Genomic DNA, 243,793 nt, shown 5'->3' on the forward strand with positions numbered 1-243,793 from the left:
TTGAAAGAATTTTAGAGTAAAATAATTTTACAGTGCAATCTATTCACAATACCTAGATTTTATTAACTTTTTATTCTATTGCTCTACCACATATCTGCCCATCTAGTCATCCCTTTTTCATCAGTCTTACTTTTTGATGCATTTTTAAAAAAATTTATTTTATTTTATTTTTTATAAACATATATATATATATTATCCCCAGGGGTACAGGTCTGTGAATCGCCAGGTTTACACACTTCACAGCACTCACCATAGTACATACCCTCCCCAATGTCCATAACCCCACCCCCCTTCTCCCAACCCCCCTCCCCCCAGCAACCCTCAGTTTGTTTTGTGAGATTACGAGTCACTTATGGTTTGTCTCCCTCCCAATCCCATCTTGTTTCATTTATTCTTCTCCTAACCCCTTAACCCTCCATGTTGCATCTCCACTCCCTCATATCAGGGAGATCATATGATAGTTGTCTTTCTCCGATTGACTTATTTCGCTAAGCATGATACCCTCTAGTTCCATCCACGTCGTCGCAAATGGCAAGATTTCATTTCTTTTGATGGCTGCATAGTATTCCATTGTGTATATATACCACATCTTCTTTATCCATTCGTCTGTTGATGGACATCTAGGTTCTTTCCATAGTTTGGCTACTGTAGACATTGCTGCTATCAACATTCGGGTGCACGTGCCCCTTCGGATCACTATGTTTGTATCTTTAGGGTAAATACCCAGCAGTGCAATTGCTGGGTCATAGGATAGTTCTATTTTCAACATTTTGAGGAACCTCCATGCTGTTTTCCGGAGTGGTTGCACCAGCTTTCATTCCCACCAACAGTGTAGGAGGGTTCCCCTTTCTCCGCATCCTCGCCAGCATCTGTCATTTCCTGACTTGTTAATTTTAGCCATTCTGACTGGTGTGAGGTGATATCTCATTGTGGTTTTATTTGTATTTCCCTGATGCCGAGTGATGTGGAGCACTTTTTCATGTGTCTGTTGGCCATCTGGATGTCTTCTTTGCAGAAATGTCTGTTCATGTCTTCTGCCCATTTCTTGATTGGATTATTTGTTCTTTGGGTGTTGAGTTTGCTGAGTTCTTTATAGATTTTGGACACTAGCTCTTTATCTGATATGTCATTTGCAAATATCTTCTTCCATTCTGTCAGTTGTCTTTTGGTTTTGTTAACTGTTTCCTTTGCTGTGCAAAAGCTTTTGATCTTGATGAAATCCCAGTAGTTCATTTTTGCCCTTGCTTCCCTTGCCTTTGGCGATGTTCCTAGGAAGAAGTTGCTGCGGCTGAGGTCGAAGAGGTTGCTGCCTGTGTTCTCCTCAAGGATTTTGATGGATTCCTTTCTCACATTGAGGTCCTTCATCCATTTTGAGTCTATTTTCATGTGTGGTGTAAGGAAATGGTCCAGTTTCATTTTTCTGCATGTGGCTGTCCAATTTTCCCAACACCATTTATTGAAGAGGCTATCTTTTTTCCACTGGACATTCTTTCCTGCTTTGTCGAAGATGAGTTGACCATAGAGTTGAGGGTCTATTTCTGGGCTCTCTATTCTGTTCCATTGATCTATGTGTCTGTTTTTGTGCCAGTACCATACTGTCTTGATGATGACAGCTTTGTAATAGAGCTTGAAGTCCGGAATTGTGATGCCACCAACTTTGGCTTTCTTTTTCAATATTCCTTTGGCTATTCGAGGTCTTTTCTGGTTCCATATAAATTTTAGGATTCTTTGTTCCATTTCTTTGAAAAAAATGGATGGTACTTTGATAGGAATTGCATTAAATGTGTAGATTGCTTTAGGTAGCATAGACATTTTCACAATATTTATTCTTCCTATCCAGGAGCATGGAACATTTTTCCATTTCTTTGTGTCTTCCTCAATTTCTTTCATGAGTACTTTATAGTTTTCTGTGTATAGATTCTTAGTCTCTTTGGTTAGGTTTATTCCTAGGTATCTTATACTTTTGGGTGCAGTTGTAAATGGGATTGACTCCTTAATTTCTCTTTCTTCTGTCTTGTTGTTGGTGTAGAGAAATGCAACTGATTTCTGTGCATTGATTTTATATCCTCACACTTTACTGAATTCCTGTACAAGTTCTAGCAGTTTTGGAGTGGAGTCTTTTGGGTTTTCCACATATAGTATATCATCTGCGAAGAGTGATAATTTGACTTCTTCTTTGCCAATTTGGATGCCTTTAATTTCCTTTTGTTGTCTGATTGCTGAGGCTAGGAATTCTAGTACTATGTTGAATAGCAGTGGTGATAACGGACATCCCTGCCGTGTTCCTGACCTTAGTGGAAAAGCTTTCAGTTTTTCTCCATTGAGAATGATTTGCGGTGGGTTTTTCATAGATGGCTTTGATAATATTGAGGTGTGTGCCCTCTATCCCTACACTTTGAAGAGTTTTGATCAGGAAGGGATGCTGTACTTTGTCAAATGCTTTTTCAGCATCTATTGAGAGTATCATATGGTTCTTGTTCTTTCTTTTATTAATATGTTGTATCACATTGATTGATTTGCGGATGTTGAACCAGCCTTGCAGCCCTGGAATAAATCCCACTTGGTCGTGGTGAATGTACTATTGAATCCCATTGGCTAGTATTTTGGTGAGAATTTTCACATCTGTGTTCATCAAGGATATTGGTCTGTAGTTCTCTTTTTTGATGGGATCCTTGTCTGGTTTTGGGATCAAGATGATGCTGGCCTCATAAAATGATTTTGGAAGTTTTCCTTCCATTTCTATTTTTTGGAACAGTTTCAGGAGAATAGGAATTAGTTCTTCTTTAAATGTTTGGTAGAATTCCCCCGGGAAGCCGTCTGGCCCTGGGCTTTTGTTTGTTTGGAGATTTTTGATGACTGTTTCAATCTCCTGACTGGTTATGGGTCTGTTCAGGTTTTCTATTTCTTCCTGGTTCAGTTGTAGTAGTTGATATACTTTTTGATGCATTTTAAAGTAAATTGTAGACATCATTATACTTCTCCCAAAATACTTCAGCATATGTATCAATAATTAGAATTTTTTTTTTAAAGATTTTATTTATTTATTTGACAGAGAGAGATCACAAGTAGACGGAGAGGCAGGCAGAGAGAGAGAGAGAGGGAAGCAGGCTTCTTGCTGAGCAGAGAGCCTGATGTGGGACTCGATCCCAGGACCCTGAGACCATGACCTGAGCCGAAGGCAGTGGCTTAACCCACTGAGCCACCCAGGCGCCCAATAATTAGAATTTAATACAGTTGTTAAAATGTAAAATTTACATATAATAATGTGTAAATCTTATGTGTATATTTGCTGAGTTTGAAACATACACATGGGTAAGGCAAACCAATATGATAATGTAGGACATTATTATTACTCCAGAAAGTTCTATCATGCCCCTTTCCAAATAATCCCTGCCCCCACCTCCTCCAGAGGCAATAACTGTTATAATTTTTTCTCTACCATAGATTAGTTTTGTCTGTTCTAGAATTTCATATAAATGAAATCATACAGTATGTACTCTCGTGTGTTAGGTTTCTTTCACTAGCATAATGTTTTTAAGATTTATCTATATTGTTTCACATTTGTTCCTTTTCTTGCCTTTATTTATAAATACACAATAATTTGAAAATCTTTTCTGCCATTGATGTACATCCGGGCTATTTCCAGTTTGAGGCCTTTATAAATGAAGCTGTTATGAGCACTTGCATTGAGTTTTTGTGGGGTATGTTTTTGTTTCTCTTGGGATTTGTTTCTCTTGGGATAATTCTCTTAGAAGTTCATAGAAACGAAATCATACAGTATGTACTCTCGTGTGTTAGGTTTCTTTCACTAGCATAATGTTTTTGAGATTTATCTATATTGTTACACATTTGTTCCTTTTCTTGCCTATTTATAAATACACAATAATTTGAAAATCTTTTCTCCATTGATATACATCCGGGCTATTTCCAGTTTGAGGCCTTTATAAATGAAGCTGTTATGAGCACTTGCATTGAGTTTTTGTGGGGTATGTCTTTGTTTCTCTTGGGTAAATGCCCAGGAGTAGAATTGCTGGTCATAGGGTAGGTGTATATTTAAGTCTTCTAATGTCAGACTATTTTTCCAAGTGGTTATATCATTTTATTTTATTTTATTTTATTTTTTTTAAAGAAGTTATTCTTTTTTTTTTTTTTTAAAGATTTTATTTATTTATTTGACAGAGATCACAGGCAGGCAGAGAGGCAGGCAGAGAGAGAGAGAGAGAGAGAGAGGAGGAAGCAGGCTCCCCCCTGAGCAGAGAGCCCGATGTGGGGCTCGATCCCAGGACCCTGGGATCATGACCTGAGCTGAAGGCAGAGGCTTTAACCCACTGAGCCACCCAGGCACCCCGGTTATATCATTTTAAATCTCCATCAATAATATAAGAAAGTGCCTTGTCAGTGTTTGGTTCTGTCATTCCTTTAAATTTTAGACATTCCAGTGTGTATGTAGTGAGTGATACATCACTGTAATTTTAATGTGCATTTCCCTATTGGTTAATTATGTTGCATACTTTTTTCATGTCCTTATTGGCTTACTGTATTTATTGGCTTACTGTATTTATTGTCCTTTTATATAACATCTTTTCAAACCTTTGTTTATTTTCTATCAGATTGTCTCTTTATTGTGAGTAGTATTTCTTTATATTCTAGTAACAAACTATAGAAATGATCCCTGAAAGTATAATGAGTGCTGTCCATTGGAATTTTCTGCATAATCCAATATGTTTATTGTGAAAAGTGCCTAGTACAAATGAGGAAGTATATATTTTTTTAAAGATTTTATTTATTTATTTGAAAGAGGGAAGGAGAACATGAGAAGGAGGGTCAGAGGGAGAAGCAGACTCCACATCAAGCAGGGAGCCTGATGTGGAATTCAATCCAGGGACTCCAGGATCATGACCTAAGCTAAAGGCACTTGCTTAACCATCTTAGCCACCCAGACACCCAAGGAAGTGTATTTTTAATTGTATTTAACTTTAATTAATTTAAATTGAAACAGCTACATTAGCTAATGGCTACCATATTGAACAGTGCAGTTCTAGATACCAGTCCTTATCAGATATATCTTTTGTAACTATTTTCTCTCAGTCTGTGGCTTGATTATCCATTTTTTAAAAAGATTTATTTATTAGAGAGAGAGAGAGAGAGGGCACAGGAGCAGGAGAGGTAGAGGAAGAGGGAGAGAGCATCTCAAGCAGACTCCAAACTGAGGGCAGAGCCTGACAGGGGGTTCAATCTCATGACCTTGAGATCATGACCTGACCCCAAACTGAGTTAGTTGGTTAACTTACTGTGTCATCCAGGTGCCCCCTGACTCTTCATTTTTTTAAATATCCTTTTTTTTTTTTTAAAGATTTTATTTATTTGACAGAGAGAGACACAGCAAGAGAGGGAATACAAGCATGGGGGGTGGGAGAGGGATAAGCAGGCTTCCCACTAAGCAGGGAGCCTGATGTGGGGCTTGATCCCAGAACCCTGAGATCATGAACTGAGCCAAAGGCAGACACTTAATAACTGAGCTACCCAGGCACCCTCTTCATTTTTTTTTTTTAAATGTTATCTTTTGATGAGCAAAATTTCAAATTCAATCAAGACTAATTTTTCAGTTTTTTTTTTAATGGCTATTGCATTCTATGTCCCAGTTAAGAAATTTGTGATTACTCTTAAGTCAGTGGGTTTATGGTCAACCTTGATGATGTGGGATGAGAGTCACTGTTGTTTGAGTAACACTGTTGAAAAGATATTTGTTCCCTGATTGGATACCTTGGCACCTTTTTGAAGAACAAAAAAATTGTGTAAGTGCGGATCTATTTCTGTCCTGTTCTCTTGTATTAATCTATTTGTTGAGCTTCATGTCATTACTATACTGTTTCGTTTACTGTAGTTTTATTTTAAGTCTTAAAGTTAGAAGTGTGAGCCCTCTGATTTTGTTCTTTTTCAAGATTGTTTTGAGTATTTTATGTCCTTTGAATTTCCATAGAAATCTTAGAGTCAAGTTGTTAATTTGGATTATGACTGGGATTTTGATGATTTAGATGTAATGAAAGAAACATTTGATATATATATATATATATATATATATAAAATTTTATTTATTTATTTATTTGACAGAGAGAGAGAGAGAGAGCATAAGTAGGCAGTGTGACAGGCAGAGGAAGAGGGAAAAGCAGGGTCTCCACTGAGCAGGGAGCCCAATGTGGGGCTCTATCCCAGGACCCTGGATCATGACCTGAGCTGAAGGCAGTCGCTTAACTGACTGACCCACCCAGGTGTCCCTATTTTTTTAAAATGGATATTTATATAGGTTGACATATTTTAATACTTTCTCAAGAAGGAAAACAGGGTCTGATCAGTCTCCTATGACCCAGGCCAGAAGAGAACCTATAATAATATGTTTCTTCCATTTTGTATTGTTTACTTAGAAAGGACTTTGGACAATAATTTCTTTGGCAGAAACTGTGGTTAGAGTTGCAAACTCTTTGGAGCATGAGAAGTCAAAAATCTAGGTCCCAAGAAATGGTATAGAAACGACTTCCAAGATGAACTAGTGATTCTAAATGTGAAAAACCCCTATATAACTCTTTGATTTATGTCTTATTTAAGGAAGGCAATAAACTTTGTGCTTTTTCTGGTCTGCAGCATCTCTAAACTATTTTGCCTTTATTTTTCTCAAAATTATTTTGGGAAAAGGGAAGTTACACAACCTTGTACTCTTCAATATGAGCTTGGAAAGTAAATCTACAGATTGTTTAATCTTTTCATGTTGCATATGAAGAAATATGAGAGGCTCAACCCACTGAACCACCCAGGCTCCCCAGAGAGAAACTATTTTGATCATTGAGAGAAGAGCAAAAAGAGTAGAACTGTAACACTAATTTTTCTTTCACTAGAAAGTGAGTTCAATTGTTATCAAAAGTAGATTCAAGGGGAACCTGGGTCACTCAGTTGGTAGAGCATGGGACTCTGGATCTCAGGGTCATGCATTCAAGCCCCATGTTGGGCATGGAACCTACTTTAAAATAAAAGGTGTGCTCAATTGTTACTAAGAAAAACATAACTTGATTTGTGAAGCAAAGATAGTCTTCAATTCACTGCCTTCATGTGTCTATTCTTTAGTACCGCATATTAAAATAACATTTTATGAGGTTTGATAACATAACAACTATTAATACTAAAATAATAACACTTAAAATTCTCAACATAGGTGCAAAATACATGAAGGATTTAATTTCTTAGCAAAATATGCATATTTTTATATGGCAAAAAAGAATTGCCATTATATGTCGATTATATCTCAATAATTAAAAAAAAAACAAAACTGCTACAAGAAACCATACCTTGACTATATTATTACCAAAATCTGGGTTACTGAATATTAGTTATCCATTGCTGCATAACTAATTACCATAAACTTGGCAGCTTAAACAACATACTTTTTTTTTTAAACGAGATTTATTTATTTGAGTGAGAGTAAGCAAGAGAATACAGGGAGCGGGAAGGGGCAGAGGGAGAGAGAGAATCTCAAGCAGACTCAAAGCTGAGCTCGGAGCCCTATGTGGGGCTCTATCCCACTACCCTGAGATCATGACCTGAGCTGAAACCAAGAGTTGGACCAACTTTTAACCAACAGCTTAACCAGCTGTGCCACCCAGGTGCTCCAAAGAACACACATTTATTATCTTACGGTTTCTATGGATCAGGAATCTGGGTACAACTTAACTGAGTCCTTTGTTTCATGATCTTTCATAAGGCTACAAACACAGGGTCATCCAGGGCTGGAGTCTCATTTGAAAGCTCACCTGGGAAGCATCTACTTTCAATCTACTTCCAATCTGGTTGTTGGCAAAATTTGATTCCTTGCAGACTGTTGGACAGAGGGCCTCAGTTCTTTGCTGGCTGTCACCTGCTTCTTGCCACATGGCCTTTTCCATAGGCAGTTTATAACATGGCAGTTTGCTTTGTCAAAGCCAGCCAGGAGGTGCCCTAGAAAGCCAGAAGTTACAGTCCTACATATTGTAATCACAGAAGTGACATTCTATCACTGTTGTTGTATTCTGTTGGTGAAAACCAATTTATAGGTCCTGGTCACACTTAAAGGGAGCGGATTACAAAAGGTATCAATACCAAGAGACAAGAATCATTTTGGGCCATCTTAGAGTCTGTTGGCAAGAAACTGATTCTTGTATAACATAAGCTACAGAGAGGTGCCCACGAAGAGATCATTCTCAATTAATTCTAAAATCCATAAGGAATTAGTGAGATTGGCTTAAATAGATTTCCTGTTAACTATATAGCATCATAAACTAATAAGTGCCAACTAATAAGCACATTATTTTCTTCTTCTACTATTCTGTTCTTTGTCCAGTACTGTCAATTATGATATGAGATAGCCCTATATCAGACCCTGGAAAAGTGGCAAATAGTACTTCAGAAAAGTATTAGAGAAAATATAATTATATGTGTATATATTTCATCAGCAAATTGTACTGCATTAGCAAATGGTGTTTATTTTGTTATACTGGTAACATATCTATTAAAAATGTCATTCTCAACAGCACATTGCCAGCATGTTCCTTCACATTAATGGCCTTGGTTAAGTAAAACCCTAATTCTTGCACATGATTAGAAACTTGCAAAAGAGATTCAATGTGGCATTGATATAATAAAGTCTTTGACTTTGAGAAATTGACAGAACTTCTTTTGGTAATTAAAAGAACTTTTTGTATTCTTAAATCAAGACACCAGTTTTTAAACTACTTAAAATAATTATGCCCCAAATGAGTATTTTCTTTTTTTTTTTTAAGATTTTTATTTATTTATTTGACAGGGAGATCACAAGCAGGCAGAGAGGCAGGCAGAGAGAGGAGGAAGCAGGCTCCCTGCTGAGCAGAGAGCCCGATGCGGGGCTCGATCCCAGGACTCTGAGATCATGACCTGAGCCGAAGGCAGCGGCTTAACCCACTGAGCCACCCAGGCGCCTCCAAATGAGTATTTTCTATGCAAAAATATTTTTCTCTGTTTTAAAGACTAGCAAAGACTGGAAAAGCCTGAGATGGAAGAGATTAGTAATTATCACTTCAATAGTGTTTAGACTGTTGTGTTATAGTCAGTAGATGGCCGCTAATAAGAATGAAAGTAAATTTATTAGCCTGAATCATAGGTGGTCAGGAAAATCCTACTTTTTTTTTTGGAAGATTTTATTTATTTATTATTTTAAGAGAGAGAGGGAAAGAGAGACAGAGAGCATGCTCAAGTTGAGGGGAGGGACAGAGGGAGAGAGAGAATCTCAAGCAGACTCCACACTGAGCACAGAGTCCAGTGCAGGGCTCCATCTCACAACCCTGAGATCATGACCTGAGCTGAAATCAAGAGTCAGATGCTTAACTGACTGGGCCACCCAGGCACCCCTGGAAAATTCTATTTTAAGATGCAGTGAAAAATGGACCCAAATATTGCCTACAAGTTTGTTTGGTATGAATTGGAGCATTTTGAACAGCTTAAGAGCTGTGTGGAAGGTTGAAGACAAAGATAAACTTCAGACTTTGAAGTCTGTCTGTCTATCCTAGATCATATTGATATTATAACCCTTAATGATGGTATTTCCACTTTATTGCTCTAAATCAGCATGCAGATGTATTTTGAGAGATTATAGTGGTTTGGTAGGAGCTCTTTACTTTTATAAATGGATGGAACAAATTTTTTGCTTGCATATTTATAACATGTCATGTGTAATCCCTATATATATGGTTAATAAATCCTAAATAGAGGGACGCCTGGGTGGCTCAGTTGGTTAAGCAGCTGCCTTCGGCTCAGGTCATGATCCCAGCGTCCTGGGATTGAGTCCCACATCGGGCTCCTTGCTTGGCAGGGAGCCTGCTTCTCCCTCTGCCTCTGCCTGCCACTCTGTCTGCCTGTGCTCACTCTCGCTTCTCTCTCTATGACAAATAAATAAATAAAATCTTAAAAAAAAAATCCTAAATAGAAAAGGTTATTAAATGAATTGAAAAGATTTGGTATCAGAACACCAAGTAGACTAAGACATTATGTAAGCTTATATTATTATATTATTATTATTATAGAGGACATCCTCACATTTGGGGGGCTGTGTACCACAGACAAAAATCTACATTATCTCCTTTTCCCTGAAGAAAATAGAACTTCACATTAGCTGATAGGGAGGTTTGGTATCTTGATGGGGCTCTGCTTTGTCATTGTCCTTGGTGTGTTCTGTTCTCTAAAGTACACAGGAAAATTCTCTTCTGAATACAGAATGAAGTAAGGTTTTAGCAAAATCTTGTAGAGACTTACGTCTTCTAATCTCTAGGATAGAACTGGAGGGTAGGAAGGACTTGGCTGAATGAATACAGGCTTGGTACCTGGAGAAAATGAACTAAAAAAGCAAAAGCACGAGAATACTAAGGCTCTGTGTGTAGCAAGTATTTGTCTTGGGTGACAATACTTTTTCTAAATTCTGATTGTGTGGCTTCTATTTCAGGATAGGATCTTCTCTGAAGCCTTAAACAGTAAATAGAGAATATATTCAGCTATAACTCGAGCCCTGTGACCTTTGTCCAAGGATTCAGCTCAGTCTTATAAATCAGAAGTTCAAATGTCAAATCACCCATGATTTATCCAGCTTTGAATACTGGCATTTAGAAACCCATCCTGTCTCATTCTAGAGGTAGATTTTTAGTCAGTGGGAGGTCTATTCTCAGAAGACTATCTAGTCTAAGACTATACATACATTTGCTTTATGTAATTTTAAAAAATAAGACTGGGGAATTTCTGTGACAGCACCTTGGTTAACTTGAGCTAAGGTACTAAAAAGTGTTTGATATGGGAAAACTTTTTAGACCAGGTTTCCTACAGAGAGATTGACTCACTGAGAAGCTATTTACCTAAGCAGAAATAATTTATATTTCAATATGAAAATTTATATTAGATATAGGTAAGAAACAGTGTCATGTTTAGTCATGAGCAGAGATATTTAGAAACAAATCACACCATAGGACAAAGTAGGGGCAATAAATGGGGCTGTCATTTAGACAGGTCCATTGATGGGGTAAGGTTGTCATTTCAGCAAGCCCTCTGGACAGGATAAAATGTTCAGTTGGGGACAACAACTTTAAACTGAAGGAACTGGCACAAGTTTCTAAGCTTTAGTTAGTATATTTAACAGACAGGAAACTAATATTCTCTTCTTCCTTAGTGAATTGAACAGAGGAATGAAGCATGTTCTCAGCTGAAAAGTGAGGCTTATGGACAGTGGATGAGGCAGGCACTGCTCCTGTGTGGAAATCTGAACTTTCAGGATCTCTGTGGTCACCTGAGTATCTTTTTGTGGGGGGGGTGGAGGGAGGGAATCTAGCAGATACAAATACATGCTTTCTAGGAAATAATACAAAGTATTACTCTATTCATAGTTAGGAGACATTTAAAAGAGTCCTCTTTGTTTTGAACAATACTTATTTGTTCATTTCTCTTGGGTGGTAGAAACCAGGACTGTGCCTATGTAGTGTCCAGATGACCACATGGTGATGTGACCTTTAATCTTCAAGATCTTTATCTATTTATACCAGCATTGATTGAGATGCCAGACCATGCAGATTCTTGCCAAGTCTTCTCTTATTCTTGACCTTAAGTTCTCTTAAAGATCAGCTTTCTCTCGGCCACTCTTACAGGAGTTCTCTCAGACTGTCTGCCTACGCACAACACTCAGCTGTTTTTATTCTGTGGTTCTGCCACTACATTGGTAATGGGGGCATTGATTCTATTGTTCTTATATCTCTTACCCTGATTTGGGGCTCGGATGTTCCCCCTCTTTACTGAGATTCAATAGGAGAGAGGTAATCACAGTGTATCACGTTCTTTCTTTGACTCTGTAATAAGCACTAATTATTTTAACTTCAAATAACAAAAGTCCTAATCAGCAGTGGTTAAAATAATTAATTATCTCACACAACAAGAGCTCTGGAGATTCAGTTCAGTACTGGCATAACAGCTTAACTATATGACTAAGAATTTATCTACCTGACATATTTTCACTTCATTACCCTTAGCTGTTGGCTTTTGTCATTTATCTGTTATCACTGTGCTTCTCATGTTCACCAGATGACTGTCACACCTCCAGGTGTAACTTCCATGGTTAAGATGGGAAAAAGGAGTAGCATCAGTTATGTTCTACCTTATAGCAAGCTTCTTAGAAGCTCCTCCAGAAAATTTCCCTGACACCATGTTGTCCAGAACTATACCATACATGCCAAGAATTATGTCTAGAATTAGCAAGTGAGACTAGGAAAGTATTTGGTTTTCCATCCTCTATAGTTGTATGATGCAAGGAAATTGAGGGTTGAAAATGTTATCTGGCTTAAGAACTTGTGAATATCTAAGTTCTCACTTTTCTTCTGTCTTGATTCCCCATAATCCCACAAAATTTTATATAGTTTTTCTAGGACAGATATTGAGTTGGTTTATTCAATATCCATTTCCAATAATTTTTTCCATTGCTTTCCTCTAGGTTAAAGATATGTATATGTTTGATTTCTCAGCTTCTTTTGCTTTTAGGGGTGGTCATGTGAACTGGTTCTAGCCAGTTTGGTGTGTATATGGCTTCTCCCCCCCCACCCCCAAAGGGCAAATACTCACTAGAGAAAACTTTTTATCTTTGTCATTCTCCTCTTTTCCTGTGTGGAACATAGCCTTGATGGCTGGACATGCAGCCACCGTCTTGGGGACAAAATAAGGGCAACAAGATGATGGAACCTAAAGAATGAATTTGGCACATAATAACACAGTGGAGTCACTGCATCAGACCTGAACAGTCTACCAGTGACCTTTTCTTTATGAGACTAATACATCTCTGCTTATTTAAGACAATGACAGAGTTTTCTGCTACTTGCAGCCAATGTAATCCTAATTTATATAGGTAAGAAACCATGTTTTTATATCATGTGTTTCTCCCAAAGGTATTGTCTTTGCCAGAGCTGTCTCCATTCTCCTTAAAGGTCCCAATTTTGAAAACTGAAAACAAAGAAACAAATTTCTTTTCTCTAATATTTTTATGTATCATAAAATGATGCCACATAGTTTATCAAAATAGGGAAGAGCTATATAAGTAACAAGGAATTATAGGGGAAAAAGTCTTTATAAATACTACACAACATATCTTACCATAGTTATAAGTACACAGAAACACGCCCAAATTAGGCCAAAGCAGAAGAAAGAGAATTTATTAGATGGCTGTAGGTATATCTTATGGATCTACAAATAGGAAGTATAGCTTGAACCTCACTATGGACTAGAACCAGGAATTGGAAAGCTATTATGAATCAGTGCAGTTGTTCTCCTCTCCCTCTTTGAACACATGATCTCTTATGGTCTGCTTTATTCTTCTCTCTTGGCATTAGCTTTTTCTGCTTCTCTGTGCACAAAGAAGAAATTAGTCACTTCAGCCTTACCATTTCCAATGCAAACTAAGATTGAGTAACATCTCTTGTTTTAAAGTTTTCTGGAGAAAGATTCTCTTGGTCCAATTTTATTTTTGTGTCTATCTTTAACTCAGTTAGTGACCATGGGATGGGGTCAGATGGCTTAGAAATTCTTGGGAGAAAAGGGAGAATAGTCTTTTGAGAAGGGGCCATGGATGTGTGTGTGTGTGTGTGTGTGCACGCGCGTGCATATATGTGTGTGTTTGTGGCAGTGGTTGCTGGAGAAGAAATAATGGACGTCTCTACAACTCTTCTGATACTCTACTCTGCTGAAAGGTAAATCAAATTAATGATTTATTCATTCTACAAACACTGATATTACTTGTTCCTCCCTTTATGTTCTATCTCAGAGAATGTCAGGACCATTTATCTAATTGTCCATGTCATAAACGTCTACATAACCAATAAGCAGCACAATAGCTAACATTTATTGAATATGTGTACTTTGTGATAGGTATTCTGCATGCATTATTTTATGTATGTATGTATGTTTATATTTTCTACATGCATTATTTTAAATTTAACCTTACAACAACCCTACAAGTAGGTATTATCTATTTTATAAGCAAACATTTCTCTTGGATTACTATAATAACCTTCTACCTCCCTAACCCTGGTCACACCTCTCCCAACCATTTTTTAAAATCTGATAATCCGTAGTAATTCTAAAATAGATATCTAATTATGTTGTTTTCTCAGTTTAAGCCCTTCTGTGGTTCCCCTAGGATAAAGTCCCAATTCCTTTAAATGATATATAAAGTCTTTTATGATCTATGCACTCTTCATCTTTGCCAACTTCCATCTCTCTGCACCATCTTGTACCTCATACTCTATTTGCAAGCCTTGAAAATTATTTAAAGTTCTTACCAGTTCATTTCTTACTCTGCACAACCACCCTCTAGCTGTTCTCTCAGCTGATGCCTACACATTACCTACATTAAGGATTCATCTTAGAGGTTACCCTATCCAAAAGACTTCCCTGAATGATTTAGGTGCGCCTTCTTTGTAATTCTGTATCTCTCAGTGCTTTTTTCCTATACTTATTACACTATGCTGAACTGTCAGTTAACTTATTCTGTCTCTGACACTGATTGGTAAAGTCCTCGAGTGGAAGGATTTTATCTGGTTTTGTTGAAAATTCTATGTTTAGGGTAGTACTTGGTCATAGTAAGTTGCTCAGTAAATATTTGTTCAATGAATGTATCTTCATAAGTCTAGAAGAAGTTGAAAAGCCACTTGGACAGAAACAGATATTCAGCATTTCTTGCTTACTGAGTGGATTATTCTGACAGCCATTCTCTTTATTCTTATTGTTTGGGCTTATAATTTATAAAAATTGAGCAGATAAAAATTGATAAAATTAACTGAGAAAACATATTGCAAAATAAGAAAGTGATAAGCCAAAGGAAGCAGTAAAGTGAGATTGGGGGAGAAAAGGCAAGGAACTGAATTTTTTTCAGAGCTTATTTAATCAAATGTACTTGTTAGTAAATCTAATCCTTGCAATAATTCTTTGAGACTGAAATGTTGTGCCTGTAGTAAAGACAAGAAAATTGAAGACCAAAGTAGAGCAAAACAAACTGAATGATTATACAACAAATTCTCTACAAATAAGAAGCAAACAACAGAAATTAAAATCAACCTTAAAAAATATGGAGAATATGCCAGAGTAAGCCAACCTACTCCCTAACTGATCCTTTTGCTGGGTCTGGGTTTCTGTATCAGCTTTCTAGCTTTTCTTGTACCTCTGTTTCCTTCACTCTCATCTGCTTTGGATGTAGGAATACTTCATTCCTCTATACAAAATGAATTCCACTTTTGCTCTCAAGTTTTGTCTCACTTAACTTTTTCATGAGTGAAACTGACTTTATTAGACCTGCTTTCTGATTTAACTAAACTTTTCTGAGCCCAGCAAAGCACCTGACTTCTCTTTCAGGGAATTGTAAGCAACACGGCAGTAAATATAAATATAAATATAAATATAAATATAAATATAAATATAAATATAAATATAAATATATATATATATATATAAATACACACACATATATATACTATTATTGTAGATCACGCGGGTTCCGTGGGGGTGGGGGGAGGTAAAATCCTTAGGGGTGGGAATGTTTAAGTTACCATATTCTGCGCAGTGAGAATCTGGACTCATTTTCAAGTTACACAGTTTCCTACTTCTTTTCAGTTGGGTCAAGTCGCTAGACTTTGTTAAATCTCATTTATTACTACTGAAAAGAGAATACTAGTAAGAGGCTTCTATCTACCTACCCGAGGATTTCTGTTAAGGCCCAACAGATGAGGTATGTAAAAAACGCTTCACAAACATTTGGTTAAACTCCGTAAAACATTTGTACCTGGCTACGAACGAGACTGCATTAACTTGGGTTTCCCCGCTGAAGAAATTAAAAGACGGCTTGTCTCTAGGGAGAGGAAGCCGAGCGTTACTACGTGACGTCATCACCCCACGCCGGCCGCGACGGTTTCCGGGTTGGGCTTAAAGCCGTGTTCCACGCTATGGGGTTTTGGCGGCGTTTGTTGAGTTTTGGCTGGGTATCGCTTCGGGGGGGTGGCGGGACAGGTGTCCCGCGTGGGGGAAGCCGAGTGTTGGTTTGTCGGCGCCAGGTTCGTGGTGCTGCTGGACAGGGGGAGGCGGGAGGGACGGAGATGCTCGGGCGGCAGGGCCGTAGGTGCCCTGGCATAACCTCTTGCGGAGGCCTCACCTCAGACCTTAACGGGTCCCCGCCAACTAGGCACCAAAGTGAGACCCCGGTTGGCTGATGTCCCCAGTTTCCAAGCAGGCCCCCAGTAGGACCTGGCCGAGGAGTGGTGGAATATGAAACAATTCTTGAACATGGATGTGTGACTTGTGCATTGTTTTATCTGTTTATTTAGAAAATAGATTAAAGAGAAGTAAACACGTGGAGGATTTAACTCCGTAAAGATACAGTTTACTTACTTTCCATTTTTAATGTCTAAGTATGCTGGCAGGTAAATTTCAGCTTAAACAGTGTATTTCCACGACTGTGATCAATAGTGGTAGGTAGATAGTATAAAAGATAACAAATAGAGATCAAAATTAGCCTAGAAAGGAAGGCCCGCTAACAAACTACGAATTTTTACTTTAAAGGCATGATAATAGAGATGGCTTATTTTAAAACCTTTTTTTTTTTTTTTTTTTGAGTTATCTGGTGCTGACAATGAGACCTTAAAACAAAGAAGAATGCAAATCATGTCCCGAGGACTTCCAAAGCAGAAACCAATAGAAGGTGTAAAGCAAGTTATAGTTGTGGCTTCTGGAAAAGGTGGAGTTGGAAAGTCTACTACAGCAGGTATTATAGGATATAAGATATTCTGATCTCAAGTAGGAATTTATACCAACTGGCAAGTGCACAGCATTAAAATTAATAGTTTTGATTTTTAAAGAGTTATTTGTGAAATTGCTAATAGCTGATTTTGTAGTAACAGGAGTTGGTAGTGATTAGGAAGTTAGATTAGCAGTTTCTAAAAGCTAGGTACATAGCCAGATGCTTGACTCCTTAACTGAGGAAAAGGTGGTCAGATTATCCATCAGATCTTCAGTTTACCTAACTGTAAAATAACAATGATAACCTTTTTCATAGGGTGGTTATGTAAATTAAACAAGCTAGCCACTTAGCTCAGAATGTCTTAGTAAGTGCTCAATATTTGCTTGCTGTTATTTTTTAAACATTTAATAACTTTAATACTAAATTATTTCTGTTCTTTGATGTTCTCTTCCAGTCTATGAATGTACATATAGCTACAAAATTGCAGTGAGACTTTTTAGATTATTAAGACCTTTTTCATTTAACCATAATGTAATTTTCAACATTTATAAAATAAGCATTGATCTAATATTTGAAAAAAAAATTTTTTTAAACATTTTATTTATTTATTTGACAGAGAGAGAGATCACAAGTAGGCGGAGAGGCAGGCAGAGAGAGAGAGGAGGAAGCAGGCTCCCCATTGAGCAGAGAGCCTGATGCAGGGCTTGATCCTACGACCCTGGGATCATGACCTGAGCCGAAGGCAGAGGCTTTAACCCACTGAGCCACCCAGGCACCCCTGAAAATGTTTGTAAAGGTTTAACATTGTTTTAATTGTTTAAAATACCATCTAATCTTTATATCTTTTCTATTAACAATACTGGAGCAGAAAATTTGTTTTTGGTGGCTCTTTTTAATTGATTGTAGATTTCATGGTGACTGAAATGCTGCTTTCAGATTCATAGGAGAAATGTCACCAGAAAAAGAAGAGTTACCATCCAAGACTAATAACTGGATATTCCCAAAATTTTTCAAAAGAAATTTTAATTTTTTTTTAACGATTTATTTATTTGAGAGAGGGCGAGAACAAGCAGATGGAGGGGCAGAGGAAGGAGAGAATATCCTTAAGCAGAGTATCTGCTGAGCATGGAGCCTAATGCCAGGCTCTATCCCAGGGCCCTGAGATCATGCCCCAAGCCAAAATCAAGAGCTAACCAACTGAGCTACCCAGATGCCCCAGAATTTCTTATTTCTAAAATGATTATTCTGGTGTAATAATGTAAAAGGGTAATGATTTCCCTTCTTCCGGTCCTACAACACAACTTGTATTATTAATTTGGAGTCATAAATCCCCCACCCCTTTTTTTAAAGATATGCTTATTTTAGAGACAGGTTGAGAGAGAGAGAGAGACAGAGCATGAACAGGACGGGCAGAGGGAAAGAAGAGAATCTCAAGCAGACTCTTGCACTGAGTGCAAAGCCTGACTCAGGGCTCAACCTCACAACCCCGAGATCAAAATGTGAGTTAAAATCAAGAGTGGGCTGCTTAACTGCCTGCACTACCAGGCGCTCCTGGAGTTATAAAATACTATTATCTTATTGTTGCCTTGTATTTTCAGTCATTAATATAGGAATGGCTGCTAATTCAAGTCTTATCCAGTCGATCTTTTTTTGCAGGTAATTTTTAAAAAATGACTATTTGTTGATTTTGGTGTAGTTCCAGATTGTCAAGATCTTTTAAATTACAGTTGTTTTTTTTTGTCAGACTATTAACCTAAAGTTGGGGAATATATGTACCTTAAAATTCTTCAGTTCCATTGAAATCAATGACATTTTGAAATAAGAAGGGCTAGTACGGAGTTTTGTGACTAAAGATCTTATGTATTTAAAATGCCATTTTTAGTGATTTCCCAGTATAGCAGTTTCATGGTTGTACAACCAGCTACAAATCCAACTATATAGTTTATTAGCCTAATTTTTTTTTCTCATTTTTACCTGAAGTAATTGTGGAAGAGTTTTTCAGATGTTTTGAAGAAAATAAGACTTACCAAGTATTATAGTTATAATAGACCTCTAATATTATTATTGTTTGATAGATACTGTATTATTACTTAAGAAAGATTAGTGATTGTTCCAATGCTATATGCTACACATTTTTACTTTCTTTCCTAAGGGTCTACAATCCATCCATTTAATATTTTGTTTTTAAAATTTAGAAGCTTTGGGGCACCTGGGTGGCTCAGTGGATTAAGCCGCTGCCTTCGGCTCAGGTCATGATCTCAGGGTCTTGGGATCGAGTCCCGAGTCAGGCTCTCTGCTCAGCAAGGAGCCTGCTTTCCCCCCACCCCCCGCCCCCACCTGACTCTCTGCGTACTTGTGATCTCTCTCTCTCTGTCAAATAAATAAATAAAATCTTAAAAAAAAAAAAAAATTTAGAAGCTTTTAGTCTTTGGTTCTAGAATCCACCTCTTCTTGTTTTTTGAAAATTCAGAGTACATTTATTTGTTTTCAGTAAAGTGAATTCCTTTGGATGCTGTGTGATTACTTGGACTGGTTAAAGTTGGAAAATATTTTCATGATATCCCTAAGTTCTTTGAGTTTTATGCAATATAATTTGTTGGGTCTGTAGGCTAGTACTTGTTTAAAATATTGTTTTTGTTTTTGGTTAGCGGATCATCTATTGCCAAGGAATGTGACAGCATTTAAATAGGAAAATATATGAAAATATATGCAGCTGTGACAAACAGTAGTATTTCAGTAATGCCCCTTCCTTGCTTTTTTTCTTTGTTAGCATTAAACCATCTGTCCCAAAGAACTGGCCTTTACTTTTTTTCTAACAGCTCTGTCTGCATATAAATACACATATATATATATGTTTGAAACTAAATATATGTTCCAAACGATCTCAAAATTTTTCCCATTTGCATATGTATGCTAGAGATTTTTTTTCAGTTCTAATGGTGATACATGGTTAATACATTCTCTGATTCCATTGTGTAAATGTGAGAGGATCCTAACAATGAAATGATGTATTCTCTAAAAGTTTCTGCTTAATACTTAGATTATATAACCTGTAATATACCTGAAATTCAGAATTATTTGATAATTTATAAAAATTGATTTGTCAAGTGTCATGTCCTAGTCTAAGTACTTTATATCAGTATTTCATTTAATTCTCACAACAGTTATGAAAGAGGAATTATCCTCATTTTATAGAGGAGGAAAATAAATTTAGGGGTAAAATATCCTACTCAAGGTTATGTAATAGAAGGTGGTAGAAGTAGGATTTGAACCAGGTCTGCCTTGAAAATTTATGCTCTTAACTACTTTAAAGGAAGTAATCTCAGCATCATTAATGACATTGTTCTGTTAAAGGTGGTTGATTCACAGTATGAAAGTCTACTTATTGTTCTTGGAATTTTGTTACCTTGGGATCTCTTCATCTCAGGTGTAACATACCTCTGTTGCTGGGCTCAAGGTGGTTTGGGGACTACTTTCCTTCTTTATGTCTTTGGGATTCACTAGCAATAGGCAGTTTTGGGAACATGTTTTACTACCTTACCTTTGACCCTCTTCTCTTTCCTTTGCACGTGGTCCAGCCTTTCATACAGGGGTATTTGTGAGTTAGGTACTTGGAATTCCTGCATTATCAGCATTTATGTTTAAAAGGCAAAGGATCATATACATTTTTATTTGTTAAAAGGTATATACTTTTTTGGCAAAATGTTTTTGAAAATAATTGAACTATATATATCAGTAACACTGTTTTTTAAAAGCTAAGTAGATTATTTAAACAACATTATAACAGATTATAAAAATGAGTCATTTAAAATGTTAACTGTAGGGCAGACATCTATTGCTTATGTTGGGATATTACTGTCTTTTTGTCTTTTTTACTTTCTGTGTTCTCTCTCTGTCTTTATTTTTTATAAGTAAAGGAAATATATTAAAAATTTCTGTGCTTTTGTTATTACATTGAAATTATTAGAAGGCAAACTGAATTTTAGTAGAAGTAAAGTTACTAAGTTTAATTACTTTCTTGTTTCTTACAGTGAACCTTGCACTTGCACTAGCAGCGAATGATTCGGTAGGTGTTTATTAATAAAAATGTTAATTCATTAAAATGTTTTTTAAGAAAATGATAAAGAGTGTATTTTTCATTTATTCTGTCAGGGGCTATATCATGTAGCTGTATTCCCTTGCTTTTCTTTAAGGAACTAAGAAGTCTGCCATAAGTACTGAGTACATCTAATGGTAATGATGAAAATGGAAGGGGTCAAAGAATTCAGGCAGCGTTTGGAAGGTAGAGAAGGCAAGAAAATGGATTCTTCCTTAGAGCTTCCAAAAGATAATGTGATTCTGCCAACACCTTAATTTTAGCTCATTGAAACCCATTTTGGACTTCTGTGATAATTTCTCACAGTAGAAGTAGGAAATAAATACAGGAAATCATTTTTCTTAGTTCTTAGATTTCCAAAGATGTCTTTATTTTGCCTTTGTATTTGATTTGACTTTGATTTGCCTAGATGTAGAATTCCAGGTTCAAAATAATTGCATCTCTGAACCTTGTAAACAACATTCCTTTTTCTTTTGTCATGCTAATGAAATATCTGATGCTAGTCTGATTCATATTGCTCTGTAATAACCTATGTTTTTCCCCTCAAAGCTTTTAGAGTTTTATTTATGTCTTTTAAGTTCAGAAATGTCACAAATATGCATCCACTTGTTGACTTCAAAATTTTTTACCTGGCTGGATATTAGCCAGGCATTTATCAAGTTTTGAAATTTCTTCCTTGATTACTTTAAGTGGTGTGTTTGTTCTGTCTCCAGAAATCTATTAGATAGATATTAATCCTTTATGCATGTTAATTTTTTTTTAGAAGATTTTATTTATTTATTTAACAGACAGAGATCACAAGTAGGCAGAGAGGCAGGCAGAGAGAGAGGGGGAAACAGGCTCCCCACTGATTGGAGAGCCTGACGTGGGGCTCGATCCCAGGACCCTAAAATCATGACCTGAGCCGAAGGCAGAGGCTTAACCGACTGAGCCACCCAGGTGCCCCTGCATGTTAATTTTTCTCTCATATTCTCCATATCTGTCTTTTGTTTTATGTTTTAGAAGATATCTTAGACTATTTTCCACATACTTTGTTGGGTTTTAGTTATTATTTAGCCCTTCTGATTTTTATTTTTAAATTCCAGAATTGTATTTTTTCCAGGTTTCCAGAACTCTTTCTTATATTACAAATACTGAGAAATAATGCGTCTATCATTCATTTGAATCTCTCTGAGGATGCTAATTAAAACTAATTCAAAAATTCTTCCTTTTAGTGATCTCTACTTACTTAGCATGGTGGTTTTTTAAATGTGGTCCTCAGACCAGCAGAATCATTATCACCTGGGAACTTGTTGGACATGCAAAATCTTGAGCACATCCTAAACCTAATGAATCAGAATCTATGAAGGTAGAATTCTGCAGTCTCTTTGTGTGTTTTCTCTACAACCTATTTTTAATTTGATTTAATTTAATCTAATTTTTTTATAGAAGTGGATTCAACTTACAGTGTTATATTAGCTGGAATCTATGATTTAATCAGCCCCCTAGATGATTTTGATGCATGCTAATGTTTGAGAATTATGGATTTAGAGTTTGTGAAAACTCTTGTCTGCTGATGACATCCTTTTTTGTTTTCTAGTGTGGTTATATTTTTTATTTGGTTTTAAACCATTTTTTCTTTTGTTGTTTCAATGGGAATTTGGAAAGAAGAGAGATAATCATGTGTTTTTAGGCAGCCTTATTGAAGTAAGAGCCAGTAATATATTTTTAAAAATAATTTCTCTTAGGGGACTGAGTTACCCCGAGAAGAGACACCATCTTTCTTAAAGAAGGAAGGAGACAGGGAAGAGTCAGTAGATGGAAAGGTAGATAATTTGTAGATGTACGGATTTTTTTTTTTTTTTTAAGATTTTATTTATTTGACAGAGACACAGCAAGAGAGGGAGCACTAGCAGGGGGAGTGGGAGAGGGAGAAGCAGGCCTCCTGATGAGCAGGCAGCCCACTGGGGGCTAGGCTCTATCCCAGGACCCTGGGATCATGACCTGAGCCAAAGGTAGATGCCTAATGATTGAGCCATCCAGGCATCCCAGTGTGGGGATCTTTTAAGTTGGTTATCATTTTAGTCAAAGCCTTGAGTCTTGAGTCAGTGTGAAGCAGCTATGTAATAGGGATCAAAGGATAAAAAGAATAGTTAAAAAGGGGTTGATTCCTTCATGTTAAATATTGCTAATCTTTTTTTTAAAGATGTTTTAAATTTATCTGATAGAGCACACAAGCAGGTGGAGCAGCAGGCAGAGGGGAGAGGAAGAAGCTGGCTTTTTGCTGAGCAGAGCCCAACCTGGGGCTTGATCCCAGGACTCTGGGATCATGACCTGACCTGAAGGCAGATGCTTAACTGACTCAGCCACCCAGGTACCCCAGATATTGCTAGTTTTGATGAAATGGTAGTTCAGAAAATTTTTTTTTTGTTTCTGTGTTTTTGTTTTTTTCCTTTTCTTTCAGAGAGCAGGGTTGAAGGCAGATTCATCTTTAGTGCTTTATATGTATGACGGAAATTGGCAACAAGAAAGGTAAAGCAGTAACACTTTACCTGGCTCATTTAGTAACCTTTAGTATCCTTAGTGTTTTTAATGTTTGTAAAATCTTCCTTAGGAAGGTCTTTAGTATTCTGTGATCCTAATGAAGGTGTTTTTTGTTGTTCATTTCTTGTTTTTTTTTTTTTTTAAAGATTTTATTTATTTATTTGACAGAGAGAGATCACAAGCAGGCAGAGAGGCAGGCAGAGAGAGAGGAGGAAGCAGGCTCCCCGCTGAGCAGAGAGCCCGATGCGGGGCTCGATCCCAGAGCACTGAGATCATGACCTGAGCCGAAGGCAGCGGCTTAACCCACTGAGCCACCCAGGCGCCCCTCTTAATTTTTTTTTTAAGCAAAGTTAGTGTTTTTGATTCGGGACTAGCGTGTTTAAACTGTGCTCTGCCAGAGGACAGCTTGCATATAGAAAAGAAGAGCTATATCTGTTCTATATGATTTATATGTATCTGGCATAGTTTTATACTCTTCTATTTCCCAATCTAATATTTTATTAATATTACACTTATTTGGAGGACATGTTTGGTCCTTGGGGGAAGCTCATGGTTCCTCGCAGCTCTTCTGTTTGCCTGAGTTGATATCGATGGCCAGAATATGTCTCTTTCCGGGGTTAAAAACTCCAGTTAGGATGGTGTCTTTGGAGCCTCTCCAGTAATTCATTCCCAGGGAGGCTTAATTCTGTGGAGTTTGAATTATAAAAGGGGTCTCTGATTTTCTTTTCTATAGGCCATTTTTGTTTAAGCCCTTGCTAACTTTTACCTCCTTTCTTTTCCATGGGTTGTACTTGCCCTTTTTCAGCATTGGAATAGAAGATCCAGGTTCAGGAAAGGGGTATAGGACCAGGAAGCTATTCATTTTACTTTTGATATTGACCTTAGTAGTCTCTAAACAAGATTGTGTAAACCCCAGGGGTGTGTGTAAGATAGTCCATTGGGATGTAGGAAGGAAATTTTTCTTTTCTATTTGTATTAATTTTTATCTTTTAAAATTTATGTTTTTTGTCTATGCTTTATAATTTATACTATGTTAGTATATATAGTACATATGGTAGTTGCAGTGTAATTTATAAACAAATATATTAACATATATTAAGGATATATGCTTAAACATTTTTTACTGATTGGAGTGCATGATCAGAAAATTTCAGATGTCACTAGCCTAGGCAAAAGGAATTTCTGGGCTGGATCAGATGCCCAGGTTATAAGAAGACTACTTTATAGATTGAGGTAAAGGCCTTAATGGGAATAGGGTGCGGCTTTTCCTTTTCCCTTGTCTTTTGTGCTTTCATTTGGGGGATGTAGAAGGTAGTATTGCAGAGCAGAGTTTGAGATCATATGTGCTATGCATCTAAATAATGCATCCGCGGGGCGCCTGGGTGGCTCAGTGGGTTAAGCCGCTGCCTTCGGCTCAGGTCATGATCTCAGAGTCCTGGGATCGAGCCCCGCATCGGGCTCTCTGCTCAGCAGGGAGCCTGCTTCCTCCTCTCTCTCTGACTGCCTCTCTGCCTGCTTGTGATCTCTCTGTCAAATAAATAAACAAAATCTTTAAAAAAAAAAATAAGTAAATAATGCATCCAGTGATTTGTTGGAGCTGACTCATGCTTGTTTGTGAGGGCCAGTTGTTAAATTTTCAGGAATTTGGGAACTAGTTGATACCATGTTGTTACCATGAAATAGGCCATTGTGGGAATATTTAAACCATGGAAGTTGACAAATATTGAAAATCAGAACCCCACCCCATCTTGAGCCATTTGTTAAACATTTCCTGGCACACCACAGATCATATATATTGGCAATCATTTTTTTGATTTTTCTTTTTTCAACCTTTTTTATCTTATTTTATTTGTGTGTGTGTGTTTGTGTTCCAAAATTCATTGTTTATGCACCTCACCCAGTGCTCCATGCAATACGTGCCCTCCTTAATACACCACCAGGCTCACCCAACCCCACACCCTCCTCCACTCCAAAACCCTCAGTTTGTTTCTCAGAGTCCACAGTCTTTCATGGTTCATCTCCCCCTCTGATTTTCCAGTCATTTTTTTTTTTTTTTTTAAGAGAGGGAGAGAGGGGCAGGGCTTGAGGGGAGGGGCAGAGAGAGAATCTTAAGCAGGCTCCACACCCAATGCAGAGCCTGATGCAGGGCATGATCTCACAATGCTGAGATCATGACCTGAGCCAAAATCAAGAGTCTGGTGCTTAACTGACTGACCCATCCAGGTGTTGCCTTTTTTCTGTCTTCTTAACCATGTTATGGGTCTCATTCTTTTACAGTATAAATTTAATAAACAGTGAGAAGGGCACTGAGACTGGGAGAGGGAAACATAAAGACTACCAGATACCATTGATTAGCTCTGTGAGATTCCTGTCAGTTCAGTTCATTTTAGTCCAACAAATATTTGAGTATAACACTTGTTGCCAGATACCCTGGGAATATAAAGAAAAGTAAATGTGCTGTGGGAGTTCACAGCCTAAGACTACATTCACAAAACAGTGTTGTGTGTGTGTGTATGTGTTTGTTTAGGTGTGTATATATTTCTGTGTATCTGTGTATAGATAAATTCGGTTCAGTAATCATTTGTGAGAAGGTGCTAATTAAGACAACAGTAAGGTTTTATTGTGCTTCATAAGAGTAGACACGTTGTGTACTCTTAAAGGTTTTATAATCCTGTGAACACAAAAGGAAGATAAAAGTCTTAAAATGACGAGATATATTCAAGGTCAAATATAGTAGTGTATCCTTCTAGGATGAGTAGCTTTTCTTCCAGAGAAAAGTGATCTTTTTTTTTTTCATAGAGCATTTTCATGCACATAATTGTATTTGGTTCTCACAGAAACCTGTAATGCAATGTCATAGTATTTATCAGTTTTACAGTCTTTATTGATTCTGCCTTATCCTTGCCACATTTCATCAGTCAGCAAATACCCTTGTTTCTATCCCTGCGATGTTTTTCCAATATGTATTTTTCTATTGTCATTATTCCCACTCTAACTAAGACTCACATTACTGTTTGGCTCTTTTATTCATTTTATACTTCAGTTTTTGAGTGCCTCTTCTATCCTAAGCACTTTGTTTGGAGGATACAGAAAGGAACGAGACACATGGTCCCTGTCTTTGAGGAACTCAGACTAGAAGACCACTGCAGTGGTCCAATCTATTACCTGCTTATGCTCAAATCCATTCAGTACATAATGCCTAATTACTCTTACTAAAGCATTATTGGAATTGCATCACTCCTGCTTAGTGTCACTACTGAATGCCTTTGCTCAAGATCTTCAACGATCTGGCTTCCGTCTGCCTTCATAGGTTTGTGTTCAGCCTGTCATCTAAATGGTCTTTGTGCTCTGGCCAATCTGGGTTACTTGAAGTTTTTTGCCAATTTGGGCTTGGATGTACTATGTTCTTGCTGAAATGGAGTGTTTTCTTCACCTTTCTTCAGCTTACATGCCCTGTCTTCCAGACTGCCATTTATGGCTGTGCTGGATATATCATGCATAAGGGTACTTGTCAAGGAGGTTGAGTATGATAGAAATCCAGACTACCCTCTTCTTGTACAACTGTAGGCTGCATTTTGTTTTGTTTTGTTTTATTTATTTATTTATTTTTTAAGTAAGCTCTAGACCTAGCTTGGGACTTGAACTCACAACCCATTAAGAGTCACATGTTATACCTACTGAACCAGCCAGGCACCCCTGCAGGCTGCATTCTGATTCACACAGAGGCACTGTATGAGCAAGCTTTGCCCTGAGGGGCAGCTTAGTGAAGTGTTCCCTAAATTCCTTTCTTTCTCTGTCTTGGGAAATCCAGTAGCACTATTTATTTGTATGATTATTGTTCCCATTCAACCATTCTGGTAATTTTTGTAGTGACAAATGATATAACTAACATTTATTGAGTCAAGCATTTTCCCTCATGACAGATTCTTTTTTTTTTTTTTTAAGATTTTATTTATTTATTTGACAGAGAGAGATCACAAGTAGACAGAAAGGCAGGCAGAGAGAGAGAGAGAGGGAAGCAGGCTCCCTGCCGAGCAGAGAGCCCGATGCGGGACTCGATCCCAGGACCCTGAGATCATGACCTGAGCCGAAGGCAGCGGCTTAACCCACTGAGCCACCCAGGTGCCCCCTCATGACAGATTCTTAACTCATTTATGTTTCATAGCAACCATATGGGAATAGATACTATTATGATCCCTTTTGTAGCTAGAAAGCAGAAGTATTTGGAGGTTGAGTATTTTGCCCAGGGTCACTGAAGAAGTAAATGGCAGAGCCAAGATTTGAATGCTAATCTAGATCCTGTGCTCTTTTTTTTTTTTTTTAAATTTATTTATTTGACAGAGATCACAAGTAGACAGAGAGGCAGACAGAGAGAGAGAGAGAGGGAAGCAGGCTCCCTGCTGAGCAGAGAGCCCGATGCGGGACTCGATCCCAGGACCCTGCTATCATGACCTGAGCCGAAGACAGCGGCTTAACCCACTGAGCCACCCAAGCGCCCCTAGATCCTGTGCTCTTAACCTACTTGCTCAACTGCTCCTACCTTAGGTAGATTTTTATAGTTAAAGATTGTGTTGTCTTCATCCTTGGCTATCCTTAGCAACTAGCACAGTGCTTTATGATTTTGGAAATGCACAATAAATGTTTGCTGCACGGATGAATTAAGTATATAGAATGGTTTCATAGTATGTCAAGTGCCAAGTTTTGTTTTGTTTTGTTTTTTGAGAGGTGGTGTGGGACGAGAGGACTTTTTATGGCTTAGTGGGCTATTCACTGTTTTTTTCTTGCTTCTTAAAACATGGTGCATTCTATGATTCCACTTAGCCCTCTTCTCATTTTATACTCTGTATCTGTTAATCTCATTTTTTCAAATCCCTGCTCCAGTTACTACTGATGTGTCCTTGGTTCCAAATTTGTTACCAGCCAGGATCTCTCTCCTGGGTACCAGACCTGTCTGTCTAGTTGTCTCTGTAGACATTACTGGAATGGCATCCAAGCTCAGTGTATGTAAAACCAAACCCTTTTTCCCTATAACTTTCTTTGTCCTATGGGATAATTTGGTTCCTGCCCACCTTCAAATTGGTCACCCATTCCTGCTGCTTCTACCACTTAAAATTCTGTATATTGTGTCCTCTCCTTTCATTCTTTAATGCTGCTGCGTTATTCAGACTCTTAACTGTGTATCTTCCGTGAGGTGATCCCTGCTGTCTATTTCTTTGCTATGATGTTTTGAGGAAAGGACTAACACTTAACCATATTATTTTAGAAGAGTTTACTTGTTTATCTCCTATGCTAATCTGTTAATATGCTAACCTTTTAGGATCAATAGTTTTGGTTTTATTCCTCTTTTTTTAAAATCCTCAGTGCTTAGTCCAGTGATGATATATAGTAGATTTTTGGTAAATGTTGGTAATGACTGTGGGACATATTAAATGAAGAGTGGTTGTGAATATATATACACATATACATATATATTTCATTTCTATGGCAAATTCTAACTGTTGAATAAGTTGTTCACTGCTAAATTATGCTCTTTTTTTCCTGAGGAAATGAAATAATTAAAATTTAAATGGGATAATGTATGTGAAGAGCTTAGCACACCGGCTGATACATAGTAAGTTCTAAATCACTTTTTGATATGGGTGGCTAAATAAAAGCTTTTTGTAAGTAGTATTTCAAAGTAAAAGCTGATACACGTTTTACTTACTTGACTGTTTTTGCAAAACTTATTTTAGGTTTTTACTTATTTTCCATTGCTAGAATGAATCATTAATTAGAATTTTAATTGAACTTAAAGATGGAAAATGAAGCAGTATTATCTTCAAAGAGTTTGGGTCTTTTTGTTTTTTTTTTTCCCATTGATGTTTATCTTAAAATATTTTTTTCCCATGATCTCATAATGTCTTTACACTTAATCTTTCCAGACATACTTCTCTTCTTCACAAATTATCACTAATGGTTCTTTAAATGTAATTAAGATTATCTTAAGCCTGTGAAGTTTTGTGATCATGTTATGAAAAATTAGGAAGTTTTAGTTCAAGATTTACTTCAAGATTTAGTTTTGGTTTTTGAAAAGTTCAGCGATCTTGGAATATGTCATGTACCACCACTTAAAACACTGTAATTTTCTTCATTAATAGTTACATGTATAGTAGTTAATAAGTTATGTGTATAGCTTTTTGGTATACAGAACTGGGCTTGATGCTGGTTCTGCCTCTTGGAAGCTGTATGACTTTGGCCTGTACCTATCTCCTAAGGTTTTAAGTATTAAAGGAGGTAATGTATATAAAGCATGAAGCACCATGTCTGGCACATAATAAATGCTAATAAGAGCTATACTTATTAGCTATTGTAGTACTCCACATGCCAACCTGGACATTTTTTTTTTTTTTAAGATTTTATTTATTTATTTGAGAGAGAGAATGAGAGAGAGAGCATGAGAAGGGGGAGGGTCAGAGGGAGAAGCAGACTCCCTGCCATGGGGGACTCGATCCTGGGACTCCAGGATCATGACCTTAGGCAAAGGCAGTCGCTTAACCAACTGACCCACCCAGGTGCCCTTGAACATGTTATTATAATCGGAATTATTAGTTATGATGTGAATTTGGATTAAATATGTATGAAACTGTGTTTCTCACAATTACCTATGTGAAATCCTGATGTATAGTACTTAGTTCAAGTTTGTAAGGTTGGGGCTCATCTTTTCTTTAATGCCAGTGTTGTGAGGGGATTGCACTATTTTCAAATTGACCTGTTCTTAATGTTTTTTTTTTTTAAATTATTGTTTTGTGGTATATGTAACATACATTTCTTATAAAAATATTTTGTTTCAATATTATGGTTAGCTATTTTGGAGAAAGGGTACACTATTACTGTTTGAAGTATAATAACCTTAAAGTTAAAGGGGAACTGGGGCAAAAGATCCAGAAAGAACATTTGCAAAACTGTAATTTTTTTCTTTTTGTTCTTCAGTTCACAGGTAATTCTTGGTAAGAACTGTGTTTTATAAGTGCATTTGAATTCATCAATTTTGACTTTTACCAAGGAGAAAAAGTCTCCAAAAATATATTTGCAATTAGAGCAAAAGTCTTTACTAAAACTAAGATTTCTTTTGGTATAAATGGAACTATTTGTAATAATTGATGACTTTTCTTGCAAATATTTGATAATTGTGATATGTACACATATTCATACATGGGGGATTATCACTTTATAATCAGTGAAAAAAATAGATTTTTAATGAATTACTTTTTCTTATTCCTTCATATATAGATTTGTTCTTTCATTCATTCATTCATTCATTCATCAACCATCCATTTGAAGGCCTATTATCTAGGTGCTCTGCTTAGCGTGGGAATACAGAATTGAAAAAACCCTGTGTCTGTCCTCATCTTAGTTAATTTACAGCCTGAGTGACTGGGGGATTGTCATTTCCATTCAGAGCAGGGATCTCTGTATGACTTGGTGATTCTTGTTTCCTGTCTTTTTTCTTTCCCATTTACCACAGATGGCTTTTTCTGCTCTTTAGCCTTCTGTACTGTTCCAGTTTCTTCGCTCCCATTCCACGTGACTTTTCATTGGTAATGTATTTACTGTTTTCTTCCTCTATCTAGTATATTTTTATTCATCATGATCCTCATTTCTTTCTGCCTCAGAGAAAGAGATATCACACCTGGTATCTTTATATGGACTCTTCATCCTTCACTTCCTACCTTTTCTAAGACTTTGATTCATTAATTCCTTCTGGTTATCTTCAGTTTCTCTTTACTAATTCTTTCCTTTTGATCTATTGATCTACTCATTTTACTCATACGCCCCGAAAAATGTAAATGTGCATTTTTTGCGTTAGTGAATAAAACAGCAGATTGTCTTTACCTCGTTTCCCTCAAGCTTCTGCCCTCTGTTACTTTCCCATTATAGGCATACTCATACTGGAGAGAGTAATCTATACTGGCTATGTCAGTTTACCTGATTCCCATTTATTTCGCTACTTCCATAATTTGACTTATCACCATACAACTGAATTTCCTCTCCTAGTTACCAATTATCTGCCAAGTGTATTTGTTCCCTTTCTCTTGATTCTGCTTGATTTCCTGCTGCATGTGATACTGCTGACACCTTAAGAGAATTTGTTTGGCTTTCACAACAACCTTCTGTCTTAATTCTTCCCCCTTTCTCTGACTCTTTCAATTTCCTCTCTAACTTTTCATATTATTGCATTCCATAACTTCTGATTTTTGTCCCTCATACGTGCACGTCCTCCTTTGTTTTCATATACTGCTTCTTCAGTGTCTATGTCTTTTTTAAAATCCTTATTTTCAGTAGTTTACTCAAGATCTCCATATGGTGTTTTACAGATTATGTCAGATATATTTATTTATTTGTTTATTCTCCAAGATTCAAATTAACAAATAGTATAGTATTAGTTTTAGGAGTAGAATTTAGATTCATCACTTACATATAACACCCAGTGCTCATCACAACAAGTGCCCTCCACATCACCCAGTTACCCCATTCCACCGTTCACTTGCCCTCTAGCAACACTCAGTTTGTTCTCTAGTTAAGAGTCTCTTGTGGTTTGCCTCCCTCACTGTTTTTATCTTATTTTTCCTCTCCTTCCCCTATGTTCATCTGTTCTTTGTTTTTTAAACTCCACATGAGTGGAATCATACGGTATTTTTCTTTTTCTGACTGGCTTATTTCACTTAGCATAATACACACTGGTTCTGTCCATGGTGTTGCAAATGGCAAGATTTCATTCTTTTTCGATGGCTGAGTCATATTCCTGTGTGTGTGTGTGTGTGTGTGTTTATACACATCTTCTTTATGCATTCATCAGCCAATGGATATTTGGGCTCTCTCCATACTTTGGCTATTGTTGATAGTGCTGCTGTAAACATTGGGGTGCATGTGCCCCTTTGAGTCGGTATTTTTGTATCCTTTGGATAAATACCTAGTAGTACAATTGCTGAATTGTAGGGTAGTTGTCTTTTTTTTTTTTTTAAGATTTTAAAGATTGTATTTATTTATTTATTTATTTGAGAGAGACAGAGAGAGAGAGCATGAGAGGGGGAAGGTCAGAGGGAGGAGCAGAACTCACTGCGAAGCACGGAGCCTGATGCAGGACTTGATCCTGGGACTCCAGGATCATGACCCGAGGCGAAGGCAGTCCCTTAACCAACTGAGCCACCCAGGCACCCTGTCTTTTTAACTTTTTAAGGAACCTCCATACTATTTTCCAGAGTGGCTGTACCAGCACTGTATCAGCTCTACCAGCTGTACCACCAACAGTGTAAGAGGGTTCTCCTTTCTCTGCATCCTTGCCAATATCTCATTTCCTGTGTTGTTAATTTTAGCCATTCTGCAGATATGTTAGATTTAAATGATTGAAATGGAACCTCTTTCTCTGCAAACCTCTGTTCCTGTATTCCTTAATAATTCACTTATATGTTACTATCACCCATTTCAGTTACCTATTGTTATGAAACAAGCTACCCTAAAGTGTGTGACATCAAGCAACAGCTGTTATGTTCACAGATTCTGTGAGACAGGAATTTGGACAGGACATAGCAGGGATGGCTTGTCTTTGTTCTACAATGTTTGAGGCTTCACCAGGGAAGACTCAAAAGGCTTGATCTGGAAGCTCTTCACTCACATCCTTAACTCTTGGATTTGAAGACTGAGTTTAGCTGGGATAGTTGATTGGAGTTCATTTCCATGTTACATGAGCTTCCTTGTACATGGAGGCCTTAGTGTAGTAGTTTGACTTCTTAAATAGTGGCTCAGGGCTCCAAGTTTGTGTCCCAGGGAATAGGGAAGCTGTATGGTCTTCTTTGACCTAGGCTTGATAGTCAGCCTAAATTCTGGATTGAAGTAGTCCTCCCCAGATTCAGGAAGAGGAAACATAAACCAAACTTCCTGGGAGGGGTATCAAAAAAAATACGTGTCCATGTTTTAAAATTACCATACCAAATCTGCTCGTATCTTACTTAGAAACCTTGATATTATCCTTGTGTTTCATTTCTCTAATCCCACTCTTCTTTTGTATATCAGCCACTAAGTACTGGCCTTTTTAATTTGAGAAATACCTGCTTTTCTCCATTATCATGAACCTTGGTAAGAATTTGATCACATTTCATTTAAGAGTTTTTTGTAACCTCTTATTTGATCTACATAATATCTCTCACCTTGAATTAAATAATTCCTCATATTGATTGTAGGATAGTTCTTACTACGTACAGGTCTCTGTCTGAATTGCATAGCTTAGCTCTTAAAGGTTGGCTCTACCTAAATTTCCAGTGTGTGCTTGACTTTGTGTTAACTGGTCCTTTGAATTGAATGTCTTCCTTCCTTGCCCACTTCCTTTCATCCTTCGGGTCTCGTGTTGGCTGTTCCTTCCTATGTGAAGTCTTCTTAGAGGCTTCAAATAATGTCACTTCTTCCATTATTTGTTCATATATTTATCTTCTGCCATTAGGGTGACTGTAGCTTCCATGAGGCCAGGGACTGTATCTTAAATCATCCGCCACTATTGCCAGGCCCATCATTACATACTTGGTAAATGCTTGCTAGGTTGATTGGAAACAGATTATACTTTGGTGGAATTCTCCAAAGGTTTGAGTTACTGGGCTTTATTAAATGTCTGTTAAAGTTTTTAAATAAGGGAGTTTATATTCTATACTTCAACAATTTTATTTCATTTAAAACATATACAACAAAACCCAAAAAGACCTATTTGAAATATTATTCTTGTGTGCCAGAAAATTTAGGGAAGTGGGCAAGTATTAGATTTAAAACAATCTTTGATAAGATTCAAAGCTAGAAGGATAAAGTTGAGATCAGAATAGTATTGTTTTCAGTAGTGGCATTTTTAAGCTCTAATTTTGGCCTTGAAATATTCCACATTACAGATTTCGTTCCAGCCTATTTCTCTTTTGTCAGAAACATGTGATAGTTCACTTTTGGCAGTTGCACTCTGTGAAAGGGCTAGGGTCAGCACTGCTATGCAGAAATGGGTCACTGAGTGTTCAGATGAAAGGGGGAAAAACTTTTAAAGAGTCTTTATGTATTGTTGGTGTAATAAGACTAAATAATCATAAGCTTGAACCTCTCGCCATATTCTTGCTTCCTCCTTTGCCTCTCAAGTGCTTTGCCAAATTAACCACATCAACCAATTTTATAGAAAATGGATTGCTGTTTTCAATAGTTCTTTAGCTATTATTCTTAAGAAGCTTCTTCAGAAAGTCTCTCTCTTTTTGTCTTCCAAAAGGACATAAGTCTCCTTTGTACTTCCATAAAAATCTTAAATGGTCACTTAAAGAGAGCAGACAGTATGTTCTACTTCCGTGATTGATAAAGTGTAACTGCCTATTTTTCAGCTGAGTTGGAGGGAAGAACTCTATCCTACTGTAGCTTTAAAAGTTGATTTTATGACTGTCAAGACAGATAATAAGCTAGGATTTTCTAAGAGCAATAAATGACAAAGTTGGTTTATGCCTGTGGCTTTTAAACAATATAACATTCTAAATTAAAGTGGGACTGGAGTAGTCTTTAAAAGCAGTCCCCCTGCATGGGTTGTTCTCTGTTTAGATTTTTCCTGAATAGAATAAGACACACAAGTTTTCTTCAAACTCTGGAGCAGAGTTTGCTCTGAAATCTGCTGGAATGTTATCTGGAGTGTGATGGGGCTCTTTGCTAGTCACCATGGAAACTGATCAGGCTCTATCTAGTTCTATCCTTTGAGCTATTTGGGGTGGCTTAAATAAAAGATGACCAACATATCTAATCCTGTTCTTCACTTATATGTTTTCTTCAAAAATAATTAAAAATACAGCTTACTTAAGAGAGGAGAGCTGTATCATTTCTATTAGGTTATTTAAAATATTCTATGCATTTGAAGATATTCTGGCCAAGAAACATGAATGAAAATTTTCATATTGGTGTCTTGTTTGTTGGCCTTTGTGCTTATATATGCAACAGAATAACAAATGCTAAATTTCCATTTACCTGCTTAGTGATGGAGTGGAACTTGTTATAGAAATTAAGGTATGGGTATTATTTTATCATACCATTGCCAAGTGAAATGGGGTTTAAGTGCTGATGGTGGAGACATAAAAGTTAAAAGCATCTGTGAGCAATTAAGATAATTAAATATTCAGATATTATAGACATTTAGTAGTACATCTTCCAAAATGACCAGTCTATCTAAAGTTAGGGAGAGGTTTATATTTATGGTAATGTTTAGAAATTTGAACCTAGTCTCTCTTATTTCCTTAGTGGGGAATTGGTGAACAGAAGGGGAAGAGCTGGGCTGAAGCTGTCTGAGGAGTTGATTGGTGCTGATAGAATAGTCTTTCTTTTTTTTTAATTAGTTAATTTTAAAAATTGAGGTGAAATTCACATTGACCAAGGGTTTTGTGTTATGGGACACACTGATTGCATTTTTCCATTTTCAAGGGTTTGTTCCATTTTCAAGGGCTGACTCTGATTAGAAAGGTATAATGGGATATTGGGTGATAGAGGGTTCCTCTTGGTTATTTCAAATAACATGATTTCCTTTAATGTATAATAGTGTCTATTTATATGAAATGAAAATGAAGGGTCTAATACTTGGTGCTTTGACAAATAAGGAGACTTATATTTGTTAAAGTATTTACTGAATATTTACCATTGGCTGGGCACTTTTTTGGGTCCTGGAGATATAGTGGTAAAAAAGTCTAAGTTTCTGTTCTTAAGGAGTTTATATTCTAGTACAGGAGATATAATAGATAAACATATACTTTTAGGTAGTCATAAGAGTTATGAAAGATTGTAAAGCAGTGTAGGGAGATAGTAATGGAAGGTGGTCTTTTAGAGGGGGTTGTCAGAAAGGGGCTCTCTGAACACATTTGAACAGAAATCTCACTGAATTGAGAAACTGGGCCACAGAAAAGGCAAAAGCCCTGAGGTTGGTTCAACTTAGCTTATTTTAAAGAACAGCACGAAAATCTGTGTGGTTAGTTAGAGTGGACTCAGGGAGATATAGGCAGGGACTTGTTAGGCAAACCCTTAGGAGCTTTGGTGGAAATCTGGATTTTTTTCTGAGTATGATCTGGTAGATTTTTGACCAGGGCAGTGATATGATTTAACTTACTCCTTAAAAGGATGTGGTTTTATTTTAGAATATAGATATAAGGGAATAAGAATAGAAGCAGGGAGATTTGACTAATACCTAATGCAGTAGTTTAAGCTGAAGATGATAGCATGGACTGTGATCTACGGTGGTGGTAAAGATGTAGTGGTAAGTGTTCAGGTTCTAAAATTTTGTTGAAGATAGAGACAGGAGGACTTGGTGATAAATTGGATGTGGATGATTAAGGAAATAGATGGTTTCTTGTTACTTTCTTTTTTTGATACAGCAAAATGATTTACATAATTTAATATTTTAACCATATTTATATATATAGTCTAGTGACATTATGTGCATTCACACTATTATACAACCATTAGCACTATCCATCCCCAGAACTATTTCATCATCCCAAACTGAAATTCTGTATCTGCTAAATAATGAGTCCCTATTTCCTCCACTCCCAGCCTCTGGCAGCTGGCATTCTACTTTTGTTCTCTATGAATTTGGCTACTCTAGGTACTCATGTAGCAGAATCATAACGGTATTTGTCCTTTTGTGTCTGCTTCTTTCACTTAGCATAATGTTTTCAAGATTTATCTATGTCGTGGCATGTATCTGCATTTCATTTCTTTTTAGCTTTCTTGATTTTGGTTTAAGCAACTGTGAGAGAGTTTAAAAAATTGATATTTTTCAAAAATATTCTAATTGGTATAGCACATTGGTTTTAAGTGGTTGTCTGCTTGTTAGTTTATTAGCCAATTCCCTTCCTTTCTTTGTCTTAAAATAGTGGTAAGCTTTGGTATTTTAGGAATTCTCTGAGAAATTAAAAAATTGTGGCAAGATGACTTGGGTATTGACAAGAATGGTTATTTCCAAAAACTACATAGCATAGTAATTTTATCATGGTAGAGACACTTGAAAATTAATAGATGCTAATGATAATAGGATAGAGGGGGCTTGTTTATGAATGGAACATTTTAGTGAGCAAACACCAGCTGTGCACCACTAAAGGTGGCATTCATCCAGGGGAAAGACATTTTGAGGAAAATTTGTGTACTTTTTTTTTCTTTTTTTTTTTTTTTGAAACAGCAGAGAGGCTTTTTAGTTAGATTGCTGGTCTCTTTTCTTTTCCAAAGGATTAAGTTTCAAAAGAAGGATCAGACTACTCTGGTGGGGTGAAATGGGGTGGAGGACATATTTGGAATAAGAAGGATATTTGCAACATAGTGGGTAGAACTTTCCCTAGGCACTGTGGTTCTTAGGCATTTGACCAAGTACTTAAGAGCCAAATCTTAATATTACTTGTTTTTCTTCATTTAATGAGAATTGCTCAGCTTAATTAGCTCTCAGTTTTGTTCCTCTCAGTGGTCACACTGCAGAGCTTGTGAATATCAATTCTTTTAAAAGAATTTTCCCCATTATAAATAATCCATGTTTTGAGCATCAAATCTTTACAAAAGTAGTCTGGTAGTAGAAATTGTTTTTATAATGGAGAAAGAAGGGGTTGATTTCATGTTACCAAAGGGTGTTATAAGTAATCAAAAGAAAAAGGAAAATTTGAGAATCTAGAGAGTCTATCAAATGTCATTTTTAAAAGAGGAAATTGAAGTCAGGAAAGAACAGATTTGCTTGGAAACAAGCTCTATAAATGGAACTTGAGTAGCTAACATCTGCCTTCGACAAAAATCCCCTGCAAAGCTGTGACTTCTTGTAGTCCTTGAGTTAGGACTTTGATATTTTCATATTTGCCATGGAAATGATTGTGATAATATAAATGATGTTTTATTTTTATACATGATTAAATAGGGAAGATGGAAGCCAGCTGTTGTTGAAGTGCATGTCTTACGAAACATTGGAGGGTACATGACATAGGCAGTACTAAATCAAAGGTGGCAGAGAGGGGATTGCTGAGGCTCATGGAGCAGGGGTGGGACAGATAACTTATCTTGGTGACTCTTGGTTTTGGCTCTGGCAGAGTTGGATAGGTTAGCTAATTACATTACATGGCCTGTGGTTTTATGACTCAGTTTGTGAAACTGGAGAGCCCAATGCATTCTTTACAGTGTGTTTATTAAATATCTGCTGTATGTCTGACACCAAGGTAGGAATTTTGGATAGAGTGGTGGATAAGACAGTCCAGCTTGTTTATTTACATCTGTAATAAGTGCTGCAAAGAGAAATCCCATCGTTGTGGGGCATTTAACAGAATACTGATCCTAATCTGAGGGTTGAGGGAGGACTTCCCAGAGGGATTAATGATACCTGCTTTCCTGCAACCTCCACTACTCTCTGTCACATTACTCTGTTTCACTTTTTTCAAGGTCTTATTTATCTTTTCTGTCCATGTCTCCACTTCCTCCCTTTCCCTGCAGTTGGAATGAAACCTCCTGGGACAAGGGCCTTTATGCCAGGAAACCGTGGTTGAAAGAAGCACGGGTGGGGTGGTGGTATGAAGGAACTGAAAGAAGGCCAGTGAGGTAGTCAGTGTGAGTCATTGTGAGAGGGAAAGTAGTAACCTTAGCGATGGTGTCAAGAATTTTAGAATATATCATACTGGTAATGGGAAGCAATTTTAGACAGTGGGTAGACATGATCAGATTTACTTAAAAATTACATTACTGCCACATGGTGAATGGAAGGAATATTTGAGTGGGTGCAGAAGACCAATTTAAGCTATTACACCAACCTAAGCAGGAGAGCATAGTGAGGTCTTAGACTAGGGTGTTGGTAGAGGAAATGGAAGAGGAGTTTTGGTAGGTCTTGTTGATGGACTGGATATAGGAGAGGAGAGGAAGGACTCAGCAATGACCTCCATTCCAGGTCTCTTGATTGTACAACTGAATTGATATCAGATACATTTTCCCAATGCAATCGAAAAATACTTATTTTCAGATTTGGTATACAGTAGAATTGCCCTGATTGCAAAAACTCAGTAATGTGTTGACCTTTCCAGTCAACTTTTGGTCAGGATAGAAGAGTACAGTACTTTTTAGTCTATTTTGTTTTACCTGCTAATAAGTAATCTGTATCCTTGCTTGAGGTTTGTTAATTTTTATAATTGGAGTCCTACCACTTTTAAGAATTTTTTTGATTTGCTTTTTATTTTGATGTAGTCCCAATGGTTTGTTTTTGCTTTTGTTTCCTGTGCTTCTGGGACCTATCTAGAAAAAAGTTGCATGACTGATACCAGAAAATTACTGCCTGTACTTTCTTCTAGGATTTTTGTGGTTTCAGGTCTCATCTTTAGATCCTTAATCCATTTTGAGTTTATTTTTGTGTATGGTAAAAGAGGGTGGTCCAGTTTCATTCTTTTGGATGTAGCTGTCTTGTTTTTCCAGCACCATTTGTTGAAGAGACTGTCTTTTTCTCATTTCATATTCTTGGCTCTTTTACCGAAGATTGATTGGCTATATATCATGAGTTTGTTTCTGGGCTTTATATCCTGTTCCATTGATATATGTATCTGTTTTTGTGCCAGTATCATACTGTTTTGATTACTACAGCTTTGAAGTATAACTTGAAATCTGGAATTGTGATACCTCCAGCTTTCTTTTTCAAGATTGTTTTGGCTATTTGGGGTCTTTTGTGATTCCATACAAATTTTGGGATTACTTGTTCTAGTTCTGTGAAAAATGCTGTTGGTATTTTGACAGGGATTGCATTAAATCTGTGGATTGCTTTGAGTAATATGGACATTGTAACAGTATTATTCTCATTCTATATTCTGTAATCTATTCTATTTTATTCTAATCCATGTGCATGAAATATCTTTCCATTTATTTGTGTTGTTTTCAGTTTCTTTCACCGGTGTTTTATAGTTTACAGAGTACAAATCTTTTACCTTTTCAGTTAAGTTTATTCCTAGGTATTTTATTATTTTGATGTAGTTGTAAATGGAGTTGCTTTCTTGATTTCTTTTTTTGTTGCTTCATTATTAGTATTTATAAATACAGCAGATTTCTATACAATGATTTTGTGTCCTGTGACCTTACTGAATTCATTTATCAGTTCTAGTAGTTTTTTGGTATAGTTTTTAGGGTTTACTTTTTTTTCCCCAAGCTTTTTTTTTTTATTATTTTTTTAAATTTATTTTATTTGAACTCAGGTTAGTTAACATATAGTGTAATATTAGTTTCTGGAGTATAATTTAGTGATTCATCATTTACATACAACATCCAGTGCTCATCACAACAAGTGTTCTCCTTAATAACCATGATCCATTTAGCCCAACCTCTCCACCCAGCTCCCCTCCAGAAACCCTCAGTTTGTTCTCTCAAGTTAAGAGTCTCTTACGGTTTGCTTCCCTCTCTGTTTTTATCTTACTTTATTTCTCCTCTCCTTCCCCTATTGTTCATCTGTTATGTTTCTTAAATTCTACATATGAGTGAAATCATATGGTATTTGTCTTTCTCTGACTTATTTCACTTAGCATAATACATTCTAGTTCCATCCACATTATTGCAAATGGCAAGATTTTATTTCTTTTTGATGGCTGAGTAATGTAAATAACAAATCTCTTTATCCATTCTTTCAGCCAATAGTCATTTGTGCTCTTTCCAAACTTAGTCTGTTGTTGATAATAGTGCTATAAACATCTAAATGTGTGTGCTCCTTTGAATTAGTATTTTTGTATCCCTTGGATAAATACTTAGTAGTGCAATTGCTGGTCGTAGGGTAAATCTATTTTTAACTTTTTGAGGAACCTCCATGCTGTTTTCCGGAATGGCTGCATCAATTTGCATTCCTACCCATAGTGTAAGAGGGTTCTCCTTTCTCTGCATCCTTGCCAGGATCTGTTGTTTTCTGAGTTGTTAATTTTAGCCATTCTTACAGGTATGAGGTGGTATTTCATCATGGTTTTTGATTTGTATTTCCCTGATGATGAGTAATGTTGAGCATTTTTTCATGTGCCTCTTAGCCATTTGTATGTCTTCTTTGGAGAAATGTCTGTTCATATCTTCTGCCCATTTCTTAGCTGGATTATTTAATTTTGGAGTTTTGATTTTGATGAGTTCTTTATAGATTCTGGATATTAGCCCTTTATTTGGTGTCATTTGCAAATACCTTCTTTCATTCTATTGGTTGCCTTTTAGTTTTGAGAATTGTTGCCTTCACTGTGCAGAAACCTTTTATCTTGATGAGGTCCCAGTAGTTCATTTTTGCTTTTGTTTCATTTCCCTCTGGAGACGTGTCTGGTAAGACGTTTCTGAGACTGAGGTCAAAGAGGTTGCTGCCTTTTTTCTCTAGGATTTTGATGTTTTCTACATTTAGGTGTTTTATCCATTTTGAATTTATTTTTGTGTATGGTATGAGAAAGTGGTCCAGTTTCATTCTTCTCCATGCTGCTGTCCAGTTTTCCTAGCACCATTTGTTGAAGAGACTTTTTTCCATTGGATATTCTTTCCTGCTTTGCTGAAGACTAGTTGACCATATAGTTGTGGGTCCATTTCTAGGTTCTCTAGATAGTTCCATTGATGTATATCTGATTTTGTGCCAGTATCATACCATCTTGATGATTATAACTTTGTAATACAGCTTGAAGTCTGCTATTGTCATACCTCCCACTTTGCTTTTATTTTTCAAAATTACTTTGGCTATTTGGGGTCTTTTCTGATTCCATACCAATTTTGGATTGTTTGTTCTAGCTCTGTTAAAAATGCTTTTGATATTTTGATAGGGATTGCACTGAATGTGTAGATTGCTTTGTGTAGTATAGAAGTTTTAATAATATTTGTTCTTTTTTTTTTTTTAAAGATTTTATTTATTTATTTGACAGAGAGAGAGATCACAGTAGGCAGAGAGGCAGGCAGAGAGAGAGGGGGGAAGCAGGCTCTCCGCTGAGCAGAGAGCCCTGTGGGGCTCGATCCCAGGACCCTGAGATCATGACCTGAGCAGAGGCAGAGGCTTAACCCACTGAACCACCCCGGCACTCCCATAATATTTGTTCTTCCAGTCCATGAGCATGGAATGTTTTTCCATTTCTTTGTGTCTTCTTCAGTTTCTTTCATAAATGTTCTATAGTTTTCAGTGTAACCTCTTTGGTTAGGTATATTCCTGCATATCTTATAGTTTTAGTTGCAATGTAAATGGGATTGAATCCTTGATTTCTCTTTCTGCTGCTTTATTGTTGGTGTATAGAAGTGCAACAGATTTCTGTATGTTGATTTTATATACTGCAACTTTGCTGAATTCCTCTATCAGTTCTAGCCATTTTTTTGTGGACTCTTTTAGGTTTTCTATATAGAGTATCATGTCATCTACGAAGAGTGAAAGTTTGACTTCTTCCTTGCTGAGATGGATGCCTTTTATTTCTTTTTTTTGTCTGATTGCTGAGGCTAAGACTTCTAGTACTATGATGAACAACAGTGGTGAGCATGGACATCTGTGTTGTGTTCCTGACCTTAGAGGAAAGGCTCTAAGTTTTTTTCCATTGAGGATGATATTAGCTCTGGGTTGGCTATGGATATGTTCTTTCTATCCCTATTCTTTTGAGGGTTTTTATCAAGAAAGGATGCTGTATTTTGTCAAATACTTATTCTGCATCTATTGAGAGGATCATATACTTCTTGTCCTTTCTTTTATTAATGTGATGTATCATGTTGATTGTTTTGCAGATATTGAACCACCCCTGAAGCCCAGGAGTAAATCCCACTTGAACATGGTGAATAATACTTTTAATGTACTGTTGGATTTGATTAGCTAATATCTTGTTGAGGATTTTTGCATCCATGTTCATCAGGGGTATTGGTCTATAATTCTCATTTTTGGTGGAGTCTCTCTGGTTTTAAAATCAAGGTAATGCTGGCCTTGTAGAATGAGTTTGGAAACTTCCCTTCTATTTCTGTTTTTTGGAACAGCTTCAAAAGAGCAGGTATTAATTCTTCTTTAAGTGTTTGGTAGAATTCCCCTGGGAAGCCAACTGGTCCTGGGGTCTTGTTTGTTGGGAGATTTTTTTTAAAATACTGCTTCAGCTTCTTTGTTGGTTATGGCTCTGTTCAGATTTTCTGTTTCTTCCTGTTTCAGTTTTGGCATTTTGTATGTTTCCAGGAATGTATCCATTTCTTTCAGATTGCCCAGTGTTTTGGCATATGATTGCTTATAATATTCTCTTATAATTGTTTGTATTCTTGTGGTGTTGGTTGTGAACTCTCCTTTTTCATTTGTGATTTTATTTGGGTTCTCTCTTCTTTTTGATAAGTCTGGCTAGGGGTTTACCAATTTTGTTAATTCTTTCAAAGAACCAGCTCCTAGTTTTGTTGATCTGTTCTACTGTTTTATTTTTATATCTTTATCATTTATTCATGCTCCTGCTAGTTTTAGGCTTTATTTGCTATTCTTTTTCTAGCTCTTTTAGGTGTGAGGTTAGGTTGTGCATTTGAGACTTTTCTTGCTTCTTGAGGAGAGACTCTATTGCTAGATCCTGCTAGATACTTCCCTCTTATGACGGCCTTTGCTGTGTCCCAAAGGTTTTGGACTGTTGTGTTTTTATTTTTATTTGCTTCCATGTATTATTTAAATTCTTCTTTAATTTCCTGATTAACCCATTCATTCTTTAGTGTGCTGTTCTTTAGCCTTTATGTTTTGTGGTCTTTCCAAATTTTTTCTTATGGTTGACTTCAAGTTTCATAGCATTGTGATCTGAAAATATACATGGTTCATCTCAGTCTTTTTGTACTGGTTGAGGCATGATTTGTGACCCAATATATGATCTGTTTTGGAGAATGTTCTATGTGCACTTCAAAAGAATGTGTATTCTGCTTTAGGCTGAAGTGCTCCAAATATATCTGTTAAGTCTATATGCCATTATGTCATTCAAAGCCTTTGTTTCCTTGTTGATCTTCTGCTTAGATGATCTGACATACCTACTGTATGAGTAGGGCATTAAAGTCCCATATTATTATTGTATTATTATTAATGAATTTCTTTAAGTTTAATTTATATGTTTATATATTCATTTGTTATTAATTGATTTACATATATTTGCTCCCAAGTCAAGGTTATAAATATTTATAGTTGTTAGATCTTGTTAGATTTATAGTTGTTAGACCCCTTTATTATGACAGAGTGCCCTTCTTCATCTTTTATTACAGTCTTTGGTTTAAAATCTAATTTGTCTGATGTAAGTATGGCTACTCCAGCTTTCTTTTGATGTCCATTAGTATGATAAATGGTTCTTCACCCCCTTACTTTAAATCTGGAGGTGTCTTTGGGTCTAAAATGAGTCTCTTGTAAGCAGCATATCAATAGGTCTTTTTTTTTTTAAATCTATTCTGATACCCTGTGTCTTTTGATTTAGGATTTAGTCCATTTGCATTCAAAGTGGCTATTGGTAGTTATGAATTTAGTGCCATTATGTTACCGTAAAGTATCTGTTTCTGTAGATTGTCTCTGTTCCTTTGTAGTCTTTGTTGCTTTTGGTCTCTCTTCCTGCTCAAGCTCTTGCAGAGCTGTTATAGTATTCTAGTGTTCATGAACTCTGTTCATAAACTCTTAGTTCTTGCTTATCTTGAAAACTCTTTATCTCTCCTGTTCTGAAAGACAGCCTTGCTGGATATAGTATTTTTGGCTGGATGTTTTTCCCATTCAGCATGTTGACTATATCATGCCACTCTCTCTGGCCTGCTATGTTTTTGTGGTCAGGTCTGCTGCTAACCTTATGTGTCTACTCTTGTAGGTTAAAGATGTTTTGTCTCTAGCTGTTTTCAGAATTCTCTGTTTTTGTATTTTGCAAGTTTCCCTTGGTATTGACCTGTTTTTGTTGCTCTTGAAAGGAGTTCCCCTTGCCTCTTGGGCTTTAATGCATTTGAGCTATAATTGTTCAAACAGATCTTCTGCCCCTTTTTTCTGTTCTTCTTCTTCTGGGACTCCTATGCTATAGATATTATTGCACTTGGTGGAATCTCTCAGTTCCCTAAGTCTGTATTTGTGATCTAGTAGTTTTCTTTCCCTCTTTTCAGCTTCATTATTTTCTATAATTTTATCTTCTTTATCACCTATTCAGTCTTTTGTTTCTTCCATCCTCATTGTGATTACATCCAGTCAATTTTACATTGCAGTTATAGCATTTTTAAATTTTGGCCTGGCTAGTTTTTAGGTCTTTTATCTCTGCATCCAGGGTTTCTCTGGTGTCTTTTATGCTTCTTTCAAACCCAGCTAGTGTTTTTTTTTTTTTTTTTTAAGATTATTTATTTATTTATTTGATAGATCACAAGTAGGCAGAGAGAGAGAAGGAAACAGGCTCCCCGCTGAGCAGAGAGCCTGATGTGGGGCTCAGTCCCAGGACCCTGGGATCATGAGCTGAGCTGAAGGCAGAGGCTTTAACCCACTGAGCCACCCAGGTGGCCCCCCTCAGCTAGTGTTCTTATAACTGTTGTTCTAAATTCTTATTTAGATATATTGCTTGTATCTGTTTTGAGCAAATCCCTTGCTGAGATTTCTTGATCTTCCTTTGGGGAGAATTCCTCTGTCTTGTCATTATGTCTAGGTTTCTTTCCTTTGCATGTTATGAAAGCTTGTTCTGATTCATGCTCCTGAGAGATCCTGTATTAAGAAGGGGTCCTGGGGAGCCTGGGTGGCTCAGTTGGTTAAGCTTCTGCTCAAGTTATGATTTCAGGGTCCTGGGATCGAGCCCCATGTCAGGCTTCCTGCTCAGTGGGGAGTCTGCTTCTCCCTCTGGCCATCCTGGCTCCCCTGCTCCCCCACTCATGCATGTTTGCTCTGTCTCTCTCAAATAAATAAATAAGATCTTAAAAAAAAAAAATGGGTCCTACACTGTCCAGGGCCTGGCACTCTGGGAAGTGTTCTGGTGTGTACTGTGTGCACTCTGCTATTGTGTTTGGCTGCTCTTTACCACCGGTGGGGGTCATCTACAGAGTTCTTCCTTCTTGCAGTGAGGAGTGTTTGGACCTTTAAGTAGGTTTGCTTTATTTGTTTGTTTGAAGAAGCTGATCCCAGAAAAGAGAAAAGGAAAAGGAAAAAGAAAACAAACAAAGGAAGTACAAGCCTGATTCCAAAGAAAAAGGAGGAGGAAAAAAGCCTGATCCAAAAAACTGAGAAAAGGAAACAAGCCAGGAGGAAGAAAAAAAAAAAGGCCTGATCTTACTTCCACCAGAATTGAAGCTGACTCTTTGGGAGCACTTTATGATCAGTAGCTTTGATGCATGTGGAGGGCCTATGTTGGTTTTTTGAGGGAGAGGCCCACTGCAGTGGCTCACAGTCAGACCTGCCCTTGTAAAGATTCTCCTGCTGTGTAGGGGACAGGGTTTGGTATAAGTGACTCCAGCCTCTGCTGGAGGTGCTGTGTTTATCTCTGAAGTCCAGCCATGCTGGTGTGTGTGTGCATGTGTGTGTAAGATCCTGTCCTCTTATCCTTTCATCCCCGAAGAGGGGAAGCTGGGGCTGCCTCTGTTTAGGAGGCCCTCAGAGAAAAGTGAACAGTCTCCTTTCCTGTGTCCCAGGCTTTCATAAGATCCCTGTCCTCGATTAATCTATGCCTGGCTGTATGCACGCATGGTGCCACAGTTCTCCTGAGTTTTATCTCTGGCCAGTGGCTGGGATTCAAAACAAAGTTTGAAGTACCCAGCAGCACATGGACTCTCTCCCGTCCTCTGGAGGAGAGCCTTGCAGTGCTACTCTTGGCGTTCTTCTGTCCCAGAAAAGCAGTCGCATGCTTGCATGAGTGCCTGGGGTTTTACGTTGAAGCACAGTGAAGAGCTGCAGCTAGGTTTATCTGACAGTGTGCCTCTGTCCCCTGCTGTTGAATGGCCCCTGTCCCCTGCTGTTGAATGGCCCCTCAGTACCACTCGATGGGCTGTTTGTCCTTGGAGAGGCAAAATATCGTCTTCCAAATGTGCTCCAGGAAGGGGAACATCCTCTCCTTGTGTGACCCAGGGGATCCCTATACCTTTATGTCTTGCACAAACCCTACTCACTGATCTCTCGCCCCCTATTCCTGACTTTGCTCTTCGAAAAGGGTTCCCACCCCTCCATGGCACCATAGCTTTTCTCTCTCCTAATTCACGTCTCTCAACCTCCCATCTGCCTCATTCTTCCCTCCAATTGTGTATATTGTGTATATTGTTTCCTCCCTCCCCCCTCCCTTCTTCCCTTTCCCTCTCTCTCTCTCTATTTTATTTATTTATTTGAGAGAGAGAGAAGGCGAGCACAGCAGGGAGGAAGGGCAGAGGGAAAGGGCTTAGCAGGGAGCCTGACATGGGACTTGATCATGACCTGAGCTACAGGTAGATGCTTAACTGATTGAGCCACCCAGGTGCCCTGTGTAGATTGTTTTTTAAATCCTCATTAATTTTCTAGTTGTTCAAAATGATTTGATGTTGATCTAGCTGTGTTTGAAGAATGAGGCTTGAAGAACAAGGCAACCCCAGGGTCCCACTACTACTCCTCCATCTTCACTCCTTCCTCTTTAAGGTTTTCTGTATATAGTATGCTGTCTGCAGGTAGTGACAGTTTTACTTCTTCCTTACCGATTTGGATGCCTTTTATTCGTTGTCTGATTGCTGGGCTAGGACCTACAGTACTATGGTGAATAAAAGTGGTGAGAGTGGATGTTCTCGTCTTATTCCTAATCTTAGGGGAAAAGTTCTCAGTTTTTCACCTTTGAAATACAATGTTTGCTGTGGGTTTTTCATATGTGGACTTTATTATGTTGAGGTATGTTCCCTCTGCTACTTTTTTTTTTTTTAAAGATTTTATCTATCTATTTGACAGACAGAGATCACAAGTAGGCAGAGAGGCAGGCAGAGAGAGAGGAAGGGAAGCAGACTCCCCGCTGAGCAGAGCGCCCAACGCGGGACTCGATCCCAGGACCCTGAGATCATGACCTGAGCCGAAGGCAGCAGCTTAACCCACTGAGCCACCCAGGCGCCCCCCTCTGCTACTTTTTTGAGAGTGTTTATCATAAATGGATGTTGTACTTCATCAAGTGCTTTTTCTGCATCTATTGAAACTATCATATGGTTTTTATTCTTTTATTTTAATTTATTTATTTATTAATATTTTATTTATCTATTTGATAGACAGAGGTCACAAGCAGGCAGAGAGGAAGAAGTGGGGGGAAGCAGGCTCCCTGGTGAGCAGAGAGCCCGATGCAGGGCTCAATCCCAGGACCCTGGGATCATGACCTGGGCCGAAGGCAGAGGCTTTAACCCACTGAGCCTCCCAGGCACCCCTATTCTTTCTTTTATTGATACAATGTATTACATCTATAGATTTGCAAATATTGAACCACCCTCCCTTGCATTGCAGGAGTAAATCCCACTTGATCATGGTGAATGATTTTCTTTAACATGTTGTTGGATTTGGTTTGCTAATATTTTACTGACAATTTTTGCATATTTGTTCATCATAGATATGTGCCTGGAGTTCCCTTTTTTTGGTACTGTCTTTATCTGATTTCGGGTAATGTAGTCCTAATAGAATAAATTTGGAAGTTTTCCATCCTCTACTATTCTTTGGAATGGTTTGAGAATAGTCAGTATTAACTTTTCTTTAAATGTTTGGTAGAATCCACCTGTGAAGCAGTCTGGTCCTGGACTTTTATTTGTTGGGAGTTTTTTGATTACTGATTGAATTTCATGTTCAGATTTTCTATTTCTTCTTGATTCAGTTTTAGAAGGTTATATGTTTCTAGGAATTATCCATTTCTTCTATGCTATCCAATTTGTTGGCATATAATTTTTCATAATATTCTCTTACGATTGTTTGTATGTCTGTGGTGTCATTGTTATTTCTTGTCTTGCATTTCTCATTTTGTTTATTTGAGACCTCTCTCTCTCTCTCTCTCTCTCTCTTTTTTTTTTTTTTTTTGGATGAGTCTGGTTAAAGTTTTATCAATTTTGTTGATCATTTGATGAACCAGCTCTTGGTTTTGTTAATCTGTTTTGCTTTTTGTTTCTATTTCATTTATTTCTGCTCTAATCTTTATTATTTCCTTCTTTCTGCTGCTTTTGGATTTTGTTTGTTCTTCTTTTTCTAGCTCCTTTAGGTGTAAGGTTAGGTATTTGAGATTTTTTTTTTTTTTTTGCTTTTTTATTAGGCCTACATTATTATAAACGTCTCTCTTAGACAGCTCCAAGATTTTGGAATGTTGTATTTCATTCCTATCATTTTTTTAATGGTTTGAGATAAAATTCACATACCATATAGTTCATCTGCTTGAAGTATAATTTAATGGCTCTTAATACAGTCTCAGAATTGTACATCTTTCATCATCAATTTTAGAATATTTTCATTGCTCAAAAAAGAAACCTTATATCCTTAGCCTCTATTTCTCCATGTGCCCTTAGTTCTAGGTAACCACTAATTTATTTTCTGTCTTTATAGATTTACCTGTTTGGACATTTCATATAAATGGAATCATACAATATATGGTCTTTTGTGACTGGCTTCTTTCACTTAGCTTTATGTTTTCAAGATTAATCCAAGTTGTGGTATATTTCAGTTCTTCATTTCTTTGTATTGCTGAGTCCATTGTATGGACATACCACTTTTTATTTATCTGTTTAATCAGTTGATGCACATTTGGTTGTTTTTACTTTTTGGCTATTATGAATAATGCTGCTATGAATATTTGTTTATAACTTTTTTATTTTTAAAGATTTTATTTTTTTTTTAAGAGAGAAATCACAAGTAGGCAGAGAGGCAAGCAGAGAGAGAGAGAGGAGGAAGCAGGCTCCCTGCCGAGCAGAGAGCCCGATGCGGGACTTGATCCCAGGACCCTGAGATCATGACCTGAGCTGAAGGCAGAGGCTTAACCCACTGAGCCACCCAGGCGCCCCTGTTTATAACTTTTTATATGGACATACACTTTCTGTTCTCCTGGGGATATACCTAGTAGAGGAATGCCGGATCATGTCACAACTCTATGTTTAACCATTTAGGGAATTGCCAGAATGTTTCCAAACTTCATACTTAAACACCACTTTACATTTCTTCTAGCAGTGATGGAAGATTCCAAATTTTCAACATCCTTTTCTAATACTTACTTCCTCTTTTTGATTATAGTTATATTTCTGGGTATGAAGTGGTTTCCCAGTGTAGTTTCAATAAAAACTAAACGATAAAACTAAACTAAAACAATAATAAGATTGAAGCTGGGCAGTTTACTGGCTAGTAGAATTTAAGACGTCATTTTAATCATAAAAGAGTAGAGATGATTTGCATATATGACTAAGTATTTTAAGCATTTTGCAAGGCTTTACCTTCTCTTTTTGGTTCTTATTTAGCAATTAACATTTAATTTTTATACCTAGGTTTTGAGGTTCCACAAAAATGATCTTTACAACTACCTCAAATATTTTTGTTATAGTTTTTCTTTCCCTTTAAAATACAATGTCCATCCCTTTTGGCTCCAAAACAACATAGTTGAGAATGCTGAGGTGATTATGGGCAAACTCAGTTGACCAATCCAAGGACCATCTTCAGACACTAAAGGTGCTACCTTTATGAAGTTTCCAGCCTTGTGGGATACACGTATTTATTTATTTAAAAAATTTTTTAAAAAAAGATTTATTTATTTATTTTTAAAGATTTTATTTATTTATTTGACAGAGAGAGATCACAAGTAGCCAGAGAGGAAGGCAGAGAGAGAGGGGGAAGCAGGCTTCCTGCTGAGTAGAGAGCCCGATGTGGGCCTTGATCCCAGGACCCTGAGACCATGACCTAAGCCGAAGGCAGAGGCCCAACCTCTGGCGCCCTACATGTATTTATTTATGTATGAGGAAGAATGCAGCAAGCATAGCAGTTGGTAGGTATAAACAGAATATGTTAATACCATAATGGAGAGGAATTAATTCCAGTTTTAAGCAAAGGCATTATTTTGAAAATTAAGTAGAATGTTGGCAGGTAGAAAAATAGCAGAAAAGAAGAAAATTCTAGGTTGAAGTTACTATGTGAGCAAAGTCATGGTAGGAGGTATTGGAATCAGAAGTAATCTCTATGGCTAGTGTATGGTATATTGGGACCAGAGGGCTTGTGGGGAGTTGAACGGAAGATAGACTGGATGCTTATGTTATGTAGAAGAGTTTGGATTTTGTTCTATAATCAGTGGGATATGCTAAAAAGTTTTCTACTAATGCACAATAGTAAGATTTCAGAGGTAAGATTTATAGTGATATTGAACAACAAATTAGGACAGATGGGTGGCAAGGGATACTGTCACAATAGCCAAAGTGAGAGTTGACTTTTCAACTAAAATTGACTTAAGAAATAGTTGTTGTTGTTTTTTTAAATCACTTAACAAGAAATGTGGAAGTTACAGAGTTGGTTAAAAGGAAGCCCAGCTCTATCAGGTAGCATTTCTGCTTTTCTTTTGGCTTAATCCTTATGGTCACAAGGTGGCTGTCTCATTCAGTCATGAAGAGGAAGGTAAAGAGTGTGCTTTCTTACTGTTTTTTGTTAGGGAAGGAAACTTTCATTAGGCACTCTGAAGTTTCATTAACCAGGACTGGATCTTATGACTGGTTTAGCTGCAAGGGAAGGTGGGGAATCTGACATTTTCTACCTTAATATTAGGAGGTGTGTTCTGCCTTTGAAAAGAAGGGGTGGGGATAAGGGTTCTCAGGGGGTTAGCAACCAGCAGTCCTCAGATGCTAATATCCTGTGGTTAGTAGTAAAAAGGCAAAGGAAGAGACAGATTTAATAGACAGGTTAGAAGGGATTAAGGACTACTGTAGGCTTTGGTGGTGAATGAGAAGATGGTGATGCCATTTACCATAATGTATTTCCCAATTTGAAATTGGATTGGGTCCTTACTCTATTAATAACATTTATTGACCATAAAACTTGATTCCTAGGACCCTTTAATCTTACTTTCTAATTACTAATGTAATGGAACATGGAGGAGGAAGTGGAGGTAGAATGGTAGGTTTTTTTTTTTTAAGAGAAGGCTGAGAAGGGCTTTTTTTTTCTTTTTTTAAAGATTTTATTTATTTATGTGACAGACAGAGATTACAAGTAGGCAGAGAGGCAAGCAGAGAGAGAGGAAGGGAAGCAGGCTCCCCGCTGAGCAGAGAGCCCGACTCGGGCGGGGCTCGACCCCAGGACCCTGAGATCATGACCTGAGCCTAAGGCAGAGGCTTTAACCCACTGAGCCACCCAGGTGCCCCCGTAGCATGGTAGTTTTTAAGTGCTACTCCTAGGACCAGTGCCAGCTTGCTACATCAGAATCACCTGGGGAGCTTGTTAAATCAGAATTTCTGGGAATTGATATTTTTAGGTCTGGGATTTGACCATCAATTTTGTTAACAAGATCCCCAGGTAATTCTGATACACAGCTCGGTTTGGATATATTTGGTAGGAAAAGTGTGGACTTCAATTTTAGGCAAACCTGTATTTGAATCCCTGCTCTTCACTTATTAACTCTGTGAACTTGACTTCTCAGAGCTGAGGCCCCTCTCTGTGATATATGTAATAATAGTAATATTATTATTAATGTTACCGAATGATATACCACAATTGCTAACCCAGGAAATGAATGGGTGCGCCTTGGCGCTGCTGTGGTCAATTGCTCTGTCCTGGCTAATCTGAGGGGGCTAGACAAGTTGAAAGCATGACCCTTGGGCTGGATTTGCCAACACTGTTGCCGAAGAAACTCAAACTTGTCGCAAGAGAAGCCAGTCACTCAAGAAATGAGGATTTGGAAAAGAGAAATGGAGAAATTTATTTGAGATGTTGGCAGCCAGGACAGGTGGCAGGGTCAAGTCTTACCAACTGACCTCTCCACCGGCAAGATGGACATCCTAAAGTTTTACAGGAGAGGTTCAGGGGGTATGCCAAGAGAGCAGGCAGAGAGTGCATGGTCATGGGTGGGGGGACCCTGTATGTGTTCAGCTCACAATTATGGGCAGGGAAGAGGATGTGTGGTCTAGGCATTCCTTTGCTGTCAGGACTTTTCTGGTCTGGTGGTTGGAATGTTCCGGTCCTTGCAGAATGTCTTGTTAGTGCCTCAAGAAAGTGCAATTAGAAATACGCACAATGATTTTTAGTTAGAGCATGAGTTAAACAGTCTTGTTTGTTTCTGGTTTTCGTTGTTGGGGTTTATAGTTGAGCCAGAGGTTTTGCTAACATTAGTAGCTACTATATAGAGCTATTGTAAAATATAGGGATATGTATGCAATGTGTCTAGCATAGTAACTGGTACATTGTAAACATTCATTAAATCACTTTTTTTTGCATGGAGCAATGGGTGTGGTGCATAAATAATGAATTATGGAGCACTGAAAAAAATTAAATTAAAAAAAAAACACTGTTTTTTTGAGTATTAGCCTGTAGTAAGTACTGCATATTTGAATTAGCAAAGAAACACAGATTTCTATACAACTACAACAAAAGGCAAATAAGAAACAGACTATAGTAAATTGCTTCTCTTGGTGCTTGCTTCTCTTAGTATCCATTGTTATCAGTAGCTGATCTCCTTTTGGTCCAGCCAAATATCTTCCAGTCTTGAGCATTTGAATCTTTGTTTTCTTTTTTTGCATTAAAAAAATTTTTTTTTAAAGATTTTATTTATTTGGTAGAGAGAGAGAGAGAAAGAGCACAAGCAGAGGGAGAAGTAGGCTCCTGCTGAGCAGGGAGCCCAATGTGGGGCTTGATCCCAGGACCCTGGAACCATGACCTGAGCCAAAGGCAGACACTTAACTGATTGAGCCACCCAGCTGTCCCCTTTTTTTGCATTTTTAAAAAGATTTGTTTATTATTATGTTCGATTAGCCAACATACAGTACATCATTAGTTTTTGATGTAGTGTTCAATGATTCATTAGTTGTGTATAACACCCAGTGCTCATCACAACACGTGCCCTCCTTAATGCCCGTCGCCCTGTTATCCCACCCCGTTAACCCCCTCCCTTTGGTAACCCTCAGTTTGTTTCCCAGAGTCTTTGTTTTCTTAACTGCATTTTGGCTGCGTCTGTTCTGTGCAATCTATAAAATCAGGTATACCAAAAACTCTAAATCCAATTTCTGTGAAATATGTTACTTAATAATAGTAGAGGCTGTTTTTCACAGTGTTTTCATATAAAACCTTAAACTAGACATAGTTCTTGATCTTAAAAAACAAAAAACAGTATCAATTCAGATGAAAGTAATAAGTGCACATTAAGGATCATTTTGTTACTCTCAAAGCTTATGTAGTTACCTGGGTTAATAATGAGAATTTTTTTTAGGTGGTTGTCTTGTGTGGGGAATAACTCCTTGCTGAGAGTGAATGCTTATTTTTCCAGTTTCAGTGTATAAAGGGGTCTTGGTGGAAGGGAGGGAAGGCACTAACATTGAGAACTTATGCTGCATGAGGAATCTGACTTAATTTGTTTCATTGGACAGAGGCAGCATGTTGTAGTATTACCTGTAGACTCCGAAGACATGCTGCCTGAGTTTGTGTCCCAGTTCTGCACTTAAAGCTGCCTGACTTTGGGTAAATTACTAACCTTTCTGTGCCTCGGTTTCTTTATTGAGGATTATTATACACCTACTTCAAAAGGTTGTTGTGAGGATTAAATAAGCTAACATACATAAAGTCTCTAGAAAGTGCCTGGCCTGTAGTACTATATAGTTGTTAGCTTTCCTTTACATTTCACGAATTTATGTTGCTCTGTAATTTCACAAAACTCCTGTAAGGTCGGTGTCTTCTTAATCTTTATTTTATAGGTAATAAACTGAAGTTCCATGAGGTTAGCAACTTATCTGTAATCAATCACCCATTTATTTAGTGATGCAAATCCTAGATTGCTTCTTCATGCATTCTACTATGACGTTAGTATCTTAGTTATTAAAAAAATCCTAAAAATAGCAATCACTTATGAGATTTATATGGTATTAAGTAATATCAATTTTCATTTATCAGAAAAACACTTTTGCTACTTGGCAATAGAATTAATAAATTAACCATTTTTGAATTTTGAGTAGAGTGTTAATATTTTGAAAAAAATCTGTTGTTGACCTTTACTTTAAAATATTGCATCAAGGGGCACCTGGGTGGCTCAGTTGGTTAAGCATTTGCCTTCTGCTCAGGTCATGCACTCAGGGTAATATGATCCAGTCCTGTTTTGGGCTCTTTGCTCACTAGGTAGTCTGCTGCTCCCTCTCACTGTTTCCTCTGTGCTCTGCCTTTCTCTCTCTCTCTCTCTCTCTCTCAGATAAATAAATAGAATCTTAAAAAAAAAAAACCACATCAAGAGGTAATGGAGATATTTTAAAAATGTATATTGCAATAGCTATTTAATTCAAATTAGTTTGAAAGTTTTATATTATGTTATATAATATACTATATAAATATAATTAAATATATAATATGTATAAGTATATAGCATATCTATATAATTTGTAACATCATTTTGTAGATGACAATCATAATGGTACCTTGAGGGTTTTTCATAATTGTTTTTTTCACTTATGATCTGGATGCTATCTGTGATTAAGTAGATTATCCAGATCCCCAAGGTTCACACATTTTATAGAAAATAGAGATAGTAATGTTAACTAATTATAACCACTAATGTATATTAATAGTATTAACTATTAATACTATTGCATCTTTTATGGCATCTTTTATAATAGTTCAGAGTACTGAGTAAGAACTTAAAATCAAATATTAAAATCAAATATTAAAATAAAAGATGAGGCAATTTTAATAAAATTATGTAACAGAGGGGTGGAAGTGTGTTAAACTAAATCCTAAAGCCAAACTTCTTTTAGGAATCCTTCCTTGGTTTCTCTTCCGCTTCCTCCACAAGCACACAGACACAATACACCACACTCACCCAACAGGATGAAATAGAAATATTGTTTTATAATCTTCAGATAGGTAAAAAGCCTAAAACTGCCCTTCTTCTCTATTTTCTACATGGTTTCAGGAAGCTTTATGCACAACATACTTTGAGATTTCCAATTAGAAGCGGTAGCAATTTTGTTTTGAATAGTTCTAAAGAATCTATTGGCTGGGTGTTTCCTCTTCAGTACCCTTTGGCCTACCTTTTAAATTTCTTTTGGGAAAATGCAGCTTGCTGCCAGTAATTCATTCACTCACTTTGTTCATGGAAGTTGCTGAATTTGATTATGAGTTAGAACACTTACCCTAGTTTTACATTTGGTATATTCTTTCTTACTTGTATTTCATGTATAACATATTGGTGGCAAAACTGCTGCATATCATTTGAATTTCTGGATCTGATTCTGTCCAATAAGAAGTTACCCAGATCTTTTTCACAGAACAATCTATCTTTTTTTCTTAATTATTCTCCTGCCTCCTCCCTAATTTGGTTCTTACCAACTCATATTACTTCTCTCCATTTTTTTTTTTCTCAGTAAATTATTTTCCCCCATCCCATCTCCTTGAGGAATAAGGAGGGCTCTTCATCCTCAGCAGGGCAGTTTCCTCTCAGGCCACTGAGAGGAAATGAGCAGAAGGGGTTTCAAAACCAGCTGCTTGGCTCCTATGATTTTGAGTCTGGAGGGTGGATCAAGTGCTCTGTTCACATCCAATTCCTGTGATTGCTCTATTGCTCTTCTCTGGAAGAGCTGCTTTCAGAATTGTAAATGCTTTCCCCTGCATTGCAGTTTAGCTAAGAATATTCTAAAGGAATTGATGTTGGTTTTCAGTGCTTTTGCTGCAGTACTTTATCTGGTTTAGGAAAGGTTCTTGTTTGGTTAGGTTTCTAAGTTTGTAGGCTTGGATTCTGGCAAAAAACTGGCTGGTTGATGTAACAAATATGATGACTTATTTTTAGGGTTTACTGTCTAGAAGTATCTTTTTCTGCATTTTATGAATTACCATGGTGATAATAGGCTAATTTTTCTCTGTATTTGAAGACTTTACCGAGGACAATAATACCTTCCCCCCCTCCCTTGAATTATACAGGCCAAGGATTTAAGGTTTTTCTCTTCTTAATATTAAGTTGTTTTACCTGTGATTTACTGTCTCTGTTACTAGTACTCTGTACTCTGTTACTCTGTTACACTAAAATGTGGAATTTAAGGGAATTGCTTTTTGTTAAATAATATGTTACTTATCTTGTTCTGGAAAGGAAAAAAAAAACACAATGGAAGTCTGGTGCAGCCATTTTATATTTGAAACTCTACTAAACCTAATCTTGCTAGTGAGCAGGTTTAAACGTTGCTCTCTTTTTAATGGGCCCTTTCATACCATGTTTGTGGCTTTTGTTTTCAAAGATTTATCTAGTATACTTTGATTATTTATTTATTTACTGTAGCCCACCGTAGCCATTCTTTGCACTAGATCTTCTTTCTGGAAGTCCTGTTTTTCTGGAGTTGAGATCAATAGAAAAATGAAGATGACATGGATTTTCATTGGGAAAAGTGGTGGTTAGGCATTGGTTGCAAGGATATGACTCTTTCTCTAACACCAGAATACTTTTAGCCTTATATACATTATGTGATTTTAAATCCTGTAAGTTAAAATGTTTGTATAGAAGAAGTAGAAGAGGGACTTTCATGAAATCATAGAATGTTAAAGCTGAAGAGGGATCTTAGGGATCATATAGTAACCATCCTGATATTGTGTAGAGGAACAAATGGAGGCTTGTTCATTCCTTTTTTAGTCCATCCATCCATCCATCCATTCACTGAACAAATATTTATTTAATGTTTACTGTTTAAGGTGCTGGGGATGTCCCTACCCTTAAGGAGTTTGTAGTAAATAGATAATAAACATTGCAAGTAAGCTAAAGAGGTAGAAAGTGGTAAAAGTGATCTGGGGTTGGGGTGGTGCTTGAGGGTGAAGGTGGATTTAGGGTAGGCTGCATTGAAAAGATGATATTTGGGCAGAAATTTAAAGGAGATGAGAAAATGGACTTATGACTCTCAGAGGGAAGAGTCTGTCGAGCAAAAGGAACAGCCAGTTTAAGGGCAGATGGATAGGAGCATGTCTAGCTTTCCGTTCAAGAGCAGTAAAAAGGCAATTGGCTCCTTGGCTTAGAAGTGGAGAGTGTAATAGGTGATGAAATTAACAGGATTGGGAGGTAGGAGGTAGGGAACTGGCTAGATTATGTGGAGTGTGGTGAATTGTGAGAACTTTGGTTTTTACATGAGTGAAATGGGGGGAGGTGGAGGCGTAATGAGGGTTTTGAGCACGCATGATCTGACTTATATTTCAACTGAATCATTCTGACTGCACTGTTGATGAGAGATGCCAGGGTAGGGTTGCCAGATTTAGAAAATAAAAATATAGGACACCCACTCAGTTAAATTTGAATTTCAGATAAACAACGAATAATTTTTGTATATATATGTCCCATGCAATATGTGACTGACTATTCACCCATATGGCAGAATGTTAACTACTCTTTTATATCTATGTGTATATATATATATATATATACACACACACACACTTTAAATTCTTCAGTGTTACTGTTGCTTACTATAAATTACCATTACCACGATCCTGCTGGTTCCAAGGCTTGTACCCTTACAGCAAATTTTGTCTTATTCTTTCCTGTATTATCTATATTACTGTTTTTCACATTGTAGTCATCTTATACCTTAGAACATTAAAATGCAGTTTGTTGGACCCCAGCCTACACCTACTGAATCAGAATTTCTTGGGGTAGAACACGGGGTCTCTATGACTGCCTACTGTTCAAGGTTCTAGGCACAGTAGAACAAGACATACAGAAACCCTTACTGTAATGGAATTAACATTTTACTGGGGAGACACAATTAATAAAACAAGTAAGTAAATATACAGTATGTTAAATACCAGGAGAGATGCTAAGAAGAAAGAAAAAGTAGGAAGGGAGTGGGAAATGTCCAGTATAATGGTGAGGAAACTGCATTTTAGATGGTGGCCAGTGAAAGCTTCACTACACAGTGATGTTTGAGTCAAGACTTGAAGGAAGTAATGGAGAGAACCAGGTGGGTATCTGGGGGAACAGGATTGTAGGCTGAAGGAACAACTGCAGAAGGCAGGTGCATGCTTCGTGTGTTTAAGACGCTGCAAGGGGGCGGTGTCTGTGGAATGGAATGAAAAGGAGGAGAAGGGTAGAGGATGAGATGAGAGAGATAAAGGGGAATGGCTGGTGACTGTTAGCATTTGGGCTTTATTGTGTGTTGGAGAGAGATTTGGATACTAGACCCAGTTGTGGCATTATCTCTGGATCTGTTGCTTCACTACTAAAAAGTGAACAGAAGACTAAGATGATCTCTTAAGTTTCTTTCTGCCCTAAAATAGTCTCTAATTTGAAATCTATTATTTCTCTTCTGTTTCTACTTTTTTCCCCAGTTCTTCGCAAGTAATTAGTTAATCATTTGGGATTGTTTTATATTTTTCATTAATCTATCTCTGTTTGTGCTCCTTATAGCCAAAGTTTGAGCTCCTTATAGCTCCTTCTTACCTTTATGTTGCCCTTGTTCCTCTTTTGTTACCAAACTTTTGAAGATTTAGACAGTTCTTTAGTAAATAGTAGGAAATAGTTTTCTTGTCACCTTGTTTAACCATTAGTTAGCCATTAGTTCTTGTTCCCATCAGATTCTTGTTTAATTTTAGCTAATATAATTAAGAAACATATTTTTCTCTACCAAGAGATTGAAATTCTAGTGAATGGCAGCTTGACTTAAAACGAGGCAGAAAGAGAAGAAAGAGCCTTGACTGAACTCTAAATCCCAAATGCTAGTCCAAGATTAAATGAAATGTAATGTGCAGGGAATCATGAGATTCTTAACTAGATTCTTCTTCTTCTTTTTTTTTTTTAAGATTTTATTTATTTATTTGATAGACAGAGATCACATGTAGGCAGACAGGCAGGCAGAGAGAGAGAGAGAGAAGAGAGAGTAGAAAGCAGGCTTCCTGCAGCGCAGAGAGCCCGATGCGGGACTTGATCCCAGGACCCTGGAATCATGACCTGAGCCGAAGGCAGAGGCTTAACCCACTGAGCCACTGAGGCGCCCTTAACTAGATACTTTTATGGAAAGGAAAACCTTTTGGTAAGTCTTAGTCTTAAATGGATGTTTGCCTAGAAATAATTGAGTGAGATCCTTCTAAAATCATTTTTGTTTGTTTGTTTTTTGGTGGGATCTATTAACAGATGACATGGATAAAAGGAACATGTCATGAAGTTTCATGATCTTTAATATAAATTCTGTTGAAAGAACAAAGCAGTATTAAAACTGTTGTTGGTGCCTTTGAAACCCAACACAAGAAAATAGAACTTGTATGTAGGCTTTCAAATTACTGCTTTTATGCGGTAGTAGTGAAACAGTATAATCACTCTGAGTAAATCTGCCACCTTTTAGCTTTTACAGGGTGATATGATGTAAAGAAAGAAATCCCAAAATCTAAATAGTATTTTGGAGTTTGATCTGTTTTGTTTTATGTCATCTGCTAGTCTTTGAGAACTTCAGGAGAGTCAGAAAAAGAGTGTAATGTTAGGTACCAACATATTGGGTTACATTTATGACAACTTTAAAGATTGGGCAATCACACTTTAAGATAGTAAGTTTATAGTTATTTTTGCTAATAATAATTTTATCTGTTGTGTATTTGGTGGGACTTTTATGTGACTATTCTTTTAAGCCTGGCTGAAATTAAATAAAGAGAAGTCCTAATTGGAGCTTTCTTGACTAAATATTTCAGGAGGAATGAGGTAGAAGGGACTCATAAAACTTAGCTAGTTAGACATTCAGCTGCATATATTTATTTATAGCCTTCTGTCTTGCTCATTTGTGTTCTTACAGTATAAAACTCTGAAAATTTAAATTAACAGACTATTTATACACCTATAATAGGAGTCTATTTAAAAATAATGGAGTAAATTATGAAAAACAAATGAGGTTTTTTTGGCACTTTTTGAACATTATTGAGTTCTTGAGTTGAAAATATGTTTAAGGTAATTTTTGTAGCTATGGTAATTTTACTGGTCCAGGAGCTATGCCAATTCTAAGTACAATATGATTTAATTAGTATAGGCTTAGTGTTTTTGTTTAATAGACACCAATTTTATTCATGATATTCAAGACATGCTTAATTCCAGTGAAACAGCATGAAAAGTATGCTCTTTATTGCTTTTAAAAACTACCCAATTAAAGATATGGAAGTAAATCTTTAATGAGATAGCTCCTCTGACACTAAAAGAGATGACTGTATCCTACCTGCTCTTGGCAAAACCAAAATTAGATTGTTGGGTGATTGAATAACTTGGTCATGAAAACGTTTATTTTCTAAATTGAAGTTGGCAAACTGTGATCTGTGGACCATACCCTGACTGTTTTTGTAAATAAAGTTTTATTGGAACACAGCTGTGTTCATTCATGGGCATATTGTCTGTGCTTTTGTGCTATAGTGGTAGTGTTGAGTAGTTGTGGATCATATGATTCACAATGCCTAAAATAGTACTGTTTGGCCCTTTAGGGAAAAGCGTGCTGACCCCTGCCATATGTCTAACCTTTTTGTAGTCAGACCATGTTAAAGTTCTGATGGAGATTTTTGAAGTTAGTATTTTTGGGTTAAATTTCTCATTCTGCTTCATTCTAAAACACACACACACGCACATACAATTTTGAGTGTTAGTTTCCAGCTTTCTCGTCCATAGGTAAGCATAATACCACCTTGCAGCATTGCTATGAGTAGTCAAGGAGAAATGTAAATAAAATGTTTAGGGTACTTGGCATCAAGAAGGAATTCAAGCAATGAGGGGGTATAATTAGGGGGAAGTTTAGGTGTTTATTTGGGTAATTTAGGATGGCATGCTTTCTAAAAATTTACTTTCTTTTTTTTCCTTCCTAAAATTAACAAAAAAAAAAAAATCTCTGAATTCTAATTTGTCCACAGAACTGGCTATAGAGGTCTGTTTTATCCATGTTCTTAATGTTGCTGATTAACTTCCCATCTTTTCCTCCCTCCCTCCTTACCTGTCCTTCTTGTCTTCTCTTCTTCCTGAACTTCATACCTTCCTTTCTGTTTGCTTTTTGATATATGTAAACCTTGGTACTAAATTTTGGTCAGTGAGTAGTAACTACTCCTAGGGAGAGTATGCAGAGAACCTAACACACTGAAGATTCTCTTATCCTTAGCTCTGTTTTCTAGGAAACAAAGGAACTCTAAAATCTTGTAATGGTCTCTCCCCCTCCACCCCTTATTCTTTTTTTTTAAGAGAGTGAGTGAGCATGCTTGTGGCTGCCCCCTTTATTCTTATGTGATTATGTATATTAATAGCCATCTAGGTGTGTGTAAAATCTGTTTCTACCACAGCAGATTTTTGGGCAGATCTTGAGCTTTGTCTTGAACCTGATGCCAAGAATGTTTAGATAGGCATGGTTTTCATATTTTCAGGACAAATAGATGATAGATTCTCCTTAACATTTTGAAGGAAACTTAAAGACTGAGTGATGAAAAAATTGACCCAAGCAGGATCACTTAGTTATTTCCTTAAAAGTTTTATGAAAATAAACTTAGAAGCTAAGTTATTTTACTTGACTTTATTTTTAGGAAATCAGTTTGAAACCTGGGACCTAACCTTTTCAAGTTATTACATAACCAACATTAATATAAATAACAAAGCAAAAAAAAATGTTAGAATAGTTTTTGTTTTTATTGACATTTATTATTTTGTGATCTTGGTGTAGGCAGCCTGGGTCCAAGGATCCAGAGTGGGGGTTCCCCACAGGACCAGCCAAGAGAGTCCTTGACTTTGTGTAGGGTAGAAATCAGACATGAGCTGGAGAAAGTGAAAGAGTTTATTGAATAGCATAAACGACAGAACAAGATGGTCTGTCTGGGCAATCTGGAAAGGAAAACAGAATGAGTCTCATTGTTGCTTGGGGCTAGGGTTTTTATATTGGAAAGGGGTCTAGGGCATGTGTTCCTTTGGGAATCCAGGGTAGGGTCTGATCAAAGGTGAGTGTCAAGTGAACAATAGGCATTGTTTCATAAATTACTGAAGGTAGCACTATTGGTGCCAGTGTCAGCTGAGGTTTGTTTAAGCTAATGTCATGGAACATATTTGGGATCTAGCTCTTCTTAGGTGTTATCAGGTATTTGGGGCTTAGGACAAAGCTCAGAGAATGATTAACTTTTTTGCTTCCCTCTTAAAGTGGGAACTGAGCTTCTTTGGCTTATTCAGAGGCAAATATGGATCATGAGTAAATGAGTCCTACCAGAAAAACGGAGTCTTTCTAGAATGGAGTCTCTTCAGCTTCTTTACCTTAATAGTTCTAGCATTAGCGGACCCTTGGATAATAGTAGCAATAGTTACCCACATTTCGTAAGGCTTTAGTCTCCCTCATTTGAAAATCTCTTTTTAAAAAATATTTATTTATTTATTGGAGAGAGAGAGGGAGAGAGAGAGAGAGAGAGAGAGAGAAGGAGTGGGATAAGGGGGAGGGAGAAAGCAGACTCCCCACTGAGCAGGGAGCCTGATGTGGGGCTGGATCCCTGGACCTGAGCCCAAGACAGACACTTAACCAACTGAGCCACCCAGGCACCCCTGAAAATCTTTTTATCCATAATAAATTTAATTCTGTTTTAGTTTAGTTTAACTAAATTAGTTTATGGTTTAAAAAAGAGTTCAGAACTGGTCAGAATTTCTCATTGGGAATTCCAGCCCTTTTTAAAGCTAATACTTAAATGTATTAAACCTAAATTTTATATGCTACCTTTCTATTAAAGTTAAAGTGTTCTTCCTATTTTCTCACTTATTTTACAGTAAGCTGAGAATTTGGTAGAGGCAGATTTTAATCCCTAGTCCTTTAGGCTCTGTGAGTCACACAGGGACATTAAATGGTTTTCTGAGAATTGCAGTTTTAGTGCAAAGTTAGGGACATAAATGTTGAATGTACCTTATTTTATGTATTAATAGGAACCAGAGAGCAAGTTTTAAGAAGTAATTTTGTGTCTGGAAATAGGTAGATAATATGGAAGATGGGGGATTTTTAATTAAAAAAAAGGTTTTTTTGAGGGGTTAAGAATTTTATCTTGCCAGGATACAGAGAGAGAGGGAGGAGATTCCAAGTCCTGGTGAAACATAACTCAAAGACATATAGTTAGTGTTAGCATTCTGTTTGCTCATGTATGGAAAAACCAGTAACAGATTGATTTACTCCATCAAAGGAGAAATGAGTGGAGGGGGGAGAAGAAAAAAATATATATTTGGGAATAGTGAATTTTATTTCCCTTTACTTGGCTATGTTGCTGATGAACTGGCAACTTGTAAAGAGGACAATCAGTTTATTCTGCCCTTGGTAGGTAGATGGGTCGTCAATGAAAAACAGTTTTAGTTGTCTATGAATTCTCCAGAGGACATTGGGTGTTTAACTGTGACTTCCATGTAAGAGTTTGTCTCTGTATTATGTCTGCCACTGTCCTCATTAGCATTTCCATGTGGGGTCTGTGTCAGAATTTCTCACTTGCTTTATTAAGTCTTAGTCCCATGATTTTTTTTTTTCATTTTGTATTCTTAGGTGTGTTAGATGGGCTTTCCAAAAGTTGATGCTCCATCTTCCTGTGGTTTTGTTTGCCATTGAATGTCATTATTTTAACATTGTCTTTTTGTAAATTGTTAGTCTTCAGATCAAGAAGGTCTTAGTCTATTTGAGACTCTATGGGAGATCTGAAGCACAATGTGTAAAGGAGTTGAAACTCGACAGGGAGTTTCTCTCCTCAGTTATCTAGAAGAAATTAGTAAACCAACAAGAAGTATTTATCTAAGTAGTTTATGATCTTTGACCTTACTTTTGCTTTGAGAAAGTTTAGGTTAGGATTTTGGAATATTTTGCGAATTTTCTTTTTAATAGTTAGATTTACTATTGCTGTGTCTGTTATCTTTGAAAAAGAGTGGAAATAATCTTACAATAATTTCTGTTTCCTTATAGTCAAAGGCTGTTGGTTTGCTAGATGTGGATGTGTATGGCCCTTCAATTCCAAAGATGATGAATTTGAAAGGAAGTCCAGAATTATCACAGAGTAAGTAAAGACAAGCTAGACAATATAGTTAGACATAATAGTTATGCCTTTTTTAAAATTAACTCCTGAGTGTCAGGCATTTTGCCATGTACCCTATGTACCTTCAGCACAGTGTAGTATGGTAATTCTGAAATCAGAAATGGAGCCACACTGTCTGGGTTTGAATCCTAGCTCTGTTATTGACTGTGTGGCTTTGGCTGAATTGTTTAACCTTTTTGTACCTCGCCTCTGCCCCTTATGTAAAATAAGCTTAACAATTGCTGTGAGAAATCATTCAGTTAGAAATTGTGGGACACCTGGGTGGCTCAGTCAATTAAGCCGCTGCCTTTGGCTCAGGTCATTACCCCAGGGTATTGGGATTGAGTCCTGCATCGGGCTCCTTGCTCGACAGGGAGCCTCCTTCTCTCTCTGCCTCAGCCTGCCACTCTGCCTGCTTGTGTGCTCTCTCTCTCTCTCTCTCTCTCTGACAAATAAATAAATAAATAAATAAATAAATAAATAAAATCTTAAAAAAAAAAAAGAAATTGCTATTAAGTGTAATGCATTTCACCTTGTGCCTGGCACATAGTGATCAGTATCTCTTTACACTAAGTGTTTGGATGTTTGGAAGTATTTGAATAGAAAGTATATATTTGTGTTAGCAGACATAAAGGTTGTTTTTTCTAATCAAATTTTTGTCATGTTTGTCTTAAGGTATTTTGAAAAAAAAAACAAAACACCCAAAACATTAGTTTCTTTTCTTGGCCTTTACTGCTATCAATAGGACAGTAATTTTTAAAAAAATTTTATTTACTTATTTGACAGACAGAGATCACAAGTAGGCAGAGAGGCAGGCAGAGAGACGGGGAAGCAGGCTCCCCACTGAGAGAGAGTACGATGTGGGGCTTGATCCCAGGACACTGGGATCATGACCTGAGCCCAAGACAGAGGCTTTAACCCACTGAGCCACCCAGGTGCTCCAGGACAGTAATTTTTTGAGTAAATCTTTTAATATTTACTCTGCTTGTTATTACACTCTCTGGGAAAGCTAAAAAATATAAAGCATTAAGAACAAGGAGAGGGGCGCCTGGGTGACTCAGTGGGTTAAAGCCTCTGCCTTCAGCTTGGGTCATGGTCTTAGGGTCCTGGGATCGAGCCCTGCATTGGGCTTTCGGCTCAGTGGGGAGCCTCCTTCCTCCTCTCTCTCTGCCTGCCTTTTTGACTACTTATAATCTCTGTCTATCAAATAAATAAATAAAAAAATTAAAAAAAAAAAAGAACAAGGAGATGCTATGATCATAGAACAAAGTATTGGATAGGGGTGCCTGGCTGCATTGGGCTGTGGAGACTACTTAAAAAGTATTGGGAAAACTTGTAATTTCTTGAAAAATGGTTTTAAGTGAATGAAATTAACCTATTCAAATTTATTTCAAATTATAGGGGTGCCTGGGTGGCTTAGTTGGTTAAGCAGCTGACTTTTGATTTAGACTGAGGTCATGATCTCAGAGTCCTGGGATGGAGCCCTGTGCACTGGCTCTGTGCTCAGTGGGGAGTCAACCTGAAGATTCTCTCTCTCTCTTCCCCTCTTCCCCATCCCCTGTCTGTGCTCATGTGTGCTCTCTCTCTCTCAAAAAAATAAATCTTTAAAGAAAATTGTATTTCAAATTATAACTAGAGTATATAATTGAAGAATTTCTTCTCATTTCTTATTGGGCTTTTTCTAGAACAAAATGACTATTTACTATAGGGTTTTTGTTGGATTATCTGTGTAAATAATAGAAGTATTTTGTTGTTGTCATTAAATGTTAATTAGGCACTGTCTGCTATTTAATGTGCTTTTGTTTGTGTTTTTGTTGTTGGAGTCAATTACAATGTTAAGTTCTGAATAGTTGTAGGAAATTTGAAGATGTAGTAATGATAAAATTGACCCTAGCACTCCTATATCATAAGCACCCACTTAGTTTTCTTGTTTGATGAAAATATAAACTTAAAAAGCTAAGTTATTCTAGCTTCTTTTTTCTTTGTCCTTTCAGTGGAATACATACTTAGTTTGCAAATATGTGACATATGCCAAGATGTCAAACTTTCACAAAGGAGTAATGAATTTGCGTACTTTAAATGATAGACTTATTATGTCTGTCTCTTGATTAAAGTAATGTGAAAACTGGTGCAGCAGCACATGAGTGATGGCAAAATGGAGCCCTGGTGTCAGTTTTTTCTTAAGTAGTCTGTTCAGTCTATGCCAACATAAATACTTGAAATGAACTTTAATTTCTTTCTTCTTGTTTTACTGAAGCTGTAATCTTAAATTTGATGTTTGCAAATTGGCTGCCATTAAATAGGCTTTCTGGTAAAGATGAGATACTGGAAATCTTGGAAAGCCTTAAAAGAATACTTCTTTTGTGTTGACAAGCTGATCTTAAGTCATCCAAGAAATAAACTGAATGGTTAAGGCATTCACTTAAAAGAATGTGGATTCTTAAAGGCCCAACTTATAAATTATTTTTTGAATCTTAGATAAACCTGCCACCATTATACTAATTGGCATCATTTTGACATTTCTGTATTTTAACATTTTAATTTATCCTGTTATAGTCTGTATTGCAGAAGAAATTATCTAATTAACAATAAAGAAACACTGTGAAAGATTTGTTATCAGCAGGCCCTAAATCTTTGTAGACTCTGAGAAACAAACTGAGGGTTTTGGAGGGGAGAGGGCCGGAGGGTTAGGTGAGCCTGACGGTGGGTACTAAGGAGGGCACGTATTGCATGGAGCACTGGGTGTGGTGCATAAACAATAAATTTTGCAACACTGAAAAAATTAAAGAAAATCTTTGTGTTTATGATTACACCTCCCTCAAGATAAATGGGTGTTCTACTATGTCTTTTTCACTTTTTGAGTTATATCAGGGAGCTATCCTTAAGATGTGTAGACTAGTGGTATGGTACATTTGTAATACGCCATATCTTTTAGGTCTGTTTGTACTTCACATTTCTCTTTTCCAGTCTAATTCCAGGTTAAAAAAATTTTTTTTTCTTATTTCCTAATCTCTGATCATTCCCAGTGTTTTTCAGAATTTTTCGCACATTTTCAATATTTTCTCTCAGATGAGAAAAATTAAAAGAACTTGCTATTGTTAGGTAGTGGGAGGATTAACTTGCAATTCTATTTTTAATGCTCTATTTTTATTTATGTGCCTTGCAAATTTTTGCTTTTTAAAATAGACTTCATTATTGCTGATTCATAGTTACTTTAATAATTTACTGGGTACTTTAGAAACCTTTTAGGGGTACTTAAAATGTATTTCGTTTTTTTTTCCCTTTTCCTTTTTTTACATGAGAACAGAGCTTTATTTTTATTTTTGATTAAGATGTAATTCACTTACCATAAATGTCACCATTTCTCTTTTCTTTTCTTTTTTTTCTTTTTCTTTTTCTTTCTTCCTTTCTTCCTTCCTCCCTCCCTTCCTTTCTCTCCTTTTCTTTCTTTCTTCCTTTCTTTCTTTTCTTCTTTCTTTCTTCCTTCCTTTCTTTCTTTCTTTCTTTCTTGTTAACAGAAAGTAAAGCATTTAGGAAAGTAATTAGGTAAAAGCAGGGTGTAAAATGAGTTTGGAAGGTGAAAGACCTGGGCACATGTGTGGCTCAGTCGGTTAAGCATCTGCCTTCAACTCAGGCCGTGATCCCAGGGCCCTGGAATTGAGCTTCCTTTGAGCTCCCTGCTCAGAGGGAAGTCTGTTTCTCCTTCTCCCTTGGGTTCTCTCTCACTATCTCTCTTTCTCTCAAATAAATAAATAAAATCTTAAAAAAAGCCAAAATAAAATAAGATAAAATATTGAAGGTGGAAGATGTCGGGAATATTCACATGTGAGTTGAAGACTATATAGGAAAAGGCAAAAAGCCATAAAAAAGAACACTATACTAGGAGGCAAGAAAAGTTTTAATAGTCTAGATTTGGTTAGGCTAACTTAGAAGAGATTAGACATGTTACAAAAAAAAAAAAAAAAGAAGTAATCTTTTTCACTTTCCTTCTGGATCTCTACTCTAGATTTTGTGTATGTGGTGTGCATACAGGGTAATGAATTGGAATGAGATTTTTGTTGTCAAAATTGGATAGTTTTTGTATCCCCATCTTCATAGTAGCATTATTCACTGTTATGATTATGAATTCACTATTCATTATTCCATTATGTGGAAGCTATCTAGTATCTATGGGAGATGATTAGATAAGCAAAATGTGGTATATGCACAGAATACAATGTTATTCGGTCTTAAAAAGGAAGGCAGGAGCTTGATTGGTAAACATGTGATTTGGGGAGAGTGGTACATTTGCAGAGGTATTTCTGTTTACTTAGCAAATATTAATGGGCGTATTGTATAGTTAGTAAGCATGAGGAATATTTGATTTGTTGACTGTCAGATCAGATAAGGTTTGATACCCATTCTCTTGGAGCTTATAGTAGATACACTAGCCAGTGATCATAAGCATAATAAGCATAAGCAAATGCTATAAAATAAGTGTGGGCATGCTTCTCTGTGAACTGAGATGAGGACTCTAAAACAGGGAATTTAGAGAGGAGTCATTCCTGGAGGAATGATTTTTGAGCTAAATTTTTTAAAATGGATAAGCCAGGAGTTTATTGTAAGAAGGGGTTGGGGATTGAAAGGGAGGAGGAGATTCCAGGCAGAAGGAATATCATGTATCAAAAGCCCACAGAATGCAAACTGCTTGGTATGGCAGAAGTGAAGAATCTCTGTGGATATTCTTCTGTGGAATCGCTGTGGAGATTCTCTGTGGAGTTGTAGGAGTAAGATTGGGCCCAGAAAGATAGGTGATGGTCTTATCATAAATGCCTTCTTGTGCTTGTTCGAGGAACTGAAGAGTAACTCACAGACAATGAGAAACTGTCATGGATTTTAGGGAGGGGAGTGACACTATCAGTTCTGTATCTTAGGAAGATCATTTTGGCAGCATTGTGGAGGAAAGATAATAGGACCACCAGATGGGGGTGGGTAGGGCCAGTTAGGATACTATTAAAGTGATCCAGGTGAGATGTGATAAGGCTTGATTTAAGTCTGTGAACTGGAAGGGAAGGGACCTAATTGAAAGGTATTCAAGAGGTTGAAAGAATAGGGTTTGGTAATTCATTGAATATTACTGGGAAAAAGGTCTCTAGGATGGCTCCTGGATTTCTGGGTTGATTGTTTAGATAGTTGTATCATTCATCAGGATAGAGCAGAGAGGAAAAAGGCATAAATTTAAGGAAAACAGTAATGAGTTAAGGTTTATTGAATTTGATGTCCAAAGAGAGTCAATAGGTGTTGGAATATATTGTGTTCAGGAAAGAGGTTTGGGTTAACAATACAGATTTGGGAGTTAGCAGTGTGTGGGTATGTGTATGATATTTGAAGTTGTTAGTTTAGATGACTGATTTTCAGCCTGGAGTGATTTTTCCCTCAGGAGACATTTGGCAATGAATAGAGAATTTTGATTGTCACAAATAGGGATCTAGTGGGTAGAGGCCAGGGATGCTGCTAAAACACCCTGCAGTGTACAAAACATCCCCTTACAACAAATTGTTACCTGGTCCAAAATGTGAGTTATGCTGTGGTTGAGAAATTCTGACTTAGATATGATATCCCGAAAGAGTTATAAATGGAGTCAGGTATAGGACTGAGGGTAGAATTTGGGGAGGTTAACCTAAAGGGATGAGAAAAAGACTGAGAAGCACTGACCAGAGAAGTAGAAAGAAGACAAGGGAAATGCTGCCCCTTAGAAGCCAAGAGGAAGTTTTAGGAGGAAGTGGTAAGTAAACATTTTCAGAGTGGCTAAATAAAGTAATAATTTAAAATTATATTTAAATTTAACAATGTCTTCCAACTGCTTTTGAAGACAGTACAACTTGTGTTTTGCTTCTTGAGGAAATTTATTTTATAAAGTATATATAATCATTGGGAAATCAATCATTTGGGAAGCAATTATTGAACATGTCTATAATGATACTGTGCTATGTTCTAGGGAGTAAAGATGAGTAAGGTGTAAACTCTGTTCTTGAGGAGCTTACAGTCTGCGGGGGGACATGGAAAATGTTAGCACCCTACGTACTATGGGAAGGAAGGTAGGAACAGAGGATCATGGAAAAAGAGAGGAACTTCTTCTTCTTCTTTTTTTTTTTTTTTTTAAGATTTTATTTATTTATTTCACAGAGACGGAGACAGTGAGAGCAGGAACACAAGCAGGGGGGATAGGAGAGGGAGAAGCAGGCTTCCCACCGAGCAGGGAGTCTGATGCGGGGCTTGATCCCAGGACTCTGGGATCATGACCTGAGCAGAAGGCAGATGCTTAATGACTGAGGCACCCAGGCACCCATTTAAAAAAAAAAAAAATATATATATATATATATATATATACATATATATATGTATATATATATATATTATTAACATAAAGTGTATTATTGGGGTACAGGTCTGTGACTCATCAGCCTTATAAATTCACAGCACTCACATAGCACATACCCTCCCCAATGTCCATAACCCAGCCACCCTATCTCTCCCCCACCTCCCTCCAGCAACCCTCAGGTTGTTTCCTGAGATTAAGAGGCTCTTATGGTTTGTCTCCCTCCCGGGTCCCATCTTGTTTCATTTCTTCCCTCCCTACCCCTCATAACTCCCGCCCTGCCTCTCAAATTCCTCATATCAAAGAAATCATATGATCATTGTCTTTCTCTAATTGACTTATTTCGCTTAACATCTCTCTGTGATGTAGGCCAGCCAGATCTGGACCCCGATAAGACTTTCAACATAAGGCACAAAAAAGAGCAAGAGACTTGGTCATATTAGAGAGAGAGAGAAAGAGATTATATTTATCTTTTAAATTTTGTTTTAAATTTTGATATTGAACAAAAAACAAACATTTAAACTATGGGTGATATTCCATCTGTCATAAACAAAATATGTATGTGGGATGTATTTATAAATCATAATTTAATCTCCCATCCTTCTGCTACTTCCATCCCAAAATAGTCCTTTGTCTTCAGTGGCTGAGGCTTGCCTTGTCTGCTCTATAACCTTCCTCCTTCCTCTCTGCTGACTTTTGTTTCTTTGTAATCTCAGATGGAGACTGGAAATGGTAGTAGTAACTGGGGGCTGTATCCGAATCTGAACAGTATCATGTGTCTGTCAGTTTGTCTTTCAAGTAAAAATGGTATTCTGTAAAAAAATACATCTCGTTTAGCTTGCAACTTAAAGTTACACAAGTGTTTTCCCCCCTGAGACAGCCATTGTAATGCCGTGCATGGCAGAGGTGCTTTATGTGTACTTCTCATTTGTCACACAGACTGTTAAAAAGACATGCATTCAAGGGTCAGGATTTCATAAATTAAATACTTACCACTACTTCATTGAGGACATTCTAGAGTGAAATTGGCTTTTATTTTACTGTTGTGCATGGTGGTGAATATGATGACTGTTAAATACAGTTTGGTTCTGCCACTGCCTTGGTTTCTACTGAGGTGCTGGCAGTCTTACCTACTATTGTTTTTGAACCATCAGTGCAAAAGTCTACTCAGTTAAAAGCCAATGATATCTTAATTTTTTATGAAAATAGTTTTACCCTCTTGGATCATCTGAAAGGTTCTTGAGGATCTCCAGAGGACCAGTGACCATACTTGGAGAACTGTTGGCTTAATGGAAGGTTCTTCAACCAGAACTCGGAAGTCTTACTTTCTAGTGTAGTAATTCTTATTACGGATTTCACAAAATTATTTGCCTCATTTTTTTCCTTTTTTAAAAAAATGATGTAGAAGTGAGTGCTTTAAAGTTTATGTTTGAAGTCTGGAAATAATATTTTAAATGTGGCACTTTGTAAACAATCCTGTAGAGACTTGAACTAGTTCTTTCTTCTCCATTTATTTTGTTTACTGTACTGGCATTAAGGTGCCTGGGGCGATAACTTGTTTTTAAAAAACTTCTAAATAATTTTAAAAAAAGGTAATACTTGAATATGATTTTCATCAACAAAAACACTGCATTCATGTTGGAATCTAGACTGTAAGATACAAAGTTGTCCTCAAGCTGCTTGTAACCTGATTAATAAAACACTCAGAAATAGCAATATAATGTATTCTATGCTATCACATAATTGATTTAAAGGATATATAGAAAACTCATGAGTGTAAGATTGAGGGCTGGGGAAGTGGAGAATAGCTCCGTGAAGATACTAGACTTAAATTTTAAGTACCTTAGTGGAAATGGGGAAATAATATGTGTCAAGGTACAGAGAGAACACATCATATTTCTCAATTACCGTTTTTCCTTCTCGAATTCTGTTCATCCCTTTTCTTGTTTATATTCCCCGCTCCCTTTCTGTGGTTTGGGATGTACTTTTTTCTTTTACTCCTTTTCTTTGAACTTGGATCTGAGGACTGTCATTTGTGCTTCTTTTAAGCCAACGTGCTGTGTTGCAAAGATCTTGGGCTTTCGTTCAGGCTGACCCATCCCCCAATTCTCATGGCAGTACTCAGTGCTGTGTATTCCTGGGCAAGTTCCACAATTTTGAAGGCAGTATGAAGAAATAAGTGAGTTAATAAATTTAAGGGTTCTTAATACATGTTAACTGCTTTTCCCTATCTTTACAAATGGTCAGTGGTGGGGCGCCTGGAAGGCTAAGTGGGTTGAGCCTCTGACTTCAGCTCAGGTCATGATCTCAGGGTCCTGGGATCGAGTCCCGCATCGGGCTCTCTGCTTGGCAGGGAGCCTGCTTTCTCCTCTCTCTCTCTCTGCCTGCCTATCTACCTACTTGTGATCTCTCTCTGTCAAATAAATAAATAAAATCTTAAAAAAAAACAAACAAACAAATGGTCAGTGGTAACAGAAAGTGCATTAATTGGTTAATAGCATGACTTGATGAAATTTATCTGTTACAGAGCAAAAGACTTATTACAAGGTGGGCGATAAGCTACAGTAGGGCTTTAGAGTCTAAGAGGCTTGCAGTCAGATCCTGGCTATAACTTATGTTATTACTTTTGTGTACTCTGGGCAAGTTGTTTTAAACTCTCTCGCCTTAGTTTGTTTATATAATGAATGGGAATGGTTTTGGGAAGATAGTTGGCAAGGTCTCCCCAGGTATTTCCTTCTTTAATTGAATATGATTTTGTTAAGCCTCAATTGTCATAAATATCTTGACACACTCTGCCCACTTCAAGAGGTTTGTCCATGTACAAAAGCCTATCTTGTCCTTTACTGAAAAGTTTGCTAGTTTCTGTTGTATGCAGTTAAGTTACTTGTAATCTATTTGATTCTTTTAAACTTTGCCTGGGTGGGTCCAGAGCAGTCTTTAGTCTATGGCTAATATACTCCAGTACTATAGCAGTACCTTTCTGAGCACTTTATCATGTATTGTGAGATCTCTCCTCTTTGGCTGGTGGAAACGTAAGTATTCCAGCTGTGTGCCATTTTGGGGAACTGTACAGTGTACAGCTCTCCACTGATTCTTTCGTCAGTTCTGTGGAATTTTCTTTCACTCCTGTGCAGATGAATACTCAACCAGAGACTCCATAGGTACCGTACCTCTGTGGTTCTCTTGAGTTCTTTGCGTTGCTCCTTCCTCTCTGGTATTCTGCCTTATAAATTCTAGCTGCCTTTGCCTCGCCTAACTTTGATTCTGTTGTCTCAGCTCAGCAAGCTTACTGGGGTTTGTTTGAATTTCCCCTCCTTAGGCTACAGCCTGGAAACTGCTTCTAGGGCCAGTATACTGTAGCAGTCATTGGACTCATTTTCTTGTTTCTCCTCTTTCAGGGATCATGATCCTCCTGCCTATTGTGGCATGTCTAAAAACATACTTTTGCATGTTTTGTTCAGTTTTTTAAAGTATGTGTGTATTGGGGGGTAGTGGTGGTGATGATTAGAGGGCCAGTTCTGTTCCTGCTACTCTCTTATCACCAGAAGCAAAGTTATATTCATAGTTTTTACTTTTTTTTTTCCTTTTTCTATATACTCTCTAGGGCACTAAGAATTCAGATGAGTTTGCCATCTTTGCAGTTACTTTTGTTTTCATAGCAGTTTAGTGCCATAGCCACCTGTATTAATCTGGGTTCTTCAGAAAACCAGAATCAAGAGATATAGATAGATACATTGGCTTACATGGTTAAGGAGACTGAGAAGTCCCAAGACCTACATTTAGCAAGCAGGAGACTTAAGAGAGCTGTTTTGTGTAGTTGTAGTATGTGTCCAAAGGCCTGAGAACCGGGAGAACCAATGGTGTAAATTGCAGTCTGACTCTGAAGGCAGCTGACTGGCAGAGAGAACAAATTCTGCCTTATTCTGCCTTTTTGTTCTGTTCCGGTCTTCAATGGATTGGATGAAGCCCACCCAGGGAGGATAATCTATTTTACTCTATTTGTTGATTCAGGTGTTAATCTTATTCAGAAAGACTCTCACAGGTACACCCCAAATAATGTTAAGTCATTTATCTGGATACCCCATGCTCAATTTGCCAAAATTAGCCACTGCTCTACTGGGTGTCCCAGCTTTGCTCTTCATCTAATTTGTATAATCATGAATCTTGATAATGTGAAATACATTTCTAGTGGTCCCATTTCTTTCCACTATAGAGATTATCCCTTCATTTTAGAATAACTTCGGTCTCATTTTGAGGATCTTTTTCTTGGGGCCACTTTCCAACAAAAAGACATGATTATTTGAGATGGACTATTTATATTAGATAGAATAACTGTTGATTAACAGTGAAGCAATTACTGCTTCCAGCCTGAAGAGGTTAAGAGAGGAAGCATATCCAAATCTGGAAGGAGACAGTCCTATAGAGATGTCTGCCTTGGGAGAATCAGTGATTGACACTCAGTGGAGGGACCCAGCCAGTCCAAGACCACCCCACTGAGAGAAAAACAAGGAAATGAAATACCCTGACCTCTCTCCTTCCTCTTTCTGCTCTGCTTTTGATGCAGTCTATACAGGAGTCTCCCCAGGTCTGAGGATAGGGTGAACTGGAAGGGTGAGTGACAGATAATCAACAAAGACAGGATTATAGTAGTTGCCTGGCCCTTTCCTTCAGAAACAGGTGTTTCAGGGCGCCTGGGTGGCTCAGTGGGTTAAAGCCTCTGCTTTCGGCTCAGGTCATGATCCCAGGACCCTGGGATCTAGCCCTGCATGGGGCTCTCTGCTCAGCAGGAAGCCTGCTTCCTCCTCTCTCACTCTCTGCCTGCCTTTGCCTACTTGTGATTTGTCTGTCAAATAAATAAATAAAATCTTAAAAAAAAAAAAAAAGAAACAGGTGTTTCAAGACTCAATCCTAGGATTTGAAATGAGAGAAAAATCCATCTTATAAATTGTCATCTGCTTGCCTTTCTGTATGCATATAGTTACTCCTAAGTAGTATTCTGTGTATGCACTGAAGAATTGATGAAAGGAGGGAGGAAGGAATAATGTTATATTTTTTAGATTCCATTAAATTCATGTGCAAATTTGTGTTACAGATAAGGAGGGTGATACAAAAAACAACGTTTGCCCAGAGTAGTAGGCTAGAATCTAGATACTCTGTAGCCCACAATGTATTTGTCTATAAGAAAATTATCAGATGAAAAGAATTACCAGAGGGAAAGAGAATAAAATATTGATGTATATCGAAGTGGTTTATTCAACTCTGAAACATAATAGTGGCAATGATTTATATGTAAGCTGTATTTCTATGTCAGCTGTATGTTACATGCCTCTTCTACTTTTAACTTATTAATAGACATGGATAGGTAATTAATTCAGTCTTTCTGAAAGTCATTAAGAAGAACCTTGGTGGAAATGAGGCATTCCTTATTATAAACAGAGACTGAGAACATTTAATTATCAACAAATTAGGAACATGAGTTAAAATGGCTGCTGCTCTGTACCTTTAACTGTATGTGAAACTCTCAGTTTGTGGTATTATAAAATTATGGAATCCACAAAAGTATGATAGATGGCGATCTAGCTCCTGTCTAAACACCTCCAGTGAGGGAGATTTTGCTATTTCATGACAGGTCTATTTAATGTTATTGTTTTGAACAAAAATCTGCCACCTTATAACTTTGACGTGCTTTCACTAGTTCTGTCCTTATGAGAACCACCTAATCTATTTTCTTTTGATAACTTGTGAGATATTTGTACACCATGATTGCAGCCTCAAGTTTTTTCTCAGGTATGCAGTTTCCAGCTTTCAGCTTTTTCTCCTATTAATACATTTTTGAGTAGGGTTACCATTCTAGTTATTTTTCTGGTCATGGGTCACTTTGTCAATATGCCACTTAAATAAAAGTTGCCCAAGTTTGAATATTATTTCTTGGCATATTCTGGAGTGATGTAGTGAATGCATTTTTAATTACCCAGTACAAAATGGTGAGCAAGGCAATAAAGGAGAAAAGGGATAGAATCAGTTCTTCACACTTCCTTACTTCTTTATATTATACTTACTCAACCCCCATAGTTATGGAAGTAAGAAAGGAAACAACTGGGTTCATCAGATTCCTTTAATCTCTTATTTCCCTATTGATTGTCTGTGATTTTTTTGTCCCCACCATCGATATTTTCCCCCAACATCTTAAGTTCCTTTAGCTCTGAGGAATCAACAAAGTGCAGTTACTGTGAGATACTTGAATTTACACGTTGAAACTTCATTTAGGCTTACTCACTTTCAAAAACTCTCACAGTTTTGGCAGTTTGGCTATTGTAATGTTTATGTTCACCATTTGCTATCTAGTTTATTGCTAGCCATTGAAAATATGGACTGTTTCTTGGCCTTACTATGATAGCTGATCACTCTTTGAAAAGATTACCTTCAACCTTTTAAGATTTTTTTTTTTTTCTTTTTTTATTTGACAGAGAGATCACAAGCAGGCAGAGAGGCAGGCAGAGAGAGAGGAGGAAGCAGGCTCCCCGAGAGAGCAGAGAGCCCGATGCGGGGCTCGATCCCAGGACTCCGAGATCATGACCCGAGCCGAAGGCAGTGGCTTAACCCACTGAGCCACCCAGGCGCCCCTACCTTCAACCTTTTAGAGTAGTTAGTAAGACTGTATAAGTAGCCAGCCATGAAAGTCAAGTAATAAATAATGGTGGGTATGTAAGGTTATGTTTTATAGTCATGATTTATATCATACCTAATTGTTGTTTATCATTTTGTAAGAGCAACAGCAGTAAACTACAAACTAATTTCTTTGTTGCCTCTTTCCTGTCAATAAGAAGAATGTAGTATTGTGGCGTGAGTCAGATGAGAAGGATAAGAGAAAAAAGCAGAATCTAATCAGTCAGTAAAGAGGTTAGTTGAGGAGCACCTGGGTGGCTCAGTTGGTTAAGCCTCTGCCTTTGGCTCAGGTCATGATCTCAGGGTCCTGGGATTGAGCCCCACATCAGGCTCTCTGCTCAGCAGGTGGCCTGCTTCCCCCCCCCCCCCCCCCGCCCCGCCTGCCTCTCTGCCTACTTGTGATTCTCTCTCTGTCAAATAAATAAATAAAATCTTAAAAAAAATAAAGAGGTTAGTTGAATCTGAGTATAGTATACAGAATATCACCGGCTTAAAGCAGGTGATTAAATGTTGTGTTAGGAGGTTGCTTAAAGCAATGAAAGGAATGCATGATATATTGCGTTGCAAGAAAAGTAATGGGCTTGAAAAGTCCTAGTAACATAAGAAGAAATTTAGCATTCTAGCCAGGTAGAACTTTGCTAGAACTCTGCTAGGAGCCCCTGTGATCCTTTCTTGACTCTCTCTGACTGATAATCACTATCCCTAAATCATATCTTGGTGGACATGATACCTTTAGTTATGAAACAGATTTATTATTAATAATTTTATATTAAGTTTAGGAAAAAGTTTTATAATCTTGCGACACTATGTGTGTATTTGTTTTTAAAGGTGCTTGAAATGTTTTGTTTTGTGTTGGTTAAGAGATCAAACATACTAGAGAATCTGACCTGTTAACTTTGTGATTTTAAATGATTTTAAATTTTGAAGTGTTTGATAATATATACTAAGTGAATGAGTGAATGAATGGATAGAATTCTCTTAAATGATTAGTGTTTCAATAAACACTAAATAAATGAATAAAATAAAATTCATTTTTAAAGAATTGTAATTTATATTTAGTGTTTGTTAGGGTTACAGCAATTATATAAGCTCTTAATCCTAAATGATGTAGAATGGAATTTTTAAAAGCACTTACTATTGTAGAGATACTTTAATGGTAGCCCTATAACCAAAATCACACAACTATCTGATATTGCAGTGTTTCATTACCTTTCTGTACAGTGTCTAGTTTACTGTGGGGTCACAGACATCAGTGACAATACTTGCTATTCCTTCTTCCCTCTAATTTCTTGTATATATACTCTGATATATGGGTTAGTCATATGAGCCATCAAACCTCTAGTATAACTAAATGGGTAATGTACTAAGGCTTTTATTGTATACACAAAATATTTATGGAAGGGAGTTGGCCCCTGAGTTTTGTAAATGTATTATCTTTTATTTTATAGTTTTTATGTTTTTATTGTAATTTATTTATATTCTACAGCTGTGTCTTTTTACTACATCATTTTTGTTATGTTAGATCAGTTTTTTTAGTAGTCTTCTTGAAATAGTTTTTCATTTCTATGCTTTGTCTTTTCCTCTTAAAACAAATTGAGTCTATGAAATTTTTTTAACCACTTTGATATAAAGTCCACAGTGAAGCCAGTAGTTTTGTCTTTGCTTGTACATCTAGTTATTTTCTCTGTTATATTCTGTTTATGTTCTTAATTGGGACTTTTATAATGGCAGTCATAATTTTGTCTTCATTTTTTAAAAAACGATTTATTTGTTTATTTGAGGGAGAGCACACTCACAGGCAGGACTGCGGGGAGAAGGAGAGGAAGAGAATCTTGAGTCAGACTCCTTCTGAGCACAGAGCCTAGCTGGGGTTCTATCCCATGACCCATGAGATCATGACCTGAGCTGAAAAACAAGAGTGATCCACTGAACTGACTGAGCCACGCACGTGCCCCTTGTCTTTGTTTTTCTGTATTTATACTTTTTTTTTTTTTTTTTTTTTTTTTTGCTTCACAGCATACACATTAACAGGTATTTTAGTACAATAAGTTTTGTGTTAAGCCCTTGTCATAAGGCTTTCTAGTACTAGTATGTCACTCCTGTTTTGCTGACTTTCTGCTAAATGCTCATTTTTTGTCCCTGGCTTGTGGGCATGTATTATTAGTATGTTTCAAATCCCAGCTTCAGAACCCTTTGTAGTTGCATTTAACTATTGCTGCTTAAAATGAAATTGAGATTTAAAGAAGCCAGGAGGGCTAATAGAAGAACACCAGTCTTATTTGAGATATAAATTAGGTAAGAAGGCCGAAAAGTCACCATATAAACAGAAGGATTGGGGAATTACAAAAATTTGGTTAAAGGTTATGTCAGAATAACCAAAACAGTCTACTGTAATGCTAGTAATCATAAGAACTTGTAATTGACTTAAAAATTGACTTAAAAGAGAATTCACATTACTTATGGAATAACTTGGTATATCAGAACGCTGTTAAATAATTTCACAGAACTTGTCTGGGTGTCATAAAGCAATAGAAGGAAAATCTCTATTAGCTACCCTTCCAACTATATCTTCTTCTTTTTATTTATTTATTTATTTATTTATTTATTTATTTATTTATTTATTTTTTAAAAAGATTTTATTTATTTGACAGAGAGAGACCAAGCAGGCAGAGAGGCAGGCAGAGAGAGAGAGAGGAAGAAGCAGGCTCCCTGCCAAGCAGAGAGCCCGATGCGGGACTCGATCCCAGGACCCTGAGATCATGACCTGAGCCGAAAGCAGAGGCTTAACCCACTGAGCCACCCAGGCACACCCCAACTGTATCTTCTGATCATATATGTATTTGCATGATCTTCAGCACCCTGATTCTTTGGATATGTGCATGGAAATAATATGGAACTTAAAATGAAACTGGTCTAGTCTCACATTCTTACTGCTTTTGTTGCTGCTAGCTGTTTAACTTTGAGCAGCTTACTTTAGCTTTCTGATCTTAAACTACTTCATATAAAGTATGACATTTGAAGAGTTTTTATATCATATAAAAACAGCTTGTTCAAGGCCACAGCTAATAAGTGGCTAATTCCTTCCATCCTTTCCTTTCCTTTCCTTTTCCTCCCTCCCTTCCTTTCTTCCCCCCCTCTCTTTTCTTTTCTTTTCTTTTCTTTCTCTTTCTTTCTTTCTCCCTCCCTCGCTCCCTTCCTCCCTTCCTTCCTTCCTTCCTTTCTTTCAATTTTCAAAGATTTTATTTATTTATTTGACAAAGAGAGATAGAGCAGTAACACAAGCAGGGGGAGTGGGAGAGGGAGAAGCAAGCTTCCCGCCAAGGAGGGAGCCTGATGTGGGGCTCGATTCCAGGACCCTGGGACCACTACCTGAGCTGAAGGCAGAAGCTTAACGACTCAGCCACCCAGGGACCCCTAATTTCTTATAATAAATAATATTTTACTGTACTACAAATGCCTGGATGACCAAATATAGGGTTTGCAGGTTTCCTCCAGTATCTATTTACTTTTGACTATTTAGCTATTCAGAAAATTGTTTTGATCATTATATAAACATAAGTTTTGAGTACCAGTTACACTAAGTAAGGGGAATATGGTATTTTTGGGGGGAGATAGTTTGGAGCCACAAAAAGTAAACAATCATACAGGATAACATTTGGTAAGTGTTAGATCCTAGAGAAAATAAGAAGAGGAAATGATTTTGGAGAGCTGGTCTGGAGGCTGCCAGGGAAGAAAGGGATTTAGATAAGCAGAAAGGAGGCTGGGGATAGACTTCCACTTTTCTTAACTGTAAAATGGAGATAAGCACTTGCCTCATAAGATTGTTGTAAGGTTTCATCGAAAGACAGTATCTGTAAACTACCTTCTGCATGCAGTGCTGCATGACATAAAATGTAACTTTTGGGGTGCCTGGGTGGCTCAGTGGGTTAAAGCCTCTGCCTTCGGCTCAGATCAGGGTCCCAGGGTCCTGGGATCGAGCCCCAAATCAGGCTCTCTGCTCAGCGGGGAGCCTGCTTCCTCCTCTCTCTGCCTGCCTCTCTGCCTACTTGTGATCTTTGTCTGTCAAATAAATAAATAAAATCTTTAAAAAAAAATGTAACTCTTATTGTGTTACTCCTCTAGAGTGAATGTAAGTGGTTCATTCTGTCATCTTTTAAATTTTTTCTTCCCAGATGCCTGACTACTCCCTTTAAGATCTCACATTATTTCCATCTTAAATATTAACTGGTTACCTGGAACATAATGTAGAAAAATTCTGAGTTTCTATCTGGTTTCAGCAGGAAAGAATGTGATCAGTTAGCAATTAGTGATCATTTAATGATGCCAAGGCAGGTATAAAGTGGCCGGAGGCCAGGAATGGTAGTATATGGATTGTGGAAGTTAGAGCATACATGCATACATGTATTTATAGTCTTTACCGAAAGTAAAGTTCCATTTTCACCTGTTTTTTTTCTAGCTTTTCTTTCATTTGTTCTTGTTAAATCTACAATATAAATTAGCAAGTTTTCAGAGGTAGGATATCAAGTTTATTCTTTATGCTTCTAGTTAGTATTTGCTGGGTGATTAAGTAAATGAATAAAATTTTAGCCCTATAGTAGACAAGAGTCTAAGATACCACCATTGCTCTAAAATATCCCTTATATAGATAGTCTGCCATTTATATATATATATATATATATATATATATATATATATATATTTTTTTTTTTTTTTTTTTTTTTGAGACAGAAAGCATGCATGTGCATGCGAGCAGGGACAGGGGACAGAGGGAGAGGGAACCTTAAGCAGGCTCCACACCCCACATGGGGCTTGATTTCATAACCCTGGGATCATAACCTAAGCCAGAATCAAGAGTCAGAGGCTTAACTGACTGAGCCAACCAGGTGTCCCTCCCCATTTATATTCTATTGAGTAGATTTCATTTAAAAATACTTGTATCTTCTACAAAGCTTAAGCTCTCAAAGTGATTTACTTGTTTCAGGTTCTTTTCCTAATGGAAACGCATGAGAAAATGAGTTTTGATTAAGAAAGGGATGTGTTGGAAAAGAAAGGGGCAGTTTCTTTCCTTGGGATAGAGATTGGATTTTAAAAAGGATACCTGGATGGCTTTCAGTTTTGAGATGGGTGGATGCCCGGGATTGAGATAGTAAGACTCCAAGGTGGTACAAAAAGGGAAAGTATGTTGAAGATAAATGCAATTTATTTTACTTTAGGGGATTTACTAACTTTTTAATTTAAATTCAGGGGATTTACTAACCCCTGGGTGGCTCAGTGGGTTAAAGCCTTTGCTTTTGGCTCAGGTCATGATCCCAGGGTCCTGGGATTGAGCCCCGCATCGGGCTCTCTGAGTGGCAGGGAGTCTGCTTCCCTTCCTCTCTCTCCCTGCCTTTCTGCCTACTTGTGATATCTGTCTGTCAAATGAATAAATAAAATCTTGAAAAAAATTAAAAATCAATTCAATTAATATATAATATATTATTGGTTTCAGAGATACAGGTCTGTGATTCATCAGTCTTATATAATACTCAATGCTCATTACATCATGTGCCCTCCTTAATGTCCACCACCTAGTTACCCCATTCCCCGACCTTTCTCCCCTCCAGCAACCCTCAGTTTGTTTCCTATGATTAAGAGTTTCTTATGGTTTGTCTTCCTCTCTGATTTTGTCTTATTTTATTTTTTCCTCTCTTCACCTATGATCCTCTTTTTTGTTTCTTAAATTCCACATATCAGTGAGATCATATGATAATTGTCTTTCTCTGATTGACTTATTTCACTTAGTATAATACCCTCTAGTTCCATCTACAGTGTTGCAAATGGGAAGATTTCATTTTTTGATGGCTGAGTAGTATTCCACTGCGTGTGTACACACCACATTTTCTTTATCCATAATGAAAAATTTTAAGATTTTATTTATTTATTTATTTATTTGTCAGAGAGAGAGAGAGAGAGAGAGCGTGCGCGCGCACAAGCAGGCAGGCAGGCAGAGGCAGAGAAAGAAGCAGGCTCCCTGCTGAGCAAGGAGCCTGATTTGGGACTTGATCCCAGGACCCTGGGATCATGACCTGAGCTGAAGGCAGCACCTTAACTGACTGAGCCACCCAGGTGTCCCCATAATGAAAAAACTTAAAAATATTTATTTATTTTAGAAAGAGCAAGTGGGGGTGGGGCAGAGGAAGAGGGAGAGAATCCTCAAGCAGAGTCCCCACTGAGCATGGAGCCCAATGCAGGGCTCAGTCCCAGAGTCCTGATATCATGACCTGAGCCAAAACCTAGAGTCAGTTGTTTAATCGACTGAGCCACCTAGGTGCCCTGGTAAATGAAATTTTAATATTAAAAGTGATAGGTGTAAAATTGGAAAAACATCAAAGATTTTTCTTTATAGTCTTTCTGCTCCCTTCTCTAAGTTTCTAGATCTCTTTCCTTTCTACTTCTAGATACAGTATTATTATACTGCTTTTAGGTAGTCCAGGTTGGCATTTGCTTTTTGATCCACTCCATTTTCTTACCTTTACTCATCTTTTTTCTAAATCATTTTCTTCCAGTAAGCAAGTAGGGTATTCTAAACCTTTTCTGGATACTAACTTGGTGGAACTACTTTGTCAAATCCAGCCACTTGAAGTTCTCCTGAAAGAATAGGATGCAACTTCTTTCTTGTATCTGATTTCTCATGAGAAAGGATCTTGGTTTTAGAAAGAAAAGAAGAAATAGGAAAGTAGATGGTGAGAACATGAAATTGTAAACTTCATACTGGGTGTCCTTTCCTACTTTCTGAAGGTTGTTGTACCCTTTGAATGTCTTGTCGTGAATATGTGGATAAAAGCTTGTTTTTATAAACTATTGCATCTATGTTATGTTTAAGTATTCTTTAAAATTCATGAAATGAGGGTGCATATTCTCTGTCCTCATTTAAAAAAATGGATTTAATATCTCTGTTATGTGATTTCAACTTACAATTTTTTTCAGAAATATATTCCTGAACCTTGGTGTTCAGCTGTATTTAAAACTCTTCTTTTATTTTTGGAATCAGGGAACAGAGTAGAAGGTACGGAGATTTTTCAGCTTATTGCTAATACCAACTTAAGTGGGAATGTCTACTATTTAGGTGATTCATGAACAGTGGGATCCCTACAAAAAGAAAATCTGATTCTAGATGAGAGTTATCCTTGGAACATTTAACAATTTCAACTTTAATAGAAAGATTTAAAGCAGCCTTTCTTATGCCTGTTTCCTTTTTGCCTAGCTCTTCAGTTTGACATGGTCACAATGTCTTTTCTAGCTTGACAATTAATTTATGATATAAAAGTGATCCCTAAACCTGTTTGAAATCCACTAGTGACACACAGTCCGTTAATTAAATTCACACCTGTTAGCAATGATGGAACTTTGTTGTAATAGAGCGAGGAGGATATGGTATAGTGTCATTCATTCTGTGAATGGCATTATGGCAGTCGAAATGGTTTGACTTGCAGTATGAGCTATCACAAAGATAGGAGGAAATAGGAAATAATGATCTGTATCATGAGAACTTCAGCTAATGGTAAAGCTGTTACAGAACAGTGGATTCCAAAGTTTCAATATAAACTTTCAACCACTGGTACTTTGTTAGTTTTTCTATTAGGTTTTGTGTAGGAATTGCTGTACACATTTTTTAAAAATAAAATTTTAGGGCAAATAAACTAATTTGTACCTGAAATCATGAGTTGTTGTTCATAACCTTTCTCTACTAATTTAAAAGTATGGTTTCAGTTTGTGTGGTCATTCAGTTCTGGTAATTTTACTAATTAAGATAAAATGCTTTTAGGCATTATTGATTTTGCTTACTAGTATGCTGGAAAAGATAAAGAAGAATGTGCCTCTAACTTTCTTTTTACTGTATATGCTGCACATGTTTAGGACTCTCAATGTACATTTTTCCCTGTTAAATTCTTAAGAAATGCATTTTAACATGATGAATCTACTCACATTGCTAGTTTCAGTTTACAATGTATTATTCACTAAACTACAAGAAATATTTAAAGTACACATTTTCCCTGAATTGGGATTAGGCATACTGAATAAGTAGATTAAAGAGTATTCACATATCGTGTTAGAGATTTTGGTTTCTAATTTTGTGAAAAGGCTTTGGACTGTCCCAGTGTCTTAATTTGTTCAGGCTGCTATAACAAAAATACTCTAGGCTGGGTGGCTTAAACAACAGACATTTATTTCTCACCGTTTTGGAGGCTAGAAAGTTCAAGATCAAGGTTCAAGATCAAAATAATGAAAATGAAAACTGCTTACTGCTTCATAAACAGCTGTCTTCTCACTCTGTCCTCATGGCAGACAGGGCAAGAGAACTCTCCATGGAGTATCTAAGCCCATTCACAAGAGTTCTGCCCTCATGACCTAATTACTAATACCATCACATTGGGGGTTAGGATTTCAACATATAAATTTAGACAGGAACACAACATTCACTCCAAAACACATAGTTTAAATTTCCAATTTTAGTTTGAACTTAAAGCCATGTTTTGAGCAGATCTAAGTCCTTAGATCATCTATTTTAAATGGAGGATTAGGTGAATAGATGATATCCATATTCTCCTGTTTTATTTTTGTGTAATCTTTTCCATGTTACACTAAAACAAGTGTAGTGCCATTGCTGTTGCAGGTTTTTTTTTTTTTTAATAAAGATTTTTATTTATTTATTTATTTGACAGACAGAGATTACAAACAGGCAGAGAGACAGGCAGAGAGAGGGCAGGGAAGCAGGCTCCCTGCTGAGCAGAGAGCCCAATGTGGGACTCAATCCCAGGACCCTGGGATCATGACCTGAGCCAAAGGCAGAGGCTTTAACGCACTGAGCCACCCAGGCACCCCTGCTATTGAAGGTTTTAGCCAATCCACTAAAACAAGAAAAAGTAGTAGGGGTTATTGATAGTGGAAAAGGAAAGGCAAAATACGGTTGTCCACCTAGAAAAATTTAAGGAAGTGATCAGAAAACTATTTGAAAAGTAAGAGTTCTGGAAGATACCAGAGGGGGTATAAGATCACTAAAAATCAGTAGCTTTCCACTTCTAGTACTGGCAATATGGCAAACTCTTCAGGAGTAGCATACCTTAAAATATTACATGGAATATTAACAAAAATGACTTTTCAGTATATGTCTGAGATAGTAGGAAAGGAAGGGAATTTCTCAGAACTCAGAAATAACAGTGTGACCCGACTGGTGTAAGTGGGCACTGGAATTGGCATTTACCGAGGTGTTATCTGATAATCCTTGGGGGTTTAGGGACTATATTTTACAGGACCGTGTGTGAAGGAATGGAGACAAAGTTTGGCACCTAAGGCAGGAGGAAAGTTCAATGGAGAATCACCATGTAAGAGCTGGGCACCCTTAGGATGTCATCCTTAAGTGACCAATGAAATAAATCTTCCCTACATTAGTGGATATTGGGGATATGTGTTAGATTTGTCCTTGTCTCTGGGAAGAAATGGGCAGATAAGATTAGGCACAACTGAACAGAAAATTAACTGGGATATAGATGAAAAGAAAGTACTCAGAACATAGTACATAGAGAAGAACTGGAAAACAAATGAAAAGTTTGAGAGACATGGAGGATACCAGAAAGTCCAACATAGGTCTAATCATTGTTCTAGAAGGAGATAATGGAGAAACTAACCGAGGTGACATTTAAGGAGATAATGGCTGAGAATTTTTGGAGATAGAACTAAAATTCAGGAAAACAATGGCACATGTGTTGGTTTGGGAGGGACAGTGATTGGATTTGAAACAATCAAAGAGGAATAAGATAGAAGTATTGCTGAACTTTACGCTTTAAATATGTTTTTAAAAAATACTAGATAATCATTGTATGAGTAGAAATGGAGTATATGATTTCTATTCTAAAAGAGGGAAAAATGTAATGGGGGGAAGAATCTAAAAAAATAAGACTACTAAAAAAAGTGAGGTAAAGAAAGTACAAAGTAGAATGGTAGATGCTAAGTACAAATATATCAACAATATAAATATAAATATTACACAACTTACCAGTGAAAGCATAATATTTTAAGTCAAGAGAAAAACGAAAAATAAAACCAAAACCCAGATAGATTAAAGCTATTTACAAGAGATATTACCTAAAACATAAAAATATACATAGGTTGGGAGTTAAAGGATTGAAAAACATAAATTAGGTGATATGAAAGTAAGTATACTTATGTTAATATCAGACAAAATAGACTTTAAAGCAAAAATATTACTGAAAGTAAAGAATAACTACCTATAAACAAGCCTGATCTAATGGCCGTAAATAGAATATTCTTTTCAAGCACACCTACAACATTTACAAAAATTGATTATGGACTAGGCCATGAAGCAAGTTTCAGTGAATTTCAAAGATTGGTATCATTCAGATTGCACTCCTTAACTACCACGCAGTTACTTTAGAAGTTTATAACAAAATGATGACTAAAAACATCTATGCATTTGGAAATTAAAAACAATTTCTAAATAACCTGTGGTTGAAAGGAGAAATAATGAATATGAAAACTTGTGGGATAAAGCTAAAATAATATTTAGAGATAGCCTTCAGTATTTATATTTACAAAAGAAGAAAGACTGAAAATAAATGAGCTGTTTAACTTAAGAAGTTAGAACAATGCAATAAATCCAAAGAAAGTAGAAGGAAGGAAGTGATTAAGAGCAGAAGTTAATGAACTTGAAAACAAAGATACAGTAAAGAATCAAGAGAACAAAAATTGGTTTTTTGAAGACTAATAAGTTAGACAATGCGTGGCAAGGTAAAATTAAAAAGTAAAGGGAGAGGGGCGCCTGGGTGGCTCAGCGGGTTAAGCCGCTGCCTTCGGCTCAGGTCATGATCTCAGGGTTCTGGGATCGAGTCCCGCATGGGGCTCTCTGCTCAGCAGGGAGCCTGCTTCCCTCTCTCTCTCTCTCTCTCTGCCTGCCTCTGTCTACTGTGATCTCTCTCTGTCAAATAAATAAATAAAATCTTAAAAAGAAAAAAAAGAATGCATTAAAAAAAAAAAGTAAAGGGAGAGAAGACCTATAAATATATTGGAAATAAAAAAAAGAACTTGATAGGTATAACCATGGGTTTCAAGTAGAGAAGATGTTTGGACAACTTTATGCTAATACATTTGAAAATTTTGTTGAGATGGGAAATCTCTAGAAAAATACACATAACTAAATCAGATTGAGGAAGAAATAGAATATCTATATTATTCCATTAACAAATGGAATCACTAGTTAAAAATCTTACCATGAACATAGCAAGCCAATATTCAATAAATAATTCCAATCTTATATACAAATTCATGGAATAGAAAAATATATAATACTTCCCAATTTAGTTTATGAGGCTAGTAAAACCTTAGTAGGATAGAAGAATTTCTGAAAAGGGAAACTTATAGGCCAGTCGCTCTAATTAATGTATGTAAAAAATTTTAAGCAAATTATTAGCAAGCCATTTAGCATTTATAAAATAACTATATTGTAGTTAAATTAGGTTTAATCCAGGGAAGCAAGTTTGGTTCAACATTAAAAAAAAAAAATTTGTTAATGTAACTTACCATTTTAGTAGGTTAAAGGAGAAGTATATGATAATTCAGAAAGATGCAGGGAAGGCATTTTATAGATCTGAATAAACATTTATATTGATATCTTCTTCAACTAGGACTAAAAGGGAATTTTACTTGACCTGATTTATAAAAAATACATAGCAAGCATCATACTGTGAACTGCTAAAGCATTTCATTTAAAATTAGGAATGAGACAAGGAGTCCTGGTATCACAGCTTTTATTTAACATTGTACAGGCACTCCTAATCTGCAAATAAATCCAAACACAGTAACACTCATGAATGGGGAATTGAATAAAAAAGAAAACTGTAACTATTTGTAGTAAATATCATTATTAAAATAGAAAATTTAAAAAAACTTTAAATTATGAAAATGAATAAGAATTTAGCAGGGTGGCTAGATATAAGGATAATATATGAGAAAATTAAATTTCTGTATACTAGCAATAATAAATTAGAAAATACATTTTCAGAAAATGTATAAATAGCTTATGAAATACAGGGCACCTAGGGACAAATATAACAAAAAGTGTACAAATTTTATGTGGAAAAAATTCTAAAACTGTATTGAAAGATTTCAAAGATGTATATAAGCGGAAAAACAAGATATTCATGGATAGGAATACAGAATTTTATAAAGACATCAGTTTTTTCTAATAATCTCACAAATTTAGTCAAACTTCCACTTGTGGGAAGTGACCGAGTATACAATTTAAAAAGATGAGCAAAAGGCTGTGAATAGGTAAGACACTCCTGAAGAGAGAGAACCAGGTAGGTGATTTACTCTGCCACAGAGTAGAACTTACTGTAAAGGTATGGCACACACCCTGCTTGGTTTTGGCTTGAGAATAGACAGATTAGTGGAACTGCATGAATAGAGAGCCCAGAAACAGACTTACACATATATGGAAACCTGACTATGACAAAGCTGGCATTGCAGATTGATGATAGAACAATTTACTATCCACATGGAAAGAATAGAAAATGGATTCTTACATGCTACACAGAATTAATTACAGATGGTTTAAGGACTTACATATGAAATGTAAAACTATAAAGGGTTTAGAAGACAATATAAGAGAATATCTCAATGACAATATATTAGGGAAGGCTTTCTTCAGTAAGAAAAAGGATAAACCATAAAGGAAAAAATTAATTTATTTGATTACATAAAAGTAAAAACTTGTGTGGGTGCCTGGCTGGCTCAGTCAGTAGAGCATATGACTCTTCTTGATCTGTGGGGTTGTAAATCTCTCTACCCTACATTGGGTATAGAGATCACTTTAAAAAAAAAAAAACACACGCACACACACGCACATTGAAAAATATAAAAATATATAAAACATATATTTAAAAAGTAAGCTTCTGTTTTTCTAAAGACACTATAATGAGTTCAGCAGAGGGGCACCTGGGTGGCTCATTTGGTTAAGCAGTTGCCCTTGGCTCAGGTCATGATGCCGGGGGTCCTGGGATCGAACTGCGTATTGGGCTTCCTGCTCAGTAGAGAGCCTGCTTCTCCCTCTCCCTCTGCCTGCCACCCTGCCTACTTGTGCTTTCACTCTATCTCTGTCAAATACATAACTCAAATCTTAAAAAAAAAAGTACAGCAGAGGGTTTTTCAAGATAAGGAACATTAATGCCTAGTGCATTTGATGAATATATTTGATACTTACACAACTGGAAGGTAGTTTAGGAACAAATTACTAGGAAATACATAGAAAATGAAGAACACACATAAATGCACCACAAAGATCTCCCTACCACCAATTTAGGGAGACAAAGGAAAAATAATCATATTGTATGCTGTATTACTCAGCTGTTAATAACCTTTATGTGATTATCTAATAAAAATGGTGATATAATTATATTGAGAGGATGAGTGCATGAAAAGTGTGCCTGTGTTCATGAATAAGAACTATATCCTATAATATTTTATGAGATAACTGAAAACTTTGAAACTTTAAATAAGGTTCACAGATTTAATGAATCATTATCAGTTTACTGGTTGTGGTAATTATACTATGGTTATGTAAGATGTTAACATTATGGAGAGCTAGATAAAGGGTATATGAGGATTCTGTACTGTTTCTGCAACTTTCTATAAGCCTAAGATTAATTCAAAATAAGGAGTTAAAAAAAATCAATTGAGAGTTGTTGGCTCTGGGAATTAAGAAATGGGAGAGGGTTGTAGGATATTGCTTTTCAGTAACCATTTTATAGTACAACTTGTCTATTTTTTAAAATATTTTATTTGAATTAATTTAGGTAACATATACTGTATTACTAGTTTCACGGGTAGAATTTTAGTGATTCATCAGTTGCATATAACACCCAGTGTTCATCATATCAAGTGCCCTCCTTAATGCCCATCAGCTTATTACCCCATTCTTCCACTCACCTCCCCTCCAGCAACCCTGTTTGTTTCCTACAGTTCAGAGTCTCTTATGGTTTGCCTCCCTCTCTGTTTTCATCTTAGTTTATTTTTCCTTCCCTTCCCTATGTTCATCTGTTTTGTTTCTTAAATTCCACATATGAGTGAAATCATATGGCATTTGTCTTTCTCTGACCGACTTATTTTGCTTAGTGTAGTACACTGTAGCTCCATCCACATTGTTGCAAATGGCAAGATTTCCTTCTTTTTGATGGCTGAGTAATGTTCCATTATATATGGGAATGTGGCTGCACAGATAGTTTGATAAAAGAAACTATATTTTACAGTAATCTAAACTACTTTATAGTTTATATACTTGTTGATTATATAAAGTGTATTTTTTTTAAATTTGGGCATAATCAGTAGATTGTTTTTCCCTTGAGATTAATGTAACTTGTCTCAGATTACAAAGTAGAGTTTAAAATATTTTTTTTTATGATGGTAAAATACACATAACATAAAATTTACCATCTTAACCATTTTTAAGTATATAGTTCAGTGGTATTAAATACATTCATAACATTGTGCAACTATCACCACCATCCATCTCCATTGCTCTTTTTGTCTTGTAAAACTGAAACTTTATATCCTTCAAACAGTAACACACCTCTCTGTGCCCCTGGCAACAGCCATTCTCCTTTTTGTCTGTATGATTTTTCACTACTTTAAGTACTTCATCCGATGAGAATCATACAGTTTTTCTCTTTTTGTGTCACCTAGCATAATGTCCTCATAGTTCATCCATGTTGTAGCATATGTCAGAATTTCCTTCTTTTTTAAGATTGAATAATATTCCACTGTGTGTGTGTGTGTGAGAGAAAGAGAGAGAAAGAGAGAGAGAGAGACTTGGCTTTATCCATTCCCCTGTCAGTGGACACTTGGGTTGCTTCCATATTGTGGAATGTGAATAATTATTGTGAATAATGCTGCTATGAACATGAGTGGACAAATACCTCTTTGAGACCCTGAGACCCTCCTTTCATCTCTTTTGGGTATGTACCAAGAAGTGGAATTCCTGGATCATGTGGTAATTTATCTTTAATTTTTTGAGGAACCACCCTATTTTCCATAGCAGCTATACCATTTTATATTCCTACCGATAGTGTATAAGTCTTCTTCAGATTTCTCCATATTCTTACCAATACTTGTTATTTTCTGTTTTTGTTTGTGGGTTGGTTTTTTTTGTTTGTTTGTTTTTGTTTTTGTTTTTTTGGATTGTAGCCATCCTAATAGGTATGAGGTGGTATCTTATTTTAATTTTGATACACATTTCCCCAATGATCAGTGATGTTGAACATTTTTCCATGTGCTTTTTGGCCATTTGTATATCTTTCATGAAGAAATGTCTTTTCACTTCCTTTGCTGGTTTTCAAATTAGGCTTTGTTTTTTATTGTCATTGTTGAGTTTTGAGATTTAATATGTTCTGGATATGAATTCCTTATAAGATATATGATTTATAGATGTTTTCTCTCATTTTGTGCCTTGCTTTTTTACTTGTTGATATTGTCTTTGATGCACAACATTTAAAAATTTTCATTAAGTCCAGGGATGCTTTGGTGGCTCAGTTGGTTAAATGTCTGCCTTTGGCTTGGGTCACGATCCCAGAGTGCTGGGATCAAGTGCTGCATCAGGTTCCTCCCTCTGTTTCCTCTCCTCCTGCTTGTGCTTTCTCTCTCTCTCTCATTCTGACAAATATATAAATAAAATCTTTAAATAAAAAGTTTTCTTCATTAAGTCCAATTTGTCTATTACTTTTCTTGCCTGTGCTTTTGATGTCATACCCAAGAAAACATTGCTAAATCCAAAGATATGAGGCTTTTACTCTGTTTTTTTCTAAAAGTGTTACAGTTTTAGCTCTCAGTTTGACTTAATTTTTATATATATAAGGGTCTAACTTCATTCTTTTGCATGTGGATATTGAGTTTTCTCAGCACCAGTTGTTGAAAAGACTGCCCTTTCCGTCTTGAATGATCTTGGCTTCCCATAAAAAACCATTTGACTGTATATATGATGGTTTTATTTCTAGGCTCTCTGTTCTTTTCTGTTCTCTGATCTGTTTTTGGTCTTTATGCCAATATCTCACTGATTTACTTACTGTAGCTTTGTAATAAATTTTGAAATCAGAAAGTATGAATGCTCCAGCTTTGTTCTTTTTTTTCTTGATTGATTTGCTTATTTGGGATCCCTTCAGATTCCATATGAATTTTTGGATGGAATTTTTTATTTCTGCAAAAAATGTCATTGGAATTTTTTTTTTTAAAGATTTTGTTTATTTATTTGACAGAGATCACAAGTAGGCAGAGAGGCAGGCAGAGAGAGAGAAGGGGGGAAGCAGGCTCCCTGCTGAGCAGAGAGCCCGATATGGGACTCGATCCCAGGACCCTGAGATCATGACCTGAGCCGAAGGCAGAGGCTTAATGCACTGAGCCACCCAGGCGCCCATGTCGTTGGAATTTTGATAAGGTTGCATTGCACCAGCAGATTGCTTTGGACAATATGACAATAGTATGTCTTCCAGTCAATGAACATGATATGTGTTTCCTTTTATTTATGTCTTCTTTGATTTTTTCAGCAATGTTTTGAGATTTTCATGTACAAGTCTTTCACTCTTTGGTGATGCTAATTCCGAAGTATTTAATTCTTTTTGATGCTGTTATAAATGGGAATGTTTTCATAATTTTGTTTTCAGTTTATTGTTCATGTCTAGAAATGCAATGGATTTTTATGTGTTAATTTTGTATCCTGCTATTTTGCTGAGTTCATTTATTAGCTCTAGTAGTTTTTTGTGGAATCCTAAGGGTTTTCTATATATAAGATCATATCGTCTGTGAAAAGGGAAAACTTGACTTCTTCCTTTCCAATTTGGATGCTCTTTATTTCTTTTTCTTGTCTAATTGCTCTGGCCCTTCCAGTATTATGTTGCATAAAAGTGGCAGAAGTGGGCATCCTTGTCTTGTTCCTGATCTTAGAGGAAAAACTTTAAGTCTTTTACTGTTAAGTATGGTGTTTGCTGTGGGTTTTTCATATACAGCTTTTATTATGTTGAGATACAAAGTAGAGTTTTTCCTACTCTTGGATTTTTTATACTTTACAAATTCTTCAAGTAAGGAAAAAAGAAATACGGAGAACTTATTAGATGCATGTGTGCATATTTGTGTACTTGTCTTGTAAATGCATACTACATAAACATAATGTAATTTATAGATCTATATATGAATAAAATTGGTAGATAAAATTACTTATTGAGGCTATTTTTTAGAGACACTTAAAAATTATACATGGATTGTTTATTTTATTTTTTAAAAAGATTTTATTTATTTGAGAGTGAGGGAGATAGAGAGAACATGATTGGTGAGGGGGAAGGGGCAGGGGAGAAACAGGCTTCCTGCTTAACAGGGAGCTTGACACGGGGCTTGATCCAGGACCCTGAGATCATGCCCCTAGCCAAAGGCAGATGGTTAACTGACTGAACTGCCCAAACACCCCTAGGTGGGTTGTTTCTTAATAAAACTGTATTCGTCTGTTTATAGATGTGCATCTATTGGAAGTATTGGTTGTATGCTTGGTATAATGTTTAAACTATTGCAGATTTAGGTGGAATCAATTGAAAGTTAAAGAGCAGCAGTATGAGTAGCTATTTGTATTTTTAATTTGATACTTTTTTGGTTAATTTGACACTTTTTGATAAGAAAATAAGTCATTACGTTTATATATTCTAAAAGAGAGGGTTTTTTTGTTTTTTAAATTTCAGGAAATCTAATGAGGCCTCTTTTGAATTATGGTATTGCTTGGTAAGTATATGTTACTTTTTTTATGCTACTTTTCAGAATAATATTGATTAATGTGTGTAAATTAGTTGCATTTTTGGTTTACCGTTGCAGTATGTCTATGGGCTTCCTGGTTGAAGAGACTGCACCAGTTGTTTGGAGAGGCCTTATGGTAATGTCAGCTATTGAGAAACTATTGAGGCAGGTAAGAAAATTGCATTGAGTATCATTTTATTATTGGCACACTGTGGTTAATGCATTTGCTGATTGGAGAGTTGTTAAAATTTGTGGTCAGGTTTGAGATGTTTTGCAGAAGAATCCAGCAGATAGAAAAAAAAAAAAGAATCCAGCTGATAAACTGAATATATAATGACTTCTGTTGTGCAAAGACCAATTTCACTGGTCTGTGATTTAATCTTCCCTATTGCTTAGAAGTAGGGAAAATCCTAACATCTTATTTTACATTGTTCTTTTGCTTGTTGAGTCTGTTTTGAGACAAATCTATTTGATAAGTAATCTCTCTTCTTTAAATTTATGGTTAATCTCATCATGGCCAATATTGAATTATAAGGGCAGTATAGAAGTTCTTGGATATAGAAAAATTTACGTAAATCATGCTCATTTTAAAATTGCTTAAGACCAAAATGAAATTTTGTTTTGAGTATATCTGGCTCTATATTTATGTATATAATATCTGTCTAATCAACTTAAATTTTTATCCTTAAGGAAGAGAACAGTTGATTGGATAATCTAAAAATATCAGATGGGCTATATGTTATTTATAGAAATAATTTTATTTTTTTTCTGGTACCTGTGAATTTACAGTTAATTATGTTCTAGGTAAGTACCATAAGTAATTTGGAATTTTTCCACCATTTACAGCAATTACCCTGATATATTCAGATTTCACTTTGGGTCAGGCATCATGCCATAGGTTGATAATTTCAATCATAGATATTTCTATATTCATTTCTATTTGTAAGAGTTGATAGATGATATATGTCTTGGACTCTGAAACTCTTCTTTTTTCATTGTCACATCTTGTCTTCCTTCTGTGCTTCAGTTTTCATAAATGTGCTCTTTGATTTCTGGTCCCAGAATCCTCCTACTTACTAGTGCATTCAAGTCTCTCAGCTGCATTTCCTCCCCTTTTATACTCAGATTCTGTAAATGTCTATTTCAGTTATATTCCCAACAATACCCCTTCTTTATCAATTCCTTTGTGACCTTGATCTTTATCCTTTATTTGTGTGAATTAACCAGTCTCTGTCTTTTTTTTTAAAGGAAATTCTAAAACAGTCTTTATTCAGTTTATATTTAAAGTTAGAATCAATAGAAATTTAGAGACACTGAAAGGAAAATTCTGATTTTGTCATCAGAATATTTTCAGTACTCATTTTTCACCTCCTCTGTTAGCGTTGTAATTCTCAACAGGAAATGATTCAGATTTTCTCCTAAGCCTTATGGATGGCCACAAGAAGATGGAAATACTTCTGCTTTCCACAGTGATCAGAGACTTAGAGACCCAAGTCAGTGATAAGAGTCACCCAGCTAAGTGTTTGTGCTCCCCTCTGAGGGATGCAGGATCCTGCCTTTAAGTGTCCTTTTTGAGTATTAAGTTCCATTTAAACCTCAGATTGCAACAGGTGGTGAAAACATCTCTACAAAGGAACCCCTGAACGTGGAAGAGAGAGACCCATGTGCACATACCCTTAGGAGAGGGACAGAGGGAGTGTCCCATGGGAGAAGTGAGAGTAAACCTGACAGTATAAGTTAATTAGGCTGCAAAAAAATTTGCACCTAAAATTCAAACTTAGCAGTTTAGTAACTGCTTTTATAAATGAAGAAAACTTTTATTAGACTAGAAGTGAATGATCAAAAGTCTGAAAGAACCAGAATATATTGTTTTTTTCATTCTGTGAGGAATTGGGAAAGAGAGGAGGGGCAGGATTCCATTTTATATTCTCAGTCAATATCCCTCTATAACCCAGCCTCTTTTATCTACTGCTGATTACTGTCAGAGAGTGTAGAATAATTGTGTTAGTTGCTGGCAATATATACATTTTTGATTTCTGAATTCAGCTACACTCTCATCACTTCAGTCATCTGACATTATTCATGTTCTTCTCAACATTCATCAGATGCCAAGCTTAAAAATTATTTATGGAATTTGATAGTCTGGCTGAGGAGCTAGTGGAGATTTGGAGAATTGGCTCTCTGACACATAAATCATATAAAAGTCAGTTTACTCTGATAAGTGCTGAAAGTATATTTTTAGCAAACTTGCTACAAAATATCAGGATGGAAGATGGGGTGACAAAATGGCTCCTTTACTTATTTTATTGGAATGCTCTAGGTATTCCCTAAGACCTCTAAGATATTAGGTAAAATATTAGGATATTAGGACATTAGACTACATATTTGTCTTGCAGTCTTTTGAAAAGTTACCATTATCATTTGCTCATTTTAATTGGAGCTGAAAACCTAATATTTTTGGACTACCCTGTGACCTGTACTGATCATGTCAACTGCTAATTAAGGAGTGTTTTGTTTTTGTTTTTTTGTTTTGCTTTAAAAAGTAGACCAGTTTTTGGAAGTTTAACAGCCCTTGTGAAAATTTACTAGCTGGGTAGATGCTCTGTATAGCAATTGATTGTGGAGGCTGCCTAATTCATTGTCTGATGAAAAAAATTTAATGTAATATATACATAGAAGAATGTACAAATCATAAGTGTACAGATAGATGGATTATCCCTAAGTGAAAATACCTTTATATTTTTTCAGGACATAATAAATAGAATACTAGTGTTCCAGAAGTCATGTCTCTTCCTAGTTGGTGTTTTTTGGGGAACAAGATAAATACTTGTGGTCAGTCTGCCATTTGAACTGAAAGTTCAGTATTTCCCCACCCCCGTCGCTTATATTTTATTGCGTTAAAGTTATATGTACTATGGGATGCAGAGATCTTACATGTATGGTTCAATTATTTTTGATAAATGTATATACCTGTATAACCACACTTCAATCAAGATAGAGAACATTTCCATCCCCCTACAACATTCCTTGGGCTTCCTTCTGTTCAATCCCCCATTCATAAGCCATCACAGTTCTGATTTGTAGTATCATAAATGAGTTCTGTTTTGTTCTTATACTTCATATAAATGGAACCCTACAGACTGTATAGCCTTTTTTATCTGGTTTCTTTCTCTTAGCCTAATGCTTTTGAACATCGTCCTCTTATTGCCTATATCAGTAGTTGAGTACTTTTTATTACTGAGTAATATTGAGTTATAGTACTCAATATTACTCCACACTCAATACTCAATTGAGTAATACTCAATATTATTGAGTAATTTTGAGTAATTACTGAGTAGTATTCCATCACATGAATATAATCAAATACTGTTTGTTCTTCTGTTGATGGACATTTGGGTAGACTCCAGTTTTTGGTTAAATATGAGTAATGCTGCTATAAATACTTACACAAGGTTCATTAGAGTTTTAGTTGCTTCACATCTTGTCACTATTGCTGTTGTCAGTTTCTTCACTAGTGGGTATAAAATAGTATCTTCTTACTGTTGCATATTAGATATCACACTGTATCTTCCTTTATGAAGTATCTATTCAAGTCTTTTACTAATTTTTTTTATTGGCTCATTTTTCTTCTTGTACTTGAGTTGCAAGAGTTTTAATATATTCTTGCTGTGAGTCCATTGTCAGATATATGTATTGGGAATATTTTTCCCAGTCTGTGGATTGCCTTTTGATTAACTGATGTTTTAAATTTTCATGAAATCTGATTTATCAAAAAATTTTTTTTCATGCTGAATGCTTTTTGTGTCCTCTCTTAGAAATCCTTGCCTATCTACCCCAAGGTTATGAAGATATTCTTATATATTTTTTTCTCAAAGCTTTATAGCTTTGGCTTGCCCATCTAGATTTAAATTTTCTGTGGGAAGTGAGATAAGGGTTTAATATTTTTTCATAGTTTTGGTATAATAGCAAATACATTTGTTTTTTGTTCCTGGGTCCTGGTACAAAGCTCCTAAGACCCTTGGAATTTCCTGATGATAGGAGTAGCTTTTGTAACTCATGTGGAGCCCCTTTTTGAGCACACCTGAGTTCATGCTAGTAAGATGAATTAGGGTGGGGTTCCTGGATAATCTCAGGATGGGGCTGATCACCAGAAAGATCAACTGTTTAGAGGGTTAGGACTTTTAGCCCCACCCACTGACCTCTGGGAAGGGGAAGGGGGATGGGGTGCAGATTAAGCTCTGTGAAAACTCTTGATGAACTTCTGGGTTGGTGAGTGTATCTATATCCTGATGGGTTGTGCAAAACTAGCTCCCTGAGGACAGAAGCCTCTACGCTGAGGGCCTTTTTGGACCTTTCCCTTTGTATCTCTTCATCTGGCTATTTTTCTATATCCTTTTAATACCCTTTATGATAAACTAATAAACCTAAGTAAATGTTTCTCTGAGTTCTGTGAGCCACTCTAGCAAATTAATCAAACCTGAAGGCGGAGGTCATGGAAACCTCTGATTTATAGCTAGTCAGTCCAGAAGCATGCATAGGTAACAACCTGAACTTGTGATTGGTATCTGAAGTGGGAGTAGTCTAGTCAGACTGAACCCTTAATTAACCTGTGGGATCTGATGCTGTATCCAGGGTAGATAATACCAGAATCAAACTAATTGTTTGGAGTAGGAAAACACATAGTAGTTTATCTAGTTGTTCCATCACCATTTGTTTTATGATTTCATTTTCCCCATTGAATTGACTTGATACCTTAGATGAAAATCAGTGGAGTATATGTGTATGGGTTTATCTCTGTATAATACTGTATTGTATTCCATCTGTCTTATTTAAGCCTTACAACAAAACCATACTATCTGATATTTGTAGCTGTGTAGAAAGCTCAAAGTCAGAAGGTGTGGGTCTTCCAACTTTTTTTTTTTTTTTAAGATTTTATTTATTTATTTGACAGAGAGAGATCACAAGTAGACAGAGAGGCAGGCAGAGAGAGAGAGAGAGGGAAGCAGGCTCCCTGCTGAGCAGAGAGCCCGATGCGGGACTCGATCCCAGGACCCTGAGATCATGACCTGAGCCGAAGGCAGCGGCTTAACCCACTGAGCCACCCAGGCGCCCCCAACTTTTTTTTTTTAAAGATTAAAAGAACCTACACTGGTTCTTTTCCATTTCTGTATAAATTTTAGATTCAGCTTGTCAGTTTGTACAGAAAAGCATGTTGGCATTTTCACTATGATGCTATTGAATGTATAGTGAATAGTATTGAATGTATAGATCAATGTTTTGTGAATCAAGATCCTGACAACATTGAGGCTTCTAATCCATGAGCATGGTATGTTTCTATATTTATTTAGATTTTCTTTGATTTCTTGGAGTAATATATAGTTTTTAGTATATTGGTCTTAGAGTTTTGTTAGATTTATTCTAAGTATTTTATGTTCTGAGATGGTTTTAGAATTGTATTTTGTATTTAATTTCAAATTTTTTGCTGTTAGGACAGAGTATAACTTAAGTAGTATAGTAACTTTCTTAGGTATTTTATAAGCATGTGATTTAGTAACTTTCTTAGGTATTTTATATGCACATGATATGTTGTCTGTAAGTAAAACAGCTTCACCACTTCCTTTCCTATCTATTTCTTTAATTTCATTTCATTTCATTTCATTTTCTTATTGTACTGCCTAGTAGAAAAGATGAGAGGTGATATCCTTGTCTTCATCTGGATTTGTAGGGTACAGTAACAGTAAGTATTTCATCTTAAAGAATGATAGTGGTAGGTTTTCACTGGTGACCTCTGTCCTCCCTATTTCTTTGTTTGCTAAGAGTTCTTATTATGAATGGGCATTGAATTTTTTTCAAATGCTTTTCCTCCCCATTTATTGAAATGATGATGTGGTTTTTCTCTTTCATTTTATGGATGTGGTAATTTACATTGATTTTCTGTGTTAGGCCAACCTTGCATTCCTGGGATAGATTTTTCTTGGTCATAATATTTTAATTATAATAAGTAATATTGTAATTACTTCTAAAATATTGCTAGATTAAATTTGCTAATATTTTATTAAGTTTTATGTCATATTTGTGAGGATATTAATAGTTTAATGTTAATTAATATTGATAGTTTCTAATTTGTTTTTCCTGTAGTGTCTTTTTCTGGTATTGTAGGGGGCTATCTTGGTCTTATAAAATGAGCTTGGAAGTACTTTCTTCCTTTTCTCTTTTGTAAAATTGTTGTTGTAAAATTATTAGCATAAATGTAATGTTTATATTTGGTGGAATTTATCACGGAAATTTGGGCCTGGAGTGTTTGTTTTTTTCTCCTTGGTTAAGAGAAGGTTTTTGAGGATTAATTCTAGTCAAGAGTTTAATTTCATCTTGTTTCAGTTTTATTGTATTTTATAGGAGTTTATTATGTCACCTGAGTTGTAGTTTATCACACCTGAGTTCATAATATTGGCTATAATCTTTTTATTATTTATTTATTTATTTAGCCCACTACCTTTAAAAATAGAATCTGAGGGCGCCTGGGTGGCTCAGTGGGTTAAGCCGCTGCCTTTGGCTCAGGTCATGATCTCAGGGTCCTGGGATCGAGTCCCGCATCGGGCTCTCTGCTCAGCGAGAAGCCTGTTTCCCTCTCTCTCTCTCTCTGCCTGCCTCTCCGTCTACTTATGATCTCTCTCTGTCAAATAAATAAATAAAAAATCTTAAAAAAAAATAGAATCTGAGATGCAGTATATATGAGATGCAGTGTTTCCTCTTTACCATATAATTGTGGGTTTATTTCTGGGCTTTCTATTCTGTTCTGTTGATCTATGTGTCTTTTTTTGTGCCATTACCATACCATTCTGATTATTACAGCTTGGTAGTATAACTTGAAATTTGAAATTTTGATACTTCCAGGTTTGTTTTTCTTTTTTAAGAGTGCTTTGGATATTTCGGGTCTTTTGTGATTCCAAATAAATTTTAGGATTATTTGTTCTAGTTCTGTAAAAAATGCTGTTGGTATTTTGATAGGGATTGCATTAATCTGTAGATTGCTTTAAGTAGTATGGACATTTTAACAATATTAATTCTTCCAATCCATGAGCATGGAATATCTTCCCATTTTTGTTTGTTGTCTTCAGTTTCTTTCATCATTGTTTTCAGAGTGTATATCTTTTACCTCCTTTGTTTATTCCTAGGTATTTTATTATTTTTGATGCAATTATCAATGGGATTGCTTTGTAATTTTCTCTTTCTATTGCTTCATTATTAGTGTATAGAAATGCAACAGATTTCCGTACATCAATTTTGTATCCTCTGACCTTACTGAATTTATTTATCAGTGAATTATTATGTAGTTTTTTGGTGGAGTCTTTGGGGTTTTCTTTTTTTGTTGTTGTTTATAAAGTTGTTTTTTTTTTTTTACCTGACAGAGAGAGATCACAAGTAGGCAGAGACACAGGCAGAGAGAGAGAAGGAAGCAGGCTCCCCGCTGAGCAGAGGGCCCAACGTGGGGCTCAATCCCAAGACCCTGGGATCATGACCCGAGCCGAAGGCAGAGGCCTTAACCCACTGAGCCACTGAGGCGCCCCTGGGGTTTTCTATATAGAGTATCCTGTCATCTGCAAATAATGAAAGTATTATTTTTTCCTTACAATCTGGATGCCTTTTATTTTTTTCTCTTATCTGATTACTGTGGCCAGGACTTCCAGCACTGTGTTGAGTGAATGTGGTGAGAATTGACATTCTTATCTTGTCTCTGATCTTACAGGAAAAGCTCTCAGTTTTTCCCCATTGAGTATGATGGTAGTTGTGGGTTTTTTCATATATGGCTTTTATAATGTTAGCTATGTTCCTTCCATACCTGCTTTGTTTTGAGGGTTTTTATCGTGAACGGATGTTGTACTTTGTCAATGATTTTTACTACACCTTTTGAAATGATCATATGATTTTGATATTTTCTGTTGATGTGATAAATCATGTTGATTGATTTGCAGATACTGAATCATGCATCATGGGAATAAATCCTACTTGATTGTGGTGTACTTCTTATAAACTTAATTGTCTTATAACAGTATAGTTTGCTTCACCACCTCCCATCCTTTGTGTATTGTTGTGATATATTTTATTTTATCTATTTTTTATTTTGAGAGAGAGAGAGTGGGGAAGGAGGGACAAAGGGAGAGGGAGAGAGAGAATCTCAAGCAGGCTTCACACTCAATGCAGAGCCTGACGTGGGGCTTTTTATCTCATGATCCGAGTCAGACGCTTAACCACCTGAGCCATTCAGGTGTCCCTGTTGCGATGTATTTTAAATATATGTACATTATAGGGACACCTGGGTGGCTCAATCCTTTAGTGGTGCCTTCAGCTCAGGTCATGATCCCAAGGTCCTGGGATTGAGCCCTGCCTTTGGCTCCCCATTCATCAGGGAGTCTGCTTCTTCTTCTGTCCCTCCCTGCTCGTTCTCTCTCTCTCTCTCTCTCTCTCTCAAATAAATAAATAAATAAATAAAAACATTTTAAAAAATAAATATATATACATAACAAATCTCACAATACGGTGTTAACTGGTTTATTTAAATAGTGATTCTTTAAAGAACCTAAGAAAACAGTCTACTGTAATTACCCATAATTTGCTATATGTGTGCTTTTCATTTCTTTAGATTTGAGTTTTATCTGTCACTTTTCTTTATCCTGGAGAATTTTGTTTAGTGTCTTGTTGTGTGGGTCTGCTGGTGAAGAATTTTCTCAACATTCATTTTATTTTATCTTTTTTACTTTCATTGCATATAGAATTGTGTGTTGGTATTTTTTTCTTCAATTCTTTAAAGGTGCCATTCCATTGTCTTCTGTCTTTCATCATTTTCAATGAGAAATCTGCCATCATTTTTATAATTTTTCCTTGTGATTAATACCTTTTTTCCTCTGTATACCACTTAAATGTTGACGTTCTCCAGAAATAGGCCCATAGCTCAGGAACTAAGGGCATGGACTCTGGAGCCACATTTGCTTGATTCCAATCTCAGTTGCACATCTAATTAGTTCTTTGTTCCTTGGGCAAAACCTCTCTGAGCTATAGTTTCCTTACATATAAAATGGGGCTTATGGAAGTTAAGTAGTTGTGAAGATTCAATGATTTAATATGTAATATGATAAAAAGCATATTAAGTAACTCCTAAGTGTGCCCTGTTTCTATTGTATTTTATTATTTGTAATACAAATTAGACTGTTTTTGTATGATTTAACATTAATCAGGGTGCATCTTCTAAAAGATGGCTTCTTAAAATTGCATTTATTCCCGGCTTTGTCAGATTCTTTCCCAGAGGTTTCGTGTTTCTCCAGTAACCTGGGGCACTTTCAACCTGAGGCAACTTTAAATTGACTTCTCTGTTGGAGGTTTTGAGACCAGTCTGGTGGTATGAATTCAGATGTGAAAGCTGCATGCTTAACAATTTGCAATTTATCTTCTTATGGAGGTATTTTTCTGCTTTATACCAGTGCCCAAATTGAGAGATGAACATTTCCTTGAAATTTATTTCTAAATTGTGGTTTTATATTTTATCTGTCTTTAGTTTAAGAGAGAGTAGTCCTTTGGGGCCCCAGCTGTATATAGGATTCTTATATTAGATTCCTCCTCATCTTAGGTGTTCTTTTCCTTTTTCAGTGCTTCATAAAATAATGATACATCATATATAGTCAGTGTGGTATTAGATTTGTTGATGTTAGGTATCATCTTTATTGACACCATCACCATCATCCTCCCTGAGACACCTCTTCTATTTTCATAGCTTCAACTGTATTAATTACAGCAAGAGAAAAGTAATGGGTTGAGGACTTCTGTTTGATTGACATTCCTAGTTTAGAGTGGGTGATTTTGTGGGAGGAAAGGAAAATAATAAAGAGGAAAAGAAGTACTTCAAGAAGTAGGAAAACAAGGATACTAATGTCATGAAAATTAAGTGTTTAGAGCAGTGGTTCTTCAACATACCTAAATAATAGAATCATCTGGGAATTTTTAAAAAAGATTTTATTTATTTATTTGAGAGAGAGTGTACATAGAGGGAGAGGGAAAAGTGGACTCCCCACTGAGCAGAGAGCCCAATGTAGGGCTTGATCCCAGGACACTGAGATCATGACCCAAGCTGAAGGTAGACACTTAACCGACTGAGCTACCCAGGCACCCCTACCTCTACCCGAATCATGTAGGAACTTCAAACATTTCAGTTTTCAGGTCACACTCTAGACTGGTTAAATCATGAATTCTTGGTATGTAACCCAGGCATCAGCATTTTTGGAGTTCTCCAACTGATACCATTGTGTAGACAAGTTTGGGAGCCAGTGGTTTGCCAAGTTTTAAGAATAAAAGGTTATTGAGAATGAGGCTTGAAAACGGGGAAGGAGATAATAGATGTTAGGTGGGGTTACTTGTAATGAAATGAATGAAAAAAGTCATAGGGGTTTAAGAATGGATACATACAGCAAGACCATGGATGTAGAGGTATAGTCTGCTTGTTAGATAAAATTGGACATGCTGGGGGCTTCGAGGTGTGGAAAAGGAAAGGAAAATAGAATGAGGGCCTAAGGAGGCCCTTTTCATTTGGTTTCCATTTGAAAGCCCATTTCATTTGCTTTCCAAAAGAGGCAGCCATACCTTTTCCAAGGCGTAGGATACAATGAAGAGGGACTGAAGACTGTAGAATGTGAGAGGATTACTGGGAAGGTCTTTACTAGGAAAGAGTCAAAGGGAATAGGATTAAAAATTTATGTAAACGAATTAGTTTTGGAAAATAAGTCTAGTTCTATGTTTGGTGAGTAGAATGGAAAGAAGAGTAGATTAGGGAACCCATTGTACCTGGTACTAAAAAGACAAGAATTACATTTTCTTTACATCTTCTCAGTGGAAGGAAAAAGATAGTTTACTCAAAAGAGCAAATTTGATCCATAAATTTCAGTATTCATAAAAATCATATGGGGAGCTAGTTGAAAATTCAGTTGAATTTTCAGTTGAAATCCAGGGGAGTAACAAAGAGTTTGCATTTTTAATAGATGATCCCAGGTGTCTTAACTAATGCTGGTGGTTCTAAAAGGTCAGGCTTAGGCATTCAACTGTCCAGAGGTGTAATGCTTTTTAACTGCTTTTAAAATTATAAAAGAGAGAGAGAGAGATGAAGAGATTAATGATAGGATCCCTATGTCGCCATAAAGGCCCACTGGATGCTAAATATGGTGATTTTTTAGTTTTGCTAAGTTTTTGTAATGTCTTTAGCAACTCTCTGAAATCTGAAAACTGACATGGGCAAACTTGTTGCTGGATTCAGGATCAGCATGGCGGAAAGTCTAAAACGGGAAGTAATTTAGAGCATTAATGAGGGAAATACTGAATTCCAGGCCTGATTTCCAGTCAAATAGTAGTGAGGAGGAATTAGGAATTAGGATTCTGGGTAAAATTGGAGAGATTAAATAATAGAAAATCACCTGTGATAGGAAGAAGTGCTTCAGTAGCTGGGGAAGGGACTGGTGTAAAAAGTGACAGATAAATTGATTTTATTCTGAGAAGGGACATTAGAAAAGTTAGGCTTTTCTTTTTCTTTTCTTTCTTTTTTATAAAATTCAGATGGAAATGGGAAATGAGATATTATTGAGGAAACTCAGGTTTCTATTCAAGTGAGAAAAATGTCAAGTATCAAGGTATCTCATGGTGGGGCAGTAATAGGGTTGCTAGCAGTTAATTTGAATATCAGATACACAATGAATAATTTTTGGTACAGGTATGTCACAAATATTGGTTGGGACATACACTAAAAAGTTTGATACTCAAATTTAACTGAATGGGATTCCTCTACTTTATTTGCTAAATCTGGCAACGCTAAGTGGAGGTGATGTTTTATAAGACACACAGGAAGGTGTGTAAGAGGTTGGGAGAGGGTGGGCATGGTGGGGTGTTTGAGTGTCAAAATATGAAGTAATGTCAAGGGAACGTTAGTGGAGAGTGGCAGGTGTGAGTAAATGAAAGAGGTATGCATTAAAATGGGAGATGGGGCAAGAATTATATTAGGATGGGGGAACCTTACTGGGATCATTCTTTGTAATTTGGTGAAGTAAGATATTTGGTCAACTTCTTTTACTGACATCTGGAGCTTCTTCTGGAGGATAACATATTTTTCTGCGTACAGAATTGATAGTATAGGGAGTCTCATGGTTTCAACTTGCCAATGTCTAGTAGTTTATAGGCATAATTTCACTCCATCTCCTTTCTGCTTCACTTGGTAAAAGGAAGGAAAGAGATCGAGGAATGAATATATGTTCATAATGTTTTTGGTGTTACATTGTGAAAAAGCATGTCAGTTTATAAAAATAGCAGTTAAATTTTATGATCAATTAAGATAATTAGGCAGATAAATGTTAGAATGTCATTTTGAGCACTGGATTTATCAGTGTGTCTTCCTTTTTATTCTCCTGAGTTTTGAAACAATTTCCTTTTGTTTTCTATTTTGACTTTAAATAATTAAAGACAGAGACATCTAGTACATTTCATTCAATGAATAGCTAATGTTTTAAATTCTTTTGTTGCTTGTTAAGATTACTGAGTAGTATTTTTTCTCCTAAATTGTGCTCAACATACGTATCATTAGTTTTAACTCAAATGAGGAAGTCTAGTTTTAGAATCTTTGAGTTTAAAAATGTGGGATATTGGGAAAAAATAATTTTAGATATTAGAAAGAGCACTACGGAAAGAAAAACTTCAAAGGCTAGTCTGGTGTCAGCTCCTGCTGTGGTCAGTGTAAACCCTGGAGACCAGGGATTTGGCAGCAGTTTCAGTGCTTCTAGTTCAATCTCCAGTATCCCCAAATGCGATGCAGATGCCAGTTTTCTTCTCTAGGGTTCTGATAATGGCATATAATGAGTTGGTTGTTTCCTAGCAACTGAAGAAGCAGTTTTACTTTAGCTGATCCTGCGGTAGGAATGAGACATTTTCCCTTGATAGTTGGTATTAGTGATTTCCCTGACAATGGAATTTCACTTCTGAATAAGGAATGTTCTCAGCCTTTGGTTTCCTAAAGAATTTTGCTTTTGAGTGTGGGCTAAGCTCTGCTTAATCCTGTGTAAAGTGAAAAAAAAAAAAATTGAGCTCCCTAAGCACCTCTCATGGGAAGAGCCAAAGGAGTTTGATACATCATTTTTCAAATGGTAAGTGATTGTACAAAAAGCTATAATAGGTCTATTTTTCCCAGTGTTAAAGGTAATCAACAAGCATTTTTTTTTCTGAATTTGATGTTTGAGGTAACAGAGATTTATTAAGTATTGGCTGGTATGTTGTAGAAAAAATATATATGAAATTATATTACCAGTACCATTTCAAATATAAGGCAATATAACATAATCCTGTTTTCTAATCTGTAACCCACTTGATTTCAAACAGTATTCAATACAAAAATGTTATTGTACTTATTATCATTATAGTTCACTTTAAAGTAAGCCGTTGAACAGTTCAGTGCTTAGATATTAGTAGTTGTAAAGCATTAGTAGTTGTAAGGTACCTCCAACTGAATACTATTAGCATTACTACTACATCCAGAGGTATTCTGATTCTTAAGTTAAATGGAGGCATGAGAAAATTATTACCAACGATCTTCTTTTAGTCATTCATAGTTTAAATAGTTTCTAAAGAAATTATCCGTTTTTCTCCTTTGACATAATCTAACTAATAAATTACCTTTCTCATCCAGATTTATATGTATATTAGGTTTCAGAGGTTCCCAAATGCTTAGGCAAAGAGATAAAATATTAAATGATGTTCTTAAGATAATTAAGTTAACCATATCTAAATATACCAAAGAAATTTATTGCCTTGCATGAAAAGGTTTATAGACTATGCACTAACTGTATAGATAAAGTTATTGAATGTCTTCATTGTCAGTTTTGGGCATCTGACCTTCTTACTCATTCCTCTCTATGATTCTTGCATCACTGGATACTTAGCAGGTCTCATATTTAAAAATATTTAATAAATAAAAATACTTTACTAGGCCTCCATGAAGCATTAAGAAATAAAGAACACTAATTAGTTAATTTTTTTCTTAAAACCCTTTTAAACAAACATGAAACATACAAGTTAGTGCTCTTAGATTTCTTTGGAACTTTCATCTGAGGCTAAAGAGTCAAGTATGTTAAGCCTCTCTCCTTTCCCTTTAAAACTATAGATTAGTGAAGAAGGAAATAGAGATATAACTAAAGCCCAATTCTTTGAAATATTTTTCTGAGGCAGTATTATCTAGTAAATAGCTCAGTTTGATTAGTCTAGTTTGACTGTGCATTCATTCGTTCGTTCATTCAACAATTTATTGAGCTGGCATCATATAATTATTGCTGTACTTTTAAAATGTCATTGGGCTTTTTGTCATCTGCAACAGGAGACATTTAGCAGTTACTGTAGAGGCATTGATTAAATGCTGAGGACATATGGATGTATAAGACATAATTCAAAATTGTAAAATAAAGCTTTTAGTTATAGACCTAGTGTTAATTTATAGTCATAAGCAGGATATTTAGGTATATTAGAAATTTTGATGATTCTCAGATACTTTTTAACAATGTTTTATTTCAGGCAGTTTAAGTTGGAACTTCGAGATCAAGGGTAAGTATTATATAGTGTTGACCATTCTTGTTGGTGGTATTGTTACAGGATACCAGATTTCATGGATTCATTTAGGTTCTATGCCATAGAAGAAAACATGTGGTCTTAGCATTGAAAGAGAACACGTTCTGAGGAATTAGGCACAGCTTATGAATATTAATTGCTGGTTATTTCCTCTTACTAAAATGCTCTTCTTTTTCCAGTAATCAGAGGTGACATTCATGAGTACCTCCAACTCACTGTGATGCCTGAGTACTTAACACATGCAGTTTTCAATATTGTAATGTTCTTTTTTCACATGTTGTATTGTACATATCTATTGTACATACGTAAGAGGGGAAGCTAGTATAGTTTTTCAGATTGGTACCTTTTGTCCCCAGCCCTCTACCCAAGTCATTTTATGTTGGGATTTTCAAGAGTTAGTATAGGTCTGGTCAGGGTCATTACTAATTTACTCTTCTATTCTGTTTCCTATTAGAACAGGTATAAAGACACTTTTCACCTGATCAAACTACTTAGTGACCTGAAGGTTTAAGTGGGTAATTTTATTAAAAAAAAAAAACAAAAACACAAAAAATAGAACGATAGAAATAAAGCAAGGAAAGCGTTAAAAAAAAGGAGAGTTACTGTTCTTCAGTGTCAACAGCTGATATTCTCCTTTCTTACTCTGTGTAGTTTTGGTTTGGAGTAGTTTGTAAGGCTGGGAGGGCCATGACTCTTGGAGCTTCTTTTCTAACCTGACACCCAGGGAAAGCCTCCTGGTGCAGCCCTCTGATTGTATATAGCTGAACCAAACTATCTTCTGGCTCTGTGTGAGTGATTGGCCTCCTTGGATCAGCCCTAGTCCTCGTACCTTTGGAAGATGAAGGTACTTTTCCTTTTCTTGGCCATGAATTCCTTAAATTTCTTGCTTAGGTTTTAGGCCTTTCTGTTACATCTTGCTCTTCCCTGGGTGCAGGAACTAGCAAGTCACTTCCTCTTCTCCCATTTGGTGTATCATTAGCTCTTTTTTCACACCAGTCCTCTTCTTTGGCAAGGTTAGGCTTCCTTACCTATCTAGTTACATGTCCTTCTTACCCAGAACTTTTAAATATGATATTGGGTTTCTCATCTATGACCTTTCCCTTTCCCTTTCTTCCCAGTTCAAAGCTTTTGTTTACTTTGGATGGATCTTTTCATCTGAGTGAAAAACAAGTTCTCAGCTCATTTGTAGGCTAACCCATGCTCTAAGAATGATTGAAGCCGTGGGCTTAGATTACCGGTTTTACTTCCCTGTCACTGGCTCAAGTGTTTCCTAAGGAGGGGTGGGTGGGACCTTGCCCTGATTTTGTCCCTTCATATCAATTTTCATTTTCAGCAGTGAACATAAAGAATCAGAAATCTTACTTTCAGGGCATAGAATGGGAAGAGGGACACAACTTAATTATCGGATCAAAATGAGTTTTAACAGATTTCATTTATGATTGTTCTGGCATCTCAATAAATGAGTTAGGACAATTAGGAAACCAGAGCATCTGGTGCCTGACTCTGAAAGGAGAGTAGGAAAGGAAGTAACAAGAAAGAGAAAGGATAGGCAGGTACCAGGAAATCAAAGTCAGCATTGTGATTTAAACTTGGCCAATGTTTCATTGATAAAGCAAAGGTGCTTAAGTATTGATTTGTGTGACAACACAGAGAAACTTCCCATTTCCTTCTTTCTGGCCCAGGAGATGTATTTACCAGCAGGAAGTCTAGAGGTCCTGGGATAGTTCATATAAGTGTGAACTCTAACTATAGCTCTGACACAAGTACGAAGAATGCTGACTTGTTTATAACAGAACTGATAAAATGGACTGTCTCATTTAATTCAATGCAGCAGTCAAAATTAGTGCAAAAGGAAGCACTAATAGAAAAATGTGCCAAGTCAGTGAAATACATCGATCAAAGGGGAATAGAAGGATGGCAGACACAATTCATTAGCAAAAACTGGTAAGGCTAAAATAATTTGCCTTAGAAAATGAGTAAATTAAAAGGCCAGTTCGCAAACCCTTATAATATCCCATTTCTACCTTGAACACTTTAGAATCCTAACTTTTTCACTCTTTTGTCTTATTGATACTGATCTTAAAGATTTAATCTACATTGATTAGAGGGAGGGCCTTGATTTCTGTAGTCATGATCAGGGAGCATTAATAAAAGATCACAAAATGGAATGCCTGGGTGGCTCAGTGGGTTAAAGCCTCTGCCTTTGGCTCAGGTAATGATCCCAGGGTCCTGGGATCGAGCTCCACATCAGACTCTCTGTTTCTCTGCATGCCTCTCTGCCTACTTGTGATTTCTGTCTGTCAAGTAAATAAATAAAATCTTTAAAAAAAAAAAGGTCACGTAAGTTTACTTATTGGGCCCTTAAGGAGAGACTCTTAGAGCTGTGGTCCCTGTCAGTTGGTCAGGGGTTGCCTTATCTCAGGTGCATATGGGAGTCATGGGTTAGAGTTAAATATTAGAAGCCTGCCAAAGCTGTTCAAATTCCAACAAGGTTTGGATCCCAAGCAGGTTATGAGGGAGTTGTGGATACTTTTGAGGATTTCATAGGATTATGACCCTTTATTATTACTTAGGCAGATACTATATTTAATTGATTTTAAGATACATGTATTTCAAATTTTAATATCTCTGAATTGGATTATGTTCTATAATCAGCAACATCTTGGCATCATATCAGTTTAATTATTAACTTTTTCTCTTTGTTGGTATATAAAATAATGGATGGTGTATTTTATAATCTGTGGTATTTTCTATTTGATGAGATGCATTCATTATTTTGTTGCGATTACTTTAATGCATTTGAATTGTATTCTCGCCTTTTCCACAGTCACTGCAGAGTGATTCCATGTCATTCATTTTGGTCAGGTGGCTCTCTTTTGGGAGGGAGGGTGTTGTTTTTTGTTTTTTATCAGGGACTCAATGCCAAAACCCTGGGATCATGACCTGAGCTGGAGGCAGATGCTTAACCGACTTAGCCACCCATGCGTCCTAGTTGTTGAAAGACTATTAAGCTGCTAGTGGCAGTTTTGGCAACCTGTTCATTCTCTTTCATTCCTCTATCACTAGCTTAATTTTCCTTCTCATTACTTACTCAGAGACTGCCAGAGTATTCTTCCCAATATGTAACTCTCATGATGTCAGTCATTTCAAAGATTATCAGTATCTCCCTATTTACTTATTAAAGCGATCTACCCTCTAACTTTATTCATTCTTTCAATGGTTAGATTTTAGACAGATTGTGATTAAAGAAGACACAGAACCTGTCACTGTAGATTCTTTTCTTTCCTATGAAACTTCACATACTGAATTTTTAAAAAAATTGTCAATGCTATGTATCTTTCATAGTTTGAAAATAATGCAGTACTAATTTATATTCATAGATGGTTGTATGTAATACTTGTTTTACAAAATATTGGTTAATTTTATGCTGATAAAAGGAAATGACTTGTGATGAATTAAAACATTTTCAAAATTTTCTTTTTGGTGTTTATGCTAAACCTATGCATATATTTATAGGTACAAGTATGTTAGACCTAATTAGTTTATCTTGATAGAGTCTTAAATTTGGCATATTAGTTATTTGAATGTAGACAACATGAGATTAAATAGGTTGAATTAATGTATTAACCTTAGATAATTCCATACTACTAAAAACAGCTACCTGTTGTTGGGTATTTATTATGTGTAAGTACTGTTGATCTGTATTATCTCATTTAATCCACACAATTCTGTATAATAAATACTATTGTTATTTTGCAAATGAAGAAACTGAGGAATTAAGAGATTAAATAACTTGGGCAGAGCCCCATAAGTAATTTCTGATTCTGTAAGCTGAAGTTTTTAACTATTCAACTGAAGTTTCAAAAGGTTCAAGTTTTCACTTTCATATTATCTTAATATTATTGAAATGCTAATTGATGTTATTAAGAACTTTCCTTTGTCAATTGACTGTAGATTTTTTATTTTATACTTTGTACATTATAAGACATATTTGAGACAATGTCTTTGCAATCTTTTAGCTCTGATATTCATTATTTAAATGCCACTTTTCAGTCTACCTCACTGTATTTTATTAATTTAGATGATTTGTTACTTTGGTGCAGTTTTATATGGGGATGAGTTACAAAGTCTTTTTAGTAGTGTTTGGCAGTGAAAAGTTTGACAAACATGTTTATGTTATGATGTCAGTAACTGTAGTAATATAAGTTATTTATAAACTGTAGTAGTTATAAAATTTTTTATTAATTAAAAAATTGAATTGTTTTATAAGTATCCATTATTTGGACTGAATCATACTTCACTGAGGTACGATGGCATTTCCCAGGCAGTTATCTAGAAAAAGCTATACTTCAGTAAAAGGAAATGACTTTCTCTCTCAGTGACATAGCCAGTGTTTATTATATCCAAATTAAACCACAATAGTACTTTTCTTAGTATTTAATTGTTGAGACTTCTTTACTGCTTAGTGAAATTTAGGGAAGCACTTGGCCATTAATAGTTCAGTAGACTAGTTACTGTTCTAGTAATTTCAGTTAGACATTTTCAGCTATTGAAAACTCAGGTAGTGAGTTCTTTTCAAGTAATTATTTTCCCCTTGCAAACAGATTTATTTAGACAGAACAGATATTGCAGAGAGTTTAGACCAAATATGAAGTTACAGGGCATAGTTCCCACAAGACTGATCTCACTTCTGACTCCAGTTACAAATTTAGGGATTGCCAAGACCACCCTTAAATTTAATAATTTGCTAGAAGGATTCACAGAAGTCACTGAAAGGTCTATACTCATGTGTATGGTTATTACAGGGAAAGGAAACAGATTAGAACCAATTAAGAGAAGAAGCACACTGGGCAGCATCTGGGTAATTACCAAATGCAGAGCATCCATTGTCTTCTTCCTGTGAAGTGAGGGCACATTACTTTCCTGGTCTTGATGTATGATGTTATGTGTTGAGTATTTCCAGGCAAGGAAGCTCACCTGAGTCTTGGTTTTTAGAATTTTTTTTCTTTTTCTTATTCTTTTAATTAAAATATTTTAAAAATTATAAATTTAAAAAAAAAATTTAAAAATTAAAAATTTTTAAAAATTTTTAATTCAATTAATCAACATATAAAGTATTATTGGTTTCAGAGATACAAGTCTGTGGTTTATCAGTCTTATATAATACCTGGTGCTCATTATATCACTTGGTCTCCTTAATGTCCATCACCCAGTTACTCCATCCCCCCACCCTTTGCCCCTCCAGCAACCCTCAGTTTGTTTCTATGATTAAAAGATGGTTTGTCTCTTTCACTGGTGTCGTGTTGTTTTATTTTTTTCCTCTCTTCCCCTATGATCCATTTTTTTTGTTTCTTAAATTCCATGTATCAGTGAGATCATATGTTAATTGTCTTTTTCTGGTTGACTTATTTCACTTAGCATGATACCCCTAGTTCCATCCATATCATTGCAAATGGCAAGATTTCATCATCTTGATGGCTGTGTAATATTCCATTAAACATATGTCACGTGTTCTTTATCCATTCATCTGTTGATGGACATCTGGGCTCTTTCCATAGTTTGCTGTTGTGGACATTGTTGCTATAAACATTGGGGTGTAGATACCCCTTCAGATCACTACATTTGTATCCTTGGGGTAAATACCCAGTGATTCAGTTGCTGGGTCATAGAGTAACTGTATTTGTAACTTTTTGAGGAACCTCCATACTATTTTCCAGAGTGGCTGCACCAGCTTACATTCTCACCAACAGTGTAGGAGGGTTCCCCTTCTTCTGCATCCTCACCAACATCTTCCATTTCCTGACTTGCTAATTTTAGCCGTCGAAACGGGTGTGAAGTGGTATCTCATTGTGGTTTTGATTTGTATTTCCCTGATGCTGAGTGATGTTCAGCACTTTTTCATGTGTCTGTTGGCCATTTGGATGTCTTCTTTGGAGAAATGTCTTTGTTGGAACTCTTGTCATATGGTCATGATTGATTGTACATATGGCTGATCTCAGTCTCTAATCTCTAGCTGCTCCAAGCATGACCCAAAGCCACCCTAAATTACATTGTTATTGTCCAGCTAGCCCAAGGCACTGGGTGAACAAAGACCTTAGAGATTACTTCCTAGAAGCTGGTAAAAGGCCACTTTTGGGGGGATAGGAGGTTTGCTTTTTTGGGCAAGGTTAAATTCTATACAGATACAGTGTGAATAATACTTGTTTATAGAATGAATTTGTGTCTGAGGCTAAATCTAGTGTGTTAGAAACACTGTTTCTGGGAATGTCTAAGTATTTTAACTAAGAATGGGAATTCCTGGAAATTATAGTTGGTCTGAGCGTGGCGTTTTCCAGCCAGAGAGATTTCTGGGAATGCTTTGGATATCTTGAGGCCTGCTGATTCTGCTACACCCCATATTCCTGTCACTCTTGGTAACTGCCCAAATATAAGCCTCTCTGGTTATTAAAAAAAAAAAAAAATCTCTTTTAAATAATGTTTAGGACTCCCTTTCTCCTAAACCTATAACTTCCTTCCTCTTCTTCCCAAATTGTTGTTTTGAGTTCTAGTTTCTATTAAATGCATTCTCCTTAATAACCTTAACTGAGAACTCCTCTGTCTCTTTGCCCTAACTGAAAACTGCTATTCTTTGTAGACACTGCTTTTCACAAAGTCTTCTTAAATGGATGCAGCTCATTCTCTACTCATTGTCTACACATGGATTTAGGGTGAGATTTTGCATATTCCTAGGGCAACTTCTGTTCTAGCACTCCTCCATAATTATATTCTTTTTGATAATCATGGTTATTAAAAGTATAATCACTTTTTCCCTCTCTTCTTTGATCACCTTTTTTCTTTTCATTTCTTAAAGACAGTGACACTTCCTTTTCATTCCAGTTCCAGCCACCATCTTGGATGACTTTAGAGTCTATGTACATTAACTCCGGTTAATATCCTTAGCCTTTCAATTTCTTCACTTTCTTAGTGTGAGTGCCCTCAATCTTTGTTCTACTTCAGCTGTCTGTTTTCATGGTACACCTTCAATCTTGTCCCCTGGTAGAATTCATTGTCCTTATCTTACCATATTGTCTCATCCTTTCTTACCTCTTATTATGGCCACTGTACCGTAGGTTCCTTGGCTGTCCCACTCTGCCTGTCTTTTCATACCTTTGATTTCTTTCCTAACAATGATTTCATGACACACTATTTCACTGCCTTACTGATAACTTCATCTCCTTTGTACCCTTGTCTTTCCATTGTACCACCTACCTCAAATCCAGTCTAGTTTGGATTCAGCATTCTTTCTCTCTTCTTCCTCTCAGGCTGCTGGGTGCTGCTGGAGAAGTCCATATAAATGGCAGTCTGAATTAATGATTTCTAACATTGAATCCTCTGTTGTCCAGTAATCCCTGAGAAGTTTTTTTCTTCTATTCTTTTTTTTCTCTCTTGCCTAGAAACCCGTTATTTTCATGGGGACTACTGAAAAATCTGCTTTGTTATTCTGGAGACCTCTGTCGTTCCCTGTACCTTCCCCCTTGACTTTTAGATTGATCTGATTTTCTGCTTGACAAAGAAAATTAAATTTATGTGGAACAAACTCTTTCAAGTCCTGTGCAGCCCTCTTACAAACTTATCCGTAGCTAAACTCATTCTGACCTCTTCCCTTTTGTGTCTCTGGTTTCTTTCTCTGATAACTCTTTCACATAAGTATTTAAACATGCATGTGGCAGACAGTATTGACTGACTATGTAAAAGTCATTTCCATCTTCATCTCCCTTACTTCCTCAAAATAGAGTCTGGAAAGTCGGATAGTTACTCAGATTTTCTTTTAGCTAGGAAGAGCCAACCATGTGACCTAGTTCTAACCATTGGGACATGAGGGAAAGTCAGATGGAGGGAATGGGGCTCTGGGTAAGGTGTTTTGCTTCCTAATAGAGGGTCTAGGTTTATAATTCCCCTTTCTTTGTTTCTTTTTTTTTTTTTAATTTTTTAATTATTTATTTGACAGAGAGAGAAATATCACAAGTAGGCAGAGAGGCCGGCAGAGAGAGAGGAGGAAGCAGGCTCCCCTCAAGCAGAGAGCCCAATGTGGGCCTCGATCGCAGGACCCTGAGACCATGACCTGAGCTGAAGGCAGAGGCCTTCAGTGGGTTAACACTGAGCCACCCAGGCACCCTGTAATTCTGCTTTCTTTTTGTTGGAAATATATTGTGTGGACGTGATGCCTGGCTGTGGTATCCATTTTGTGGCAGAGGTTGGTCTGATGACATCACTAAGATTCTGACAAAACCCTAGGGGTGTCTACTGTCAGACTTTTTGTTAAATAAGCAATAAATGTCCCAGGGGTTTAAGCATTGTTTGCTATGTTTTCTGTTACTTGCAGCCGAAAGCATTTTATTTATTTATTTTTAAAGATTTTATTTATTTATTTGACAGAGAGAGATCACAAGCAGGCAGAAAGTCAGGCAGAGAGAGAGGAGGAAGCAGGCTCCCTGCCGAGCAGAGAGCCCGATGCGGAGCTCGATCCCAGGACCCTGAGATCATGACCTGAGCCAAAGGCAGCGGCCTAACCCACTGAGCCACCCAGGCGCCCCAGCCGAAAGCAATTTAACTTACAAAAGTTTCTTCCCCAAAAAACCAAGAATAAGCAACTCTATTTTTGACTCCATTAGATACTAGTCTAATTTTCCTTCTCCGTTTCAGCCAAGCTTCTTGAACAAATTTTCTAAATATGTCTCTTATTGTTTTATCTTTCATCTACTTTTATCTATATTTATCTTTACCATGCATTAGCAAGGGTCATCAGAGGGTTTGCTTTTTTTTTTAACGCTTTGTTTACCTTTCAGTTTTTATTTTAATTGATCTTTCTCTCTACAGTATTTGATCAGTTAACCTTAATCTTCAAATACTTTTCTCCATTAGTGTCCATCCCATTGCATTCTCCTATGCTCTATACTTTTTATTGTCTCTTTCTCATTCTCATAGTTTCTCTTCCTCTACTCATTTTTAAAATATTAGTCCTCAGCACAGGTGTAACTATCCCAATTTTACAGGCCTAGAGACTAAGTGATCTTAGGTCATATAATTAGTAAATGGTGCAGCCATCATTTGAAGAGAATATAAAGGTTTTATAATTCATCTCTTGGAATCTCTGTGATCTTGAGCTTGGGCAGTATCATTCATTCCTGAAACCCAGATATTAGGTTCATCCCCAAAATGTCTCCTGAGTTGTACATACACCTATCACAAGTGCAACTGCCTGCTGGGTATCTCTGCTTGACAGTCATATTGATACCTCAAAGTCTGGAAATCCAGATTAGAACTCTTCATTGTCCTGCACATGTGTGACCCTCCTCCTTCCTTACTTGTGACAGAGACTGATGGACATTATCATCCACGTAGCTGTAAAGACCAAAATCCTGGGTGTCATCTTTGACTCATCCTTCTTTTTCTCCCACTGCTCATATTCATTGTGTCCTGTTCTCCCATCTCTTTTGCTGTACCTACCCCCAGTGTAGTTTACCCTTATCTCTCTCCCCAGGAAAGCTGTAACCCTCCACATCTATATCCCTGTGTAATCTGAAATAGTCTGACTAATCTCTCTCTTTCTTTCTTTCTTTCTTTCTTTCTTTCTTTCTTTTTTTTTTTAAGATTCCATCCATTTATTTGCCAGACAGAGATCACAAGTAGGCAGAGAGGCAGGCTGAGAGCTCTGAGCCGCGGAGCAGAGAGCCCAATGTGGGGCTCTATCCCAGGACCCTGGGATCATGACCTGAGCTGAAGGCAGAGGCTTTAACCCACTGAGCCACCCAGGCGCCCCCTGACTAATATTTTTTAAATGCAGATCTCATCATGTTACTTTCCTGATTTAGACTCTTTAGCGACAACTTGTCACAGTGACACTGTGTTGTCTCAGGGCCTTTGTACATGCTGCTTCCTCTCCCTCTATCTTCCCTGCCTGCTTCCTGTTGCTGTTCATTCCAGATAGTGCTCTGTGGTAGTTCTATGTTTTTCCCCAGCATAGCTAAAAAAATCCTTTTGTTTATTTTGTGAAATTTGAAATAATTCTGTTGCATTCCTAGGAATTTCAAATATTGAATAGTTTGCTTTTAATTTGTGTCTCCTTCCCCCTTAATCCAAGCCCTCAAAAACAAAATAGAAACCCAAATCTGTTTAGCTTTATTCTTCTCCAAGCAAGCTGACATTGCCTAACTTGAGAAGCGATTATGTGCCAAAAGTCAGCTGATGCTGTTTGGGGAAAAAAAATGGCATTTGCAGCCTTCAGCTCTAGCCACTGAACCTGACAAGTTCTGATATCTCTTCTCTTGGCTGCCTCTTACTTCTTTTTCTGTTTCCATGGAAATGGACATCAGATCACAGAAACATAGTAAGATACTGGTGGCTAATTGCTGTTGCAGATTTCTGAATTCTCTTTGTTTGTGGAGTGATTATTTCAGTGACTCTTTCCCTCTATGCAGTATGTGGTAGTTAGCCAAAACATCTAAGGCAGTTTCTGGATTTGAGAGCCAGATGATGTTTCCCAAGTGTCACTAATGAGTATCCTAAAATGTATCCTCTATTTCAGCTCTCAGAGAAAATATATTTTAATTTAAGAACTGTAATCTTGTCAGAGTAGAGCACTAGATTTCAAACCAGGAGATCTGGCCCTAGTCCCAGATCTTCTCTTGTCTCTCTGTTTGACCTTGGTCAATTTTGTTATATTTATTCAGTGAACCCATTGCTACTACTTAGTCCTGAGGCTTATTTACAAGTTTGTCCTAGAGAAAAAACTGCCTCTCTACCAGTATGTTTTAATAGAAAAACATAGAAATAAGATATGCAACTAATTTTAGTTAAGGAAATCAAACAAGGTTTCTAGACCTCTAAAATGGAAAAATGCTTTTAATTCCAGCTCTATTTTCAACTTCTGTAACATGGTTAGATAAGGCTTGTCATATGGCTAGAAAAATTAACTTGAGAATCTCTCTTTAATGTACATGTGGTTTCCCAAGACACATACATCCTATCCTATGGCAAAGTAAAGTGATTAAATTTATAGTTGAAATATTCTGTCCATTTCCTATTTAATGAAGAAAGTTATTACATTGCTTAATTTGTATTTTATTCACATCCAGGATGTAGGAAGATTTGCTACAGCCATATGCCTCTATAGTCGGCTTATCTCTGCCAGGTCAGGATTTCCTTGTAAATCTAAATTTAGAACTTGGAAAGCCAGGTTTTGTTAAGTGCAAGAAGGGACTGCCATGTACACATAAAAGAGATTAGTATTGCTGAGCCACTTCTTCAGCATATAGTGTCTGCTTTTTATCAAATGAACTTGAGTAATTGAAATTGAGTATGATCAGAATAAATCTGTTTTTGCATGACTACACAGAATAAAATACAGGTTTATACCGAAGTCCCACTTGGTAGTTGCCTGTGTACAGATACAAACCATACATGAGAAGACATTATTAATGATGTAAATAGGAAGTAATCCATTTTATACTGTGTAATTGTGGTAAATCTTTCCAAAAGTGAAAAAAAGCACTGCTTTATTCAATTTGCTGTGAATTTAGTTTCCTGTAATGAACCTGCATTAGAATTGGAGTCTGGTCGTGTCAGACTCCCTCTGTTTGTGACATAGCTGTAGGCTTCAGTAGATTACCACAGGTCCCAGTACTTAAGGTACAGTGCTTTAGAACAAAAGTTTAAGTAAAAAAAACAAAAAAACAAAACAAAACAAAAAAAAGTTTAAGTAAAAAATATTCCACAGTTGTTGTAGGTAATCAGAAAAAGAATGTTCAAGAAAGAAATTATAATGGCCTACTACCCTGCTATCAAACCAAGCCTCTTTTGAATTTTTGGCATATTCTTTCACTTAGAAAAATTCTACCAACATATAAAACAGAACTGGAAAAAAAATTGGGATAATGCTATATGTGCTGCTTTGTAAAAGCCTACTGACTTCATTTCCCATATCATGAACATTTTACCTTGGTATCATGTAGTCTTTGAAAATGATTTTGGGGCACCAGATGGCTCAAGCATTTGAGTGTCCAACTTTTGATTTCAGGTCAGATCATCTCTCAGGGTCATGAGATGGAGCAGAGCCTTGTGTGGGTCTCCACAGTCAGCAGGGAGTCTGCTTGAGATTCCTCCCTCTCCCCCTCCCCAACTCTCACATGCACTCTCTCAAATAAGTGAGTAAATCATAAAAAAAGTAAATATTTAAAAAATGATTTAAGAAATATATAATATGCTATCACAAATGATTCCATAATTTAACTTTTAAGCTAATAATTGATATTTAGATTGTTTTCTTATCAACTTCTTTGAACAGAAGCCTATAAACTTTCTGTATCCTTTCAGTCAATATAGAAAGTACCTAAATTATCTGGTTTTCCTGGCTGGTACCTCAGAAATTTTTACTTTGTTTTATTTTAGTTTGCCATATCTCAGACTTCTTTGAATCTTACCAATTTTATCTCTAAAATACCTCTCGAATTTGTTCCTTCATCTCCATTCTCACTGTGATTGCAGTTGTTGAGTCTTCATCATCTAAGTTGGATTATTGCAGTAGTCTCATATCTAACTGATCTTTCTTTTTTTTTTTTTTTTTTAAGATTTTGTTTATTTATTTGACAGAGAGAGATCACAAGTAGACGGAGAGGAAGGCAGAGAGAGAGAGAGGGAAGCAGGCTTCTTGCTGAGCAGAGAGCCCGATGTGGGACTCGATCCCAGGACCCTGAGATCATGACCTGAGCCGAAGGCAGCGGCTTAACCCACTGAGCCACCCAGGCGCCCCTCTAACTGATCTTTTCTACTGCTGGTCTCTTGTTTCAGTATATTACTTATGGTCAAAATTGTCTTTCCAGAGCATAGATATGGTCATATGTTACCTGGCTTTAACGTCTTTGATATTTTCCCCAGTGTCTGCTGCATAAAGTTTAACTTCTTAGTCTGATATTCATGGGCTTTCATATTTTGACCCTGTCTAACCCTTTAACCTAATTTTTCTCTCTTCTCCTTTTCACATTTTTCGTATCACAGGGAACCTTCACTGAACATATTAAGGTTCTCCCAGCCCTTCATGTACTTTACGCTCTTTCTGTTTTCTGGGGACTATCCCTCAACCCTGGTATTTACTTGCTTCCCTTCTTTCAAGACTTCAGCTCAAATATTACCTATTCCGTAAAGCTCTGCTGTCCAGTACAGTAACCACTAGCCAAATGTGGCTATTAAAATTAATTAAAAATAGAATTCAGTTCCTCAGTCATTTTAGCCACATTTTAAGTATGCAATAGCTAGTAGTTAGTGGCTATTATTTTGGGCAACACATGTTAAAGAATATTTTCCTCATTGAAGAAACTTCTGTTGGATAGCACTGCTACAAAGCCTTTTCTAACATAATTGATTTTCTCCTCAGAGCTTCTGTAACCTTTAAGATTAACTATTTTAAAAAGCCCTTGAATTCCTTTATGGGTAGGAAGGAACTTAGCCTTATTCTTTTCATCTCTAGCATCTAGAATAGTACCTGGCATGTAATTGAATTTCAAGATATGTTGACTAAATGAACAAATGAGTAAAAAAAAAAAAAAAATGACATGAGTTTTCAGAAGTCATGTGAATTATGACAATTTTAGGGGTCTTTCAACTCTAGAGAAATGCTGATTCTCTTTTGTAAAATGCATGGTTGTTGGTTTCAATTCATTAGTGCCTCACAAAACCTTAGACAGATTGCTCACTTTCTCTGATTCTTTTATCATCAAAACATTAGGGAATTAGGTCTATTTCCCCCATACAGTTTAATATAAAGCCAACGTTTACTCTATGCCAGATATTGTAGACCTTACACAAAAGTGTAAAGCATTTTCTGTAGATTCTGCACTATTGCTTGAGTTTATACTCCATGAGCTGAGAGAGCAGACATTTAGCTTGTGCCTGGAATTCTTACTTCCTTAATTTTATTTCATTTTCATAATATTTTGATGAAATCCTCTTTTTTCCTGTTTTGCAGATAAGGAAGCAAGCATAGAGAGAAGCTAAGGAGTGTGCGTAAAGTCATATATAGCTGTGAAGGGACTTTTTATTACACCTCAGCTGCCTCTCATTTGAACTGTTAATACATTCAGTGCCTCTGGGTAGCTTTGATAATTTATATATTTTGTAATTGTTCATGGCCAGAGTATGTCTCTTGGTTTCTGGTTTTAAAAAACCAACAGCCTGAAAAAAAATATCAAAGAAAGAAGCTATAGTGCCCTACTGTTAACATTTTGTGATTGACCGCTATGGCCTGATATCATGCCTGGCCTAATAGGATCTAACCACATCAGGTTAAAGGAATAACCATAAATTCTGTAAGGAGTAGAATTCCAGAAGCTTTTGGGAGGCATTTAATTACTTTATGAATTGCAATTATCATCTGTTGCCACTGGCTGTCTAGCTGATTTTAAAAAATACTTCTCAACATCAACATTTAGAAAATTACACAGTACAGTGCCTGGGACAAAGTTAGTGTTCAGTGATGGTTTGTTTAATGAATGTGTGATAAATAAGAGAGATACTGTTAATTGGTAGTAATAATAGCTAACATTGTGTGAATGTTTTCTCTTTGCCCAGCATTGTGCTAAGCTCTCTACTTGAATTATTTCACTTCATTCATTGACTGTTGAACACCTCCAGTGTGCTAGGCACCATGCTTGGTGCTAGAGATACAGTGGTAAACAAAGACCTTGTTCTCACGGATCATTCTTTTTGGTGGGAGACAGGAATAAACACATAAGTAAAAACCTAATGTAATATTGGTTAGTGATCAGTGCTCTGGAAAAAAAAATACATAAATGATCAGGGAAGGCTTATCTGAGAAGGTGATGTTTAAAGCAGTCTGGAGTGGAAGGGCAGAGAGTAAGCCTTACAAGGTGTTTGGGTTAGAACATTCAGAGTGGAGGGAACAAGTATAAAAGTGAGCAAGGAGGCCAGGGACTAGATCTTCTAGAATCTTTACAGGCTGTGGTGAGAGTTTGGAATTTTATTCCAAATATGATGAAAGCCCTTAGAGCTCTGTTTTTGGGTAGTGGAGTCCTATTATCTGATTTTTGTTTTCAAGGGATCACTTTGGCAGCTTGTAGAGAGAATAGAATAGGGGGAGTGGGAAGAAAGGGGCAAGAAGAATGGAAGTAGTTTTAGTATTCCAGCAACCTGTGAGATAGGTTCTATCATTTTCTCCAGTTTTAGGTTAGAACATAGAGGTCCAGAAAGTTTAGGAGGCTGTTCAGTGCTATAGATCTAGTCTGTTTTATATGGTCTCTGCTATTATATTATACTGCCTGACTTCGATGAATGAGTTTTAAGGATTTTTAGTATTGTATATTAACCCAGTAGAGCTAATATGTATGTAAATTTTCACTAAATGTTGTCTTTTTAAAAATTTTTATTTATTTATTTATTTATTTATTTATTTTTAGTAGGCTGTTTACCCAGCATGGGGCTTGAACTCATGCCCCCTGGTCAAGAGTTGCATGCTCTACCGATTGAGCCAGCCAGGTGCCCCAAATGTCTTTCTTAGTGAGACTGGTTTCTTAATACATAACAAGTTATGAAAGCATGTATTACATAGAATTTGTTAATTCTGTTACATTCATTAACTGTTACTCATACCAGAATGAATAAACCACCATTTATTTGTTAGTTCTGAGAGTTCTCTTTTACCTGTGTCCATTTGGAGAGTTGTGAAGATAGGACAAGAATACATGTATTTTTCTTTAAAGTTTTTTTTTTTTTAAGATTTTATTTATTCATTTGACAGAGATCACAAGTAGGCAGAGAGGCAGGCAGAGAGAGAGGAAGGGAAGCAGACTCCCCACTGAGCAGAGAGCCTGACATGGGGCTCGATCCCAGGACCCTGAGATCATGACCCGAGCCAAAGGCAGAGGCTTAACCCACTGAGTCACCCAGGCGCCCCTTCTTTAAAGTTTTTATTTTAATTTCAGTGTAGTTAACATACACTGTTATATTAGTTACAGTAAATACAGTGATTTAACAATTCTATACATTGCTCAGTGCCCATTATGATAAGTGTACAAGAATATGTATATTCTTATTAAAATGCACTTATTAGAATGCTTTTTTATTAAAACAAGTTTCTTCTTTGTGTAAGCATAAACTACTCTAAGACTTAATTTCACTAATCAGTAACTGATTCATGGAAATAATGAAAACTTAATGATTGAATTAAAACAGGAAAACCAACACAATTTTCAGGTACCAGTACAAGTTTTAGGTATAATAAAAAGATCATGGGTTTTGGGTAAGAATATAACCTTGGAAAAATTTCTTTCATCTTCTGAGCCTATTTCTTCATCTAAAGTGAATATAGTATTACCAACTTCATTGGGCTGTTGTGATAATTAAATGTGATAATGCTTCTACAGTGTCAGCTATATTGTTTTGTACATAGGGTTAGTAAATGTTACACTCTTATTAAAGTCAGTATTGTGGGTTCAGGAAATTTTATTCAAAAAAAGTTTAGCAATTCCTCATTAATAGCCTAAATTCTTATGAAACCTTAGTATTTTTGCTCATTTGTTTCCTATTTTATGGCTCATGTCTTATGAAGGACTGCTAGAGGTACTGGTGGAATTATTTTAGCCTTTAGGACACAAAATTCAGAGATGCATGATAGCTGTCTTTAAATCTATAAAGGGTTGTCATATGAACAGTGATTTGTTTTTCATGATTTAGGAGAGCAAAACTATGATCAGAGGGTGAAAACTGTAGTAAAGATTATTTTGGCCCATTAAAATACTCTTCCAAAAATAGAGTTAATACTTTTTTGGATTGGCCATAGCTGCATCAATTTTCCAGAATGTGTAAGGGACTAAAGTTTTTATTTTGTTTAGTTTTGTTTTTACTTAGTTTGAAGATTTCTTCAACCTTGAGAATCCCTAAAATATAGGCTACATGAAAGAAGAGATCATGTCTGTCTTGGCCACTGTAGTATCTTCAGTGCCTAAGACTGTGCCTGATCTGATGTGTTTGTTGAATGAGTGAATGAGTTCGTTATTAGTGGAACTCATCTGCATACTTCATTCCTCTTTGCCTTAAGTTAAGTTCTAATTTTGGTTGATGGCTTGGCTATTTATTTGGGTTAAAAATGAGGGAACCTGCGGAGAATTGCTATTTGGTAAGCAAAGTTAGTGGAAGATTTCTCAACAGTGACAGTGACTGTTGATATTTTGGGTCAGATAATTGTTTTGTCTTTTACATTATAAGATTTTTAACAGCATCTCTGGCTGTTAAATACTCATCAGTTGCCAGTAGTACTCCTCCTCTCATGACAGTGGAAAATGACTCCAGATATTGCCTAGTGTCCTGTGGGGAACAGATTGTTCTTTGTTGAGAACTACTGACTTAGTGAATAACCCACTAGAGCATACCCATGCAAAGACAAATCCAGGGAGATCCCTTCTATGTGCTAGATGGGATGATGCCTGTTTGTTTGATAAAGCCAATTAGGTCTTTCAATTAAAAAAAAAGAACAAATCCAATATTTTTATTATAAGAAGTTAGAGAAAATGGTGTTTATCATTTAAGAAAGCTCATTGCAAATTTTTGTTTTAAGATGAACTATATTCACTTGTATATTGAGACCTGTATATAGCTTTATAATGAAAAAGTTGTCTGTGTAATGCTTCTGCATTTCTACCTCACTTTGAAACATGAAGTTGATTCTTTACTTTTAGCTTCTCAGTAAAGAAAGGCTCACTATATTTCTTTGGTGGTAGTAGAATTATTTATACTGTGTTTTTAGCCCCACATTGCTTTGACAACCATTATATGTTGCAGTACAGGTATGGAGAAGTAAAAATTAGGGGTTGATGGAAATGGTGGCTTGTAATAATGAAAGACAAAGACAGTATAAAGTATTATTAGAAAAGATAGCAGGAGCAGAAAGTTGGGCAGCTGATAGAAGTAGGAGTACAAATTTTTTTAAGTGGTATATATATTTAAGATTTTATGTTTTGGTCTTAGTCTAAGAGTATGATCATCTCATGATAGATGTGGTTTCATAAGTAATTATGGTATACACTATTCACATTGGAAGTCAGTTATTTTTAGGCCTTACTGAGTTACTTTTTTACTTCTTTCCCCAGTATTTATGTTAATATTTCCTCTTGTTTAAATATTCTAAAAGGCAAGTTCTGATAAATCCTTACTTACATTATATTTTAACTCAGTGTATTTTCTTGTCACATCACACTTTCTTTACAACATACTTTACCAAACTATTCATGGTCTTGATTTGATTATAAGCTAGATGCTGTTGCATTTTAATATTCAACACTTGCATACATATTGTGATGTAGTCATTTCTAAAATATAGTACACTCACTAGGCATTATTATAAAGAAAGCAGCTGTCAGCATTTCCATTATAAACCCTAATTTATTTTTAAGGAGTTTCTGACCTGTCGATTTCTAAATTGCTTTTGGCTGAAACCTACTATAGAAGTTGTCAGCCGAAATCTAAGTTTTGTTATATTTTATATAAAGGGAAAAATTGAAGCCAGTATTTTTGACTACTTTGCATCACAGCATTTAAAACACTCATATTTTTAGTGGATTCAGGTGCTTTTTAGTTGATATTTGTCTATTTCTCATTAACTTAAGTGAGAAAATGGAAACTGACAGCCAGTTAAATAGGCTTGTTTCTTTTCCTGTGTTGTGCTGTAAACATTTTGGAAGAGTTATTTGAAAAGTATTTACTGAGTAGATGCATTTAATATTTTGTTAGAACCACCTTAGAAGATGAAAGTATCTTTATGAAACCCATAGGAAATCAAATCCAGGTTTATTAGGAACAGAGAAACTTCTAAAAGCATGAGCTATAATGAGATTCTGGAGATAGCTGTATGATTGCAAAAGTGAGTAACTTTTTAATGATCAAGAGTTAGGATTCTTATTCTCATGGTCCTCCTTGAGTAGTAGTATTTTGCAGTCATAACCTGGTTGATATCTGCTCCTCCCTCTTTTTTGTGAGATGTCATTGTTACTATAAGTAGATGTTTCTATATCATCCTTTCAGATGCGCTTAAATATTTGAAAGCCACACTTATGACTTATTACCTTATTTTGAACTTGAGATTTTAGTATTCTCTTAAACTGATTACCTATATAAATGGTGAACTTTAGTTAATGTAAATTTTATACAAAATTAAAAGTATAAAAATGTTTATTAAAAATTGAATGAGTTTATTCACTTAAAATTATTCAATAAATATGTATATCTTACCTCCTATGTACTAGTCACTGTATGCAGAATATATAACAATGAGCAAAACAGGCACAGTCTATGCCCTCTTATATAATCTAGTAAGGGAGTTAGATAATAAGCAAGTAAATAAAAGTAAAAAAGCACCAGTTTATTTCAGTCGGGTTTTATATCCCTAAATCTTACCTTTTTATAAATGATCCATAACACAGAAACCTATATTTAAATGTACAAGTTTTTAAATTTTATCAGAACATTAAGATTAGGGCGCCTGGGTGGCTCAGTGGGTTAAGCTGCTGCCTTCGGCTCAGGTCATGATCTCAGGGTCCTGGGATCGAGTCCCGCATCGGGCTCTCTGCTCAGCAGGAAGCCTGCTTCCCTCTCTCTCTCTCTCTCTGCCTGCCTCTCCGTCTACTTGTGATCTCTCTCTGTCAAATAAATAAATAAAATCTTAAAAAAAAAAAGAACATTAAGATTAAAGCATCATATTACTTGAGCTATACCTAAACTCTTATTATTTCTACATCAATGGAATCTTTTTGCTTATATGTATATGTTAATTAGTAATTGCTGTTGTCTACGGAATTGATTTTGTGTCTATTTCCAATATTTGGCCATCTAAACAGTATTACTTATTCTAATAGAATTTCTAGGTAGGGGCACCTAGTAATTCTACTAATTCTAAAAATTCTAAAAATTACTAGAAGTAATTTTTACTTCTCCATATCTGTACTGCAACATATAATGGTTGTCAAAGCAATGTGGGGCTAAAAACACAGTATAAATAATTCTACTACCACCAAAGAAATATAGTGAGCCTTTCTTTACTGAGTTGTTTGAGCATCTGACTCTTGATTTTGGCTCAGGGTCCTGAAATTGAGCTCTCTATTGGGCTCCATGCTCAGCAAGGAGTCTGCTTTAGACTTTTTCCTCCCTTTTCCTCTGTCCCTCCCCCTCTCACTCTGCTTTTCTCCCCTCTTGCATTCTTTCAGTAAAATAAATAAGTAAATAAATCTTTTTAAAGATTTTATTTATTTATTTGACAGAGAGAGGGATCGCAAGTAGGCAGAGCAGCAGACCGAGAGAGAGGGGTAGGCAGACTCCCTCCCGAGCAGAGAGCCCAATGCAGGGCTCGAACCCAGGACCCTGGTATCATGACCTGAGCCAAAGGCAGAAGCTTAACCCACTGAGCCACCCAAGCTCCCCTAAATAAATCTTTTTAAAAAAAGATTTTATTCATTTATTGGCCAGAGAGACAGAGCATGCGCACAAGCAGGGGGAGTGGGAAAGGAAGAGGGAGAAGCAGGCACTTCCCTGAGCAGGGAGTCCAAAGTGGGGTTAGATCCCAGGATCCTGAGATGATGACCCGAGCCAAAGGCAAGATACTTGGCTGACTTAGCCACCCAGGTGCCCATAAATAAATAAATCTTAAGGAAAAAAAAAAAGAATTTCTAGGTAGGTGGTCCTTTTGTAATGTTTATATTTCTTAGTTGTTTTCTTTTTCTTATTGCATTGTCTAGCATCACTAGTTGAATTTTAAATAATAATAATAGTAGTCATCCTTGTCTCATATTTGATATCAATAGCAGTATTTCTCCTCTTTCACTATTATGTATGATGTTTGCTATATGTTTCTAGTAGATCTTTTTAGCAAGTTAAGGAGATTTTCTTTTATTCTTAGTTTACGTAGATTTAATGATTTAGAACAAGACTCTGTTTATATGATGTCAGTCTCGATAATTTGGACTAACTCTCCTGCCAAAGACAACTAAAGAAGCTGGGTAAAATATGAAACAAATTCTTAGAAGAATCTGGGAGAGGATGAGAACTGGTAGAAATAACCTCATTTTCTCAAAACTACTTTTGTTCTAAGAATATTTATTGATCATAACCTACCAGCTTTGAAACTGATTCCTGCTTTCAGATGTTTCACTAAATTAGGGGATACAAATAAAAACCTAGAGTCTGCCATGTGTAGTCTTCCCTTATTGTGAGCTGGAATAGCAATACTGGGTCCTCAGAGTAGGAGTGAACTAATGATAATCTAACCCTCTTAAAACTTGCAACACAACTTTTCAACATGTGCTAGATCAGGGAATTTTAAGTCCGGAATTTGGGCTATGATTTTCTCGGATTGGTAGAGAAATAAGAGAAGTAAATGAAAATTCTCTGTTGAGGAGCATGCCATTATCCAGTGTATCAGGATACTTTTTTGAAATAATGTTTTTTAATTACATTATCCACAGTACAGGCAAAAATAATCAGGCATAAAAGGAGAAAAGGTACTATGAGTAAGAATACTAGCAGATATAACAGAAAATAGAAAAAGAGTCAGTGAAAATGAGATACTGGGATTATTAGATACGACTATAAACAACCAAGCTTGCTATCTTCAAAGAAATAAAGCCCAGGATGAAAATTTAGCAAGGAACTGGAAGCTAGAAAAATTTAATCTAGCAGGTTTGAAAAAGAACTAGATAATTCCAGAAGTGGAAAAATACTATTTAAAACTTAGTCTTTAACTTTAACATCAGATTAGATAAAACTGAAAAGAGAATTAGTGAACCAGAATATGGGTTGAAGAAATAATCCACAGTGAAATGGAGAATGTGAAAAAGTGGAAAATACAAAGGAGAGAGTAAGATACATAGACATTCAATGCAAAAAACAGGAAATGAAAGCCAGCTTGATTTCAAAATTCCATACTTAGTGTATATATTAAGTTTGATTTAGACACATTACTTTTTTTTTTTTTTTTTTTTTTTTTTTTTGTCAGAGAGAGAGGGAGAGAGAGCATGCACAGGCGGACAGAATGGCAGGCAGAGGCAGAGGGAGAAGCAGGCTCCCCGCCAAGCAAGGAGCCCGATGTGGGACTCGATCCCAGGACGCTGGGATCATGACCTGAGCCGAAGGCAGCCGCTTAACCAACTGAGCCACCCAGGCGTCCCACATTACATTTTTTTTGTGCCTCTGGATTTTTATCATCACTTCTAAAATGGATACTATTATGTTAATGGCAGTTTTCACTTACTTAGCTTAGTCAATAGAGGGCTCAATTTTTTTTGCTATAATTTCTCCCATCTTCCACTCAATCATTTAATGAAAACATTTACTAGGTAATATCTGCCAAACCATAAGGTAGGTGTCAGGAATGGAATCAAAGAATATTTTGCTCATGAGATGCTCGAAGACTGCTGTCAGTTCTCAGTGTGTAACTGGACAGTTGAGAGACTGATTCCTGGAAGTGCCCTATGCTCTAAAAACCCAGGACCAAACATTCAACACTGTGGCAACTATCCATTGTTGTGAATGACATTCAGGAATAACACTGCCTCCTTTTTGATCCTTTCTTCGGAAAGAGCATCACTGGTAGATAATCTCAATCTTATCTACAACTCAAGTCAGATTTATAATATAAACTAAGGAATTCAAGGTAATTCCAGATTTCTAGTTCTTTATATTGAAGCTAAACCCAGATTGTAATTCTTTTACTACTTATGCTGACTTTACTTCATTCTTTATTCAACTTGCTCAGTTTTTTTATTTATTATTATTATTTTTAAAGATTTTATTTATTTGACAGAGAGAGATCACAAGTAGACGGAGAGGAAGGCAGAGAGAGAGAGAGAGAGAGAGAGGGAAGCAGGCTTCCTGCTGAGCAGAGAGCCCGATGTGGGACTCGATCCCAGGACCCTGAGATCATGACCTGAGCCGAAGGCAGCGGCTCTTCCCACTGAGCCACCCAGGCGCCCCGCAACTTGCTCAATTTTAAAAGTAGTTAGTTGGATTAGGCTCTGGGCAACTCATTTAATTATTTTATGTTTTAGATTCTTATAAAAAACAGCACCTTCTGCACATACTCATAGCTTTACTGTGTTTAAAAACTTGAATTAAAGTACAGTTGATCCTTGAACAACATGGTTTAAACTGCATAGGTCTGCTTATACATGGATTTTTTTTTTTTTTTTAGTAACTGTACTGTAAGTATATTTTCTTTTCCTTATGACTTTTCTAAAACTCTAATAAAATTTTTTGGTTTTCTTTGATTGCCTCTGGTCTAGCTTTGGAAGGTTGGAAGGGCTCTCTGGATTCTTCTTGCCTTGTTTCCAGGTTGCTGCTGCCGCAGCTTTTAAGCCCCCACTCCCACCCCACCCCCAACTTTTGTACCTCCTGGAAAATGTGAATGTGCAGAGCCTTCTTGGTCACCAGCAGTGGTGGGCTTTTCAGTAGTACAGAGGGGAAAGGTACATTCAATCCCCAATTCCTTGCACGTCTTCTCAAAGACATCACAGTTGTTCTCTCTCTCTCTTTCTTTTTTTTTTAAGATTTTATTTTATTTATTTGAGACAGAGAGGGAGAGAACATGAGTTGGGGGAGAGGGGCAGAGAGAGAGGAAGAGTGAGAAGCAGATTCCTCACAAAGCAGGCAGGGAGCCTGAGGGGGGGCTTGATCCCAGGACCCTGGGATCAGGACCTGAGCTGAAGGAAGATGCTTAACTAACTGAACCATGCAGGCGTGCTAACACTGTAGTTTGTCTTATGGAGGTTTCTGAGCCTCTTTTTCTTCTGATCGATGCTTATCAGCAGATTGTGCTTGTGGGCTTTGTTCTTTGGATACGTATGTGTGTGTTCTTTTTTTTTTTTTTAAGATTTTATTTATTTGACAGAGAGAGATCACAAGTGGGCAGAGAGGCAAGCAGAGAGAGAGAGAGGAGGAAGCAGGATCCCTGCAGAGCAGAGAGCCCGATGTGGGGCTCAATCCCAAGATCCTGAGATCATGACCTGAGCTGAAGGCAGAGGCTTAACCCACTGAGCCACCCAGGTACCCTGTGTGTGTTCTTTGTAAGTGCAGATCTTGACAGTCAAGGCAACAGTTTGAGCCTCCACGAAACTGGTGTCCTCATGATTTGCCACGATCTTGTTCATCAACTGCCCTTACTTAATTTTTAGTTTCATCTTCTGATTGGCCATTTCCAAAGACAAAATTCTTTTTATGATATCATCTAGCTTTTCAATTCCAGTATGGAAGGGGGTGGGTATTCATCTTAACAGACTGGTTTCTGCATGGCATGTCCATAAATGGTCAGGAGGATGCTACCTCAAGGAGGTTGAGGGAAGGGCCCACTGGTCAGGGGGAGGTGTGGGTACTCCCGGTACCAACTGGGTTACACAGGCACCACCATACCAGCTCAGACTCCACCAATCGAGAGTTCCGTATGATTTTCTTAACGTTTTACTTTCTCTTGCTTACTTTGTGGTAAAAATACAGTATATAATATATATAATACACAAAGTATGTTAACTGTTCATATTATCAGTAAAACTTATAGTCAGCAGTAGGCTATTTGTAGTTAAGTTTTTAAGGAGTCAAAAATGATATATGGATTTTTAAAACAGATTTTATTTTTTTTTTCTTGAGAAAGAGAGCACAGCAGGGGTTGAGAGGGGCAGAGGGAGAAGCAGGCTCCCTGCTGAGCAGGGAGCCAGATGCAGGACTCGATCCCAGGACCCTGAGATCATGACCTGAGCCAAAGGCAGATGCTTAACTGACTGAGCCACCTAGGTGACCTATACATGGATTTATGACTGTATGAGAGTATTGGTGTCCTTAGTTCCCACATTGTTCAAGGATTAGCTATATATTCCAAATTCTTAAAAAAAGGAGTGAGTTATCAGTCCTTCCTTTGGCACTAATGGTAATGATTTTTAAACATTTATTTTTATTTTTGTTTTTTCATTTGAGAGAGAGAGAATGAAAAATCAAGAGAGAAAAACATGAGCAGGGGGATAGGAGCAGAGGGAGAAGCAGACTCCCGCTGAGCAGGAATCCCGACTCGGGGCTCAATCCTGGGACTTCAGGATCATGACCTGAGCTAAAGGCAGATGCTTAACTGAGCCACCTGGGCACCCCTTAAACTTTTTTTTTTTTTTTTTTTTTAATTTAACAGAGATCACAAGTAGGCAGAGAGGCAGGCTGAGAGAGAGAGGTGGGGAAGCAGGCTCGCTGCTGAGCAGAGAGCCTGATGCGGGGCTAGATCCCAGGACCCTGGGATCATGACCTGAGCCGAAGGCAGAGGCTTTAACGCACTGAGCCATCCAGGCGCCCCCCCTTAAACATTTTTTAATTGCTTAATTGAATGAATTGCATTTAAAGATTTTGGATGTTCTACAAATTATACACTTTTTAAAAAAATTTATTTGTCAAAGAAGAAAGAGAGAGCACAAACAAGCAGGGGGAGCCACAAGCAGGGGGAGCCTCCAGCAGGCAGAGAGGAGCAGGATCCCTGCTGAGAAAGGAGCCAGACGTGGGACTCAATCCCAGGATCCTGGGATCATGACCCAAGCCGAAGACAGATGCTTAACCAACTGAGCTACTTAGGCGTCCCCAAATTTTTCATTTTTAGGATCATATTCCCTAATCCACTGCTGGATTAAGTGCACTAGTTTTTAAATGTAGGATTACACTTTTTTTTCCTTTTTTTTTGGTGTATTAATTTCCTTATTGGAAGAACTCTTCCTCAAAACTCTCTGGATCAAATGCCTTTTGGGGAGTTAATTTTAAATAGAGCTAAGAGTAATTTTATTTCAGTAAAAAATGAGTTTATTCAAGAATAGCAGAGGTATTGCAGTTCAGGATAAGCTATAGCAAACCTATAGCCAAGTCCAAAGAGACAATGGAAAGGTCGGCTTTTTTTACATTTCAGGAGGAAATTGGAAAGGGTTGTTTAAACAAAGGTTTATTTGTGAAAAACAGAGTTTTAGGTAGTTTTGAGGTAGTGATGGCTTCTCATGGCTGCCATCAATGGTTTGTGTGCTGTTGCTGGGGCAGGGACGGGTCTTCCTTTCTTAAAAGCAGGAGGAAAAAAAAAAAAAAGGCAGGAGATAAAGGCGCCGGGGTGACTCAGTGGGTTAAGCCGTTGCCTTCGGCTCAGGTCACGATCTCAGCATCCTGGGATCGAGTCCCGCATCAGGCTCTCTCCTCTGCAGGAAGCCTGCTTCCTGCTCTCTCTCTCTGCCTACTTATGATTTCTCTCTGTCAAATAAATAAATAAAACCTTAAAAAAAAAGAGCAGGAGATAAAATTTACAGTGTGAAAACTGTACTTTTTTGTTCAAATAATTCTTAACTTCTTTCTTGCTGATGATGTAGGCAACAATGAGTGGTACATGCACAAGAGCTCTTCATTCAGGGCCTCACAGCTCCATTTTAATGTTTCCTTTATTTTCACAGGATTATGAGTTGGTCTTTGACTGTTTTCTATTTTTTGTGTGTATTATTTATTTATTCATTCAGGTTTTCTACCTGTTCTTGTGTCAGTTTTATTAATTTGTAGTTTCTTAGAAAATGGTCCATTTCATGTAGTTTGAAAATTTTATTGGTATGAAGTATTTAGTATTTTCTTACAATATCAAAACTTTGTTTCATAGCTGTTCTTAAATCGCTTATTTCTAATATTTTCTTTTTTTTATTAATTTTATTTTTTATAAACATATAATATATTTTTATCCCCAGGGGTACAGGTCTGTGAATCACCAGGTTTACACACTTCACAGCACTCACCATAGCACATACCCTCCCCAGTGTCCATAATCCCACCCTCCTCCCAACCCCCCTCCCCCCATCAACCCTCAGTTTGTTTTGTGAGATTAAGAGTCACTTATGGTTTGTCTCCCTCCCAATTCCATCTTGTTTCATTAACTCTTTTCCTACCTCCTTAACCCCCCATGTTGCATCTCCTCTCCCTCATATCAGGGAGATCATATGATAGTTGTCTTTCTCCGATTGACTTATTTTGCTAAGCATGATACCCTCTAGTTCCATCCACGTTGTCGCAAATGGCAAGATTTCATTTCTTTTGATGGCTGCATAGTATTCCATTGTGTATATATACCACATCTTCTTTATCCATTCGTCTGTTGATGGATATCTAGGTTCTTTCCATAGTTTGGCTATTGTAGACATTGCTGCTATAAACATTCAGGTACACGTGCCCCTTCGGATCACTACATTTGTATCTTTAGGGTAAATACCCAGCAGTGCAATTGCTGGGTCATAGGGTAGTTCTATTTTCAACATTTTGAGGAACCTCCATGCTGTATTCCAGAGTGGTTGCACCAGCTTGCATTCCCACCAACAGTGTAGGAGGGTTCCCCTTTCTCCGCATCCTCGCCAGCATCTGTCATTTCCTGACTTGTTAATTTTAGCCATTCTGACTGGTGTGAGGTGATATCTCATTGTGGTTTTGATTTGTATTTCCCTGATGCCGAGTGATGTGGAGCCCTTTTTCATGTGTCTGTTGGCCATCTGGATGTCTTCTTTGCAGAAATGTCTGTTCATGTCCTCTGCCCATTTCTTGATTGGATTATTTGTTCTTTGGGTGTTGAGTTTGCTAAGTTCTTTATAGATTTTGGACACTAGCCCTTTATCTGATATGTCATTTGCAAATATCTTCTCCCATTCTGTCAGTTGTCTTTTGGTTTTGTTAACTGTTTCCTTTGCTGTGCAAAAGCTTTTGATCTTGATAAAATCCCAATAGTTCATTTTTGCCCTTGATTCCCTTGCCTTTGGCGATGTTCCTAGGAAGAAGTTGCTGCGGCTGAGGTCGAAGAGGTTGCTGCCTGTGTTCTCCTCGAGGATTTTGATGGATTCCTTTCTCACATTGAGGTCCTTCATCCATTTGGAGTCTATTTTCGTGTGTGGTGTAAGGAAATGATCCAATTTCATTTTTCTGCATGTGGCTGTCCAGTTTTCCCCACACCATTTATTGAAGAGGCTGTCTTTGTTCCATTGGACATTCTTTCCTGCTTTGTCGAAGATTAGTTGACCATAGAGTTGAGGGTCTGTTTCTGGGCTCTCTATTCTGTTCCATTGATCTATGTGTCTGTTTTTGTGCCAGTACCATGCTGTCTTGATGATGACAGCTTTGTAATAGAGCTTGAAGTCCGGAATTGTGATGCCACCAACTTTGGCTTTCTTTTTCAATATTCCTTTGGCTATTCGAGGTCTTTTCTGGTTCCATATAAATTTTAGGATTATTTGTTCCATTTCTTTGAAGAAAATGGATGGTACTTTGATAGGAATTGCATTAAATGTGTAGATTGCTTTAGGTAGCATAGACATTTTCACAATATTTATTCTTCCAATCCAGGAGCATGGAACATTTTTCCATTTCTTTGTGTCTTCCTCAATTTCTTTCATGAGTACTTTATAGTTTTCTGGGTATAGATTCTTAGTCTCTTTGGTTAGGTTTATTCCTAGGTATCTTATAGTTTTGGGTGCAGTTGTAAATGGGATTGACTCCTTAATTTCTCTTTCTTCTGCCTGGTTGTTGGTGTAGAGAAATGCAACTGATTTCTGTGCATTGATTTTATATGCTGACACTTTACTGAATTCCTGTACAAGTTCTAGCAGTTTTGGAGTGGAGTCTTTTGGGTTTTCCACATATAGTATCATATCATCTGCGAAGAGTGATAGTTTGACTTCTTCTTTGCCGATTTGGATGCCTTTCATTTCCTTTTGTTGTCTGATTGCTGAGGCTAGGACTTCTAGTACTATGTTGAATAGCAGTGGTGATAACGGACATCCCTGCCGTGTTCCTGACCTTAGCGGAAAAGCTTTCAGTTTTTCTCCATTGAGAATGATATTTGCGGTGGGTTTTTCATAGATGGCTTTGATAATATTGAGGTATGTGCCGTCTATCCCTACACTTAGAAGAGTTTTGATCAGGAAGGGATGCTGTACTTTGTCAAATGCTTTTTCAGCATCTATGGAGAGTATCATATGGTTCTTGTTCTTTCTTTTATTAATGTGTTGTATCACATTGATTGATTTGCGGATGTTGAACCAGCCTTGCAGCCCTGGAATAAATCCCACTTGGTCGTGGTGAATAATCCTTTTAATGTACTGTTGAATCCTATTGGCTAGTATTTTGGCGAGAATTTTTGCATCTGTGTTCATCAAGGATATTGGTCTGTAGTTCTCTTTTTTGATGGGATCCTTGTCTGATTTTGGGATCAAGGTGATGCTGGCCTCATAAAATGAGTTTGGAAGTTTTCCTTCCATTTCTATTTTTTGGAACAGTTTCAGGAGAATAGGAATTAGTTCTTCTTTAAATGTTTGGTAGAATTGCCCCAGGAAGCCATCTGGCCCTGGGCTTTTGATTGTTTGGAGATTTTTGATGACTGTTTCAATCTCCTTACTGCTTATGGGTCTGTTGAGGCTTTCTATTTCTTCCTGGTTCAGTTGTGGTAGTTTATATGTCTCTAGGAATGCATCCATTTCTTCCAGATTGTCAAATTTGTTGGCGGAGAGTTGCTCATAGTATGTTCTTATAATTGTCTGTATTTCTTTGGTGTTCGTTGTGATCTCTCCTCTTTCATTTATGATTTTATTTATTTGGGTCCTCTCTCTTTTCTTTTTGATAAGTCTGGCCAGGGATTTATCAATCTTATTAATTCTTTCAAAGAACCAGCTCCTAGTTTCGTTGATTTGTTCTATTGTTTTTTTGGTTTCTATTTCATTGATTTCTGCTCTGATCTTTATGATTTCTCTTCTCCTGCTGGGTTTAGGGTTTCTTTGTTGTTCTTTCTCCAGCTCCTTTAGGTGTAGGGTTAGGTTGTGTACCTGAGACCTTTCTTGTTTCTTGTGAAAGGCTTGTACTGCTATATATTTTCCTCTCAGGACTGCCTTTGTTGTGTCCCACAGATTTTGAACCGTTGTGTTTTCATTATCATTTGTTTCCATGAATTTTTTCAATTCTTCTTTAATTTTCTGGTTGACCCATTCATTCTTTAGAAGGATGCTGTTTAGTCTCCATGTATTTGGGTTCTTTCCAAATTTCCTCTTGTGATTGAGTTCTAGCTTCAGAGCATTGTGGTCTGAAAATATGCAGGGAATGATTCCAATCTTTTGATAACAGTTGAGACCTGATTTAGGACCAAGAATGTGATCTATTCTGGAGAATGTTCCATGTGCACTAGAGAAGAATGTGTATTCTGTTGCTTTGGGATGGAATGTTCTGAATATATCTGTGATGTCCATCTGGTCCAGTTTGTCATTTAAGGCCTTTATTTCCTTGTTGATCTTTTGCTTGGATGATCTGTCCATTTCAGTGAGGGGAGTGTTAAAGTCCCCTACTATTATTGTATTATTGTCGATATGTTTCTTTGATTTTGTTATTAATTGGTTTATATAGTTGGCTGCTCCCACGTTAGGGGCATAGATATTTAAAATTGTTAGATCTTCTTGTTGGATAGTTCCTTTGAGTATGATATGGTGTCCTTCCTCCTCTCTTATTGTAGTTTTTGGCTTAAAATCTAATTGATCTGATATAAGGATTGCCACTCCTGCTTTCTTCTGATGTCCATTAGCATGGTAAATTCTTTTCCACCCCTCACTTTAAATCTGGAAGTGTCTTCAGGTTTAAGATGAGTTTCTTGTAGGCAACATATAGATGGGTTTTGTTTTTTTATCCATTCTGATACCCTGTGTCTTTTGATTGGGGCACTTAGCCCATTAACATTCAGGGTAAGTATTGAGAGATATGAATTTAGTGCCATTGTATTGCCTGTAAGGTGACTGTTATTGTATATTGTCTCTGTTTCTTTCTGATCTACTACTTTTAGGGTCTCTCTTTGATTATAGGACCCCTTTCAATATTTTCGTAGAGCTGGTTTGGTATTTGCAAATTCTTTCAGTTTTTGTTTGTCCTGGAAGCTTTTAATCTCTCCTTCTATTTTCAATGATAGCCTAGCTGGATATAGTATTCTTGGCTGCATGTTTTTCTCGTTTAGTACTCTGAATATATCATGCCAGCTCTTTCTGGCCTGCCAGGTCTCTGTGGATAAGTCTGCTGCCAATCTAATATTTTTACCATTGTACGTTACAGACTTCTTTTCCCGGGCTGCTTTCAGGATCTTCTCTTTGTCACTAAGACTTGTCAGTTTTACTATTAGGTGACGGGGTGTGGACCTATTCTTATTGATCCTGAGGGGGGTTCTCTGAACCTCCTGGATTTTGATGCTTGTTCCCTTTGCCATATTGGGGAAATTCTCTGCAGTAATTCTCTCCAATATACCTTCTGCTCCCCTCTCTGTTTCCTCTTCTTCTGGAATCCCAATTATTCTAATGTTGTTTCGTCTTATGGTGTCACTTATCTCTCGAATTCTCCCATCGTGGTCCAGTAGCTGTTTGTCCCTCTTTTGCTCAGCTTCTTTATTCTCTGTCATTTGGTCTTCTATATCGCTAATTCTTTCTTCTGCCTCATTTATCCTAGCAGTGAGAGCCTCCATTTTTGATTGCACCTCATTAATAGCGTTTTTGATTTCAACTTGGTTAGATTTTAGTTCTTTTATTTCTCCAGAAAGGGCTTTTATATCTCCTGAGAGGGTTTCTCTAACATCTTCCATGCCTTTTTCGAGCCCGGCTAGAACCTTGAGAATCGTCATTCTGAACTCTGGATCTGACATATTACCAATGTCTGTATTGATTAGGTCCCTAGCCTTTGGTACTGCCTCTTGTTCTTTTTTTTGTGGTGAATTTTTCCACCTTGTCATTTTGTCCAGATAAGAGTATATGAAGGAGCAAGTAAAATACTAAAAGGGTGGCAACAACCCCAGGGAAATATGCTTTAGCCAAATCAGAAGAGATCCCAAATTGTGGCGGGGGAGAAAGGGGATAAAAAGAGGTTCAGAAAGAAAGAAAAAAAAATTAAAAAAGGAAAACCAATAAAGAAAAAGTATAAAAAGGAAAAAAATATATATATATATTAGATAAACTAGTTAAAAAATGTTAAAAAAGAAAAGGGTAAAAGTTAAAAAAATTTAGCAGAAGAAGAAAAAAAAATTGAAAAAGAAAAGAAAAAAAAATTAATTTAACTGCAAGGCTAAAGAATCATGGGGAGAAAGCCATGAGTTCCGTGCTTTGCTTTCTCCTCCTCTGGAATTCCGCTGCTCTCCTTGGTACTGAAACTGCACTCCTTGGTAGGTGAACTTGGTCCTGGCTGGGTTTCTTGTTGCTCTTCTGGGGGAGGGGCCTGTTGTAGTGATTCTCAAGTGTCTGCCCCCGGCGGAGTTGCACAGCCCTTACCAGGAGCCGGGTTGAGTAATCCGCTCGGGTTTGCTTTCGGGAGCTTTTGTTCCCTGAGCGCTTTCCGTAGAGTTCCGGAGGGTGGGAATGAAGATGGCAGCCTCCTGTTTTCCGGCCCAGAGGAGCCGAGAGCCCGGGGCCCCACTCCTCAGTGCGCCCCCAGAGAACAGCACCCAATGACTCCCGCCACCCTGGCCTCCGGCCGCGCTCTGAGCTGACCGAGCCTGCGACTGGTTCAAGGTAACCCCGAGCTGAGAGTCACTCCTCGGCTCTGTCTCTGTAGCCAGCTTCCCCGTTCTAATACCTGTGAGCTCTGCGACACTCAGACACCCCCGATCCTTCTGTGACCCTGCGGGACCTGAGGCCGCGCTGACCCCGCCCGGGCTTCACCCTGGTTAAGCCTCTGGAGCGATGTCCCTTAGCGGAAAAGACTTTTAAAAGTCCCGATTTTGTGCTCCATTGCTCCGCCGCTTGCCTGGAGCCAGCCCCTCGCCCCGCGGTCTATCTTCCCGTTGCTTTGGATTCACTTCTCCGCCAGTCCTACCTTTCAGAAAGTGGTTGATTTTCTGTTTCTAGAGTTGCTGTTCTTCTTCTCTTCGATCTCCCGTTGGATTTGTAGGTGTTTGTAATCTTTAGATAAGCTATCTAGCTGATCTCCCGCTACCTGAAGTAGTCTCAGCCTGTACTTCTCTGCCATCTTGACTCCTCCCCCCTATTTCTAATATTTTCTTAATGAGACTTGTCAAAATGTTACTTTGTTTTACTAGTCTGAGGAAAAAAGCTGGTTTTATTGATAGGTTGGTTGTATTTATTTTAGGGAAGTATAGTTTACATAAGATAAGGTGCAAGGATAAATAATTGAACATTTTGGTGAGTTTTGGATATCAGTTATATCCATGTAGTCAACATCCAAAATGAGATAAAGAGTATTTCCATTACAACAGAAACTTCCCTAGTGCTCCTTTTCAGTAATTTTCTTTCCCCATCCCTGGGATAATTACTTTCTGAATTTTTTAATTTTATTTGCTTTCTATTTTTAAAGATTTTATTTATTTATTTGACAGAGAGAGAGAGAGAGATCACAAGTAGGCAGAGAGAGAGCGGGAAGTAGGTTCTCTGCTGAGCCAAGAGCCTGATGTGGGGCCCCATCCCAGGACCCTGAGGAGAAGGCAGAGGCTTTAACCCACTGAGCCACCCACTTTCTGAATTTTTAAAATTCAGAAAGGTGCCCCCACTTTCTGCATTTTTAAAATCACAGATTAGTTTTTCCTTTGTTCAATAGAAAGTTTTTGAGATTTATCAATGCCATGTGTATTAGTAATCTGTTCTTTCTATTGTTGAATAATATTTGATTATATTAATGTGGTTGTTTATTTACAGTCTTGTTGATGCACAGCAGGATTGTCTCTCTTTTTGTGTGTGTGTGTGTGGTTAGAATAGATCTGCTAGCAATGTCCATAATAGTCGAACTATGGAAAGAACCTAGATGTTCATCAACAAATGAACAGATAAAGAAGATATATATGTGTATGTATGTGTGTGTGTGTGTACAATGGAATACTATGCAGCCATCAAAAGAAATTAAATATTGCTATTTGCAACAATGTGGATAGAGTTAGAGGGTATTATGCTGAGCAAAATAAGTCAGAGAAAGACAATTATCATATGATCTCTCTGATATGAGGAATTTGAGAGGCACGGCGGGGGCTTTGTGTGGTAGGGAAGGAAAAAATGAAACAAGATGGGATTGGGAGGGAGACAAACCATAAGAGACACTTAATCTCACAAAACAAACTGAGGATTGCTGTGGGATGGGGGTTAGGGAGAGGATGGTTGGGTTATGGACATTGGCGAGGGTATGTGCTGTGGTAAGTGCTGTGAAATGTGTAAGCCTGGTGATTCACAGACCTCTACCCTTGGACAAATAATACATTATATGTCAATAAAAGTAATTTAAAAATAAGAATAAAGCTGCTATTACAAACATTTTGTACAAGTCGTTTCCTGTACTGTATGAGATTTTCATTTGCTTTGCAATCTTTTCAATAGTTGGTATTGTCATTCTTTTTTATTTTAGCCATTCTATAAAGAGTGTAATAGTATCTTAAGTTTTACATTTGCATCTTTTAAAAATATGCAAAATACTATTATTACATTGAAAAAATTTTCAAAAATTCCTTAATATTGTCAAATATCCAGTCTGTGTTTAAATTTCCTCAGTGATTTTATGAATTTTTTTACATTTTGTTCAAGCCTGTACCCAAACAAATATGGTGTAACTGGTTTGTGTGTCTCCTAAATATTTTAAAATCTGTGTCACATTTCACCTAGAGAAGCAAACCAGTAGGATATATATTTTTAAAAAATTTTAATATACTTAAAATTGACTCTGGAACCACATGGATTTGAACACATGGGTCCACTTATGTATGGACTTTTTGGTAAATACGGTACAGTACTAAATTTATTTTCTCTTCCTCACAATTTTCTTAATTTAATTTTCTTTTCTCTAGCTTACTTTATTGTAAGAATGCAATATATAATGCATGTAACATACAAAATATGTGTTAATTTACTGTTTATGTTATCTCATTAAGGCTTCCGAGCAATAGTAGGGTATTAGTAGTTGTATTTTGGGGGACTCACAAATTATATGTGGATTTTTGACTGTGCAGGTGAAGGAGTCAGGCTCTTAACCCACACATTGTCCATATATATGTGTGGATAGATAGATAGATGATAGATAGATAACCGTGTGAGTATGTGGTGGGATCTGTTTTTGGATTCTGTATTCTGTTCTCTCCCTCACACCAATACTGTGTGTTCTTGATTGCTGTGGTATAAAACTTCAGATTTGTTTTCTTTTTAAAGATTGTTTTGGGAATTTTAGATCATGTGCATTTCCATAGAAATTTTAGAATTAGCTTGTCAACTTCTTCAAAATAAGTATTTGTTGGAATTTTGCTGGTGATTGTGTGGAATCTGTACCTCAGTTTGGGCTGAATTGGCTATCATAACAATGTTGAGTCTTCTGTAAATATTATATATCTGGCCATTTACTTAGGTTTGTAAAAATATTTCTCTCAGTAGTATTTTGTAGTTTAGTAAACTTGCATATCTTTTGTTAGGCTTACTTTAAATATTGTTTTGTTTTTAATTTCATTTTAATTTTGTTTTGCCAGTATATAGAAACACAATCCAATTTTATACATTGATCTTGTATCTTACTACATTACTAAATAATTTAACCTGGTATATTTGTGTATTTAATAGGGTCTTCTGCATTTGTAATCATGTTATCTAGGAATAAAGAATCTTGGTCAGAAAAGCACATTACTTGTTTATATTTCACTTATGTGATAATTACCTAAAGCATGCTTCACAAACTGCTACAGTGGCACATAAAACATTCTCTCAATAAATGGTAACTCATTGTAGTAACTGTACATTTCAAAGTGAGTATATATAAATCAATCTTTCAACTTCTGCCCATTTTTAGAAATTTAATATTTATACCTTTTATTTCTTTTTCTTGTCATATTGTACTGACTCAGTTTTTTTCAGTACATCATAGAATAAAAGTGTTGAGAATGGATTTCTTCACCTTGTTCCTGATTTTGGAGAAAAGCATTTAATATCTCATCATTAAGTAGTGTTAGCTTTACTTTTTCACAGATACCATCCATCTGCTTCAGATAGTTCTATTCATACTTTGCTGAAAAGTCATTATTAATAATGGATATTTGTCTAATGCTTTTTCTTCATCTGTTGTTAGGATTAAATAGTTTTTATTCTTTATTCTGCCAATTGGTAAACTATGTTGGTTTTTGTAAGTTAAACTAACCTTGTATTCCTAAGATTAAATCCTACTTTCTAATACTTTAAGAGTTTTCTTTTAGTGCTTATGGGGGATGTTGGTCTATAATTTTCTTCAGTTAAGACATATTTTTGTAATTGTTTACTGTCGAGGTTAAATCTCCAGCTTTTTGTTTTTATAGAGCATGAATTTCTTCACTATTAAATTACTTTCCCCTCCTATTTTCTCAAGGTTTATTATTATTTTCTAAATTTTTAGTTGAATCTTATTTTGAATCATAAATATACTATAAGCACTCCTCTGACTATTGCTTTGGCTACCATGTTTTAAGTAGATATTGGATATTATTTATAATAGAGGATATGAAATGTTATAGCAGGAATACCATGTACCTTGGTCACAGATAAGGTTCCAAAAATGGTTTTGTACCTACTCAGGGTTTTTGCTAGCTGCCTGTCTTCTTTAAATGTTGTAGATCTAACTGTTGACCTCCCGATTATAGCCAAGAAGACAAATCAGGGATGATCCGATGACATAAAATTTTATAGTCAGGCAACTCCTGGTTCAGGTTTTTCAATTTTGCTATTGACATTTTAGACAGGATAGTCTTTTACTGGGAAGAGAATAGGGCTGCCTTGGGCACTGGAAGAGTATCTGACTTCTATCCATTAAATGTCCGTAGCAGCCCTCTTTGTGACAATTAAAATTTTCTCTAGACATTGCCAATGTCCTGTGGTGTGGATGAGGTCAAAATTGCATCTGGTTAAGAACTAAAGCTCAGGTCAATTTCTTTGTGTCATTTTGTTATTGCTGTAGAACTAGTAGCTTTCCATGCAAAATGAACATATATTAGGTAAAGGTAGCTATTTCAAGCAGTAGGAAAATTATGGATTATATGCTGTCACTTCTACCTTGTTTACTTCCACAAGTGGTATCTGAACCAAGAACTAAAATTGTTTGAATGTAGGTTCAAATAACGGAAGAGTCTGGGGGAACAGATTCTCTCTGTTCTGTGCCTGTTGTTTAGATGTCTCCCACTAATTCTTTTAACTGAGAAGCAGAACTGCTACCATGGTTTTAAAAATCAGGGTATGTCTACATTCATAATCTTGAACAGTCAGACATGTATATCACTTGTTTTTATTTCACTTGTGTGATGAATATCTGAATCATGCTTTATAAACTGCTACAGTGACATGTAAAACCTCTTCTCAATAAATGGTAAACACAATTATGATGGTTGTATGTTTCGGAGTGAGTATGTGTAACTCAGTCTTCCCAACTTTTCCCCATTATTAGAAATTTAGTGTTTTGTTTGCACTGCTCATTATAAATATTTGTATGAAAAATATTTTCTGTGTATGTCAGAGACTTTTTCTTTTACATACATACATATCTATATCATATAGACATACATAAAAAGCCATGTTGCTTCCCAAAAGGACTGGGCGGCCGTTTGTGATAATACTTTTCCCCTCAGATTTTTTTGACACTTGTTTTTGCCTTTTTTCCAACACCCTAACTTTAAAATTATCATTTTAAAACTATTTAACAGTGGTGTAAGGTATACTAGCTTTTAATATATTATACATACCTGCATAACTCCTACCCAGATCAAATTCTAGAATATTTTTAATTACCCAGGGTGTACCCTCTTGTGCCTTTCCATTCAGTGCTAACTTCAGAGGTAACTAGTATATGATTGACTAATTGATTGATATTTATTTATATATACATCCATGCATGTTTATTTTTCAGCATGGTATAATTAATAAGTAGAATTGTATGTATTTAAAGCATACAATGTGATGAGATGACATACATATACTTTGAAATGTTTATCACAGTCAGGTTAATTAATGCATGCATTGTCCTACATAGTTAACAATTCTTCATTTTGTGTGTGGTGAGAATGTTTGAGGTATACTTTAGTGTATTACTTAAGTATTTATGAGTTTTGCTTGTCCTTAAACTTCATGTAATAGAATCTTTTATGCCTTACTTTTTTCTTTCAACATAATGCTATGAGATTCATCCATGTTTTTACATGAATCCTTGGTGTTTTCTTCATTTTCAGCTTTAGTGAGGCATTTCAATAAATAAAATTAATATATATTTACAGTCTAAAACATGATGATTTGATATGTGTATACATTGTGAAAGAATTCCCACCAAGTTAATTCACATATCCATTATCTCACATACTTTTGTGTGTGTGTGTGTGTCTGCACACATAAGCTCTTTCTTAGCAAATTTCAATTATACAATATTATCAACAGTAGTCACTATGTTATATATTACATCCAGTCCTTATTTACCATGTTACTGAAAGTTTGGATCCTTTTACTACCCTTTCCCTATTTTCCCTATTCTACTGCCCCTGGTAACCACCATTCTACTCTGTTTTATAAATTCAGCTTTTTTTTTCCCCCAAAGATTTCCACATATAAGTGATACCGTGCAGTGTCTGTCTTTGTTTGGCTTGTTTTAATCTATATAATGCTTTCCATGTTCATACATGTTGCAAATGGCAGGATTTCCTTCTTTTTAAAGACTTTATTTTATTTATTTGACAGAGAGAGATAGAACAGGAACACAAGCACAGTGAGTGAAAGAGGGAGAAGCAGTCTTCCTATGGAGCAGGGAGCCCGTGGTGGGGCTTGATCCCAGGACCCATGATCCCAGGATCCTGACCTGAGCTGAAGACAGATACTTAAGGACTGAGCCACCGAGGCCCCCAGGATTTCCTTCTTTTAAAAGGCTAAACAGTATTCCATTGTATGTACGCACCACATTTTTATTCATCCATCAAAGGACACTTAGATTGTTTCCATATCGTGGTGATTGCAAATAGTGCTGGAGTAAACATAGGAGTACAGATATCTTTTCAATATAGTGGTTTTGTTTCTAGATCTATACCCAGAAGTGGGATTTCTAGCTGGTAGAGGGGATGTCACATGGTAGTTCTGTTCTTGATTTCTTGAGGGACCTTCATACTGTTTTCTGTCTGTACCAATTAAGATTTTTACCAGTATTGTATAATATTTCCCTTTATTCCACATCCTTGCCAGCATTTACCTCTTATCTTTGATAAGATGGAAGTGATATCCCATCAGTGATAAGCTATCTTATCAGTGATAAGGTGAGGTGGAAGTGATATCTCTCAGTTTTGATTTGCATTTCCCTGGTGATAGTGAGGTTGAGTGCCTTTTCATGTAACCTATTGGCCATTAGTATAGCTTCTTTGGAGAAGTGTCTATTTAAGTCCTTTGCTCATTGTATTTATTTGTGTTTTTTTAAAAAGATTTATTTATTTGAGAGAGAGAAAGCAAGTTGAGGGAGGGGCAGAGGGAAAGAATCTTCAAGCAGACTCCTCACAGAGCACAAAGCCAGACATGGGGCTCCATCTCATGACCTATGAGATCATGACCTGAGCCAAAACCAAGAGTTGGAGGCTACTGACTAAGCCACCCAGGTGCCTCCCCCTTAAAAGATTTATCCTCTGCCCATTTTAAAATGTGGTTTCTTTGCTATTGAGTTGTATGAGTGTATATTTTAGGTATTAACCTTTTGTTACATATGTGGCTTATAAATATATTTTCCCTTTCCATAGGATGCATTTTTGTTTTGTTGATGGTTTCCTTTGCTGAGCAGAAGTATTTTAGTTTGATGTAGTGCCGCTTGTTTATTTTTGTTATTGCTTCCTCTGCTTTTGGTGTCAAATCCAAAAAATCATCGCCAAGACTGATTCGAGGAGCATGCCCCTGTTTTCTTCTCATAGTTTTACAGTCAAGTCTACTTTCAATTCTTTAATACACTTTGCATTAATTTTTGTATACTAGAGCCCAGTTTCATTCTTTTGCATGTGGTTTTCCAGTTTTTTTCAGCACAGTGTGTTGAAGACACTGTCTTTTCCCCATTGTATATTCTTGTGTCCTCTGTTGAAAATTTATGGACATACATGCTTGACTTTTTCCTGGCCTCTATTTTGTTCCACTAATGTATGCATCTTTTTTTTAATCAGTGTCATACTGTTTCGATTACTATAGCTTGGTAGTGTAGTTTGAAATCAGGAAATGTGATACCTTTAGCTTTCTTCATTTTCCTGAGATTGCTTTGGTTATTCAGAGTCTTTTATGGTTCCATACAAATTTTAGGATTGTTTGTTCTGTTTCTATGAAAAATACCATTGGACATCTGAAACATACTATACTATATGTTAACTAACTAGAATTTAAATAAAATCTTGAAAGAAAAAAATACCTTTGGAATATGTTTTTAAATTTTATTATTGAAGTGTAGTTGACACAATGCATTAATTTCAAGTGTACAACATGGTGATTCAGTAATTCTATACATTATGCAGTACTTACACTATAAGTGTAATTACCATCTGTCACCATACAATGTTATTACAATATTACTGACTGTGTTCCCTATACTATACTTTTCTTCCCTGTGAGTTACTTTACATAAGTGTGTACTTCTTAATCTCTTTCACCAGCTTGGCCCATTTCCTCACTTCTCTCCCCTGGCAACCACCAGTTCGTTCTCTGTATTTATTTATAAGTCTGTTTCTGTTTGTTCATTTGTGGGTTTTTTTTTTAATTTTTACTTATCTTTTAAATTTCTTTTCAGTGTTCCAGAGTTCATTGTTTATGCACCACACCCAGTGCTCCAAGCAATACGTGCCCTCCATAATACCCACCACCAGGCTCACACAACCTTCTACCCTCCGCCCCTCCCCAAACCCTCAGATTGTTTTTCAGAGTCCACAGTATCTCATGTTTTTTAGATTCCACATATAAGTGAAACCATATCACACAACTACTTTCTGGATTCACTTAGAGGGAATTGCTTTGTGTGTTATTGTACACTTGGTGTGTCTATGGGAGGAGGGAAGTTCAGGAGCCTGCAGTGTTTCCATTTTTGTCTCCTGATTTCTTTGTTCTTTTTTGTTGCTATATAGTATTCCACAGTATACCATTTCTCTTTGCTACTTGGGTTGTTTGTAGTTTGGGGCTATTATGACTAATGCTGCTATAAACATTCTTTTTTTTTTTTTTTTTTTTTTTTTTTAAAGATTTTATTTATTTATTTGACAGAGATCACAAGTAGGCAGAGAGGCAGGTAGAGAGAGAGGAGGAAGCAGGCTCCCCGCTGAGCAGAGAGCCCGATGTGGGGCTTGTCCCTGGACCCTGGGATCATGACCTGAGCCGAAGGCAGAGGCTTTAACCCACTGAGTGACCTAGGTGCCCCTGCTATAAACATTCTTAGGCATGCTTTATGGTATACAGATGCATTAATTTCATTTTTGGTATATATGTAAATGTAAGATTCCTGGGTTTTGGAGTGAATGTACATTAAATTTTAGTTTTTTTCTACCAAGGGAGTTTTACAGAGTGTTTATTCCAATTTTATCTCCAACTGTTAATATAGGGGAGTTCTAGTTGTTCTATATCCTTGTCAACACTTGGTATGATCTCTTTCTTGGCAATTCTGTTGGGTATGTTGTGATATCTCATTGTGGCTTTAATATTCATTTTATCATTGAGTAATGCTTATTGGCTCTTTGGATCTCCTTTTTTAATGACTTTTTCTGTCCATTTTTAAATTGTGTTGTTTGTCTTTCCTTAGTTAAAGGAATTCATTATATATTTTGCATATGAGCCCTTTTCAGATGTATTGCAGTTATCTTCTCTTAATTTGTGGATTGTGTCTTTACTTCTTTAATGGTTACTTTTGATATAGAGTGTTCTTTGTTTTGGTTAAGTAGTTTATCAGATTTTTTTTCTTATAAATTTATGTATTATTTAAGAAAGCTACCTACTCACAGAAATATTCCCCTATATTTTCTTTCTTTTGCATTAAAAAAATTTTTTTAAATTTAAATTCAGTTAATTAACATATAATGTATTATTGGTTTCAGAGGTAGAGGTCCATAATTTATCAGTCTTATATAATACCCAGTGCTTGTTACATCATGGGCCCTCCTTAATGTCCAGCACCCAGTTATTGCATTCCTCCCTCCCATATTTTCTTCTAGAAGCTTGGTTATTTCAGCTTTTACATTTAGGTCTATGATTCCTCTCAATTTAATACTTAAAATGGTGTGAAAAAAGGGTAAAGGCTAATTTTATTTTTCTCGTGGATATCCAGTTGTTCCAATACTTAATTATAGTGGTACCTTGGTTGTAAATCAAGTGAACCATATGTATACCAGTACCCTAAAATTTGACACTATCTCCATAACTTATACATCTTTTCATTAGTATATATTCAGAACTACAATAATGATTAAAATTTTCGGGTCGTGCTAGTTGAACTTAATAGTTGAATTACTTCTTTCTTTCTCTATGGAAAAGAGTTTAGGCAGTTTGAACCCATAACTCTTCTATCGCTGACCTTTCTGTTCCATTTATTTTTTTTCTTTGAAATTACTCTAAAGTTTCATTTGGAAGCTCAGTTTTTACTTAAGAAATAAAAGTAATGGTTCACCGCAGGCCTTCTACAAATTTTGCATGATTACCTTTATATTTAAATACAGCACTTAAGAATTTGAGTGCTTTTAAGTGGTTAATACTAACTTTAAAAATAACTGTCACCCCTTAGGTCATAACTCACATATTCTGAACAAGGTATTTGATGTCCTCAGTTTCACTTAAATTATTGTGGTTTGTTTTACCTCCTGGCTATATATATCACAAATGTGGGATGTCTGAGTCAGTTGGTTAACTGTCTGTCTTCAGCTCAGGTCATGATCCCAGGGTCCTGGGATCCAGTCTTGCCTTGCTTCTTGCTTGGCAGGGAGCCTGCTCCTCCCACTGCCTGCTGCTCCCCCTGCTTGTGCTCACTCTCTCTCTCTCTAACAAATAAATAAACAAAATCTTTTTAAAAAAAATTAAAAGGGGGCTTAATTACTCAGGAAAAAAAATAATTTGAAAGTCAAACTATTTGGAGAACTGAGATAAGAGATGGCCAGTTACATGGTTTGTTTAATCATTAGGTATTTTTTTCATCAGATGCTACAACCTTACAGAGTTTGTGATAAGTGATTTTTGTCATGTGAGGTTTGCTTTTTTATAGACTAAATTTGGTGAGCTTGAGTTTCAGATTCAGCTGATTGGGATGGGCCTTCCTTGTTCCTTGTCTTCTCAACTCCTGTTTTTATTTTATACTGTTATTTGGTATGCTTCCAGGTACTTTGAAGAATAGATTTAAATATCTCTTCATGTATTTTCTTTCTGCCAGGAAGGTAATGATAATCTGAACAGTCCAAGGCAGGAATGTGTCACCTAATGTTTGAGGAGAGAAATACCTTCAAATTTTATCATTTCTCATAGCACTTAAAGCATATGTTAGTTCATTAATTGGTTAGGAATAAAAGATTTTTTATTTCCTACATGAAGAATGTCTTAAACTAAACTTTCCAATTTCTCTTTTTCTTTGGAGTTTTTGGTAGTGATTTATGAATAGATGTTCTTCAAAATTGTGTTTTGTTGTGTAGGTATATCCATCCCTGGTCTCATAAAGTTTAGTTTTAGGGAGAAAGTGGGGGAAAATTCTGTTATATAATATTTGGTCATTTATGTTCATTTTAAAAACTTTGGAGGTTAGGCAAAGAATATTTCCATGGAGATATTTTAATAAGATTGGATAGACATACACAGAATTTTTGAAAGTAAGTTGGTCAGTAAATTAGGTTAGAGAAAGGTATACACAAGAGTGTGGATATATGTATATATGTATGAATACTTTTTTGAATTGATTTTTTAAATATCCCATTTAAAAAAAACATTTATTTATTTGACAGAGAGAGAGATCACAAGTAGGCAGAGACAGGCAGAGAGAGAGGGGGGAAGCAGGCTCCCCACTGAGCAGAGAGCCCAATATGGGGCTCGATCCCAGGACCCTGAGATCATGACCTGAGCTGAAGGCAGTGGCTTAACCCACTGAGCCACCCAGGTGCCCCAAATATCCCATATTTCTACAGAAGAAATTGAAGGCAATCTAAAATAAAAACATGAAAAAATATAACAAAAACCAAACCCCAAGACAGAAGATAAACCTGGAGAAATATAAAGGAAGGGGGTAGGAAAACCATACCAAAATAATAAAAGAATATCTGTGATCCTTTTTTACTCTGAATTCTCAAGCTCCAGAGATGTTATTAGGATTTGCCTAATTCTCTACTGGCGTTATATAATTAATGTTCTTTAACTATTGAATTATAAAAACTCACTTCTCTCTCAAAGATCATGTTATGGTATCATCCACTTACTACCTATGTCTTTCCTATTATCTATCAGCTACATAGCTATTAAAATCTATTAAGATATCAAACTTGACTGTCCACAAATCACCTGGAGTTTTTATTAAAATGCTTATTCTGATTCAGTAAGCCTGAACAGTTTTCCTTGGGATCAGATAATCCTTGAAATTCTTGAAATTCTGGGTCTGCATATCTCTAACTTATTTAAAGTAATTAGGGTGACATTCTAACCCAACTCCTTGGAAACTATATTACACTCATTTTTACAGTTGAATGTAGGAGAAAGTATTTTTGAGAGGAGGTCAAAGAAATAGCAATGAGAAAGGTAAAGGGAATGAAAATATGTGCTTTGCTATTGTCAAGCTAAGCTATAACTCTATTTCTCACCTTATTTACAGGGTGAGGATAATCTATTAGAAGATTGGCAGAGTAACAAACTGTATTTGGGGATTGCTTAGCATCTAGAAAGGGAGAATGAGAAAGGAGAAACAGAGAAAATTTTACCAAGGGGAGGCAGTGGGAATGAAGTGGAATGAGAAAAAAAATGTGCTGTTTTAGATGGAGAATGTAGATTAGCAAAAACATTTAAGGCTAAGAGTCAGTCTGCCTTATGACATATACATGAATATAAAGGATCTATTTTGTATTACAGAGAATGTTGATATATTGTTTGATATTTGTACATTCTGTGTTTAAACAAACGATTTGGAAATCTTCTGACTATGCATTTTTGAATAATTGATATTCAGAATACATAATGTCATTTATGAAGATGTTTGGTGGAGCTGATTTGCATTAAAACATTCATGATTCTCAGCAAGGAAAATATACAGAAGCACAAAACAGTTAATTATCTTTCTTTTAAAATAAATGTCAAGAGAAGCATTTAAAAGTAAGATAAAATGTAGTATTTAAAGAAAATCCTGTCTCAGAATTCAAAATATTTTATAACTGTACACAAGAAATAGAATTTTATATATTTTAATGTTTATATTGAAGATCTTATGGAATCTTTTTTAAAAAATTCTTTAGACTTAATAGCTTTTGCAGATGAACTTAGACTCCTTTCTTTTCAACAGTTTCCTATAGGTCCAGGATATCTCTCTCTTCAATTATTGAAATATTTTATCTGTATTTGTAATATTTAGAATTTATTTGTGCATATCTTATTTTCTCACCTTGTAGTTTTTTTTTTTAGCTGACAGAACTATTATATATTTAATTTGTCTGCTTTTCTTCATCTTCTCTACCATCCTCGTATAACTCATCATCATTAGGAGTCATTTAGACTCCTGCAAGAGCCTCCTAAGTGGTGTCGGTGCTTTCACTCTTGGTTTCCTACATACCACTGTATTCTCCTGACAGTATTTAGAAAGATCTTTAAAAACTTCACTACTAAAACTAATCAGTACACTAAGCAGCCATTTTATTATTTGAAAAACTTAAAAATAAAGAGAATCAAGCATTTTTCTTACACTGTTAAGCAAATGGTTGATGAAGGAAGTTTTTCCTTTACTGATGTATTTCAGTTGATAAATAAAGAAGGAATGATAGAATTGTAATATCAATATTTTACAACTCCTAATTAAGTATTATAATAGATTTAAGAGTAATTATTACTAACTGCTAATATATGCATGTAGAGAGAACACATTATATGCTTCCCAATCAGAGTCCATAACATCAGCTATGGTATAGAGTAGTTTTGCTAGAAGTTTGAATCTGAATCTGGATAAACACTCATATCTAACTACCAGTTTGTAGGAAATACAGTAGACAGAGGAACATGTTAAGTGATACTGTAAGGATGCCATCAGGAAATCTGGAGTGTGGAAAATCCGGTAGGACAAGTAACCTGGTTTTTCTTTTCCTCCCAACAAGTAAATTGTAAGGAGAAAAAAGTGATGGAATCATAATCTATAGATTAAAAGACCACAAAACGGGGCGCCTGGGTGGCTCAGTGGGTTAAGCCGCTGCCTTCGGCTCAGGTCATGATCTCAGGGTCCTGGGATCGAGTCCCGCATCGGGCTCTCTACTCAGCAAGAAGCCTGCTTCCCTCTCTCTCTCTCTCTCTGCCTTCCTCTCCGTCTACTTGTGATCTCTCTCTGTCAAATAAAAAAAAAAAAAAAAAAAAAAAGACCACAAAACTTAGTAACTGCAGAATCTGGACCTTATTTGGATTTGACTTGAACCAGTGAGCTTCAGAAAAAATTGATACACAGAAAAATTTGGACACTGGCTAGATAGTTGGTGATTTTAATAAATTATTACTGAAAATAATGATTTAGTGATAGTACTTTTGGTAGGGGTTATATTTGTAAGAAGAGTCCTTATCTTTTAGTGATATATGTTAAAATGTGTATAAATGAAGGGGAGGGGGTGGGAGGATCAGTGAGCCTGGTGATGGGTATTAAGAAGGGCATGTATTGCATGGAGCACTGGGTATTATATGCAAACAATGAATCATGGAACACTACATCAGAAACTAATGATGTATTGTATGGTGACTAACATAACAAAAAAAAGGGTATGTCTCGGGGGCGCCTGGGTGGCTCAGTGGGTTAAGCCGCTGCCTTCGGCTCAGGTCATGATCCCAGGTCCTGGGTTCGAGCCCCACATCGGGCTTTCTGCTCGGCAGGGAGCCTGCTTCCTCCTCTCTCTCTGCCTGCCTCTTTGCCTACTTGTGATTTCTCTCTGTCAAATAAATAAATAAAATCTTAAAAAAAAAAAAAAGGTATGTCTCGGGGGTAGATGGGGAATGAATAAAGGTACGGATAAAGCAAGACTAGGCATGAATTGATAATTGTTGAAACTGGATGATAAATATATGTGGATCCCTTTTGCTCTGTTCTCTTTTTTTCACACACATTTAAACTTCCTATAATTAAATTTAAAACAAAAAGCCTTTGCACTTAGACTCTAATCCAAACTCTTTATTTTAGCAGATTTGACACAATCTGACATCTACTTACCCCATATCTGGCGTGTTCACCCTTGCTCACATTATACTTTTCTTCAGATACCCCAAATTCATTCTTACTTTACAGCTCTTGAACTTGATGTTCTTTTTTTTTTTTTTTAAGTTTTGGGGTTTTTTATTTTGCTTCATTTAATTTCGGTTCATCTTTGAAGATTTTTATTTATTTATTTGACAGAGAGAGATCACAAGTAGACGGAGAGGCAGGCAGAGAGAGAGAAAGGGAAGCAGGCTCCCTGCTGAGCAGAGAGCCCGACGCGGGACTCCATCCCAGGACCCTGAGATCATGACCCGAGCCGAAGGCAGCGGCTTTAACCCACTGAGCCACCCAGGCGCCCGAACTTGATGTTCTATCTGGAACCTTCTTCCCCTAGATCTTCAGTATCTGTCCCCTGTTGGCATTCAGTTCTCGTTTTGATTTTTTTTTCAGGCCTCATTTTAATGTCACCTGAGAACAGCTAGCTGTGACAATCATCTAATCTAGTTTTGTTTTCATCAGAATACTCATCCTGATTTGACATTTCCTTTTCTATTTATTTATTTATTCATTGTTTCTACCCATTAGAGTATAAGTTATATGTGGGTTGTGGTAAGATCTTAACTATCTTGTTCACTTTTAGATTTCCAGCACTTTCCCTACAAATACCTCGCAAATATAGTTGCTACTCAGTCAATGTTTTTTGAGTGAGTCAATTAAATGTTTATGAAGCTGTTGAATACTAGGAATATTAATATTATTAATCTTTTACTTTTAGAATATCAACATTATATAGTTTTGTTGCATAGTGAAAGTATTTAAAATTCAGCTGGCATTTTCATTATTAGTATTTTCAAAGGCTCATGTGCAACAGAATTAGCTTTATAGCAAAGCTTCAGAAAGATTTCAAAAAATTCACAAAATGTCAAATTTTCTTGTAGCATTTATTTAAAAATATTTGTATTTTGGGTAATTAGTGTCACATTTTATCTTAAGAACTGTTTTTTTGTATCTACATAAGTAGAGGTTAAAATTTGTGATATGTGTTTATATGTGATATGAAAATTTGGCAAACATTTCATGACATGTGAATTATAATGAAACACTTATAATTATATCTTCTATCGAGAAGGAACTGAGAAATACTTTATAGATAAATATATTAGAGGAGCTGAAACTATAAAACTATGAGATCTTCTCTTTATTTAAAAAAAAAAAAATAGAAGGGCGCCTGGATGTCTCAGTCGGTTAAATGTCCAACTCTTGATTTTGTCTCAGGTCATGATCTCAGGATCATGAGATCCATCCCCATGTCGGGCTCCATGCTCTGCATAGTGTCTACTTGAGATTCTCTCTTTCCCTCTGCCCCTCCCCCTACTCATTCTCTCTCTCTCTCTCTCTCATAAATAAATAAAATCTTTAAAACAAAAAAACATAAACAATGTATTTGTTTAAAATAAATATATAATATATATATACATATATAAACAAATAAATATATGTTTATATAAGTACATATATATTTCCAAGTAAGTATTGTCATTTCAACATAATGCTTAAGGGAGGTTGTTCATAAGGGTTATTAGAATAAAATGATGTGTTTAATTGACAAAGTAATTTTACCCTAATATTTATTGGAGATACATAGATGATTCAGTCCGGTACATCCCCTCCTGTGTCCTTAGGAAGCTTTCCCTCTACAGCACAATATGTGCTGCAGAGTTGGGCTTATTTGGGTCATGGCCAAGGTGGTTCCTCTTATCATCCTCCATGTGTAGCATATGGAGTTGTAGATCATGACCTTTCCACCAGAAATATGCTATTATCTGCTTCTCTTCTTTACTCTCTCCTATTAAATGGTATAAATCTGGGAACTTCTTCAGATTGGCTCTTTGCCGAGACATATTTTATTCTACGTAGATTTCCTTGTTTATTCTTTTGCTCATTTCTCCATTTATTTCTTTATTCAACATAGGTTTATTGTGGCTTGTCATGTAAAAAACACAAGCATTGAGATTGTAAGGAATTATATAGGGATTAAACAAAACATAATATATTTATTCAGGGATGTTGTCTTTAAAAGAACTTCTCTTTTGCAGTTGCCTTTAGAATGAATTTTTAAGTTACATACATGCCCACACATTTATCATAGTTTAGCCCTATCTTAGTTTAGGGGGAGTCAGAGTAAATGAGCCTTTCCTCAGTCTCCCAGGGAAAGAAAGGGTGAGAAGACAGAATATTACTAGGCCCCGGATGAACCCAGTGCTGGAGTCTAACAAGGCCTAGTTTTCTACCAAGGGAAATGTTGATTTTCCTTGTCATGGCCCTGGCTTTGCTCCCCTGCTCAGTCTCAGGTTTTTAGAAGTCTAGTTCCCAGAATTCCTCCTTCCTTTAGTTCCCTAACATTTCACTTCTGGGAGAAGACTGCCCACCCTCTTGTATCAGGATCTTGGAGGCATTGTCATCTTGCACAGTGGTGAGATGAGATCTCTCTAGTACCTTACCATTTGGTTATCTGTTGGACTTAGAACCTGAAGGCTGGGGAGACTCAAATCTCACAAGAGTATGTTTGAGCCCTGGCTGGCCAGCTGAATTGTTTCCTCCTTGGAAAACATCATCTTGGAGGGGAACTCAGTCTGGCTTCAGAGTGTCATCTGGGATAACTAGGTGTTCAGAGATAAGCCCAATTCAGATGAAGGTGTCTCTGGGGGCATAACAGGCCTTGGGGGGATGATTTGATTTGTGAACCTCTGTCTCACATACTTCACTCAGCTGTTTTACCAATAGGTTTGGGGGTCTCCACTGCTGGTCTTTATGGGTATCCGTGCAGCGCCATAGGTAGGAGAGTGGGGATTTGAGTCCTGGGCCTGGTTAGGACCTTTTAGGTGCTCCTTTGTGAGCAGGTTGGGCTGTGGGGTTTGCATTTGGATGGGAGTGCACAGGATACCTGTATTGGGTAAATGAGGATCTGCCATCCCTGCCCAGTGGAGGCGGCACTGGAGTGACTGGGATGCTCTTGGCCAAGCGCATCCTGACAAGGGGGAATAGAGTGGGGCAGGACCCAGCCTGGGTGGGGAGAGGTCACTGGGCCTCAATTCTGTCTTTGTATGCACAACAACTACAGTGTGTTAATTATTTATTTAACTATTTTCTCATTAAAGGACATTGCGCTTTGAGCCATTTTTTCTTTATTTTAAAAAATATTGCCCTTAAAATCTTTATATATGAGATAGCACTGTTTTGGATGTATGATTTCTGTGTTTATTAACCTAATAAAGCATGGATTATGGTGTACATATATGTGTGTAGGGGCTAAGTGAACCAAGTTCTTGTCTTTGTGAATTTGATGTTTTCCTAGGTGCCTTTACATTATACCAAATTTTTTGAGAGCCAGTTTCTCTTCTTTCCTTTCTTTCTCTCCCTCCCTCTCTTCCTCTCCCTTACTTCTTTTCTTTTTTGGTAAGAATGTTTAAGTTCTACTCTCTTAAAAAATTTCAGTTACACAGTACAGTGTTATCAACTATGCTCACCATGTTTTACAATAGTTCCTGAGACCTTAATCATTTTACAGCTGAAAGTTTGTACCCTTTTAATAACCACTCCTTATTTCCCCCACATTCCAGCCTCTTGCAACCACTTTACAACTCTCTTTCTATGAATTTGAGGTTTTTTTTTTTTATTTCACATACGCAATGTCATACAGTATTGTCTTTCTGTGTGACTTACTTCATTTAGCAGAATGCCCTCAAGGTCCATCCATGTTGTCACAAATGACAGGATTTTCTTCTTTCTCATAGCTGAGTAGTATTTTATTATATATACGTATACACCACATCTTCTTTCTCCATTTGTTTATTGACATTTAGGTTGTTTCTGCATCTTGGCTCTTGTGAATAATGCTGCAATAAACAGAGGAGTGCAGATATCTCTTTGATACCCTGTTTTCATTTTCTTTGGAAAATATATACCCAGAAGTGGGATTGCTGGATCATATGGTAGTTCTATTTTTAATTTTTTGAGGAACTTTCATAGTATTTTCCTTAACGGCTTTACCAGTTTACATTCCCAACATAGTGCACGAGGATTCCACATTTTTGCCAACACTTGTTATTTCTTGTCTTTTTGATGATAGCCATTCTAACAGGTGTGACTTGGTAGCTCATTGTGGTTTTGATTTACATGTCTCTCATGATTTGTGAGTGATATCAGGCACCTCTTCAGGAACCTTTTGGCCATTTATGTCTTTTTTTTTTTTTTTTTTTTTTGAAAAATATCTTTTTAGTTCTTCTGTCCAGTGTTTTAATTGGGTTGTTTTAAGTTTTTTGCTGTTGAGTTATATGAGCTCTTTCTGTATTTTGGATAGTAACATCTTATCATCAGATATAACTGTTAAGTTATATATATATCCCGTTCACTAGGTTACCTTTTCAGTTTGTTTTCTTTTATTTTTTTAGAGAAGGACAAACAAAGATCATGGCACTGGGGAAGAGCAGAGAGTGAGGTAGAGGGAATCTTTTTTTTTTTTTTTTTAAGATTTTATTTATTTGAGAGAGAGTGAAATCAAGAGAGACCAAAGGGAGAGAGAGAAGCAGACTCACACAGAGTGGTGAGCCTGGTGGAGGGCTCGGTCCCAAGCCCTGAGATCATGACCTGAGGTGAAGGCAGACACTTAATCAACTGAGCCACCCAGGCACCCCAGAAGAAGGAATCTTAAGCAGACTCTATATCCCAGTATGGAGCCCAAAGCTGAGGCTTTCACCACTGAAATCAAGTGTTGGAGGCTTAACTGACTCAGCTACCCAGGCATCGCTGTACAGAAGCCTTTTAATTTGATGTAGGCCTACTTATTTATTTTTGCCATTATTTCCTTTGCGTTTGATGTTAAATACAGACAGTGTCAAAGCACTTAACACCCCTGTTTTCTTTAGGCATTTTACAGTTTCAGGTCTATTTTCTGTTCTTTTATTTATCTTAAGTTGAGTATAAGATAGTGGTCCAGGTTCACGCTTTTGCATGTGGCTATCTAGTTCTCCCAGAACCTTTTGCTGAGGAAATTGTTCTTTCCCCATTGTTTATTCTTGGGGAACCAGTTTCTTAAAAAAATTTTTTTTAGGGCGCCTGGGTGGCTCAGTGGGTTAAGCCGCTGCCTTCGGCTCAGGTCATGATCTCAGGGTCCTGGGATCGAGTCCCGCATCGGGCTCTCTGCTCAGCAGGGAGCCTGCTTCCCTTCCTCTCTCTCTGCCTGCCTCTCTGCCTACTTGTGATCTCTGTCTGTCAAAGAAATAAATAAATAAATAAAAATTAAAAAAAAAATTTTTTTTAACCAAACATATCAGAGTTTAATTAGTCATGCTATAATTACTGAGAATAAAATTGAATTTTTGCCATAGTTTTTTTGGGGAGAGAACAGAGGCCCTGTGTTTTCAAAATAAAGGGTGAAAGTATTTTGTAAAAATCTTTTCTAACTATATTAGAACATAAGGTATGCACAGGCCTTTAGGCAAAGATAATATTGCTTAATATTTCATGTTTAAGGAAGTTTCTAAGTTAATTGAACTCTGAATGGTTTTTAAGATGTGACAGGACCTATGAAATTGAGTATAAAAAAACTTAGAATGATTAGTTCTTGAAAGAGCCAGACACTTATAGCTTCATTAGTAGTTGGTTTTTCCTTCAGTCTGTTGGGCCATCAATAGACAAGTCTGTTTCTATGGTGGTCATGCCTATAGCACCTCCGAGTATAGAACCCAGGGCCTACAAACCGTCCATAATTGTCAGTGCTGATTTTGGGTGCTTCATATTTCTGTGAATGATATGTCAGTTTTAATGCTTTCAGTTGTTTGAAAAGAAGAAGACAAATTTAGGGTATTGATGAAAGTTTTATGTGCAGAACTTTGTTGCCACAATTATTTAGTAATTTAAATGCAATCAGATCCAGGTTTTTTTTTTTTTTTTTTTATAGATGTGTTGATCCTGTGTATAGGAGCCTCTGTGGCCCATACTGCTAATGGGTGTGGATAGCCCTCCACTGAGGCAAGAATATTAGGATTTTTACTGCAAAACATTTTTGCATTTGAACATCTGATTTTGGAACATATAGTTTTTTGATTTATAGATATATGCTACTGAGCTTAGTTTATATATAGTGTTTGGTCAAATATCTGTCATAAGCCTAAGATAAATGCTGATGGAAAGAGCCTAGCTGAGGAATGTTTTAACTGGTTATTCTTGAGTTTTCTTCATGAGTCACTTGTGTAGCTTTTCTTCACAAAACTCTGAGCTTTTATCAAGAGTCAATGTAAGAAACATCTATGTCTCTACTTCTTTTGGAAGCTGATGGAGAAGGAATGGGACAGTGAGGAAGGAGGTAACTGTCATAGAAAGGCAATACATTATATGGAAGGAATATAGACTCTGGTGCCAGAGGGCCATCAGTTCTGATGTCTGGTGCCAAAGGCCTTCAATTCTGGTGGTGGGAGGATGTGAAGTGTCTTTTTTAATTACCTCTGTGTTTTCCAACAAAATAAGACATTTATTGGGTTGTATGGACCCGGCACTGTGCTTGGCCTGAAGGTACAAAAGTAAGACTTGTCCTCTGCCCTTAAAAGAACAATTCATTATTTAATAGTAAGATAGCAGTATGACCCTGTTGCTAAACAACATTTCTTTTTTTTTTTTTTTAATTATTATTATTTTTTTTTATTTGACAGAGATCACAAGTAGGCAGAGAGGCAGGCAGAGAGAGAGAGAGAGGAGGAAGCAGGCTCCCCACTGAGCAGAGAGCCCGATGCGGGGCTCGATCCCAGGACCCTGAGACCATGACCTGAGCCGAAGGCAGAGCCTTTAACCCACTGAGCCACCCAGGCGCCCCCTAAACAACATTTCTTTCAGTTTTTTTCTTGGTGTCCAAGTTTTACCCTTAGTTTTCTCATTGTAGAGGGTGGCCCTTTTTTGTTTTTTCATGTGTTGACTGGGGAATTGAGAGAAAGAGGAGAGGTAGTGATTGGTTGATTGATTGATTCAAGCCATTAGCTAACATTTTGTGTTGGGAATCTATACGTATTTCTTTACTCTGGTTTACTGAATTATATATTAATATTTCAGAATTACTGAGATAATACTTGAATCAAGGAGTTAATTCTGTACATCTTGCTTGCTGGTACCAGACTAGCTTGGTCAGAACATCAACCTTTAATTTTGTTTGTTCATTTACAACTAGTTTGCAGTTTTATTTATTTATTTTTTAAGATTTATTTATTTAGGGGAGAAAGACCACACACACAGGTACAGGAAGGGGCAGAGGGAGAGAGAGAGAGAGAGAATCCCCAGCAGACTCTGTGTTGAGCATGGAGGCTGACGTGGGGTTCTATCTCATGACCATGAGATCATGACCTGAGCCAAAACCGGGAGTCAGAGGCTTAACCGACTGAACCACCCAGGCGCCCATCTGGTTTGCAGTTTTAAATACGACTCAAATGTCAGACTATGCCTGTTTTCATGCAATTCTTCAAAAGTTTGGATACGTCATATAAAATTATTTCTTCAACTGTAAGAAAAACAACATTATCATATTAAAATGTGGCTTAAAATCATAGTCTGATTAATATTAATCTAATTGATAACAAAGATTTTTAAACTGGCAGCCATGATATTTGAAACATATTTGAAATAAAAATGACTTATCTGGACACTGGTACTGAAACTAAGACTGAGAAAATATATTCCAAATAATCTATATTTATCATTATTATCTTATTTGAGAAACCATCACTTATTAAGTAGTTAGTTTATATATAGAACACAGATCTGTGTTGAGTTTCACCATGATCCAATTATTTTTCTTCTGTTTCGTAGCATGGCTTACACCTCCAACACTGGTCTGCATTCTGTTATGTACGTGCCACTGGAGGCAGGGATAGAGCAGGGAATATTGGAGTTCAAGTCCTATTGATTTATGGGTTGGGGGCATAATTTTTGTTTGAGAAGGTTATGATGATACTTAGCTAGGTAATATTACCTTTCTAGTTGTATAGAGAGCAAAGTGAGGTCTAGAAAAATGACTTTCATCAAGATGACAAGTGATGTACTAAGTGGTTTGCTTATTCTCTTTTCCCAGCTTCACGAGGGCAGGAACTTCAGGTTTCTTGTTCATTGCACATTCTTAGTGTCTAGAACAGTGGTGGGCACATGTAAATGTTAGTATTAATTTCTTAGAGTTAAGCCTTGTAAGAATTATCCTCTGTACTCACTTGTGTATAGTCTGTCTTTAAGCATGTATATTAATGTGTGATCTATAATATTAAGATAAATGTGAGCACACTAGATACCTTTTCAGGTAAGAACAACTTCTAGATACATTGCTATGTTCACTTGCTCATCAGGGTACAAGATTATTATGAACAAGCCTAGATATAATGACCAGTGTGCTTAAATGAGAATGAAGGAACAGCTGCTCTTTTAATGGTCTTTTAATGAGATGCATAAAATTCGGTCTGTTTTCCTATTCTTTGCAATTTAGTGATCTCAGGTTTCTTAGATGTCTTTTGGGTACTTCTGAAGTAATTATGTAGTTTAGGAAGTTGGAAATTGCTGAAGCTGATGAGATGGGAATTAGGTGGTTTTATGTGTTTATTTTTTCCCCAATCCTCAAACCTGTTTCCCATCTATTATCTGTATCATCTCCATCTCTATTCTCATAAATGTATTCCTTAATTTTTCTCAAAATCCTTTGTGCTAAAAGTAGTTATAGTTTAAAGCTGCTGCATTATTTAGTTCTCATTAGGAAGTCATTTATAACAGTGTATTTTTTGTTTTTCTCTATAGCTTTGTAGATGGCAGGTCTACTTAACAGGAACAAGGTAGAGGTCACTAAAATGTAGAAATTTAATACGTTCAGACAACATGTATGACTTCTTTTCTGCTCACTTCTTTGCCCTTATTTTTAGTCATTTACATATTTTTAAATTGTGTTGTGACTGAATATTTTCATGTGACTGAATATTTAAATAGTATTTGCTCATGAGAAATTTTCCTTTAATTTGCAAAAAGCTATTTAACTGCTTATGTCATCTAGGCATATGGAAAAGATATTTTTAAGTTACTTATTTCAATCATTTTGGAATGTGGTGACCTCAGAAATGGGCAAATATTTTCTTAGCATTTAGTTAAAAGAATAAACATGGTATGCTCATTGAGAGAAATTTAAATTTTGACTTTATAAGACAAGCTTCCCTTTGATTTTTTTCAGTGTTAATACTATTGCTTAATTACCCAGTGCCACCTTTTTTTAATCCATGATCTCATTTCCTCTTCAGATAAAAGCCTCTATAAAGTGGACAAAGGTTTTTTTTTATTATCCCTATTTAGTGGAGTAAGTTTTGGGCAAGTCATTTGACTTTTTAGTTTCATTTTCTTTATCTGTACAATAAGAGCAGTGGGCAAGATAATCTCCGATGTCCTTTCAAGCTCTGTAATTCTGTGTTTATACTCTTGTAAAATGAAGGGACAGGGACACAGAGAAGTTGAGCCCTTCGCTGCGTTCAAATAATGAATTAATAATAATACCTTGATATCTGACTTTCTGATTAGCTGTTTATTGACCGTTTCCCACAGTCCTCATGCCTATTACTGAAACTTTGCTGATTTCTTTTCTATTTGAAAACACAGCATTTGGGGCGCCTGGGTGGCTCAGTGGGTTAAAGCCTCTGCCTTTGGCTCAGGTCATGATATCAGGGTCCTGGGATCGGGCTCTCTGCTCAGCAGGTTAGCCTTCTTCCCTCCCCCCCCACCCCGCCTGCCTCTCTGCCTACTTGTGATCTCTCTCTCTCTCTGTCAGATAAATAAATAAAATCTTTTTTAAAAATAAAAATAAAAAGCGAAGATATATTTCTGCATTTTCAAGTTAAATTTTTATAATTTAGTAGGTGCTCATTCATGTTTTTAAAAGGGGGAGTTCTTATAAATACCAATTCCCATGGCAACTAAAAACAAATCAGAAGAGAAAGCATATCTGAAGTTATATAGTATGAGTAATAAGTAAATCAGAAGTAATCCAGTCAAACATGTACCAAAAAAAAAAAAAGGATTTTTTTTTTTTTTTGAGATTATGTATTTATTTGAGGGAGAGCGAGAGAAAGCAGGAGAGGGTTCGAATGGGGGAAGGGGCAGAGGGGAGCGAGAGAGGAGCCCAATGACAGGGGCTGCATCCCAGGACCCAAGGATCATGACCTTAGCCAACGGCAGACACTTAACTGGCAGCCATCCAGGTGTCCTGGAAATATTTAAAAAAAAATTTTTTTTTTTTTTAGTATAGTTGAGGTGCAGTGTTATGTTACTTTCAGGTGTACAACAAGTTTATACATTATGCTATGTTCACCACAAGTGTAACTACCATCTGTCCCTATGCATCATATTACTTATTATTGTCTATATTCCTTAGGCTGTGCCTTTTATTTCCATGACTTATTTATTCCATAACTGGAAGCTTGTATTTCCCACTCCCCTTTACTTATTTTGCTCAGCCCCCTACCTTCCTCTTCTCTGAAAATCATTTGTTCTCTATGTTTATAGGTCTAATTCTGTTTTTTGTTTGTTTATTCATTTGTTTTGTTTTTATTTTTTATATTTTATTTTGTTTTTGAATTCTACATATGAATGAAATTATATGGTCTGTCTCATTTCACTTAGCATAATACCCTCTAGGCCCACCCATGTTGTCTCAAATGGCAAGATCTCATTTTTTTTTTTTTTAAGATTTTATTTATTTATTTCACAGAGAGAGATCACAAGTAGGCAGAGAGGCAGGCAGAGAGAGAGAGAGAGGAGGAAGCAGGTTCTCCGCTGAGCAGAGAGCCCGATGCAGGACTCGATCCTAGGACCCTGAGATCATGACCTGAGCTGAAGGCAGCGGCTTAACCCACTGAGCCACCCAGGCGCCCCCTCATTTTTTTTTTACGCAGATTTTCTGACTGCGTAATATTGCATTCCATACCACATCTTCCTTAATCTGTCTATCACTGGATAAGAAAGATTCTTAAGTGACAATTTTCTTCTATCCTTTTATTGATCCAAATTTGTATTTGAGTGTGTAATAAGCATTGGAATGATTTGAGCTTTCTTCTGTTGGCTGATATTGCTATCATGAGTGTTTATAGAAAGAAGTTTTATATTATTTGGAAAGTTAGATTAGACTTCTCAACCTTTAAGGGTTTGTGACTGAATTCCTTCCTGTTCTTCAGCTCAGTGACAATCCCTTCCACAACTCTTCAGGATTGTATCGATCTTGTAAATTATGACATTTTATACAGATATAACACATTAATTTCTAGATGAGCTAGGATGAGGTATTTTAGGATGGCAATCAGAGTAGATTGTAGTTCAGTACAAATTTAAATATAAATTCTTTGAAAAATTCAGCTTAATTTTCTAAAGGCAATATGATCACTATAAAATTTATTCAGTATAACAAGTAACGTTTAGGTTTTTTTTTTTAAAGATTTTATTTATTTATTTGACACAGAGAGAGAGAGATCATGAGTAGGCATAGAGGCAGGCAGAGAGTCTGATGCGGGGCTCAATCCCAGCACCCTGAGATCGTGACCCGAGCCGAAGGCAGAGGCTTTAACACACTGAGCCACCCAGGCGCCCCTAGTTTTTTTGTTTTTATACAAAATATCCCCTTTTTGGGGAAAAAAGGAGCTTGTTTTGTCATTTTGATGCTTTGGGATAAAAATAGCTCTTATTTACTTTTCCATATAAAATGCCTCACAAATATTTTTCAATTGAAACAAGTAAATAAATCATAGTCACACTTTTTTTTTTAAGTAGTTGGAAGGAAATTTAGTGTAAAACACTTTATTTTACTGCTGAGAAAACTGAGGTCCAGTTTAACTGAGGTTAATTCTCTGACCCATGATTATATAGCTAATTAGTAACAAAGATGATTGGAATTTAGATAAGCCAATTATCAAACTAAAACCCTTTTATTTGATGAGTAGGTATCTGGATTCTTTTCTGTACTCAGCTAGATTCATAGTCTAGATTTTTGCCGAACTCCTCCTTTACAGTGCTGTTTTTATTTTTTTTAAAACATTGTAATAATTTCTGAACAAGAATTTAAAACCCAAAAGCTGCATTATAGTAGCTCACACTTAAAATACAATGGCATATGGAACTACAGTTTCTCACAGTTGGTTTCCTACTTGGTATGATTTAGATCTGTAAATTTTTAGAATAAAATCTGATCCAGTTTCAAAAATATTATGTTCAAAATCTGTAGGTATTTTTAAAAAAATCTTTATTTACTTTCTCTTTTTAGTCTCTTTAAGTTATTTACTTTGATTTAAACAATTACTCCACATAATTCTTTTTGTATAAATGGTTGAATTATGTTTACTGATTTAAAATAAAACCAAAATTTAATAGTAGATTATCGAAAGCTAAATTATTCTTTAACAGCTCAAAGGGAAATTTATAGTTAACATTTCCATGGTTACTAGACCCTTGCTCTGTAACGTAAAACACTTTTAAAGGATCGTATAAGGAAAGAATATGAACTATGACATACCATAAAAAAAATCTCAGAAGTAAAAGAAACATTATAATTAACCAGAAAAGGAAAAAAATAGAGGAAGTGAATGAATTCTTCTATTTCTTTCTTCTATTATCTAAGTAAATAATTTTCTCTGGGTCTGTAAACTTCATTTTATATATCTATTTTATTTTACACTGAAGAAGTGATACAGAAAAGTTAATATGTTCTTGTGGTAATGAGTTTTGCTAGCAGAACTCTTCAGGGGCTTGGAGAATAGTAATGTTGTACCCCGTTCTGTGGGAGACTGGGAATATGACTTGAGTCACACAGACCAGGATTTGTATCACCCCGCCACCACTTACCAACAGCTTGACCTTGGGCAACTTTCTTAACTTCTCTAATCCTTAGTATTTTTATCTGTAAAATAGTGATCATAATGCCTCTTTTATAGTATTTTGTAATCATGTCTGTAAAAAGTATTTGTGCCTGTCTAATAATAAGCTCTCACTAATAGTTCTTTTCCTCCTGCTCTCCTTTACCTACTATAGACCTATTCTCCACCTCTTCCCTCTTCACTGGTCCAATTCCCCCTGATAGACTAAGGCTCTAAAGTAGGACTTCACATGGCGAGTAACTGAACTAAATAAACACAACAGGGGCAGCTCTTCACATTATTCCTGGCTAGTGCCTTGGGCAGGCTGGTCTCCTGGAGCAAATACCCCCAATTTCTATATCCTTAATAACTGGACAATGACTGTGCATTCTCTTAGTGAGGCTTCTTGCAGTTTTTATGGCAGCTATAATCCTGCTCCTTTAGGACCTTGAATTCTCCCCCAATACAGTGTTTTTTTCTTTCTTTTTTTTTTTTTTTTAAGATTTTATTTATTTATTTGACAGACAGAGATCACAAGTAGGCAGAGAGGCAGGCAGGGAGAGGAGGAAGCAGGCTCCCTGCTGAGCAGAGAGCCCAATTTGGGGCTCGATCCCAGGACCCTGAGATCATGACTTGAGCCAAAGGCAGAGGCTTAACCCACCGAGCCACCCAGGTGCCACTACAGTGTTTTTTTTCTAAGGATATTCCTTTAAAGAATATTATAGTTTTCCATGTTAAAGTACTACATGTCTAAATGTATTTTATAAAGTATACCAAATTATGTTAATAAAGTGATTTATTACTCCTACTTAAAAAAAGGAAATTCTGCGGTTCCAGCCTTTGGGTATATAGGAAGAGTTTTAAATTTTTTTAAGCAATTTTTTAAAAATAAAATATCTTGATTCTCAGGTTTATAATATTTTAGGGTTTTGGGGGGGTACCAGGCCTTTCCTTCACTAAGCTCTGCTTCTAGGTTATGTACATCTGTATGTATTAGCAGTTGGCCTACAGCAGGACTCTAGAAAACTTAGAGAGATAGTCCCATAATGAACTAAAATACTCTTTCTTTTGTGGTAGTGTCATTGTTTTTATGTTGTGAGGTTTTACTGTTTTAGCTGTAGTATGGATTTACATGGGCATCTGTGGGCTGGCCTGGGAATTGGATAATCTTTTAAATATTATTTCAGAAACTAGGTACAGAGTTACCAGAGATTGACCCATATATCCACTTTTAGACAAGAAGTCTTCTTTGAATTGATGCTGTCTCCATGTTGTCAGGGCCAGTCTGCCCTAGACCTCTGCTAGACCAACTGAGAAAACAAGAGATGATGATAAAGGGAAAGATGAAGGGTAAAGTTTCTCTTCTCTTTGCTCTCAGAACATTACTGCTGTAGCTTGGGTTGGTAGTACCTTGGAGGTATTTATTCAGGTATCTTCCTGTCTCGCCTGCCAGCACTCACACATACACCTTTACTTATAGAAAGGAACATCTGTGAAAATGGATTAGAGAACTTTATCATCTAAAAGATGTGGATATATTAGGGAAAACATTTGTATCATAACTTGAATAATTTTTTTCTTATTTTATAATTGGGTCAGCTGTCTCATCAAAATAATCTTCATGGTTAAATTTATTATTATTTTTTTTCACAATTCAGTAAGCCCATCAACTCAAATAGAAATCTTTTGCTATTCAGATTTTATTCCTATTGTAGTATTTATATCTAAATCCACTTTTGTAGCAATTTTCTTCTTGTAACCAGAATAAAATATTGTATGATTTTATGAATAGGCCACTGGACAGAGCAAAAATATGGCTCAGATTTAGAGAGAACCACTCTATATTCTATTTTAGGTTTATTTGTATATAAAAGGTGCCTCACATGGCAAAATTTTAATTTTAGTGATATAAAATTGTAAAGGGCAACTTGACTCATACAATCACTCAGTGGATGTTGATGGAAAACTGACTAGGCATTATGGAGGAGATTGGATGTGGAGGCAGAGTCCAGAGATTAATAAAGAATAGACTCTTCCTTCAGGGATCTTACACTGAAGTTGGGGAAATAGCTATGTATAAAAAAATAAGTACCCTAGAATTTTTAGAACTTGAAGGCCCAGTAAAAGACTGGAAGTTAGTTGAATTGAAAATCTTGGGAGCTTGATAATTTGCCTGACAATTTGTCCATGGGCCTGAGATAAGGTTAGCTGCATCTCCTGTCCTATCCTAGTAGTGGCATGGTTTCATGTCTGGGATTCCAAGCAAAGCACAAGTACTGTTCTGTTTGCTATTTGGGTGGTACTGTGCCTAACTAGAGTTGGAGAACCAGGAAATCAGAGACAGATGGAAGAACTTAGTCATAGGACAGATGTAGCAACAGATAAATGGCCAGAATCAGACATAGGGACACCACCTTGAGATCTACTAATTATGAGTCAAAGTAGGCATAAGAGTCAAAACCCAACTCTACAGAAGTAGTTAAGAGCAGATTGGAAGGGAACAGACAGTGTCTGGCCCAGCTCAACTAACTTTAAGAATTGGCCTTCTCACTTACGGAACGAGCGCCTTATAAATGGGCTGCCTGTACACAGCCCACTTTTAATTATTCGATCTAGATTTTTTCCCATTTATCTTGCTTTTTGATTTCTCTATTTGTTCTTTAGTTACACCTTTTTCCTTGCTCTTAGGAGTTTAATTCTTCTTGGCCACTACTTTTACTCCAGCAGGCTATAGCTCTGCCTCTCTTTCTTGGCAATGATTTTCCTCCCTGATTCCACAGGGTCCAGGGTCTACCCAACTGATGTTATCTTCATCTGGCTCATATTGGCCTTGCTAGCAGACCTAAGATTTCTGGGACACTTCATCTTTGCTTTGGAGAAGCGTATGTTGACCCTGTGGTGCTTAAATTGTCCAGTGATGATGATGGAAACTGCTACCCTAGAGGCTGACTGTGGCAAACTGCTTGAACCAGCTAGGAAGCCAAAGACGGAATGCATCTGTGGGCTCTTTCTTTTCATACTTAGAGCTCAACCTGCTTGCACTTAAGCTCCCAGTGTCCTCTAGAGTGAGGCCTGATTGCTGCTGCTTCAGTCAGCTTCTTAACAGAAGTGCCCATGGAAGAAAGTGGCCCATGTTCTTTTCCCATTCATAGCACCATACTCTCCATAACTAATGTCCTGAAAAAGATAAATTACTTTATCTACCCACATAGAAGATACACTTTTATCTCCTCAGAAAGGAGGGAATTGCCTTTATTCCAGTTTTTTACTTGCAGATTATCAAGCATTATTTTGAATATAAATTATAAACTATTGTTTGGAGAAGGCCTATCAGCCTAAAATGACCCCAATTGGTGCTAGTTGGGAATAGTTTCCCTAATAAGGTTGACCCCCGCAAAAAAAGAAATGAAAATAACTTAACACAGATTTGGAAATTACTCCTGGTGGCATAACTTTCAAGTGTTGAATATTTTAATAAAGTGAAAGAGCAATAAAAGAAAGGCAGTAACATAAGTGGAGGTGATGTAACAATTTACAACTGCGTATGTATCTATGGGACAGATGAAAAAACGATGTTCTAATGTTGTTTAAATGGCTTTGGACAAAAGCTCAGTGACTCCACTATATTTGGATACCAAAATCCCATTATCTCAAACCCTTTAGAGGTTATATGTTATATCTTGCACAGATGTCTGACCATTGATATTGTTGACCATTGGTATTGTTTTTGATCCTCCCATTATGCTATTTGTGTTCCCCTTCAGATTATTTTTTAAAGAGTATATTTATTTATTTATTTTAGAGAGAGAGTATGTACATAAGTACCAACAAATGGAGAAGCAGAGCAGAACGGAGAAGGTGGGGAGAGAATCTCAAGCAGACTTATTGCTGAGCCCCATGAGGAGCTCAATCCCATGACCCTAAGATCGTGACCTGAGCCAAAACCAAGTTTCAGAAGCCTGACTGACTGAGCCCCTGAGGCACCTTCCACTTCAGATTTGATGCACATGTTTGACTTCCCAACCACATTGCTGAATTCTCTGCTGTAGTGCCACCTCTTTACCTGCATGGCATCTCTGAGCTACCTTGGTAACTCTGCTTATAGACTGATTTACTCTCTATTGATGGAATCCTTTTAGTCTGGAGCCTGAGAGGGTTTTACCAGAGGTGAGGTTGCCATGAGGCTAATGAAATTTAAACTCCAGATTCCATGCTCACGTGGGTTCCTGTGGGATGCTGGGAGTTGTAGAATGTTCCAGGTGGAGAGAGGAAGCAGGTTGCAGTCAGGAAGCATTTCGATGTAATCATTTATGTTATTCAAGAGATCTCAGAGAAAGGAACTTGAATCTCCAAAGCTTCAGCACTTTAGGGTGATTTCTTGTCACGTTCTAAATAAATATTTATTTTTATACCTAAGTTTGCCTTCATAATTTTGTATTTTTTTTTAAGATTTTATTTATTTATTTGACAGAGAAAAAGCCAGAGAGGGAACACAAGCAGGGGGAGTGGGAGAGGAAGAAACAGGCTTCCCACCGAGCAGGGAGTCTGATGCGGGGCTTGATCCCAGGACCCTGGGATCGTGACCTGAGCCGAAGGCAGACGCTTGATGATTGAGCCACCCAGGTGCTATAATTTTGTATTCTTATTCGTAGAAGGGATTACACAAATTGTATATGCTTCAGGCCACACAGAATCCCAGTGGGATCTGCCACTGGTTTTTACTAAATGAGGTACCTGGGTATTTTGCTAGTACTTATTTACCTGCATTTAGTAACACACAGCTTATAAGAATAAACAAACACTAAGTAGAATCTAAAGAATACCCAAATCACTCTAAAACCAATGCTTTGCTTACTCTTTTAGAAGAGAACTGGAACTTGCCGGCAGCCAGTATATTGTAGTGTTAGTACGAGTGACTGCTGTAGGACTGGAATTCACATACTGACTTGAGTTCAAGTCTGCATGCCTTTGTGGAATGCCTCCTGTGTGTGATCAAGGTGCTGGGCCAGAATCATTTTTTCATTTAAATGCAATTTAAGAGTCATTTGAAATTGTCTTAACAGTGACGTATTTTTAGTTCCTTGGCACCCTAATAGCAGTTCTCTTAAAGAAATAAGAAATTGGAGCCAGTATGATAAATATGATTAAATGCCAGGGAACAACAATGATAAGTTGTTGGCACCAGTCATTTGATGTTCTCTGAAGCGAAGAGGCTTGTCAGTCTGCCAGTGCTAAGAGTTTCAGTGTAGAGGATATAAAATGAAGAGTATCCTTAATCTTTTTTATAGATAGTTTCATAGATGATGGCCCTGGGTAAGTTTGGGGTAACTATTTTTCAAACCAAGGAGCCCTAAATTGAAAATGAGCTGTTTATATTCATCATTTCATCATTGTTTTAAAACATGTCAGTCAGTTATCAAATACTTGTGTCTGAGAAATATTATAAAATTCCTGAAAGACAAGTTAATATATAATGTCAGATACTGATAAATGGTTTGAAGAAAAACAAAGTCAGAGAAGGAGCGAGATTGATAGTTGGGGGTGGAGGTGCTGTTTTAGAAATGCTATACTGACCTCCTAGCTATTCCTTGAATTTGCAAAGCAGACCCTCACTGGTTAGAACCTTTTTTGCACTTGCTATTGCTTCTGCCTGGAAAGCTTTGTTTCTTTCAGTCAACTGCTTTAGTTATTTTCTGACTTCATTCACTTTAAAGTAGTACCTTCCACCACCATTCTATTATTTTCCCCTACTGTATAAGTGTATCTTTACCATTTGACTTTGGGAATCAAAGAGATTTAAAAAAAAATTCTTGGGGTACCTGGTTGGTTTAGTTGGTTAAGCATCTGCTTTCGGCTCAGGTCATGATCTCAGGGTCCTGGGATGGAGCCCCATATCTCGGGTGCCCTGCTCAGCAGGGAGTCTGCTTGTCCCCCTGCTCCCCGCTAGTGCTCTTGCACGCTTTCTCTCTCTCAAATAAATAAAGAAAATCTTTTTTCTAAAAAGAGCAGTTCTTTGATAAATCCTTTGCTTTCTGAATTCTTACTACTTGCTCTCAGAAATTCAGATATTAAAGAGGTTTTTAACATATCTCTTTCTATTTAATCTATATATCTGAATTAAGAACCAAGTAATTTTTTATAGTAAAGGAACTTACTTTCTTCATAGCACTTTGTACCTTCTGATTTGTCTTTCTGTTTGTCTGCCTGACTCCCTCACTCATTCCACAGTGTCAGTGGAAAGGCTGGGACTTTGTTTTGTCCGCTGCTCTTTCCCCATCACCTGGAACAGTGCCTGGTACCCAATTAATTCTCAATAAATATGTGTTGAATATATGCATTAATAGATGAATGAACCATTGCTCTCTAGCTATGTTGATCTTATTTCACTTGCTTACATTTACTAACCTCTTTCCTTTGCAGAGGTTATTTCATTATATGCTTGATATCTGTCTCCTTCTATATGATAAATTCTGTGCAGTTAGAGACCATGGAACCATTTAGTTATTAGTACCTAACTTAATGCCTAATATGTAGTAGGTACTGAAACATTCTATGGGTGAATGATTGAATGAATGAATGATTAGGAGAAGTACCTAGTAGGAACACCATATCTAATCTAATGGAAGTTAAAGGAAGTGACTTTCAAGCTGGGATCTGAAGAGTGAGGATCAATTAGCAGGTGAAGAAGACCAGGCAGAGTGTTCTGGAGCTTCAGCTCAGATTTTATCCTGAAGGCAGTAGAAGAATTTTAAACAAAATGTGACACTATCAGATTTGTATTTTAGATGGACCATTTTTCAGCAGTGTTAATAACAGGCTGGGTGGACAGTGTCAAAGTGGAGAGCCTGGTTGGGAAGCTTTGGTGATACATGGTTGTGTTCTCTATTGGGTTCTTGGCAATGGGGAAAGAGATAAGTAGATACACTTGAGAGATTTTCAGAAGGTAGAATAAGTGACTGGGGCTAGTGAGAGAAAGGGAGGAGTTAAGTATGATTCCAAGCTTCCACCTTTGGCAAATGAGAAGAACATAGGGCTATTCACTGAGACTGTTTACTCAGAGGGAGTAGCCATCTCAGGAGAAAAGAGTCTGAGGAGCCCTTAAGACCTATCTAATCTGAGGCTGAGCCTTAAGAACTTGGAAATATAGCTGAATTTTCTAGGTAAAGATACCTAGAAAGATATCCGGAAGGAAATAATCAAAATGTTAATAGTATTGGAAGTCTAGTTATGTTTCTAAATTTTTCCTAAGTTTTGGTTATCATTATTAGTGTGTTTTATGAAGGAAAAAGTTCATAAACAGTTATCTTAGGATCTTCCATAGGAAATGCTGTACCACAAAATCCAAGGACACAAAGCTAAGGCCTTCCTAGGCTATTCCCAATGAAAATAAAGTAATGGTCCTGAATAGAAGCCCACTGTGGAATGGGTTCATCTTTAATGTGTGTGTGTGTGTGTGTGTTGAGGGTAGGGTAAGAGAGGAGTGGTCATTGGGAAATTTAACCTTTTCATTCAGAGAAGCTGGGAAGTGTCTCTCATTTATTCATTTATCCTTAACCTTCAACATAGTCCCTGATAGTAATGGTTTAAGTGAAAACTATTATTTTAGATTTTGTTATTAATACATTTATTTTTGTTCATATCACTATTCACTGTAATTGTTATACAGTGATATTATTTGTTTCATCTTGGTTTTTAGGTAGATTGGGGCCAACTCAACTATTTAGTTGTTGACATGCCACCAGGAACTGGAGATGTGCAGTTATCAGTCACACAGAATATTCCCATTTCAGGTAATCTTAAACCTTAAAGTAATTTGTGCTGTCTTTATTGTTTTGCTATTGCCATATAGAAAAACAAACTTTATGACAGGCAAACATTTTTATGTCTTCAAAAATAGTTATTCATAAATTTTTATTTAGAGATCAGATTCATAAATTAAATTTTTCAAAATATTACTAGAATGAGTGTGTTTACAAAAACGTAAAGACATTTTGAAAAGGTGGTGATATAAATCTGTGTTCTAGAAAAACAATAACACTTAAATATTGCTTGGGTAGAACATGACTGGCTCACAGCTGTCCTGCAGTGACAGCATAGTGCCTTCTCCATGGCAGGCACTCAGTAAATATTTATTGAGTAAATACTGAATATGAGTAAATATTAGGGAAATTTGGTTTTTTGGTAAATACAAGCATGGGAAAATTTTATATTCAGCTAATTATTTAATGTTAATCTTAAGAGAGCAATAGACATATTAGCTTTACATCAACTACTCAGTTTTTTCATTATGGTAGTAGATATCTTTTCCGTGATACAGAATTTAATTCAATAGTTAACTTTTATGTTGAATCTGTTTCCAAGGATTTTCCTAAATTCCAGTGGAGAAATAATTGTAAATCTCTCTTATATATAAGGACTTTGGGAAAATAATGGAATTTTAAAATGTCACTACAAATCAAATATCTATTGGTAATAAATAACCAAGAAATATTACTGACAATCATCAAAAGGTTTAGAATCTAGATTTTTGATAAGTTATACACATTGATTGGAAATATCAATACAGCATCATTAAAATGAATTTTTTTGATGCTGCCTCAAAGGGCAGTAACATGAATATTTTTGATATTTAAATATATTTATTACCTTACCTGAGTCTGAGACTTTTTCTTTGGTGAAGCAAGCTAGAAAGTAATGAAATGAGAGTAAATTGAAATAACACAAAATTAGTTGAGTACATCTTTTTTGTAATCAGCGTACTAGATAATCTTTTTTTTTTCCAGTAGTTTTGGGATTTATATATTTTTGAATCCTAAGAATACTCACTAAATGTTTATTGAATAAAATGTGCTCCAGACACCTTGAAATGCCTGTTGCAGACTTCCAAAATGCTTACAGTATTATGTGGATAATATATTGGTACAATTGGGCTAAATTATTGTCTGTTCCCTGAATAGTGACTTGGTACATTGAAAAAATTTAATTTACTTCACACAGATAAACTGATAGCCCCAAGCAATTTACCTTTGTTTACTCAAATAACAGCCCCTGTATTTGGACAGGATTTAAGATTATGTCACCCTATTTTAATTTGTGCTTATACTCTAAAATTAACAGTGTGTGGATTGAGGTTAAGATTTGTTTCTTATATGCTAAAATTTAACCAGTAATATTTCTTTATTCCTTTCCGTTGATGAAAAGTCTGCCCTATAACAAATAGGTCATTAATATCATCTGATAATAAAAAGCAGGGTTTTTTTGTTGTTGTAGTGGTGGTAAAACTTAGCAGTTCAGTAGTATTGAGTACATTCGTATTGTTGTGCAGCCATCACTACCATCCAACTCCAGACCTTTCTCATCTTCCCAAACTGAAATTCTGTATTTGTTAAACAATAACTCTTCATTTCCTCTTCTCACTAAACCCTGATAACCACTATTCTTTCAGAAACAATATTTTTTATGTTAAGATGAGGAAATGATGGGGCACCTGGGTGGCTCAGTGGGTTAAAGCCTCTACCTTCAGCTCAGGTCATGGTCTCAGGGTTCTGGGATCGAGCCCCGCATTGCATCGGACTCTGTGCTCAGCAGGGAGCCTGCTTCCCCTTCTTTCTCTGCCTGCCTCTCTGCCTACTTGTGATCTCTCTCTCTGTCAAATAAATAAATAAAAAACATCTTTAAAAAAAAAAAGATGAGGAAATGATGAATGAGAAAAATATATGAGGAAAATATATTTTAGATAGATAAATTTTATATATCCAGTATTGACTTTATGCTTTATTAATAAAATTTTAAATCAACAAATATTTGTCCATATAAAGATAGATGCTAAGCACTATAGAAGATCCAAGGGTAATTAAACCACAAATATTTTCCCTAGACCAGAGTTCCATACCTTTTTTGATACTCAGAACTTTTTTGAGGTTGATTAATACGTGGGTTCTCTCCAGGAAGATGTATTTGTATCTACAGAAACACTGTTTTATGTGTCATTTCAGGAGGTTCACAGTTCTTAGATTAGAAACCCCGGCTATAGACTGTAGAACAAGGGGAAGGGCAAGGGAACAAATGACTGCTAAGAAAGAACTACCATTCAGTGTGAAAAGTGCTAAATGAGAAATCTAAACCCCATGATACCAAGTCTCTCAAAGGACAAAGAGATGGATATGAGAGGATTGTAAAACACTTGGTGGAGATGAGCTTTAAAGAATAAATATGAGGGGTACCTGGGTGGTTCAGTCTGTTAAGCATCTGCCTCTTGATTTCAGCTCAGGTCATGAACTCATGGAGGCTACTGAAGATTCTCTCTCCTCTCTCCCTCTGCCCCACCCCTGCGTGTTCTCTCTTGGTCTCTGAAAAAAAAAGAATAAATATGATACATTGTAGAGCATTCAAGATAGCACCATACCTTGTTTGCTTTGCTTTTTCTCACCCCAAGGGATAGAAATCAGAAAATGAAACTGAAGGTGTTATGATTCTGTGATAGAAACACATGTTTTACTTCCCATTTAAAAAAAAAGTCTGATCCATTAAAAAAAAAAAAATAGAGCCAGGTCCTAAAGATGCTTTTGAAAATTCATAAACTTAGTGATTTCTGGACTATGGAAGTAAAATTATTATTTATCAGTATTTTCTAAATTTTCTTTAATGAGCATGTTTTTATTTTTAATTTTAAAAAGTAAATATAGGGTGCCTGGGTGGCTCAGATGGTTAAGCGTCTGCCCTCGGCTCAGGCCATGATTCCGGGGTCCTGGGATCAAGTCACGCATCAGGCTCTCCCGGCTCAGCGGGGAGCCTGCTTCCCTCCTCCCCCTCTGTTGCTCCCTCTGCTTGTGCTCTTTCTCTCTCTCTCTCAAATAAATAAATAAAATCTTAAAAAAAGTAAATATAAAGCACTAATTCTTTAGGACAGATTTCTGTATAAATTGGTACCATGATAATTGCCCATTATCAATAAACTGCCATTTAAGGACAGTCCTCTCATATATTAATTTTATATTTAATTATCACAGGTATTATCCTTATTTTCTTAAATCTTGAAAGATTTAAGCCACTTTTCCAAGGTCACACAGTTACCGTAGTCCATAGCTGAGGCTCATATCAATTCTGATTCAGTTTAAATATCATGCTCTCAACCTCTACATAAAGCTCTTCTAATACAAAGCCCGACAACATTTGACTCACTGACTTTCTGAGTTTAGTTCTATTCCATTCAAACCCATTAGGTTGAAATTATTCTAATGTAGGTGATCTCTGATAAAAATAAATTTGTTCATGAATATGCGTAAACCTGTGCACCCCTATATGTTAAGTATCCAACCAACAGTCTGTGTTAGTGTTTACTATGTTCAGTTTTGTTTTTGTTTTGGTTCCTGAGAGATTACTTTGGGCTTCTTTAACTCATATATTCCAGGGAAGGTCTGGAGATCATTTAGAAGCAGTCTCCTTTGACCTTTAGGAGTAGAGCCCCAAATGATTCTTGAAAAGACCAGTATCATCTTTGGGCTGATCATACTGGTCTTGGACAGTTGGCTACTTTCCAGGTGCACTGGCTCTCATATAGGATTGCAGTTATCACTGTTAGTACATTCATACTGTGGGTCATTATGTCAATATTAAATTAACAGCTATGAAAAGACTGGATTTTTTACACTGAACATCTGTTAATTTTATACTTACAAACAAAATCCAGCAAAAAGTATCCTACCAAAATGATGTGTGTGGGGTTGGCGGCGGGGAAGATACATGTGATTGTGTGTGTGTGTATGTATGTGTGTGTGTTAAAGGCTTAGTTCCTGAGGTTTGGTTTTATTCAGGCAAGTGTCATTTCATAGTTAATATATCTGAGGAAATAAAAATTGAGCTGTCTCCCAGGAAGGGTACCAACCAAGGAGTTACTGAACTGGTTTGAATCATGGCTTTCATCAACTTGTATCATCTGAAACAGCCTATCAGATTCATATCGTCCTTTCTAAGCCTAAATGAATTATCTCTTCTCTAATTATGAACCTAATTTTCCTTTCCTCTTATCATTGACTTTAGAACCCTTTTAAGATACTCTGTATTCTACCTTTTCTTATGTCTCATATCCTGTAAACCATATAAGATTTTTAGACTCCCATTTGAGCACCCTCTGTGATCTAACTTCCCGGTCAATCCTCCTAAACTCCTTCATGTAACCTGGGAGTCCCCTCCCCAAACCCTTAAGTACTCACTGCCACCTCCATCCTCCGTTTACTTCCCAGAGTTTCTGTCTTTATATACATCTGACCCTCTAATCAGTGAGTACCCAAATCCTACATGCCCTTTATTTCAAATTTCTACTTCCTGTTATCTTCCTCGAATCCCTACTAGGGAATCATTTCTCCCTCTTTGGAATTCACATAACATTTCATTTAGACCACTCTTATAGCACTTCTAATGTTTTCCATTTATAGCCTGCAAAACTATGTTTTCTTCAGAATGTTACTCCCTGGAGGGCTAAGGATTTGTTCAATTCATCCTTGTATTTCTCACAGTGCCAAACTCCGTGCCTTCCTGTAACCACTCAGTAAATGTTTAATCAGTGAATGAGTGTTTTATCTGTATGTCCTTATTATCTGCTCAACTGGGAGGTAAGCTACTTGAATGCAGAACTTTTTCCTATTCACCATAGTATTTCTTAGAGTACTTTGGACAGTGGCTTATGCAATTAATATTGATTGAATAAATAACAAAGATAGTTGACTAGTTATCACTGTTTATATAAACAGATTTGTGCCTCCTTATCATTCTTACCATCCTACTAGCTCAGTCCTGTGATTTCCTCCACCCCATCTGGTTTTATCCAGGTGTTTTTTCTGTATAAGTTTAAAAAGGATTCATTAAAAACATGCGTTTTATTTCATTCTCCCTTTGAGAGAAAAATATTTCATTTTAGGGATTTATTTATGCTGTCCTTTTTCCTATTCTGTATCTAATGTCCTTGTGGCTTGATGGTACCTTTTAGTATTAACTTTGTTTTGGTGTCTGGGAAATAATGTGCATGCGGACGCTTGCTATTTGGTTACATACAGGCTCTGTACCAAATTAGTAGGGAGAATCATTAGCGTTGCAGGGATGATTAGCAAGGTGCTAACTGCCTCTCTGACTTTTTATCCTTACCTTTGGAATACCTGCCTACCCCACAGACTTATAAGGGTCAAATAAGATAATGTAAAAGCTCCACCTAAATGTATTATATTTTTTTAGAAACTACTTTGAGTTTTTGGTGGGGGTGGTGGTGAGATGTCATTTAGAAAGAGCCTTTATATCAACTTTGCATGTCTCCATGCCATGTTGAGAATGAAATGAAATGTTTTATATTTGTGAAGGGACATCCTTTTGGAAAATTTATGGAGGCAGACCTGTATAAGCAAAAAGATCTTTTACTGAATGCTAATTAGCAACTCTTTGTATGCGTTCCATTTTTTTGTTCCATCGAATGGATGACAAGCTCATTATAAGAAGAAACTTAAAAAAAAAATCCTTGTGTTTAAAGTGTTGTGTACCAACAACAGTAATAAATATGTTGATAGCAGTATTAGTGGCTGATGATTTAAATTTGAGCATACATGGGCTATTGAATCATTACATGCTACAAATACCTAGTAGTTATAGTGATTACTAGAGGGAAAAGAGACAGAATAAAGGATGGGAAATAACCAGTTATAGTCTTTGGATTTGTTTTTGTTGAACTTGCCAAGGCACAAAGGCAGAGTTGTTAGTGCTGGTTTTATTTTTCTTACTCTCCCCCCTCCCTGCTTTTTTTCCAAATGATTAAGTTTGCTGGGTTTTTGCTTGTTGTTTGTTAAGCATTTAAATAACTTGTTGCCATATACTGAGTGGGGTAATTTCAGGGTTGACTTCTGGGTTTTTTAAAACATAGTGATGAGCTCCTGGGAATTTTCTTTTAATTTTTTAAATTATGTTAGTCACCATACAGTACATCATTAGTTTTTGATGTAGTGTTCCATGATTCATTGTTTGCGTGTAACACCCAGTGCTCCATGCAATATAGCCTCCTTAATACCCATCACCAGGCTAACCCATCTGCCCCACCCTCCAAACCCTGTTTGTTTCTTGAGGTCCATAGTCTGTCATGGTTCGTCTCCCCCTCTGATTTCCCATCCTTCCCTTTTCCCTTCCTTCTCCTAATGTCCTCCATGCTATTCCTTATGTTCCACAAATAAGTGAAACCATATGATAATTGACTTTCTCTGCTTGACTTATTTCACTTAGCATAATCTCCTCTAGTCCCATCCACGGTGATGCAAAAGCTAGGTATTCGTCCTTTCTGATGGCTGAGTAATATTCCATTGAATATACACATCTTCTTCTTCTTCTTCTTCTTCTTTTTTTTTAATACACATTTTCTTTATCCATTCATCTGTTGAAGGGCATGTGTGCTCTTTCCACAGTTTGGCTACTGTGGCCATTCCTGCTATGGATGTTGGGGTGCATATGGCCCTTCTTTTTACGACATCTGTATCTTTGGGATAAATACCCAGTAGTGCAATTGCCGGGTCATAGTGTAGCTCTATTATTTTTAATTTTTTGAGGAACTTTCACACTATTTTCCAAAGTGGCTGTAACCAGCTTGCATTCCCGCCAACAGTGTAAGAGGCTTCCCCTTTCTCCACAGCCTCTACAATATTTGTTGTTTCTTGGCTTGTCAATTTTTGCCATTCTGACTAGTGTAAGGTGGTATCGCAGTGTGGTTTTGATATGAATTTCCCTGGTAGCTAGTGATGATGAACATTTTTCATGTGTCTGTTAGCCATTTGTATGTCTTCTTTGGAGAGGTGTCTATTCATGTCTTCTGTCCATTTTTTGACTTGATTATTTGTTTTTTGGGTGTTCAGTTTGAGAAGTATCTTGAAGACCAGCCCTTTATCTGTGGTGTCATTTGCAAATATCTTCTCCCATTCTGTGAGTTGTCTCTTTGTTTTGTTGACTGTTTCCTTTGCTGTGCAGAAGCTTTTTATCTTGATGAAGTCCCCAAAATTCATTTTCACTTTTGTTTCCCTTGCCTTTGGAGATATGTCTTGAAAGAAGTTGCTGTGGCTGATGTCGAAGAGGTTACTGCTTATGTTCTCCTCTAGGATTTTGATGGACTCCTGTCTTACGTTGAGGTCTTTCATCCATTTTGAGTTTTTTTGAGTTTTGAGTTTGTGTATGGTATAAGAGAATGGTCTAGTTTCATTCTTCTGTATATAGCTGTCCAATTTTCCCAGCACCGTTTATTGAAGAGACTTTTCCATTGGATATTTTTTCCTGCTTTGCCAAAGTTTATTTGACCATAGACTTGAGGGTTCATATCTGGGCTCTCTATTCTGTTCCATTGGTCCATGTGTCTGTTTTTGTGCCAGTACCATGCTGCCTTGGTGATCATGGCTTTGTATAATAGCTTGAAGTTAGGCAATGTGATGCCCACAGCTTTGTTTTTCTTTTTCAACATTTCTTTGGTAATTTGGGCTCTTTTCTGGTTCCATACAAATTTTAGAATTGTTTGTTCCAGCACTTTGAAAAATGCCGATGGTATTGATCAGGATGGCGTTGAAAGTGTAGATTGCTCTGGGCAGCATAGACATTTTAACAATGTTTATTCTTCTAATCCATGAGCATGGAATGTTTTTTCCATCTTTTTGTGTCTTCTTCAATTTATTTCACGAGCGTTCTATAGTTCCTAGAGTATAGATTGTTTACCTCTTTGGTTAGGTTTATTCCAAGATATCTTCTGGTTTTTGGTGCTATTGCAAACGAAATTGATTCTTTAATTTCTCTTTCTACAGTTTCATTGTTAGTATATAAGAAAGCAACTGATTTCTGTGCATTGATTTTATATACTGCCACATTACTGAATTGTTCTATGAGTTCTAATAATTTGGGGGTGGAATCTTTTGGGTTTTCCACATAAATTATCATATCATTTGTGAAAAAAGAGAGTTTGACTTCTTCTTTGCAATTTGAACACCTTTTATTTCTTTTTGTTGTCTGATTGCTGTTGCTAAGACTTCAGTACTATGTTGAACTATAGTGGCGAGAGCGGGCATCCTTGTCATGTTCCTGATCTTAAGGGAAAGGCTCTCAGCTTTTCCCCATTGAGAGTGATATTCGCTGTGGGTTTTTCATAGATGGATTTTATGAAATTGAGGAATGTTCTCTCTTTCCCTATACTCTGAAGAGTTCAGGAAAGGATGCTGTATTTTCTCAAATGCTTTTTCTGCATCAATTGAGAGGACCATGTGGTTCTTCTCTCTTCTCTTATTAATTTGTTCTGTCACACTGATTGATTTGTGAAAGTAGAACCATCTTTGCATCCCAGGGATAAATCCCACCTGGTCGTGGTGGATAATCTTTTTAATGTACTGTTGGATCCTATTAGCTAGGATCTTGTTGAGAATTTTGGCATCCATATTCATCAGGGATATTGGTATGAAATTTTCCTTTTTGATGGGGTCTTTTCCTGGTTTTGGGATCAAGGTAATGCTGGCCTCAGAGAAAGAATCTGGAAGTTCTCCTTCTGTTTTTATTTTTTGAAACCGCTTCAGGAGAAGTTCCCTGGGGAATCCATCAGGTCCTGGACTCTTGTGTTTTGGGAGGTGTTTGGTCACTGCTTCAATCTCATTACTGGTTTTTGGTCTGTTCAGGTTGTCAGTTTCTTCCTTGTTTCAGTCTTGGAAGTTTATAGGTTTCCAGGAATGCATCCATTTCTTCCAGGTTGCTTAACTTATTGGCATATAGGTGTTAAAAATAATTTCTGATAATTGTTTCTATTTCCTTGGTGTTAGTTGTGACCTTTCCTCTTTGATTCATAATTTTATTAATTTGGGTCTTTTCACTTTTCTTTTGGGTAAGTCTGGCCAGTGGTTCATCTATTTTATTAATTCTTTCAAAGAACCAGCTTCTAGTTTAATTGATGTGTTCTACTGTATTTCTGGTTTCCTAATTCATTGATCTCTGCTGTAATCTTAATTATTTCCCTTCTTGTGCATAGGTTAGGCTTAATATGTTGTTGATTCTCTAGTTCTTTAAGGTGTAAAGATAGTTTGTGTATTCAGGACTTTTCTTTTTCTTTTTTGAGGGAGGCTTGGATGGCTATGTATTTCCCCCTTAGGACCACCTTTGCCATATCCTGTAGGTTTTGAACCAATGTGCTTTTGTTTTCATTGGTTTCCATGAATTATTTAAGTTCTTCTTTGATTTCCTGGTTGACCCAAATATTCTTGAGTAGGATGGTCTTTAGCTTCCATGTGTTTGAATATCTTCAAAACTTTTTCTTGTGATTGAGTTCCAGTTTCAAAGCATTGTAGTCTGAAAATATTCAGGGAATTATCTCAGTCTTTTGGTATCAGTTGAGACCTGATTTGTGACCCAGTATGTGGTCTATTCTGGAGAAAATTCCATGTGCACTCAAGAAGAATGAGTGTTTTGTTGCTTTAGGGTGGAATGTTCTGTATATATCTATGAGGTCCACCTGGTCCAGTGTGTCATTCAAAGCTCTTATTTTTTTGTTGATTTTCTGCTTAGATAATCTGTCTATTGCTGAGAGTGTTAAGGTCTCCTGCAATTACTGTATTATTATCAACATGACTCTTTATTTTCATGAACAGTTGGTTTATGTAGTTGGCTTATGTAGTTGGCTGGGGCATAGATATTTACAATTGTCAGATCTTCTTGTTGGATGGACCGTTTAAGAATGATATAGTGTCCTTCTGTATCTCTGACTACAGTCTTTAGCTTAAAATCTGGTTTGTCTGACATGAGAATTGCTACCCCAGCTTTCTTTTGTGGTCGGTTGGCATGAAAGATGGTTCTCGGTGGCGCCTGGGTGGCTCAGTGGATAAGCATCTGCCTTCAGCTCCAGTCATGATCCCAGGGTCCTGGGATGGAGCACCACATCAAGCTCTCTGCTCCAGCAGGAAGCCTGCTTCTCTGAGTTTTAATATTACATGCTAAGGTGTTGGTTTATTCTCCTTGATCTTGGGAGGTGCTCTCTCTGCCTCTAGGATATGAATGCTTGTTTTGTTCTCCAGATTAGGGAAGTTCTCAGCTAGGAAGTGCTCAGATGTATCTTCTAGTTCTCTCTCTCTCTCTACCCACTCAGGGATCCCAATAATTCTAACACTGGAACATTTCATGGCATTATTTATTTCTCTAATTCTGTTTTCGTGAATTCTAAGCTATTTGTTCAGGCCTCCTCTTGACCCTTCTTTTCTTTCAGTTTGTCTTCTAGATCACTAATTCGTTCTTTTGCCTCATTTACCACTAGCTGTTAGTGTGTCTAGATTTGATTGGATCTCCTTGATATCATTTTTATGTCCTGCCACATCAGCTCTCACTTCTGCTCTTAGAGAATCTATGTTGCCATTAATGATTTTCTCCATTATAGCTATTGTCTACATAACTATTACCCTGAAGTCTGTTTCTGACATCTTGCTTATTCCATATCTGTTAGTTCTGTGGCAGAAGTCACAGTCTCTGAACTTTTCCTGTGTTGGGGGTTCCTCCTCTTAGTCATTCTGTTGAGGAGTAGTTGAGGGAATGTACAGAGTCCAAATTATTGCCTACAACCCAAGCAAGATGGCACCTGTTTTATAGGGACTTTAGGGTTGCTGGCCTCTTGATCTTTCAGCCTGTCTTCTGGGGCAGGGACCTACTGTGCTGTTGCTCAGACAACCCTGTTTAGGCAGAGTTGCCCTGCCCCCTGTTGGGGGATGGGCTTAGTGAAAACCATTTTGGGGGGCTTTTCTTCTCTGGGGTCTTTATCTGGTAGCTTTCTGCATCTCTTCCAGGAATCAGAGCAGAAGTGACAGTATCTCAGAACAGAGAGATTGGAGTCTGTTCTCCAGTGAGCCCTCCAGGCCATACTGCCTCCATTTTTCATCTGTGCTGCTAAAAGCTGCAGCACCCTGGGTTGTGTGCCCCATAGCAGCCCTCCCAGTCCTTGCTTCCAGGTCCAGGGACGTCTCTGCCCTTTATGCTTCTAAAACCACCAGCTGCTCCCAGTTTGCACATGCGCCCCGTAGCTCCAAATTTCAGTCTGGGGGTTGCTCTAAAGTCCTTTCCCCATGGCTACCTACCCTACCTACCTGTCTGTGGGTCTGTGCCCAGTACCCAGCACAGGAGGCTTTTACACTCCTATGGCCCAGGATCCAGAGGCTCCCTTTCCCTTCCATTTATCTTCCAGTAGAAGATTGGAATCATGGCTTTCTGCTTCATGCCTCGAAACCAACTGGTGATAATTTGTTGGTATGGATCTTGATATATCTTCTTACATCTCAGGCTGATATTGTGGTTGTTCAGAGTGGTCTGGTAGATATCTAGCTCTATTCAGGGGACCAGTTGAAATAGGGTCCCCTACTCCTCCACTGTCTGGCCCCCCTCTCCCTTGAGTACCTTCCTGGGAATTTTCAGACCCTTATCTGCTCTTCCATAGTAGAAGAGGATTGATATTTCTTCGATGAACATTATAAGTACCTTGAATATTTTGAAAATATTTGTACTTTAATGGTATTTGAATTCTAATAGATGTTACCTATTTTTTTTTCTTTTCTCCTTTGCTTGAACTGAGGTCCTCTTCATGACTATATAAAGACTATCTGAATTTGATTTTAACTCTTGAAATTAAGTAAAAAGTTGATGCTTCACATTTTTATGTGAAACATATTTTCTTTTTCAAGACACTGGAGAGTTTTAGTAAGTTATTTGTATTCAGATGCAATATTAATCAGGGTCTGGGCAGGAAACAGATGACATACCTTAAAAGGAATAACAGAATGAAGTTAATGAAGGGACTAGTAATAGAGGTATAGGCAGGATTAAGGAAACCAGCAAGAGAGGATGAAGTACCCAGAGACTAGTGACAAGAAGTTATTACTGTCGCCTCTGCCTAATGGTGCCAAGGGATGAACTGTGTCAGTAGAACCTAGAGGCTGCTAGAGCCACAGAAGAGGGTCTGCCTCTCAGAAGTGTGGCCACAGAGGAACTAAGCCATGGCCAGAACTGCTGCAAGGTAGCAAATGAGTGGTGTATGAGGTAGGTCATAATACTGCAGCCTCTTTTTCCTCTCAGTCTCATATCCTGCAGGTGCCTCCTACCGGCAGATTCCCCATTGGAAGCCAGAAGGTAAGAAAACTCAGGTGGTACAGTCCACAGAGGTCAGCTACCCAGGCACTGGTCAGGACAGAGAGGGGTAGAGAATGAAGCAGAACTTGGTGGGGGGAAGGAAGTGAAGTGCAACAAGTGGAAAATAACTAAAACAGCTTCTCTTCTTCTGGTCCTCATTATAATTGTGAATTAGTGGCTTGCAGTAGATGAAATACAAAGCAAAGATTTGTGGATAATACAGATACCAGTAATACAGTCAAAGTAGTGAAAATCCATATGATCACAAGGCAAAATTGTACTGTCATCAGGTTTATGAACAGAATATTTATTTGTAGATAAGCAGTGACATAAGTATATTCTGTATAGTGGGGAGTAATGGATAGAAGAATTTATTTTGATAGGATAGAGTTATGAAAAGAAGTTGCCCTTTATTAAGTAAAAATTGATGTAGGAGTGAAACTTTTGGAAACTTATAATAGAATGGACAATGATTGAACACTAGAGAGGGGAGCCATCATGGTCCCTTCTTTGTTGTCTTTTTCTTTCAGGGAGGGGCAGAACTGGAACAGAAAGCAGCCAGATAGTTCTAGTGGGGGTCCTGCTTTGATTTATTTTTCCTAGAGCGGGAGTTACTGTATATGGCAGAGTAGTCAGCTAGATAATATGCTGAATGTCCATGGGCTCAAGAGAAGCTGCTCTAGCAAACTGGTATTTACATTACAAAAATGAGGTATTGACCTTTCTTCATGACCCTTTCTGTTTGGACCCTGTGGTCAGAAGGAAAGCCAGAGGCCTTTCTGCCTCTTGTTCATTTAAATGAGATGAGGTAGGAATTTTAAATTAAGGCGCCTTAATATTTCAGTCATTGTTTAAAATGAAAGGCATTTATTGCTTGTGAAAGGCATTGGGCTTATTGCTACAGTAACTGAACTCCCATTCGTTCATCAGAGATGCATTAGAAAAAGCTGTACAAGTCCACACTAGTGTTTTTGCCTCCACCAGTAGTTTGGCCTAATCAGTGATCTCTTTTCAGGTAACACTCTTTGATTACTAATTGGACAGTTGTTTTGATAATATGAAAACCTGTTGGGTTTGGGAGGATCAGAAGCTTATTGTTACTATTGTTGTGTAAGTGAATTACCTTAGGCCATCACTTGAAATAGTTTTCTTGTTATCTGGTATTTACTCTCTCAGAGCAAAAGGAGCACAGTGGTTTCACTTAGGTAACCTAAATGAAATCTTTTTAAGTTTTTTCTTGTATAGCTATTTCTTTGCCTTCTTAGAATTGTTTTCAAATTTAAAAGAGTAATTCTTTTAAGATCCAGTCCTGATCTTTTGAAAAACTATTAAACTGAAAGAAAAATGTTTGGCTATTTTGGATTTTAGTGCTTTGTTTCCCTTACATTTAATATAAACAATATAAAATTATATTTTATAATGACCTCAAACTGTAAAGCTAGAAACATGCTGATACTTCAAAAGTAGAAAACTTAGGTCATAGCTATTCCTAGTATTCAAAGATATTAAATCTTCATTTATGTTTTCAATTTGCAGAATGGAACTTTGAAGGAGACAGTCAATTTTGGACTTCTTCCATGTGTACTGTATTTCCATGCAAATATTGGGCAGAGTTAAAATGAATGGATATTTGTCAACAGTTACATGATATAGGAGATAATTATTGTTTTATTTATCAAATTATAAGAATTCTTTTCAAAATAAATATGTCCTTTTGTTATACAAATTGTAGCCAGGTGTTAAAGAATAGAAACTATTCCAGGGTTTTATTGTTTAGAGGATTTCTGGTATTCAGTCTGGAACTTTAGTCTTTGTTACATTAGGGATCAAATTATAAAATTAAATATGATGTCATTGGTTAATGAACAACAGTATTTTCAATCTAACTTTTAAAGAAATAAGCTTTTTGGGGTTTTGTATTTGCGTTAACGTATTTTATAGGTGGAAGTTATAACATATCAGTTAATAGTTCAAAGAAATAGTCTGAGAATTAACAAGTTCTGAACTATGACATGGAAAGACCCAGGATTTTAAAACTTTCTTCAAATGATTCTTATATAATTGGCTTTCAGAATCACTTTGTCTTGACCAACCTATCTGACATTTGAATTCCTGAATCATTTAGCTTGTGTTTGGTTGGGAAGCTTCTGAGGTAGTTCATTTAGTTTCATTGTTTAAGAATTTCTGGGTACTTCCTTCATGATACATACCTTACAGCTAAAATTCCTTAATGTCTTAAAGTTCAATGAATAGTATAATGGCCGATGGTTACTCAGGGTCATATTAAAAGCTACTTTTAAATTAACTATTTGTATGTAGAAAAAGTACAAGTCCTACAATCCGTCACTTAAAAGTTTTTGCACTTGATCATACATTTTAGAAATTTGATTAGAATCTGAAGCTTAGCTCTGAAGATTGTTTTTTACGTCTCGGGTATGATAGTATTTGGAAATGGAACAAAGCTTTTCCATATTAAGTCTCAGTCTCTATTTCCTGAGACATACCTGCTTAAATAAAATTAAGGTAATCAGGGAGTAGTAATTCTCCTCTCTAGAGTTTATATTAGAGAAAGAATATGTATAAAAGGAATGTGATTCATTATAAAACAAACAGCCTTTGGTGGTGGCTCACTGTGAGCATGGGCAGGCTGAGCTATACGTGCATCTAACAGAATTTGAAATGTAAAATATTAAATCTAAGTGTACAACATGAACAGACTATCATGGAAGAGCAAAAGAGCTTTCTTTCTGTTGTAGAGACATAGGTATACAACAAGTAGGTTCCCTAAGGTGTTTACTGATCAGATTAAGGATGGAGTCAAGACTGGAAAGAAGCAAGGATTTTATCTTAACTTTACTGGAAACATCAAAAGTGAGGGGAAGAAGAGAATAAAAAAGCAAGAGAGCATGAGTGAAGAGTATGAGCTGTTTGTTTCCAGCCCAAGCTCTTTAAAATCTCTGAAAGTCTCACTTGTCCCGAATGGTTCCTTAGTGACCAGCAGTCTAGATAGCCCTGGTGAATTCTTTATTAACATCATTAATATGAGGTGATTGGAAGCCCATTACCTGTTAACTCTGTTATTGAAGAGTCAGTCTTTGTCCCTAAGTGGCAGATACACATCTAGATTCCTTTGACAAACTTGAATTCTTATTAAAGTTCTGAAGAGCACACTCTCTCTCACAAGTAATTTTGAAATACTGTGGTTTCCACTAATTATTGTGTTTTTATAATTCTTTTTGGCAGCCATTTACAAACTTCCTGTGCCATAATTCATTTCTAAAGTGAGCAAAATAATGATTGATCTTTAAATTAGTAAAACATATCCCCTTTGTGACTGTAGTCAGTTCTCTATTGGAATGGAGCATAGAGTCCAAAACTGATTCATGAAAGCATTATTTATATTTCCTGTTGAAACACAGTCTGTGGGTACATTTGGGATAGATTTACCTTTTTGATCATGTTTTATTTAGTCACATCTAGTATTAGTGGACTTTCTTTGATCTTACAGCAAATAATTTTTATAATTAAGGAATTTGGGGCTACAGAGGAGAAAGGAGGAGCTAAAAAATGCCAAAATTAATCTACTTTATAGTTAATAAACAATGATATATTTGGTATTATTTATGTTAGGCTAACAGAAGTTGAATGGTTATTTTACTGCAAGTAAGAGAATCAGCACCACTAAATATTAGAGTTCTGTGAACATTAAGAATAGTTAATTTGGGCCTCCTGGGTGGTTTAAATGTCCAACTTTTGATTTCGGCCTAGGTCATGAGTTCGATCCCCACACTGGGCTCTATGCTGGGCATGGAGCCTACTTAAAAAAAACAAAACAAACAAACAAACAAATAAAGTAGTTAATTTATTCTTTTAAGTCTTAATTGACTTTATATTGATATACTCAAAAGTTGTAAAGTATGTAGTTACTCATCTAGGTATAATTATGAGCAGTTTTTGTTGCACATATTGGGTTCCAACACTGAAGTTCTCAATCAAGCATGGGAATTAGATATAATTTATACCCTAAGACTTAAAATGGCATAGTTGAGTAGTTCTACACTGGTATCATTATGATCAGCACAACATCTGGAATAATCAGTTTCAAATGTTTCACTACTCTGAACTCTGACCCAAATTCAGATATGCAGTTACAGATTTTCTTCTTAATAGTCAAGAGAATTAGCAATTAAAACAATACTCTGAAATTATTGTTTAGGATGTTTACATATTTGCCAGAATCTGCGAGATAATCTTTTATAGTAAATGTTAGTTGGACCTTTTAAAAAGATTACAACTTGGAAGATAACATTTAAAAAATATTATTTAATTGCTTGGACTTAGACATTTACTCTAGAAAATTCTCCCTGGGATTCTTGAGATAGGGGTTTTTATGATACTGTATTTTACCCCCAGAAAATACTTCCATTTATTGCAAACTGAGCCTTCTTTTTGTTACTACTAACATTCCTTGTTGTCAGTAAAGATAACACAAGTTTCCCAACTAACCCTCCCATCAGAAAACTGAAGTGACATCATCAGTGATGGTATTAAAGGGGAAAAATTTGGGTTAGTTCATATTGGTTCGTGCCCTGATAAAAATGAAAATTTACGAGGTAGACAGCCAAGAATCATAAAGATAAAATGTAATAACAGATTTAGAGACCATATTTTAAGAAATGAGATATGGGAACAAGAAAAAAATTGATATAATTCCTTGAAAATTGAAAAATCTAGGTTGTGAGACAGATTAATGAGTAACAATTATATTTAATTTTAACATAGGTTTTGTTTGTTGCTTTATTTCCTTCTACATTCTAAAAGTCATTGTAGGGCTATCTGAAATGGTTACTTATATGATGAATTAAAATTTGGTACGTTAGGCATGCCTGGGTGGCTCAGTCTGTTAAGCATCTGCCTTTGGCTCAGGTTATGATCTCAGGGTCCTGGGTTTGAGTCCCACATCAAGCTCCTTGCTAAGTGGAGAGCCTGCTTCTCCCTCTGCATGCTGCTCCCCCTGCTTGAGCTTGCGTGCCCTCTCTCTCTGACAAATAAATAAAATATTAAAAATAAAATAAAAATTGTTACAACAAAAGAAATAGTGATTTTTGCATGAGCCAGTTGTTTTTGTATTCTTCAAAGAAGACTAGAAATTTTTTCTCCGAATAATCCTAAAGACTGATTACATTGTGATTAAGAACTTAATTATTTAAGAACATGTACTTCAGCAAAAGAACTCTTATACAGATTTTACTTATTTGAGAGTGAGAGAGAGCACCTACATCTGAGCATGAAGGGGAGTGGGCAGAGGGAGAGGGAGAAGCAGGCTCCCCACTGAGCAAGGGGCCCAGTGTGGGGCTCAATTCCAGGACCCTGGGATCATGACCTGAGCCAAAGGCAGATGCTTAACCAACTGAGGCACCAGGCACCCCCCAAAAATCTTTTATATATGTGGCTGGTTGTTCTAATGGAATGTTTACATCTTGTAAGTATTTGATGAGACATAGAAGATGTTCATTGTCCTTGTCAAAAAGTTGTTATTAGGTGCACCGGGGTGGCTCAGTTGGTTAAACCAAGCCTTCAGCTCAGCTCGTGATCCCAGGGTCGTGGTATCGAGCCCCACATTGGGCTCCCTGATTGGCAGGAAGCCTGCTTCTCCCTCTCCCACTCCCCCTGCTTGTATTCCCTCTCTCACAGTCTGTCTCTGTCAAATAAATAAATAAAATCTTTTTTAAAAAGTTGTTATTAATTGGTGTACAAATGGTGCTATTTAGATTACAGAGAAACTCAAATGTTTTGGATGCTTACTTGTGATACTATGTTAGGGTTAAGTACAGAGAAAAACCAAGGCACTTCAGTCCTTCTCTCTAGGATCTTATAGCTATCAAAATAATGTCACCAAATATTTTTATAACACTTTCACATTCTTTTTTTTTTAATGGGATATCTCTTTAAGTTAAATAGGAACAATGGAAATAGGTGGATTTTATAGAAGAGTTCATTGAGATGTATTGAGATTTAGTGAACTATTCAAGGTTGTATAGTTACAAAGACATAGTAAACAGAGCCAGAATCCTGAGCTCTTAACTTCTAGTTCAAGGAGTTACCAACTAAGAGTTCATGCAGCAGTAGTCCACGATAGATGATTTGAAAATAAAAGAAAATTATTTAAATCACCTATTTTTTGTTAAGTGCCTATTTTGTACATGGCATTATAGCAGTTTTGTTTGATTAAAAAATGAGAAAAATCATAACTGCCTATGAAATTGTATTATACAGTGGTAATACAAATAGTAGACAAAGGTTATTTAGAATAATAAAATGAGTATATCCTATGAAAGCTAAAAGTGCTTTTTAGGGCTAATGCAATAGAAAACCCCCTGTGTACAGGTATATAATTAAGACAGAATTTGGTGGAAATAGCCAAGGAGGTTTTATTTACATGAAGAGAGTAACTCTGCGATTGAGAGGTCATTATTCTTGGAGTAGGATAGTATTTCACATTCACTTAAATAGGTTCACTGAACAGTCAGGATGAACAGGAGTGGTTTTAGAAACTATAGTTAAGAGGCAGTGCTAAAGCATATAATCAGAGCTGGCTGAGACCTTGGAGACTATCTAGTCCTTGCATTAATGTTATAGCTAAGGAAACTGAGTCCTAGAGTGATTCTGAGTTACTTGCCAAAGGTCAGTCACACAGCTGGATGGGGGCAGTACTGGAATCCGATTCCTTCCAAATGCCTGGATATGAAAAAACAGTTTAAATAGATTGATAAAAGAACCTAGAAGGTGGCAAATTGTGGATGTATATTGGATCTGTGAAGTAGAGTTGAGTATAGTTTTTACAGAGATGTGACTTCCATCAATCTTTGAAAGACAGGAAAGAGAACGGTTGACTAGTTTTTGGTTCCTTGGGCAGAGCAAATAAAAATAGAAGGCTGTAGTGACCCATGGAACAGTTTGAAAAGGAGAATGAGCTGCCTGATGGTACGTATAGAAATGACCTTCCCAGCAACTTCTAAGACATTTTATTAATAACAGTAATAAAGATAATAATGGTGATTATATGAGCAACAACAACATCAGCTACCTTTTACTGACTGAATGTTTATCCTGTGTCTAGGCATCATGTCAGGCATCTTAGGTATATTAGTTTCATTTAATTATTTCTCTGAAATTTAGTTTCCTTATCTACAAAATGGCACGGTAATACCAATCTCAGATTAAGGTAATTACCTTAGTGACAGAGGAAGTTGGCTATGGAATAAAAATTTGAATTCTGATTCTGTTGGAATTCCAAAGGTAGTGTTTCTCAAACTTGAGTAATGAATAGGCCTTCCTTCTGAGGGAAAAATAATTTGTTCCATACCCCATATTGACTTATTTTTATCATAAGACTACTTAACTATGTGTAAATATAAATTTCTTAAATTTATAGTTCTTAAATAATTTTTTAAAAACTAAAAACATTTCTGTAAAAAAAAAAGAAAGAAAAAGAAAAAACTAAAAACATTAGAGTAAAAAAAGCAAAACTTAAAAAAATCAATAAAATTAAAATTAATGACATTAATATTAAAGTTGGAGTGTGTTTTGGCTGAAAGGAAAATACTGATTGCAAGATGAATTTGAACTTAACTCTTATAGCACACATTTTTTGTTTGGCAAGCTTGTACTGCAGTGCGCTTTGTGCTAACTTGGTTCCCCTGCTACTTGTCTTTGTTTTGACTTCAAAATGTCCCTTCAGGGGCGCCTGGGTGGCTCAGTGGGTTAAAGCCTCTGCCTTCGGCTCGGGTCATGATCTCAGGGTCCTGGGATCGAGCCCCGCATCGGGCTCTCTGCTCAGCCTGCTTGTGATCTCTGTCTGTCAAATAAATAAATAAAATCTTAAAAAAAAAGTCCCTTCAGCAATACTTTGTGGTATCTTATGATCTTCATTTGATATAGTCCATTATTTATTGTTGATACTACCTATTTTTTCATAAGTTGTGATGAACTACTGTCACTTGGTGCCAATTTGATGGTTTGGAGCTCTGAAATGTCATGTCAATGTATATTTATTTAGAAGATGATGGTCATCCAGGTCATGTAGAATATGTTTATGTTAATTATTTTTCAGGTTATCATCTAGAAGAACCCACAAAATTTAAGAAATCACAAACTGCAAATCATAACCAGCCCTCTGGTGTTTCTACTTAAAAGTTTACACAGCACTTTCTAAACACTGTGGTAGAACCATCTGGTTTCTGCAGGGTTTCTACTAGGTTTCTAGGTTTCTACTAAACCTAGGAAAGCCTTGATCTCCACCTACTTTTGGTACTGCTTTCATCAAGGCCACCTCTGTTTTGCATCTCAGTTTCTACCACAACTTCTAGTTTTACCCACCAAACTATTCTCTATAGGGCCTTCTACACTAGTGAGTTTCTTTAATACAAACTTTCTGGACTCAGCTCAGGAATCACCTCTCTCTGAAACCTTTCTCTCTCTTTTTTCATCCCATGCATTATCATCTTTGCCTTTCTGACCCGTAGAATGAATTACTTCTCTTTTCCTTTATTTCTCCTTTTTAACTCCATAGTATCGAAGAGGCATACTTATACTTCTGTTACATTGCTTAGCACATTGTGTTGTGATCCTTAATTTTTGGATTTTCCAAGTAGATTATTAGCTTCTTGAAAGTAGTGCCTGTCTTGTGCATCTTCTAACTAGCACATTGTCTGGGAAGAAAGTTCTGATGATAAATCTGTGATCTTGAATCATTGGTCAGTCAGTTGTTATTTTAGAAGTGAGGAGCCAAAAATAGGCAAGAGCAAGGTAGACATTTCCTCATCTTTCCCATTCATGTGTCTAAAGTGTATACAAATTACCTAGTTAATATAGTACTCTATTAGCATGTAAGCAATATAATTATGGAAGTAATCTTTCCATAAAGAATTAAATGATGGCATCATTTTACTTTCTTTTTGTTTTGTTTTCTCTTGGTTAGGTGCTGTGATTGTCTCTACACCCCAGGACATTGCACTGATGGATGCACGCAAGGGTGCTGAGATGTTTCGAAAAGTCCATGTGCCTGTAAGCATTTACAGCTTCATTATTATAATACGAAACACTCTAACTGAAGAAGCAAGTCATTGAGAAATACAGTCCAAATTTTAATTTAGTTCTGTGCAGAAATCTGTAGAAAACCCTACTTCATCTTTATGGTTACTTTAACAACATGCATATAGGTGCAAACATGTATATATATTAATCAAGAAAAATTCTAATTCTAAAATTAAAATATTTTTAGAAGAATTCTGAAACATCTTTCAGGTATGAGTTTTGTGACCAAGTACTACCTCTCCAGATACTTGCAGATATTATTGACAAAAAAAACCCCACATCAGTGTTTAGAAGGAGATACTTGAATAAGGCACTGATAGGAGGACAGGTGAAAACGGTGACTTTTTTCCGTCTTTCTCATTCATAACTCATTCATAGCTCACCACCTTCTAAAAAATATCTAAGGATTTTATATACAATATGACAAAATAAAAATATAATAGTATTAAGACAAAACACAATTAAAATCAGAATTAGAAGTGAATCTGTAAACAAACTGCAGGCCATTAAGGGACTTCAATACATGCCGGAAGTAATCCATGAATTTTCTAGCAACCATGTAGGGCCTTTATAAAACTGCCCATTTCCATAAGGTTAGACAGAGCACAGCATTTAAGAGGAGAACTGAGACCAGAGACGCACAAATCTCTCCTAGGTTCTCTGAATAAACTAACCCTTTATATGATGAACACACTCTCATTACCTTTTTTTTAACCATAAATAGAGGTTTCTTCCTCCTAGCGTGCATCAGCAAAAGCAAGTGGACTTACGTCAGAGTATGGTTTAGCACAAGCATTTTTGTACAAAGCCAATGTGATGCCTCCATCTAGATGACTATCTAGTGGCCTAGTTTAATTCAGGAATAGATTTTAGAGCTTATAGAGCAGAGTTTTTTAGATTTCAGCAATGAATTAGCTTCAGGGAGTCTCATGATTCTTTCTCCTTCCTCCTTTTCTCCGTCCCCAATGATATGTTCACTTTGAGTTTGTTTTGGTATGGAGAGAATTCATAACTTTCATTGAATTCTTCAATGAAACTGACATGGTATGAGATCTAGTGATGCACTAGCATGAATGGACTCTCATAAATGTTTTTCTCTCGGGGGAGCATCTGAGAAGTGTAAAACAGTAGAGTAGTGGAGTTGAGATGATCCTCTTTGACAGATACCTCTTCTCCCTTGTGGGTTAGTGCAGAGCTGTAGGCATTAACACGCCATGGAGCTCTGCACTGGGTCCACATTGTCTTAGGAAAATTGAAGAGCCTGATAAGGATGATCTGAGAGTATTTCCATGATCAGAAAGTGTTTAAGTCCAGTCTTTATATTTGGATAAATGAGTGATAAAACCCCCATTGTATTCTCTGTTGTGAATTTTAGCTTGGAAAATTTTTTAAAGCAATGGTAACCAAATGCGCACCATAGAAAAATGACTCAAACACATAGTTTGAGCAATGTGACTTCCTATTATGCCCTCCAAGATAAACCAGGTACAAGTATTACCTACCCAAGTAACTAAATAAGAATATTTATATTGGATTTTAAAATATAAATCAGCAAAAAGTTAGAGAGCTATCTACCAAAAATTATGAGAGCAAGTGATACATAATCCTTTCTAGCAAAAATTATGTAACAGGGCCAGTGGTCTGTTATTGCCACTCCAAGGGTAATAGTAATCCTATCAGCATATCAGTGAATGCTTAATTTCTCATTCTGTAAGATGAGGATAGAGGCATATGTCGTTTACTTAAAAGCATTATGAAATTCTTGGGGGAAAAGTTTTTTAAAAAGCAGAAACCAGGGTCGCCTGGGAGGCTCAGTGGGTTGGGGCTTCTGCCTTCGGCTCAGGTCATGGTCTTAGGGTCTTGGGATCGAGCCCTGCATCAGGCTCTCTGTGCAGTGGGGAGACTGCTTCCTCCTCTCTCTCTGCCTCTCTGCCTACTTGTGATCTCTGTCTGCCAAATAAATAAATAAAATATTTAAAAAAAAAAAGGCAGGAACCAGCACTTTTTATTCTCCACTCTGTAAATTATCATTTTGTACACCAAGAGACTATTTCAACCAGTGTTGTCACTTGATGTGACTATGACTATGGGGCAGGTTTTACATGCACTTTACTAGTTGGGGGTCTAATGACCAGAGTTGGCAAATTCAGCATATGTACCTTTAAGTCTTTAGGTTATTTTCACTTATCCACAGCACCTGATACTTATGGCCCTATAAGTAAAGAGGCAAACAATCTCATAATTGTTCTAACAGATTTTTCTCTACACTCAAGGATAAAGGGACAAAGGGTGAGACAGAGACTCCTATGGAACATAACAATGGGGAAGGGGGATGGTCACTATATTCAGATTAGGCTATTGCTAGGTGGGTGTCACTGAAAATAAAAGTTAAAGATATCAGCGAGGAAACATTTCACGTGAAGGATCTTGGGCTGCATAAAGCTCATAGACTAGTGCAGTATTAGGGAATGAAAGAGCTGTTTGTAAACAGAAAGTTAATATTGGGGTTTAAGTTTGCAGAATTGGAATGCTTCTGGGTCATGACAAAGCCCAGGGTGTGGTTGGTTATGGGTACGTGGGGCTGAAATGGAATACAAGTGAAAGTCATCAGAAATGCATGATCCTTCCAAGTTGGCTCTTTAACATTGTCCTGTATCTTTATTATAACCCTCTTTTTTTTCACCTCTATGTTTCAATTATTTCTAAATAGCAAAAATTTTAAAAGGAGGTAGAATATCTTAATCATCTCTTAAACTGCAGAGCAAGATAGGTGCTCAGTAATCTTTGCAAGTGAATGAGAGAACTTTCCAGCAATGAGCTCTGTAAACAATTGGACAACCATAGTGCATTGTAAAGGGAATCCTGGCTGTGAGTGCGATGTGGATTTGATTATTTCTGAGATCTTTCTGGCATTTAAGAGCCTTGGGGTCTAAGTAATGGCAAAGCATTTGAAGTTAGAAAGTGTGCCATAAATGCAAAGGAGTAATATTATGCTTTGTTTATACCACTTCATTTTTTTCCTGGTTTTTAGTCTTGCTTTCTGTTTTTTCCCCTTTTGAAGTGCATTAGTTACCATGGAAACAGTGATGTCATTGAAATTCATTGGTATGGACAGTTTAGTAATGTCTACAAGAACATTTTAAAGGTAATTTAAATGGTTTCTTAAAATTCAAGGCTTGGGTGCCTATGTGGCTCAGTTGGTTAAGAATCTGTCTTTAGCACAGGTCATGATCGCAGGGTCCTGGGATCCAGCCCCACAAAGGGCTCCCTTCTCAGCAGGAGTCTGCTTCTCCCTCTGCCCCTGCCCCCACTCGTGTGCTCTCTCTTTCACTCACTCTCTCTCGCAAATAAATACATAAAATCTTGAAAAAAAAAACCCCTCAAGGCTTGGATAGGTGAAGGAGAAGAAGAGATAACTGAAATTCTTTGTTCTGTGCCTGAAATCGTATCAGCTCTGCCAAATCCTGGATTATCTCAGTTTTTGTAGATAGACTGTTTTTTTTTAAATAATAAATTTTTTCAATCTTACACATTTTGAACGGTGAGTACTTCTTGCCTTATGTCATTTTTACCCATTTTTATTGCTTCTTCTACAATGGAGGCCCAGGTACCTCAATTTGGAGCTCTTCTACCATTTGAACTTTTAGAGTTACAGGGATTTCACTATCCACCCTGACTCCTTGGGCAGTCTCCTTCCCAACTCCTGAAAAATATATTAAAGTATATTTCCTCTCTTATTCCTTCTGTACATAAGGATCCCTTAGTTAATTTTAATTCAGTAAATAGTTATTTTACAAATATATATATTTAATCCTTCTATAAGAAAAATATTGTGATAAGGTCCCTTATTGATTAGAAAAAAAAGAAGATGAATGAAGTCTTTTTTGCCAAGTACCTTATCATCCTGTAGACTAGCTCTATTATGGTGAAGGGGTGCTGAATTCTGAAGAACACAAGACACTTTCTTCTTTGGGCTATTAAAGTAGGGCTTTCATGGAAAAGTCGTGATTTTTTTCATGTCCACGTTATTTTGCATATCCTGGTCCCTTTCCTGATAGGCCATTGTTAGCTTGGGAACTCAGATTCACGTTTCAAATCCCTGCTCAGGCATTACTTTCTCTAGGAAGCTTTTATCAAACTCCCAGAAAAGGTTAATCTTTTCTCTGAACTACTTGAACATGTATCTGGTTTGGCTCTTATCCCACTATGGTTCACCTGTCAGTCTCCACAGAAGAAGTGAGTTCTTGGAGGGCAAGAAAATATGCCTTAACTATTCTTAAATGCTCAGTTACTTGGCATATAGCAGGCATATGATAAGTACTTATCATATAGACATTTGACCCAGTATATAATGCCAGCCACAATCTGCTGTTGTCTTTATCCCCAACTCACAGGCCACCCTGCCTTGCATTCTCTCTGTCATTGAGACTGATCGTTTTCTTCTTGTAGATTCCCACAAAGTTTCTTTCTTCGTGGCCTCGAGCATGCTGTTTCTCCACATGAAAGCCCTTTACCCTCATTTTTCACTTGGTAGCTCCTTTTTATCCTTTGCTACTTAGATTAAATCATTCTTTTTCTGGGAGACTGCCCTGTCCCTGTTACCCAGATGAATTCGTTCTAGTGTGTGATCTAGTAACACTCTATTTTCCTTTTTGTAACTGTTTTCATATTTGTCAGTACTTTCACATTTGTAGTGCCATGCTGTAAGCTCTGAGTTAAGGGACCCCTTTCCTCCCTCTGTGCCAAGAACATATAGCTGCTCACTAAATATACACAGAACGAATGAATGGAGTTGGATTTTCATAGTCCTATCAGAGGACTAGAATAGGGACAGAATTTAGTCTGAAAAGAATCAGGAGATCACAAGTTGTGTTCAGGATTGTTCAGTTTGTCTATAGTTGAAGTTGCATGTTTCGGTGTGGCTCTGCTAGGCCCAGGTTTGGTAGAGCTTCAACCACTGAGCTGGGGATTTGAACTTGCTTCTTGAGAATTTTAGAGGAGTCCATAAATAATGTTGGTTGGGAAATGGACTTAATTAGAATAGAGCTTTTTTTTTAAGATTTTATTTATTTATTTGAGGGAGAATGAGTGAGAGAGAGCATGAGAGAGGAGAAGGTCAGAGGGAGAAGCAGACTCCCCAAGGAGCTGGGAGCCCGATGCGGGACTCGATCCTGGAAGTCCGGGATCATGACCTGAGCCGAATGCAGTTGCTCAACCAACTGAGCCACCCAGGCGCCCTAGAATAGAGCTTTAAAAATATTTAATTTGGTGGAAATGAATAGAAAGGACAGAAGCCAGGAGAGTGAAAGCATTAAGGAAGTATTTGCAATGGCCAGAGTTACACAGCAGGTTGTGACCTACCAATGAGCCATGAAACCAATACAGTGAGAGATGAAGCCAAAGGTTTGAGAATTCTTATTTTAAGATTATTTATTTGTTTGTTTGTTTGTTTATGACAGAGAGGGAAAGCACAACAGCAGAGGAAGAGGGAGAAGCAAACTCTCTTCTGAGTAGGGAGCCTGATGTGGGACTTGATCCCAGGACCCCTGGATCACAGCCTGAGTTGAAGGCAGATGTTTAACTGACTGAGCCACCCAGGCACCCCAAAACCAAAGGTTTTAAACAATATTTGGGTAGATTGCTCTTAGGAAGACAAAGTGTTATTTCATAAAGATTTGGTCTCAGTTGTACATATATATAAGTATGCATTTATATTGGATCAAGATTTAAAATACTTCTCTTATGGTAAGACAGATTTTTTTAAATTAAATTTTTATTTTTTACTATCATATAATGTATGATATCTCCAGGGGTACAGGTCTGTGGATCGCCAGGTTTACACACTTCACAGCACTCACCATAGCACATACCCTCCCCAATGTCCATAACCCAACCACCCTCTCCCTACCCACCTCCCCCCAGCAACCCTCAGTTTGTTCTGTAAGATTAAGAGTCTCTTATAATTTGTCTCCCTCCCAGTCCCATCTTGTTTCATGTTTTCCTTCCCTATCCCCCAAACCCCCCATGTTGCCTCTCAAATTCTTCATATCAGGGAGATCATATGATAATTTTCTTTCTCTGATTGACTTATTTTGCTCAGCATAATACCCTCTAGTTCCATCCACATCATTGCAAATGGCAAGATTTCATTTCTTTTGATGGCTGCATAGTATTCCCTTGTACATATATACCACATCTTCTTTATCCATTCATCTGTTGATGGACATCTAGGTCCTTTGCATAGGTTGGCTATTGTGAACATTGCTGCTATAAACATTCAGGTGCATGTGCCCCTTCAGATCACTGTGTTTGTATCTTTAGGGTAAATACCCAGTAGTGCAATTGCTGGGTCATAAGGTAGCTCTATTTTCAACTTTTTGAGGAACGTCCATGCTGTTTTCCAGAGTGGTTGTACCAGCTTGCATTCCCACCAACAGTGTAGGAGGGTTCCCCTTTCTCCGCATTCTTGCCAGCATCTGTCATTTCTTGACTTGTTAATTTTAGCCATTCTGACTGGTGTGAGGTGATATCTCGTTGTGGTTTTGATTTGTATTTCCCTGATGCCGAGTGATGTGGATCGCTTTTTCATGTGTCTGTTGGCCATCTGGATGTCTTCTTTGCAGAAATGTCTGTTCATGTCTTCTGCCCATTTCTTGATTGGATTATTTGTTCTTTGGGTGTTGAACTTGATAAGTTCTTGATAAATCTCGGTAGATTTTGGATACTGGTCCTTTATCTGATATGTCATTTTCAAGTATCTTTTCCCATTCTGTCAGTTGTCTTTTGGTTTTGTTGACTGTTTCCTTTGCTGTGCAAAAGCTTTTGATCTTGATGAAGTCCCAATAGTTCATTTTTGCCCTTGCTTCCCTTGCCTTTCTCAATGTTTCTAGGAAGAAGTTGCTGCGGCCGAGGTTGAAGAGGTTGCTGCCTGTGTTCTCCTCAAGGATTTTGATGGATTCCTTTCTCACATTGAGGTCCTTCATCCATTTTGAGTCTATTTTTGTGTGTGGTGTAAGGAAATGGTCCAGTTTCATTTTTCTGCATGTGGCTATCCAATTTTCCCAACACCATTTGTTGAAGAGACTGTCTTTTTTTCCACTGGACATTCTTTCCTGCTTTATCAAAGATTAATTAACCATAGAGTTGAGGGTCTATTTCTGGGCTCTCTATTCTGTTCCATTGATCTATGTGTCTGTTTTTGTGCCAGTACCGTACTGTCTTGATGATGACAGCTTTGTAATAAAGCTTGAGGTCTGGAATTGTGATGCCACCAATGTTGGCTTTCTTTTTCAACATTCCTCTGGCTATTCGAGGTCTTTTCTGGTTCTATATAAATTTTAGGATTATTTGTTCCATTTCTTTGAAAAAAATGGATTGATTTTGATAGGGATTGCATTAAATGTATAGATTGCTTTAGGTAGCATAGACATTTTCACAATATTTGTTCTTCCAATCCATGAGCATGAAACATTTTCCCATTTCTTTGTGTCTTCCTCAATTTCTTTATGAGTACTTTATAGTTTTCTGAGTATAGATTCTTTGCCTATTTGGTTAGGTTTATTCCTAGGTACTTTATGGTTTTGGGTGCAATTGTAAATGGGATTGACTCCTTAATTTCTCTTTCTTCTGTCTTGTTATTGGTGTATAGAAATGCAACTGATTTCTATGCATTGATTTTATATCTTGACACTCGACTGAATTCCTGTACAAGTTCTAGTAGATTTGGAGTGGAATCTTTTGGATTTTCCACATAAAGTATCATATCATCTGCGAAGAGTGATAGTTTGACTTCTTTTTTGCCAATTTGGATGCCTTTAATTTCTTTTTGTTGTCTGATTGCTGAGGCTAGGACTTCTAGTACTGTGTTGAATAGCAATGGTGATAATGGACATCCCTGCCGTGTTCCTGACCTTAGTGGAAAAGCTCTGTTTTTCTCCATTGAGAATGATATTTGCTGTGCGTTTTTCATAGATGGCTTTGATGATATTAAGGTATGTACCCTACACTTTGAAGAGTTTTGATCAAGAAAGGATACTGTACTTTGTCAAATGCTTTTTCAGCATTTATTGAGAGTATCATATGGTTCTTATTCTTTCTTTTATTAATGTATTGTATCACATTCATTGATTTGTGGATGTTTTGGGAGATTTTTGATAACTGCTTCAATCTCCTTGCTGGTTATGGGTCTGTTCAGATTTTCTATTTCTTCCTGGTTCAATTTTGGTAGTTTATGTGTCTCTAAGAAAGCATCCATTTCTTCCAGATAGTCAAATTTGCTGGCATATAGTTGCTTATAATATGTTCTTATAATTGTTTGTATTTCTTTGGTGTTGGTTGTGATCTCTCCTCTCTCATTCATGATTTTATTTATTTGGGTCCTTCCTATTTTCTTTTTGATCAGTCTGGCCAGTGGTTTATGAGTCTTATTAATTCTTTCAAAGAACCAGCTCCTAGTTTCGTTGATGTGTTCTATTGTTTTTTTTGGTCTATTTCATTTTTTTCTGCTCTGATCTTTATTATTTCTCTTCTCCTGCTGGGTTTAGGTTTTCTTTGCTGTTCTTTCTCCAGCTCCTTTAGGTGTAGGGTTAGGTTGTGTCCTTGAGACCTTTCTTGTTTCTTGAGAAAGGCTTGTATCGCTGTATACTTTCCTCTCAGGACTGCCTTTGCTGTGTCCCACAGATTTGGAACAGTTGTGCTTTCATCATCATTTGTTTCCATGAATTTTTTCAATTCTTCTTTAATTTCCTGGTTGACCCATTCATTCTTTAATAGGATGCTCTTTATCCTCCATGTATTTGTGGTCTTCCCAAATTTCCTTTTGTGATTGAGTTCTAGCTTCAGAGCATTGTGGTCTGAAAGTATGCAGGGTATGATCCTAATCTTTTGGTATCATTTGAGACCTGATTTGTGATGCAGGATGTGATCTATTCTGGAGAATGTTCCATGTGCACTAGAGAAGAATGTGTATTCTGTTGCTTTGGGATGGAATGTTCTGAATATATCTGTGATGTCCATCTGGTCCAGTGTGTCATTTAAGGCCTTTATTTCCTTGTTGATCTTTTGCTTGAATGATCTGTCCATTTCAGTGAGAGGGATGTTGAAGTTCCCTATTATTGTATTATTGTCGATGTGTTTCTTTAATTTTGTTATTAATTGATTTATATAGTTGGCTGCTTCCATGTTAGGGGCATAGATATTTAAAATCGTTAGATCTTCTTGTTGGAGAGGCCATTTGTGTGATATATAGTGTCCTATCTCATCTCTTATTATCGTCTTTGGCTTAAAATCTAATTGATCTGATATGAGAATTGCCACCCCAGCTTTCTTTTAATGTCCATTAGCATAGTAAATTGTTTTCCACCTCCTCACTTTAAATCTGGAGGTGTCTTTGGGTCTAAAATGAGTTTCTTGTAGATAGCATATTGATTGGTTTTGGTTTTTTATCCATTCTGATACCCTGTGTCTTTCGATTGGGGCATTTAGTCCATTTATATTCAGGGTACTATTGAGAGATATGAATTTAGTGCCATTGTATTGCCTGTAAGGTGACTGTTACTGTATATTGTCTCTGTTCCTTTCTGGTCTACTACTTTTAGGCTCTCTCTTTGCTTAGAGGACCCCTTTCAATATTTCCTGTAGAGTTGGTTTGGTGTTTGCAACTTCTTTTAGTTTTTGTTTGTCCTGGAAGCTTTTTGTGTCTCCTTCTATTTTCAGTGATAGCCTAGCTGGATATAGTATTCTTGGCTGCATATTTTTCTCATTTAGTGCTCTGAATATATCATGCCAGTTCTTTCTGGCCTGCCAGGTCTCTGTGGATAAGTCTGCTGTCAATCTAATATTTTTACCATTGTATGTTACAGACTTTTTGTCCCAAGCTGCTTTCAGGATTTTCTCTTTGTCACTGAGACTTGTAAGTTTTACTATTAGGTGATGGGACCTATTCTTACTGATTTTGAGGGGGTTCTCTGAGCCTCCTGGATTTTGATGCTTGTTCCCTTTGCCATATTAGGGAAATTCTCTCCAATAATTCACTCCAATATACCTTCTGCCCCCCTCTCTCCTTCTTCTTCTTCTGGAATCCCAATTATTCTAATACTGTTTCATCTTATGATATCACTTATCTCTCGAATTCTCCCCTCATGGTCCAGTAGTTGTTTGTCTCTCTTTTGCTCAGCTTCTTTATTCTCCATAATTTTGTCTTCTATATCACTAATTCTCTCTTCTGCCTCATTTATCCTAGCAGTAAGAGCCTCCATTTTTGTTACACCTCATTAATAGCTTTTTTGATTTCAGCTTGGTTAGATTTTAGTATTTTATTTCTTCAGAAAGGGCTTTTATTTCTCCAGACAGAGTTTCTCTAACATCTTCCATGCCTTTTTCGAGCCCAGCTAGCACCTTGAGAAATGTCATTCTGAACTCTCAATCTGACATATTACCAATGTCCTTATTGATTAGGTCCCTAGCCTTCAGTACTGCCTCTTACTCTCCTTTTTTGTGGTGAGTTTTTCCACCTTGTCATTTTATCTAGATAAGAATATATGAACAAGAGAATAAAATACTAAAAGAGTGGCAAAGTCCCCAGAAAAATGTTTGTTAACCAAATCAGAAGCGACCCCAGATGCTGGGGAGAAGAAAGCGGGTAAAAAGTTCAAAAAAAAGGGACGCCTGGGTGGCTCGGTGGATTAAGCCTCTGCCTTCAGCTCGGGTCATGATCTCAGGGTCCTGGGATCGAGTCCCGCATCGGGCTCTCTGCTTGGCAGGGAGCCTACTTCCTCCTCTTTGTCTCTCTGCCTGCCTCTCTGCCCACTTATGATCTCTGTCTGTCAAAGAAATAAATAAAATAAAATCTTTTAAAAAAAAAGTTAAAAAAAATAAATAAAATAAAATAAAAATTTAAAAAATATATATATATTAGACTGGTGAATAGAACAGAGCCACCCACTTGATTTAGGGTGTATTTTGGTCTCTTAGAAGAAACTACCTCCCAAAATTTTAAAGGAAGAAAAACATATATATACAAAAATAAGGGTAAACACGATGAAGGATGGGATATGACTGTAAAGATGAAAATTTTTATTTTTTTAAAGAATAAATATAAATTTTTTAATAAATAAAAATAAATTTTTTTAAGATTTTTTTATTAATTTACATGACAGAGGGAGATCACAAGCAGGCAGAGAGGCAGGCAGAGAGAGAGGAAGGGAAGCAGGCTCCCTGCTGAGCAGAGAGCCCATTGTGGGGCTCGATCCCAGGACCTGAGATCACAACCTGAGCCGAAGGCAGAGGATTTAACCCACTGAGCCACCCAGGCCCCCCTGTAAAGATGAAAATTTTTTTAAAAATTCTAAAAAAGGAGTTGATAAGATAAGTTGGTTGGGAAAATAAAGACAAAGAAAGTGGAGAGAATTTCCTCAAGCTGGAGACTAGAACAAAGCCCTGTGCTAGATTTAGGGTATATTTTGATCTATTAGAAGAAGTTATATTCCAAAATTTTTCAGAAGAAAACACCCTATATATGTATATAAAAAATAAAGTTAGATACAATGAAGAATAAAATATGACTATAATAATGAAGGTTCAAAAAGATTTTTTTAAGAAGGGTATTGTTAAGCTAGTTAAAAAACATTAAAATAGGAAAGAGTAAAAGTTTAAAAAAATTAGAATATGAAAAAAATTTTTTTAATTTAATTAACTTTGCCAGACTAAAGAATCATGGGGAGAAAGCCATGAATTCCATGCTTTGCTTTCCCCTCCTCTGGAATTCTGCTATTCTCCTTGATCGGTGAGCCTGGTCTTGGCTGGATGTTCTTGCTGATCTTTTGGGTGAGGGGCCTGTTGCAGTGATCCTCAAATGCCTTTGCCTGAGGCAGAATTGCACCGTCCTTGCCAGGGGCCAGTCTAAGTAATCTGCTGGCCAGATCCTTTGTTCCCTGAACGCTTTTCGTAGAGCTCTTTCAGAAAGTGGTCAATTTTCTGTTTCTAGAATTGCTGCTCTTCTTGTCTTCGATCTCCTATGGCTCCAAGAGGCCCTGCCAGATACACACTCCCGCACGCATGCTACGGTGTTACCTGGACTCTGCTATGGATATGGCCTCTTTAAAGCTTAGAGAAGGATGATTTATATGCTTTCAAACAGATCGATGGCCTTTTCACCTCAGTCTCATATTTGATCAATACAGGGATGCCTGCCCACTCTTGGTATCTGCTCAGGTTCTGATCTCAAAGGTCCTGAGACTGAGCTCCCTCTGCACTTAGCAGGGAGGCTGCTTGGGCTCCTCTCCCTCTGCCTACAGTTTTAATAATTTGGAAAGACACTGATGTAGGTGATAGGGAGGAAGAGTCTGATCTAGAATAACAGCATTGAAGATGGAAAGGGGAATAAATGTAGTTGGCATTTTGAAGGAAGAATTGACAGCTTGGCAATTGATTACATAGGGTGGGGTGGTTAGAAAAAGAAATGGCAGAAATCTAAGAGATTTTCAGAGTTAGGCTGCCATTAATAAATCTACCAGGAGCTAGTTTTTTGCTCAGGATGACGGTGAGGTAGAAATAAGAGGCTAGATTCTCAGTTACAAATCCCTGCCCTTATTCTCTATGAGGGTTGTGATTTAAAACTGTTTGGCAAGGAAGAGACTAGTAGAGAAAATGATTTGGTGTTGGCCTTTTTAGTACTATTCAGATCACATGATGTATGTGACCATCCTTTCTCTTCACAAAAACAGATTTATTAATCTGTATATTTGTAGCCTCTTTTACACAGATTGATTTTTTTCTTAGCACTGAGAGAGCTATATTCTTTAATATATGTATAACCTCTTTTATGGTTGCAAATTAAATTGCTTTAGAAATTATTTTTTAAGCAATAGGGTGCTACTTACAGAGACATTTTTACATAGTGGTAAAGAGAATGAGCTCAGGAGTCTGAATGCTATAGTTTGAATCCTAGCTCTCTCACTTTGTAGCTGTAGGACCTACTCAAGTTATTTAATTCATAATGCGGGAATTATAGTACTGTACCCATAGAAGTTTGAGGGGAGAAATAAATGAGATAATGCCCACAAAGGGCTTAGCACAGTGTTTGGCACAGGCTGACCAACCAACATCAATGTAACTAATGTTGTTTATTATAATTACTTTTAGAATGTTATCATGAAACAGATAAATTTGTAATTCATAGATATTTATGCATTTGGCCTACATATTTTGACTAGTCCCTTTTTGCTAATAAGAATTTTAATAAGAAATTGTTAAAAATTTAGATGAATAGTGTCTTTGAGATTTCCTTATTCCTTGAGTACTTCACTTGAGCCTAAACCATTCTCTTCATACAGATTAAATTGCTAAAGTTATATAGAGTCTAAAATTATTTAACATTTGCATTATTTAAAAATTTTTAAAATAAAATTTACATTATTTAATACAGTTCATTACTGTCACAAATAAACCTCAAAATATATAATGATGCAAATACAATAGCAGTTTATTTCTTGTTCATGGAACAGTACTCAGAGATGAACAGGTGATCAGAGTGGTCTTCTTCCAGGAAGTTATTTAGGCCGCTGTAGCCTCTGCCATGTTCAAATGTGAGTTCTAAGCCCACCTTTGGGGCTATTTTCATTTGAGCCAGCCCGAAGGGAAAGATAGCACAGAGGCATGCTTATGGAAATTTTTATGGACCAGACATACATATGTGTGTGTACACGTTTCACTAAAACTCAGTCATGTGGTCACTTGTCACAGTTCTCAGGGAGCCCAAGAAATGTAGGTTAGATCTGTGCCAAGGAAGATGAGACCATGGACTTAGGTCAACAGCTACCTGTCTGCTACAGGTGACCTGGAAACAAAGTATTGATTTTAATAGATAGATGGATAGATTTTAGTATAAATTTGCTTACCATTGGGTTCTGATTGTCTAGATGGGCAAGTGAGACAGGAAATGGGTGGATTGAAAAATGGGGAGGAGTTAAGGGGCCATAGGTTTAGGTGATAGTCAAGAGAGGTATAATGAATGTGTTTTAGGCAAGGGGAGTTCCATGGCCAGAAGAAAGTGAAGTTTAAAGCTGCCTAGATTGCACAGTTAGTATGAAGAGGGTTCAAATCAGTCCTTCCTTTATAACTGTGCTCTTAATTACTGTGCTAAATTGCCCTACTAAACTGTATTGACTCATCATTGTTTCAGGCCACCTATTTCTAAGGACAAAATCCTGGAGTCCATTTACTTGTCTTTCTTGGTGACTTCCACATACAAACCAATGACCCAGCTGGTTTGAATTTTGGCTATGTTATTTATTAACTGTGTGATCTAGAGCAAATAATATACATTCAATGTTTTGTGATCCATTTCATTGGTCCTTTTGGCAACTCAATGAGATTATACATATGTATATCAAATTATATCAAAATATATCAAAATAATACCATATGTATATATGGTATTATAAAGGTGGCTCTGAATGTTATTGTTCTAGTGTTAGATTTTAGGGGTCATTATTATAGAGATCATCATTTGTTGTAAACCCTCATTTTGGGATTCAGGACATAAAGAAGTTGAATTGTACCTCAAGGACCCACAACTATTTAATTGGTTCCTGAAAGGAACATGAATGCAGGTTTCCCCATTCATTGTTCTTTCCATGCCAGACTACTTCTTCTGAAAGAGAAAACAAGCCACCCATCTCATTTTTAAAAATTATAATATTTGGGAGCACCTGGGTGACCAAGTCAGTTAAGCATCCAACCTTGATTTCGGCTTAGGTGGTGATCTCAGGGTCACGGAATGGAGCCCCGCTGCAGACTCCTGCAGAGGCTGCTTGGAACTTCTTTCTCCCTCTCTCTCTGCCCCTCTCTGCTATGCTCACTCAAACTATCTTTCTCTAAAGTAAATGAAAATAAGTCTTTAAAAAAATTATATTTGTACACTTGTTTCAGGAAATATACTTTAGTATATATAGTTTTTAAATTGGTTCAATGCTAATGGGAAACTGAATAGCACTTAAGAATCTAATCTATTTCAGTTATTATTATTCATTCTCTATTTAACAGTCAATTTCTCCTCATTTTTTCTTAAATCATAGTTTTTAATCCTTGTGACAATTTCCAACCAGCAAGAATTTAACCTGATTGTAACCTTGAGAAATTGGATTAAATAATAGCCTGAAAATCTTACTTGTTACTTACCTGAATCTGAATTTAAAATACCAAGAAGAAATTAAAATTGGGGCCTTTTGAGCTTGCTTAATTCAGTTGGACACAAAAATCCAATATTTCAGAGCAACATTGATATTTCAAGAGAGTCAATTTTTTAAAAGTTAATAAAAGAAGTACTTCTGAGGCAATCATGGATTGGAATAACATAAAAATAACACATAAAAGGTTTGTGGTGGCTGATGTTAAGCAGGCATATAGCATTTGCTTTCAGTATACAACTAGCAGAAGAAAAAGAGATAAGGATCTTACACATTTTTTTCCTCTGAAATTTTTTTCTATTTGAGTCTAGTTGACACAAAAAAAGGATCTTATATTTTGATGAGACATTAAAAAAAAGATTGAGCATGCTTACAGCTGCATCTCAATGGTATTATGTAAATTAAGCTTTGGCAAAGCATCTGCTTTCTAATGTTTCTACTATGAAAGATATACGTAGTAGCTGTATAATAAACAGCTTAAGAACACATAAAGTATTCACACAGTATAAGGCTTGTGGCCGGAAGGACAGTAGAGGATGGTATGGACATGAACACTTTCCTGTTTAAAAGAATTTTTTTGAATAAAATTGTCATATGGATATTCTAATGTTCTTTCTTATTTTATTAACTGCTCCTGTTCAAAACTCATTGATTATAGAACTCTACTCTTAAAAACTAGCATAGTGTTTTCTAAGCTTTTTAATATTCGAGGTTCTTTTCTGAATTTTCTTCCAGCTAACACTGTGGTTTCAAAAAGTTGTCTGCCACATACTCTGCATATTTTAATAAGTAATTTGTTCTCTTTTTCTAATTAATCAGATAAATATGTGTGTGTTATCACACTCAGTTGATGTAATTTCAACTAAAAGCAAAGAAACTTGACAGTTTATCTTTCCTATATAGTCTTGAAGGTAAATGTTTCATGTTTCTTCAATTTTCAATTACTCATAAATCACTGATCCTCATAAATGTTTTTGTTCATCTTTAGGACCTTGAAACAACATAAAATTAAGGTGAACTACCAAAATCAGTTCTATGGTCACTCTTTAGTTGTCTGCAACAGTGCTCTCCAATAGAAATGTAATGCAAGTCACAAATGTGATGTAAAATTTTTAGTACCCATGTTTTAAAATGTAGGGGAAAACCCAGATGATCTTAATTTTAATAATATACTTAACTCAGTATAATCAATATCAAAGTTGAGAACGTATCAACAAAGGAATTCTATTGAAAAACTAGGAATTCTTATAATTCAGTAAGAAGACCTATATAATCAATGGAAAAAATAGACAAGAGAACTGAACACTTTACAGAGGAGAATATACAAATAATCAATAAACATGTAAAAATATGCTCAACTTCTTTAATAATTATGGCAATGCAAATTAAAACCTCAGGGCAGAGGATGGGCGCAATGTCAGGAAGAAAGAGGACCAACTGGAATACACCTGCAGTCCTGCAAATTTCTTTCCCCACCTCTAACCAAAGGAAACTATAGAGTGTAATGCCTATGGCTTCACTTCCACTTCCTAAAACTTGTGTCATTTTACTTTTAGGGAACTTTAACAAGGAGCTATAAAGGAAGAAAGATTCTAGGAAATATAGTTCCCAGTATAAACGGATTAATGTTTTGAACAGTCCAGCACAATGAGATACCACTACATGCTCACCATACTTGAGAAAATAAAATCGATGTGATTTGCAACAATGTGGATGGAACTAGAGGGTATTATGCTAAACAAAATAAGTCAGTCAGAGAAAGACAGTTATCATATGATCTCATTCATGTGGAATTTAAGAAACAAAACAGGATCATAGGGGAAGAGAGTTAAAAATAAAACGACAAAATCAGGGGGAGACAAACCGTAAGAGACTCTTAACTGTAGGAAAGAAGTTAAGATTTGCTGGAGGGGAGAAGGGAGGGGGTTGGGGTAGCTGGGTGATACTAAGGAGGGCACTTGAAGTAATGAGCACTGAGTGTTACAACTGATGAATCACTAAATTCTGCCTCTGAAACTAATAATACAGTATATGTTAATTAAATTGAATTTAAATAAATTTTCCAGTTTTCCAAAATGGTTATACCAGTTTAAAATCATTGTACCAGTTTGCATTCAGCTGAAACTATGAATTTTACTTGCTCTGTGTCCTCACCATGATATGGTATTTGATGTTGTTGCTGTCTTATAGACATTCCACTGTTCTAATCAGGTCTTAAGAATGAATGTATGGTATCTCATTGTGGTTTTAATTTGCATTTCTCTGATGATTAGTGAAGTTGAAAACTTTTTTTCAAGTTTATTGGTCTTTAAGGAGTGCCTGTTAAGTCTTGCCCATTTTTTAAAAATTTCTGATGTTCTCTTGGCTTGTAGAGTTCTTTTATATATTCCAGATAAAAGCCCTTTGTCATGGATGTGTATTATAAATCCCATCTCCTGCTTTATAGCTTGTCTTTTCACTGTCTAAATTGTGTCTTCCAATTAAAGTTACTAATTTTAATATAGTCAGTTTGACAAAATAATTTTTTTATTTATGTTTAGTGCTTTCTGTCCTGCTAGAAAAATTTCACACTGCTCACACCATAACTCAGCCATGCTGGTCTTTCAGTTCCTTGAAGGAGACTTGTCCCCCTACTTCTTCCTTGAGAGTTTTCCCTCCTTTTCTCCTAATTTTTACCTGCTTTTTCTTTAACTTTTAGGTTACATATTTCCTCAAGGAACTCCTCTGTGACTCTTAGGATAGATACGGTTCTCTCTCTTCTATGCTCTCATAATCCTCTGTGCTTTGCTTCCAGAGAAGCTCTTCCATCGTCAAAGTAGATTTTTGAACTATTAATTGTTCAGTCTGCTTCTCTAATTAGCGTGCAAGCTCCAGAAGGGCAAGAATCAAGTCTGTTTTGCTTACCTCTGTATGCTACTCCTTTTGTTTAGCTCAGTTACTGGCATGTAATAGGAGCTTATTAAATATTGAGTTTGCTTACGGTTTTATGTTTGTGACATTATGTAGTCTATATAGAGAACATGACTGAGACATTTATATAGGCCATGGAAAACAATAATAAGATATTGATAATAAGTTAATCATGTAAGTTGAAAATACACTCTTGCCCCATACCCTCCTATGTCTTGGGGAGTCCAAGAGATTCTGGAGTAGAGATGTTTTTCCTATTCTCTCTGGATTAGAATATACCCTCACCTACATTTTCACAATATTTAAGTGTTTTCCCTTTTTCCATTTCTTGAGTGATATTTTTAGGTTTAAGTTGAAAGCTCTACAGTGAGGGGAATATATCACGTTTAACATAAATGGCAGTAAAACTGCCCAGGCAATGGGTGTATGATATAGACATACTGAATAAACAAATAAGGTGTGTGATCTTTAGCTATGTTTTCTGCTGGCTTTTTGGAGATGGTATTGAATTACCAAAGTACAATATGATTTATTTTTTATAATACTTTGCATCAGCAAAAGATATATTAGATGCTTGGAAAATGCTTAGCTACAAATTTATGTCCCTTACAATTTGTCTTCATTTGCATATGTTCTGGGAAACTTTAGTCTGTTCAGTCTCCCTTTTCAGAAAGAATAAGAAATTTTCTTGTCTGTATGGTTCATTGTGGATTGTCAGTGCTATTTTTCATTTAAAATGCAAGTGTTCTAGTAGAGAAATCTCCTGTAATGATGATGTTTTTGGTGGAGTTGATAGCATGATAGAGACATGTTATCTCTAAGCCTTTGATAATTGTGTTCCTTATTTTTATTCTAGAAGAGACTCACTGCTTTTCATTAATAAGAAAATGGGATTAAAAGAAACATGAATAAGGATTATATTTGCAGAGCCTATTTATTCAGCACATGTTTATAAAGTATCTATTTTGTTCCAGAAGCTAGTGAAACTCAGAGATGGACACTTTCTATAAGACTTTAAATTTTTGTTTCAAATGATAACATTCTGATAAGAGTTGAGTTTTAGTGTTTTGCTAGCTTTGTTCTTTTTCTCAGCAATGGAATGAGGATGACAAAATACCCATCTCATAAAGTTTTTGATAGGAGTAAATAAGATAGTTCATCTAAAACACTTACCCCGGTGCCTGGTATATAATAAGCAATCAGTATTTGTTAGCTGTCATTTATCATGAGACTTCATTCACAATAGCCTCTTTTCCATTCTTTTTTCCACTGCATCTTCCTGCTTATTCTTTCTGTATTGCTATCAGAGCTAAATTTCTAAAATACAGATCTGATTGTGTAATATTACCTCTTAGGACCATCTTTTCAACTTGAAAAACCTTTTGTGGGACCATCTTTTCAACTTTAAAAATCTTTTGTAGTTTTCTGTTGTCACAAGAAGAAAATCATGAGTCGCATTTAGCACCTTGCCATTGGACTCTGACTTCCCTTATCAAGCCAGCTTCTGCCTTTGCCCCCCAAGAGTGTGCAGCCCAAATAAGCCATGTGCAATTATATTTCACTGTCTTGACTTGTGTTCCACTTTCTGCCTAGAATTCCTGCCTCAACCCTTCTCACCCTCAACCCAATGAAACAATTCTGGGTAATATGGGCAGCTCAGAGATATCTTTTATTCTTCCCAGACAGAATTTTTCTTATCCCTGTCATTTCATTATCTTTAGCATTTATCACATTACTAAAGTTAATTACATGTGTCTTGCTCTCCCACTAGTTTGTGAGTTCCCTTTAAAGCAGAGACCGTAACTTATTTATGACTGTATCACTAGAACCCAGTGGGTACTCAGTAAAAACTTGCTGAAATAATGGATTAAAGGAGAAGTGAGATAGGGGAAATCGGAGGGGGAGACAAACCATGAGAGACTGTGGACTCTGAGAAACAAACTGAGGGTTTTGGAGACGAGGGGTGGGGAGTTGGGTGAGCCTATTATGGAGGGCACATATTGCATGGAGCACTGGGTATGGTGCATAAACAATGAATTTTGGAACACTGAAAAGAAATAAAGTAGAAAAAATTTTGGTTTAATTGTGTTTTAATTTCAGTGGTTTTGTTATTCTAGATCCTGGGCCTTGTCCAAAATATGAGTGTTTTCCAGTGTCCAAAATGTAAACATAGGACTCATATTTTTGGTGCTGATGGTGCAAGAAGACTAGCACGGACTCTTGATCTTGATGTTCTAGGTAAGACCACAGGATATTCTTTTGCAAAGGAAATGGCAGAAAGGAAGGTGGGGATAAAGCATGGTGATGAAGAATGTCTCAGAAAAATATGAATTGTCTTCAGTTTTGTACTTGAAATTAAGATAGTATTGGGAGTTGTATGTGTTAACCTTCCTTTGCTTTTTATAATAGTTCATTAGTAGAAGGCTTTTTGAAGAGGAGGTTTGTTCTGCCAATTATAACTTTTGCTGTAGGTAAAAACTGCCTGTATCTTGAATTTGAGAAGAGTTTCATGGTTTGAGTACTGTAATTTGAAGTCCTTATTTTAAATAATGGTCATCGGTTGTTTGCTAAGGGGAAACATCTTTCAGTATAAAGAGGTATATGAAAACACCTGGTTAATGTGTTGTAGCAACCTTTCTAAGTGTTAGTTCTTGGTGTATATGAAAAAATGCCTTTCTGATAAGTTCTGAACTTATCACTCTTTTTGTTCTAGAAAGATAATGTCTTCTGTTTTCTGTAATCTCTTTATATGTTTTTGGTCCAAGAGATATGGCACCTGAAATACACATTATATGTACTGTTCACGTTACTGAATTGAGGGATTAATTAGTGTTGTGAGAAGTAAAATCAGGTGTTAAATGAGCAAAACACAGATTTTAGGTAAAACATAATTCTTAAAAAATCCACAGGCAACTTAATGGACGTTTTAGGAAACGTGTTGATATTTTCCTTTTGAATGAGTTTCTGTTCTGGGCAAAGGCAGATGTTAGATGCTGAATAAGGGAGGAAGAGAGTGAATTATTAGTTTTAGATAGTTAACAATTAAGATCCCTTAGAGATCAAGGAATTTCAAAACATTCTTTATTATAATTAAATTTCTAAAAGTTGATGTTAAATGTGTTATTGTTATTATGCATTTGTACTGTAGCAGCCACCACAGTACCAGGTGAATACTAATGATATATTTTGATACATTGCTATAATTATAGCCACTAATTATATTCTGCAACTGTTTTTTATTTAACTTAGAAAGTTCAATTTCCCAAATCTGCATAATAACAACAGATTGACATTCACTTATGTAATAAAGTAAATGTGTAATTATAATGGCATTATTGAATTTTACTGACAATATTATAATTCCCTGATTTATAAATGGGTGGTATGATATCGTAAATCACTTATTTTGAATTTGAAATATATCTCATAATCTCACATATGGAAGTTACATTTTAATCAACAGCTCACAAATGTTTAGTTACCCTAAAAATTTGTCAGAAACACTGAATACTGATCACAAAAAACAGTGCGTATAGATTGTTGTATCTAATTGTGTTCTGGGAAAAATAATTAGGAGTTCCAATTCAGGGCACATCTCCTCCTTTTAATGCAGTCATGGGGCCCAGTGAGACCTCCCATGATCTGGAGCAGGGGCTCCAATAACAAAGAGGCTGGAGGCAGGAAGGAGGAACTGAAGTTAGGGTAAGAGCTCTTCCAGTTATGGCCTTCTGGCTGGTTGAATTCCCTGGAACCCTTATATGTCCTTTACTGACTCCCTGGCTACCTCTTAATTTACTTTCATCCATTGGGCTATATTTAAAAAATTGTTCGGTAAAATGGCTGTCAGAACTTTCTCGGTATTACCTCCAAGGACAGATTATGCATAGTCATTATGTCTCTGAAATATGCCCTCGCTTCCTTCAGACCTAGCCCCTCAAAGATAATTTCAAGGCCAGGCTGCACTTTACCCACTCTACATATCTTTATTCCTTTTTATCCCTCTCTGTTAAACAGCTGTTAGCCCATTACCAGTCTCACTATGGTGTGCCACCTGTTTTCTAAAAAGGTTTTCCTCTTTCTTCATCAATTCTTCTTTGCTTATAGATAGGATTATGAGTCTCTAGAAGGCAGAAACTATATTGAGAGGTGACTATATATGAAGAAAACAGTTTTGCTTTTTTTCCTTCCATTATTGTGGTAGAACTGAAACCATTCAGGATTCCTTACTATGATGGCATAAATCAAGGAAAAAGCTTTATGGTTTCTAAGAATTTCTTTAACATATTTTCCCGTATCCCTGTGACAGTTTCTTGCACTCTTAAGTTGATATATAGAATAGACATCAAATTTACTGAAAAGCTAATCTTTAAGTGACTACAGAAATATTCAGGTATTTTGTCATTGGCTATTGAACATTTAGGAAAGATTTAAATTTCCTAAAGAGTTGATTAAGACAAGAGAATTTGCTGACAAGAGAAGAATGAATTATGTTACTCTGTGTACTTTATAATATAACTTGTAATAGATTTTTAATTTTATAGCATATACTTCTGCTTTATTTACCTAGCCTAGCCTGGTGCTGCTGACTTACTTATATAAACACACATGTATGTTTCAGTAACGCTTGCATGGATTTGGAGTGGTTCTAGGAACATTCAGTACCATGACAAGTCAACTTTTCTGCTTATGACTCCATTTACTGCATTTTAAGTCTAAATCTTTTGAAAGGCTTCATTTGTAAAGGGGTAGTAGAGCCAATTGTATGATGGATCAGAGCATTTTTCCCCTAAATTCTACCACCTAATAGTTACACAAGACACACCACCTTTTCAACCTTAAGTGTGTATAATGGAGGTTCTTAAATACTTCCTGAGATCTCATCTGGTTCACAAGTTATATGTAATGCTATATAGATCGATACATGATAAAAGAAAAAATAGTTTCATTGGATAAAGAGAAAGGTAGTGGAGATAACAGATCTGCCTTACTTTTCAGCAGTTCTCTTAGCTCACTCATCTGCCAATATCAGGAAGATAATTTTGTTACACTTTTTTTTTTGTTTTTGATGAATTTGTCTCCCCATCTTTTTGTCTTCATTTCCTCTTATTGCTTGGTATGATGTGTCTATATCAGATACTACAGAGAGAAATACTTTTACAAATGTCTTCCAGGCCATTTCTTGCTGGAAGACCTCCAGCAAAGAATAAATCAGAGGCCTTATCCCTTGATCGGCTGCCACATAGCTTTCATATATACATAACACAACCCCTGAACTACCCTCCAATGAAATACGTTGGCCCTAATTTTCATTTGAAATTCCTTTTTCAGAGATTTAGCAACTTGAAGATAGTCATAGTTCAAGTTGACTTAATGAATTTAATTTAAACTTGTTTTTTTGTGTTTTTTTCTGAAGTTCAAATAGTGAAATTCCAAATGCCTATGTAAACTTTTGTAGTATTAATGGATGTCTGGTGGGCTCTTTTAGGAGACATTCCCTTACATCTTAATATAAGGGAAACTTCAGATACAGGCCAGCCGATTGTGTTTTCACAACCTGAAAGTGATGAGGTAAGTGATGTTTTTATATATGTATTTTAGTGTCTTTTTACAGGATATATACTTTTTGATATTTACAAAGAAATTGGGAATATCTAGTTTATTTGCAATGCATTTTTTAACAAAGATAAGTTAATTTATTTAAAGCATCTTTAAATAACTATTTTATATCATAAGCATATCAGTGCTTGCTCTGAATTGTTATTTGAACAAGTTTACCTGCAAAGGCCTATCACCTAGCCAGTTTCCTCATGAAGAACACAAATAACGAGTGTTTATCAAATTCTTATTTTTCTGGCTAGCAGTATCTAACTACCCAAGATTACCATATTTCAGTATTAGAAGTTCAGCTGATTGTTAGGAGAAGGAGAACTGACATAAGAAAGTATTGAGTTGGGGGCACCTGGGTGAGGCAGTTGATTGAGCATCCCAGTTGGCTTCAGCTCAGGTCATGATCTCGGGGTCGTGAGATAGAGCCCCATATCAGGCTCCACACTCAGTGCATGGTCTGCTTGAAATTTTCTCTCCCTTTCCCTCTGCCTCTCCCACTCATGCTGTTTTTCTAAAATAAATAAACCTAAAAAAAAAAAAGTATTAAGTTGGATATAAGGAAGTTGTTTTATGCATTACAGATGGGATTTTCACTACATTTATTTTGATAAATATGATTGAAGAGGTAAGGTCAAAACTGGTTGTGTTTCATGAGCCAACGTCATTGGAGATACAGTTGATAGATTTTCAAGACTGCTGAAGCTTTACGACTTTAAGAATAAAATCTTTTATTTTACTTTCTTTTTTAGATAGGAATAAAATTAATCATATATATTTCTTCTGTCCTAAGTAGCACTTGCTATGTAAGCTAGAAGCTCAGCCATCATCTGGATGCATCAGTTTTGATGTAGTTTTTGTGCTTCTTTGCTGAAAAGCCCCAGTCAGCCTTCTTACAGTTATTCCTTTTTGTTTTTTCTTAGCTCATGGGTTTAACTTTATAGTCCTATTATTTTGGCTATCCATAACTACTACTACTTTCATTCCTTCCTTACTTTCTCAAATCTTGTGTGAACTGGAAAATAAAAGAGCTGAGGTTGGTTAAAGCTAAAAATAAAGTAAGGGTAAAAATGATGGTCAGGAATCTTGGATAAGTGAAGTACCTTCATTTAGAGTTCTTTCTTTCAGGGGCCCAAGGTCTTTTCCCTTTCTTAAGAGTCCACAGTTTTGGTGTAGGTGATTAAGTTGCTGGGGATATGATCTCTGAGGAGATAGAGTATAATGTGTAGCACTTATCATTGTGTTTCTTTTCTCTGACTTACAGATAGTAAATGTTAAATTTCCTTTTCAGCCTTTTCTTAGAAATCTTCCAGATAAGCAAAAACTGTAACCCTTTATTATTCTCATAATTAGTCTGGCAACCCCGCTACCATAGGTGTACTTTATGTAGTGGATGAAAATTGTATGAAATTCGAGTGTGTTTTAATTACATACTTTTTTTTTTTAAAGATTTTATTTATTTGACAGAGAGAGATCACAAGTAGGCAAAGAGGCAGGCACGGGGTGGGGGCGGGGAGCAGGCTCCCCACCGAGCAGAGAGCCCAATGGGAGGCTCAATCCCAGGACCCCGACATCATGACCCAAGCCAAAGGCAGAGGCTTAACCCACTGAGCCACCCAAGAGCCCCTAATGACATACTTTTTTTTTTCTTTAAGATTTTATTTATTTATTTCACAGACAGGCAGAGATCACAAATAGGCAGAGAGGCAGGCAGAGAGAGGAAGGGAAGCAGGCTCCTTGCTTGGCTTGATGCAGGGCTTGATCCCAGAACCCTGGGATCATGACCTGAGCCGAAGGCAGAGGCTTTAACCCACTGAACCACCCAGACACCCCCTAATTACGTACTTTTAAATGCCTCCGAAGAATAGACTAAAGACATTCTATGGTGATTTCTTATGACCAAGAATAATTACTTACTAGATTATATCAGTTACGAGTTTAGATTTTTAAATATTTTCTCCACCTATCCATTATTATTTTTTCTTTGAGATTTCTGAAAAGAAGTAAAAGGAATGTAATAAAAGAGAAAACATAAAGCAACCATCAAAAGATAATGTGATTTAAAACTCTAAACAGTAGTGTCTGTGTAGTTTTTGGAGTTAAGTTTTTTTAATCTCATTTACATTTGCATAAACATTAGACCTATTATTTTACTGTTGCTCACTGACATTTATGAGAACGAGGACAGCTTAACCCTTTGTAGCTTGTGCTAGGTTTGATTTGGTGAGGTCTTGGCAAGAGTAGTGAGAATTTCATATTCCAGATTGTCAACCTTAAATATGAAGACTTCTGAGCAATTTTAAGATTTAGGCATGGCCATGAAAAAAAAAAAAAAAAAAGTGCCTTGTGTTTATTCTGTTTCCATGGAAATTATTACTTCCTACACTTAGATTGCAGACATTCATTATTAGTAATCATCCTCCTAATCATAATAGCAATTACAGTGTACCAGATGCTGTCAGACATTTTACTTACATAATTTTATGCTCACAACAATTTAATGTAATGTATAAATAGTCCCCATTTTACACATGAGGAAACTGAGGTACAGGGAATTTAAATAATTTTCCCAAGGTTATAGAACTGATAGATGTTAAAATGTGATTAATGGACAAGTGTTTTCCTTGCAAACATTGGCGTCTTTCCGTTATATCACCTCCCAGGTCTTAGGTTTGATTTCTTTAATTTGTTTTAAGAGGTAGTACAATACTTGGGTGCAGTAAATACATTATTTTATTTGATTCTCTTAACACATTTGTGAGATATGTGTAATAATTTCCATTTTTCAGGTGAAGAAGCAAGGGTTCATTCACAATAAGGAACTGTCCAAGATAGTGCTAGAGGCTATTTCCCCTTACAGCTTTGACACCGTACTCTATACATTCTCTTACAAATGCAGTACTTCACTTCCTAATAAATTGCAGGATTAGTTCAGTGTCTCTTATGTACATTTAGACTAGCTTTCGGTTCGCCTCCTGTTCGAATCACAGGATCCTTCTGTTTACTCTTGTGATGAATCTTGCCTCTTGATAACCTTTTTCTTTCCCTTTTTCCCTATGAACACCAACAGAAATATGCTCATAGGAGCTAGTCATAGCCCTGCCAGCAAATTCTGTTGTGTTTGTGGAAGCTTAATACTGATTCTATTTACATATCTTTTTTTTTTAATTTTATTTTTTATAAACATATAATATATTTTATCCCCAGGGGTACAGGTCTGTGAATGTACAGGTTTACACACTTCATAGCACTCACCATAGCACATACCCTCCCCAATGTCCATAACCCCACCCCTCCTCTTCCAACCCCCTCCCCCCATCAACCCTCAGTTTGTTTTGTGAGATTAAGAGTCACTTATGGTTTGTCTCCTTCCCAATCCCATCTTGTTTCATTTACTCTTCTCCTACCCCCTTAGCCCCCCATGTTGCATCTCCTCTCCCTCATATCAGGGAGATCATATGATAGTTGTCTTTCTCCGATTGACTTATTTTGCTAAGCATGATACCCTCTAGTTCCATCCACGTCGTCGCAAATGGCAAGATTTCATTTCTTTTGATGGCTGCATAGTATTCCATTGTGTATATATACCACATCTTCTTTATCCATTCGTCTGTTGATGGACATCTAGGTTCTTTCCATAGTTTGGCTATTGTAGACATTGCTGCTATAAACATTCGGGTGCACGCGCCCCTTCGGATCACTATGTTTGTATCTTTAGGGTAAATACCCAGCAGTGCAATTGCTGGGTCATAGGGTAGTTCTATTTTCAACATTTTGAGGAACCTCCATGCTGTTTTCCAGAGTGGTTGCACCAGCTTGCATTCCCACCAACAGTGTAGGAGGGTTCCCCTTTCTCCGCATCCTCGCCAGCATCTGTCATTTCCTGACTTGTTAATTTTAGCCATTCTGACTGGTGTGAGGTGATATCTCATTGTGGTTTTGATTTGTATTTCCCTGATGCCGAGTGATATGGAGCACTTTTTCATGTGTCTGTTGGCCATCTGGTTGTCTTCCTTGCAGAAATGTCTGTTCATGTCCTCTGCCCATTTCTTGATTGGATTATTTGTTCTTTGGGTGTTGAGTTTGCTAAGTTCTTAAGAGATTTTGGACACTAGCCCTTTATCTGATATGTCATTTGCAAATACCTTCTCCCATTCTGTCAGTTGTCTTTTGGTTTTGTTAACTGTTTCCTTTGCTGTGCAAAAGCTTTTGATCTTGATGAAATCCCAGTAGATCATTTTTGCCCTTGCTTCCCTTGCCTTTGGCGATGTTCCTAGGAAGATGTTGCTGCGGCTGAGGTCGAAGAGGTTGCTGCCTGTGTTCTCCTCAAGGATTTTGATGGATTCCTTTCTCACATTGAGGTCCTTCATCCATTTGGAGTCTATTTTCGTGTGTGGTGTAAGGAAATGATCCAATTTCATTTTTCTGCATGTGGCCGTCCAATTTTCCCAACACCATATTGAAGAGGCTGTCTTTTTTCCATTGGACATTCTTTCCTGCTTTGTCGAAGATTAGTTGACCATAGAGTTGAGGGTCTGTTTCTGGCTCTCTATTCTGTTCCATTGATCTATGTGTCTGTTTTTGTGCCAGTACCATGCTGTTTTGATGATGACAGCTTTGTAATAGAGCTTGAAGTCTGGAATTGTGATGCCACCAACTTTCGCTTTCTTTTTCAATATTGCTTTGGCTATTCGAGGTCTTTTCTGGTTCCATATAAATTTTAGGATTATTTGTTCCATTTCTTTGAAGAAAATGGATGGTATTTTGATAGGAATTGCATTAAATGTGTAGATTGCTTTAGGTAGCATAGATATTTTCACAATATTTATTCTTCCTATCCAGGAGCATGGAACATTTTTCCATTTCTTTGTGTCTTCCTCAATTTCTTTCATGAGTACTTTATAGTTTTCTGTGTATAGATTCTTAGTCTCTTTGGTTAGGTTTATTCCTAGGTATCTTATACTTTTGGGTGCAGTTGTAAATGGGATTGACTCCTTAATTTCTCTTTCTTCTGTCTTGTTGTTGGTGTAGAGAAATGCAACTGATTTCTGTGCATTGATTTTATATGCTGACACTTTACTGAATTCCTGTACAAGTTCTAGCAGTTTTGGAGTGGAGTCTTTTGGGTTTTCCACATATAGTATCATATCATCTGCGAAGAGTGATAGTTTGACTTCTTCTTTGCCGATTAGGATGCCTTTCATTTCCTTTTGTTGTCTGATTGCTGAGGCTCGGACTTCTAGTACTATGTTGAATAGCAGTGGTGATTACAGACATCCCTGCCGTGTTCCTGACCTTAGCAGAAAAGCTTTCAGTTTTTCTCCATTGAGAATGATATTTGCGGTGGGTTTTTCATAGATGGCTTTGATAATATTGAGGTATGTGCCGTCTATCCCTACACTTTGAAGAGTTTTGATCAGGAAGGGATGCTGTACTTTGTCAAATGCTTTTTCAGCATCTATGGAGAGTATCATATGGTTCTTGTTCTTTCTTTTATTAATGTGTTGTATCACATTGATTGATTTGCGGATGTTGAACCAGCCTTGCATCCCTGGAATAAATCCCACTTGGTCGTGGTGAATGTACTGTTGAATCCTATTGGCTAGTATTTTGGTGAGAGTTTTCACATCTGTGTTCATCAAGGATATTGGTCTGTAGTTCTCTTTTTTGATAGGATCCTTGTCTGGTTTTGGGATCAAGATGATGCTGGCCTCATAAAATGATTTTGGAAGTTTTCCTTCCATTTCTATTTTTTGGAACATTTTCAGGAGAATAGGAATTAGTTCTTCTTCAAATGTTTGGTAGAATTCCCCCGGAAAGCCATCTGGCCCTGGGCTTTTGTTTGTTTGGAGATTTTTGATGACTGTTTCAATCTCCTTACTGCTTATGGGTCGGTTGAGGCTTTCTATTTCTTCCTGGTTCAGTTGTGATAGTTTATATGTCTCTAGGAATGCATCCATTTCTTCCAGATTGTCAAGTTTGTTGGCGGAGAGTTGCTCATAGTATGTTCTTATAATTGTCTGTATTTCTTTGGTGTTAGTTGTGATCTCTCCTCTTTCATTCATGATTTTATTTATTTGGGTCCTCTCTATTTTCTTTTTGATAAGTCTGGCCAGGGGTTTATCAATCTTGTTAATTCTTTCAAAGAACCATCTCCTAGTTTCGTTGATTTGTTCTATTGTTTTTTTGGTTTCTATTTCGTTGATTTCTGCTCTGATCTTTATGATTTCTCTTCTCCTCCTGGGTTTAGGGTTTCTTTCTTGTTCTTTCTCCAGCTCCTTTAGGTGTAGGGTTAGGATGTGTACCTGAGACCTTTCTTGTTTCTTGAGAAACCGCTATATATTTTCCTCTCAGGACTGCCTTTGCTGTGTCCCACAGATTTTGAACCGTTGTGTTTTCATTATCATTTGTTTCCATGAATTTTTTCAATTCTTCTTTAATTTCCTGGTTGACCCATTCATTCTTTAGAAGGATGCTGTTTAGTCTCCATGTATTTGGGTTCTTTCCAAATTTCCTCTTGTGATTGAGTTCTAGCTTCAGAGCATTGTGGTCTGAAAATATGCAGGGAATGATTCCAATCTTTTGATAACGGTTGAGACCTGATTTAGGACCAAGAATGTGATCTATTCTGGAGAATGTTCCATGTGCACTAGAGAAGAATGTGTATTCTGTTGCTTTGGGATGAAAAGTTCTGAATATATCTGTGATGTCCATCTGGTCCAGTGTGTCATTTAAGGCCTTTATTTCCTTGTTGATCTTTTGCTTGGATGATCTGTCCATTTCAGTGAGGGGAGTGTTAAAGTCCCCTACTTTATTGTATTATTGTCGATGTGTTTCTTTGATTTTGTTATTAATTGGTTTATATAGTTGGCTGCTCCCACATTAGGGGCATAGATATTTAAAATTGTTAGATCTTCTTTTTGGATAGTTCCTTTGAGTATGATATAGTGTCCTTCCTCATCTCTTATTATAGTCTTTGGCTTAAAATCTAATTGATCTGATATAAGGATTGCCACTCCTGCTTTCTTCTGATGTCCATTAGCATGGTAAATTCTTTTCCACCCCCTCACTTTAAATCTGGAGGTGTCTTCGGGTTTAAGATGAGTTTCTTACAGGCAACATGTATGTGGGTTTTGTTTTTTTATCCATTCTGATACCCTGTGTCTTTTGATTGGGGCATTTAGCCCATTAACATTCAGGGTAAGTATTGAGAGATATGAATTTAGTGCCATTGTATTGCCTGTAAGGTGACTGTTATTGTATATTGTCTCTGTTTCTTTCTGATCTACTACTTTTAGGGTCTCTCTTTGATTATAGGACCCCTTTCAATATTTTCGTAGAGCTGGTTTGGTATTTGCAAATTCTTTCAGTTTTTGTTTGTCCTGGAAGCTTTTAATCTCTCCTTCTATTTTCAATGATAGCCTAGCTGGATATAGTATTCTTGGCTGCATGTTTTTCTCGTTTAGTACTCTGAATATATCATGCCAGCTCTTTCTGGCCTGCCAGGTCTCTGTGGATAAGTCTGCTGCCAATCTAATATTTTTACCATTGTACGTTACAGAATTCTTTTCCCGGGCTTCTTTCAGGATCTTCCCTTTGTCACTAAGACTTGTCAGTTTTACTATTAGGTGACGGGGTGTGGACCTATTCTTATTGATCTTGAGGGGGGTTCTCTGAATCTCCTGGATTTTGATGCTTGTTCCCTTTGCCATATTGGGGAAATTCTCTCCAATAATTCTCTCCAGTATACCTTCTGCCCCCCTCTCCTTCTTCTTCTTCTGGAATCCCAATTATTCTAATGTTGTTTAGTCTTATGGTGTCACTTATCTCTCGAATTCTCCCGTCGTGGTCCAGTAGCTGTTTGTCCCTCTTTTGCTCAGCTTCTTTATTCTCTGTCATTTGGTCTTCTATATCGCTAATTCTTTCTTCTGCCTCATTTATCCTAGCAGTGAGAGCCTCCATTTTTTTTAATTAATTAATTTATTTATTTATATTTATTTATTAATAGCTTTTTTTTTTTAAGATTTTATTTATTTATTTGTCAGAGAGAGAGAGAGCACAGGCAGACAGAGTGTCAGAGGGAGAAGCAGGATCCTTGAAGAGCAAGGAGCCCAATGCGGGACTCAATCCCAAGACGCTGGGATCATGACCTGAGCCGAAGGCAGCCGCTTAACCAACTGAGCCACCCAGGCGTCCCGATTTATTAATAGCTTTTTTGATTTCAACTTGGTTACGTTTTAGTTCTTTTATTTCTCCAGAAAGGGCTTTTATATCTCCCAAGAGGGTTTCTCTAACATCTTCCATGCCTTTTTCGAGCCCAGCTAGAACCTTGAGAATTGTCCTTCTGAACTCTAGATCTGACATATGACCAATGTCTGTATTGATTAGGTCCCTAGCCTTTGGTACTGCCTCTTGTTCTTTTTTTTTGTGGTGAATTTTTCCGCCGTGTCATTTTGTCCAGGTAAGAGTATATAAAGGAGCAAGTAAAATACTAAAAGGGTGGCAACAACCCCAGGAAAATATGCTTTAGCCAAATCAGAAGAGATCCCATATTGTTGCAGGGGAGAAAGGGGATATAAAGAGGTTCAGAATGAAAAAAAAAAAAAAGAAAGAAACAATTAAAAAAAGAAAACCAATAAAGAAAAAATATAAAAAGGAGAAAAATATATATATATTAGATAAACTAGTTAAAAAACGTTAAAAAAAAAGGGTAAAAGTTAAAAAAAATTTAGCAGAAGAAGAGAAAAAAATTTGAAAAAGAAAAAAAAATTAAATTAACTGCAAGGCTAAAGAATCATGGGGAGAAAGCCATGAGTTCCGTGCTTTGCTTTCTCCTCCTCTGGAATTCCGCTGCTCTCCTTGGTATTGAAACTGCACTCCTTGGTAGGTGAACTTGGTCCTGGCTGGGTTTCTTGTTGCTCTTCTGGGGGAGGGGCCTGTTGTAGTGATTCTCAAGTGTCTTTGCCCCCGGCGGAGTTGCACAGCCCTTACCAGGAGCCGGGTTGAGTAATCCGCTCGGGTTTGCTTTCGGGAGCTTTTGTTCCCTGAGCGCTTTCCGTAGAGTTCCGGAGGGCGGGAATGAAGATGGCAGCCTCCCGGTCTCCGGCCCAGAGGAGCCGAGAGCCCGGGTCCCCACTCCTCAGCGAGCCCTCAGAGAACAGTGCCCAATCACTCCCGTCACCCTGCCTCCGGCCGCACTCCGAGCTGACCGAGCCTGCAACCGGTTCAAGGTAACCCCGAGCTTAGAGCTCACTCCTCGGCTCTGTCTCTGTAGCCGGCTTCCCTGTTCTAATACCTGTGAGCTCTGCGACACTCAGACACCCCCGATCCTTCTGTGACCCTGCGGGACCTGAGGCCACGCTGACTCTGCATGGGCTTCACCCCGGTTAAACCTCTGGAGCGATGTCCCTCAGTGGAACAGACTCCCAAAAGTCCTGATTTTGTGCTCCGGGGCTCCGCTGCTTGCCGGTAGCCGGCCCCTACCCCCGCGGTCTATCCTCCCGTCGCTTTGGATTCACTTCTCCGCCAGTCCTACCTTTCAGAAAGTGGTCGATTTTCTGTTTCTAGAGTTGCTGTTCTTCTTCTCTTCCATCTCCCGTTGGATTTGTAGGTGTTTGCATTCTTTAGATAAGCTATCTAGCTGATCTCCCACTACCTGATGTAGTCTCAGCCCGCCACTTCTCTGCCATCCTGACTCCTCCCTCTCTACTTACATGTCTTCATTTAAAAAGATTAAAGTTTATACTTTTCAACATGATAAACTTCTGTGAAAGTTAATGGGACTTAACGAATAAAATTGTTAATCATTGGCCTCTTAGATCAACACTTTTTATTGTTTGCTTTTAGGAGTTGACCTACAAGTAAAATTATTAATTAGTAAAGCTTTCATTTTTAGCTTTTTGTTTTCTAACTCCACCTTCTCCGTTTTTCTATCACTCCCTCCTCCCAACCCCAGATTCCAGGACACTCACTCTCTGCACAGCAGATGTTTTAAAATTGGGCAATAGGGACTTCATTCTCCCAGGAACATTTAACTTTCAGTGGACACAAATACTATAGTGATAGTGATTAATTTCAAATATGATTCATGCTGAATTTAAGGCATCATCAGAAAAGTTGCAAGGAGCTACTGCACCAGTTAAAAAGCACCAGCAAGCTGCTGCCTCCTCAGTCATTGGGCAAAATCTTCTGAACATGTGCACTGCTATCGAAAGGTGAATAATTGAAACTCTAAATATAGTAGTGTATAATAGCCAGAGAAAGCCACAGAGGAGGGGAGAGGAAGTGGACACTTCGGATTCAGAACTCTTAAATCCAATAGCATTGTCTCTTGTTGGTGTGATTATAATTGCTAATTTAACTTTATCTACCTTTTGCCTTTACTTGAGTCCAGGACACAAGTGGTAGACCCGTGATTGACTAATAATTTTGTGGTTTCATCCTTTTGTTATCAAGTAAAAAGTCTTAATATTGGCATACAGAAAGGTGTGCTATAAGGTATTCCTGGTAAAGACTTTCAAATATAAGTGGAAGCTTTATTATCTTAGAACTTCTAAATTATTACCTTATGATCTTAATATGAAATGATTGCATATGATAAAGTAGAACTTCTGATATTTAAAAATAAAGACAAAGGAAAAAGTTTTCAATAAAATTTCTTGCACTTTGATTGCCATCCCTTTCCTTTAACTTGTTAATATAGAGCAGACAAATGGGATCCAGCTGTCTTATCTGTGCTTCTGGATGGCCCAATAAAAGATCTCGAATAGAAGTGTTATTCTATGTATATTTGAGGTGATGAAAAGAGAGAGTATTAACAGTTTGAGAAATCTAAATCATATTTTTTACGTATGATACAGATATTTGCCTTTTTGCTAGTTATGGATTAGACAAATCCATAGGTACCATTCCTCAGCCCAGGAGAAGTACCTGTGGGTACATGTTCATATGAACTCTTCAGTGAGATTGTAAATTACCTGAGGATGTAACCATAATAATAGCAGCTATTAACTGTTTGCTTCTTTTGTGCCAGTACTGCACATACTTTATTATTACTTAATATTCCCCCAAACGCTTGAGATAGATACTGTTACTTCAGCCATTTTAGAGATGTGGAAACTGAGTCTTAGAAGGGTTAAATTAAGTAACTTGCCTAAGGCCTCATAGCTAATAAGTGATGGAGCTAAGATTTTAAACGATGCCTGTCTGACGTCAGAGCCTCAACTCTTCACAAGTGAGCTATTCTGCCTTCCTTTTGTATCATTACATCCCACAGATTTCCAAAACAGTAACTTGCATATGATAAGAAGCAAAATGTATTTGTTGAAATGATACTGCATTGGCTGAAAAAATTCAATCTCAATAGTTTTGTAGAAATTGAAACTAAAACTAAGCACTTTCGGTGGTTTCTTAGCAAATGACAGTCTAATCATTACTTTGAGTGTGATATATTGAAAGTTTAAGCTTGGAGATAGTCCATTAAAAACAAAGGTTAAATGTAGCAAATTTGATTATTCTGGAATCATTTAGCACTTTTTGTAGTCTGATAGGTTTATGTCTGTGATTTTACCATAAGTAAGAATTTAAAGATGATAGAATGATGACCTTCTGTCAGCTTGCCTTAGTGAACTTTACATTTTCATCACAAAAATTTTAGACTTAAACACTCAGAAAAGCTACTAGGAGATAAAAGGTATTTACAAAGATGCATGGGTAAAAATCAGCACACTAGATTTAAGAGAAATATTTATTTACAAAGTATTGTTTCCATTTTTACACAAAACAGTTGTTTCTGTTAAGTATAGCAGAAAGTGAAACCATTTTTAGATAAAGCATTCTGATTAAAATTGCTTGTGATTTACTTTGGATTTACTGTTTAATATGTAGTAGAAGGATCTAAGCTTTGGAGTTGGATGGACCCAGGTCTGAATGTCTTCCAACTTACTGACTGTGACCTTGAGCAAACAACTCCCAGTTGTGTGCTTTATCCAAGTCGAGTTGATGACGCTTGTTTTACATAAGTGAGATTACTTATACAAAGTACTTGGTAGAGTAGGTACTAGATAAAAACAATTAAGGCTTTATTCATATTTAGAGAACTTTTTTTTTTTTCTTTACATGAACTCATAGGTGAGATTTTAACACTTTTCTGGTAAGATAAAGCATAATTCAGCTGTTAGGGCTCAAGTATGGTTTTTAAAACTGAAAATGTGTGAAACACGCTTGAAACGTCTTCAAGTCTGGGTAAACAAACCTCAGATTGTTCTTTTATCATGCAGAGTCAGAGTTGGTCAGCCTAGGTTCAAAGACCAGCTCATCCCATATTAACTGTAATGCTTTGTGCAAGACCGTTCACCTTTCTGGTTCTTGGTTTCCTTATCTTTAAGTGGGGTTAATGACAGAATTTATCCCTTAGGGTAGCTGCAAGTTTAAATGCAAGTAAATTTTAGCTATTATCAGTCATAGTAGATGTAATAGTAGTAAGAGTAGTAGCAGCAGTGGTGGTGGTAGTACATGCATAACTCCAAGTATGTAAATGTAGAAATTAATGGTTTTAGAAGATCTTACTGTTGTGTCTTACAGATACTTTTTATAGATAAGATAGGGAAAATAAATAATATTTACATTGCAATTGTCTGGAACTTCTACGATGCAGATGTCATGATCATTGATCTGACTGGGCCATGTAGGCCTTCGCTTAGTTTGTGGTGCACAGTGGCTTGTGGGTTGCTCTTAGTATTCAGCTGCACTAAGGATCCCACAGAAGAAGAGTGTAACAACTGACCCCAGGAATTCTTTCCTGGGATCCAAAATTCAGCAAGTGAAGAAGCCTATGAGGTGCTCACTGCTGGTACTGGATGCCATTCTCAGAGAGATAAGGAAGGTGCTTTCCAAAGATAAATCATAGAGTAGTAATAAACAGTCCTATTTAAAATGACTAACAGCTCTTATGCCAAAGAAGTTTTGGCAGTATCTGACTCAAGATATCAATTTGTCAGAAGAGGAAGATAAAATTTTTCTACAACTAGACTGGGTTGCTGGTTTGCTGAAATGGGAATTAGAGCTTAAAAACAGTAATTGCTGGTATTAAATATTTTTTCAGAAAGTCACCTTGTAAGTATTTGCCCCCTAAAGAATCTAAAATTCTTTCTACCCTGTCACACCTTCAGTGTACACAACAGCATCCTCTTGCTGCTGAATTTCCTCATCTCACTCAGCCTTTTCCCTGTTCCGTTCAGGAGACAGCTCTGGCAGACAGTTCATGAGTCATTTGATGTCTGCTGGGGAGAAGTACAGAACAAATGAATCTCTTCTTTTCCAGGCCAAAGCTTACCTGAGGATTGCTGCAGAAGTGGTAAAAAGATTGCCACCACCTCTAGAGTGAGTTCCCCAAGTGGTCTGGAAATTTGCCTGGTGCTTAACAATAAGAAGACTTCCGGAAATCAGCGGTGTGGTGATGAAACGTACAGGAATTCTAGCGATCATAATTGTTTTCTTGTATTTCTAAGGAAATGATGTCTTATTTTCAGATTTAATTTGCTAAGCAGTGACTCACAAATAAAATTTTTATATATCAATGCTAACTGCTACATTTAAGGAATTTTTCTGAAAGCTAATGTGTACCAACTGCACAGAACTGCGTTTTATTTTAATGAACTACCCCTAGGGGAATCATGAGTTTGTGTTAGAAGCCCAGCCTTCCATTCAGGAAAGAACGGTGCTCTTTTTGTGGGACTACAGAGTTAGTCATTTAAAAGATTTACTAAATTTGTGTGCTGATATGACTATGATGCTCTCCATCAGTCAGTTGGGTCTAGATTTAAATTTTGCCTTGGGCTATCTTGGATACATTCTTAATATAAATAAACCTCTGTTTCATCTGGACCAGGCTTTACCCTAGACTTACTAAATATAATCTGCAGGGGTGGACCTGAACATGTATTATTTTTTAACAAGATTATAATGATTTTGATGATCTGATTATGATGGAAATAGAATAATGGGAAACAATTTATCAAGTGTTTTCTTGTCATTAGAGTTAATCTTCCATTCATATGAGTGAGGTACTATTGTTATCTCCACAGTATAGAGGAGAAAACAGGTATGGGTGTGTTAAGTGTCTTGCTAAAGGTTACTATTCCAGCAAGCGATGGAGCTGGAATTTCAACTTGGGCAGTGGGATATTGGATCCTTCCTTTTTTACACCAAGGAGCATATATTTATTTCAAAAGAGAAGTGTATTCAGCATTTCCTCAAACTTACTGGACTGTGAAAATCTCCCTTGTCCCCTTTTAGGAGCATTTCATGGAGTTTCTGTTTCAAATGCTATGCTTTGAAAAACATTTATTTTTCTAATGGAGGCTCAGAGAAATTCAGGGGGCTTCCCAAGGTCAGGTAGCAAGATAGTTACAAAGTTGCAAGTACTGATAAGAATCATTGGTTGATGAAGAACGAGTCTATGATCTTTGGCAAATACCTTTACATCTTTTGCTTTGCCTCTGGCTTAAATAGCCAGAAAATTAGGCAAAGAGTTACATGTCATTATAAACATGTTTTCACACACTTATATTCACATTAAAAAAACTGAACATGAGTGTTCATGGAATTTTTATTTGTACTAACTAAAAACAACCCAGAGTTTTTCTATGGGCAAGTAGTAAGACAAACTGTGATATATCTATACTGTGGAATATTAGTGTGCAGTATGAAAGTACAAACTATGGATACATGTAACAACAACAGTGAATTCAGAGAATTATGCTGAATGAAAAAGCCAATCCTAAAAGGTTTTATACCATATGGCTCCATTTATGGAACATTCTTGAAATGACAAAAATTACAGAAATGGAGAACAGATTAGTGGTTTCCAGAATTTAAGGGGGGAGGTTGCTGGGGAGAGAATTATGCATGGCTATACAAGGGCAACATAAGGAATCCTTGTGATGATGGAAATGTGTTCTCTATTGTCACTGTGTCAGTGTCAGTATCTTGGGAGCTATTGTACTATAGTTTTGCAAGATGTTATTATTGGAGGAAATTGGGTAAAAGGGCAAAATGGAATGAATCTGCATTATTTCTTACAACTGCATGTGAATCTACAATTGCCTCAACATAAAAATAAAAGTTTAGGGGGCGCCTGGGTGACTCAGCCATTAAGCAGCTGGCTGCCTTTGGCTCCCGATGTGATCACAGGATCCTGGGATCAAGCCCCACATGGAACTCCCTGCTCCGTGGGAAGCCTGCTTTCCCCTCTCCTACTCACCCTGCTTGTGTTCCCTCTCTCACTGTGTCTCTGTCAAATAAGTAAAATAAAATCTTTAAAAATAAATAAGTGGATGAATGAATGTTTAATTAAGTAAACACATGCTGCTGTGTCTGAATTGAAATGACTTGGGCCAAATTATCCATGCTAATTAAAATCATGAATAGAAGTATTTGTGAATACACAGTAATCAACCTTCATCACTGTTAGAAGGAAATAATGACTTTAAGTTGTAGATATATATTTGTGTTTTTACATTTTTTTCAGACAAGGCTGATAATAAATAATCATTGAGCACTTCTAAATAACAAAAAGCATTTACTTCAACCAGGCATAACTTTACCTAGAAAAAGAATGATTTAAAGAAGCTCCAGAGGGGCGCCTGGGTGGCTCAGTGGGTTAAGCCGCTGCCTTCGGCTCAGGTCATGATCTCAGGGTCCTGGGATTGAGCCCCGCATCGGGCTCTCTGCTCAGCAGGGAATCTGCTTCCTTCTCTCTCTCTGCCTGCTTCTCTGTCTACTTGTGATCTCTCTCTGTCAAATAAATAAAATAAATAAAATCTTTTAAAAAAATAAATAAATAAATAAGCTCCAGAGACACTAAAAGTTGTGTGCCAATTTAATACATCTCATAGGGAAATGGGAAAGGTCTTTTTTTTTTTCTCATAAATATATGACTTAGAAAAGAGCTGCATGTAAAATCACCTGCCCTCTTCTCCTTTACCCTTGCCTACAAGTCTCTGCAGATTCTTCCAAGAAAGGCACTGAAAAGATGGTGGTTGGATTATATATAGAGGTTCAAAAGTAGAAGAAGAAAAAGTAGCAATAAGAGCAAGAATGAAGCTTATTCTAAAATTTAGCCTATGGCTGCCTTTGCTAAGCTTCAAAGAACTGACTTTAAAGATAGACACAGCTAGTCTGCCTGTTGTTAGGGATAGTATTTATTCCTTATTCTTCACATTTCCATAGAATGTAAAGAATTCCCATTCTACTCTCCAGGAGGCAAAGGCAAGCTGCCCCACTCTCTCCATGCCAGGGAAGGAGGAGTGATGCATCTTATGGGTAAATTTCTACCTGTCTGCATTTCTTTGATTTCAGCCAAATCCTGAGCTTTCTAAGGCAGGCTGCAGGGAAACTTGTCCATCTCAGCCTTGGACTTGGGTGTGCAAGTCTATCTAGGTCAGCAGTTGGGCATTTGGTAGCCCACTGTGGTCACATGTCCTCTAATCCAGCTTTTTGTCAGTAAGATAGCTAATATTATTTACCTTTATCTGAATTCTGTGTTATCTCAGTTCTAAACAGGGGAAGAATTCCACCCCCCCCCCACCAACCACCACATTCCAATAACATACCAAATATCTTTCTAGAATCCTAGAAAATCAGAACCAAAAAGTACATTAGAGTTCAGATACTTACATCACTCCATCAGAAACACTTCTAATAAAAAGTAAGTTCACAAAAGCCAGAAGCTTTGTGGGGTGGGGGGAAGTGGGGAGAGGCTATAATGAAGTATTACACACACACACACACACACACACACACACAGAGTAAAGCATGGGAGACATAAATATATAGGTCAGTTGTCTACAAAGTGGACACCCAGGTAACTACCAACCAGGTTAAGAAGTAAACCAACACTGACATCACAGAAGTCTCAGTATTTTCTCTCACAATTGTGCTCGCCTTCCCTTACAAAAATAACCATATACTGATATCTTAATACCTGAGCTTATACCCTTCAACATTATAGTTTTGCCTATTTTTGCAATTTATATTAAATGGAGTTATACAGTATTTTGCTGTATATTAATGACTTTTATTTTGCCCTATATTAAATGCTCTATATTGTTTCTGAGTTCCACATCTACTATTGCATATAGCAATTTTTCATATTATTTCCTATAGAACATTACATTGTTTGAATATACCCAACTCCACTGTAGATGGATATTTGGATTGATTCCAATGTTTTATCCTTACAAATAGTGCTGCTGTGCACATTCTTGTACATATTTTCTTGGTATTCCATACTTAAATTTCCGTTGTTATTTTTGGGAGTGGAATTATTGGTAGTTGTTTAGTTGGTATCTTGTGGTTTTAACTTGCATTTACTGGTTACAGATGAAGTTGAGTACCTTTACATGTATTTGGCTAATTAGATTTCCTCTTTTGTGTACTGTCCAATCACATCTCTTGCCCATTTTTCTATGTTTTTGGAGTATTTATGAATCCTTGTCAGTTCTGTGTTGCAGATATCTTTCACACTCTATTTTGATTTGTCTGTCACTCTCTTAATGTCGTTTTGACAATCAAATAATCTTAATTTTAACGTATTCAAATTTATTATTTTCCTTTATGATTATTGATTTTTGTGCAGTGCCCCAAGGTCATGAAGATATTATCCTACGTTAATTTCTAGAAGTTTTAACATTGTTTTGCTTTCTACATTTAGTTCTATAATCCACTTGGAATTATTTTTTGGTTATTAGATTGAGATAGCCTTTAAGTATTTTGTGGGCTTTTTTTTCTTGTGGTTATCTAATTGTCCACTGGGGCAATCTTTTTCCTCTACTTTTCTGCAGTACCACCTTTGTTGTAAATTAAATGTCTGTGTCTCTATGGTTCTATTTCTGGACTTTTTATTCTGAACCATTGGTTTATTTTTCTGCCTTTGCACCAATAACTCACTGTTTTGTTTATCATTACCTTGTTGTTCTTCAAAAATGTTTTGGCGATTCTTGATTTTTTTCATTTTTATGTAAATTTTAGGGCCAGCCTGTGACATTCAAAACAACATCAAACTACTGGAGGGTCTCAATTTTGCTGAGGTTGGAGAAGATTAGGAAGAGCATCATACAAGAAGAAACTGTATGATCTACAAAATCATAATTTTTCTTAAACCCACCAGAGATCCTAAGTTCCATTGCAGCCAAGTCATCTGAAATGTGTGAAAAGACAGACCCCTTCAAGGAGCAATAGGATGCAAGTATACCTTTGGCAAAACACAGAAGAAAAAGATGACAAACTCCTTATAATAGCAGGTAGGAAAAATCCAGTGAAAATTTTTAACAAATTGCTAAAAACTGAGTGTGGGATAACAGAGTAACTAGAATACCTGGAAGCTGCTATTGGAGGGGAGTTTGCACCCACTCATAGGTTTTTCTCTATGGACCTCACAGGGTGCCCAAGAGAAGACTTGAGCATGGGACGAGGGACTAGTGAAAGCCTTCTTGAGTAGTACAGGCCTGAAGAAGGAGAGTAGCTGATGCTTTGAAAAAAATACAAAATCTTTCCTTACTTTCCTTTCCTATAAAACAAACACCAATAAGTCACTGGGGGAGGGTAGTAAAATTGTCCTCAGATGAAGACCCATTATGACTGCAGGAGAGGAAATAGAAAACCCTCCAGTCATCAGGGAGAACAGGAAGTCATCCTAACCCTGGCCACTAAAGACATCCTATCATTGAGGGGAGGGTTGGCATCACTTGAGGAAGCCCATTCACCAAGATTCAGGGACATAGGTCTTATCTGAGCTAAGGCTAGATCAAGACAACAGAGAATCCCCTACCCCACAGCAAGCTAGCAAACACTAAGTATAAAATATTAGCAGTGTCCACTGGTGGAGGAGGGGTAAAGACTATGAATAGAGAGATCAAAAGCTAAGAGTGGAGGAACCCATCCTTCAGTTTAAGCACAAGGTAATACCAGAGGGGTTTGAAGCCGGTGGTGTACTGAAGGTAACCATAACAACAAAACCTAAATAAGATGAACTCCTGACTAAATTAACTCAGACCTGTACATTAAGTTTCTAACAAAAAGAGTCATGTACATTTCAGCCATAAATACTATTTACTTCCATTTTTACTATCCTATATTTGATGTCCAGTACTCAGTGTAAACAGTTATAAGATAATAGAACTAGAACATATAATCCTGAAATTCTTAGGGAACCACAAAAGACCCTAAATAGCCAAAGCGATCTTGAGAAAGAAGTACAAAGCTGGAGGTATCACATTCGCAGATTTTAAGATACACTACAGAGTTATAGTAATCAAAACAGTATGATACTGGCACAAAAAATAGTCACATAGGTCAGTGGAACAGGATATAAAGAGCCCGGAAATAAATCCATACTTACATGGTCAATTCATCTATGATAATGGGGGAAAGAATATACAATGACCAAAAGATAGTTTTTCAATAAATGGTGTTTAGAAAACTGGATCACTTTCTTGCACAATACATGAAAATAAACTCAGAATGGATTAACGACCTAACTGTGAGAACTGAAGCCACAAACTCCTAAAAATGTAGGCAGTAATTTCTTGGACATTGGTCTTAGCAACATATTTATGGGT

At 36.6% G+C, this 243,793-nt stretch overlaps 1 protein-coding gene and 1 pseudogene across 4 annotated transcripts; one reads left to right on the plus strand and one right to left on the minus strand.

Moving 5' to 3' along the window:
* The first annotated feature begins 15,975 nt into the window (after window positions 1-15,975).
* NUBPL (NUBP iron-sulfur cluster assembly factor, mitochondrial) lies at window positions 15,976-238,749 on the plus strand. 4 transcript variants are annotated; one of them, XM_047738345.1, is made up of 12 exons: window positions 15,976-16,118; window positions 16,678-16,825; window positions 20,833-20,867; window positions 65,364-65,454; window positions 96,262-96,301; window positions 96,392-96,482; window positions 162,784-162,825; window positions 178,931-179,024; window positions 200,360-200,445; window positions 220,688-220,808; window positions 224,056-224,138; window positions 237,496-238,749. In XM_047738345.1, the coding sequence occupies exons 1-12, from the start codon at window positions 16,011-16,013 to the stop codon at window positions 237,556-237,558; spliced, it is 1,002 nt and encodes a 333-aa protein (XP_047594301.1). In that variant the 5' UTR covers window positions 15,976-16,010; the 3' UTR covers window positions 237,559-238,749. The 4 variants fall into 4 exon arrangements, with proteins under 4 accessions (XP_047594301.1, XP_047594298.1, XP_047594302.1 ...); XM_047738342.1 differs by lacking the exon at window positions 224,056-224,138; XM_047738346.1 differs by lacking the exon at window positions 162,784-162,825.
* On the minus strand, window positions 160,680-161,359 carry LOC125105167 (cell division cycle-associated protein 3-like; annotated as a pseudogene).
* Window positions 238,750-243,793: the final 5,044 nt, after the last annotated feature.

The sequence above is a fragment of the Lutra lutra genome, chromosome 7 (assembly GCF_902655055.1).
Source record: "Lutra lutra chromosome 7, mLutLut1.2, whole genome shotgun sequence".
Taxonomy (NCBI): Eukaryota; Metazoa; Chordata; class Mammalia; order Carnivora; family Mustelidae; genus Lutra; species Lutra lutra.

What these genes read in the sequence shown, in the direction of transcription:
- NUBPL (XM_047738342.1), top strand. Translation starts at nt 16,011, where the DNA reads ATGGGGTTTTGGCGGCGTTTGTTGAGTTTTGGCTGGGTATCGCTTCGG. An exon ending in TGGAAAGTCTACTACAGCAG is followed by an intron (nt 16,826 to 20,832) that starts GTATTATAGGAT and finishes TGTTTCTTACAG; the next exon opens with TGAACCTTGCACTTGCACTA. An exon ending in GCACTGGGGAAGAGCAGAGA is followed by an intron (nt 162,826 to 178,930) that starts GTGAGGTAGAGG and finishes CTTGGTTTTTAG; the next exon opens with GTAGATTGGGGCCAACTCAA.